Source organism: Labeo rohita, chromosome 7, assembly GCF_022985175.1.
Source record: "Labeo rohita strain BAU-BD-2019 chromosome 7, IGBB_LRoh.1.0, whole genome shotgun sequence".
In the NCBI taxonomy this organism is placed as follows: Eukaryota; Metazoa; Chordata; class Actinopteri; order Cypriniformes; family Cyprinidae; genus Labeo; species Labeo rohita.
In genome coordinates, this window is record NC_066875.1 from 32,383,385 (window position 1) to 32,671,742 (window position 288,358).

Genomic DNA, 288,358 nt, shown 5'->3' on the forward strand with positions numbered 1-288,358 from the left:
TGTTTGCTTTTTTTGGTGCCCGAATCCGAATACTGCATTCAGAAAATGAAAATAGGAACCCCAAAAGGGAATAAATACTAGTTGGGAGGAAAAATATATTTCAGTGCTTTCTCTCGCAATTATATTGTTAGACAATTATACTGTATATAAATTGTGGACATCAGGAAGCCACTATTAATATGTGGGGCATTGAAATCACTTTTGAATGCACACTTGTTTTTTACTTTCACTTTCGAGATTCGCAATCACACGTGTAACTTGCTCTGTGTATACTACTGAGCGGCATTACTTACCACACATTTTACAAGATTAGATGTTTGTCAGTGGTGCTCAGGATCTGCAAATCATTCGTCAGTCATCTCTCCTTACTCTGTTTATGTGGTAAGTGAAATTTTATTTATGTAGGTCTACTGTAATATAAATTTATGTTATTTTATGTTACTTAATGTAACAGGCTACCGATAGCAAGCGACTAACCATATCCCTTTAGAGGCTCCGTAGAACGTGTTATTCGTTTTCCGTGCCTTTCGGAATCACTATTCAGGCACATCCCTAAACTGTCATGTTTACTTGCTTAGTTGGGGCCTAAAAGACACTTAATATTTAGTAACATCATCAGTTTGATTGCACTTAAACTAACAGATCATTTGAAATTTGAATACTGTCTTCAGTAGAGCTGCTTAAGATTGAACTTGAGCTTTCTTGATGAATGAACTTTACACAGTTGTTGAACTTAAATGAACCGACAATGAACTGACTGGAGCTGAATAATGACGCTATTGTCATGCTACAGGTGCTTTATAGCAGAATTTGGATTTGCCTCATTTTTAATGCTTGCATCATTTGCATCATTGATTATGTTACTTTCCTGTTTAATACTGTGAAGCTGCTTTGGAACAATCTCTGTTGTGTAAAGCTCTATAAAAATAAGGGTGTTTTGACAGTGTATGATTACAAATACCAGTTTGCAACATCAAGCAGCATTACAGACTTTGTACAGCTATAACAAATGGAAGTGGCTGAAACCAAAAGCAAGTTAGGTAACACTTTATTTTGATAGTGCACTTTAGACATTCTACTAACAGTCAACTAGTCATTAGAGTATCAGTGGACTGTCTGCTTCATATCTTGCAACACTCTTCTAAACTTTGCAAGTATATGTCAACTTATTCTACTAACCCTAAACCTAACCTAACAGTCTGCTCTGAGAGTTAGTAGGCATGTAGTTGCAAATTAATGAGAATTAGTTGACATATAGTTGCAAAGTTGCTTATAGTTAGTAAAATGTCTAAAGTGGACTATCAAAATAAAGTGTAACCACAAGTTAATATGTCAGTGCTTATTTTTATGTTAAGTGAATAGTGAAAATGAATAAAAACATTAATGTGAATTAGCTATAGCATGATATTGAAGTTTAAGATTAGTGTCTTATACTTTCTCTTTCTCTTTATACTTTCTCTTTTATTCTGTCTTTTTCCGTTGAAGTGAATGAATGTTCTGATATGTAGATGCAGCGCCTCCATCCAGTTGTTGTAGGACCCTGGGAGAGTCCAAGACTTACTAATAACCCAATTAGTCGTGATTTGTTACGACGTGGGTGGAGAGAGAATGAGCTCTCTTGACCTGTCATTCAAAGACAAATTAACCGTTGCTCCCATGATGCACTAGTGCAGTTGGCTTATGCTGAAAAGGAAGCTATCAAATGTCGACTCCTCTATTGTGGCGACAATTCCCATGGATTCCTCTGTAAAGGTTTTGGAGGTCACCTCTTGCCCTGAGAATCTAAACTTTCAAATGCAGTGTAAATTTATAGAGTGACAATGATCAGAGGGAATTTAGAAAGTCCAATTGTACACAAGTCGCCTTCTCCATAATGAAAAGTGTGTGAACACTTCAAATAATGCTTTTATGTAAATTATTTCTTCCATCCAAGTTTGTGATGTGCTACGCGAGTGCTTTCTGAGTGTATCAACTACAGCTGCTGTATGTTGTACTGTTGATGTCATGTAGTCCAGCTGCATGTCATTGGCTGCCTGTCCTCCATCAATGAGAAGTAAACTGAACTTGTTGTTGACACTTTTATTTGCTTAATCTCTTTTCAAACCTTTTCAACTCTTATATCATTGTTATACGTATAACTTGTATTGATGTAAGTAGTAAAAGTCTCACAGTTTTTCAGCTCCAGATGCTTTATAAAACATATTGAAAGCTTTAACTTATCTTGCTTTTTTTAAATTATATAAATATGCTCAACATACACTATTGTTCAAAACATTGGGGTCATCAAGACTGCATTAATTTGATCAAAAATACATTAAAACAGTAATATTGTGAATTATTGTTACAATATAACAAATAATTTTCAGCAGCCATTACTCCAATCTTCAGTGTCACATGGTCCTTCAGAAATTCTTATTATTACCAATTTTAAAAAATGTTGTGCTGCTTAAAGGGGTCATCGGATGCAAAGTTCACTTTTTCATGTTGTTTGAACATTGATACTGAGCCACTGAAGATGCAGTGGATTAAGTTTGTTTGTGAAGGGAATGCACCTCCCGATCTCCATATATCCGTCTATGTTCGCACAAATCATTCGTGATCCAGCTTCACCTACAGCAAAAGTGAGTATAAGGTTGTTTTTTTTTTATGAATCTCTGCAATCATCTTTCCTAATAACGTGCTAGTTAGCAAGTTTAACGGCTAAACACGGATAAAGTAAACAGGCTCGTCACTCCACAGAGAGAAGAGAAGGGCAGGGCGAGCAGAGCTCATTAACATTTAAAGCAACCTCGACCAGAACAGGATGATTTTTGCAGAGCTGATTTTGGCAAGGTAAAAAGGGTGTTGTTGTACACAACCATTGAGAATTTTTAACCAAAGTATATTATAGACTTTTCATTCATTCCCTAAAGGATCATATCAACTTGTGAAAAATGGGCATCCGATGACACCTTTAATATTAATGTGAAAAAACAATACTGTCGTTTATGAACAATTTAATGCAATAAAAGTATTAATTTCTATCAGTTTCTTTCAAAAGCAACAGTGTACTGATTTGTTTTATTAAGCTGAGGTTCTTACTAAAAGTAGAATCTTTATGTTTCTGTTTCAGGAGGCAAAACCGACGTTCTTAATCTTTACATAAAGAGCACTCTGTCCTCCGTTAGCCATGCAGTACCGACAGGTACTTGGCAGTGACACGTTATCTAATACCAGTCTCAGCGAGTCCAGCAAAGCGTGAAGTGTGACCAGCCGGCTCTCCCAGCATCCCGTTCGCTCACAGTATCAACACTTAGGTCCTTTCCTCAGGGCACTGCACTCGGCTAGGTAACGCATACCTATGGCATTTAGAGGAGGAAGTGGGTATTAGCGGTGGAAGCCTGCTCAACTGAAATCAAAGGCTTGTATTAAAGCCATGCATGTTGGCCATGATCTTGACTGGCTCCTCTAAACACTGAATAAACACATCTGTGTTTATGCATGCTGAGTGTCTGACTCTAACTCCACTGGCGGTTTTAGGGTTTTAATGGTGGAGACTAATTACTTAATGAGTTTATTAGAGCTAATTTTCTGCGCTCTGGGAAGCGAGTTTAGCTTTCATCTGAGAACAAGAAGGTCTCTTATCTAATAGACTTCCACAGTCTGCAGCAAAGAGACGGTCTGTTAAAAAACCCTCCATGGCTCTCTGGTTTAGGCCCTGATTAGGATTATGACAGTTTCTGCTCAGGATGTAAAGAGCTGGTCTTCTCAGGATGTCGTATATGGCATTCAAGCTCTTTCCTTTCTTTTCTCACTGATTTAGACTTTTGATCTTATACATAATATTAGTAATTCCTGCTATTTTTTATATTAAATAAAAATAGGAAGAAACATTAAAAGGGAATTGTACACAAAAAAGTTTAGTTTTTATACTTTAAAAAGTACTCGCTGTTTGTTTGTAATTGTTTGTGAAATTTACTAGTAATTTGAAAGTGAAAAAATTTAATGTAGAATCTGCTTAATGTAATTAATGTGAATTTAAAGAATTAAATATTATTTTCTTATAAAACATATTCTGATAATCTTTGGTTTATTTAGTACCTCAAAAAAACATTTTTACAGTTTAACTCAATTAAGAGAGCTGAAAGATAAATGATTTGTTCATTTTGAAATTATATTATTATTAACAAAAGACACATCCTGACACATTTGAAAGTTTAGAAGAATTTAACTAATGAAAACTATTATTTAAATACTATACACTACCAGTCAAACGTTTTCGAACAGTAAGATTTTTAATGTTTTTAAAAAAAGTCTCTTCTGCTCACCAAGCCTGTTTATTTCATCCAAAAATACAGAAAAAACAGTAAGATTTTGAAATATTTTTTACTATATATATAACTGTTTTCTATTTTAATATATTTTAAAATGTATTTTATTCCTGTGTTTTTTTTTTTTTATTATTATTATTCCTGCTGAATTTTTAGCATCATTACTTCAGTCACATGATCCTTCATTCTAATATTATTACATTGAAAACAATAATTGTTCAAGTTTCTTTGATGAATAGAAAGTTCAGAAGAACAGCATTTATTTAAAATAGAACTCTTTTTATTATAAATGTTTTTTTCATCACTTTTGATCAATTTATTTCAGATAAATGCTGATCTTTGGATATTTCTATTCATCGAAGAACCCTGAAAAAAATATACTCAACTGTTTTAATTATTGATGATGATAATAATAATAAATGTTTCTTGAACAGCAAATCAGAATATTAGAATGATTTCTGAAAGGTCATGTGACTGGAATAATGATGATAAAAATTCAGCTTTGATCACATGAATTAAAATTACATTTCAAAATATATTCAAATACAAAACAGTTCTTTTAAATAATAAAAATATTTCAAAATTTTACTGTTTTTTTGGATCAAATAAATGCAGGCTTGGTGAGCAAAAGACACTTCTTGAAAAAACATTAAAAATCTTACTGTTCAAAAACTTTTGACTGGTAGTGCCGTTCATTAAAAATTTCCTAATTAATCTGAGCACCTAAAACATGTTTTTGTCATCATATTGGCCACATTGAAATCTTACCTGCCAGCAATTGTAGAAGACAATGTGCTTTTAACAAATGACTCTTGAACAAGGATGCAGAATCTCTTATTTATTGTACCATTTCCATTTCAGAGCATTGACTCACTGCTAGTATTCTGTTTATTTTTCCCGGGTGAAGTTCAGCGCAGAGGCTTTTACGAGTGCCCATCTCTGGTGTTTGATGTTGAGGGCAGCTTCGGTCAGTGTAGGCTCCTGGTATGTGTTGGGTGCAGGCTTGAGACAGGATAAATGTTTGGCAGGGAACATGTTCGGCCTCTTTCTTCTCCCCCAGGATAACATAAACAGTTTTGGCACAAGAAAGCAACGCTGACCCCAAGGCCAGCCTCTGACACAACCCATTCATTCAGTGCCTACCTCTCTCTCTGTCTGTGTTTGTGTGTGTGTGTGTGTGTGTTGTATAATGTCAGAACCAAGGGACAAAGATGATGGAGCATGTGATCTGTAGCAAGAAACATCCAGTATCCTAAAAATCAATTTTTTGTTCCAAACCTGTATGACTAACTTTCTTCTACTAAACACAAAAGACAATAAAATAAAATACTCATACAATAAAAGTGAACGGATAAGCAGTTGAAACATTCTTCAGAATGTCTTCTTTTGTGTTCCACCAAAGAAATTTTAGCCCTTCTTTGATTTACCATTAATCCAAATCCATCATATTCTATCCCTATAATTATGAAGTCCTCAAAATACCCTGAGGAGAATCATTACCTTGTACATCATCAATGTTAGTTTTTAATATTCTGAAAAGACATTAATTTCCTGATGTTCATGCTGTATGTATGATTTACTCCACCTCATATTATCCTTTGAGAGCACTTTGGCAGAGGAATCAACCCTTGATTCATTTTCCAAAAAATATGCGAATTAAACACAGCCAGAAACGTCATCAGATTCGGATGATTCACTGACAAAGGCTGTTTTTTAATGCTCATATGAAATGCTCAGTCACTCAGACTACACCCAGTGACAACTGTAGAATAATATATTGCTGTTCATTATTACGGTGCTTAAAACAACTGCCGTGTTGTGTTTGATAAGCTATACTTCTAAAGGAGTGATTAGTCCAAGGATGATTGTTCATCCAAATTGCAATGACATACTTAATTTCCTTTCAAGTTTAGATTTTGTATGTCAGGTAAAATCTTTGGGAGAACATTTCATTGTTATCATTATCATACTGTCATATGGGTCTACAAAGCAAATATCGATCGCAAACATTTACATAAAATGTTGAACAATTGGGGTGGCCCCGATTTGAGGATGGTTTGTTTGCTGTGACGGTAGCCATTAATTTGAAAGCAATATTGTTGTGACCCTTTGAACGCTGCTGTAGAACACATTCTGTGTTCTCCCCATGCTGGAATGATAAAAACATGAGTTATAGGTCTGTTTATCCCGCTCTTAAAGCCCTGAGTGCATTATCAAACATAGAATGCATTAGGGTCGGTATTGTTAAAAGTGTTTTTAAGATCTAATAAATCCTGGTTATTTATGGAGCCTTGGTCACAGCACTTCACCCCCACCATCTACTTTAATTTGGCCTGAGCTCTGCACCCGTACCTGTGTGTGACCGAAATCCCAGCACTGTCTGATTTGATCCGGCCCACATATGAAGTAGGCCTTCAAACTTTTGGTGACTGTGCAGCTATTTCTGTATCTTGGATTATGCAGAGGCATTATATTATTCTGCAAAGCCACTTTGTAGAATGCAAATGCCATATGCTTGTATTTCTTTAAGACTGAATGACAGAGTCTTCTAGTGGAGTGAACGTCAAAGCCATCGTGAACTCTGTTTTATAGTCTGTTATTGTAGAGTGGGTGGCTTTGACCTCCCTCCATGCCTTTAATGGGATGTGTGTGTATGTGAATGCATGTCCATATTGGTCTGCTAGCAGTGTCCTTGTGTGTTTATTCTCCTAATGGGAATTTATGATTTTTAGTATGTCTTCAGATGGGTGGGGTTGCTTGATTTATAGTTCTATTGCAAGAAATAGGTTAAAAATGTTGCTGTAAGGTCTGTGTGAACATTAACACACACACACACACAGTTTTTTCAACAAAATCTGAAAACTAGTGGGTAAACGAATCAGTGAAATTGGCAATACAGCTAAACCCATTTCTCATTTCTGGTTCGGGCGATCTGATGATAGAGCTGAATGTAGCTGGAAGTGGGTTGCAAAACACTCTGAGAGCTGAGAACCACATTTACATTATCTTAAAATCCTACACTGGTTCATCCTTCCTATCACTGCTTTACTTCCTCTGTCTCTGATTGATTGATTAGCTCAAGCAAGAAATTGCTATCTTGTCTCTTTGGATCTATATTAATAGCATCTGAAGCCTACTTTATTAAAAAAAAACCCTGTTCTTTTGCAGCTTATTTAGTAGCTTTTTGTTTTGAATTCTTTTGGTTTATGTGGATTATTTCTTAATTTAGTAAGAAAGTTCTGGACTGTACAGACGTAACTAAAACAAAACCAAATCTGTGTCCAGTATAAAGTTCTTCTCAGAGAAAATGTGATTTAGGAATAAGTCTAGTTTACGTTGAAAATATTTTGAAAAACGGTAAGCGCTTAGGAAATGACTGAAATCATAAAAAAGCTAACAGCGTTTTTTTTCCCCCTAAAATTCACGTGAATTTAACTCATGAATGTATTTTTAGATATCGATTTGTCAACGAATAACCAAATAATTTAATAAGCAGTGTAATTCAGTTCAATCCTCTGTGCATATGTAGGACTTTTTAGCTATTTCTTTGTGCGTTGGTGAATCTAGTTTCTTTAACTCACGCTCCGTTTCTGTTGAATGTGAATGTATGGTTTATTGGTGTAATGGCACTAGTAAATAAAAGCTCTAGTTATTCTGAAACATGTACATTTGATAAAGAAAAGGAGACTAATCATTTTAAAGATCTGATCTGACAACGAAAAAACGACGTCATTAATCCGAACACAGATCGCAAAATAATTTTAAAAATCATGATTTACCTTGAAATAGTTTGGCACCTTCAAAATGTTTTCTGTTCGACAAATTAACTCATTTATTTTATTTATAACATAAACTATGTATCTTGAGTTAGACCTAATTGATTTTGAGCAAACCAATACGTGTAGGCATATTTTTTCACTAAAAGAAATTACGGTATATAAAAGTAGCCTATCATTGACAAATTATGTTTTCTTTTAAGGATTTTTTTGTAATAATTATATTATATTATTATGAGTGGCCTACTACTAAAAATACTAATATTTAGTAATACTCCACATCTCCGTTTTCTGCCTAAGTTAAACATTTTCATAATATTCACGCATTTTACATTCACAAATATAAATACAAATTTTCTGTGCTGATTTATTTTTTTTGCGAATTGATGTGACAATAAATAACAATAACTTAATTTTGTTCAGAGACGCAAATAGTCTGCCAATAAATTTCACAACGAAAAAAATCCCATCTTCTGAAATCGAGTCTTTTGAAAAGAGTTTTTCAAAAAAATGTCCAAAAACCACAGATACAACAGTCATCATAACGAATAACGAATATCCATTTCGAGTGAACATGGTCCCTCATTTAGTGTAGGTCTACTATGCAGAGTTTCACTTTCCATCATTTCACTCCCAGTATCACCACGGACTTGTTGACGGATTTTAGGAAAAACGTTTCCTTTTGTTCCTAGTGCAAGTTTTTGCGATACGTCTGATAGCGCTGTCCGGTGATGGTAGTGGAATTTCCCGCGTCCGTGATATGAGCTGTTCTAATGATTTCCCGGGAAAAGACAAGCAGTCGCTCTCACGTCTCCACCGGGCTCGGTACCATGCTGTTCGGTGTGTCCGGTAACTGTGAAGAAAGAGAGGTCACGTCGCTGCCAGAGGAGTTTCCTAAAGAACCGGATTCCGAGAAAGAGACCTGAAAGTGAGAGGCAAAATTAACTATAAATTTATAGCTATGCATAATAATAAAAATAACTGTAATAATAATAGGCTCGTTTCAGTCTAGACCGACAGTAAAAGTATAAAAACCATAAAAATGTCAAAAGCAACTTTAATTTAAAATAATTTTAATTTAAACTCACCAGCTGTTGAAAGGCAGGTTGATCTAAGTCGCTCTGAAGTGCAAATTCGCTGAGAGCTTTCCAGGGTGGTTGGTAAGTCTGCACTTCCACCGGGTGTCCTGGCACTGAAGGGTTGTGTCGAACTGGGCTGCCTGCAACCAGCGCAGTGCCCGTCATACCCTGCAGATTCTGAACCAAAAAGTCTGCGATGAGGGGACACAACTACAGGCCATTTCATATCGGCAGTTTAGAGTTACAGAGTTAAATAATTTTTTACTATAATACTATAATACATTAGCCAGTCTGAAATATTCCTCAAACCACATATAGTAGGAGGAGTCTGTGATTTGCCTCCAGCCAACACTGCAGTCGAATTACAGATCCAATTAAAATCATCTCTGCACATATCAAGTGTCAGGCATCACTCAGAGCCGCACTGGTCAAAGTCTGTTTTTTTCGCACATGGTAAATTTCTCACACTAAAAGTGTTTTAGAAAGACACTTACCGTCTTATCGCCATGTTGCTGCTGTTGTAACTGCTTCATGAGGATAGATCTCTTCTTGTCCTTGCAGCGCTTGTTTTGGAACCAGACTCGAATGACCCGCGGGCTCAGGCCTGTCATCTCCACCAGCTGCTCCTTCATGAGCGCATCTGGTCTCGGGTTTGCGTTGTAGCACGTCCGTAAAGTGTGTAGCTGCTTTTCGTTTAACACCGTCCTCACCCGAGTGGTCTTCTCCGATTGCTTGTGCACGTGGTTCCGATGAGAAGTTTGCCGGACCGACACTGGATCAGCTAAACAAAAATGTAAAAACGAACGAACGATTTAAAAAAAAATAAAAAATAAAAAAATAACATAAGACGTTTGAAAAGTACATAAAATATGCTACTAGCGAATATAAATGTCAATACCGTTGTAAGATAATTTACATTTCACTTGCGTTTTGAATATTACACAAGAATACAAACACTTCTAATAAAACTGAAAATGTAACGATAGATAGATAGATAGATAGATTTTACAAACATTCAGTGGATACAAAACTTGTATTTTCAATATCACTGCACAACAAAAAAATCTGGCTTTATGAAAGATAGAAATAATAGTATATACAATTATTTGTTTAAATATCAATATTAGCCTACGTTTAATTTAACTAATAATATCCTATTGCATTAGAGATTATTTGGCAAATATGCATTTGAAAATGTATTTAGCAAATATGCATTTGATATGCAAAGGAAATTTAGGAGCATGTTGAGTCTTTTGTGCACCTCTCTGTGTTTAAGGCCCTGCCGCTCAGGCTTATCAGTGGTTGACTAAACAAAGTTATCAAGCGGATCAGCCTGTAATTAGCTATTATGTAACAACATTACACGATTCCTCCCACAGTAGCCTATATAATTACATTTCAGTTTAGCCTATGTGCTCACTTCCAATACTGATATTAAATAAGCCCTAACCGTTCCAAATAAATGAGCTCTAAACGTTCCAAACAATATATTTTTTGTTTGTTTTCCAATACTATAATTTTTTACAAGTTCGTGTCCAGTTGATTGTTATTGTGCTCTACTGACCTGCCATATGTAACCCTCTGCTGTGGATGTGTCCCGGGCTGAGAGGGCTGCCGCCTGATCCGCGCTCCAGGGCCAGACCATAATCTGCTCGACACAACAGTTCCTCGTCCCGGACGGAGAACTCATCCCCGGGCAAAAGCTGCCGGCTACACACCGAGCAGCGGAAACATTCGATGTGATACACACTGTCCCGAGCTCTCATGACCAAATCACTGCTGCTAAAGCCCAAAGTGCATTTTGCGCATTTTATACCGAACAATCTGTTGGAGGTAGAATAGAAAAATAATTTAGTTTGTGCAATGATGAAACATAACTCCACTTTCATTTAATTTACAGTCTGTTGTCAGATTTTTTTGATCATTAGAATTATCAGTATTTCACAGAAATACATATGCGACCATATTTCTGAAACAATTTACGCTCTTTATGAAATAAACCAAACAAAAAACCTACCTTACATAATCTCTCTTGCAGTACGTTTTCCCGTCCCGTACGAAGCAAGTGCACGTCTCGTCCAGGTATTGGTTGCACTCCACACATTTCAAACAGGCTGCGTGCCATTCCAGGTCGGGGGAGACACGCAGAATATACTGGTCATGGATCTGACTGCCGCAGCCAACACACATCGCAAGTCCGGACTTCTCTGAACATGGAAACATTGTTTTAAGCTGTTGTACAGGAGTTCATTGAGAATCAATAGCAAGCAGGCCTTTTATCTAATAAAAAAAAATCGAAATCATCAAGGTTTGTAAAAACCACTGGGCTACTGAAAAGATTTCTAAAAGGACAGATACTGCTGAATCAGTGGGCCAGAAAGAAAGCAGCAGGCCTAATAATTGCCATAATCAATTTTCAAATACAACAACATTGAATCAAATTGTAAACGCTTCATTTTAAACATAAAGTAGCTAACATGTTTTTGTATAGATTTTTTTTTCACGGAAGTACATACTTTTGGAATGATCCCCCATATCATCCAAAAAAGAAGAGCTGAATATTATATCCACCATACAGGTTGCCTGAAGAGAAGATTGCTTGTAGAAACAAGAAGAGAGAAATGGTAGTACTGTCCGCTCCCGGCTGCCCTGCAACTTCAGTCCAGAGTGAGGAGAGATGGAGAGGGGGGTAAACGCAGGAACAGGGGCTGAGAGAGAGAGAGAGAGAGAGAGAGAGAGAGAGAGAGAGAGAGAGAGAGAGAGAGAGAGAGAGAGCTGTCTGCCGCACAAGACGTGACGTCAGGCGTAAATCCGAACTAAGACGCGTCAGTAGGGGTCAACATGTCACAATGCACCCAATATTGATTCGTTTCACTCCCTAGATATGATCAGGTAATTGTGCTTGTTGTTTCTGAAAAATATAAAAACATCTTCATTTGCTTATTGCGAGGTTGGCTGCGGGAGGGTACGATTATTACACGTGAGGGGGAAAAACTTGTTTTATTCAGGGTATTTCATTGTGAGGTATTTGATGGGTTCCCGGGTTCACACCATACCTTTAGGAAACGTAAGATTAATCTTGTTAAGTGGCTCATTAGGGTCTTAGTAGCCTACCATGAGAGTGACATCTACTGGTTGAAAAACTAAACCACAAAACCCCCAAAAATCATTTATTAATTCAAGTCAGAATTGGAGGACAGTGTGCCTATTTTTAACAGATACATGAGTAAAATGAATGGCAGTGATTATTTAATAAATAAATTGTTTTCATCAAACTGGACTATGTATAGATTCTGTTTATTCTTGACTGAATTATTCCTACTAAATTCTGAAATCCAAAATCTAGAAACGACAGCAGTGTTCACGCATTTTGCAGTTTTACCAAATAATTATTTAGACATTTGCACCGTCTCAGAGGCCTATACGTATCTGATTTTGTTTGCTGTTTTGAATTAAAATGTTTCCAACATTTAACCATTTCTAAGTTAAATTCTTGAAATGGATGTTGTAGCCTAATTATTGCTCACTGACTGCCAGGATAGATAAAATGTACACTTTAAGGAAAGGTTATGTAATAACCCTAATTATGGGAAAATTAATCTCTCATCTTTGATTAGACACCCTAATGCTACAAGCAGTAGGCACATGCAGGGACTAAATTAGACAGCACAGCGATGAAAGAGTTCACATTAAGGGCAATTGTATTTGACTGCAGTACATACAGCAGCCTACAAATAGAGCTAACTGGCGGAGGAAACAAAAAGTATTAGAATAATTTCATATGTTACCATTATAATTGTAACCTTTATGTTTGAAGCACCGATGATATGTGTCATTCAGAACTATTTGGGTTTTTTTTTTAGACTTTAGGAGGAGAACATCACACCACATAAAACGACACAGAATAATTAATTTCTGTCACATAAGGGATGACCCACTTACTTTGCTATTCATAGTTATTTGTAACAATTTTTTTAACATCTGGTTAATAATGAACCCTATCATCAGCAATTCGTCACTGCTGTGCTGCCACATATTAGGCTAGGCCTACTTCTAGTCCCTGGCATATGCCTACTGCTTGTATCATACAAAGTAATCGCATAATTACTGTAGACAATTGTATGAAATGTAATGGTCGAATGTGCTTTGCACAAATGAGAGAAAAAAATTATTTCTGCCCTGCGTGAAAACCGGCTACACTGCAAATTATGGAAGCCAGTTTCCGCCACTGCATAAAAAATAAAAAAGGTAATTGCGACTTTTTATCTCACTTTCGAGTATACATCTCGCAAGTCTGCTTTTTTTCTCAGATCTGTGTCATAAACTCGCAATTCTGACTTTTTTCTCTGATATAAACGGCTTCCATACGGCTTCCTGATATAAACGGGCTTCCATAGCAAATGCCTTTGCTCATCGAGACGAACTTTTATGGCATCTTCCTCCATTTGTACAACTTCTTCAGCGCTCGAACTGAAGGGTAACTTTGGGCGATCGGAGACCAAGTCCTTTTAAAATATTCAGAAAAGAACTGTCATTTGCCACGTGACATTGTTATTAATAAAAGTATTAAAGCATCGTCAAAAACAGTGGCTTAGGTGCTTGCGTCAGTTCTAAGGGTTCGGGACTTCTCACTGAAAATGAATTATGTAGTGCCACAGGTCACTATACTCCCTTTTCACTTCCGTTACTGTCTGACTTTCCACAAGACAGTCTTCAAACCTCCCAGCTGTGATGTTTCCATTCATTCCAGAGTAAAAAAAAAGAAAGAAATATCGCAGGACTTTTTCCGAATAAAAAAGACTTTTCATCTATAGATGTGTTTTTATCCCATATTTTGGGGAAACTGGCGCAAAACAACTAGACCACTGAGCCACGGTCGCTCTTTTGTTAAATGTAGCCTACAATGTTTATATTCAGTCACGTGACTTGAGGCAAAGTCACGTGTTTTTTTATGCACGTTTTGGGAAAGTGTGTTCAGTCAGTATGTTTCTGTCGTTTACGAAAAAATGTTTTGTACATCAGATTTTTTGTTTTGTTTTGTTTTAATTTTTTTGCAGGAAATTTGCATTTCGGTAAATGTTTTCCAAATATCCAAAATTCGCATAAAAATATGCATAAAACAGCAATGTTAATTTACCATACACCAGAGATCGTTTTTGTTTACGAAAGAGATTTTGGAAGATTTTGTTTACGAAAAAATATTTGTACATCAAGAAATAGTATAATTTCTATTTAATTTGTTTTTGTATAAAAATTGCATCACGGTAAAAGTTTTGTGATTTTCCAAATATCCAAAATTCGCATAAAATATGCATCAAAACCCAGCGATGTTAATATAGATATAATATTATAATAATATAGAATTTCAATTGAATCATAACGTTATTTATATTCAGGGAAGGGGGTATTTTCAACTCATTCATGTAGTTTGTAATTTTTATTTGTTGCGATGTTATTTTACCTGTTTTGATTGCTTAATAAGACGTTTAAAAAACACCACAGAAGAAAGGAAATTATTACAAACATTTAAATTTTTAGGTGAACTATCCCTTAAGGGATACCTTTATATAGTACCTTTATATAGCAAGTGAAATGTCCATGTTCACATAAGCAAACAAAGCTCAGTATTTTTTTATTGTGGGTCCTAACTGTCACAGTAAGGATAAAGCATGACTGAAAGTAAACAGAATTGATCATTAGATGTATCAGTTATAATTAAAATAATGTAATATTATCTATAAGGCTGCCACATGGTCACTTTTTAAAATTGTAATATCCTGTACCTCTACTAAATTCTTAATGTGCATTGAACATGCATGTAAACATTAAATGCATTTAAAGTCATAAGCCATGTAACCTCCTGTGTAATGGGAATACCACAGCATAACCAACAAACATGCAGAAGCAAAAACAACACATGCCTATTGACAGATTTTGTGCTTCAGCAAGGCCCATTATTTTGTTCAGAACCGTTTGATCCATGGTCCCATCCAATGGGGATAAGCCAGCTGTCAGGGGTCTGCATTAGCAGAGTTTAAGTGTGGCTAATGGCAGCTTTAAGCCCTAAATTATTTACTGCTCTCATCAGAAATGAGACTTAAAGTGCTGTGTGTCCAGCCAGCCCCAGAACAGCTACATGTGCCAAAACCACAGTCAATGTACACAATTTCGAATAGTAATAAATCACACAATAACCATACATAACAGTGATTATTATTAAAGGTCTTTCCTTAATTTTAGTTTTTAATGCACGTAGAGTTTTTCCTAGTTTTCTTTTTGATTCTGCGTCGTTGAGACATGCTTATGGATGATTTTAGCACCAGCTCAGAATAACAGTGGTAAAAAAAAATAAATAAATCTCGTCCTCATGCATCCGCCTCTGAAAGTAGAATCATGTTGCTAATATATAATTTAACATATGTCTGATTTAATGTAGCATTCACATAATAATTAGTATTAATTTTTGATTGCTGCCTTAGGGCATTTCTGCATTGTTGGCAGAGGATGCAGTGCCATTATTATCATATCAGTGTTGCTGTCAGTCCGGCCTTTTATTTTACAAATGCTGAGCTTGTATGTCTGCCACTGCTAACACAGAACAGCTCTTGCATGTTCATTACCAATATGTGTCACTCTAATGAAGGTAACAACTTCTCTGCGGACCATCAGTCCTGCCTTGTTAATTGTTATTTTAGTTGTGCAAATGTTTTAAGTACTACATTTCCCAAAATCCTTTCAGATTTATTTAGGAAAATGTTTGTGAACCATTTGGATTTGTCTGGATTTCTGCAGGTGGTCATCTCTTCTAAAATAAGTGAACCCATAGATTTAGCAAACCTTTAACCCACTTTTGGCAGAAATACTCTACCAGTCAAATGTTTTTAAACAGTAAGATTTTTATTGTTTTTTTGTTGTTTTTTTAAGAAGTCTCTTCTGCTCACCAAGCCTGCTTTTATTTGATCCAAACTACAGCAAAAACAGTAACATTTTGAAATATTTTTACTATTTACAATAACTTTTCTATTTGAATATATTTTAAAATTTAATTTATTCCTGTCATTTCAAAGCTGAATTTTTAGCATCATTACTCCAGTCACATGATCCTTCAGAAATCATTCTAACGTTCTGATTTGCTGGTCAAAAAACATTTATTATTATTATTATTATTATTATTATTATGTTGAAAATTGAGTAGAATTTTTTCAGGTTTCTTTGATAAATGGAAAGTTTAGAAGAACAGCATTATAAAGTTATATATTGCGAACATTAATAAAAAATGTTTATTGAAGAGCAAATCAGCATATTAGAGTAACTTCTGAAGGACCATGTGACACTGAAGACTGGAGTAATGATGCTGAAAATTTAGCGTTGATCACAGGAATAAATTACATTTTAAAATATATCCAAATAGAAAGACTTGTTTTAAATATTTCAAAAAATATCTCACAATATTACTGCTTTTGCTGTATTTTGGATCAAATAAATGCAGCCTTTATGAACAGAAGAGAATTCTTTAAAAAACATTAAAAATCTTACTGTTCAAAAACTTTTGAATGGTAGTGTACCTTTCTCCAAACTTTCCCTTAGTGCAGATCAGATCTGCACACAACTGTCAATAGGAATTCTGCACCATTTATCTTTACAAAGCTGTTTTCAGTTCAGCAGTATTATTGGGATATTTGGGTGTGAAGTCATGCCAAAGCATATTTTCTTCTTTTGATGCCATTCTGCTGTTGATTTACTCCTGTGCTTTGATATGTTGTTCTGTGGCATCACTCAACCTCTGTTGAGCTTCAGGTGTGCAAAAATATTGTTTCCAGGTATCAGATGAAATTTTAACAAAAAGTTAATGCTGTTTGTAAAATCTTCTGCAATTTATTAAACAAGCACTGAATCTGTAAAGATGAAAATTACATTATTATTGTGTGATTACAATTGGTCATGTCTTTAGTACCATTTTATTGAAGAAAGACAATTTTAAATGCAAGCAAATTTTTACAATATGAAACATTAGTCAAACACTGATAATTAATCAGTATCAGACATATTATTATTATTTATTTATTTATTTATTTGAATGAATGAATTAATTTATTTTCATTGTGCTGCAGTACCAGCTATGATTTTCATTGTGCTTTCTACTGATGGTTAGATTAGGATTGATTAGGATTCCAGCAATGTAATTAAGTGCAGCATGCTCATGTTTTCACACCTGATGAGTGAACACTGTTGTGTATATATCTAAATATAGCGATTTTGCTTCAGGTGCCCATGGGACTAGTGGGCAGGCAGGCGGTGTGAGCGTGGCTATTTTATCCTCGCTGTCCTGCTCCATGTGAGCGTTTTAGCAGCACCATGGGGCCAGAAGATGAACAGACTATCACTGCCCTCTCCACTGCCTAACAGCCAGCAGACTGTGCAGCAACAAGCGCTCTGGGAACACTGACCAACCGGGAGCAAACGACCAGACCATTTGTCTGCTTCTTCACTCAGAGATACATATATATTTAAACCGGGGTGGGGGAAGTCAGCTGAGTTTGGCAGGAGAAAGTTGCCAAAGCTGTAGCTGGGGACTTGAGGCCTGGTGGGGAGGAGAGCAGCTCTCACTCTGGATTATACGTCCTGGCTTTTAACGGCATGTTCACAAATTGATGCCGGGCTCCTCGGGGGCTGCAGCAGGAGCATTAAATGGCACTGAAATATTCATATGCGAGTGCATTTAGCTGAGCGCAGCTGATGGGCGGTTCCCAGGAGGGGCCACGGGGAAGTGCTGCTGGGCTCCAATCCTTTACCCCCACCCACTCGTAGACCCACATGCCCTGTGTATGGGTGAGTGGAGTATCTAGAGGCTTAGAGCTCTCTAAGAAACCTTCCAGCATGATCAGTGAAGTTCAACTTTGAAGTGTGTCCAGGTGTGAGACCATTTGTTTGTATGTATTTATTGTGATGATTTATTGTGTGGTCACACAGTGATAACAGGGTTAACCTTGCCTCTCTCTTATCCATAATAAATATAAATAAAATATACAAATTTACAATTAATATACGAAATAAACATTTAATGTAATTTATACACTCTTAGAAATAAAGGTTCCAAAAGGGTGTTTTTGCAGTGATGCCATAGAACAACCATTTATGGTTCCCCAAGAACCTTTCAGTGAACAGTTCCTAAAAGAACCAATCTGAAGAACATTTTAAAAATCTAAAGAAACTTTTTTGACTATAAAGAACCTTTTCTGCATTTGAAAGGTTCCACAGATGTTCAAGGTTCTTCACAGAACCACTGATGCCAATAAAGAACTTTTATTTTTAAGTGTAGGCCATGGATAGATTTTTTGGCAATATGGCCAAAAAATGATCACAATATAATTTTTAATATCAGTCGATATCGATGATTATAGAAACCAGACCTTTACTTGTGGTTTTATGGTCAGGCCATGACAAACACTTCACATTTTTTTGATTTCTTTACACTTTTCCAGTTATTCTTCCTTAATAAAATACATACCTTAATAGAACAGAAATTAATTTCCTTAGTTTCTGCATGTTCTAATAAGTGATATTGTTTCAATTCATGAAGCAGGTTTGTGTTGCCTGACTTTTGATGATGCGTATCTTCAGCACAGTTTGCACTGCAGGCTGCAATATTAATATTACTTGTTTTAGACTACATTTTTATATGGTGAAATGTAATTATTCTGTTTGAGTTTTATTAACATTAATAATTTGTCTTCATTAGTAGCTTACATTTAGATCATCATAACCACAGTTGAAATCACACATATGTGACCCTGGACCACAAAACCAGTCATAAGTAGCACGGGTATATTGTAGCAATTGTCAACAACACATTGTATGAGTCAAAATGATCGATTTTTCTTTTGTGCCAAAAATCATTAGTATATTAAGTAAAGATCATGTTCCATGAAGATATTTTGTAAATTTCCTACTGTAAATATATCAAAACTTAATTTTTGTTTAGTAATATGCATTGCTAAGAATTTCATTTGGACAACTTTAAAGGCAATTTTATCAGTATTTCGATTTCTTGCACCCTCAGATTCCAGATTTTCAAATATTGTCTTATCCTAACAAATCATACATCAATGGAAAGCTTATTTATTCAGCTTTCAGATGACGTATAAATGTCAGATGACGTAAAAATTGACCCATATGACTGGTTTTGTGGTCCAGGGTCACATATAGCACCTCAATACCATGGTAATGTAACTATATTTTCTAGGTATTTGTATAAAAACAGTAGTATAAATAACCTACATTTAGTAGGCTACAAACGCTATAGGGTTTGCACTTACGTCACAATTTGGTCAGTTACCTGGATGTGCAGCCATATTGGCGCTACTCAGATTTTAACAGCATAGATTGCACAGTTAATGTACAACTGAATATGTTGTTCTGCTAATTCATGCTGTCTAAACCATGGAACAAATGTGTGGAAGCTGCTAAATTATACAGAGAAGGACTTAGTAAGAAGGAAAGGGCGCAATATTTTGACAAACCAAAGTTAGTAGGTGGTAAAGATACATAAGAGCAGTATTAATTAAGATATTACCCTAATATTTCACCTACCTGACTGGAAATGATAAAAACAAACACAAATGTTGTCAAGATTCTTGTTCTGGAAATCCTGGTTCAGTTTGGCCAACCACAAATACCCTCTCTTTCTCAGTTTTTTGCACTCTTCTCCTTGATTTGTTACAACTTTTGGCAGTCTACAATACTCCAAATGTTTCCTGGTCAGACCGAATAGTACAGCCCAAAACATTACAATAATTGACCATTTTCAGCAGCATTAATCAGCAAAATATGCAAGTTTTGTTTGGTTCAGTGGCATTGTTTACGCTTTGTGCCACCAATATGGCCGATCAATGACGCATTGTGAAAACCCTCTATAAATGCACAAACGCAATAGCTTAATCACAAAAAAATACTGTAATTATATTCTACTACTCCTTAATATATTTAATACATGTCTACAATATTAATATAGACCTAGTAAAATTCAATATGAATTACCCACATTTCTACCAAAATACCATGGTGCAGTTAGTGTGACTACAGTAAATCCTCTGTAAATGACGGTGATTTGTAGATTGACCTTGCACACAACGTTTCTCCTGTTTGTCAGTGCTGTTTGATCTGGCTTTAAACTAGTTTAAATCACTGAGTCATTTGTGTTCTTCGCTGAATTCAAGCCCTTCACACCGAATCTCACAGCACTTTTTAGTGGTGACCAACACTGTGCTGATCAGTGCTGGTCACCACTAAAAAGTAAACACATCTGCTCTAGTAAGCTTGCACTGCACTGCTGTTTAAACTTTGGTCCATGTGGCTCGGTGAGTAAAGCCAGGGTTGCCAGGTTTTCACAACAAAACCCGCCCAATTGCTAGTCAAAACTATCCCAAAACTACCTCAGTCGCATTCTGGGGAATAAAATATACGTTTGTTGTCAGGGTTCACCTGGTAAATTTGCATTTCAGGAGCTTAATATCACGTTATTGGAGTCGATTCAACCCGCGGACATCAAACACTGTTACAGTAGCCCAATATCGCGGGAAAACCAAGGGCTTGGCAACGCTGAGTAGCGCTGTTTCATTCCGCTTTTGGCGCATAAACATTATATCGAACTCTTGTTATCATTGTATCGAGGGAAATTATATCACGATAATTGTTGTTATCGTTTTATCGCCCAGCCATAGGGATATTAAATTGTTAAATTGAATAAATATATGAATATAATTGTATAATGGAATATCAAGATCATTTTTATATACAGTGTTCCAAATGTTAGACTTTTGAATTGTGTCGTCTTTATACACTCTGGAAAAAAAAGTGCAAACATGGCATTTTAGGGGTACAACAACTTGTCAGTGGGGAAGTGCTCTTAAAGGGACATCTTTATCCTATTCAACGCTAAAAGGTTCATAGTAGTACATTAATAGTACATATTAATAATCTAAGGTACTAATTTTTTAGTACCTCTAAAAGGTACAGTTTTCGCACATTTTTTTTTTTATCTGACACTGTCGGACTTCTCCTGTCCTTCCAACTAAATCCAGCTCTCCCAGTCTGCCATCTTTGCTCTGACCCACTTCTTCTTTAGAAAGTAGAGGATAAAATCCATCCAGCGGAAAACTTTTATGTAAATGTGAAGTGTAAAAACTCCTCTGTAGCCATGGTAACAGTCTCTGGAGTAGATGTCTTCAGCCGAGCAATTTCACTTTGCTGGGGTGCCATGCACTTAAGAAGAATGTTTTCAAAAAGAAACCTGAGAAGCTTTTTAAAATATGATGTATAATTTATTTGCATTTTTCTCCTGGCTCATATCTCTTTGAAAGATGGTTTGGGATTGGATGTGGTGGCCATTTGATTACTGTGTGGAATGCTACAACATCCAGCAGTATTCTTGTTTGGGTTACAACTGTATTGATTTTGCTATGAATGCAGACGTTCAATACTATAGAGAATTCAGAAATTCATTGACTGCAAAGGAATAAATGTCATCAGCATTTTTAATGATCTGTTCTTTGCGAACATCAAAGCTTTTCAGATGCCAGAACTCTCCTTTTGGCACTGATTTTAAAGCTAGAACTTCTGTAAAGATATAAAAATCTAAAGGAATGAAAGGTCTTATAATAGATGAATTGTTGATTGCTCATGATCTCTAGTTATTATCTGAAAACATACTACATTTCTATAGCAAATAATAAGTGATTTTCTAAGACTATAGCCTTATGGTGGATATTTCTAAGGTGAGATATCTTCACAAAGCAATTCTCCTTTTAATATTATGAATTTAATGTCTCAAGTACTAAAAACAACACCACAGTGTTTGTTTAATACTTTTAGTGTTTAGACTATTTATTGCACATGTTAATCATGCAATGTGTAATTTATGACTGCATTAAACTTTCTGTCTAGAATCTGGTCACCCTTGATAGATGGGATTAATTCTTGAGAAATTATATTTCAAATTAATGATGCCTCATTTTTTAGGTGTCTTTGCAAAATAAGTTAAAGAAGGTAAAATAATTGATATTTACTAAAAAAAAGATTTTTGATTGTGGTCATGCAGTGTTAATGGGATTAAAGTCACAGTTCAAGTGCACTGGTTATGAAAGATGTGAATTATTGAGTTTTGTGTCTAATGGTCAGAGCAGAACTGCTTGTGATGTCACATATCTGCACTCAACCCTTTAATTGTTACCCCAACTTACTGTCTCCCTCCATCAGTGTCAAAAGTATCTCAGAGGTAGTTTCAGGTCCAGTTTTCTTCACTTAAACACTCCATCAAACAGAAACGAGAGCTGATATGATATGAGGATTTATGAAAGCGTGCCTACTGAGTACTACAAGTTTCCTGCACTACATATAAAGGGCATTTGTAAGGACAGCTGCATGAAAGTTATTTCTATAGCTGCAGACAGCAGCATGTTCTCTTCTATTTTTGAGAAAAACATGAAGATGAGGTCTTCAGAGAGTTGTGACAATAACTGCCTGTGGTTCTATTAAAGTCAGGTTTGCAGTGTGAATTCTGATGTGGTTTTAGGCCATAGAAGTGGTTAATTTGCACTTTGTAGGAGATTACAGAAGCACGAGGCCAGCTAAGAAAAGTTTGGTCATTAACCACAAACACTTGAATGACCTAGAGACAGAGGTAGTCAGAAGAAACATGTAGATGTCCCCTGTGAATTCTCAACTGTCCATTATTCCACCCAATGGTAATGTAGCTCTGCTGAATAATTGAGACTTTGCATTCATTTGAGAACTGAATTCATGGTGTAAGTGTGTGTCCATGCATGTGGGTTTGATGGCTCTTTTTAAACACTTAACTCTTTTGATATTTAAGAGGCCTGACCACCTGGTATTGCTCTTTAAAAGTGCTTCATTGAATAATTTGTAATGCTATATTTAAATTATTATACAATTATTATTTTAATATTATAAATTAATTGTTTGTTTCTTACTTTAACAGTTCATTGCAATTATTTTATTAGTTAACGTGTAGTTATGAATATGACTTTTCAGTTGTAAATATATGGTTTGGCTAGGGAACACATAGTATCAGTTCTCATTTACCGGCTCTTTGCGCAATTAGCAAGAGTCTGTCACATTAGCATGTCATGCTTTTAGCTTGGCGTTGTACATCTGACTTGCATTAAATTAACAACCTTGCGTAAATATTTGAATACATTTAATTCACAACAAAATTGTGTTGAATTAATAATAGATCATTAGTGTGATGCTCATTAAAAGAAAATCCAGATTAAGTGGGGTGCCATGCTTACGTTGTGACAGTTCCTAGAATGATAATGGAACTGAGCGTTTTCAGATCAGTGAGGTGGATGTGATACTACAGAAATTTTTAAATTTAGAAATACTAAGAAATTAACGTTATTACACTGTAAAGGCATTATTTATACATATCTCATTATTCTTCCCTTTTTTTTTTTTTGGCTGGGGCGTGACACTACACTATGCAAAAGCAACATTAGTATCAACTAACTAACTTGGTTTGACAGTTATAAATATGTGCAATTTCAATATTGCAATAGTATTACTTTATCAATGTCTCACTACTAAAATAATCAGGCTACTTTATGCAACATAATGAGATTCTTTTTCAATATTTGTCACATTTATCCATACAGTGCAGACTATATGAAAAAAACTGTCTGAGGAAATTACACACTGTAAATAAAACACAGATCATTAAAGTACATTTTACAAGTAAATACAGTTTCAGTTTTTCTACTCTAAAATATCACTTTTATGACCCTGGATGACAAAACCAGTCATTAGTTGCATGGGTACATTTGTAGCAATAGCCAAAAATACACTGTATGGGTCAAAATTATAGATTTTTTTTATGCCAAGATCATGAAAATATTTTGTAAATTTCCTACCATAAATATATCAAAACTTCATGTTTGAATATGCATTACTAAGAACTTCATTTGGACAAATTTAAAGGCGATTTTCCCAATATTTAGATTTTTTTTGCACCGTCAGATTCCAGATTTTCAAATAGTTGTACCTCAGCTGAATATTGTCATATCCTAACAAACCACACCCCAATGGAAAGCTTAATTATTTAGCTTTCAGCTGATGTTTCTAATTTCTAACTGAAAATTGTTTCTAATAGTATTTTTTCAGTGCAGATATTAGATTCATAATTTATTGTCTATAGATGTATAGCCTGCTTTCATTCTGCATTTCATTTTATAGTCTGCGACATTCTACCCCAAATGCCTGACTAAATTGTGCACACTTGGGATGTCTAACTGAGCAAAGTGGCCCACCTCCTGTGTGTGACCTACAAAAAATTGCTCTTTCTGACAATAGTCCCAAAGCTCAGGTCTGTCTGTCTTGTTTCTGAGTCTGCTCTCAACAGGGAAAGAGTCTTAAAGTGTGGCTGAATGTCTTTTCTCCAAGAGCCCTGAGGCGACAATGTACAGGTTAAAAAACACCTGCACTCTGACAGATCTGCACTTTTAGTGCACATCGTGAAGTCATGTTCCTCCAAAATGTTGTGTTTGTTCCTGAAAGCCAGATTTACCACAATTCCACCGGGGCCTTTTTGAGTGGCAGTGTGTATGGAATGTGACCAAAGAGATTGTTAGAAGGTAAACAGATGTTTTCACTCTTTTTGTGGTGAAGGGACTTTAAAATAACCCACTCTTCACCTGAAAGAGGTTTTCACCTGCTGTGCCAGTGTGGCCATGGGAATTACTGTGGGACTGAGGGAATTGTACTGCAAACCTAAATGGCTTCAGTTTGCATTAGTCCTGAGGCATTTCCTATCTGACCACTGCCCTGAATGAGACCCGCTCCAGGCTACCTAACCGCAGGAACAGGAAACAGCCTGTCTGTTGTGATGCGCTCGGCATTGACATCTAATAATGCTAACCCCCACATAAAGACAACTGGAGCTCATCCCTGTGACTAATATCCACAGCGTTAGAATCCAATATTATGTTCATCACTAATTTCACAGTAAATGATTGATTTATTTAGAATGTAAAGATTTAAGTAAATTATCAATTTAACTGGAATTTAGATACTATTTATGGATCATTTCGACTGGAATTATCAAATAACTTTAATCGCTTTAAAGAAACACTGCTGTTGCACGAGAGCGCCATCTACTGGAGCAATAAGACTGAACACGTTCATGAATTCTTGGACCCTTTTCACGGACTGCAATAATTAATACTGTCCATCAAGTTTGTTTTTTATATTTTTTATAGTTTATTTTAAGCTAATTTTTAACACTACACTTACATTGTTCTGGCAATTTATTACAAAGAAACTGTAAAACTTGTAAACACTGGGGTGACTAAATTTGACATCTTTCTTAATTCATTTCTCACTATTTGTTTCCTTGTTTCCTCTCTTCGCAGAAGTTGGCTACTTTAATACTGTTACCACGGGTTGTTTTCCATGTCCACAGGTTTTAGTAATCCCAGTACAGTTATATTTATATTTCTCAGACAGTTTTTGCACTCTTCTCCTTGATTTATTATAACTTTTGGCAATCTGTAGTACTTCAAATGTTTTTTCTTGTCCGACCCATTAGTATAGCCCAAAACATGACAATAGTTGATCACTTTCAGCAGCAATAATCTGGAAAATGTGCAAGTTCTGTTCGGTTCAGTGCCGCCAATATGGCAGATTGATGACGCGCCATCAAAACGCTCTATAGTTTACGTTCACGCTTGTACAACTGGAAATGTAAAAAGGGTCCATAGACTGAACCACACAATTACAGAAGAAATCATTGATTTTATTATATACATTATTATATACATGCAGACACCATGGGCCGATAACTGCACGACCCAGCAGCAGGTGCAGATGAAGAAAAACCAGTACACTGCCATAAAAATACATGACAGTAGTAAAACTTAAATGCTTAAAGGAGAAGTCCACTTCCAAAACAAAGATTCACATATAATGTACTCACCTCCTTGTCATCCAAGATGTTCATGTCCTTCTTTCTTCAGACGTAAAGAAATTATGTTTTTTGAGGAAAACATTTCTGCATTTTTCTCCATATAATGGACTGATTTGGTCCCCCTATTTCTGAACTTCCAAAAGGCAGATTAAATGTGGCTTCAAACGATCCCAGCCGAGGAAGACGATTGGTTTCCATTGAAAAAAAATTCAATTTAAATACTTTTTAATTTCAAACGCTCATCTTGCCTTTCTCTCACTGAACTCTGTGTATTCTGACTCAAGACAGTTGTGATATGTCAAAAAACTCCAATCGTATTTTCTCCCTCAACTTCAAAAATCATTTCAAAATCAGCCTACATTACTGCAGAAGTATCGACCCAGTCTTTGCAAAGTGAACATGCAAATATGATCAAACACCCTTAACAAAAAAAGTAAAACAGCGATATAGGATGATTTCGAAATTGAGGGACAACATGAGATGGGAGTTTTTCGACATACCCTAACAGCCATGAGCCAGAAAAAAAAACAGTCCAGGCAGAGTAAGACAAGACGAGCGTTTAAATTAAAAAGTATATAAATCGTATTATTTTTATTAAAATAACTTATCGTTACGCTAGATAAGACCCTTCTTTCTTGGCTGGGATCGTTTACAGCTGCATTTGGGATCGTTTGAAGCCGCATTTAAACTGCATTTTGGAAGTTCAAAATCAGTCCATTATATAGAGAAAAATCCTAAAATGTTTTTCTCAAAAAACAATTTCTTCACGACTGAAAAAGAAAGACATGAACATCTTAGATGACAAGGGGGTGAGTAAATTATTTGTAAACTTGTTCAGGAAGTGGACTTCTCCTTTAAAGTATTATGTATATGATCTGAACAAAGTTGGGGAAAAAAGGATTTGGCAACAAGAGTTTAAATCAACCTTCTAAATACTGCAGCAAATATAAACCTCCACAACGCAGGCAAATAGCCCTATTAGACTTCACTTACCTGTGATCAACACAATGTGTTATTTAGCTAGTGCACAGAATAAATGACTAACCATTAAGAAGAATTCAACTGAATTGATGAATATAGAAATGGAGGATTATCCTGTTAGAATTAAACTGGATTTTTTTTTTTTTTAAACAGGATTTTGATTGGGACAGGCAATAAATACAGTGAGGTTATTACAAAGAAATTCCACTTTTTTTTACTTCTGCTTTTAATTAGTATTCTAATCTGAACACTAAGAACTGCTAGCAAGTCAACTGTTATGTTACACGTGTGCTGATAAGGTTCAGCTTTTTAAACCCTGCCAGAAACTAATTCTGCACATTGCTTCTGTCTTTCATTGCAGTTTTGTAGCACTTGCTATTGGACATGTTAAATTGGACAGTCAATGTAGGTCAGCAATCAGTCTGGAGAACATTTACATGTAAAATCTGTAAAGATAATGGAATTCCCACTAGAGTTCCATAAGCCATACTAAGGTTGATGAACGGCTACATCAGTAGCCATTCCATCACAATTACCTTTCTTTTTTTTTGTCAAAAGTGCCTGAATTTTACAAACTATCTGTATATAAGGCCTGAGTGAGCCATACAGCCCACAAGAAAACTGATCGGTTGACAGGTTTCAGCTTTGTGCTACACATAAAAAAATAGTTTTACATATAAACTGAAGTCAAAAGGTCAAGGTTTAGCACCATGCCATTCAAACTAAATCCTAACTGTTTTTCAAAACCGTTCTGTAAGTAATAACCTTTCCAAACAAGAGGTCACTTCAGTGTTTTCAGACATCAGAATTAGCATGCGCACAAAGTTGCACCCATGGACAAGTTTTTCACCTACCTAATTGTTTTTTCATGCCTCACTCACATCCTGATTAAGAAAAAAGTCAAAGGAAAGAACCTAGGAGAATTATACCTGATCACCATTGGACCTGCTCTGTTAACTTAAACAAGCAGCCGGTGTGTGTCCTGAAAGACCAAGTTAACTAGCGGTTGCCTACTTGTTTGTCTCAGTTTTGAGTTCGTGTTAGCCAAAATGCACCAGACTCATGACTGTAGTAAAAGAATGTTGTAGTCCATCAGCATCTGTCTCGCTCAACGTGTAGTTCTCTTTGACAATACGGTCACAGCCGATCTCCCCGTTGCCAAAGAATCCCAAAAGCGGAATGTTGGAGAAGATTTTCCGGAAAGCACTGGCCTCCACATTTCGCAGGTTATTATAGCTGTTGTGGCCGCGGCCCACACAGGCAAACATGAAGCCCATGGTGTTCCTCTCTGGGATATTAGCAGCCTTCAGTCGCTGGATAGTAGCCTCTGCTGCTTTCGGGGTGCTTACGTCCTGGTCCACCAGCACTGAGGCACCCTGGATCTTGGAGCCACTGAAGGTCAGTCCGACTACACCAAAAGATCCTGGAGAACAGCTGCGAACAGACAGAACACATCATGAATTTCACTAATGAAGATTTGTAACAATGTGTGAGACGTAAGAAAATGAAGCGTGTACGGTTGAAGTCAAGTTCAAAATGTTAATTATTTTACCACAGTAAGAGGGATCATACAAAATGCATGTTTTGTTTTTGTTTTTTATTTAGCACTGACCTTAATATGGTAGTTCACATAAAGACGTTTACATATAGTCCACAAGAAAAAATAATAGCTGAATTTATAAAAATGACCCCATTTTACATACCCTTGATTCTTAAAGGAGAAGTCCACTTCCAGATCAACGATTTACAAATAATTTACTCACCCCCTTGTCATCCAAGATGTTCATGTCTTTCTGTCTTCAGTCGTAAAGAAATTATGTTTTTTGAGGGAAAACATTTCAGGATTTTTCTCTATATAATGGACTGATTTTGAACTTCCAAAATGCAGTTTAAATGCGACTTCAAACAATCCCAAATGCGGCTGTAAATGATCCTAGCTGAAATACGATTGCAGTTTTTTGACATACCCTAATTGTCTTGAGTCAGAATACACAGAGGTTTTTGAGGAAAGCATTTCTGCATTTTTCTCCATATAATGGATTTCATTGGTGCCCCGATTTTGAACTTTCAAAATGTAGTTTAAATGCAGTTTCAAAGGGCTCTAAATGATCGCAGCCGAGGAAGAAGGGCCTTATCTAGCGAAACGATCAGCCATTTTTTTTCAAAAAATAAAAGTTTGTATACTTTTTAAGCACAAAAGCTTGTGTAGCACAGGCTCTGGGATTCACGTCCACAACACTATGAATCACGTTTAAGTTAATCATCTGTGTACGCTGACTCAAAAAGGTAGAGTATGGCGAAGAACTAATTTTCTCCTACAACTTCAGAAACGTTTGACATCATTGTACCTTTTTGTTTGTAAACAGCGTTTGACTTACTGGCACTTCCTTAGTCTTTGCGCATTCGCTTTGTAAACACTGGGTCTGTAGTTCCGCGTGACCTTTCGATGTGATTCAATAGTACGTAACGTTGTGGACGCGCATCCCAGAACCTGTGCTACAGTAGCTTTTGTAAATAAATTTTTATTTTCCGAAAAAAATTGACAGATCATTTCGCCAGATAAGACCCTTTTTTCGTTTTTCAAAGAGCATTTGGAAGTTCAAAATCGGGGCACCAGTGAAGTCCATTATATTGAGAAAAATCCTGAAATGCTTTCCTCAAAAACCATAATTTCTTCACGACTGAAGACAGAAAGACATGAACATCTTGGATGACAAGGGGGTGAGTAAATTTTTTGTAAATGTATATGCAACTATTACAGAAGGTCCAAACACTCACTGATGCTCCAGAAGGAAGAACAATGCATTAAGAGCTGGGGGGTGTAATTGTGGAAATTGTGCCGAGTTGATCTCATGTTTAAATAATGGCCAGATGAGGGAAAATGAGGACAAAAATAGAGGGAAGAGGAAGTATAGTCTTGACCATAAAACCTCTACATATAACACGACGAAAAACAGGAACTATCTTGACTCATCTAAAATCAAGAACTTTCTTTACTTACCAGGTTGTGTAACTGGAAAAGGCCCTGTCAACTTGTCCGCCAACAATGAGTACATTGTTTTGAGAAAGAGGTTCCAGTAGCTTGTTAAGAAAGCTCCCACCTCCAGCTTTCCAGGTCTCGTAGTCAAACAACAGCACCACCTTTAGATCAGGGTTATTGATCAACCCTGAAAATCAAATACATAAATTATTAGTTTTACTGTATTTTGATCATATGAACACAGCCTTGCTGAGTACAGAGACCAGTTGCGATTACAAATTGTAATCTAAACAACTCACCTGCTTCCTCCATTGTTGATTCATTGAGGCTCTTTTTGCAAAAGTGAAAAGGTCGGATGGTAACCCCTTCCATGGCAGGGAAAAGCAGACTGAAGCCAGCTTCACCCTCTTCGTGCTCCTCTGGGGGGCTGCTGGGTGAACCACTGGGGGTCACTATAGCATACAGCATAAAAATTAAAGTTACACTATTGCACTGACATTGCCATCAAACACAGGGAAAGAAGGACAACTAGTCTTACCCACAATTCCTGGTGCGACAACGCCTACTACATCACAAGTGCTGGGCAGTAAGTGTTTTAGCCTCCCAACATCTGACTCCTCAGACTTCCTGGCTATAGCAAGGGAGGATGGACAGATAAATTTCCTCATTATAAGGACAAGCTTTTTTTTTCTTTTTTTTTAACCACAGTAATCAAGTAATCACATAACATACCCTTTTTGTGTCTGTAACCAGAAGGCCAATTAAAGTTCTCCGCATCCACCATTATGAGAGCTGTCTGGGGCAGCAGATAGATCTTCTGCAGGGGGTCAGACAAAAGGCAAACATTTCAATTATCTGTAAAGAATTTTTAGAGTAAATTTAATTTCTCTTTGTTACAAAAAAGCAGCAAAGACCATCAGACCTCCAGGTCTTCTGCCATAGTTCTAATCAAAGCATGCTCCACGGACATGGATGAGCCAGAGGCAGAGAGCCAGGTCAATTTCTGCTGTGTCCTCAAGACTCTGCGTGCACAATTCCTCCATAGCCTGCAAACACTACAGAAAAAGAAACACTGATATCAACATACAAACAGACAAAATAAAAAACATGATAAAAAACATTGTGTATTTTTGTTTGTTTAGACAGACTTTAGGCTGCAACTGGTTGTTTGTATGGAAATGCAGAAAGATATTTACAAAGGTTTTTTTTATAATAAATCAATTATTTGTTGTCAGAAAAAGTTTTAAATATTTTACTTAATTAAATGAGAATTGTGGCTTTCAGTCAAATGTTTTTGAACAGCAAGATGTTGAATGTTCCTTAAAGAATTCTCTTTTGCTCACCAAGCCTGCATTTATTTAATCCAAAGCAGCAAAAAAAAGTTTAAATATTTTTACTATTTAAAATAACTGCTTTCTATTTGAATATATTTTAATTTGGGGGGAAATGCTGTTCTTCTGAACTGTTTATTCATCAAGGAAATCTGAAAAAAATTCTAAACCGTTTTCAACATAATAATAATAATAATAATAAATGTTTTTTAAGCAGCGACTTGTAGTGTATATGCACATATTTACTATCACATTATATACTGTAACAGTATTGTTTGATAAAACCGTAAAATTACTTGATTATAGATTATAATTTATTCATCAAATGATTACTGCTCCATTGTTATTATACATGTATTTTAAGGCTATTGTTCATTTAGGTCTAAAAAAAAGTTTGCATAACGTTAATCGTCGTAGTCTACTGTAACGTTACACAGTGAAACACTTCATGATGACAGTAATTGTTGTTAAAAGGCACAATAAGAATTAGGCTCTCAGGATTAGGATAAACTTCAACATATCAGCTGACAGAGCTGTTAAGAGGAAACTCAAATAAACTCATCCAGACAAATTTATTTGCATTCTGCAAATATCACCAATATTAGCATTAATTATTATTTTAAATCAAGCGCGGAAAAAGTACTTGAAGTATCTCTGACAACAATAACTGGTTGATCTAATCTTGAGAAAGAAAAAGCGAAACCAGGAAGATGGTACGAACATAATCACTCAACAACGTAAACGCGCAGAAATAAACGCCGTTTATTTAAGGTCTTATATAAATTTATTTTAAATAAATATAAATTTATTTTAAATAAATTTATATAACACCGCTTAAACTGTGATGGACTGAATGGGATCTTCTGATTAGCTCAAAGCTAACAAGCTAAAACATTTACACTCAATCATTACGTTACCTTGCTATTCGGAAGAGATTTTTAGTCGGCACAAATGTCAAAATCCTCTCCACGACCTCGGCAACATTACTCAGGATATATCCAGCTTTACTTTCCCCCAGGATGTTTGGAGAAGCTGCATCCCCTTCCATTTTCACACAGATTTTCTTCTCACATTTGACCCTTCTGAACGAACGCGGAACCGGAAATTGCTTAAAAGTCTCACAGCGAGCAGAAGTCTGTCTACAAAACAACATGTTTACTATGATTGAAAAAAAGTCACAAAATGACGCAACAAGTATGTTCATGCAAGTGAGGAAACACATTTGGTATTTTGAGATTCAATTATTTTATTTCTTCAGTTATATTAATCATTTAGCAAGTTGCAAAAAATGTAAACATTTATATTTGTGTACCTGAGGGTTGCACATTGCATGAATATTAAAAATTGCACATTTTAAATGTGATAAACATGGATTTATAGTTTTACAAGTGTCTAATTCATATATTTATTCTATAAATATTTCTCTGATTCTAGAGGAATTATCAACATAAGTAAATATAGTACTGCCACAACACAACACACCTTCGGTAATGATCCAAGGTGTGTTATATAATGCAGATATCACTTTTCCTTTTCTGTGTCAATTTTTCCTTCTGCATAAAGTACATTGAAAAGGTTAAGGCTGTTCACCATTTAAAGGAAACAGGTTGCCATGATTTTTTTACATTTAAAATGTAAGATTTACACTACCCATCAAAAGTTTTTGAACAGTAAGATTTGTAGTTTTTCTTAAAAAGTCACCAAGCCTACATTTATTTGATCCAAAGTACAGCAACAAATATCTGAAATATGTTTACTATTTAAAATAACTGCTTTCTATTTGAATATATTGTAAAATGTAATTTATTCCTACGATCAATCAAAATTTTTAGCATCCTTACTCCAGTCTTCAGTGACATATTATCCTTCAGAAATCATTCTAATATGCTGATTTGCTGCTCAAGAAACATTATTATTATTATTATTATTAATAATAATAATATTATATAAAACAGCTAAGTCAATTTTCTTCAGGAATTTTGATGAATAGAAAGATCCAAAGATCAGCATTTATCTGAAATAAAAACCTTTTGTAACATTATACACTATACAATTCATAAGCTTGGAGTATGCATAAACTTGTAGTATATTTTTGGGGGGGGAAGAGTAATAGAAATTCATACTTTTATTTAACAAGGAAGTTTTAAATTGATCAAAAGCGATGATAAAGACAAATAATGTTACAAAAGATTTCTATTTCAGATAAACGCTGTTCTTATGAAGTTTTTATTCATCAAAGAAACTTGAAAAAGCCTACTCAGCTTTTTCAAACAATAAATGTTTTTGAGCAGCAAATTAGAATACTGACTGGAGTAATTACATTTTAAAATATTCAAATAGAAAACAGTTATTTTAAATAGTAAAAATATTTAACATTTTTACTCTTTTTGCTGTACTTTGGATCACATAAATGCAGGCTTGGTGAGCAGAAGAGACTTCTTCTTCAAAAAAAAAATGCTACTGTTCAAAAACTTTTGACTAGTGGTGTAGGTTTTGTCACTTATGCGGATGCAACCCATACACAGTAAATCCACAGATTTTTATAATACGTTTTTAGCCTCGACGTATCAACAATAATAAGTAATGAAATTATGGACTATCCGTCATCACAGATTATTGGTTACTTTGTGTGCAACACAAACAGTAGACAGTGTAATATTCAGTGTATGCCCTGGTTTTCTCTCATTCTGTTGTGAGGTTAGAATTCATTGAGTGCTAAACTGAGCTCATGTGAAAGGACCCGGTTTTTCTGGAGCTGTTGATAAAGGGAGTCTGAAGAGAAGAAAAGAGAAAAGAAGAGAAAAGAAGAAAAGAGAAGAGAAGAGTGAAAATGAAAGGAGAGATGTTAGTTCCGAAAGCATTTACCGAAAATGGTTTACTAAAGTTTATGCTAAGATCCGTCTCTGAGTCCAAGATTTACAATGCCACAAATCCTGTGCTGTATAATGTGATGTATGAATAGGAGAATTACAGGTGTGAACCGCCAAAGAGAGAAGCAACATAAGGTGATGAGAAGGAGCTTTTTTTGGATTTTATTCAAGCTTCTCGACAATAAATTAAGGACATACGAAATCATAAGAGTTAAGACATACTAAAGAGAGAAAGGAGTGGGGAGCTTACAGAGATGGGAGGAAGTTTTATTTTACAGAAAGCAAAAAATTTCTGTACAAGTGATGGGACTATAGAACTGACAGCTCCATCCCCACTGAGAATAGTGCGATGGAGAAAAGCGGCAACAGAGAAAAATAGAGAAACACAGAGGAAATGAAGGAGTTGCCGCTCAGATGGTGCCCGGAGCCAGAGATGAGATGTAAAAAATTTAACTGTGCAGGGGGAGAAAAAAACGAGTTGAATAAAATGAGAGATGGTGATATTAAACAATAAAGGGCATGCAAGACGTATAAAAAGACTGCCAGTGTCACATGAATATACATTTATATATATTTGGTCAGTCACGCAATATGTTCATGCATGTGAGAAAAGGATTACATCAGGCATTCTGAGATTTATTCATTTTATTCATATATAAACAATGTACCAAGTTGCAAAAAATGTAAACATAAATGTTTACATTTAAAAATGAGTCGAAATAAATGTGAAAAGGAAAAAAAGGAGTTTAGACAAATTAAAGATGGTGATATTAAACAACAAAGAGCATGCCAGAGATAAAGAGTCAACATGCAATCCAGATGAAACACAGTGTGATTGTTTGTGTGTAATTTCATTTTTTATGCATCATGTCACACTGAGTAAGTCAATAGAAAGGTTTATGTGATGCAGGATTTAAACTTAAAACTTAAATTAGTCTAAAATCCTTCATCAAACCTGAAAATTAGATTACATGAACAGACAGAGAACCGGAAATGCTATTAAACCAAACATCTGTGCACACTCTCATACACGAACATGAGCAACAGGTGTGGATAGTTACATGGAGGTCATGTCGTTGAGAGCGTGGTCCAGCTCCTCGCTGATGGCTTTGTACTTGAGTTTCTGAGCATACAATTCATCTAAAGTAGCCAATTAAAGGTCAGAACAGTGGAGGGGTGTTGAGTGGGGAGGAATGGAAAAGAATGGAGAAACACAAAAATGAGGGAGAAGAAGCGGTGCAAAGGCAGATCGAACAATGACATGTGGCCAGAGAGAGACAGACAAAATAAAAGACTAAGAAAACAGTAAACAGAAATGAAATGAAATGAAATTGCCTTCTTTAACCATACGAAAAATATTCAATATTTCAATATAATGCAATATTTCAAATACCTAAATGGTGCATTCTAGCATATAGAATTAAATTACGTAATTATGTAACTAAGGTTTTAACCCGTGTCTAATGGAAACAGTGTGGTACAAGTTGACATACCCTCCAGATCATCAATGGTCTTCTCAAGCTTGGCGACTGATCTCTCAGCGAACTCAGCACGAGTCTCAGCCTGGAACACAGAGAGACGTCAGTTCCTCTTATGCATATGCACACACACACAGAAGATGGTGGCCGATTGAACTCACCTCCTTCAGCTTGTCAGTCAAGACCTTGATCTCCTCCTCATATTTGTCTTCCTTAGCGGAGTACTGTTGATGGGAAAGAAAGGAAAAAGGATTAAAGGCCTGTCTATAAACACCAAACAGATGATCATAAATGCATATACAATTTACATTTACACACTTACCTTCTCAGCCTGGGCCTCCAGAGACTTCATGTTGTTGGTCACAGTTTTCAACTCCTCCTCCAGCTCAGAGCACTTGCTATGGGAGGAAGGGAGTGACAGAAAATGTGAGACCAAAAATGACACACAGAGGTTAAGCAAATATGCTTTTACAAAGTATTTTAATTTGTTTTTACCTCTCATTAAGCTCAGCACGCTCCTCAGTACGCTCCAGCTCACCCTCAACAATCACCAGCTTACGGGCCACCTGTGTACCATCACAAAGGAAGCATTTTAAGTGCACATGCGTTTGTGAACATGTCCATGAGTGAGACGCTGTTTATTGGAAATTATTTACTAGTAATTTGATCTATAATAAATTATAAGAGTAAGTAAGTGAGAGAAGACTGACCTCCTCATACTTGCGGTCGGCCTCCTCAGCGATGTGCTTGGCCTCCTTCAACTGGATCTCCTGCAGTTCCATCTTCTCCTCATCCTTCAGGGCCCTGTTCTCAATGACCTTCATGCCTCTGAGAGAGAGAGAAAGAGATAGAAAGGGTTTGAGTGTTATAACTCCCAAAAATCATGAGACCTATTGAATATGTTTAATAAACTATCAACTTAGCATCAAAGTAGCATCTACATCCTCCCCTTAAAATGGGGATTTTGGTCTGTCCTACACTACCAGTCAAAAGCTTTGGAACAGTAAGATTTTTAATGTTTTTAAAGAAGTCTCTTCTGCTCACCAGCCTGTATTTATTTGATCCAAAATACAGCAAAAGCAGTAATATCGTGCAATATTTTTTACAATTAACTGCTTTCTATTTGAATATATTTTAAAATGTAATTTATTCCTGTGATGAAAGCTAAATTTTAGCATCATTACTAATTTTTAGAAATCATTCTAATATGCTGATTGGGGAATGTACAGAATTACAGAATTATATAAATTAACACTTTTATGGATGTTTTAAATTGATCAAAAGTGATGATAAAGACATAATGTTACAAAAGATTTGTTTTAGATAAATGCTGTTCTTCTGAACTTTCTATTAAGAACTACTTATAGAACTATTCTATAAGAAACCTAAAAAATTCTACTCAGCCGTTTTCAACATAATAATAATAAAAATTGTTTTTTGAGCAGCAAATCAGAATATTAGAATGATTTCTGAAGGATCATGTGACTGGAGTAATGATGCTAAAAATTCAGCTTTGAAATCACAGGAATAAATGACATTTTAAAATATATTCAAATAGAAAACAGTTTTAAAATTGGACTGTTTTTGCTGTACTTTGGATCAAATAAATGCAGGCTTGGTAAGCAGAAGAGACCTCTTTAAAAAAATATTAAAAATCTTACTGTTCAAAACCTTTCGATTTTTTTGAAAACTTTTTTGGTAGTGTATGCCAAGAGTTTCGGCCTCCTCTGCTATATCTAATTAAAATCACACTAAAACGAATGAATTTATATTCAATTCACGGTAATAAAAAATATATATTTTTCCAAAATATTTTGATTTTAATTATTTCATTTTTATATTTATCTAATGCTATAGATTTTCATATCATTGTTTTTCAAATGTATTCAGACATGTCTAAATAAAAAAAAAAACGAAAAATAAAATTGAGAAAATAACATGTATTTGACCTCCTGATATTTTTATTGCAAAGGGCCTGTTTTGTGCCCTAGTCATAATATGTGCTGTATGAGTTTTCGTACACACCTCTCACTCTCATCAGCAGCCTTCTCAGCCTCCTCCAGCTTCTGCAGAGCAGTGGCCAGACGCTCCTGAGCGCGATCCAACTCCTCCTCAACCAGCTGGATACGTCTGTTCAGGGAAGCGACGTCGCCCTCAGCCTGTGCACAGACAACTAGTAATGAATTGCACGAATACGTCTGGTCTACATTATTAACAGAATGCACAGGTTAAACAGCGCATTCGTGAGAAAAATCTCTAGAGCTTATAATGCTGTGGTTTTACATTCTATGGTTTTAAACAGACTAAGCATCTATTAACTTTCTGGAAAACATTTAATCGTTAAAATAACGCGTTGTTCAAAAGCAGTAAGGGAGGACGTCACCTGTCAAAAAGCATCACCGCCCTATGCATCTATTAAGCGCCAGTTCACAATCAATATATGCGAACTTTCTAAGTGAAAATGTTGCTTAAACATAATTTTAGTCATTTTTTCGGCCATTTTTCGCCTCTTGTTGTGACCTGATGCGAAAACGCGCTGCAGTTAGCCTGCTAATGCACTTAAGTCATTATCGTAAGCTCACAGATTGCCTGGTTGCGCGCTCGGACTCCAGCTCCTCCTGTAGTCTCTGTATTCTGCTTTGAGCATCGTCTGCTTGTTCTTGAAATGATCTGATTTTCTTTTTCACAGCGTCAAGATACGCCGTGCCAGCAGCCATCACGATTTTTTCGGTTTGTTTGGATGGGGTATCACGGGGCGTAACGGCGCTCCAGTAAAGCAAGTCGCCCACCCTGATTCCCAGTCAGCCAGTGAGTGACTGCTAACGATTTACCAAACACCGGAAGTCAATGGATCTAGGCTGTATTATGTTTTTTAAACCACCTGAGCTGTTTATAAATTAAATAAGAAATTTTGTTGCGTGTCCTGCATTGTCACAAGGATGAATACTTCCATAAATAAAGGGTAGTATTAAAAAAAATACATTTAATGAATTAGATTAGCTAAATTACATTGTTGTTAAATGTATTTCAATGTCTTCACTTTGTTTCTCCTACAGATTTGTACACTAAATTCTGTGCAACCTGTTAACTGTGTGCCATTGTTTAGGCGTACAGCGCCTTCTAGTGAAATGTTGCTGCAATACAGGTCGAGCACAATCCATTGAAAATCCATTGGAGTTGGATAAATGTTTCAGAGTGAAACGGGGTATTCTGGGCTTCATTTTCAATTAATCCACGCCTGTATTCGAAAGGTTAAAAGTTTTTCACACAAGTGCGTTTAAGTGATGTTTATTCGGTAAAATGTTTAGTGATTTGTTTAGAAGTCTTTAAGATAGTTGAAGGTAAGCTATCTTCCCTAGGGGCGCCAAAAGCTACTTGGTGTGTCAAGGCGATTCTTATTTGGAATGCGTCCACAAAATTACTAACAGAAATTCTTTTAGAAGTTGCTTCTTTAAAGGTCAGTGAAAAATTCTCAGTCAGTAATTATTAAAATAAAAACTGGCGATAAATGTATATAATAGGCTATTAATGTTTTATCATATTGTTTTATATGACAAATAGTGGTTTGTTGTTTATTTACAATCCTAGCTATTCGCAAATCTATATTTTTATTAGATAATATAATTATTTTGATCGTTTATCAAACTAGCTTGGTGGATAATCGCCGATGGTCTTAAGTATCCAGCAAGGGTGAGGTGAAATTCTACACGGACCCCTATTAAGACGCGTGTAGGTGGGCAAACGAACCCCCCAGACGCTTTCCTTATAAAGCGCACTGCTAAATTTAACCCGCCGTTTGCATACACTGTACATATGGCAGACTGTTTTCCCATCTGTGTCTTGGTATTCGTTCACCAGGTGGTGCAAATACACTTAAGAATGTCCCGTGTCGTTTTAAAAGACTATGCTTTGCGGTTTCCGAAAAAGTTTAGTCGGTAGAAGGTAAATGTGAACTCAGGTGTATATAAGTTGTCTAGCAGGGTGGGTCACAGGTTGTGTGACATCAGATGAGAGACCCCAAATGCCCATGAATGCTTACATCGGTAGCTTTCTTCTCAGCCAGCTCCAACTTCTCCTGAGCATCCTTAAGGGCTTCAGAGTATTTGTCCAACTCATCCTCAGTTGCCTTCAGCTTCTTCTGCAGGGCGACCAGGTCATCCTCGAGCTACAGGAGGAACACGTGTGTCAGTACACATGGAGAGAGACAAGAACAGCTGCCAGCTGCGTTTATAACCATGCATTATTTGTTCAATTAACATCCAGGACACCATGCAGGCCTATAAAACAGATGGTCTACTGTAGTAGTAAGACATCTGAAATCAAAAAAAGTTAAAGTGAAATTAAAATTAAAATATATAAGACAGAATAGAAATAGAAAAGAAAAAAAAAATAGAATAAGTAATAGAGTAGCTGTAAGAATAAAAGCAGACTATGTAAAGTCTGATTAATAAAGATGCAACAAGCCACCGAGATGCACAAGCGCCCGATTGATGTCCAACCTGCTTGCTTCTGTCCTCTGCTCCCTTCTTATCGGCCTCAGCCTGCTCTGCTCTGTCCAAGGCATTCTCCTTGTCGAGCTTGAGCATCTGCATCTTCTTCTTAATGGCATCCATGGCTGCGTTTGTGTATGGGTGGAAGCACCAAACACTGGACTGAGAGAGGCGATGAGCGTCTGTGCTGAACTGAACGCTGAGCTGGAGTGCGAGCTGGTCTCGCTGTAGGCTGTCAAATATGTGCCTTCACAGGAGCCTGAGGAGTTCCGCAAGACACCCAATACTTTTTTGGGAAGGGCCCTCAGCGGTTCCTCCTGCGTCGCGTCTTTTTTTAAGGATCTGGACGGCGATTCGCTGCCCTCAGACATTTGACCATTGAAATGCCTATATATGGGATCTGAGGGCCAAGACGTCTTACAAGGGGGCCGTGTTCCTATTTCTAACACCCTGAACCTGGAGAGAAAATGAGGGAAGAGGAGCAAAACTGTCCGGAAAGCAATTTACACGTTGTCCAATTGATGCAAAACGCTGAATATGCGAACCCCAACTTATAAAGTTGGGCTGGCTAAATAAAAATATGTCTTTTCCCCTTATAAACTCTTTATAATGAATACACAAGTTGTTACAGAGAAAAAAAATCGACTGATTTTATAGAGCACACGAGGCGCTTATGAAAGTGATTATCTTAAGAGAAGGCGTTACTATCTCTGGGTCAGTCTGAGAAGCATGTCAACGAGTCCCTCAGGCATTGTTCATAATCTGAAGAGCTTTAGATACGGTGGCTGTTGAACAGCAATCTCTCAGCACGCTTGTATTCATTGCCAAGCACCGTGCTGGCTTTAATCGACCGCGGTAAAACCCCCCAAATCTCTTGGAATCACAACGACGTGTCGTGTGGCAAAGCTACAGCTGTCGGCCATGCCGTGAAGATACAAACCCCATGTAACGCCTCTATTTGAGCTTTGCTACATCATTTAATAAATTTTCACTTAGGACTTATGTTAGGCTCAGATATCTTATACTTGCAAGTTAGAACAGATAATGGTTTACTTTGAATTAGTTAGCTATGCAGTTTTTACCTGCACAATAGTTGTAAATGTGTTTTTGGGTAAGAAGATCATAAGATACAGTCTTTCTTCAAAGCTGAGGTGTTTGCACTCAATATTAATTTCTTATACTCTCACATTCCCACACCATGAACTTTTCTCCAGGAGGTTATTTTTACCCCTCCTGAAGGAAGCACCTGCCACAGTCTCTTCTTAGCTGTTGTAAGACAAGCTTTGCTACTAACCTTAATCTTGAATCACATTGTGTATTACAAACGTAATGAAAAATACAAATTAACTGCGTAATTAATTTGTACTAAACTGCTTGTAGTTGTAGTGCTGTTATAGTAATTATAGTATACAAGGAATATATGTAACATGGACACTTTTCTCTGCTTTCATGGTCTAACATTAAGCATTTAAAATGCTTAAGGAAAAAAAAAACATATGCACTTTGAATTGTTTCTCTATGATTATATATATATTATGTGTACTGCCTTGAGAGAGATTATAATCACTTGCACTCTGTATAAAAAAATATTCCATAGGGGTTTTCGCAGCAATGCAATAATAAAATAATCATTTTTGGTTCCCCAAAGAACCTTTCTTTAAACAGTTCTTAAAAGAACAAATTTCTTAGCGTGTAGAACATTTTATTAAGCTCAAGAACTTTTTCCACTATAGAGAACATTGCATGCAGTGGGAAGTTTCCATTGATCTTAAGGTGCTTCTTTGAACCATAAATACCAATAAATAACCTAGACTTTTAGAATGATCAGACCAACATGTTATAGCCAGAGACATTCCAGTAGACGTGCAAAGCTTCCGCTTGAGGAAAACCTTTCAACAACGCACTTATGCCTGGCACCTCAACCTGTTAAATGCCTTTGATTCGACTTCAAGATTTTCTGAATGCTGCTAAACAGATTATAGCTTTGATAGGACTATTTTGTATAATTTAAATACAGAAATTTGGAGCAATATAAATCTGAATTAGTTTACAGAAAGATGCAAAATTAAAATGCAGTAGTAATGAAAACTGGTCAAATTGATGGTTATATTCTATTTATTCCAAGATAAAATAAGTGTGCTGGAGAGAGCAGTGCTGCTATTATGGTGTAATGGAATTAAACAGCCATAAACTCCAGTATGTTGGCTCAATAGATATCACATATGTTACAGCATGTTTACTCCTCACCATCTTCTTCTCTCCCACGGAAATCATACAGACTGTCTAATGTTTGCAACTTCTGTTTGAAAACATCTACCGTTTGAGGCAATTTGACAGTTTGACTTGCCAAACCAATTGCAACTCTAATTGTACCAACTGTAAATCTTTAAACATGCATATCTGCTATGACCATCTCCCCACAGGGGACTAAAATTAGCACCTCCTCAAGTATGTGATCCCACCCAATATAGCCCCATACCCTCATGCTGAGTAAGACATACCACCTCTGCCCTACCCCCATGCCAATGGCTTAAAGGGGCAGTCAGCCTGAACTTAGTGCAGTACTGTCATATTGAGTTGATCCATAGTGCCAGATTACTCCATCTCAGCTCACAATCGTAAAGAATAGCTCAGAATAACAGCAAAACTGCAGACAGAAACAGGACACTGAGTACTTGCTTTAAATGAGTTAGACAGTGTTTGTCAGTCACTTTAACAAATCACTGAGATGCAAAGTAAGTACCTTTTTAAATGCATGGAAATATCACAAAGCATTACTATATGTGGAGGAAGGGGAGAAGGTACATACAAGGGAAAGTTGATTCTATTTGGCATCCTAGAGATTTATAACCTTCTAAATTGAGACTGCATATACTTACAGATGACAGTGTAGAACATTAATCCAAACTCAAGTTTACAAGCTTATTACTCATGCCTTAAAACTAATACTGAACTTATGTATTTTATATTTTCTTTAAGTGAACTTATTTTCTGACACATTTTAAATGATTTTTAAAAGCAGGCAGCTATTAGCCTACTGTTTTATAATACTACTTTGCACAACTTCACTACTAATTTTTATATTCTACACTTTCCAGTATGTTTCCCTATGTTAAAGTGTGATTAAAAATGTACATTTAAACTGTATGAATAAAAAGTATCAATGTGAATAAAAATGTAATGCTATTAACAAAGTATTAATGAATTATTATTGTTGTACACATTAACCACACATTCAAACTGATTAAAGAGGATAAAAAGAAAAGGAAAAACCTGAGGGCCAGGGTCAGAAATGAATTTTTCCATTAAGCGGCAATATATTCCCCCTGGAATTGATTTTCAGAGGCAATTTTTATAATCACCATTATATGTTCTTTAATGTCAAATGCTTAAATTTACCCAATTACTTTTTTGTCATTAAGAATAAACTGCTTAGATTTGTTTCTAAATTACACTTGAAAAAACAGGAGCTCATAGAGCTGCAATATTATGACAAAAATTGTTATTGTATATTTATTGCTCTTTATATTGCAATAATAGTTATTTAATATCGATATAGAAAACAATATAAAATCGTTTTTGTTTTGTGACCTGCGTTTTGGGCACATCACAATCTGGCTTCACAGACAAACATGTCGGTCCACGACGTTATGCATACAAAAACTCTCGTTATAATCACTGCAGCTAGAAATTTATCTTTTACATAGTATCTACACTGTTGTGTTTTGTTTATGATGAGAGAATTCGGAAACGTGCGCGCTTAACACAGGACATTCGCTCACAGCGCCGACTAATCTAAGCGCATCTGATTGGCTCGTTTTAAACGCTGAATAATCTAAACGCTTCGGATTGGCCAACGCAGTCCTTAATTCAACAGAAACGCGTTTGATTGGTTATAAGGCTCAAAGCTGCGCAAAACAGCGCCTAAAAACAGATGTGAACAACAGTGAATCTAAATGTAGGCTAATTCCGCGAGTTGAAACTTTTCATTCATTTTCACATTTAATTTTAATCGCTACAGCCATAATACATTATTTAATTGTACAGAGGCATTTTTTGGCCCTTTGTTTGGAATTTACGGGGCATTTTTGTCACAAGCTCTCTTTAATTTCTGACTCTGCTGAGGGCCAAGTGTTTTTGTAATATGCAGTTTTAATCAATGATGGAATACTTTACTCTCTAACACTGTTCAGTGCACAACCAGCAGTTTATACTGTACAGTTTCATAGCCAGTGTTGGGAAGGTTACTTTGGAAATGTAATAGGTTACAGATTACAAGTTACCCTATTTAAAATGTAATAAGTAGTGTAACTTTTCAATTACTTTATAAAAGTAATGTAACTTATTACATTTGATTACTTTTTGATTACCTTTCTAAATTTCTAATATTTTCAATTGTTAATCATTTTGAAACATTTAAACCAGGTTTTCAGAGTTAACCTTACAGCAGCACTCAACACTGATTACTGTCAGACTTTATCACCTGAATTAAGATTATAATAAGTAAGGGATAATATACATCTTTATTTTGCGATAACAACTGGCTGGATGTTCATTATCCCACTTATTACACAGCTGCTTGCCACAAAAGTAAATAATTAGACACAAAACACTGATCTGAGCTGAAGTTTGTGAACGCAAAGCTTCAATGAAGAAATCAGTTGCTAGCAAGATGCAAGTTCAAACTAGACTGACATTTAAAGGATACAGTGCAGTCAGACCAGTTTTATTACACAACATTTCACCACATAAATAATTAAGTACTAGTACTTACAGTACTTGTTTGTTAGTTATCTTATAATCCTTTACAGTATATAAAACAGAATGGCAGCAGCTGCATTTGTATGAAACAATGGAGCGAGTCCATGATACAAGGATGACAGAATTAAGAAATTGTACACATAATATTAAATTGAGTTTTAATTTTTTTTTTTGATATTTTATTAGCTAACCAAACGCAAAGCTTCCATCAAGAAAAACTATCAAGTGTATAGCGCAGACTTAAGTTGCCCGGATGAGTCGGTGTTATTAACTTTTACCAGTTGTCATCTGGGAATAACATACCTTGGAATGTCATGACTGACCAATCAGACTCAGGCATTCCACAGAGTCGTGTAATAATTTCATTTAAAGCACAGACACCACAAATTCAGACTTAACACCTCTTATTTACTTTGAGATCATTCTGAGGTTAAATACAGATTTTAAATCATAACAAGAAATAGATTCATAGCTATGATACTGGTTTTGAAATCAAATGTTTGCATAGTTATGACAGGAAACACTGGCATCTAATAATGACTTGGAAAAAACTATTAATCTAAATATCTATATATAATAAAGTGTATGCATAATCCCAAATAGGAAATAAAACAGTTATCAAATAAAGCATGTGTCCTATTCTGTGTTCTAAACTCCTGAAACATTGGTGTCTCATTTTAGAGCAGTCAATGCAATTTATGAAAGAAGTCAATTAAATCTGTATGTGGGTGTGAAAAAATTCAGATATAACCCCCTTTGTAATCATTAACATTTTCAAATGTAACTGTAGTTTAATTACACATTTTTTCTCAGTAACTGTAACCAATTACAGTTACATTTATTTTGTAATTAAATTACGTAATTCCGTTACATGTAACTAGTTACTCACCAACACCGTTCATTGACAGTTCACTTCCAGATAAAGGTACAAAAAAAACATTCCATATGAACATCATGTGAAGCAAACTATACTTTGAAACCCTTTATTTTAAGTTAAAATGTTCTTCCATATAGGCAGATGCTTTACATGTATACTGCAATGCTCTTACAGGCAATCGTTCAAAGACACCCACAAAGAAGCAAATCAACTGGTTTTCTCAAAATGTGGAGTCACTTTCAAGACTTTCTCAATACTTTAGACTTTTCTATAGTCAATGCATGAGCTGGCAACATTGATCATTCTGCAACTCTGCCATTAAATGTAATGGAGCATGCACAAGAAATGCAGTACAAAAGTGTGCTGTATTAACATACAGTCGTACATTTGTATATAAGCCATATACATTTACAGCAACATGAAGCAGACACAGACACTTTCCAGGCAGATCTATAGCGCTAAAGGGGGAACTGCTTAAAGTGAGTTTCACAGGCCACTTTATGACTTGTTGCAGTAATTTCCAAACTCCAACTTGTACCATTCCAACTCTGAGCATCATAGAGCACAAAAGTAGTAACAGATTAGCAGCAACTCAGCTTCAACACACACACGATGGTGAATGCAAGCCAGAATATAAACACCTGATCTTGTCTCCTACAGTCAGAGAACTGATACGTTCATTTGACAGTGATAAACTAAGGCACTGAGACTAAATGGACATAAAGCCAGAGACAGAAGAGCTGCTGTGGTAAAGCAATAAAGCACTGAGAACAGACCAAAATACATAAAAATGACACACTATAGCATAACGCTAAAAATCAAAGTCAAATGGTCTGGAAACATCAGATAAAGAGAATATAATAAGAGAAAATGAAAGCAGTTACAAGCAGCACTGTAAAATACTGCAGTGGCCAGTAAATATGAGAAGAAATGTCACTCTTAAAGCATGTCTGGCTCTACATAAAGTGAAGTGCAACACATTCAAGCCCTGTCCTTTTGAACATACATCCTTGTGCCCTCAACAACATGAGCGATTCTATTATAATTGAACATACATTCAGTATTTGGATTTCATCCTTGTAACAGTTTTTTTTTGCTGTGGTATAACATCAAATTTTTGAGGGTTTTAGGGATTTGGAGGTGGAACTTCCACAGTACTTCTGAGGTTAGTACCATCAATCACTACTGTACATCCAGTCATAAAAGCATCACAAAGCATATGGGCAGCAAGAAAAATTCATTGGAGATGATGCATTTAGACTCTTATTCTGAGTAGTTTGTTTTACATTGCACATTTGCACATTTGTCTATATAAATAGCTTTTATTTGTATACTTCGAAGCAATGAAAGTGAAGCATAAAAAATGTATCTGACCATTATAAATGTACAAATGTTAAACATTCAATTGGAGTCTCTAACATTCAGGTTTCTTTTCTTCTTGACTTTGTTTGAAACCCTAAAATGCTTTATTCTAATGACTGAGATTGAATAGAGTTCATTTGTATCTTCCATAACACTCCAATCCCAAAAGAGATCTCTGGCTGTTCTGAGCACACAGTAATGTGCTTCTAAAATCTTCATGCATGCATTGACAAGTTCAGATTCATGCCAGAAATTCAAAGCTTCTTCATGAGGGTATGGAGGAGGCATGAACACATTCACGGTTAAAAGAGACAAGACGGTCGTTGTTGAAATGTCCAAGAGTTTAAATAGTTAAAAATTCACAATCCAGTTAGCTGAATCAATAACCCTTCATCAGTTCAGTAGGTGTTGTATGGACTGCACTATAGAGAAATTCATCTGTGTCCTGAAGGCAATATTCAAATGGTAGAGAATTTGATCAAAGGGAAGCCAGCATTCATGTTTAGTCCTCATCCTCTCTGAGTTCACTTGGCAGGAACTTGTACTGCTGTTGTCTGATCAGTGCCAGCTTCTTCCGGGCTTCTTCCAGCTCCCTCTCCTTCCTCAACATTTCCTCTTGAGCAGCAATAATCTGGGCCAAACAGAAGAAAGCACAGCACAAATGAAATATTAACTGAATAAAGCCAATATGGGAGAGTATAATCTTAAAACACAAACAATAATTATCATCATTATACAATTCAGAATTGAGCCTGTAAATCTTACCTGAGCAATTCCTCCAACAAACCTGGTCTTAACCACCACATTATCATCATCCGCCTTGTTGAAAGCAGCTTTCTGGGCTGCTCGAACTAGATTGTCAGAAGCCCGTTTCACAGCATTGCCTGCAGCCTGCAGATAACACAGAGAAGACAGAAATATGCCTATGAAATATATGTGTTCAGTGAAGGCAGTAACATAAGTCTAGATTTATATGTGAACATGTACAGTGCAGTTACTATTTAAAATATCAGGATTAATGTGGTCTTTATGCATTGTTATATACCTGTAGTCTCCTCATTGCCTCTGAATCCTGTTCAGCTTTAACCTTGCACGCCACCAGCAGCTGTGCAGTGGAAGCAGCCACTTGTTTGGCAGAAGAGATGAGCTTTTCTTCACTGGCGTGACCTTGGACTGACGCGTTCGCTGCCTCACAGAGGTTACTGGTGGCTGCGGCAACCATACGTGCCTTTTACAGTGAGCAAAGAGAAAAGTCATACATGAATAACATGATCCATCATCTGTGACCATTTAAAGGATTAGTTCACTTCCAGAATGAACATTTCTTGATAATTTAATCATGTCCATGTCATCTAAAATGTTCATGTCTTTCTGTCTTCAATCAAAAAGAAATTAAGGTTTTTGAGGAAAACATTCCAGGATTTTTCTCTATATAGTGGACTTTTATGGGGATCAGTAGGTTGAAGGTCCAGTTTGAGTTTCAGTACAGCCTCAAAGGTCTCTACAAGATGTCAGCTGAGGAATAAGGGTCTTATCTAGCAGAACGACTGGTCATTTTCTAAAAGAAATTAAAATTTATTTACTTTTTAACCACAAGTGCTCGTCTGGCACTAGCTCTGTGATGTGCGTCTTTTACGCATTACGAAATCATGTTGGAAAGGTCACGCACTGTTAGTTCTTCGTCTGTGTACTCTGGTGAAAAATGCTAGGGTAGGGTGAAAAACTCCATCTATTTTTTCCTTCAACCTTAAAAATTGTCTGACATCGATGTTTTACCTTTTTTTGTAAAGGTCGTTTGACTTTCTTTGCACGTTCGCTTTGTAAACACTGGGTCGCTACTTCCGGCTACATCATGTGTGCATGATTATATTAATGCGTGAGGTCGAGCTAGTGCAAGATGAGCATTTGTGATTAAAAAGAATATAAATTGTGTTTTTTTTGGAAAATGACCGATCGCTTCAATAGATCAGACCCTTATTTCTCGGCAGGGATCATGTAGAGCCCTTTGAAACTGCACTGAAACTGCAATTAGGACTTTCAACCTGTTGATTGCCATTGAAGTCCACTATATGAAGAAAAATCCTGGAATGTTTTCCTCAAAAACCTTCATTTCTTTTCAACCTGAGAAAGAAAAACGAACACCATGGATGGCGATGAGTGAATTATCAGGATTTTTTTGTTCTGGAAGTGAACTAATCCTTTAATGCTTAAGGACTTACAGCAGATATTAGCCCTTGGGACCACTGTCCATCATCCACAGCATTGGCAGGGATGGCTCCCACCTTCAGAATGGAAAAAGATGGATGTTATTATTCTATAGTAAATAAACTTGAGAAACGTGGTATTAATAATCATTTTATGAACTGATTAATAAACATTTTTTTGCAGCTTATGCTGTTTTCTTACCTTGCCCTGGGCTACAAGTTCTCTCTGAGCTGCTGAAGCCGATTTTACAAGAGCGCTGGTGGCTGCAGCGATAGATTTGGCTGCCTCGAGTATCTGCTCTTCAAAGTCTAAACTCTCATCAGCTTGCTGAAAAAAGAAAACATTAAAATCGCTGTTGTAACATCTTGAAGAGTTAAAGGGGTCAACGGATGCAAAATTCACTTTTAGATGTTGTTTGAACATAAATGTGTGTTGGCAGTGTGTGTACACAACCACCCTATAGCGATAAAACCCATAAATAACCTCTTTGTCAAATCAAACCATTCTCTGATTCTTGGCTATGTGACGTCACACAGACCAAGGCCCCTCTCACAATTACTGATTGACACAGCCGCTTCAGCACAGACAGATGGCCACTGTTTCAACCCTGGCGCAGGTGTAAACAAGAATGTCTCCTAAGCGATTGAGGTGTTTTGTTGCTGGATGTAATAATGAACATAGCGGTTGTCATTTACTCCCAACATCTGAGCCGCTGAAGACGCAGAGGATTATTTTAGTTTTTGAAAGGAATGCACCTCCTGATCTACCTAAATGCATCTATGTCCACGCGAATTATTAATGATCCAGCTTCACCTACAGAAGAAGTGAGTGTAAGGGTTTTTTAATGAATCTTTGCAAATCACCTTTTCTAATAATGTGCTACTTAGCAAGTTCCACGGCTAAAGTTTACAGTCTCTCAGAAAATGGTTGGTGACCCCACAGAAGAGAGAGGCGGGGTGAGCAGAGCTCACTAGCATTTAAAGGAACATGCACCGAAACAGCTTGCTCTGAACTAGTCTCAGCCTCAGATGTCACACCCACAGACTGTTGGCTGATGTATACTGCACACAAAAATGGAAACAATTCAGGAGTTTCAAAGTCGTCATCGGATTGGTTAGATTCACACAAGACTTTCGGGAGACGTGTGTGTCGCGTTGTTTAACGTTCCGTCTGGAAACAAAAATGCCGTGGCGCCAAACCCCATCAAGAAAGAAGAAAGCTGTCGTGTTTACAGCTGTGATAACGAATGGTTATCAGGAACAACTAACACTGGATTTTCAAAAGTATTAAATACGTCTGTTATTGTGGTGGCATTTACATCATGTTCGTCCATGTGGTGTCATGGCCTCTAAACATGACGTGACAAAACGAAACGTGATTGATCAGTTTACCTGTCAGTCATATGGCCTCTTGGGCGGGCCTTGGCCATTCAAAGCGGCCAAAGTTCCCAGACATTCTGTCGTCAGTCTGAAGGTCCGGCTACGTGAGACTAGCTCTGAACAAGCTGAAATGCGTGTTGTTTTACACTACCATTGAGAAATTTTAACCAAAGTATGTTATAGACTTGGCATTAAGACCCTAAAGAATCATAACAACTTGTGGAAAATGTCCATCCAGTGATCGCTTCAATAAGAAATTGGCTCACTGTGTAATACTGTATATAGCTGTGGTTAAAAATGGGCAACATACAAAATTTTTATCAAGGATTAATGGCTGAAATTTTGTGATCATATTCAATTTGTTAATTGTAATGTAGTAAAATCTTAGTGACTGTATGTATTTGTCTTATACAACAAATATATACAATTTCAGCTTATATGTCTCAGTTTTACAGAGTTGCTTAGTGCAAACCTTTCGGCCTCTATTACATGTTACACCTAATCATTGCTAGTTTAATCAGAATATTGGCCAAGTATGCATATACACAAGGAATTTATTGTTGCATTTTGGAACTCCTTCTTTATATAAATACATGCAAAGATGTGTTTTATGTTTGTTATAATATACAAATGTACATTATATCATTATATATAATATTAATATACATTTACACACTACTGGTCCCATATTTTATTTTATTTTTTCTGTTTTTCTTGTCTCGTATGCTCACTAAGGCTGCATTTAGAAGATCACAAATACAGAATAACGGTAATATTGTCACCCGTTTTCTTTTCCTTACATTTAAATGAATTAAAATCAAAAGTAATTTTGAATGAATTCTGAAATATCAAGTGACAAGAAGACTTAATTAATGGCTGCTGTAAATTCAGCTTTCGCATCACAGGAATAAATTTTATATATTAAAATGCAGCTTGAGCATAAGAGACTTCTTTCAAAAACATTAACATTTCAGAATTCAGATTTATTCTAAACCTTTGACCACTAGTCTATACATTTTACATTATATGTATTTTACATTATATCACAGAGCACTGCAGAATACACTTCTAGTAGATCAATTTAGTGTAGTCTTTTAAAGAGTGTATTAAGCATGACATTACCCTTGGTTTGGCTCTTGGTTTGAGCTGCTCAAGTTTCTTGGCTGCTGCTTCGATTGAGGCCGCAGCTCCCAATAACTCAGTTTCGGCGATCACAGTAGGATCCTCAGGGTCGACCCACTCAGTGCCTAAACACACAATACACACACTTAACTGCTGTTTGGCAAGCCAGGAATCAAAACATGGGCGGCATGCTGCAATAACTGAACGTGTCTGAAATGAAATGGATGGTGTTTTTTTTAAAACAAATCAAGCCAGAGAATAATTAATTTTGTCAAAGTGCTGAACCACAAAACAAATAAACAAGACAAATGTGGTTAATAAGAAAATGTTCTGAATGAAGATTACAAAGATGAATTTTGTACTGACACCTTACAATACTCACCCTCATCTTGAGCGAGACAGGAAAGACAGGAAACTTTACTCAGCACAGTAAATCTCCAAATCACATGGAGAGAGCATGTTTTTGTCTTAGTGAAGGCATGTTATGAAATATCCCTTACCTTTCATGGCCTCTGCTGTTTGAATCAGTTCAGTGACGGCTGCGGCAACCTTTTTAGAGAACATCACCAATTTCTGTTTTTGCTCACCTGTTGGCTTTTGTAGGACCTGAAATAAACACATGCACATATAGAGTTCTGGTTAAGACCAATCCCGTATAAAAGGACCATCAAAAGCATGTGTGTATGTGACTGAATATGTACCTGTAGGACATGTTCTAGAAGGTCTATATATCCATTGGTACATTCTGTGCCGTATAACAGAGCTCTGCTCCTGACCTCCGCACTCACTTCCTCATGATATGCCGCTTGCTGAGGGGGAGATATTAAGAGTCCATTACACACACCAAAAACACATTTGCTAATCCATCTATGATAAAGCATAGAAGGCACAAGCAGAAAAACAAGTGTATACACACACACACACCTTGCATGTGGACAGCATATCGGCTATGACCTTGCGGCTGAGGTTCGCTGTGGAGATGACATCTTCCTGTCTGGCAGAATTTCCTGCTGCAACTGCTTTGGCGGTTGCTGTGGTGATGCCCTTCGTCATGCGAATGAATTCTTCAGGAGTGGTTGATTTCTGGGGGGCTTCTTTAGATTGGAACACCTGATGATGACACAATTGTTTAAATGTTTAATTTTAAATGTTGCACAGCTTTAACACATTTATCTATATCTGAACAGGATTTCCACTAAAATTAAGGTCAGTTTAAAGAACTGATGATTAACAAAATAAAAAAAAAATATATATTATGTGCTTACACTCTTACATTCTTGTGTGCTCAACTTACTGTGAGTTCCTGTTTGATGCACTCGATAGTGGCTTCCAGAGCTCTGGTTCCTCTTGAAGCCTCGTCCTCCACTGCCTTCACCGTTTTCAGTAAGGATGTTACATTAGTTACCATAACCTGAACACAAACACATAAGGCATACATTTATATTTCTCATCTGGGAACACCACTTCCTCTGTGAACATTATTAATTGAAATTTTACAGAAGAACATCTGATGGCAAAATTCATTAAATCTTTGAAAACCAGCATTGTATACACAACTTGTTTTCTCCCATCTTTTAAATTTTTAAAGACATTGTTTTTATTATTATTAATATAACAATGTTATATTAAATGGAAAAATTAAATGAAAATTAGAAATGATTCCTTGGCACCTTAATTATTAAAACAAAAAATAAAAAAATAAAATAAAACTATATATATGACCCAGGACCACAAAACAGTCATAAGGGTCAATTTTTTGAAATTGAGATTTATACATCTTCTGAAAGCTGACTAAATAAGCTTTCCATTGATGTTAGGATAGGACAATATTTGGCTGAGATACAACTATTTGAAAATTTGGAATCTGAGGGTGCAAAAAAAAAAAAAAATCTAAATATTGAGAAAATCGCCTTTAAAGTTGTCCAAATAAAGATCTTAGCAATGCATATTACTATTAAAAATTCATTTTTGAAACATTTAAAGGTAGAAAATGTACAAAATATCTCCATGGAACATGATCTTTACTTAACATCCTAATGATTTTTGGCATAAAAGAAAAATCAATAATTTTGACCCTTACAGTGTATTGTTGGCTATTGCTACAAATATACCCGTGCTACTTAAGACTGGTTTTGTGGTCCAGGGTCACATTTGTGTGTGTGTGTGTGTGTGTGTGTGTGTACTTGTTTTTGCTACATAGTGGGGACCAAATGTCCCCACAATGATAGTAAAACCTGAAATTTTTGACATTGTGGGGACCGGCCTGCGGTCCCCACAATGTTAAAAAATGATTAAAAATAGTAAATGATGTTTATCTGAAAGTGTAACGATGCAAACATGTTTTCTGTGAGGGCTAGGTTTAGGGTTAGGGTTGGGTTAGGGGATAGACAATATCGTTTGGTCAGTACAAAATCTATAGAAGTCTATGGAAAGTCCCCACAATTCACAAAAACAAACATGTGTGTGTGTGTGTGTGTGTGTGTGAACAAAATTACTATAACAAACTAATTAACATGAAAACAGCAAAACAAAAATAAAAGCCTAAATATCAATACACATCTATAACAGTACATAAACAGCATTAAATAACACTGATCTAATGTTAAATTGGTAAAACCACCATTTCTTTGAATACTAAAAATAAATGACTCCAAACTCATGCAGGACTATTCCATTAATCGAGCATGTAGTTCATTTTATTGCACAATATTTGTGACTAAGTGTGCAATGGGAATTATAGTAGCTGATGGAGAAGAAAACATTCATTTTCTCATTAATAATTAATCTGATTAATGGCACACACTGGAATGAGCTTCTCACCAGAACACTTTTACTCATATCTGAGTTTGGAGACATTTCCATCCGTGCAGCCAGATTTCTGAAGGACAACTGGGAGATTACAGTTTCAGAGACAAATATATAACAGCTAATTGTTTAGATGGAGTGTTTCTTACCAAGTTCTTCTGCTCATGAGGTATGAAGGAAAATTTGGAAAAGGGAGAATAATATTTGTTACGCAGAAGTGTTTTTGACAGACGTACCTTGGCCGCACTCTTGAGCTGGAACATTGAGGGGTCATCTGCTGCTTTTCCTGCTGCACACTTGGTGGCACTAATGAGCTCAGCTAAAGCTTTAGCGACATCCTTCACTGCATTGATCAGCACCACCTACGAGGAGATGAATGACAATAACATATGCACATTCCAGAATGATGACTAATGAGCGGCTGCTGGTTAATCTCTGTGTTTGACTTCTCATCTTTCCTCATCACTTTCTCCATGTCTCTCACCTGTGTTTCTGGGTCGTCCGGGCCAATGCTGGCCGCTCCCAATTTCACCACATCAGTAAGCTGTGTGATGGTCTTGGCAGAGGACTGGGCGGCCTGGGCCAGCTTCTCTTGACTTGATGCTGCACCTGAAACAAGGTTCTTAGTGTCCTCCACCAGCGCTTTGGCGGTCTTGAGAATATTCTCTCTAAAAACAGAGCGAGAGATTTGAAGCGCTATGCTTTATTATAATGCACACATACATATGAATGCTTATGCACATTTATTGTTATTATTCTTGAGTATGTGACCGGGACTGGGACTGGGACTGGTCAACTGGGGAATTTTGGGGTCAGACATTTTTGACTGCTAATTGACTTTTCTCCATTAAATCAATCGCCTATGCCATTTTATTCTTTAGTATCATGCGTCCATCTTTTCTCTCTCACGTAATACAATAACTTGAAGTAGCACGGGTATATCTGTAGCAATAGCCAAAAATACACTGTACAGGTCAAAATAATCGATTTTTCTTTTATGTCAAAAATCATTAGGATATTAAGTAAAGATCATGTTCCTTGAAGAAATTTTGTAAATTTTCTACCATAAATATATCAAAAGTAAATTTTCGATTAGTAATATGCATTGCTAAGAACTTCATTTGGACAATTTTTGCATTTTTCTCATTATTTAGATGTTTTGCAGATTTTCAAATAGCTGCATCTCAGACAAATTTTGTCCTATCCTAACAAACCACCAATGGAAAGCTAATTTATTCAGCTTTCAAATGATGTGTAAAACACATTTTTTTAAAAATTGACCCTTATGACTGGTTTTATGGTCCAGGGTGCAATACCTGTGATCAGCGAAGGAGTCTGAATCATTTTCAGCATTTAGTGTGCCAGCAGAAGCAAACATGATGGTGGTGTCCAGGTCAGCAATGATTCCTGATACAGCACTGGCTGCAGTAATACAGGCTTGAGTGCCTTTATTACCAGCTTGCAATGCTGAAAGCACCATAGACACCTACAGAAAACACTCACATTAGAAATCAATGCTACTATATGGAGAAATTAAAATTTAAACAGAGAACACAGTGTAATGCATGTCATTTGGTTTTGTGTGTTGTGCGATTCAGCACCTTCTCAGTGACGGCTCGTGCACACTCAATAAGTTCTCTCTTCGTGAACGAGTCAGATGGACTGATCTGCAATGCTCCAGCTTTCTGAACAAGCACAATACAGCCATGCCCCAGTTCCTGCACTCGTGTCTTTATCTGGAACCCGATCTACAATCACCAACAAACACAAGAGTCAGCATTTATGTGTGTGTGTGTTTGAGAGAGAAACACAGAGGGTGACTGCATGTCATTTACCTCCTCTGGTTCAGCAGTAGCGGCAGCCATACGTCCCTGAACTGCAAGCTGACTGTAGTCTGCAGTGACCTGAGAGGCCAAACTGCCCAGATCTTCCGGAGCACTCACTGATTTAGTGATCTGAGGGAGAGAATGAAGGGATACAATGAAATTCGACATCAAAGTCCATGAATAAATCATTGTGATAGTATTACTGTATATGAAACGCATTAAATGTAAAAAATTATGATTGCTTACCATCTCCTGTGCACTGACAGCAATAGCTTTGGAGTACCTCACCATGGTAGTCTGATATTCCACAAATGAACCTTCTGGTTCTGGTGGGGTGCCTTCACCTAACTACAGGGTGACAAGACAGTTAAAACATTGCATGACTGCATTAAATCATTAAAAACACTTAAAAGGTTTCCATTTAATTTCAATTTAACGCAATTAAAAACTACATTAAATTCTACATTAAGATCAGTTCACTCCAGAATAACATTTTTACTTACAATTTATTCACGCTCATGTCATCCAAGATGTTCTTGTCTGTCTTTCTTCATTTGAAAAGAAATTAAGGTTTTTGAGGAAATATTCCAGGATTTTTCTCCATATAGTGGACTTCAATGGTGGCCAATGGGTTGAAATTGCAGTTTCAATGCAGCTTCAAAAGGCTCTACACGACCCCAATCGAGGAATAAGCATCTTATGTACTGAGACATAAGCCATTTTTTAAAAAAATAAAAATGTACATACATTTTAACCACAAATGGTCATCTTGCATTAGCTCTGCAAAGTACATGCATGTTTTCACACATTGCGTAATCACGTTGAAAAGGTCAGTTAGTTTTCCTCTCTGTACTTCGATTTAAAAAGGTAGGGTAGGGTGAAAAAACTCCATCTCATTTTCTCCTCCAACTTCATAATTGTCTGTCGTCGATGTTTTACCCCTTTTTGTACAGGGTGTTTGACCTTCTTTGCATTTTTTTTTTTTTTTTTTTTTTTTTTTTAAGATAATTACCGATCGTAGATAAGACCCTTATTCCTCGGCTGGGATTGTGTAGTGCCCTTTAAAGTTGTACTGAAACTGCAGTTTGGACCTTCAACCTGTTGGCCACCATTGAAGTCCACTATATGGAGAAAAATCCTGGAATGTTTTCCTGAAAACCTTAATTTCTTTTCAACTGAAGAAAGAAAGACATGAACATCTTGGAAGACACAGGGATGAGTAAATTATCAGGAAACTTTCATTCTGGAAGTGAACTACTTCTTGAATGCAGTTTACAATGCAAAAGTAGTTGGGTTATTACCTTGCCCATGGCATCAGCAATCGAATCCACCATGCCACCGACCATGCCAACCTCACTAGCAGCTTCATTCAAGGTCAGCAAGAGGTCATCAACAGCTTCCCTCATTAACTGTGCAGCTTCTGCTATGGCATCATGGGTATGTGCTGCCTGAAGACAAATGAGTTAATTAAGCTGTTGAAAGAACTTATATTTATGGAGAAAACACATATTTGAAATTAATGAGAAGTACCTTTGGGTTTCCACCACCTTCTTTGGCAGCATACAGCATTTGCAGGGCAGACTCAGCGAGAGTCTTGGTCTGATCCAAAAGGTTCATCTGCTGCTGATGATCCAAGATTTTGGAAGCCATGCCCATAGAGGCAGAGACCAGAGGAGTGAAGTAACTGACCAACTGAGAGACCTGAGGGACAGAAGTAGGTTTGAGTCAATACTGATGCGTCCCATAAGAGATCAAAACTGCATGACAATTAATTTTAATAACCTTATGCCCCAACTGTGCTGCTTCTCCTTTCGCTGCTGTGGAAATCTGCTCAATCAGGTGACCCACCTCTTGAACAGATGACGTTAACTGCTCCTGCAAAGCCTGATCCATACAACAATGGTTAAAGACTCCTAGTTAGAAAACCCATTTCTCAATCCTCACATAAAGCTGGCAGTTTACTTATTTATTGGGAAAACCAATGTGCAAAATGAACATAGAGTGCGAAAAATGATCCAACAACTTTCATTCAAGCAGAGAGAGCTGATATTGACAGAGACAGAAACATCACTTTATTACTATATACACTAATTACAGCACAGTATATTGAAGCCACAGCTAAACGTAACATTTATGTGAAGATTGTATAAAGTTCACTTAAATTAAAAGTTATACGTTTTTAACGTTCTGCCTATTAAGTGATAAAAATGATGGCTTTTAATGTAACCGTAATGTTAAATGGCTATAATTACTAATTTTATCATCTGTTATTGGAAAAAAACCCATGTAATGGAGTCATCAGTATCAGTAATGCTTGCCTTCAATCATGGTGCATAGTAGAAAGATGCCATTAAAAGAAAATTTGAAATATGTAGGGCCAATGAAATCCATTTTTTTCCCCCTCAAATGTAGTTTTTTTTTTTTCCAAATTCATTTTTTTCTGTATTCCATTATTTGTATTATTTTATTTTTTAAATAATTCATTAAAATTGAAAAATATTACTCAAAAGCACGTCTAATTAATTGAAATCATGAAACTTTAACAATTTAATAGCAATTTATTAAAGGTTTAACATTTTTCTAGTAAATACATTCTCGTAAATATTTTTCTCTGGTAAATATTTCTTAAAGAAAAATGTTTTAATAATAGTTTTATTATTTTTAATAGTACTATCATCAAATTAAGTAGTATACTTGTCACAACTTTAAGTTAAACCGAACTTTTATTTTGACAGGTTGCTGTGAAGACCTTTAAGTTTCTGTTTGTATACAACTTGGCGGTAGTTTCCCTCAAAAGAAATGGTAAAACACTCATGAAGTGACTCTCAATAAGCTGTAAAGATTATGTTTGTGTTCATTTAATGTGTTCGTATTGAGATGGCAGAGGCTGAAAACACAGTGAGCATCACGCACGCTTTAATCTTTGTGTAGTAAACGAAACTGCACATCTACACCATTAATTCACACAGAACATGCAGGATTCATATTTTTGCAGCTTAATATTCAAAAAACACTACTCCATGTCGCATTTTGATTTAAATGAACTGGCCTACTTTTGATTTATACATCCAAAATTTGTGAAATTCCATGAAATTCTATGTTCTACAGTAAATTCCATTTTTATTCCGCGATTCCATCCACATTTTCCCGTATCATGGAAATCATAGGACCCTAAATATGCCATCTTTATGTTGTTTCTTCATTAATTTGGAGATTTTTCAGAAAAAAATATTAAAGAAAATATAAAAGGGAAAAATGAGCCCACTAGCTACTGTCTAAACACACATTTACCTCAGATGAAACTTCGTCTCTACGAGGAAGATTTTGGCTGACAGCTGCAAGAGAGGCTTGTTCAATATCTCGGATGCATTTATTGATATTATCAATGGCAGAGTCACATTCCTTCTGGCCAGGGGCTTTATCCCTGTAATTTCAATCATATAAACATTAGTTATTTTTAAAAACATTCCAAGTAGCTCATTTCTATTCTACAGGTCTCATATAAACTACAAAATTGTGAGTATGTATTACCTGATAGCAGTGATGAGGCTCTTGATGGAATCCGACACGATGCGTGAATGGCTTGCCAGTAATGACCATGTGGGTGGATCTTTAGGATTCATAACCAATGACCTAGCTGTCTTCAAAAGATGGGTGGAGCTATCAAGCATGGATCGTGCTGATTGAATAATTGGCTCCTGTGCAGCAGAACCCTAAATTGCGAGTATAAAAATATAACATTAACAACAAGAAAGTCATAACCATGAATAACATTTCACTGAAGAAGAACGTCATACCTCTCTACTTATTTGCGCAGGAACACTAGCAAACTCTGGATTGGAAGCGAACGTGGTCAGATTATCAACAGCTTCAATGAGCGGTGCTGTGGCAACACGACATTTTTCACGGTTTTCCTCAGAGAAATCTCCATCCAAAGCCTGTGGAGAGAAAATATAAATGTTAGTAAATTTGATATGACTAGAATGGATAAAAGTTGGATTCATTTATATTTATGGGAAGTGGTTAACCTTGATTGTTTTGACCAGGTTGGCTGTGCTGTTGGCCACTTCTTTGGCTGACTGCACAAAGTGTCTTTTAGCCACAGGGTTGGCGGTCTTAGAAGAGGCCAGTCGGCAAGCATTACACAGCGCTGAGGTGTGCTTAGCAACAATGGTGGCGGCTGAGAGTACCTGCAACGTGGATATATTTACATTTTAGCCTTCAAATTGCAGATGAAGCTGTTGCAGAAAGACAAGTTTTGGGCTTAGGTCCAAATACTACATGCTTAATGTCTGACGCTACCTGTGAAGGACTACTATCTGGGTCAACAAGATTTTGGCAAGCCATCTGGATTGCCTGATTAGCACGAGCGAACTGGATAGGATCCACTAAGCCTGGATGTCCAGCTTGGCTGTTGGGGTCAGACACACCCACTAGGTAAGAGGCCTAGAGATGCATCAAAAAACAAGTATGAGTGGTAAATACACAGTTTTCAGAGGTAAAAAGTATAATGGTTGTGAACAAATTATGACAAGAAAGGGCAGAGCGGGTAGTTTCTTACTTGTCCAGCTGCTTCGGTTAGTCCACACAGAGCTTTAGAGGCTCCACCTACACAGTCACCAAATGCTGGAACATCTCCTGTCTTGCAGTTATGAGAGATCCCGGCCATAGACTCACCGAGTATCTATATATCAGAGGTGGATTACAGATCATTTATCATCTAATTATATGCTTTAACATTTAACTGTATCAACAGGCTGAACGTATATTGCAGTTCAGCATCTTAACAGCAGTTTTGGCCATTTAGTATGTGAGAGTCACATTGAAATGCTTGTACTGCTATCTGCATTATGCATTTTTATAATAAAATACACTATCATTCAAAAGTCTGGGGTCTGTAAGACTTTTGAATGTTTTTGAGAAAAAAACAAGCAAAATAACATGTAAAATGTTACTTTGCGTGTAACATTACTAAATAAATATTTTCAATAAAAATCCTGATAGCATTCCAAGTAAAACCCCCAAACGTAATTAATACTTATGTTTCTGTTACCTTAGAGTTCTCCATGACACTTTCAATGCAGTCGAAGTAGGAGAGATCATTGACTGGCTCATTCGGGTTATCTAGCAGTCCCCTAACAGCCTATAACCCCCAAAAAAAAGACCATATGCCATTTTTTATATTAAAAAAATTACTTAATAATTTGTGCATTGTTTGTTTGTATATAATACCTCAAGCTCTCTAAGAGCATTGTCACATTCCCTCTGTCCTGGGGCATTCTGGGTACACAGCGTAATCAGCTGATTGATGCTGTCAGTCACCGTTCTGAATAAACACACAGGAGAGTGAAGGTAAACATACAGAAACAACACCATATAAAAACATGCATGAATAAACACAGTTTGAAGTACCTGGCAGCAGCAGCGAGCAGGTTCTTTGCATTGCCTGCTGCAGGGTCCACAGATAAAGACTTGGCAGCCAGCAGCAGCTTACTGGAGGCCATTGAGATGTTCTTCAAATTCCCAATCACTTGCATTTGATCATCCTTACTCTAAAACAACAAAACACTGCTTATTATTTCAGAAAAATGAAGGCTTATTCGCTCATGTTCTGTCCTGCTCTATACATCGTACCTGCGTGTGGCCAGCCATCTCAATGCCAGCATCCAGAAACTCATCAAAATCCTCACTGAACTTTCCAGAAGCATCTGCAAGCTGGGTAGTGGTCCCTCTAGAGGCATGGACCACATCACCTGCAGACTGGTTCAGATCAGCTGCAGTCTGGTTCAGGTCACTCTGAGCCTCCTGAAAGGTCTTACTGCAGGGAGGGAGCTGCAGCAAAATAAAAATAAAGTAACAAAACACTCAGCGACCAGACACACACTAGGACTGTGTACATTAAATAACTGCATAAACTATATTAGGGTTGCCCCCTAATAGTCGACTAACCGTTCCGACTACTACTCGACCAGAAAAATCTTTAGTCAAGGGCAGCCCTGACAGAACAAATTTTCAAGTTTCAAGATTGTTTATTGATTAGCATTAGCATTTAGCACATTGGGTGGTGACCAAAAAAAAAAGTTATTGTTTATAGCTCACCGTCTCTACAAGTAGTTTTTTGCTGGCCTCTCCGATGCTTTTCAGAGCCATATCAACATCCTTTTGTCCAGGCAGACAGTTCACACATGCATTCAGTGAGTGGGACACAGCCTTTGCAACCTAACACACAGAGACATGCATATCAAAATGAATACTTCTTTTAGCAAGGATGCATTAAATTGATCAAAAGTAGTTTATTTTTGAAATTCAGTATTGTGGTATTACTATATGTGTGCATTTCCTAATTTCTAAGTCAATGCTGTGAATACCATCTGTTAAAAAAAAAAATCCCCCCCCTCACCTGTGCTAGCCTCTGTTGTATCTCTGCATCACCAGGAGCAACCAGCGCCTCCTTGGCTTCAGAAATTAATTTAACCGACCCTTCCATAACCTCACGAGCAGAATCCAACATGGCCACAGCTCCAGCAGGGTCTGATGTGGTGGCAGCAACACCTCTCGCAGCCTGTGCTAATGTCTTTAGAGCCTGGGCAGTTTCACTGGCAGCTACACCTGCAAACACATACAATTCACGTGTTTGGGATTAAATATGTGTGGGAACCAGAATATATGTTTGTTTGTGTTTTCTTAGCTACTTAGCTAACTTGATTTGACAAAACCTCCCTAGAAACATCCTCAAATATAAATTAAATGAAAGATGTATTGATTTATTTTTAATATTAAAAAAAAAGTTAACATTTAGGGCTAGGGTTTAGTTTAGTTTATTTGTTTACAGGGGCAATGTACATTAATAAACATGCCCGTAAATGTGCCAAAGTGAGCCAAAAAAACCATCTGTAGACCCTTGACAGAACGTTAGAAAGTCATTAGTAATTATAATTAGCTTTACATAAAACAACAGAGCTTCAAGGCTATAACGTGTTGCATATGGAGGTGGGCGTATTACCTGTGTAATGCTCATTTCCCTGTGCTGCACAGGTAAGCAGTTGCGCCATTGAGGAACCAACAGCCTTAGATGTGCCACCCAGATCTTGAGTGCATTTTTCCAACTAAACCACACAAATTTTACCAAAAAAATAATGCATAATTTACACAGTCAATATTTTTGTTTATATGTCTATTTAAGTACATAATCATAGTATCATTGATATTAAATGGGTCTCAACTTACCGATTCCCCAGGTAAAGGTTTCAGCTGTCCCTCGGAAGCTGCCATTTTTGCATCCTGGAGTTCATTCTTAAGCGTCTGCACAGCTATAAGGGCAGAGTCGATCTCCATGGGGCCGCATGCCTCATGAGCCTAGATATCACATGACAGGATTTTGTTAGCATTTACTCACCCTTGTGTCTATCCAAAACTGTATTCCTGCTACATAACAGAAAACAAGACATTTTGAAGAATGTTGGTAACCAAATAATTTCGGTTCCTAATAGGGCTGCCCCTAATAGTCAACGAGAAGAGGCTTGGTCAACCAAAATTTTATTAGTCGCAGAAAAAAATTCCATGGGAAGTGCCAAAGTCACGCAGTCTATGACGGACAGATCATTAACGGCTGGTCTATGTGGTAATATAGTACATCGGGCAGGACATTCAAATGCTCACCTATCATTCATCAACCTTAAATATGGCTTTTCATCTGAAAGATGTAGTAGCAACTTTTCATGGCCGCTCAGTGTAATGTTAACCAGGAAAAATTTGCAATGTTTAAGTGTGTGGAAGCTGAATAGTAGTGTGCTCCCTGCATGACAGGTGGAGGTGCTGGTACAGTCAAAATTTGCTCTTAAAATACAAATTTTTGGTCATACAGATAAAAGTAATGTATCTTTCGAATCTGTAAGGACTCTACGTTTATTTGTGTGCAGTCACAATAACAACAAAACATGGCGCTTTTGTAAAATAATAAAACCAAACAGGATGCGCTTTGTGTCGTCTCAGTCTCTTTGAACTTAAGCGTGAAACTTTGATACTCAGAAGAAAGTCATACGTTTTGGAACACCATTAGGATGAATAAATGACAGAATTTAGATTTTTGGTACTTAAAAAAACAACCTTTCCTTTTACTCATTAAATACATGTGAGAAGACAGATTCGGTACCGTCTGTGCAGCAGTGCGGAGTTCAGCCAGACAGGTGGCCAGGTTCTTTGCACACTGCCCAAGCTGCATGGCTGCCGCCTGATCGGTCACAGTTGGCACAGAGGACTTCGCTGAAGACACCATTTTACTTCCAGGCTGGAAAACAAACATGTTTTACATGTTTTAGTGCTAAAAGAGCACTTTTAAAGAAGAGTTATGTTATCAGATGAGCGACGTGTGATTAGAATCAGTAAAAGGATTGATGGTTACCTGAAGGAAGTTCTGACTGGCAATGATGAGGGCAAGTTGGGCACTACCATCCTCTGGCTGACCTTGACTGCCCCTCACTCCCTGCACCAGCTGAGGAATATGATCAGCTACAGCCTAACACATGTGAACACAGAGAATACACCAATATAAACACATTAGGAGGACTATCATTACTAACACTCTAGAAATTCACAAACAAACAAATACAAACCCTGCAGCTTTGAACGAGTTGCTGGTGGGCAGCCGTGTTCTTGTTAGAGGCTGCTGCATTTTGGGATGCCGCAATGGTTTGAGTTGCAGCGGCAGCAGCTTGTTTAGCAGCATTCTTGAAAATATAAAGCAGACATTCAATGTAGTGATTTATTCAAAGTTGGAGAGCAGGAAAAAAATATTGCCTTGTATAGATCACATGTAATCCTGTCTAAATTAAATTATTCTTCTCATAATCAAAATCATAAGCTAGTCACTGACCTCCAGTCTTGTTATGAGTTTTTTTCTTGATGGCGTTCTGTGCAGCCGCGTTGGTGGCCACACGAAGCCCCTCGGCAGCCTCCCGCAGCTTCTGCTGCTGATCTTCATTCTCAGGGTAAGCAGCAGCTCCCTAAAACACACACACACACAGATGTGTAACAAGTCTATAGCCCGTCTAACAGATTCCAGATTTATTAAATAGTGAGACCCTAAAGCAAAGCAGCTTAAAATAACTTTGTGGGAAATGCTTGATAAGTGCAAAAAAAAAGTCTTCAACATATTAAATACTCAAGCATTTGTAAGTTTTTTTTTGACAGCTATGCTTAATGTATCACAAGTAATTGAACAGTGGTTCTCACCAAGGGGTCAGGGTTGGGCCCACTAGGGGGCCTCAGTAAACTTCTACGGGCCATATGTCGTCTTACAAATATTTCAGTTTGAAACAGGCTGAGCACAGAACAGTAGGCATAAGAATTCTTATATATATATATATAGAAAGTAGAAAGAACTGCATTTATTTGATTTTTCAATTTTTTTTGTTTGTTTTTTGTAACAATGTGAAAGTCTTCACTGTAACTTTTAATCAGTTTAAAGCATCTTTCTAGGAAAAAAAAAAATCCAAAAGAAAACAAAAAAAGATTATATTGACCTCAAACTTTTGAACAATAGTGAATATTAATCTAACATTCATCTGTTTTTTTTTTTTCCTCAAATAACGATTGCTTTTCTTGAATAAATAAACTTCTTGAAACATCTGGAGTCACAAAAATTAAATATTGTTATATGATGTCATATAAATAACACCAGTTTCTGCCAATAAAAGCATTTCTGTTATAATTACGGCAGAAAACAGCCAAAAAGATGGAGAACTAATGGAGATTTAAAAGGACAGTTCAACCCAAAAACGAAAATAATTTGTGTTCCAGGTCTTACAGGTTTGGAATGACATGAGGGTGAGTAAATAGTAATAAAATTGTAATTTTTTGCTGAACTATCATTTTGACATAGAATCATTGAACTAATGTTTTTAATATGAGCCAAGGTTTGCTAACCCACCTTTGCAGCCTCAACCATTCGAGCAGTGGCATCTGCAAGCAGTTTGGCAGCTGCAAGAAGTTTTTTGGAGTTGTTCACATCCACCTCCACCTCAGCATCTGATCTCATGGCATTCACCAGGTCAGAGGTCGCTTGGGCAAGAACACGGGCCTGCCGTACCATCTCACCTATAGAAGGAAACATTAAATTTCTCCTATTACACAACATAGAGGAGCTAAGCAAATAAACTAACGAACTTCAGCAAGGATTCAACATTTATAATGCTACAAAAAGACTTGTTTTACATAATTGCTGTTCTTTCATTAAAAAAAAAAAAAAAAAAAAAAAAAATTAAAATCAGATTATTTTCATGTTTAAGTGCTATAATCGGGTTCCGAGTGCATCTACCAAGCAAGAAAACATAAAAAAGAACAACGCAGACCCTTTGTTTTGGTAACCCTTTTTCTGAAAGCATGTGAAAAAACGAGCATGTCAGATTTTGTTCCCCCCGGTGACATAGTAAGGGCATCTTATTATAATATTAAGGCCCTTTAATCTGCACATTTCCACCAATGCTGCTGTCATTTTGTTTTTGCAAGCGACAACGGTGTACCAGTTCTAACAACATGGTAAAGTTTCAAGGACAGCATGCTAACTGTTCTGTCGCTGGCTGCACAGACGAGCACAGAACACTATTTAGAGTCGCAGCCAAGAGAGCAGTGGATTTATTCATTTACGGACTGTATTTATTATGCTGATGCCACACAGATCTAACATAAACATGCAATTTTTTCCCCAGCAGTTTACCTTCACAGACATAACCGTTTGTTGTCTCTTTAAATGCAAATGAGCTGCTGCTCCCTGCCCCCTTTTCCAGAATAGAGCTGTGCCTTTACACCTCGTAGCTCAGATACTCTGCTAAAAAACACCTGTTTGGTTTTGATGTCTATCGTGCTGAAATCACGCGTTTTAAACCTTCTGATATACCAAGGCTCTAGAATGCAACCAATTTGGACCTAATTTCTCAATGGTGCGACAAAAAAATCTGAGGTCGCACTAGTGCAACCAGCTGTTCGAGGGCAAAAAAAAAAAGTCTCCGCGACTGTGGTTCAACAGACACACATTAGACCCATATCGTGGTCTAAACCAATCAGAGATAGTGAAGGGGGTGTGAGAAAACCATGTCCGGCAATTAGTGATGCGCGGATGGTGGTTATATCCGCGGGCCGGGTGGGTCGGGTAATTAAAAAATGCATTCTGATTATTTGCAGGTGGGACGCAGGTGGATGAGATAAATCAATAATGACGCAAATATTAACTAATTTTCATCAGGCAAACAATTTCATGTGTGTGTGTGTGTGTGTGTGTGTCTGTTCACCAAGTTGTGACAGAAAAGGTGACATTCCAGATAAAGTTTGAAGGGAGTTACGTCTGTGTTAATGCTATTGAGTAGGGTAATATGCAGTGGTGTAGTGCAGAGCCTGCATATATCCATTTCTTTATCTGTCGGCTTTGCGTACCCACTTCTACTAAAATAAGAATTACTATTGATTACTAATTTGAATCAGTACATTGTAACAAAAACAACACATTAAAAATGTAAATAATTAGATTTTTACGATCGGAAATTTCCTAAACTGGGTGAACCCCTGTAAACTTTTGTCCAAGGATCCAGTAGGCATTCAAACACCCAACCGATTTCATCAGAGATTGCGGAGAGTCACGTCCAGATGTCAATTAACGTTATTCTTTTTTAGCGTGGATTTGGCTTAAAAGCATGAGTGATTATAAGCTTATATAAGTGTGCAGGGATGTGCAGATCAGCTGAATCTGCTGTTAAAAATGAACCATCCATTCATCATATCATCATGCAAAAATAAGAATTAGAATAATTGTAAATGGCGATTAAATGTGACGCGGTCGAAAATTTGGGTGCACCTAACTTTTGTGCTGGTGCACCTAAGAAAGGCGCACCAGTGCAACCAGTGCAACAAGTTAGTCTAGAGCCCTGTATATGGTTTTCTGAGTACACACATCTGAAGCACACACACAGAAAGCAGCTGTCACACGGTATGTGAGAACTAAACTAAGCTCTCTTTCAACGTCTTATTGTGCTTAAACTGTCAAACACACAAGTTTATGTTAAAAATACACAGGAGTTACAAAAACAGTGTGTTTCTGCTTCCACTCATAATAGGCATTTTCAAAATGATATAATAAATGATCTGTGGGGTACTTGAGCTGAAACTTCACAGACACATTCTAGTGACACCTGAGACTTGCATTACATATTGTAAAAAGGGGCATAATAGGTCTCCTTTACACTTTCTAATCATTAAAGAATCACAAAAAGATATCACAGTTTCCACAAAAACATTAAGCAGTTTCCAGCATCGATAATAAGAAATGTCTTTCGAACACCAAATCAGCATAATCTTTGAACAGTGGTGTACATGATGTACTCATCTTACCAGCATCTCCCATGCTGCTGAAAATACTCTCTGTAACTGTCATGATTGTGTCTGTGGCCTGGTCGTAGCGTCCGATGGGTTCACCACGTGTGGCGTAGTTCCTCACGTGTGTGAGTAGGTCACTGAGAGCCTGTGTGACAATACCAGCCGCTGCGCTGACGGCCTTGAGAAGCTCTCCATCACTGGTAGCTGACAGACAGGCTTTCACACAACCTTCCACTGAACGATCTACCAGCTTCCCTGCTTCAATCAGCTGCTCTTGACACACAGGGGAGCTGATAGTGGGACTCACAACCTGATATACAAACACATGAGCAAAAAAAGGTTATCAACTGTTTTTTTTTTCTTTCAATCAATCTGGATTAAAAGCATGTGTATGTGAACTCCACCTTGGCACAGGCCACTAGTTGGGAAGTGGAGAGGGCGCACTGGGTTGCAGCAGCAATAACCCTGTTCTGCAGGACGCTGTCTTCAGAAACCTGTGCTACGTTCTTGGCCTTCAGAACCATCATGGCTGCTGCATTAGCCACAGCTTTAGCTAGGTTCATCAGCACATCCTAAAAAAACATGCACACAAAGCGTCAGGGTGATAAACTCACAAAATCACAATGTTCATCATGTACTTCAAAAGACGCATGTACCTGGAAGCGCTCATCTGTTTCGTTCTCTCCAATCTGTCTAAGCAGATCTCCACTGGCTTGACCAATGCTGCCAGCTGCAGTCAGAACTGTCTGCCGTGGCTGTATAAGAAAACATAACCATATGTGCCATTAAACATAGACTTGTCACTTGAAATCCGTATGGTATCAGCACTGAAGTTGAGCTGAATGATGACATTGTTTTAGTAGAGCAGAATCTGAATTTGTCCCAAATTTGATGATGTTTGCATCATTGTTTCTGTAGTTTTCTTGTGAAGCAGCAACAAACTGTATTGCATAAAGCGCTATATAAATACAGGTGACTTAACAGTAGTGCAAGTCAGTTGAACTGTGATACATTTTAATAGTGACATTTTTGAGAAAATGGAAACAAATCACAGAAAATGTTCAACACAATCTATCAAAATGACAGATGATGATTAATCGCAGCACATTCTTTGCTCGCACCTCTCCTGATGTAGGCTCCACAGCTTTAAGCAGGTCAGATACAGCTCCAGTGAGAGTCCTGGCAGCCCTCATGAGGTCCTGTCCACTTCCCACCTCATCCTCCATCAAAGCCGCCAACAGCTTCACACCTTTTGACATCTCCGTCAGATTAGAGGAGATGGTGGTGATAGCACATCCTACCGCTGTATAATCGGTGTCTGTTGGGTCCCCTGGGAAATAGAATAGAGAATTAAGTCAAATCACTACACTGCAGATGAAGCTTAAAGCTGTTCATTTTAAAAGTCCAGTCTAGCTTTTCTCTCGTATTGACAGTAAAAAAAAAAAATGTCTGTGTAATAGTTATGAAACATCTTACTAATTAAATACATTGTAATACAGCCAAGACTTTACCAGCAGTAAGATTAACCACAGAGGCAGTTCCAGCAGTAATAGCATCCACTTGAGAGTGAATATCATGCTTGGACTCATCCATCTTGTTCTGAATCCACATTTTAGAAGCCTAAAATAAGTAAAGAAAAAAAGGTTAAATTAAACATATTAATTAACATAATTAAAATATAGCTGCAAGCAGCGATTCCCGGGATTCAAGCGCTTAAGGCTTTAAGGTATTACATATTATTTAGCAAGACTGTACCCACCTAAATAAATGATTAAGAAAGCATTTTTGCCAAATCCAGGTAATTTACCATAGATATATGAAGTGTTTTTATCATTTGTGACTGTTAAAGTGGCAACTGTGGTCCGATCTGCCTAAAACTTTGCATGCTTGTTTAGAATCAACTTGCACATGTGCTCACTGGGTTTCGTGAAGTTTTGAATTTTCATTTAGGCTTTAGGGCATATTTGGACAGCTCCAAACAGAGAATTGTACTGCAGTGGTTTGCTCCGGACTGAGTGAAAAACGTAGTACTAGTTCGCAAAAGTAGTAAAAGTAAAAAGTATTTTTTCACATCTTTTTTTAAGCATTTAATGAATGGTTTGATTAACAGCAGTGGTTCTAGAGGCAAAGCTGTTCAGAACAAGGTGGTCTATCGTATGATATGAATATCATGTGTATGTATTAAAAAGCATGCAATATACAATTGTTTACACACTTGAAAAATGCAATATTTTTTTTTTGTTCCAAACGGCCTCCGTTAATCTTGTCTAATAGGTGATCAAAATTCATCAGCCTATGGCAGCCATGTGTTTTGAGATATGTGAATGTCCTTTTAAATGCTTGTGGGACTTTGGACCAAGAGCATGCATACCAATTTTCACATTGATAGGGCAATCGATTGCGATGTTACGGCTGTTGTTATGTTCTTTTTCCCTTCTTATACCGCCACCAAGTGGTCAAGCTCCGCAACTTTTTCATGCGATTCAACCCTTACAGAAGGGTCGTGAATTTGGCGAAGATATCTCATTCTGTTCAAAAGTTAGCTATTTTAGTAAAAATGGCCTTGCTCCTTTTGCAACCTTTTTTTTTTTTTTTGATAATTATTGATATTCACTGTCCAGAGAATCTTCCTAATGGTTTGGTTCTGATTAGGTGAAAAACCTAGGATTAGTTCACAAAAGTAAGTTTTTCTAAAAATGCAAAATACCCGAAAATTTTGTTAGTGTGACAGGCGAATTAGTTTTGTCTGACCCGACTCAAGGATTCCAACGACATCTGACACTTAAGTGTGTTACAAACGGTAAAGAAGTTATGAGCGATTTCATACTTTTGGTCACTGAGGCGGCCCCGTCAAGCCGAATAGGGTGAGCCTTGGTGATGTTGTCGCCGGTGTGATTACTACCATCCCTCCAATTTTCAAGTCTCTACAACTTACGTTTTGGTCTGCACGATCAGTTTTACGTGGAGATTGCTGATCCTTGGCCACTCTAACAATTACAGCTACGTGCTTGAAGCCCAAACATAAAATAAAACAGTAATGGGTACAGGAGAGTAATTTTCTCACCATATCATCTCCAAGCGGCGGCAGCTCTTCCACCTCCTCTAGGTCTGACTGTGCCTGCTGCACTGCTTGCATACTGGTGTTAATGGTTCCCACGAGAGCCTGTTGGGCTGCACTCTGATCGCCCAATTAAGGATGGCAAAAATGACACATTAATAAACCAACAGACCTAAACTGGGACAGCTTTAAACTGTTGATCAACCTCTGTGTTATGTAGAGGCTGATGCTGATATGCTGCTAGACAAATACAGGTCAAATACTGGACAATTAATGAACTTTGCTGATTAATGGTCTGATAATGGTCCATGAACATAAGCATTTATATATGTGGACTGACCAGTGGTGGCATATGTCCAAGATGCATTTGTCCAGTGGTTATCTGTTGTTGTGGAGAAGGCATGGTACCCATGTTTAGTGTTTCTGGGCCGACAGAACCTGACCTCAAAATCCCAGGCAGTGCCACAGAGCCATGCTCTGCCCGTCCGACACGGTTAAACTGCTGCTGTAATATAGTTGATCTGTGAAAGAGAGGAAAGACATAAAAAGATAGAGAAAATGGCATAGAAAGCCACAATTAAAAAGGTTTTTGTGTTCATACTAAGACATTCAGGGGTATTCAAGAAGAGAAGATGCCTGCACTTATTAAAACAGGCTGAGCATAGGAACAGTGTGTGCAACAAACAGAGGCTGAGATAAGGTTGTTTTTCCACTGTGAGTTTCCTGTAATCCAGTACTGGTCTGATTACAAAAGTATTTCCAAAGACAACTGGCTAGAAATGACAAAACCTTGAAAGGAAACATGGTTCTTATTACTGCTGACTCAAAATTTGCGCATGTCTTACTTTTTCGGAGAAACTGATTCCTCCAACATGGTGGCCTCCTCATCTCCCTCTAAACCAAAGCGGTCCTTGCTTTGTTTCTGTAGGGCCAAACAGAAGTGAATAAACACTTTATATAAAACTTCACATAAGGTTTATTATGGTAACACTGTGCATTTACTGTTATCTGAACACTGTTAATGTGCAATACAAAAATCATTCACAATCTCTTTCAGGAAAGCACCCGAAACAACAAAATGTTAAATATTTCATGAGGGAAAAGGCAGTTAAAGGAGTTAATACTGGCCTTCTTAAGAATGATATCGATGTAACCAGCTATAAGCTGAGATATCTGCTCCCCCTCTGTGGTCTGAACCGAGTAGTAGCTCTCCTGATACTCCCCGAAATCCTGCATATGGGCACAGAGTGTCACATTTTGAAGATGTTTAATAATAATGGGTTATACAAACACACGTTTGGGGTCAGCTGTAGCACGTCGGATATCTGAGCCATCTGGAATCTTAAATGTAAGTCTGTAAGAATACGTATGTTATGCAAGTACCAGTGTAAAGCTCTTAGGTGAAGCGGCCCATCTTTTCACTGTAGTGAGCGGCCATTCTTGAACCACATCTTTGGTTTTCTCATCCACTCGCATTACTGACTCTTTGGTTATACCCAGTAGCCTTGGGACCAGCTTATTTTTACTTTTCATTTTTTCCTGAGAAACAAAAATCAAACAGAAAGAAAGGTGAGAAAAGAAGTTCAATTCACTCTTATTCAGAACAATAAAAACAGTGTTCCAAAAATTTTCACACCCATCCCACATAACATTCTTCCTGTATCTTCTCAGATTCTGCTAAGCCTATCGTCCTCCTTCTGTTTCCACACTTTCTCTCTCTCTTAGAGCTGTCAGCAGATGGATAAACCGAGCTTTGCTATCCTGTCTGAGTTCTGAGTAGTCCAGTCAGTCTTTGCCAATCTCCGTCAATCTTTCTCACTTTAGCTTTCTGCACAAATGTATTAACCAGAAACAACCTGGAAATAGTTTCGAGTTTATGAATACAGAGAATAAATACACTGGTCATATGAGATAAATAAAAGCCAGAACAAAACTAAAATCAGCAACTTATGATTTTTATTTTAGGCACAAGCACATCTGCTCCACCTTAACTTTACAACTCAAGCAGAGCTGAACTGTAATCAGTCCATGAGTCATGCAGACCACCACCGGCCAGGAATAGGGGGTGGTGGGGGTGCATTGAAGGGATGGAATAATTATGGAGGTGGAATTCCTCTCGGATGATGAAAGCTCTCATGAGAACATTGATTGGCAACATGTAGACCGAAGAAAATTTCTGGGGTTGGGTATGAAAGAAAACTATCTGTGACATTGTGACTCGACTGCTGATCGCAAAAACACCTTTACAATGCATTAGCTGATTCAGAAAGGCAAACACATAAGAAAACAGGGCGTGTCCAAATGGGTGTGCCTAGCCATGAAATTTGATTGGCCACCTCAGGTTCCACTTAATATTCTAATCAACCCAGGGGCGGGACCTTCAATATTTTTCTCGCAGAGGGAATCAAAGCAGAAAAGCAGTTTATATTTTTGGATGTAACAAAGCAAAAACTGCAGTTTTTAATAAAAATTTAGCCTATTATTTTTATTCAACCTAGTCTAAAAAGTCTGGAAATGCCACTGTAAAAAACATTACATATCCACTTATATATCCAAGTACAGCACACACAAACACACACATAGACTTTACCTTCACCAAGAAGAAAGACACTCCATATGTTCTGAGGGATCTCGCAAGCTTCACATACTTCACTTTGGCTTCAATCTCTGTCATTTCACCACAAGCCTTATGTTCCTGTAAAATTCATAAAGTATTTACTCATCTAACCAATTAATTCTCATATATCTTTGCTTACAAGTAGTGAACTTTACCCAGGGAACCCTGGGTATTAAGACTTGCATGGCTTAATGTAACAATGATGTCTCTAACTGAAATACATAGTAGAAAACCCATGAAAGATTTGTGTAATTAAAAAAAAACAAAAAAACATATACATATTTTTTATACATATTTTGAACTATGAGGGGGCCATTATTTCAATGATGTAAAATGGTTGCACTCTGTGAGCTACTGGCACTACCTGTTGCTGTTTTTACCTGAACACAATTTGGAAAATAAAATACTGATACGATGACCACAGCTACTGAAAGAGTTTACAGGTGGCGATGGACATAAGCATAGGCTTAAACCGAATGCCATACCATCGATTTTTTCCCACAAGAAGCCTAAGCGGTAAAATCCGCACTGAAAAACTCCTTCAGTGGCTCATGTCAATCATTTACATCCTGCTAAGGTGGCATCTAGCGTTTCTTGTCTTTGCCGTTCATAAGCGCTTTCAATAGTTGTGGTCTACTAAAAGCCTCAAAGGCATCAGGGATAAAGTGGAGAGAACAAAGACGCAGGTCTTCAGAAAGTTTTATTTGTCCACAGGCATCTTCCCATTCTTTTCTCCTCTTCTTATTGCTAGCAAAACAGTGAATGCTTACATCGTTTCTCTTGTTGCTCTTTAATTGAAAATTACAACAAAAGCTACACAATGTGGCATCGTATCAGTATTTTGTTTTCCATGTTGTGCTACGGTAAAAATAGCAACAAGTAGCATCAGTAGCTCACAAAATGCAACCATTTCACATCATTGAAATAATGGCGCCCCCATAATCCAAAATATGTGGATTTTTTAAAATAATGTAAATCTTTCTAGGGTTTTCTACTATGTATTTGAGTAAGAGACATCATTTATGTTATTTTAAAGGGGTCATCGGATGCAAAGTTCATTTTTACATGTTGTTTGAACATTAAAGTGTTTTGGCAGTGTATGTACAAATCTACCCTATAATGATAAAAATCCATGCAGTGGATTTTAATTAATCTGTAAAAATAATATCTCCTTTTTCAAATTGAGCCCGCTCCCATGATAGTCGTCTTACCTCAGACCTGCCTTAAATCAGCTGTAACAGTCCGACCTCCATGTTTCAATGCCGGAGCAGGTATGTAAGTTAGACAAGAATATCTCCGATTGAGCGATTGAGGTGTTGTGTTGCTGGATGTAATAATGAACATTGTCATTTACTCCCAACATCGTTTGTTTGTGAAGGGAATGCGCCTCCCGATCTACATATATCCATCTATGTTCGCGCGGATCATTTGTGATCCAGCTTCACTTACAGCAGAAGTGAGTATAAGGGTTTTTTATGAATCTTTGCGATCGCCTTTGCTAATAACTTGCTAGTTAGCAAGTTTAGCGGCTAAACGCGGCTAAATGCGGATAAAATAAACAGGCTCGTCACTCCAGAGAGAAGAGAGGGGCGGGGCGAGCAGAGCTCATTAACATTTAAAGCAACCTTAACCAGAATAGGATGATTTTTGCAGAGCTCATTTTGGCAAGGTAAAAAGGGTGTTGTTTACACTACCATTGAGAATTTTTAACCAAAGTATATTATAGACTTTTCATTAAGACCCTAAAGAATTATATCAACTTGTGGCATCCGATGACCCCTTTAAACCATACAAGTCTTAATACCCAGGGTTCCCTTTAAGAAACAGACAACTGTGTATAAAATGATATCCATTTATAAACAAAGTGCAGGATAAACTGATTTACCTGAAAGATCTTCTTCTCTGCTCCTCTCTGTTTGATATATTCCTTAGGCAGAAATTCCTTCAAGCTGAAAGAAATGAAACGTACAAAGTGTGCAGATTAGTGACAACACACCGAAACGCAAACACGCCTTACAGTTATACGATACACTTAAAATATTTAAATGCATCTAAGCACTTTTCATTTGAGTTCGTTAAGCTCATTAACTAAATGGACCATATGGTCATTACACCATTTAGATTTTACACATCATTTCTCATCATTATGAAGCAGAGGGTTAGTAAACACTATGTACTATAACTGAAAGTATTAGGATGTGGTCTTACTCCAGAAATCCAGATTTGTGTTTATGCTCTATATGAGGCCCGAATTGGATCTGTGCTTGAATTCCACCAAATTCGCAAGCCTTGTCAAACGACACGGGATGAGAACCATTCAGAATGTCGTCACGTGCCTGGAAAGATACATGCAGGTAGACACATTTGTTATCAAAATATTTGGAAATCACACAGCAGAAATGTTCCAGATCAGCAAACGAGCCACTGACAGAAGGAGAGCTTGTAAAAAGGTAACAGGGACTACACTACTTTGCAGATCAATACAATGTGTATAACAGCATGTAGTGCACCACTTAAAGAGGCTTTTAGGGCCATATGTCAATAAGAGATTTACAGCATTCTAATCTATATGCATTATATTGAACCAGCAAGTAAAGAACCATGGAAACACATCATTTAGGGAAATATCACTGCAGGAGTGATGTGAAGCCAAGCTGGGGTCCTCATTGTGGCTTTCACCACACATCATTATAAAATTTAATAAGTGACAAGAGGTGAGTCGAACCTGTACATAGAGTAGATTGAGCTGAACAGGATCTCGTGAATCCACATTTTGATCAGAGTAGAAAAACTTTCGTCTCAACAGCAGAGTTTCACTCTCTTCGACTCCCTGTTCTCTAAACGTACGTCCATGATCCAACCAATTTACTGTGAGAGAAAGAGAAATAAATGATTTATACAGCAAAACTGTGTTTACAAGCTTCTTTACAAAACATATACAGTGCTAATGTTCTCCTCACCAAGCGTGAATTTATTTGATCAAAATACAGTAAAACGGTAATACTGTATATTATTATTACAAGTTAAAATGTAAGTGTAAATAAAACTTTAAAATGTCATTTATTCCTGCGGGCAAAGCTGAATTTTCAGCAGCAATTACTCCAGACTTCCGTGTCAGATGATCCTTCAGAAATCATTTGTAATGTTTATTTAGTTCTCTATTATCATTTAATATTATCAGTGTTTACCAGGATACATTTTAGGATTTTTATTTGAAAAAAAAAAAAAACCTTTAAGGAGAAGTCCATTTCCAGAACAAAAATGTACAGATAATGTACTCACCCCCTTGTTATCCAAGATGTTCATGTCTTTCTGTCTTCAGTCGTAAAGAAATTATGTTTTTTGAGGAAAACATTTCAGGAGTTTTCTCCATATAATGGACTGATATGGTGCCCCGAGTTTGAACTTCCAAAATGCAGTTTAAATGCGGCTTCAAGCGATCCCAAATGCGGTTGTAAATGATCCCAACTGAGGAAGAAGGATCTTATCTAGCAAAACGATCATCTATTTTCATTAAAAAAACAACTCAAATACTTTTTAATCTCAAACGCTCGTCTAGTCTTACTCTGCCTGAACTCTGTATACTCTGGCTCAAGACAGTTAGGAAAAAATAATTTCTTTACGACAGAAGAAAGAAAGACATGAACATCTTGGATGGCAAGGGGGTGAGTACATTATTTGTAAATCTTTGTTTTGGAAGTGAACTTCTCCTTTAATGACACCAGACTTTTGAGTGTTAGTGTACACATACAGTACATACAGAAGAAAATCTACACAATAATAAAATAAGACATAAAAAAAAAAAAAAAAAAAAAAAAAAAGACCAATGGGAAACAAAGATAAACCCTAAAACAATTCTAAACCTGAACTTTATTGACTTACTAAGGCCCTTTCAGCAGTTTTAGAGCTGAAGAACAGTTTAGTTTGTCTATCTGCATGCAGTGGCTGATGTGTTACCTACAGTCATCATCTGTGTGCAGTTTAGCTTTGAGCTTCTCCATCTTCCTCTCCTCCCTCAGTAGAGTTCTGTCTTTCTTCAGTGTGCCCGTCCCTTCATCTTTCTTCTCCTCCACAACCTCCTGAATGAGAGAGTACTCTTCATAGTTTGTGATTCCTGGAAAGAGAATTGATGAGACATAGTTACAGACTTGCTATGGCCTGTGTGGTGTATGTGTGCATTTAAGAGCAACAGTATATATATTTATATGGTTTATATAACTATACTTTATATAGTAAGTAGTTTTTGAACAGTAAGATTTGTAATGTTTTTAAACATTTGTATTATTATTATCATCAATATTTACAACAGTTCAAGATTCTTTGATGAACAGAAAGATCCAAAGATCAGCATTTATCTGAAATAAAAAGCTTTTGTAAAACTATTAGACACTATGCCATTCAAAAGCTGGGGATTTGCAAGGATGCTTTAAATTGACCAAAAGTGATGATAAAGTAACATTTATAATGTTACAAAAGATTTTTTTTTTTTAGATAAATGCTGTTCTTTTAAACTTTTTATTCATCACAGAAACCTGAAAAAATATATACTCAGCGGTTTTTATAATAAGAATAATAATAATAATAATAATAATAAATAATAATAATAATAATAATAATAATAATAATAATAATAATAATAATGTTTTTGAGCAGCAAATCAAAATATAATGATTTATGAAGGATCATGTGACTGGAGTAATGATGTTAAAAATTCAGCTTTGAAATCACAGGAATAAATTGCATTTTAAAACAGTTATTTTAAATAGTTAACATATTTCAACATTTTTAGAGTTTCTGCTGTACTTTAGATCAAATAAATGCAGGCTTGGTGAGCAGAAGAAGAGACTTGAAAAAAAACATTAAAAATCTTACTGTTCAAACATCTTTGACTGGTAGTGTATATGTAAAATATATATTTGTCTTAAAAGCTATGGCGGAAACCATGTCTATATTAGGTCAGTACAATGCACCTACAGGTATGTGCAAACCATTGGGATTTGAATCCAGGTCACCTTGCACTTTAAATAAAAACTATACCACTAGACTAACAACTTGCTTTTTTTAATTCTTTGATCGCATCTTATGTTGCCTTCAGCAACCAAGTGAGTCAGGACTGCCATGAATCAAAAGAACCTGAGAGAGTAACTGTATATGATAAAGTTATACTAGATAGCATAAGAGCATCACTGACCTATTCTACTGCAGATGGTGACAAGCAGCTCTCCCACAGTTTTGGAATCATCCACCATGATGGTCTTCACTGCTCCATCCAGCATTTTTATCTTCTGAGGTCTCTGTTTTTTCTTATACTCCAGTATGTCCTAAGAGACAGAGAGACTAGATTTGCATTTCCAGACCGCACCAAACAGTTCAAGGAATTTAAGGACAGTTTATGTTTTAAGTTTTGGTTCTGCATGAAATTCTGTATTGTCATGAAGTTCAGCATGTCTTGTTTTCAGCCAGCTGCAGAACAAATGAAATTGTGCAGTGCAAAGGCAAAAAATGACTACAAATAATTGAGTATGCGAGGAAGTCAATGAAAATTAGCATGCAAAGACAGTAAAGAAAAACAAGACCAATAGCAATAAGTTTTTTAAAATATAAAGCTTTCAAAAATAAATATAGACAACAAACCTAAGGGTGCAAAGAGTTTGTGCTGAATTGATTGCAGAGCTTCAAAAAAACAAACAAACAAAAAAAACAAACCCTAATCAGAAAGTTTGAGGAATATATAATTACTGCCTTGCAAACTATAATGAATCTGAATGTGTTTGACAGAGAAAAAAAGAAAAAAGAATTAAAAAAAAAAAAAAAAAGTGTTATGCAAAAAACAACAAATTAGACAAGAAAGATGCGTCTGTGAGAGCTGAACATCTGTGTATATGTATGAGGGAGAAGAAAAAGCCTTTTGATCAACAAAAGATAAACCGCTACTGATGAAATCTTCATTTAACACATCTCAATTTACACCGCGCACACACATCTTTGTTTCTTCCTGGGATCAAGCATTCGGCTTTGTCTTTATATACAACACTCCTTTGCACAAGCGCAGAGACTCACAAGTGTAAACAAATATAAACAAAAACCACATGCTGCAGTGACAAATGCCTTTAATCATATCACTGTAGCTTGTCTCAGTAAGTGTAGTCACTAAGGGGAGCCTTTCCTCTCTCACACACAAACTCAGAGACTATAAAAATAACCAAGAGCAGAGTTAAGACCTCTTCTCATCTTTCAGGACAATAAAAAAAAACGTGTGCAAAGACACATCACAAAACAAGAGTGCAAAGCCATGTCACAGAACGTTTGACAGGAGCTTGTAAAATAGCGAGACATAGAAGATCAAAGGCCGTACCCCATTTCTCAGCATGTAATAGTCCAGCGTCCGGCCTCCTTCCAGCCAGATGCCTTTCCTGGGGTCCTCATCTGACAGAAACAGCCCATATTCTGAAGCTGAGAAACAACAGACACTGTATTACAACTTGTATTTGGCAAAATGATATACAGTTGACGTCAAAAGTCTATATACACCTTGCAGAATCTGCAAAATGTTAATTATTTTTACCAAAATAAGAGGGATCATACAAAATGCATGTTATTTTTTATTCAGTACTGACCTGAATAAGATATTTTAATAAAAGATGTTCACATATAGTCCACAAGAGAAAATAATACATACATACACTTGTTTTTACATACACTTGATTCTTAATACAGTGTTGTTATCTGAATGATCCACAGCTGGGTTTTTTTTTTTGTTTAGTGATTGTCCTGAACAGTTAAACTGCCCACTGTTCTTCAGAAAAATCCTTCAGGTCCCACAAATTCTTAGGCTTCAGCTACACAGAAATGTTGAAAAGCCAATCCAGCAATGACTGTATGATTTTGAGATTCATATTTTCACACTGAGGACAACTGAGGGACTCATATGCAACTAATACAGAAGGTTCAAACAGTCACTGATTCTTCAGAAGGAAACACAACGCATTAAGAGATGGGGGTGAAAACTTTCGAACAGAATGAAGCTGTGTATATTTTTCTTATTTTGCCTAAATAAAATTTTTTTTTTATTTACTACTGCCCTTCAGAAGCTACAGAAGATGCTTACATGTTTTCCAGAAGACAAAATAAGTTAAATTCACCCTGATCTTCAAATTCATAAAAGTTTTCACCCCTGGCTCTTAGTGTATTGTTTTTCCTTCTGAAGCATCAGTGAGTGTTTGAACCTTCTGTAATAGTTTCATATGAGTCCCTCAGGACAACTGTGTGAAAAGATGGATCTCAAAATCATACAGTCATTGTTGGAACGGGTTCAAATCCCCAAAAATGCTGAAAAACAAAGAATTTGTGGGACCTGAAGGATTTTTCTGAAGAACAGCAGGCAGTTTAACAGTTCAGGACAAACAAGAGACTCGTGAATATTAAGAATTAAGTATATGTAATTCAACTATAATTTTCTTATTCAGGTCAGTAAAAAAAAAAAAAAAAGAATTTTTTAATGATCCTTCTTATTTGGGTAAAATAACATTTTGCAGATTCTGCAAGGTGTATGTAAACTTTTGACTTGAACTGTAGCTTTAGGAACTAGATTTGCAATAACCTTGCAATAATTTGTAAACTTTAGGCTACTATATTACAAAGAACACAGAAAGGAAGCAGTCCCACCTTGACCTGTTTGGGCTTCTGGAACCCTCTCTCTGATGACCCGGCATGCATCGTACACAGCCGTTGATGGCTCAAACTGCATCGTCTTCACCACATTACACTGTCTCACACAGATCTTTAGAGACAGCGCCACCATCCTGCCAGCTTATGTATTACAGACTCTGCACCTGTGAAGAGAAGGAGGGAAATGAGATGGAGAACTGAAGACAGCAAGCGGGAAAATGTGTGCAGTTATATGATGCTGATTTTAGGACTAATTAACAATCATGAAAGATACAAATATTGTAAACATTTTCAGTGTTATTTAATGTAGCATCATTACAATACTGCAGACGCTGATTGTCAGCAAAGTATTGCTTCACAAAATAGCAAATAACGTTCTAAGGTTTGTGGTCAAGTCTCTGGTGCTCACCAAAGCTGCATTTAACTGCCTTCAAAAAAAAAAAGCAGCAGCAAACAAACAACATTTTTCAATTTTAAGATGGTGTTAAAACGTACTTAATTTCTGTGATGGCAAAGCCGAAATATCAGTCTTCAGTGTCACATGATCAGTCAGAAATCTCTTACTCATTGTCCTGTTTGACACTGTGTGTTATTAGAAAGGTATCTGGTTTCTATCCATCAGCCCTCCCCTCTCTCTCTCACTCACACACACACACACACACTTCTGTTAACACCTGAACTCCCAGTCAGCTGTCTTTACTCTTCCAGCACCATCCAAACTGTACATTAATGAAACACTGACTGGTTTAAACACAGACTGAAAAACAAAGACATAATACTAGACAGAGGATAGAGTTTCACTTCATGGTTCAAACAGTTCTTGCTGGAACAGAATGATAATTATAACCAAAAATAAACTGAATTATTACCTTAAAGTCAGACTTTCTCTCAGCATCTAGCTAATCTTTAGTCTGTGTGTGTCTGTGGGGATTGAGATGCCTTTGTGCACAGTTGGCACACTCAACGCTGGCATGAGCTGGCAGCGTGATCTGACCCAGTATGTCAGGGACAAGCTGTAGAGCTGTGAGCCATCGAAAACAGACATATATAGATCAGGAAATGCATTGTTGGAAATGCAACAGTCGTGACACAGTGTCTAATATGCATATATTAAGTACACAAAACCTGCTAAATTTCAAGACCGACATCACTGAAGAAATAACTTGGAGTTCATTAAATCAAATGATTCAGTTCTTTAAGTTAAGGATTCAGTTCAAACTGACCAGTACTGAAGACTGAATCTTTTGGAAGTTCACTTTTCTTATGAATCAGAGTACTTTGGTCACACGGTTTACATTTTTATATGCAGCCCTAGAAGACAATGAAATAGAAAGACATTTTTTCCTGCCATTATTTTTCAATACACAACCTATTTAGTGAAAGACATTAAATTTAGACTGCCATGTTGTCGAGTGCCACTGGAAAAAACACAAAGTTCCTAAAGTTCATGTCTGACCAGCCACAACTTGTCCAGTGTAATATTACCAAAAGATATTTGCATATGCACAGCACAAACTTCTGCTATGTTTCCAGCATATAGATCCACAAGCTCTAACTCGACCAGCCCACCGGTGGCTCTAGAGAGCCTGAAAATCATAACACTCCAGAGAATGTCCTTCCATTTATAGCCCTTTAACAGGATCACATGCTACATTCAGGTTAGCAGAGCAACTGAAGTCTGATTACTCACTCAAGTTCTTACAGTAATGAAAAGCATACATGCAGCCAGTCAATTAACACAACCTTTTATTTCCACTGCCTGATATCAGTGAGACTCAGCAGCTATATTCTTCCACAGAGTCATAAACTCATGCAGACGTGACTCATGTCTGTCACCAGTGTTACTATAGTAACAGTGGGCTACTGAAATATGATTACACCGCTAAACTCCACCCTCAAGTTAACCAGCTGAACTCTTCAAACAGTCAAATCCACACCAAAAAAAACCTTCACAACAGTGTTTAGTATTATTACCATTTTAGTAATAACTATTTTGAATTAAATTATTTTGTATTTAGTTTTAGTCATTTTAGTACTTCAACTTATACATATTTAATTAGTTACAGTTGAGTACAGTACAGTTACTCATATGCAACTATTACAGAAGGTTCAAACGCTCACTATTGCTTCAGAAAACAAACAAAAAAACAAACCAAAAAAACAAAAACAAGCCAGGGGGTAATTAACTTTAATTTAAAGATAGGTGAAAATGTATCTTATTTTAACTTCTGGCAAACATGTAAGTATCTTCTGTAACTTCTGAAAGGCAGTACCAAAATGAAAAAAAATATATGCTATTCAGGCAAAATAATAAAAATGAACACATCTTCATTCCAGCTCTTAATGCATTGTTTTTCCTTCTGAAGCATCAGTGAGCATTTGACCTTCTGTAATAGTTGCATATGAGTCTCTCAGTTGTCCTCAGTGTAAAAAGATGGATCTCAAAATCATACAGTCATTGTTGGAAAGGGTTCAAATACACAAAAAGGGACCTGAAGGCACACAGCTGTGGATCATTCAGGTAACAACACAGTATTACGAATCAATCAGATGTAAACTTTTGAACAGGGTCAATCACGTTTACACACTGCCTACGAAACTTACGTCTGTCATTAAAAAAATCAGATCAGGGTTCGATTTTCTGCGTTTTCGCATCTGTAGCAAGCATTTTGATAGGAAAGGATGACAAATAAAAAAAAAAACAAAAAAAAAAACTAGAGATGTGCAACAGCAATCGAGTACCCGGCCGTGACAGCGATGACTGATCATGAAAACGATGATCGTGGATTTTTTTTTTTCTGATTGGTTGTAGCAGCACTTTGGGTGGCACTCTGACCTCTAATTGTTTAGCATGCAGTCCAAAATATCGACGTGAGAAGATAGAGATGCATGGCTTCGAAGTCGTAGTGATGTCTGGGTTAGCTACATGCATATCTGGGATATTAACATTTAACATGCTGAATGCGCTGCATATTACCAGTGTTTCGTTTAATGCTCAAATGCAATGACCAATATTGACTGAGTTTGAGACTTGCTCTCTCTCTCTCTCGCTATAGCGCGTAACTTAAATTTCACTGGCATTTCATGAACACAGCATTCTAATTAGAACTTTAGAGAATGTGAAATCTATAGTAAATTATCACTTTCATTGCAGTTCACTGTCATGAAAGTGCAATACGGAGAGCTCTCTCTCTCTAAAATGAAGTTCACTGGCATTTTTGTCCTAATCATGTGTTCATGTTTTCATAGACAGGTTATGTCATATTTTTATTTTTAACATTAATTTTCTGAAGACTGTTAAAGAGGTTTTTTTCCATTATATCCATTATGACAATGCCCCGCCCCCACACAAGCCCGGCCCCAGATTATTCGATTAATCGTTTTTGAAACTTATTGATGATCGAAATGAGAAATTTCCCAAAATGCCCATCCCTAAAAAAAAAAAAAAAAAAAAAAACACAAATTTTGACCTTTATTTTAGTAAAATAATTAACATTTTGCAGATTCTGCAAGGTGTATGTAAGCTTTTGACCTCAACTGTATATCTGAGTCCTACTGATGGGACTGTTTTGGGCAAGTAAGACAAAAAAAGTGGATAAAGACTTTTTCCCCAGCAATGCCAGATACACATAAGAACAGCACAACTATATAGTCTTGGGGGGAAAAACACATTTGAAAGAGGTACAGAGGGTTTGGACTTACCGTAAATTTGAGGCGTATGCAACTCTGAGGCACTGCAGATCTTTACAGCTATGGAGACAGTAAGAAAGAGTGATGATCAGACAAACAAATAAGAGAGCATAAAACTTTACAAATGCTAACCAAAAAGGCATTTCAAATGAAACCACAGTAAGGGATATTGATTTGGACCTGACAAGTTTTATCCACATAATAGCTTTAAGAGGTGCATTAAGCGATCTCTGAAAAATACTACTGATATTTAGGTGACCAAAACAAACACACCCCTGCCCAAAAGGATCACCCCCATTGTGAGCGGACACACCCCCTTTTTGTGATCAGCTATCGTGTGTTTTAGCACTCGGTCCAATTCACTTTCAACAGCATTACTCAAAAATCACTTACTGTACCTTATTCCATCACAACCGCCAAAGGAAAAGTCCACATTATCAATTTAGCAATGATAGATTATTCAGCCTAAATGTTATTCCCATTAGCCATGTTAGGCAGAAGATATAACAGATGGACACATTTAAAAAAAAAAAAAAAAAAAAAAAAAAAAAAAAGCAGCTAATTTAAGATGGAAATCCTATCAGTGATGTGCATGTGTGTGTGGTGTTACAGACTCATGAGGAATGAGTTAAAGCCGCAGTAATTAACCCAGGTCTATCTGCTAATGATCTCATGATTGCAGAGCTGACTCAAAGCCAGAGGCCTCTAAACACTTTTAAAAGTCAAGAGCTTACACTAAACTTCTGAATTACCAAATGAGCTTATTACATAAAAGGTGAAATTAAAGGTGAACGCAAATCCAGTTTCAGCTTACGACAGTGTTTTAACACTTATACAGCATCTTACAAAAACATCAGCTTGAAGGAAGAAATATTGAGAATTAAAAGATAAGAACCATTCTACTGTAAATCTAAAAACAACATATTAAAGAACATCATGACTTTTTTCCTGATCACTAGCTATCCATCCACCCATTTTTATGTGCATTTTGGGATACTGAATAAAACCAATGCTGTACGGAAACACTAAGATTCACACCAACTCTAAAAAAAGCTGAGTCGGATACATTTTCTATCCAATAAAAAAACATGAAAACGCAGATATATTTCTTGAAGCACAACGGAAAAACTCATGCGACTTTACGCAACTGGATGACATAAAGGGACTAACCAGTGGACCGATCTCATTGCATCTGAAATGTTTTAGTCATTCTGAAATGCCTGAGCCAAAGTCTGTCGTCAAAGTGGTTCGGTACGAAAAAGGCACACAGTAACTTCTAACGCAGCAAATTACCCTTTTCTTAGAGATAACTGGCACCAGTTTATGAGGAAGTGATGATTTTGTTCTCTTCAGTGCTTTATTCGCAAATCTTTTATGCGGTATTCCAATTCTGTGCTTAAGTTAAATATGCAATTTTGGAGGGAAACATAGCCACCGTCTACAAGTCATCAACCACTACACACATTTCACCATGAGACTAGCCCAGACAGCAGATGAGGGTCATAGAGCTGCTGCTGTATTGAGTTGCGTTGTGTGTGTGGTAAGTGACCTCAGTGAGTGGTAGGAACATCTGCGCAGCAGCTGCTGCCATTCAACCACTACAGAGGTCAACAAGAGTCCAGTATAGGCCATTTACTCCACACTGATAAATCACTCACAAACGTGGTCCAAACAACAGCGTCAAATTTTCATCACGTCCAAATATGCCTATACTTCCCCTACTAGAGTTCACAAAACAGCACACCAAAGGAGCTGTATGTCAGATTACACAGCATTTGGAAATGTCTAGGTGAAAAGTACCTGGATGACGAGATTCCAAAATGAACATGTGATAGACACTTTCTGTGTCTTTCTTTCACTTTCTTACTGTCCTATTAGGTCATGAATGGCAGGGAAGTGAACCAAGTGACACCGTATGTTACACAAAAATGTAGATTTAATGAGTTCAGATAGCATTTATTTTACATACTGAACAGAACATACTTTTTAAACTGTCGCAAAGTAAATTCTTCATTTCAAGTCAGAACTGCGATGACATACAAAACCAACAGCACATAAAACGTATATATGTGTATGTTCATCTGTTCTGGGGGGGGGGTAAAGTAGGGTACAGTGGGGCTAAAGACGCCCCGGGGTAAAAAAGCGCCTTTGATATTATTTTCCTCTAAATCACTAGATGGCAGAAAAACATGGCATAGCACTTTCCAAAACATCCGCTTTTCATGATACACATACAAATATGGCTGATGCTTGTCACGATCGTGGGCAGCAGCGCACGTCGATTCTGTGCTTACTTGATCTAATATTTGATGTTTTAAAAAAAAAGTTGAATATATCTTGAGACAAATGTCTTCTTAATGATTTTCAGTTTTGTTTAAGATAATTAAAGCAGCAGTTTTTAAATAATACAAGAAAATGTACAAGTATGGTATTCGGGGTAAAAAGCGCCCCTGCTGTTGGGGCTAAAAGGCACAATAATTAACATGATAATTAATAGAAGGCTGTCTTTTCCATTTGTTAACATGACACTGTTAGATTCAGATGGTAAATATCATATGTTGGGTGTCCAATAAAACCTTTACATTTTTAAAATGATTTTGTTTCTGTAATTTTTCTGTATGTTCTATATTAACATTTTAATTACAGAATATTTACTTAACAAAAATTAATTTTTTTTATTTATCAAAATAAGCAAAAAAATAGTACAAACTTTGCTAAAGTGATTGTTTTAAACAAGTATTAACTTAGACATTATTAAAAAAAAAACAAAACATTATTATAGCTAAAGCAAGTATCAATGCTGTGTGCCCCCCTTGCCACCTCCTACATTTATACGATTTTTAAACAAAATGAACTACTTGTATGATTTATTTTCACACAAAATCTGTTGCTCCATAAATGTTCAGTACAAACGTATATATTTTTCTGCAATCATACACTTTGGGCGCAGTGAAAAGCACATTTTTTTTCTTAGAGGGTGCCTTCAGCCCTGTTGCACCCGACATATTTCACATCTCGTGAAAAAGTTCCCACAGGTACATTTTTGTCATGAGATCAGGTTGGCATTTGAAATTGAAAGACTGAAAGCCTGCCAGAACATTCTCCCTTTGTGTTTCATGAAAGAAAGTTGAGAGACGGTGAGTGACCCCATTTAATTTGTTTTTGGTGTACTATTTCTTTAAATCTAAACAGAAAATGAGCTCTTCATCATTTAGGCCAAGGCAGAAATCTAAAAGCTTTCTAATTAAAATTTGAATCACAAAAGGAAAATCACAAATCACTATCATACTCATAGCACCATAACGAATACTGAAAAGTAGCAGAACATTTAGTAGCAGAATTTTAATTAAATCATTACAAATGTTCAGACACCCTTTTTCCTGCCAAGAGCACTCTGGAAAGTAAGTAGCAAGTTGGAGGAGAGATGGATAGAGAGAAAAAAAAAAAATGAGTGACTGTTAAGCCACAATGCTCGGAAGGGCCAGTGTGATGAACAGCAGACATGGCCGTCACTCGACTGACTTGCATGTGTAGGCGGTGAAGTTCACATGACCATGCTGGCAACACATCAGTTCGTCAGACGGCTTTCCAGTGACTCACCATCACTGAAAGACAGAATGAACAACCCCCTGTACATGCAGCATGTTCCAGCAGGATGACACGTTAACTCAGAGCAGCATTCAGTCCATGTTCAGCCTACATTAAAGTCAAAAACGATTTACAGTATATAATGTATTGAACAATACAGAAATTGGTCATTGAAGAATTATGAGAATTCAAGTTGTCCTTGATAAGAGTTAAATATACTAAAAAAACGTTCTGTAACTTTCAGAAATAAATATGCGTAAGAACTAACCTCATTGGTTCTCTTTTAAACTAAATTAAAAGCATAAATCAAAACTGTCCATCATATAAAGCCATCATGTCTCTTCAGAAGACTTTGATTAATTGGCTTAATTGATATAGATTGCATTTACAATGTCTTTATGAATGTTTACTAGCATTAATGTTTTGGTATAATATACTTCCAATGGATGGGAAAGAAGTCTTTCAGGCTTTATTAAAGCTTGAAGCTGAATAAAAGTCTTACAGGTTAAGAATTAAGTGAGAGTAATTAAAAGATGACCATTTTCATTTTTGGGTGAACTATTATTTAATCCAAAACAACATTCAAGGAAACTCAGCCACAGAATAGCTCATTATGAAATTCTTGGGTTTCTGATTTGAGAAAATGTAAAATCTGTGTTGTCACAGACCGGTTAGCTGTCAGCAGTTAGCTAGCCTGGCTCTTGAAAGAAAAGCACCGTTCCTGCTAGATCAGCAAAACTCATTAAGATTCAAAGCTAGATTAACTCGCAGCATGAATACAGAGTCTAGTCTAGACACAGGGGTGTATGAATGATTTCAAAAGTAGGAGGGCATGTTATCAGTCTACAATAATTATCCCTCCAAAAAATGGGCGGACGCGCACAGAAATTTCTATTTCACTGGCAGCCAGCTCACGTCGTGGATGACCAGACTGACACAGCTATACACAGCTGGAACAGCTACACGGTGTGACATCTATTTAACACGGGTAAGTGGATGTGATTGAAAAAAACCTGCACAGGCATACACTGACTATTTCCTGAACACTTCCCCTGTATTCCATCAGTCAGCCTGGATGCTCAGACAAACACAGCGATTTATTACTCTTTACAGCAAAGTTCACACTTTGAGGAAATCAACCTACAAATGGTGTACTTATAGTCTGCTGAAAGTATTTTATCTTTAATCATAATACACACTTTTTCTTGCAGAGTCAGTGTACTTGTTTGAAAGCCATTTCAAAATGCATAAATCCAAGAAGCAGATCTTTCACATATTGAATTATACTACAATCCTTTACATTAGCTTGCATCTCAAACGCAATTAGTTTCAAAAACAGTATAAATATGATGATGATGATGATGATGATGATGATGATGATGATTCAGATCAACAACCCTACAGGAAATGCATTTTATGAGAATAACAAAACATTAAAACATGGCAATTACACTCATCTTGACAAGATCTCATCATTGTTGATTAGATTAAAATACTGGGCAGGGAATCAGATAATTAGATTTTTGTTGTTTGTCTTTATTTGATTAAAAAGTTAATAAAATATCTGAAATTTTTGTCATACACTACAATTCAGAAGTTTCAGGTCGCTAAGATTTTTATGTTGAGTCTCTTATGTTCACCAAAGTTGCATTTATTTGATCAAAAATACAGTAAAGCTGTAATATTGTGAAATATTTTTCTATATTAATATGTGCTAAAAAGTTATTTATTCTTGTGATGACAAAGCTGAATCTTCATTGTCACATGATCTTTCAGAAATCATACTTAAACACCAATTTGGTGCTCAAGAATCATGTATCATTATTAACAAAATTAAAGGAGAAGTTCACTTAATGCACTCACCTCGTTGTCATCCAAGATGTTCATGCCTGCCTTTCTTCAGTCACAAAGAAGTTATGTTTCTGAGGAAAACATTTCAGGAATTACCTCCATATAGTGGACTTCAATGGTTCCAGTGAGTTTCAGCTTCCAAAATGCAGTTTAAATGCAGCTTCAAAGGGCTCTAAATGATCTCAGCCAAGGAATAATGGTCTTATCTAGCGAAACAATCGGTCATTATCTAAAAAAAAAAAAAAAAATTATATACTTATCCTCAAGCGCTTGTCTTGTCTAGCTCTGCTCTGGAGTTTTCTGACCTACCATAACTGTATTGACCCGGATTACACAAAGTACACAAGCGCATTGCAGAGCTAGACAAGACAAGCATTTAAGGTTAAAAATATTTTAAAAAAAATGTATTATTATTTATTTTTTTTTTTTTAGAAAATAACTGATTGTTTCACTAGATAAGACCATTATTCATCAGCTGGGGTCGTTTAGAGCCCTATGAAGCCCTTTTGGACATTCAAATTACGGGCACCATTAAAGTCCACTATATGGAGATAACTCCTGGATTGTTTTCCTCAAAAAACAATTTCTTTACGATTGAAGAAAGAAAGGCATCAACATCTTGGATGACAATGGGGTGAGTAAATTATCTGTAAATTTTTGTTCTGGAATCGAACTAATCATTTAAAAGCAGCTGTGCCACATAATATTTTGGTGATAGGATTCTTTCATGAATAGATAGTTAAAAAAAAAAGAATTTCTTTTAAACATATCCTTTGCAACAATATAAATGTGACCCTGGATCACAAAACCAGTCATAAGGGTCAATTTTTCAAAACTGAGATTTATACATGAAATTTGAGATTTATTCAACTTTCAGTTGAATAAATAAGCTTTCCATTGATGTATGGTTTGTTAGGACAATGTTTGGTCGAGATACTACTATTTAAAAAACCTGGAATCTGAGGGTGCCCAAAAAAAAAAATTTCAAAATATTGAGAAAATTACCTTTAAAGTTGTCCAAATAAAGTTCTTAATGTATATTACTAATCAAAAATTAAGTTTTCATATATTTACAGTAGGAATAAAATATCTTCATGGAACATTATCTTTACTTAATTTCCTAATGATTTTTGCCATAAAAGAAAAATCAATAATTTTGACCCATACAATGTATTTTTGGCTATTGTTACAAATATAACCCAGCGACTTAAAATTGGTGTGGTGGTCCAAGGTCACAAATGTCTTTATGGTCACGTAATGCATTTTGCTTAAAGAATGAATTCACTTCCAGAATAAAAATTTCCTGATAATTTACTCGCCGCATGTCATCCAGGATGTTCATGTCTTTCTTTCCTCAGTCAAAAAGAAATTAAGGTTTTTAAAGAAAACATTCCAGGGTTTTTCTCCATATAGTGGACTTCAATGGGGACCAACAGGTTGAAGGTCCAAACTGCAGTTTCAAGAGGCTCTACAAATGATTCATATACTTTTTAAACCCCAAATGCCCGTCCTGCACTAGCTGGACTTTACAAAACACGTAGTCAAAGTTGTAAAGGTCACGTGTGACATAGGCAGAAGTGTTTACAAAGCGAACGTGCAAAGAAAGTCAAACGCCCTTTACAAAAAAAGTGTCAGATGATTTTGAAGTCGGAGGAGAAAATAGAGATTTTTGCCCTAACTTGCCTTTTCAAACTAGAGTACATAGATAAAAACTAACCACGCATGACCTTTCCAATGTGGAAAGGCAAAATCATAAACGTACATCGCAGAGCTAGTGCAAAACAAGCATTTGTGGTCTTGAGAACAAAAAGTACATACATTTTTATTTTTTTTAGAAAATGACTGATCGTTTTGCTAGAAAAGAATCTTATTCTTTGGCAGGGATTGTGTAGAGCCCTTTGAAGTTGCAACCTGGACTTTCAGCCCATTGATCCCTATTAAAGTCCACCATATGGAGAAAAATCCTGGAATGCTTTCCTCAAAAACCTTAATTTTTTTTTTCGACTGAAGAAGGAAAAACATGAACATCTTGGACGAAATGGAGGTAAGTAGATTATCATTACATTTTAATTCTGGAAGTGAACTAATCTTTTAATAAAAGTATCAATTTATCAAAAAAAAAGAAAAAAGAAAAAAGAAAGAAAATCTTACTAACCCCAAATCTTTCAACAACAGTTTATATGGAAATCTAATAATAACCATACTAATAGTAGTTATTAGTTAATAAAGACTATTTCCATTCCAAAGTTTCAAAGCAAGTCAGATCAGTTTAGAACTGGTGCAAAAAAAAAATAATGCCTCTTAAACATTTTTTAAATAGTTTACAAAAGGAAACAGACTTCATTCAACAGCAATAACATCTGCAAAAGCATCTCCTGTTGCCGCCAAGAAGCCAATCAGCAGCCTCCTGCTAGTCATTAGCTGGTTTAATGACAGTATTTTCACTGACAATCCAGCTTGTTTAACAAGACTGGGGCAACACTTTACATGCTGTACACTTTCATAAAGCAGCTATTCCTGTGAAAAATAAGCGTCGCTAGACAGCCTAATCTGAACTGTCACTGAGATTGTGGGGATTAGAAACTAAAACCACTGCCAGCTAATGAGGCTATTACTCATAATGCATGTATATTAGTAGACCCAGCATTGCTCCACTCTAAAATAGGGTACAAGCACAGCCACTACAGCAGCATCTGCATACTTCAACAAATGACTTAATGCACTGCCAGGAAGAGCCACTGTCGTAATGCCTCCCACATCTAAGGTAAGGATCATATGATTTCCTAAACCACAACTATGACCTCAGAGTGCACAGCTGTAACAGATCACACAGATCTGGTTGTGGACGTTACGTCCCGTACTACGAGATGCACCACAGAGGATTACACCAGTAAACATGCCAGTCAGGAGCTGCATGCCTGGATAATCTGCTCTAGTCTGCTGTATCCATTTAGTTCAGCATTAGGGAACTCCAAGAACATGCTGCACAAATAAAACGGCTATTTCCAAGCATTTGATTAACGCAGAGCTGTCCATGTGTAATCGAATCCAGCTGGAGCTCTCATGACACCCTTTCAAAAAAAAAAAAAGTGTTCCACTTTGGGAGGGGGAGAAAGTAAAGGGGGGAGTAACCCTCATGAAGCAAGACAGCAAGGTTCGGCTTTTCCTGTCCGTGCGGCTACACAACACTAGATCCTGCCTGGAATCCCACTGGTGTTGCCCTCATTAATAAAACACAACAAATCACCTTATATAGAGCTACGGGACATGTAGGAGGTAACATCTGGCTCCAAACCCCTAGTTCTCAACATGATCTTGTTCTAATGGGCAGTGGGGATTTGTAAACAAAGTGTATTTTTAGGATCCTAAGTTTGAGAAGAATAACAGAAGGGTCACATCTTCCACTTCTTTTTTTTAATTAATGATGTTCCATCTTGGCCTAAAGTTGACTCAAACAGTTTATGTGTCATCAAGTGTGTTTATCAAGTGTGTTGAAGCACCATTCGCTCAAAGAGGACACATTTAAATAGAATATTTTAACGAATAACTCTTCTTTTTATGAGTTACCAATCCTTGACCTTCGATAAAGGAACACATTCATACATACTCCATAACTCAGAGAGATGTTTTGTCAACACAGAGCCCCGTGAAGGTTAAACGGATGGTCGACAAATATTAGCATCTCCACGTCAAGGCAAACTCCAACTTTAGAAGGACAGAGGGGGGCCAAGGTAGTAAACTGAGATTGAGAGTGAGACAGACAGACAGAGAGACAGATAAAATTGGACACATGATAAAACACCACCCTACACATCTTCAAGCAGCATTTATTACAAGTGCTTTAAAATGTTAAAGTTCAATGTTTTTTTAAAAAAAACAAACAATTTTTATACAAATGTGACAAATACATGCCTTCCCAACAACAAACTGTGGATACAAACACTTAAGAATATCAACAGTTACATGTAGTAAATAAGATTCTGAAAAGTTACGGCAATTATCAATAAATATTAAGACTATCATATGTGAAGGAAATGGTCTTGAGATGAAGCACTATTCATGCTATGTTTACTCCATAGATCCATCTGTCATTAAGGATGAGTGAGGTCCATTTAAAGAACCGTGTTGCCAAGCTATATATATGTTTTACAGCTATTTAAAAGTAATGTAGCTTGGATGTTTACAATACTTAAGATGAGTTGGAGTACCAGAAAACCCATGTGAATGGAGATACTTTCTTTAGAATTGAATTCAGGTGTTTTAATCAGACCCATTGCCACAGTTGTATAAAATCAAGTTCCTAGACATACAGTCTGTATTTACAAACATTTGTGGAAAAAAGTGTGTCAGCCCTGCTGAGTATTCCATGGTCAACTGTAATTAGTGGAAGGTGGAATCAGCTTAGTCACAAAGGGGAAACATGTGGTCACAGAGCGGGGTCACAAAGTGCTGCATGCAAGTCTTACATCACCAAGTTCAATGCCAAGCGTCATATGAAGTCAGTGGACTCTGGAGCAGTGGAAACATGTTCTGTGGAGTGACGAATCATCACACTTCTCTTTTTTTGCAGTCTGACGGGTGAGTCTGGGTTTAACGGATGCCAGGAGAATGTTACCTGCCTGACTGCATTGTGCCAAATATAAAGTTGGAGGGACAGAGGAGGGATAATTGTATGGGGCTGTTTTTTCAGGAGTTTGGCTAGGCCCCTTACTTCCAGTGAAGGGAAATCTTAAAGGGAACCCCAAGTATTAAGACTTGTGTGGTTTAATACAGGGGTGCTCAACCCTGGTCCTGGAGATCGACTTTCCTGCAGAGTTCAGCTCAAACCCTGACCAAACACACCTGAACCAGGTAATTAGGATCTGAAGGAGCACTTGATAATTACAGACAGGTGTGTTTGATCAGGGTCAGAACTAAACTCTGCAGGAAAGTCGATCTCCAGGAACAGGGATGGGCACCCCTGGTTTAATGTAACATAATTGATGCCTATTACTGAAATATGTAGTAGAAAACCCACACAAAAAAAAATGATGTTGTTTAATAAATCCACATCGTTTTTGTACATATTTTGGACTGTTTTAGGTTCCATAGACTCTTCGTTAAATATAAGAATGCAGCCTTTCCTTCGCACATTATTTTTCCACAACTGTTTAAAAGTCACAAAAGGATGCCCCCAAAAAAACACAAAGTTTAAATTTAAATTCTGAACAAATCAATCAATCAAATCAATCAATCGAAATACAAAACTGTCAAAATTTTGATAGTCAGTGTGGTCCAAACAACACTGAACCCTTTTGACATTCTTTGTGTAAAAAATTTTTTTTTAAAATGCACTACCAGTCAAAAGATTTTTAATGTTTTTTAAAGAAGTCTCTTCTGCTCACCAAGACTGCATTTATTTGATCCACAGCAAGAACAGTAACATTTTGAAATAACTGTTTTCTATTTGAATATTTTTTTAAATGTAATTTATTCATGTGTTTTCAAAGCTTATTACTCCAGTCACATGACCCTTCAGAAATCATTCTAATATTCTGATCTGCTGCTGAAAAAAACATTTATTATTATTGATATTATTATTATTATTATGATGATATTGAAAACAGCTGAGTAGAATAGAAGTCTATTGTGTGTGTGCATACACACACACCCCCACACACCCACACCAAGCTTTTGAATGGTATAGCGTATAATGTTACAAAAGCTTTTTATTTCAGATAAATGCTGACCTTTAAATTATTCTATTCAGCTAAGAATCCTAAAAAAAAAAAAAAAAAAAAAAAAAAAAAAAAAAAAAAAAGTACTCAACTGTTTTAAATATTGGTAATAATAATAATAATAAAATATTTCCACAAATGAGCATATTAGAATGATTTCTAAAGGATCATGTGACACTAAAGACTGGAGTAATGATGCTAAAATACTAGCTTTGATCACAGGAATAAAAACATTTTAAAATATATTCAAATAGAAAGCAGTTATTTAAAAAATAAATAAATAAAATAAAAAAAATATCACAATATTACTGCTTTTGCTGTATTTTAGATCAAATAAATGCAGGCTTGATAAGCAGAAGAGATTACAAAAAACATTAAAAATCTTACTATTCAAAAACTTTTGACTGGTAGTGTACAACTTAAAAAAAAAAAAAAAAAAAAAAAAAATATATATCTTTCATACGTTGCACAGAAGAAGTAATTTAGGTTTTAAGTAAATCATAATTTTCTAAGTGAACTTTCTCTATACACTGTGGTATTTATGCCAAAAGTATAATAAAAATCATAAATCAAAAAAAAATATTTGAAAATCTCTCAATTTCAAATCTATCTAATTATAAAGCAGCTCTTAAATTGTAAATTAATAAATAAAAATAGTTTAAACCTGACACTTATCTGCATGTTATTTGAGCAGCTAACCCATAAAGGTGAAGAAATGGCAGCACCACAGTCTACAGTGTTCCAGTTACAATACAGGGAATCTGGGAGCGTCAGATCTATGCAGCAAACGCCACCCAGCCAGCTGCAGACTGGCTCAGAAAAGCCCCTCTCCACTCTCTGATTTCATGTAACCATATTGAGCCTCATGTCAGAGGGAAAAAATATTCTGCATTCCCAAAAATACCCTGACAGCAAAAGCACTCTATTCAAAGCGACAGGACACGTACAGTGTATGAGCTTCAGAACTATTCATTCATATGAGCACCTGAGACATGTCCATTACCAAATACATTGTCCAACAATCCATCAGACCACTGTATTTCTCTTTCAACCCTTTACTTTGATCACTCATCTACTGCTCCAGCGGAATGCGTTCACGTGAGAGAAACCTGTTTGAACTCTCATATCAGTTCGGATGGGAATTGTACCTGCCCTTTCTGGCAACCAACGCACAGTAAGCACAAGAGATCATGACGAGCCAGATAGCCATTCTGCCGAAGGGGAGGCAGCAATAGCTGAAGCTCCCGATATAACAGACTGACCTGGATCCTTTTTCAGCACAGAGAATGTGGGGGTAGAAACAGCCTCAGGCCTCTAGAGTCAAGCTCAAACTCCAAGTCTCCAAAAGGCATTCTGTCTTGAAAGTAAGAGCCAAACGCCCTGCTTCACCACTTCACGGCTAACTGTTTTTATCAAGGTGTTATTCTGTAGAGTAAACCCCTTTGCATGTAACTGAAATATGCCTGTTATTTACCAGTTACAGTACTGTTCAAAAGTTTGGTGTGTAAGATTTTTTAAATATTTAAGAAACCTTATGCTTATCAAGGCTTATATGTTAAAAAAAATACAGTAAAAACAGCTAGTATATTGTAATATTTTTAAAAATGTAATTTATTACAGTGCTGGCAAATTTTCAACAGCTATTACTCCAGTTTTCATGATCCTTCAGAAATCATTCAAATATGCTAATTTGCTGCATAAGCCTTTCTTATGTGCTGCTTTTTTTTCATGATTTGATTAGAAAGGTCAAGTAAACTATATTCATTTGAATTAGAATGTAAAATTATAAATGCCTTTACTGTCAGTTATGATAATCTGCCTGCTAATCAGCAAGCATGCTGAATAAAAGTATTTTTTATTCTTGCTAAATAAAAGGATTTCTTTATTTAAAAAAAAAAACTGACTGACTGACCCCAAGTGTTTTTTTTTAACCAAAGTCAAAAGTGAAGACCTAAAACAATTCATGACGGCTAATAAGAGGAACTGATAAAATAGTTAGCAGCAAAAAAGTTTGTCAACTGGTTATGGTAAAATCAAATTACAGAATAAAACATGTGAAACGAGTTTGTTTGTTTGTTTGTTTGTGTTTAACGCCACACCAGCTACTGTGGCTATTTTCATGGTAAGAAAAATTTATGGATAACTTATATCAGGTTTTTGCAATTTATTTTTGTTAAAAACTCTAAAACTGTATTTGGCTTAGCTCTTTTAAAAATCTCTTTAAAAACTTCTCTCACAGGGTTGAAACCAGCAAAAACGAATAAATTGTGCTTCAAGGATAACATGAAACGAGAGATAAATCGTTCAAGCAATCTATCATCAATAATAAGGGACAGTCCACCCAAAAACGAAAACTGTCATATTTACTCACTTTTATTTCAGGACTTTCTTCTTCTGTGGAGAACAGAAGATTTTTTTTTACTCTATACAAAAGAAGTGAATGGGCTCCAGTGTTGTGTTCTTCACAATTTCTTATTTTGTAAACAAAGTTATACAGGTTTGGAATGATATTAGGGTGAGCAAATGACAGAATTTTAGTTTTTGGGTGAACTATCACCTGCAGACACAAATTTGAGCTATAGTCAAATTGTCTACTGTAATTAGCTGTTACCACAGGTAACCAAGGTTCTAAATTCAAAGGGTTTCTGTTGAGGCGACTCACAACCAAACGTTAAGCTTTACTAAAACTTATGAAGCCAAACTAAACAATTAGGTATTTTCACTCATAATGAAGGTGCAGAAGTGAGAGACAAAACAAGGAAAGCAGAGTTCAAAAAGAGAGAATGATGACAGGTGTAGTGTTTTATCAGTTGCTGTTGGCAGTCGTACTCAGAACTCACTGGAGCTAAAGGATGTGACACCCGCATACCCAACGACACCCCTGCTAATTATAACCGCTGCATTTGAAGAGTTGCAGTCAGACTGCCACCTCAACTTTGTGTGAATATTAAGTGTTCGAGTAATAGTTCATGCCAAATTAAAAATTCTGTCATCATTTACTCTCTCATGTTGTTCCAAAACCTGTACGACTTTATTACTTCCGTGCAACACTAATTGAGTTAAAAAAAATAAAAATAAAAAATACAGCGGATGGGAGGATTTCCAGTGGATTAGCTGCATTCTGTTTAGAAGACTTGTCATATAGACAAAGAAACACTAAAAAGTGTTTTTGTTATTTCTAGAGCCTGACAGCCCATGCTCATGCATTTAGTGTGAACATTAAGCTATGCTTTTTTATTCTGTGTATAATGTAAGAAAAATAAATCAGGTTTGATATGACATGAGGGCTTGTAAAACATCTAATCAAAATGTCATACATTTATGTAATAATGTGCCATTCATTAAATTTTGTGATCATCTTTACATTGACTCAAAAATGGGTTCTATTAGTTCTCTGGAATGCAGAATGGAAACCTCTAGACTTGTCCAAGATGGGACTAGATTTGGGCAGGAGTGCTAAGACTCATTTGAATGCACTCACATACATTTGTACACTTGCTGCCATTCCTGTTCAGCAATAAACAAACAAACAAAAAAATCCCTTCAAAATACCAAGACCGCATGTGGTCCAAATTTACCAAGGCATACACTGAAAAGAACAATAAGTAAGATTTACTTATTTTTTCTTTTGCAAGGAAATAAGTCAATTTAAAGTGTCCGGTTAGAGTTTAATGATAATTTCTACTTAAGTTAAATCTGCAACACTCAAGTACATTTCACTCAGTCATGGTTTATAAAAATTTACTTTAACAATGTAGCACAACAAAAAAGCATGCTTTTTAAAGCATGTGGTTCACTTACAAACATGTAAGTCAGCAAGCAGACAGCTTGTTATCTTTTTAAGATAATATGTCCACTCAACAGAATTATTACCCAAATGAACACAGAGACCTCAATATTTGGTACACCATACACAATGACGGTAACAATCAGTGGATAGTGTTTGAGTATGAATGGGTCATTTTTTGCAGAAAATGAACTCCAGATGTCACAAAACAATAAATTACTAAACCTAACAACAAAAGCAAACATAAAACTGTGTAAATACAACTCGAAAACAGTGAAAAATTATACCTTTTTAATTATTCATGCCCCAGTGCATGAAGGGAAAAACGGGATCATAACTTTGATATTTACTATCATAATTTTGATATTTAGAATCCTTGTAAACATAAGCAACAATTCCAAGTAAAATATACCTATAAGTTTAATTTCCACAAGCTTTGATTAAATACCAATTTAGAATTTACTTCAATTTTTTTTACTCTAGCCTGCACTAAATTGTTTAATGTAGAAATTACATTAGTTTTTAATTATTTACTTCACCACAAAATCATTTTTATCAGTGTACCATATATACACTTACTGAAACAGACCACAGCTCAAAAGTTTGGGACCAATAAGAATAAGTTTATTTTTTAAATAAATAAACACTTTTATTCAACAAAGATGATCAAATGTGACCTAAAAGACATTTATAATGTTACAAAAATGTTACATTTACTTTTCTGTTTCAAGTAAATGCTACTCTTTAAACAATTCATCAAGGAATGCTTTAAAAAAAAAAATCACGTAGAGTGAGAATCCTAAAAATCTGTATCACCATTTTCACAAAAATATTAAGCAGCACAACTGTTTTTAACATTGGTAATAAGAAGAAATGTTTCTTGAGCATCAATCAGCATTTTAGAAAGATTTCTGAAGGATCATGTGACACTGAAGACTGAGTAATGGCTACTAAAAATTTTAAAATATAATGCAAAAGAAAACAGTTAATTTAAAATATATATTAGAATAATATCTTAGGATATTACTTTCGAATGGTATAAGTGTTTACAATAAGTGGCAATTAGCCATAAAAAACATTCTTCTTAAATCAAAGCAAACACGCACATTCACATGCTTTGTTGGCTGAGATATAGCTCAGTCAACATCAATATAAAGAAGTGTATTACTAGCAGACAGGCCTCATTTCTCATGCAATATTGTTCAGAGAAGCAGCAGGCTTATCTGAACCCCAAGTGCTTGGTAAAATAAACAAAAAGGACTTTCCATGATAAGGGACTATTCATAATTTAAAGAAAAGAGAACGAATAAATGGACTGTTTGAAGTTCCATTATAAAAGAGCACGCTTTACTCACTGGTCTCATATGACATATGTCTAATTCTCTCTATAGAAACCAACGGATCCATAGCATTAAGCGAACCCTTTTCTTTATTTACAGTCACGTTTGGTGTGGACAAAATTCATATTTACACTGACGTCGCTCTGGTCTTGCAAAAGTAAATGATATTTTATAGGTGACATTGGATGCAAAATTGACTTTTACATAATGTTTGCATATAAATGTCTTTTAGCAGTGAGTGTACACAACCACTCTACAATGATGAAAATCCAGTTTCTTCTTTTTTTTTTTTAAATCCTCAAAAACCTAAACAGCCTTAGTTATCAAGCTTTTTGATTTTCTGAACAGCGTGCATCATACTGCTCAGGCCCCACCCACGACTGCTGAGGAACTGTCCCGTATTAGCATATTTCCGCCATTTAAAGACATATGCAAAAATCAAAATGTGTCAAAAAGGTGTTTTTTTTTTTACATGAACTCATGAATTTTAACCAAATATCTGCATTTCATGAAGACCCTAAAGAATCAAACCAACGGGCATCTGATGTCCCCTTTAACAAAGAATATGTGGGACATTTCTGGAGTGATGACAGAGCCATGTGATGAGTCGCTAACAGCGGGTCAATGAACTTGTTCACCTATACAGTGTACACTCACAAACCTTGCCAACAAGGTATGACCCATGGGCAAGCTACCATTAAAAGTGACGGCCGTGATAAAAAGCAATTGCAGTTTATCAAAAGGACAGCAGACGGTACTCTACTTGATGCCTTTTCCTAAGCTACTGGATTCATCAGCATCAGCAGTCCATCAGCCGTCGATCAGCCTGTACACAGTAAGCAGACCTGTCTGCCTCCATGTCAGACACTGAATACTGCAAGGCGAACTTAAGACTTTAAAAGCAAAGTAGGTCTACATTGCTAATAAAAGGGAAAAGAACAAAAATAAAACACACATTTCTACAATACCATGCGTCTCAAAGACAGATTACAAGCGCTTAGCGAGGAGGATGAGTTACACTGACTCATAAAAATGCTTAAAAACCTTTCGAATGTGCTGCATACATGAACCTTGATGCAAAAGAGAATTCACCTGACTGTCACTAAAACTAAAACCAAAAAAGCAGCTTGTAATTAGAAATTTAAAAGAGGTTCTTCTACTGCATTTCAATGTACAGTAACATATTTTCAGAAAAAGTTACAAAACAGATGATTAATCTATGCAAAGAAGCTCTCATACAGTTGAAGTCAAAAGTTCGCATACCCCTTGCAGAAACTGCAAAATATTAATTATTTTACCAAAATAAGAAGGGTCATACAAAATGCTTGTTATTTTTTATTTAGTACTGACCTGAATAAAACATTTCACATAAAAGACATTTACATATAGTCTACAAGAGAAAATAATAGTTGAATTTATAAAAACGACCCCGTTCAAAAGTTCACACACACTTGATTCTTAATACTGTGTTGCTACCTGAATGATCCACATCTGTGTTTTTTGTTTAGTGATAGTTGTTCATGAGTCCCTTGTTTGTCCTGAACAGTTAAATTGCCCGCTGTTCTTTAGAAAAATCCTGTAGGTCCCACAGATTCTTTGGTTTATCAGCATTTTTGTGTATTTATACCCTTTCCAACAATGCAATTACTGTATGATTTTGAGATCCATCTTTTCACACTGAGGGACTCATGCAACTTTTACAGAGGTTTTAAATGCTCACTGATGTTTCAGAAGGAAACACGATGCATTAAGAGGTGGGGGTGAAAACTTTTGAACAGAATGAAGATTATGTACATTTTTCTTATTTTGCCTAAATATCATATTTTTTCATTTAGTACTGCCCTTCAGAAGTTACAGAAGATACATACATGTTTCCCAGAAGACAAATTAAGTTAAATTTACCCTGATCATCAAATTCAAAAAGTTTAACTGGCTCAGCATCAGTGAGCATTTGAACCTTCCGTAATAGTTGCATATGAGTCCCTCAGTTGTCCTCAGTGTGAAAAGATAGATCTCAAAATTATACGGTCATTGCATTGTTGGAAAGGGTTCAATTACACAAAAATACATAAAATACAACAAAAAAAACACAGCTGTGGATCATTCAGGTAATAACACAGTATTTAAATATCAAGTGTAAACTTTTGAACAAATCCTTTTTATAAATTCAACTACTATTTTCTCTTGTGTACTATATGTAAACATATTTTATGTGCAATATCTTATTCAGGTCACCACTAAACAAAATTTTAAAACAACAACAACAACAACATGCATTTTATATGATCCCTCTTGTTTTAGTAAAATAATTAACATTTTGCAGATTCTGCAAGGTTTATGCAAACTTTTGACTTCAACTGTACATAGCACACTTGTATCCACTATTTAATGAAAATTAATTAAAACATCCCTTGTCATAAGGTGTTTCAGTGTTTAAATTGCCAAGCATAATGTCGAGGCATGTGGTAACACTATATGGGGTCGTCACAATGGAAATCTGCCAAAAAAATAACTTTTGATAGGATTTTCAGCTAAATTTAAGCATCTCATGAAGGAAGTAATATACAATCTTATTGTCAATATAAAATATACAAATATCAAACAATGTTTTGTTCAGTAAGAAACTATAGTCACTACATGGTATAAAATTACAGCATTGAACAAGTATAGTATAAAGCCAGCATACAAAACAAACATACTCGTGTGTATTTAAAACCCTTACTTCAAACCTAAGGTAGCTTCCCTACTGCTTGATTTTGTTTTCAAATCAGCAAACAGCTTTAACTTAAATATATGCAATTCAGCAAATGAATGAACAGCATATAAATTAGTTAAAAAGCTGAGTAATGTAATCAAAGACAAACAAAACATCCAAAGCACAGTTTAGTCTCCACAAGTATACATTTACAAAGCTCTGAGGGGATGTTTAAATGTGATGACACAGAGGGGTGTGGCGTCAGCATGGGCTCCATGTGTCTGGACCATCACAAAAGCATTTTATCCCACGGCTGCGGCTGAATGTGGGCAGTTGTTTTAAGAGTGTTTTAAAGGTTTAAACAATGTCAGAGTATTAAAATTTGCTGGAATGAAAGGTTTATGCGGATTGAGAGAGCAATGCCTGGAAGTAATATTCAATTATGAGTCAGTCCTCGAGTCTATGCTTATTGTTGCGATTTAAGCACACAGCAAGTTTTCTATTGAAGTGCTAAAAAAGTAAAATATTTATAAAGCGTTAATGTGAACTGAAAAGTGGTAAAGTTTTATCAAACACAGTATGCGCTGAATATGGCGGTTTCTGTTGGAAGTTAAGCATCACATTCAGATAAGCAATGTAAGCCTTTCCAAGTTTGCAATATCAAAAAAACTAGATTTTTTTATATATCCATTTTAATTCACACATAGCCTCCTCGGTCTCGTCAAAAACGAGAGCGAACACAAACCACCAAACACGAACATTTGCCTTAATGCAAATATCAGTCATCATCCGTCTTGCTGCATTTCAGAGACAAACGTTTAAGTAGTTAAACTTACCAATTACAATGCAGATACCCACAATGTTCCCATCGATTAATGTACGCGTGAATTAATTCTCCTCATTAGCAACTGGTGAAGCATGTGTATCATGTCAGATGAGCTATAAGGACTCTATGCACGTCTCTGTCCAGCACACACTGCTTATTTCCACGCACCTCTAAATCCCAATCCATTCAACACTGCATGTGAGATCGGTCTTGCAGTATTAATACATAACACATTGAAACACACAGCGATCGCGGATATTTCTGTGCACAATTCGCCGAACACTGAAATCTGAGCACACTGGATCTTACCGGTGAGTTTGTTTACCGCAGTTTCATTGCAAGCTCGCAGCCGCTCGATGCACAGTAAACTACGGTCTTGTCCTGCCTCTTTGGAGTAAATCCCTTCTCGGCTTACGGAATTTACCGAGCCCAGCCGATGACTAAAGGTGGGACTAGAGGAAATGCGTCATGCAGACCGGAATTCAGGGGGTTGTAGTCCTGATGCCTTCTAACGTTACTGCCCAGTCCGTTTTTTAATGGTAAATTATTATATTTGAATATATACTACCAGTCAAAAGTTTTTGAACAGTAAGATTTTTAATGATGTCTCTTCTGCTTACCAAGCCTGCATTTATTTGATCCAAAGTACAGCACCAACTGTATTTTTTTTTATATTTTTACTATTTAAAACAACAGTTGTCTATTTGAATATATTTTAAAATGTCATTTATTCCTGTGATCAAAGCTATATTTTCAGCATCATTTCTCCGGTCTTCAGTGTCATATGATCCTTTAGAAATCATTATAAATATGCTGATTTTGCGGTTCAAGAAACAGTTATTGTTATTATTATCATCATCAATATTTAAGAGTACATTTTTTTCAGGATTCTTTGATAAATAGAAAGATCCAAAGATCAGCATTTATCTGAAATAAAAAGCTTTTGTAACATACACTATAACATACATTATACCATTTAGACATTTATTTAGCAAGGATGCTTTAAATTGATCAAAAGTGATAATAAAGACATTTATAATGTTAAAAAAATTTCTATTTCAGATAAATGCTGTTCTTCTGAACTTTCTATTCACTTCAAAGAAACCAGAATAAATGCTACACAGCTGTTTTCAACATAATAATAATAATAATAATACATGTTTTTTAGCAGCACATCAGAATATTAGAATGATTTCTGAAGTATCATGTGACTGGAGTAATGATGCTAAAATTCAGCTTTGATATCACAGGAATTAATTATAATTTTAAAATATATTCAAATAGAAAACAGTTATTTTAAATAGTAAAAATATTTCACAATTTTACTGTTTTTGCTGTACTTTGGATCAAATAAATGCAGGCTTGGTGAGCAAAAGAGAGTTCTTTAAAAAACATTAAACAATCTTCTTTAAATAGCCCTTATTAAAAACATTCTGCATTGTTTTTTTTTTTTTTTTTTTTTTTTTTACATTTTCCTTTTTTAAATTCTTTTTTTTACTACTCTTGTGGATAAATTTGGCCCATACAGCATGGGAAATACATAGACCACACGTGCCACAAATTTTCTTAGACATAAACATGAGCTTGACAACTTTAAAATAGCCGTCAGTCCGTTTGTCAGTTTATTTCTTGATAGCCATAATATTGTCAGTTAAATTACAAATATGATTACACATTTACAGCATCAAAGAGAAAAATGAAAATGATATAAGAAAGAGAGAGACTCTCTTTCTCGCTCTATCATTCTCTGTTTTTAATGTGCATTTCTAAATCATCTTGCTAGTTTTAAGGCATCTTGCCTCCTTAATTAAAGTGGTGGATTGTGTGGTCAGGCACCTGGAATGTATTATAGACATGTTGACCCAACAAAGCTCAAACAGGGGTGAGCCCACAACAGCATTCCACACATTCTGTTGAGAACACCACCTCTCCTGTCCTAAAAACTCAAATATGCAATTCCTCTCTGTCATCCTCATAAAATGTGGCTTTTCAATATATATTTTGACAACAGTGTTATCATAAACCTTTTTAAGCATTTCTGCTGATATTCATTGCTACAAAATGTACTTTGACTATCAGACCATTAGGACACTTTAGCTTGTCTGTAAGTGCCTAAATGCTGCTCTCTATGGATTGAAGTGTGGTATTACAACATGGTCAGGGTTTTTGTTTGTCTTTCCCTGTTCCTTTCTTTCTTTTCTCTTTTCTTTTTTTCCTCTCTCTCAGAATATGTAATTTTATTGATACTTTGCATCTGTTTTGTCTGATATGTGCCTTGCTTAATACTTGTTTATTCACATTTATCAGTGCCATCGTAGATGTATATTCTGTTTAATATGTTCAAAAATAAATAAATAAAATGTTTCCAGGAGCTGCTCCTTCATGCTGTTATTCTCCACCATTACATGAGCAAAAAGTCTGAAATGATGACTAGATAGGGTGTAACACAAAATGTAATTTCTTAATTAATCAATAATTCACATGAAGGAATATTTAGGTGCAGTCCAAAGGCTTTAGAGAACAGGTCCACACATTCTTAAAATAAAGGTGCTTTAAAAGCAATGCCATAGAAGAACCATTTTTGGTTCCACAAAAAACATTCAGTCAAAGGTTCTTTAAAGAACCATCCTTTTTATAATCTAAAGAACATTCTTTCTCCACAAAGAACCTTTTGTGAAACAGAAAGGTTCTTCAAATGTTAAAGGTTCTTTATGGAGCCATTTAGACAAAAAAGGTTCTTCTATGCCATCGTGAAGCACCTTTATTTTTAAGACTGTATGCCATAGTATGATTATGACTTCACAGGTGTAGAAATAATAAACAAATCATACAAAACTTTCCCCAATAAAGTACATTCTATTTATCTTAATGCAGTTGGGTCACTGTTTTGTAGAAAACGAGTTGCGATCATGCAGCCTCACCTTCCTATTCTTGGTATAGCCTATGTTTGTGTAATGACTTCTAACTTTAATATATCTGTCAAAAATTGACCGAAACCTGTTGCAACTAGTCTGTCCTTTATTTTATTGACATTTAGAATAAAATATGCGTTTCTCTGAAAATGTACAAACTGGTTTAGTTTGTATTTTTTTACTTGAAAATCATTCACCCGTAGATGGGGCTGTTGCTCTCATCTTTCCCTTGAATAATTAAACGCCAGCTGTCATTTCCATAATAATGAATTTGGTGGGGGAGAACAGGGTTCATTTGTTATATCATTCAAAGCCCCACCCAGATTCTTTTCTTTATAATATACATGGCTAAAAAACAACAACATACACAAACAAACAAAACAAAACTGTAGAGCAGAAGAGAACATAGATAGAAACATTACATAAGCATGAGAAAGTTTTTTCATTATCAAGTTATGAAGTACTCTTTCTAAATATATGAAATGTGCTAGAAAATGTTCAGTAGGGTAGAGTGGGGGAGAACGCCCCCCTTATGGACTGTGTAATTTTTTTTCTGTGAAACAAAAGATAAATGTGTTCAGAAAAGTTGTCATAGTTTTAGTGACAATGACATCAGTTATAAACAAAGTATGGAAAATGTCCAGAGTTTTCATGTTATTAGATTTTTAACAAAAATTAAATTTGTACCAAGGGGGTACCAAGTTTTAGCTTAAAATTAAAAAGAATATAATCAATAATTATGAATTACAAAATTATAATAGCTTTTTTTAAACATTTTGTTAGCTAACTGATGTTAACTTGAGGTTTTTAAATATAAAATTCAAATATGTTTATTCATCCAACTAGTTAGAATTCATTTGATGGAAAAACAAAGGATTTGATGTTCAGAGCAGAATAACAACAGCATTTCACTCCACTGACTGTGTTTGAGAAAACAATTAAGTCATTCTGAAAATATAATTATATTTTTATTAAATAACCCATACTCCCTATCTACAGGCCCTACTGTTCTTATATCATATGTAACTGTGATGTTCTACAAAACAACAAGCTTTAAAACACTTTTTTTCTTAATGCTGAAAATGAGATCATTTATGTGAAATCCGTTTTCTCTCTGGTATATTGCCAGTGTAAGCTTCATTTTGAAAACTTCTACATCAATCTTGTCAACATAGTCCATATTAACAATAAAAATGTATCTTGATTTCATCTTGTGGTTATTTTGGGAAAAACAGTAGGGGGGGCGTTTACCCCCACTCTACCCTACTGTTTCATGCACTGCTTGCAGCATCCTGCATATTACCTTTATGTTTTTTTTCTTACAATATGAATAGTTATTAAATGTTTTTTAAATCTGATGATTAATTATTTACATCTAATATAATGGTTTGTGGTTAAATTATTTATTATTTATTTTTTATATATTTTGCCAATAAACATCCATAAATGCAATATAGATCCTATACCAATGTCTGGAAGTCTTGTCTACAGACAACAGCAGCTTATGTCTTTCAGTATCTGATTACAGCCTTGAGATTCTAGACAACATGTTTGGATTGAAAACATTTAGCACAAAGACAAAAAGCCACGTGTTTAAACATCACAAGATCAACTTGCAACCATATTCCCTGGGGACCACGTGGACCGAGCTGACTGAAGAGCTTGGAAACTTGTCCCTAAATGGAACCCTGCTGAAAAAAAACAGCTAAAACCAGCCTAGGCTGGTTGGCTGGTCTTAGCTGCTTTAAGCTGGAAGTTTTAGCTGGTCTCCCAGCCTGGCTGATCAGGCTGGTTTTAGCTGGTCGTTCCAGCTGGTCTCCCAGCCTGGCCAGCCAAGGAAGTGCCAAAACCCCACTAAAACCAGCCTGCTGACCAGCTAAATCCAGATAACCAGCCTACCCTGGTGAAAAAAACAGCATATGCTGGTAGGTATGTTTTGATGCTGGTTTAAGATGGTCCTTTGCTGGTTTATGCTGGTCATGTTGCTGGTCAAGGACCAGCATAAACCAGCAAAGGACCATCTTAAACCAGCAAAAGACCAGCATAAACCAGCAAAGGACCAGCTTAAACCAGCATCAAAACATACCTACCAGCATATGCTGTTTTTTTCACCAGGGTTGGCTGGTTTTAGCTTTTTTTTTTTTTTTCCAGCAGGGAAACCACAACCAAGAGAAAAAGAGAAGAAGGTGATAGATGCATGTGAGATGGCAGAGGCCCATCCATCTTTATTCCAGCTAACAAAAAACTCTATGTCAGAGTAGTCCCTGTTAATTCAACATATATCAGCAAATGAAAATCATTAGTCAATAACAGGCCTACAATGGGCCTATTTACATTTCGATAAATAGTAGAATACGATAATCGTAAAGACACAAATTAAAGTAAACAGTAATTTTCCCTGGTGAAAAAAACCAGCATATGCTGGTAGGTATGTTTTGATGCTGGAATGCTGGTTAGGTAGGTTTTGATGCTGGTTTAAGCTGGTCCTTAGCTGGTTTATGCTGGTCCTTTGCTGGTTCATGCTGGTCCTTGACCAGCAACATGACCAGCTTAAACCAGCTAAGGACCAGCATTCCAGCATCAAAACATACCTACCAGTATATGCTGGTTTTTTCACCAGGGTTGTATCTTGCACATAAATAAATAAATGAAGGGCTGCCTACTTTTGCGTTCAACTTTGGAGTGAGAATTTCCACATTTCCATTTTTTTTTTTTTACTACATTGCCTACATTGCTCAGCGCTACGAAAACACATTGTAAATAGAATCGTTTGGTGATGTTCAGGGCGCAAATACAAATACGTACTGGAGCCTTTATGAAATCTGTTTTGCCACTAACATTTTATTAAAGTTTTAACTTAAGGTGCTTTTGACTGCGAGAGAAAATGGATGTGTGGCGTGAGAGATGGCAGCACTGTAAAAAATCTTATCTAGGCGTCTCTTATTTGGAAAAACAAATGAGTAGGCTACATTCTCACTTCGCCAACTTTTTTTTTTGGTTGAATGCTCTTGTATCAACTAGCCAGCCTGTTTATAATACAGTAATCGCAGCGACCCTTGATGCAGACAGTGTGAGTGGATCGCCGAATGAGTCGATGTTGCTGTACACGCCTGTCATCCAGGGAGGGAAGTAACCTTATCAAATGCGTATTGTGGCATTTTAGCGCGTTATCCGCGACAGGGTCGCTGTCGTTCTAGACTCACCATGGTGTTCGAGTCTTTAGTCAGTGATCTCTTGAACAGATTCATAGGAGATTATGTGGAAAACCTGGACAAGTCGCAGTTAAAGATTGGCATATGGGGAGGTAAGCGTTTAATCTTCAAAACAGCCCGTCAACGTTCAAAGAAACGATTGTTTCTGTTGTCTTTTGCAAAACGTCCTGTATCGATATGCGGTGCAAGCTAGATGTAAATTTAATGCGGTGTCCAATAATGTCTCTTCTGCTAGATTGGTTTCTGTTCTGTAAGACTGGCAGTCTGTCAAGTTGCTTGCGCCAAGGAGTAAACGCTCATCATTTATACTGTTTACTTTCATTATTTTTAGGGTTTCCGCCTTTTATTGTGTAAAAGGACTTCAGATGCCCTTCAGAAGCCTCTTACTATCCGCTTAACGTTACATTTATATTTTATGAGACAGTTGTCCTATAGATAAGACACAGAAAATGGTTCTCAGCAATTAAGCTGAGCAGATGAATGTACACTCAGTTTTGCAAACACTGCTGTTTGTTCTGTTCTGTTGTATTTTTGCAAGTAAACCTCAAGGTGAAATGAACCACACCTTTATAGATAATATTAATAATAAAAAGTTTAATGATGTAATGATGTACAAGGGCTGTACACTTGCTCTTCAGAGTGTTGCATCGTTGGAGCCATAAGGAACAGATTAAGAATGTAATGGATACAGTTACATTCCAAATACCTGTTTAGAAAAACGTTTTGCGCTGTATGACTACAGATTTATCTCGATTGCCCCTATGACCCATATCTCCCCTACGAACTCCATTATAGAATTTAAGTATGTGAACAATTTTACACTGTGTAAACAGTCTATTGGTGGGGTTATACACAATCACCTGTCATGTCCCTGTGCTTAAACATTCTCTTTGTGGTAGACATATGTGTTTGTAGCTTTGAAAGGAGTGATTTATCAAATTGCTGTTTCTGCAGTGTTGTTAGTCACTTTACAGGATGTGTCAAGGCTGGAACAACTCCAACTAGATTCTTTCAGATAAATTCCAAGGATAGTTTGAAGCAGCATTCGTTAGAATCATATGTTGGCATGAAAACAAAAAAAATCACCTCATGTTTTTTCCAAATACATATCATAGATCCTACTGATCTAGAAGCAAGTTTCTTTTTTTTTTTTTTTTTTTTTTTTTTTTTTAATAATTTTTTATTTATTTTTTTAATCAAAATGTCACAACATGCCATTTTCAATGGATCTTCCAGTGGAAATTGCAGACTTTTCTTTAGTGATGCATGCAGGACTTCTCCAAACATGCTTAAACCCCACCCCTGCCAGCTTACATTCGATTTGTTTACATTACATTTGTTTTTGAGTCCACATCTCAAAATTCAACCAATAGCTGATGTGTAGAACCAAGTTACACTTGGATTTACGCCACAGTACAGAATTAAAGATCTGTCACCACTTTCATTTCATTGGAAAAATAGTGAGCTGTTGTTTAAATTGAGAGGAGAAGAACAAACTGTTTTAGTATATTGAACAGTCAGCTTTTAAAGGTGTGACAGACTCCACAGGGGTTTAGACAATACTTGGCCGGATCAGCATGGGCGCCCTGTTATTTTGTCAGCTTGCTGTTTGATATGTTAACATCTTTTTTATCCCAGCATCCGATAGGCTGCTCCGGTTGACATTTATTTCTTTTCTGCGAGGCCAATCCAATTATCAGCAGTATGGCCAATCGTATCTGGATTCAATTGTTTATGTATTTTCTATCTTTGACACTTTCAGAGTTTCAGATGTTTGTATGAATGCCTTTGAGAGATAGACCGCATAATACATGTACAGTCTGCAATATACATTATGTGGCAAGCATGATATAAAATGTACAACACGGTCATTTTTATTCTTTTCTTTTTTAGGAAATGTGGTGTTGGAAAATCTGAGGGTGAAAGAAAATGCTTTGGTAAGTATATATTGAACAATATTAAGTTTAATTACATTTTATCTATAGATATGATGTCAGGATGTCATGCCCTAAAATGTAGAATACAGTAAAAAAGAAATCAAAAAACACACATTAAAGAGCTATATTTATCTTGATAAGAGAGACTGTGTGTCTGTGTAAGTAACACTGTGGTTTGTGGTAGACTATAAAGCATCTGCTGAATTTAGAGTGTGCCAACACAATGAGTTTTGCTGATGCTACCCAATGAAGTCATAACAACTAGTAGTTTTACTATGTGAATGTGTACTAAATAAGATTTTTAATATTGTATTATTGAAATCTGCGTTTCAAACCTATTTCACCTATTTGTTTTTGTTTTTTAGAGTGAGTTTGATGTTCCTTTTAAAGTAAAGGCTGGTCAGATTGGTGAGTATCCAACTTTCACTTTATCAGGCAAATTATGCTCCAGGGAGCTGTATTGAAAAGTGTGAAATGTGTAGTTTTTTAATATTCAGGCTTGTGTGTTGATAACCTGTAACCAAGGAGACTGAAATAGAAAAAAGTTTCAGTGTTCAATTTGATGAATTGCACTTCCTGTTTTGTGCTGCTTTAGACAGATTATGCTGACTGATTAAGCTTTGCAGTAACAGTCAAATCAAAGTGATTTTATTTCACTACCTGATGTTTGTTTGGAGAGATCACACCCCAAATATAATAAAGACAGCAGAGTAGTAGTAAAGCTTGTTGTAATATAAATTTCAAAATAGTAAAATGAAGTCTGTGTTCTTAGTTTTTCCTCAGTAGATTTGAGATTTGAATTGAAGCATTTTTAACAAATACTTCTATTCATGAATAATCACGTAGGAGCTGGAAGTTAAAAATATCATAAGATTAGGTAGGGTGTGGAAGCAATATGACACTGCTGTGAAACTTTTTATGCCTCCTCGACTTTTTAAAATGCTTCGTAAGAATAATTTATTAAGGTAAAGTTGTCATCTGCTGTTTCTTTAATTCTTTAATACACAGCACAGATGTCTTGCCAATAAGAGGGAACTTGTTGAAAACGGGTCATGTTATCACATGATCCAGTCAGATGACTTTAAACATCTGCTGGACTGTGTGCCAAGATGTCAAGCAGTAAAAAGTAATTGGTTAACAAGAATGACATGCTAGTCTGAGTAACTGTTAAATTCCCTCCATATCTTTTACATTTGACAAAATCTTCATTCAAAAAAGATCTACTTTTAAAACATCTACTACACTACAACTTATTTCGCAACCCAGTGCTGGGTAAATATTGGACAGAACACATGCTGGGTTATTTTGACCCAGTTGGTTGGGTTAAATGTTTATACCAAACATGCTGGGTTGTTTTATGTAAGTCAACTGTTGTTTAAGAATTATTAAATTGTACTGTTGGGTGATATGCTCAATTTTCATAGCGTCCTATCGTCAGCCTGTGAGATCGCCGATAGATGATATTATCATGCTAATTTATTTAATTAATTCACCTACTTGGTTTCATTGCCGGCAAATGAACCAACACCAGCATAAGGCTAAAAGCAGTCTAATGTTTTCAATATGACTTAATTTGTGTTTAACATGATAACAATTTAATAGAAACATTGTAAGTTACTAATGCTAACATTTCCTTAGTTATTCAAAAAAACAGCTACAGAAAAGGAATTTACATTATCAAAGAACATGTATTCATCACTGTATGATGAATACATTGTTACCCCTTATTTACACTGCACACGTCTGTGGCGAGAAGAGGGGCCGTTCCCCAAAACAAGTTACTGTGCCCCACTTTTCCATCCTCTCCCCTACTTGCTGAAGAGGATCAATTCTAAAAGTGAAAGTCAAACCAGAAATACAGCGCGCATAAGAAAGTGATTGCACACTTTCACGAGCGTCAGCAACTGCACGCAATCACAGATTGCATGCTTCCCACCTGAAACATCCCCTCCCGCTCACCGTGACCTGTGCCTGTGTTTATACCAGCCACCGCACGGCAAGGTTTTGAAGAGCCCCAAAAGTGGTTCTCTGCACTGCATCGCTAAAGTTAGGCGCCTAATCTGTTTTTGACGGATTATAATAATAATCGTTGTGCTATCGTCAAAGGCATCAGCAACAGGCGATATCTCTGACTATCGATGATACACAATACTGTCGTATATCGGCACAACCCTATTATATTGCTGGCTTAAAATGGCTGGAAATTAAAAATCAAACACAGAATTATTAAGGCACCCATAGACAAAAAAGACATTGTATTTATTTGGATGAATACAGCATAGTTTACAATATTACATACAATTAAACCTGTTTAACAAGCATTTTAGAAATAAAAAATGGAACATATAAAAGTAGCATTTTAATTTAAGTGCATTGAACCATTCTCTGTAATCAGTTTCAATCAATAGTGCTAATTCTCATGCCGGTGTGTCGCCGAAATCTGAGCTGGTGATGAGTTTCTTTTGTGATTGACAACTTTCCTATACATAAACAGTACTTTCACAGAGATTAGGGAATATATTTTAACGTCAAATTAAATTTAATTCAGTATAAAAAAAAGTTTATGTTATGCAAGGCAAAAGATGTTTCCATCATGCGAAAAACAAACGAACACAGCTGACTGATGCAGCTGACTGATGTCTCCTCCTGGTATGTTAACGTTGCGTAAAATAATAGAAATTACAGGACAATAATAACTTTATAAATGAAATAAAATGTATACAACCCTTTGTTTTGCTGAAAAAGTGCACAGTGGTATGGAGAACCACTCTCTCCCGTAGAGGACACAAAAAGCCCACGCTCTGACTGTAACGCAACAGCTGGGTTGTTTTGTCAGAAACAGGCTCAACCCAGCAGCTGGGTAGAAAAAATATATCAGCAGTTTAGTTACAAAAAAACTACCCTGCACCTGGGTAAAAAATATTGAGAATAACCAAATAAAATGACCCAAAAAAAGGTTAACCCAGGATTTGGGTTAAACAGAAATAACCCAGCGTTTTTTAGAGTGCAGAAAAGTTACCCAGCACCTGGGTAAAAATATTAAAAACAACCCAACAAAATGACCCAGCAGGCTGAACCCAGCATTTGGGTTAAAAAATAACCCAGCATTTTTTAGAGAGTAGGTGTCTTTTGATCAAGCATGTATAACAAGCAAAACACTTGTTATATGTGCTTGATCAAATGACATCTAGCCATAAATTCTCAAATAAATCTTGATCTGTAATGCAACAAATTTCATTTTTCATATTTTTTTAAAATGATTGATTCCTTTCCACGGTTTTCAAGTTTTTTACGTCTGCTCTCATTTTTGGACAAAATGATTTTTCCAAGAAGACTAACAAGTCATTTTAAACAAGTCTGGCTCTGTTTCTGCCTAATAACCATGATTGTATTGTACTTTACTAATGTGTATCTTACTTTTAACTGAGATGCACAGAATAACATCCACAGGATCTACATTCATGTAATTCAAGTGCTTTTATTATTCATATAGTCACACTGAATTGAAAATGTCTGCTCTTAAGGTAAACTGACTCTGAAGATCCCTTGGAAAAACCTGTACAATGAAGCTGTGGTGGCTACATTAGATGGATTATACCTTCTGGTGGTTCCTGGTGCAAGTGAGTGCTTACCGTTTTTTTTTGTTTTTGTTTTACTTATAATGTTTCCATGTTTTCTAGTGTTGTTTAAATTGTTTATAAATCTAGTCTAGAGCACCATGCTATTTATTTCATGGTATTGCAGTAATTTGTCTGCAAAATGCTTTCATTTCTTGCTATAACATCTCTCAGGATAACTGCATGATTTATTTATGACCTAGATGGATTCCTGCCTCTTAACTCAGGGGTGTGTAAGGTCTTGCATTATGCAATGTTTCACTAAAGAACAAAAATGCAATTATTGGTCACAAAATATAATATAATTATAATAAATAATATATTACAGTTTTGATAATTTGTCCTAAATAATGCTTTTATTAATTGCTGTGATAAAAAGTACAGATCCCCGAAGAGTCCTGATAATAATTTGGATGTTATGCGTTGACAATAAACAATCTCCTAAAAAAAATAGTAACAAATGCATCATTTATTATGTTAGACTCATTTGAAAGCTATGAGGATGTTATTTTCTGCCTAGTTTAGCAGCAGTTACAAATATATTGAATAACTGAATTTCTTTGATACAGTCTATATCTTCTGTGTCACCTGGGCTGCTATGACTGACGTTGTCTTTTACATGTTGCAGCTGAGTCTAAGTTATTGTCCTCACCTTACAATGGTAAGCCAGGTTTAGAAGGTGCGTAGCAGGGTGGTGGCTTGGGACCTGGACCGTTAAGCCGCTCTCGTGTGTATCTGAATCTTTGATTACTATGGCAAACTTATATGATTTTAATGTTTAATCATGCAAATACAAGTGTTTATTTGCAGAGCCGTTGATGGCATGTGTTGACAGTGTATCAATCAAGAGTTTTGGGAGTGTTTGTTCAAATTTGGTATTGATCTTGGTAATGTTTTTCTTTCTGGATCTGCTTTATCTTGTTGACTGATCAGTTCTGTGTAATGCATGTTCTGTAAGTAAAATGATTTAACTTTTTTTAAAGCATGAAAGTCTGCTACTTTCTGTCTGTCTTTTTGAATGAAGACAGTCAGCTTCTACATGCCAATCAAAAATTGTTGCTGTTTGTTTTTTAAAGATATGCACAAGCTTTTCACTTTGAGAACATATGTGTCCATATGGTCTAAACAGTACTACTGAAAGATGTGCTGTAAATTTTGATTGCCTCAGAATGACAAAACACCCAGTTTTGCCAATGCCCTGTAAATTCACTATTATTATCTATACCTTAGTAAAAAATATAAATATTAAAATGTATTTAAAATATATTTATTTCATGTTAAGTATACTACAAATACATATCATGTACTTAAAAATACCCTGCAATTGTACTTTTAGTATAAAAAACTGGTATATTTAAAGTCTGCTAAATTGGAACAACTAATTTTGTACTTAATGCCCTTTAATTGTGCGGAAGTGGTGCTGAAGTCCAACTAAAGGCATACTTAAGTCATCATCATCATCATCATGATCAGTAGTGACATTAAAACATATTTTAGTCTTTATGTTAAGAAATTTGCATTGTGCACAAGTAGTACTCCAAATAAGATTTAATTATATTTTTTATATCAGTAAGTCTCGAGTGATATGTCAGTAAATATGTTAGACTTGAACTATACTTAAATGCATTTTGAATCTATTACTTTTTTACTAGGGTAGTACAGTAAATATGTACATAATCTTTAAATAATTCTATTTTGACTTAACCTAAGTGTGTCTTTACACTTTTTTTTAAATATTTATTATTATGTGTCTTGTTGTTGTGTTTACACTACCAGTCAAAAGTTTCTGAACAGTAAGATTTTTAATGTTTTTAAAATAATCATCTTCTGCTCACTAAGCCTGCATTTAGTTGACCCCAAATAATGACCCCAGTAATATTGTGAAATATTTTCCCTATTTAAAATAACTGCTTTCTATTTTAAACAGTAAAAATAATTCAACATTTGACTGTACTCTGGATTAAATAAATGCAGGCTTGGTGACTGGTAGTGTATATATATATGTATACTGAAAGCTTCAATACCAAGAAAAACTCCTTGTGTGTGCAAGCACACTTGCCAGTAAAGCTCTTTCTGATTCTGATAAATAGACTGTATTTCTAATGGATTGAATTGCCCCAGGAGCTCCAAAGTCCCTTTATTCTTGACCATTTTTTTTTTGTTTGGTCTGCTGCATAATTGTCTCTTTTATTACTCTAGTGAGGATAGATAAACAGTGGCAGCAAGTACAATAGCAGGCATTGTGATTTTTTTTTTTTTTTTTTTTTTTTTTTTTTTCTCACCTGGATTGGTTTGAACCGGTCCTTCCTGATAGAGCTTCACCAATGGATTCAAAACAGAGGACAAACCTACAATGGAAATCTTAAGTCTGCTTGAATGAGCAGCATTGGACCTTAGCTACATATAAGCCACAGTGCAATGCGTGGGAGATGGTCATTGTAAATTACTTTTATGTTATTACATGGTTGACTGAGCTTCCAGTGTGTGAATGTTTGGTTTTCCACTGTACGTGTGTGCGTTTGACAAAAACAAAGTTAGGTGGCAGTAGTGAAAACGGATTAGTAATAAATGAAAGACGTCCGAGGTGTTCATGATATAAATGGTATCTGTAATGTTTATTTGCCTCTAACTGTGTGTGTATTGTGTGTTTAAAGCGATTAAGTATGATCCAGCTAAAGAAGAGCGTTACCTGCAGGAGGCCAAACAGAAGGAGCTGCAGCGCATTGAGGAAACCCTGCAGCTGGTTGCACGCAGAGGTGAGAAACCCATTGTTTGTTTGTATCCGCAAGACGGAATGATCACTTGACCTTGCACATAGTCAATTATTGCATTAAAATTTGTCAGTTCTCTTCTTATGCTCTATGTACCATATAACTTAATAACAGATGATCATCATTTCATTTATTCCCATCCATTCATGCCATAATCATGCCATGTTTCAGCTTCATTCATCATTCATTCCTCCATTTATCTGCATTGGATCCGTTTGTAGCATTAACTTAAAAGAATAGAAATATAATATGGCAAACATTTAAGAACTTTCTCTTTAACAGGGCATGTGGAGTGAGTTGCTGTGTGCATGTAACAATATTAAAGCTGTGTGGAAAAACAAAAACAAAGAAACTTTGTTTCAGACCACACAAATTCTCTTGTAGTTTTCCAGGGACTGTCTAACCAGCAGCCTTGAGGTCCATATTATTAGAGGCACTTCTTCCTCCTAATTGAAACTACATTTTTACATATTTACATATTTACAGCAGATTCCAAAATAAATATGTAGCCATCTTTTATACTGAACATTATATTGTTATGGTGTTAAAATAAAACAGTACTTTTGCAGTATACCGTACAAATGTTTGGGGTCTTGTTTTTTTTTTTTTTTTGGAAAGAAAGTAATACTTTTATTCAGCAAAGGATGCATTGATCAAAAGTGACAGTAAAGACATTTGTAAAAAAAAAAAAAGGCTTTCAAAAAATGCAGTTTTTTAAACTTTCAATTCTTCGAAAAACTAAAAAAAGTGTCTCGATTTCCACAAAAATAATAATAATAAAAAAAATCAGTTTTCAGCATAACAATAATTTTGTTTCTTAAACATCAAATCAGCATAATAGTATAATTTAGGATCGTGTGACTCTGAAGACTAGAGTAATGGCTATATTTTTTAAAATATATTAAAATAGAAAACAGTTACTCTAAATTGTAATATTTCACAATAATATGGTTTTAATATTTTTTTAAATAGATTTATTATATCGCTTATTTATCTGTCAGTGGCCACAGAATAAAAGTAATGGTAACACTTTACTTAAAGCCTTTATAAAAATAGTTTTAATGCATTAATTATGCCTTGTAATGCACCTTATAATGCATTGTACAATCTCACAAATAATTGCAACCACAGTTAATGTATTATAACGTTTATTAATTCATTGTTATATTATGCATTTTAAATTCGGGTAATAATTATTTACAACGAGATATAATGTATTATTGCACATTATGAATAATTGTAATGCATTATACCCTTTAATAACCATTTATAAGCCATTATACATGAAGGCTAGTAAAGTATTACCAAAGTAATTTAAAAATATCAGTTTAAATACTCGCATCCCTACATTAATTCCCATGTTTATTCATGTATCAACCCAGCCATCCATCCATCCATCCATCCATCCATACGTTCAGATCTCTGTCCCTAACAGCTGTGTGTGTTTGCTTTGTGCTGCATCTGATGGACGGCAGGCTCTCAGGCTGGAGAGTTTGTGTTTAATCTGGAGAGTTATGTGTATAAGAATCCACCACGGGGTATGTACAGACCCATTCCTATAGAAGGCTAGTCATACTCCCGTCTCAAAGAGACTTTTTCTTTTTTTCGAGTGTGTATTGAGGGTGTATGGACATTTTTTTTCCTCACTACTTAGTGTGCTTTGGAGTAGTTTCATGTTTATTTAATTGCGTGTGTTTATTGCTGCGCCATGGTTCTTTTCTACCTCACCAACTTTTCTCTCTCTCCCAATGCTGCGCTCTGTAAGACAAAGGACGTAAGCTTAAAAAGCGTAAAAAACCCTTTAGGAGATCTAAAAAGTATGAGCATAAAGCAGGTGGGTGGCCTGTTGGGCGACTGTGATCGACTGTGATCGTGGCAAATATGAGCAAATATTTTCAATAGCTTTATTCTGCTTGTTGGACTAAATGTGTTTGCATACGTTTTAGATTGTTTAAGGCATTAGAATAACAAATGGCATAGAGTTGTGATAAACCCTTTGTGTCTACTGAATTATTTTTCATTTCAGAGAAGCCACAGGAAGAAAAGAAGGACACATTTGCTGAGAAACTGGCTACTCAAGTTATCAAAAACCTCCAGGTTAAAATCACCAGCATTCACATCAGATATGAGGATGATGTAAGTGTTTCCTCTTCATGCATTTCCGCTCTTCAGTGATGTGTGTTTTTTGAATGTATACCTTGCATATTAAAGGAGAAGTCCACTTCCAGAACAAAAATTTACAGATAATGTACTCACCCCCTTGTCATCCAAGATGTTCATGTCTTTCTTTCTTCAGTTGTAAAGAAATCGTTTTTTTTGAGGGAAACATTTCAGTATTTTTCTCCATATAATGGACTGATGTGGTGCCCCGATTTTGAACTTCCAAAATGCAGTTTAAATACAGCTTTAAACAATCCCAAATGCGGTTGTAAACGATCCTACCCGAGGAAGAAGGGTCTTATCTAACGAAATGATCAGTTATTTATTTTTTAATCTCAAACTCTCAAACACTTGTCTTGCTCTGCCTGAACTCTGTGTATTTTGACATTAAAAAGTATATAAATTGTATTATTTTTATGATAATAACCGATCGTTTAGCTAAATAAGACCCTTCTTCCTCGACTGGGATCGTTTACAACCGCATTTGGGATCATTTGAAGCCGCATTTAAACTGCATTTTGGAAGTTCAAACTCGGGGCACCATAGAAGTCCACTATATGGAGAAGAATCCAGAAATGTTTTCTTAAAAAAACATAATTTCTTTACGACTGAAGGAAGAAAGACGTGAACATCTTGGATGACAAGGGGGTGAGTACATTATCTGTAAATTTTTGTTATGAAAGTAGACTTCTCCTTTAATGAAGATTTTCATTTTCCATCTGTGCTTCAGGTGTCAGATCCTAAAAGACCTCTTGCTATGGGCATGACTCTTTCAGAACTCAGTCTACAGGTGCTCTCTCAAAACACATTCATATAAATGTCACACATGAAAGCTCATTTGCAATTACTATTTATATGAAATGAGCAGTTCTTATTTGCACACTGTGGTCTTTCAGTATGTCCTCGGTTTTTCTCTCTTATAGACAGCAGATGAAAACTGGAAGACTTGCATTCTGAATGAAGCAGCTAAGATTATCTACAAGGTAAACCACCAGAATATACTGTGTGTCTTATTTTCTCACAGTACAACTGTGGTTGTGTGTCTAATGTGTGTGTCTGTATGTATCCTCTACATAAGCTGGGCCGCCTCGAGTGTTTTTGTGCCTATTGGAACGTGAACAGCCCAATCTTCTACAGAGGCTCCTGGGAGGAGATAGTGGTAATGTGCCTTTTATCTTTAACAGCCAAGCTATCATCATTTACTCACCCTCATGTTGTTTCAAACTAGTAAGACGTTTGTTCATCTTCGACACAAATGAAGTGATTTTTAATGAAAGATTTCTGTGCCTCTGTTGGAGGTCCATTACACCCAAAAATTTAATGCTGCGTAAAGACATTGTAAAAGTAATCATGGGAATTGAGTGGTTTAATACAAGTCTTCTGAAGAGACACAATTGCTTTATATGATTAACAGATTTATTCACATATAAACATTCATTAACGCTATATATACTGTACATTAACGCATATAAGAGCACATCAAATATGGTAAACGGAAGCTCACCTACACTTGCTTGATGCGCAAAAATCAATGGCTGCATTTACACTGGCACAAAAAAATCAGATTTTTTGCTCACATCTGACACTGTTTGAAATTTGTTGCACATGCATAAACACAAAAATCCTCACAAGTTCTGATTTTTTTTTTTTTTAGCATCTGATCTGGTCTACTTCCAAATTTGAATTTAGATTTTAATTCTATGCCTATCCGGTATCTAGACATCCGACCTACATCTAAACAAACATGTCCGATTCCCCTGTAGACCTTCCAATGCGAGGATGACACAGTTGCCCATAAAGATAGCGTTTTAATAGGTAAGAAATTGCACATTCAGGAGCTGGTTTTCAATCCCTGCCACTGTGAATTTTATAAATACAACAGCTTCGCTGCTAAAAGCTACATTATGTTTTTCAGCAATGAGGTGAACTCGCTCATGCGTTTTCTCGCTCTCTCTCTCTCATTAAAGGATTAGTTCATTTCCAGAACAAAAATTTACAGATAATTTACTCATCCCCTTGTCATTCAAGATGTTCATGTCTTTCTTTCTTCAGTTGTAAAGAAATTGTTTTTTGAGGAAAACATTCAGGATTTTCTCCATCTAATGGACTTCTATGGTGCCCCCAAATTTGAACTCCCAAAATGTAGTTTAAATGCAGATTCAAAGGGCTCTTAACGATCCCAGCCGTTGTTCTTGTTTGTCACTCAAGCATATTTGAGTTTCCACAAGAATCAATGAGGTTCCATATTTCCATGTTTTACTATATTTGATGTGCTCAGTGAATGTGTGCTGATCAATGTTTATATGTGAAGCAAAAATATCCCAGTTTTCATTAAAAATATCTTCATTTGTGTTTCGAAGATGAATTAAAATCTTATGAGTTTGGAACAACATGAGGGTGATTAAATGATGACAGAATTTTCATTTTTGGATGAAGCTTTAATTTAGAATTTGTGCAAGAAGGAAGCATAAATTGCATTTTTCATCCTGTTATGCCCCAAAGACGCAAGGAAACAACCCACCTGCTTCTGTTTGTGTGTGAACGTGTACAGACAAAGTGTGGGAAGATGTGAAGGTGCTCGCAGACAACCAGTACAAGGTGTTCTTTAGTCAATGAAGCTGTATTGAAAAAAAGCTTGCAGTTTAAACTGGTTAGCAGTTACACTGCAAGTACTGAGGTGCTAGAAAGAAACATAATGAAATAAATAGTAAAGAATGATGATGATAAGAGTTGTGCTAATGTTTATAGCTTTATAGTTATAACTATTGATTTATGACCATATCAGGAACTGATATAGGTCATTGGTAAGTGCTACACTGAAAGTCTTTGATCTTGTTGACGTAAATTCAGCAGCTGAAAGCTGTGACGGTTAATCTATCAGTTGGTCTGAAGACTCTTAAGCTGGAGTCATCTGGGTAAAACATATCTCTGACTTATCAAGGCTTGTGACATCCAAGTAAGTCAGTAATGGTTGAGTTTGCTTGGCTCCTAGCACTTTTTATCTTTTAATCTCTCTCTCACATTTTTAATCTCTCTATATATCTGTTAATCTTTCTTAGTCTCTTAAAGTAGCAAAAGAGCTTGCTCTCAGTGGTTTTTGCAGTTTGCTGATTTTGTTTAGTTTGCTAAGCAAAATAATATATATAGAAACCGAGTCTGTGGTTTGTGATGCGCATCCCTGTGTGGTCTTACAGTCTGTGTGGGGGATTTTATACTTACTGGTCAAGAGGATGTAGTCACTTTTGTAAGAGGCCTAAGTACACACTGAAATAATATTGTGTTGCACAAAGATTAGATCTTTGCTGTCTACCTCATTATGTGAGGATGTTTTTTTAGTGACATATAAAAAAGATTTTTTGGCCCCTACAACATGCATACATCCATGTTGTGTATGCAGTGAGATAACATAGATAACAAAAATCTGGAATGCTTTTTTATTTGAACCTGGAAATAGATTCAGCAGATTTCTTAGTTTATTTCATCAAATTAATTTTGTCAGTAGCACAGTATCTCTTTGAAGTTCATTGGAATCATGCTAGATAATATTAGCATCACATCACATTAAAATAACTGGGAACTCACTGAGAAAGTAAAATTTGGAAATAAAGTTTTCAGTTCAACTTTTTGTTTTGCAATGAAAAAAAAAGAAAATGAGAAAGATAAGAAGACTCTCTAAGCTTTGGACCTTACCGAATGTATTTACATTTTAATATATTGCAAAATATATCTCAAAATAACTAAGTTTTTTGTGTTTGCAGGACAAGCTAAAAGCAGGAATCAGCACAAAAAATGAGGAACTGCAAGGCTATCAGTACAGTATGTATTATCCATCATCCACAGAAAGATTATGGCTATATTTATTATTGTCTGGCCTGGAGCATTTTAGTATAGCTTTGTTACTGTGTTTTGGTGTCGTGCCCATCTGAAGAGATGCTGAAAGATTAGACATAAAAAGAACAACATGGATGTTGAAAGCCTTAGAAGAAGTAAATATTAAATTGTAAATAGTAAAAAGTAATAATGATGTATGATCTTTGGCTGTTGTAAACTCTGTTGTTTTTTCATAATTTTGATGGGTGTGTGTTTGTGTACCTGCAACAGCTTCATTTTCATGTGCTATTTAAACAGGCTATGTGATCTCAAATGGTACACATGACACACCTTCTTATAGCAAACAAACTCCTGTAATCACAATGTGTACTATTTCTACTACTCCCATATTTACATATAATAGTGAAACCACAATTGTCAGTACAAGTGTTCATTCAGTTGCATTTAACGTGCAAATGAATGCACTGAGCTTAGATATAAGAAGTGATTTTGATGGTTAAAGAATTTATGACCAACTCAGAGTTAGCATTATAAATCATGGCACCCATCATGACAACTCTTTTTTTTTTTTTTTTTTTTTTTCTCACACAGTTTTCAAACCCATATTTGCCTCTGCAAGGATGTGCATCAACCCTAATGCTGAAGTTGAGCTGAAAACACCCAAAGCAAAACTACACCTTGAGGTTCAGAACATCGCAATTGAGATGACCAAGCCTCAGGTATAACAATATGGGTACCATCATGTGTTTTAAGCATTGTTAAGCATAAACTACCATTCAAAAGTTTGGGGTTAGTAAGATTTTTGGACATTTCTAGTACCTGTCTATGGTGGATCTGCTGGAGTCTGTAGACTGCATGGTGAAGAACAGCCCGTATAGAAAGTTTAGGCCTGATGTTCCAGTCCAAAGTAACGCCAGGCAATGGTAAGTGCATTATGTCTTCATATAGTAAGATAATGTTTCATATGGTAATTGTTTGGATGTTGGTGTTTCTAACATGGCTCCATTGATTGCTCAGGTGGAAATACAGCATCAACAGTATACTGGAAGTGCATATCAGGCGCTTTAACCAGATGTGGAACTGGAACAACATCAAGAAGCACAGGAACACACTGAAGGCCTACAAAGCTGCATACAAATTCAAACTCACACAGGGTAAAGTCAGAGAAGACACAGAAAAGCAGATCCAGGTATTAACTATAGATGAATAGCTTATCCAGATAACATCATTGCATTTAAATACATCGGGCTATCAGGTATCACAACAAAGAAACCAAATGCTAAAAAATTCTAAAATTCATAAAAATGAATATGCTGATTGGTTCTACATTCATCTATTGTGTTTTCTTCAGGAGCTGGAGAAGGTTCTGGATGTGTTCAACATTGTATTGGCCAGACAACAGGTTCAGATGGAGGTATGATGAAAACGCCCTAGAAAAGTGGGGTTTTGGACAATATTGGCATGACTCCTTTTTAATTTGTGATAATTTTGCACTGATAAGGAACAACACAAAACATATTTTATTACATAAACAGTTTATACATAGAATTTATTTTTTTTCGATTCATCAGAATATCCTCCATTATCAGCTATTACAGCTCTGCATAATCTGGGCCTAAATTCATTGTATTTTAAACTTAATTGGCAATCAATTGTTGAAGCTATTAAGGTGTGCTGACCCAAAAATCTTTTAAAAACCTGGGCCAAGTTTAAACCAGTAACCAGGCATCACAGCTGGCAAAGGGGCATGTCTGACTTTGACATGTATATATTGCCATTATTATGTAATCAAAATGAAAATTATTATTGCTGGTCTTCAGTGATAATGTCAACTTACTTTAATGTATTTGCACCAAAAAATGATAAGGATTTATGCTGATATCGTCCAAAACCACACTTTGCCAGGGGTGTTTTTAAACTTTTGGAGGGCAGTGTATCAAACCAGAAACTTACTGGTGTTTCTCTTTGTTTTATATTTTTAATTCAGTCTAGTAATTTCACTTTCTCTCACCACAGGTGATTCGGTCAGGACAGAAGCTGGTTGCAAAAAAGGCTGCCACTCAGAAACAGAGTGGAGGAGGCTTCTTCAGCAGCTTTTTTGGCAAGAAAGAAGGGAAAAAGAAAGAGGAAGAGGAGGATAAAGAGCCTGAGAGTCAGTGTTTTATCTCTAATATATGCTAGACTATGAGTAAAAGCATTTTAATGTACGTCAATGTTTACGTACATGTACTCTGTGTGTTAACAGGTATTGATTCCATCATGACTCCTGAAGAGAAAACGAAACTCTACACAGCCATTGGCTACAGCGGGAGCTCTCATAACCTTGCCTTACCAAAACATGTTAGTGGAAAATATACTGCTACATGAAATTAATGACTACAGAATTTCGATAATGTGACCGCACCTTAACAAAACAGTTTTACATTGACAAAACTTATATAAAATACAGTAGAAAGAAATTAAGTTTTTGAGGAAAACATTCCAGGATTTTTCTCCATATAGTGGACTTCAGTGGTGGCCAATGGTTTGAAGGTCCAAATTGCAGTTTCAATGCAGCTTCAAAGGGCTCTACGTGATCCCAACTGAGGAAGAAGGGTCTCATCTAGCGAAACAATTGATAATTTTCTTACAAAAATGAAAATTAATATACTTTTTAACCAAAAGTGCTCATCTTGCACCAGCTCTGTGATGTGCATCTTCATTTGCACATTTGCTTTGTAAACACTGGGTCGGTACTTCCGCCTACATCACACGTGATTACATAATGTGTGAAGTTGGGCTGGTGCAAGACAAGCATTTGTGGTTAAAAAGTACATACATTTTTTATTATTTTAAGAAAATGACCGATCGTTTTGCTAGGTAAGACACTTATTCCCTCGGTTGGGATCATGTAGAGCCCTTTATAGCTGCACTGAAACTGCAGTTTGGACATTTAAACTGTTGGCCACCATTGAAGTCCACTATATGGAGAAAAATCCTGGATTGTTTTCCTCAAAAAACTTTTTTTTGCAACTAAATAAAGAAAGACATGAAAATCTTGGATGACATGGGGTTGAGAAAACTATCAGGATATTTTTATTCTAGAAATTAACTTCTTCAAGCATATCCTCCTTATTCTGGACATATACTTACATGTTTATGTTTACTTATACATATGTGCAGTATGTAGCTGTGATCGTCAACTTTAAACTGTTGAGCACCTCAGTAACATTCAGAGAGGAGCCTGGCGTTCCAGAGATCCTCAAAGTGCAAATGATTGACCTCAGTACGTCCATCTCACAAAGACCAGGAGCACAGGCCATCAGGTATGTACAGTACACATTTATATATAGGAAAAACCTATAGCATTGACCAACAAATATATTTAGAGCCATATTTAAAATATATGCTTCAGTTGTGGGAAATATGTGTGTTATGTAGGGTGGAGGCTAAGCTGGAGCACTGGTATGTGACTGGTCTGCAGCAGCAGGGTGAAGTGCCATCTCTCATAGCGTCACTCGGAGACACAGACTCCTCCTTGCTTAGTGTGCTCTTTGAGCTCAATCCAGAAGACAGCACTGCTGACCAGCTCCTCAGAGTCCACTCACAGCCTGTAGAGATCATCTATGATGCCGTAAGAAACACACAAACAAACTGTAATTCTACCTTGATAAAGAACAACCCAGTAAATTATTCTTGGTAAGCCTTTCTCGGCAAGCTTGTAAAAAAAATGAGCTGCTCAGATTTTGCTCCCCCTGTGACGTCGAAATGGTATCTTATATTTTTACCGCACATTTGCACCTACAGCACCACTGGAGTTGTCAAAAGGTACCGGGTTCGGTACTTTCGGTACTGAAATTTTAAAAACATCCATTTCCCCCTCACATTTAAGCGCTGTTGAGCAGATTTTTAAACATTGCTGATTGGCCATAGTGTTCATAGTGTTCGTTTTAAAGCCGTCAGTGGATCCCTAAAACATCTGCACATAGACGGATCCGCCGACAGACGCTGCTTTCAAACGCTCCTGTTGCGTTTATGTGTGAGCGCTCGGTGAGGAGCGTGAAGCGCTTATCATTGTAGCCAGTCACAGTCATGTCTGTTGAGCACGTGAACATTATGGCCAATCAGCGATGTTTAAAAATCGCCTCAACAGCGCTCAAATGTGAGCGGGAAATTGACGTTTTTAAAATTTCAGCGCCGAAAGTACCGAACCTTGTACCTTTTAACAACTCTAAGCATTACCATTGTGTTTTCACAAGTGACAACGGTGTACCAGTCCGCTTTCTGTGCGCGTGCTTCGGCTGTGTGCGCTCAGAAAACCCTGTATCAGAAGTTTAAACTAATATGTTTTAAAGCACATAATTTCAGTATGATAGACATGATAATCAAAACCAAACAGCCGAATATCTGACGTACAAGCTTTAAAAGCTGGAAAAAGGGGCGGGGAGCAGCAGCTCATTTGTGTTTAAAGAGACATGCATGAAAACAGCATGTTTCTGCTCCCACTCAAAATAGGCATTTTCAAAATTATGTCATAAATGATCTGGGGGGTATTTTAAGCTGAAACTTCACAGAGACGTTTAGGGGACACCTGAGACTTATGTTATATATTGTAAAAAGGGGCATTTAATATGTAAATATTTAGACACTTAGACTAAAAACTGCTCCAAAATACTGTTTGTTTGTCTGATCTGCAGATGACTGTCATCGGCATCACAGAATTCTTTAAGACGGGAAAAGGAGTTGATCTGGAGGTCATCACCTCGGCCACACTCAGCAAACTGGAGGAGATCAAAGAGAAGACAGCTACTGGTAACCCTCTCCTCATTTCCCTTCATCTCCACAGAGATATGGTCACACTGAGAAAGCGTATGTCAGTAGTCATCTGTAACATGTTCCCTTTGTCTTTATCTGAACCCAGGCTTGTCTCACATTATTGAGACACGTAAGGTGCTGGACTTGAGGATTGATCTAAAACCCTCCTACCTGCTGCTGCCCAAGTCTGGATTCTATGATGGCAAATCAGACCTCATGATTGTTGATTTTGGTTACCTGCAGGTGAGGGAGAAAAGTAAAAACATATTTAAGAGAGAACTGTTTCTTTCAAAAATATCTGACTGTAAATATATGTGTGCTTGTGTAGTTGAACAGCGTAGATCAGGGCAGCCATCAGCAGGTGTCTGCCAGTTTCTCATCACTAGAGGAAATCATGGATAGAGCATATGAAAGATATTCCTTGGAGCTTCGCAGTGTCCAGATACTCTACAGCAAATCAGGTAAAAAACATGCAACTAAAATTGCTTATGTAATTGCAACTTTATTGCCACTTTTAAACTGTGGCTCTTTTTGAAGGAGAACAATGGAAAAACGCTCGTCTTAAAGGCCTCACCCATCAGCACATCCTGCAGCCGATGGACTTCACACTTCAACTCGCTAAATGTATGGTGGACAAAGACTCCCGTATGCCCAGGTTAGCGCTCACTCTCTATGTCATCGCTTTTATAATCCTCATACATGCGCTGAAGTCTGTTCATTTTCAGGTTCAAAGTATCAGGTGAGCTGCCGTTACTTCATGTGAAGATTTCTGATCAGAAGATCCAGGGCGTTCTGGAGCTGGTGAACAGTATTCCTCTCCCTCAGACTACCTCAACAGCCCCTAGCACTCCTACAGAAAAGGTCAGAAAACACATTGAAACTCTTCAAATGAAAAAACAGTCTCTCTGTATTGGCTGGTGTGTTGCTTCCTCTCACTCTTAATATGTCATGACTTATGAATGCTAGTTTCCTGGTAGGATGCCACAGGTATTTGATACTGTTGTCGCTGCTGTTGTTTGTTTTTTGAATGCCATGAATATTTCAAGCCTGTTAAACCAATTGCAGTGTACTTGTTGATTTCGTAGTCACATGCTAAGTGCTGCTTGCTTTTATATTTAGTTCCTGAAGTTGCTCTGTGAGCGTGATAGTGCAGTGTCAGTCTACACAGATTACACAACTCAGGAAGGACATTATCCACAATCAGCATCGCTGTCTCTCTGCCAAATGAGCCTTGTGCTGTATCTTATTAGAAAACTTGCTGCCTCAGCAAGCAAGAAAAAGCCCTTGCTATTTTACTTTGCGAAGCAAATGTTGAAGGATGTTCTAGATATCATTAACTAGAATGAAATAAATTACATTTCAAAATATATTAAAATAAAAAACATTATTTTAAATTGGTATAATATTTTAACATTCTTACAGTTTTTACTGTATTTTTGATCAAATACATTACTCAGATCACATGATCCTTCAGAAATCATTCTAATATTCTGATTTGCTACTGAAAATACATTATTATTAATATGTTGGAAACAGCTGAGGAGAATTTTTTAGGTTTCTTTGATAAATAGAAAGTTCAGAAGAACAGCGTTTATCTGAATGGTATAGTTTATAATGTTACTGAAGTTTTTTTTTTATTTCAGATAAATGCTCATCTTTAAATCTTTCTGTTTATCAGAGAATCCTGAAAAAATGTACTCAGCTGTTTTAAATATTGATAATAATAATGTTTCTTAAATCACCATATTAGAATGATTTCTGAAGGATGATGTGACACTGAAGGCTGGAGTAACGATGCTGAAAATTTAGGTTTGATCACAGAAATAATTTACATTTTAAAATATATTCAAATAGAAAAGAGTTATTTTAAATGGTAAAAGTATTTCTAAAGTTTACGGTTTTTGCTGTACTTTGGATCAAATAAATGGAGGCTTGATGAGCAGAAATAACTTATTTAAAAAACATTAAAAACTGTCTGGTTGTGTATATACATAGAAAAATATACAATACCATTTGAAACTTTGTGGTCAGTAAGATTTTGTTTTAAGAAATTATTTTAATGAATAATAGCTGAGTACTTTTATTCAGTAAAGCTGTATTACATTAATAAAAATGACTATAAAGACATTTATAATGTTACAAAAAGTTTAAAATGTAAAGAAATGTTGTCTTTTGAACTTTCAGTTTCCACAAAAATATATAATAATAACACTGATAATAACAAGAAATGTTTCTTGGCACTACATCAGAATGATTATTAGAGTAATCTAATTATTAGATTTTTATGATTATTATAAAGATTTCTGAAGGATCATGTGACACCGAGGACTGGAGTAATTGCTGCTGAAATTTCAGCTTTACCATCACAGAAATAAATTACATTTCAAAATGTATTAAAATAAAAAACATTATTTTAAATTGTTATAATATTTTAACATTCTTACAGTTTTTACTGTATTTTTGATCAAATAAATGCAGACTTGCATAGCATAATAGACGTCTTTCAAAAATGTTTTATATAAAATATTTTTGGTCAGTAATGAAATTTGTTTAAAATTTCATTTCAAAATACTTTCACCTTAAAATGTTTTTTTTTTGTTCTTACAAAAATGTTACCTGTTGACTGCAACATGTTATGTTTACTGCAACCAAACCAATAAGACTGTAGCATAATCAGCTTCCTTTAACACATTTTTCCATGTTTAAATCAATTATACAGATTTTCATTAGATTTTCAATATTCAGTATAATAGAAGAAATGTTGGTTAGTTTAATGTTGGTTGGGAGTCTGACCTTTCTACACATGTACAGGAAGTAAACAGAGTGAGAAAATGAGATTTTGTTTATTTATAATTTCCTGTTGTTTGTATAATAATAATAATGATGATATTCTTATGAAGGTTTTGGGGATGCCGCTGTCTGATGCCAGGCCAAAGGTCTTGGGTTTAGACCCCACAGTTCTATCCTATACTGTTGAGTCAGGTCAGAATTCATCTAGACCCTTGTTTTCAATTGACTTTATTCATTATACAAATTTTCTCACTGTTGATGTTGTGCATGTGTGTTCAGACACTGATGAAGACATCAGTGAGAAGTCTACAGATGAAGACTCTCTCAGATCAACCTTAGAAGAGCTAACTGAAGTGCAGTTTCAGTTTGAAGTCAAAGCGGTACGTTCCTCTTCATCACTTCTTCATTCACACCATGACACATTTGTCGTCAGTGGGCGTAAGAGCCTCATATTTCATAAAAAACCCATTCAGCATTCCATCAGTTGATGACAATTATTTTGTGTATGATTCCTGTTCATGTTTGTGTTGACCATTGTGTGTTTCAGTCTGAAGTGATGTATATGTGTCTATATATATATATATATGTGTGTGTGTGTGTGTGTGTGTGTGTAGGTGTTGTTGGAGCTTACCAGGCAGGCCGCTCAGGAGGATGTCATATTGGCTCTCAATGTGTCTCAACTGGGTGCCGAAGGCAAAATACGAACCTTCGATCTCACCGTCACATCTTACCTGCGCAAAGTAAGCCTGGACTACTGCGAGATAAAAGGTACAGGCGCACACAAAGCTTGATCAAGCTTTTGTTGTTTGAAGTACTTCATGTTGGTTCAGGGATGCCGTTGCTCTCATTCTTGCGTGTGTGTGTGTGTGTTTCAGATTCGCAAAATATGCCACTTCATCTAATCACCTCTTCAGACAAGCATGGCTCTGATCTATTGAAAGTGGAGTACATCAAAGTAAACATGAACATTTTGCTTATCAAACAATCTAAAAAAGGACTCTCTCAAACAGGTTGTTTTAGCTGAGTGGTTTAATTTGTGCTGGTCTTTTCTGTGTCCTTTAGGCTGATGTGAATGGGCCCAGCTTTCACACCTTATTTAATAATACAGAACAGACACTGAAGGTATGTTTAAGTTTACGGTTCCAAATAATTGAATGGTACAATCTTAGCATTTTTGTATATATTTGTTGCTCATTTGTTTAATATATTTATTTATTCATTTAATATTTTAAATATATTTATTGAATCATTTTTTAATTAATCTACTGTTTTTAAAATAAAAATATATTTTTGGTGAAATAAATTTGAAAAAAAAAAAGTGGAAATATGTAACAAAATATATACATTGCCGCTCAAACGTTTTGGATCATTGAGACTTGTAATTTTTTAAAAGACATCTCTTATAGTGTTTTTTATTTTAATATACTTTAAAATATAATTTATTCCTGTGATGCAAGGCTGAATTTTCAAGTGTCACATGATCCTTCAGAAATCATTCTAATAGGCTGATTTATTATCAATGTTGAAACAGTTGTGCTTTTTTTCAGGATTCTTTGATCAATAAAACGTTAAAAAGAACATCATTTATTTAAAATAGAAAGGTTTTCTAACAATACACACTACTGTTCAAAAGGGGTCAAAAAAGTTTTTTTTTTTTTGTTTTTTTTTTTTAAGAAATTAATACTTTTATTCACCAAGGATGTGTTAAATTATCCAAAAGTGATAGCATAGATTTACATTGTTAGAAAAGATTTATATTTTGAATAAATTCTGTTTTTTTAATCCTGAAAAAAATCCTGATCCTGATCACTGATCATTTTAATAATAAATCAACATATTAGAATGATTTCTGTAAGATCATGTCACACTTAAGACTGAAGTAACAGCTGATGAAAATTTAGCTTTGCATCACAGAAAAAAAAAAAAAAGTATTATTTTATATTGTAATAACATTTTGCAGTATTATTGTTTTTTTCTGTATTTTTGATCAAATAAATGCAGCCTTGATGAACATGAGACTTTTTTAAAAAACATTACAAAGTCTTACTGGTCCCAAACCTTTGAGCAGTGTACACTATTAGTAATTTTCATTTAATTTTTTAATTTAATTTATTTTTATATTTAGAAAACATAACTTTAATCTTTCATAAGTTATTGATTGACATTATTTCACAGGTGGAGTTTTCTTCATTGGACTTCCTGTTACACACTAAAGCTTTGCTGTCTACCATCAACTACATGAATTCAGCAATACCACAAGATCTCACAGCTTCAAAAGACAGAGAAACCAAGAGACGAGCTGAGAGAGCAGCAGCAGGGAAGACAGGTGTGAAAAACACATACACATCCTGTGTTGAAAATGTGTGAATACAAATGTGTTTTGATTGTTGTCAAATTGTTAGGTAGACCCTGAATATTTCTCATGCATCCATGTTGTCTGTGTCTCTGCTTTGTAGGTTTTTTCTTGGGTAACTAATGTTTTTTTTCTTGACCTTTGCACTGGTCTTGACGTGCCATGTACTAACAGGGTCTGAAACAGTATCTGTTTTGCTTGTGTTAAAGCATGTTGCAGACAATACTGTTTTCAGATTGTCACATTATGTATTGTTTGAGTGTTTTAACTGTGTCTATGTTTTGTTAGTTTCTAAGGGTTCAAAGGACTCTGGTGTTGTGAACTTTAAGCTGTCCGCCGTACTTGGGTCTTTCAGAGTGGCTGTTTGCGATGACAGAAGCAACATTGCTGACATCCGGGTTCAAGGTATTGTCTGTCCTTCAAAGTCAGCATATCTTAAAATAATCACACTGTATTACATATAAATCTTCTACAAGTTAACCAAACATTTTCATTTTATTTATGTCAGGCATTGATGCATCTGTGGTGGTCCAGGCCAAAGAAACAGATGTTTTTGCCCGTCTGCGTGACATTGTGGTTCTTGATGTGGACCCTAAGACTATCCATAAGAAGGTGAGAGATCAATCACATTGTTTTTGGTATGTTTGCAATTGGCAGTGTTTTGTGCTCAAGTCCTATTTTTGTGAATGCCACCAGGCGGTGTCAATCGTTGGAGAAGAGGTGTTCAGCTTCAAGTTGACCTTGTATCCCGGTGCCACTGAAGGTGAAGGCTACACTGACACCTCCAAAGTGGATGGGAAAGTTATCCTGAGACTTGGCTGTATCCAGATCGTCTACCTGCACAAGTTCCTTATGTCTTTATTGGTAAGAATTCTTGTAAATCCACTTACCTGTCATGTCATATTTATATTCATATTCTGTCTGTATTACACAGTCATCTAAAATTTATACCAGAAGAAAAAAGTCACTTATTGGTAATCGCAAAACAAACTACAAACATGGACAGAGTTTTAAAAATCAGTATTTCTCAGTGTCTGTATTTTATTTGTGTTTTGTCTGGATGTTTATGTCTGTCCCCTTCTTTTTTTTTTTTTCTTTTTTTTTTTTTTTTGTCCAGCATCTTTTCCCCCCCCCTCATAGTTTTTGTTAACTGTGTCTTCCTCTTTTCAGGACTCTTTTAGCTATCAGTACCCCTCTGCTGATGAGGTACAGGCTTGGGCATGCAGCATTAAAGTCTTTTGCTTTGCAGCTTTTCTTCAAACGCACCTCTGCACACTGAAATATGTTCTCACCCCATTAAACTCAGCTGGATTTGTTGCATATGCAGTTAAACCTTTAATTTTCAAGTAATATGGAAACATTAATCCAGGTTAACAACATTCACAGTGATGTTTATGACTGCCTTTGGTTTATTTCTAGTGCAGTGGTTCTTAACCAGGTTTCCAGGACCCACTAGGGGAAAAAATATAAAATGTTGTATAGATGTATAAAAACAAAAAAGAGCTATGCAAGAAAAATGACTTCTTACAAGACATTAAATTAAATTAAAATGTTTTAAAAAAAAAGTTAAACATTAAAACAAGCAGCTTTGTCATTATCACACCGTAAATACAAAAAAAAATCTCTGCCTTATGTGGAGGCCTCATAGGAATAGTTCACCTAAAATGAAAATTCTGTCATTACTCACCATCATCTCGTTCCAAACCCGTAAACACTTTGTTCATCTTGGGAACACAAATTAAGATATTTTTGATGAAATCCAAGAGCTTTCTGACCCTGCGTAGACAGCAACACAACTACCATGTTTAAGGCCCAGAAAGGTTGTAAGAACATCGATAAAATAGTCCATGTGACATCAGTGGTTCGAACGTAATTTCATGAAGCTACGAGAATGCTTTTTGTACACAAAGCAAACAGAAAACTTGAACCACTGATGTCACATGGACTATTTTAATGATGTCCTTGCTGCCTTTCTGAAAGCTTTCGTCAAAACTATCTTAATTTGTGTTCTGAAGATAAACGAAGGTTTTGTGGGTTTGGAATGGCATGAGGATGAGTAATTAATACCAGAATTTTCATTTTGGGTGAACTACCCCTTTAAGATATTGTATTAGACAATGGGGTGAGGGGTGGCTTGGGGGGGTTAAGGACCACTGTTCTAGAGGTAGGTTAATACTAATAATTAATACTGGTGAAAAAAGAAAGAAAGAAAAATATTCATATAGATTATGAAAACTAAAAAAGAAATATAACTCTGCTGCATATTCATGAACATGTCATTAGATTCAAACTAAACAGAAGCAGTCTTGAAGTTTATGGTCACTAATATTGTCAATAATATTTAAATATTGCTTACATTACATCTATATGCACCACTGATATATGTGACCCTGCAATAGCCAAAAATACATTACATGGGTCAATATTATTGATTTTTCTTTTATGACAAAAATCATTAGGATATTAAGATCATGTTCCATGAAGATATTTTGTACATTTTCTACCATAAATATATAAAAACTTAATTTTTGATTAGTAATATGCATTGCTAAGAACTTCATTTGGTCAATTTTAAAGGCGATTTTCTCAATATTTTGATTTGTTTGCACCCTCAGATTCCAGATTTTTAAATAGTTGCATCGCAGCCAAATATTGTCCTGTTGTAACAAACCATACATCAATGGAAAGCTTATTTATTCAGTATCAGTCTCAGTTTCATGACTTACGATGTTTTTTATTTAAGGTATGACTTTTTTTTAGCAAATTTGGTAGTTTATAGAACCACAAGAAAGATTGCACCTATACTTGATATTTATTCATTGCATTTTAGAATTTCTGCACTGCTAGTGGCATCAAATAGAATTAAATAGATCCCGTCCAAGTGTTTTTTCAAACAGTGGATACCACCAACTTTTATTTTTCAGAAAGAGGTAAAAAATGTTGAGTCGGTGTTGCTAAACAGATTACAATTCTTTTTGCTGTTGCTAATGTTGCAGAAATTGCAAACTGCAGCTTTTAAAGCTGTTTTCTCTTAGATGGATGTCTTGAGTATGTTAGCTTTCAGTAATGAATTTCAATAGTGAGATATTACTGTTCTAACTGTGAGGCACTAAGGCACCGAATATTTCAATGACTTGATTGCGAATGTTTGGATTTGCATGTGTGCTTGCGTCTCATACTATATATTGTAGAAAGTAGAAATCACTGAAATATGAGATTTGGAATTTCGCACGATATGGATGCCTTGATTTTTACCAGTTCTAACTCACAAAACGTTCACTCCAGCACTGCTTTTTCCACCCTTGCTGAATTTGCAGCTTTTCGTTGTAAATTCGGCTTTCAGGCGTTTTAAAATAGAAGAATAACTCTGCATGAATTTCCCTACTGTGGATCCCAGGCTGTTACATTAAAAATCTTCCCTCACTTCTACTAAACTGCCAATGTCAAGTCACACAAAGCTGTAACTAACTGTTGGTTGTCTTCCATAGATGTTTGTGGATAACTTCCAGACAGCTAAAGAGGCTCTCACTGCCGCCACGGCTCAGGCTGCGGAGAAAGCAGCTTCCAGTGTGAGGGATTTCGCTCAGAAGAGTTTTAGACTTGCCATGGACATCAGACTGAAGGCCCCCCTTATCATAATCCCTCAGTCCTCCACATCCCATAATGCATTTGTGGTTGACTTGGGTCTCATCACTGTGGGAAACAGCTTCTCACTGCTGGCAGCTGAGGGCTTCCCATTGCCTGCAGTTTTGGAGACCATGGACGTAAAACTCACACAGCTCAAACTATCTAGGTAGGTTTTACTATTACTTATGGTGTTATAGTATATTAATATTTTAAACTAACTTTTATTTTTATATTTTTGGTTTTCATTTTAATTTTTGGTTTACGTTGTATACTTAAGAAATCTTGCTTAAGTATTATGTTTTGAGATTTTGTAATTGTATTATTATTTTTTCAATATATTTCAATTCAGATGTATTTTTATTTCAGTTTTAGCTTTAGTCATTTTAGTACTTCAGCTTACTTTCTATTAGTTTCCAATGCAACATTTGTAACTTCATTTTTTATGTGATATTTATGTTCTTTTTTTTCAGCTTTATTTCGGTTAATAGTCTTCTGCCTGTTTGGTGCTAAACAATGATTTAGAGGTGGCTCCTAACTTTCTATGATTCATTTATTTGACCTTCTTTCTTCAGGACTGTTCTGAAGCATGACGCTGCTCATCTAGATGTTGAGATTCTGGAGCCCATAAATCTGGAGCTTTTAGTCAAGCGTAATTTGGCTGCCACTTGGTACAGCAAAATTCCTGGAATGGAGGTCAATGGAGTGCTTATGTCAATGAACGTGAGTTTCTCATGAAGTGAAAGTGTTTAATGTAAAATCCTAAATGGAACCCAAACATGATTTCCAGAAGAGAAAACTAAAGATTTGTATTTTTCTGGCTTCTGTAGATGGCTCTTGGCCAGGAGGATGTTGGGGTTCTCATGAGGATTCTAGCAGAGAACATTGGAGAGGGAAGCAAGGCTGCTGTGGTGGAGAGAACAAAAGCTTCTGCTAAAGGTATGAAAAGGTTTAACTTGTCAGTAAACTTGTCCAGTAAAGCTTGTCTTTAAGGGCTTCGTTTTGCCCTCTCTTCCTCTGCAGATGAAGCTGTAGATGAAGGACTGATAGAGACACTTCCTGTGGGGACAGAGAGTCAACCTGCATTGACCAATGGTGCTTTCACTGAGAATGTTGTCAGTGTGCTCCTCAATTTTGAAATCAAGGAGGTAATTAAGCTCTCTTAAACACATAGTTCACTCAACAATGAAAATTCTGTCATTAATTACTCAAACTCATGTCGTTCCAAACCTTGTAAGACCTTTGTTCATCAGATATTTTTTATGAAATCCGAGAGCTTTATGACCCTGCATTAGACAGCCACGCTACTATCTACAGCCACAACTATCCACGCAACTATCAATGTTCAAGGCCCAGAAACATAGTAAGGACATTGATAAAATTGTCCATGTGACATCAGTGGTTCAACCGTAATATTATGAAGCTACGAGAATACTTTTTGTGCACAAAGAAAACAAAAATAACCACTTCATTCAACAATTTTTTTCTCTTCCCTGTCAGTCTTCGACATGTTCACGAGAATATCCCGACGCATGTCTGACGGAGCTGTCTGACGCAGAACCCGCGTGCATTGTGGTACTCTTGTGAACATGAAGCAGAGACTGAAAAAGTCATTAGTCTTTCAAAGTCAAAGTCTTTCTTTGTGCACAAAAAGTTTTCTTGTAGCTTCATAAAATGAAGGTTGAACCACTGAAGTCCATTGGACTATTTTAATGTTGTCCTTGCAATCTTTCTGGGCCTTGAACGCAGTAGTTACGTTGCTGTCTATAGAGGGTCAGAAAGCTCTCGGATTTCAACAAAAATATCTTCATTTGTGTTCCGAAGATGAACCAAGGGCTAGCAAGTTTGAAACAAAATGAGGGTGAGTAATTAAATGATAGATTTTTGATTCTGGGTTAACTATCCCTTTAAGTTCTTATTTTCGGTTGTCCTACAGTCATAACTCCAGATTTGCTGACTAGGAATCTGGAGTGGACTAAGAATCCTGTATCTTTCTCTTTAGGTTATGCTGAAGCTTAAAAAGTCCAAAAATGGGAAAGAGTGTCCCTTTTTGGTTCTCCATGCAGCTCAGCTTGGAATCAACACTAAAGTTCGAAAATATGACATGGAGGCCACGACATACATCAAAACCATCTCCATGAAGTGCCTAGAGTTCCTTGGTTTGTAGCGCTTGGTTTTGAAACTTCACAGTACAAAGCAACTCAATTTCATAACAAAAAAAAGTGTTTTTCCCCCCTAAAATTTCATTAATTTGACATTTTTTTCTGTAGATTCAAATCAAGAACCACTCTGTATAATCAGTTCCTCAGCAGAATCAGGAGCAGATCTTCTTGAAGTCAAGTATTTTAAGGTAGCTAAAGTATTTCTTTATGAATTACACTAATATGAGTGCATAATTCCAATAATTGCATCAGCCTATAAGCACTATTTAGAAAACTTTCTATACAGAGATTTTTTAAAAAATCCTCTTATAGTGTTAAGTGACTAGTGACTTAAGTTGATTAGTGGCAGGACATTTCATGTCTACGCAGGCTTCAGATCTCCAGCTCTCTATAGATTCTCCATTATTAATCCTAGAATTACAGCATAAACTTTTCACTAAGATGTAGCAGGTGTTGAGAGCTTCCAGGACCCATGAACGCAGATCTTAACCTTGTTTGATTCCTGTCTTTGTAGGCTGATCGAAATGGGCCTAACTTTGCAAGCCTTTACCAGAACACTGAGCAGAAGATCAATGTAAGCATCTGTAAATAATGTTAAATAATTTACAGTTTAGGGAATTGAGATGTAAACCTCAAAAGAACATCGTATTGAAGGGTTTAACGTGCCTGTGTGTGTTTTTAGGTGGTGTTCTCCTCTTTAGACTTGATGCTGCATACTGAGGCTCTCCTCTCTACCATGGACTTCCTGTCTGCTGCCCTGTCCGACAGCAGTCTGCCCTCACCTGAGAGAGAGAGCAAAAAGAGTGACGATATGAGAACTACCTCAGCTAAATCCAGTAAACACACACACACAAACACGTATAGTCACTGACAAACATGGAATATTTTGTGTCTGTATTAATCAAGAAGTAATGAAGGACTGTTCTTGTCTCAGCTGCACTAAGCTCTCCCTCTGATGGGGACGTCATTGACCTGATGGTGAACATGCAGCTCGGAGCATTTAATGTGTTGGTTTGTGACCAGAAGAGCAACATGGCAGACATTAAGATTCAGGGTGAAAATGCATTCCTATATTGAAGATGTATTACAATATAAAACTTACTACAATACTGATACTGTGAAACAAATTAAAGAATATATTTTATTAATATGACATATTTTTTGATTAAATAATTATATTATGTAGTTTTAAATACCAACTATAGTACAAACAAAAAATGATGTGTAGTTCTTGTTCTAAATGATGTAAACAATTTTGAAATGTTGTAATAAAACAACTTTATAATTTTGTGGTGTATCTAGATGCATGTATTTCTTGATTATTCTGAGACTGGAGCTGATTTTATAAATCTTCTTGTAGGTTTGGACGGTTCTCTAAAGATGCAAGGAACTCAGACACACATGACCACACGTTTGCGCGACTTCATCATCATGAATGTGGATCCTAAAACAATTCACAAAAAGGCAAGCTAGCCAGACCACTACAGTAAATTTGTTTTTATAAACAAAGTAAAACAAAAGTGCATTAAAGTAAAGTGACCTGCCAGATCTGTTATTTACTTTTGATTATTTTTGGTTCTCTAGGCCATCTCCATCGTAGGCGATGAGGTGTTCAGCTTCAGCATGAGTCTGACCCCCAAAGCCACTGAGGGGGCTGGATATACAGATACTTCAAAGGTCGATGGCAAAGTGAAACTCAACGTGGGCTGTATTCAAGTGGTCTACCTTCACAAATTCGTCATGTCGTTACTGGTGAGTTAAAATTGCACACATGGCCTCTCTGCTGATTCAAGTGATTCACAGTGAATTACTTTTACTTTTTCTCTCCACAGAATTTCAGTAATAACTTCCAGACAGCTAAAGAGGCTCTCAGTGCCGCCACGGCTCAGGCCGCAGAGAAAGCAGCTTCCAGTGTGAGGGATTTCGCTCAGAAGAGTTTCAGACTTGCCATGAACATCAGACTGAAGGCCCCCCTTATCATAATCCCTCAGTCCTCCACATCCCATAATGCTGTGGAGGCGGACCTCGGTCTCATTACTGTGGGAAACAGCTTCTCTCTGCTCCCAGTGGAAGGTCGTCCGCTGCCTGCTGTCATAGATAATATGGATATACAGCTCACACAGCTAAAATTGTCCAGGTAGCCCACTGCCACAAAGCTTATCTAGGATTCTCAGACTTACAGTATAATTATATCCAGTATGTGTCCATTTACAGTTCTGATACTGATCTGATTAACTGAACAGAATTCATTTTATGAATTTTCAAATCCCATAGTCTAGCTGTCTATTATACATCTCTATATATGTTTCCTCTTATATATCCTTTTGTTTGATATTCTTAGAATTTCCATGGAGCAGGACTCAAATCAGCCTAGTTCAAAACTGTTGGAGCCAGTCAACCTTGTTCTATCTGTTAAACGAAACCTGGCGGCATCATGGTACCAGAAGATGGCTGCCTTGGAGGTGGATGGAGATCTGAAGCCAATGAAGGTCTGTTCACATAATGCCAGGACATTGATCCGAGTGAATTATGAAAAATTTATATAAATAATAATAATATACAGTTGAGGTCAAAAGTTTACATACACCTTGCAGAATCTGGAAAATGTTAATTATTTTACCCAAATAGGAGGGATCATACAAAATGCGTATTATTTTTGATTTCGTACTGAGCTGAATAAGATATTTCTCGTAAAAGACTTTTGCATATAGTCCACAAGAGAAAATAATGGTTGAAATTATAAAAATGACCCCATTCAAAAGTTTACCTACACTTGATTTCTAATACTGTGTTGTTACCTGAATGTTAAAACCCTTTCCAACAATGACTGTGATTTTGAGATCCATCTTTTCACACTGAGAACAACTGAGGGACTCATATGCAACTATTACAGAAGGTTCAAATGCTCACTGATGCTCCAGAAGGAAAAATGATGCATTAAGAGCCGGGGGTTAAAACTTTTTGAATTTGAAAATCAGGGTAAATTTAACTTATTTTGTCTTCTGGGAAACATGTAAGTATCTTCGGAAGCTTCTGAAGCACAGTACTAAATGAAAAAAATATTATATTTAGGCAAAATAAGAAAACTATAAATTAATTAATTAATTTATATTTTAACTTCATTAATAATTAACTACAGTACATTTTTTTTATAAACAAAGTAAAACAAAAGTGCATTAAAGTAAAGTGACCTGCAATATCTGTTATTTACTTTTGATTATCTTTGGTTCTCTAGGCCATTAATGAAGTTATTAATGAAGAAAATTAATCTCTAGGCCATTAATGAAGTTATTAATGAAGAAAATGAATGAAGATTCTCACATTTTCTTACTGTGTTCCAGGTGGCTCTGAGTCAAGATGACCTGACTGTCCTGCTGCGGATTCTGATGGAGAATATCGGAGAGGCGAGCAGTGTTCAATCTGATGCACCGATCGCCTCAGAGGCAGCCCTCAAACAAGAGAGTGTGCTTGTCAGAGCACGTACAGCGACTGGTGAGGGAAGACGGACACACACAGACATTTTGTATAATGATCTTTCTCCTAGAGAAAAACTCAGTGGATTGTCTTTATTTGTGTGTGCTTTGTGAAGGCTCTGAGATTCTTGTGGAGAAGCTGTCTGAAAGTAAACTGAAGGAGACCGAGCTGCTGGAGAGTGTCAAATTCAGCTTTAATGTGGAGTCCCTTGGTCTTACTCTCTACAGTAACAATCCTGCACAGGTGTGTATGGGAGCCTACAGATTTGTGAACATCAGTGACTGTTTAGAGTTACAGTCCATTACTAAAGAAAGTGAGCGTTATATCTGTCTTTTGTTATATCTTCTCTTTCTCTAGCCCTCTGTTCATGAGGAGCAGTTGTGTTTAGGTGAATTCATGCTGCGTAAAATGAAGACTTCAGGCAAAATGTTTAATAACGGTAACATGGAGGTCTCCACCATCCTCACCACATGCACGCTGGATGACAGGAGGAACGGTATTCAGAGAGTCACATCCAGGTGATTTACACATACACACACACTACTGGTCAAAAGTTTGTAATGAGGATTTTGTACCAAATTAAAATGATTTCTGAAAGGTCATGTGACACTAAAGACTGTAGTAATTGTTGCTGAAAATTTAGCTTAAAGTGCATTTTAAATATATTAAAGTAGACAGCATTATTTTAAAATGTAACAATATTTCACCATATTACGTTTTTTGCTGTTTGATTTTTTTTTTTTTTTTTTTTTTTTTTTTTTTAAATCAAAAAATGCTGCTTTTGTGAGCATAAGAGATTTCTAAAAAATATTAAAAAATATTAATTTTTCCAGACTTTGATGTATATAAAAATGTAAACAAAATTTTTTACATATTTTTTTTACTTAATCATAACACTTTTATTCAACACATTACTTAAAGGGATTAGTTCACCCAAAAACGAAAATTCTGTCATTAATTACTCTCCCTCATGTCATTTCGAACAAGAACCAGTAAGACTTTCGATCATCTTTGGAACATAAATTAAGATATTTTTGATAAAATCTGAGAGTTTTCTGACCCTTTCTGCCTTGCCAGAACTACCATGTTCAAGGCTCTGAAAAGTATTAAGGACATTGTTAAAATAGTCCATATGACATCAGTGAAATGATGTCATAATTTTATTCATTTTATGAAGCTACGAGAATACTTCATGTGTGCAAAGAAAACAAAAATAACGACTTTATTCAACTTTTCCCAACTTTTGCGTTTACGAGAATATCTATGCAGGGTCAGACAGCTCTCGGATTTCATCAAAAATATCTTAATTTGTCTTACTGGTTTGTAACGACATGAGGGTGAGCAATTAATGACAGAATTTTCATTTTTGGGTGAACTATCCCTTTAAGATGAAAGACAGACTGAGCATTTCAGACGAAACAAACATCTACAAAACTGTTAGCTTAGTGTACAGTCCTGTTTCTAGGTCTCATCCCTTTGATCACTCTGTATTGTTTTTCCTTATAGGATGCTGGGAAGGCGTGATGAGGAGACAGTAGATCCCATGATTGATGTGACATACTCTCAGAATGCAGATGAGCGCTCAGTGGTCGCTGTTCTGCAGAAGCTCTATTTGTGTGCTAGCGTGGAGTTTCTGTTGGCTGTGGCCGACTTTTTTATGCAAGCCCTGCCTTCAAGTCCACCTACACACAGAGACAAAACCAATCAACTGCTACTCAAATACGTCTCAGAGCCCAAAATCCAGAGTGAACCTAAAGCAGGTATGAACTCTACTACTAAAAGTATGAGTAGTCACATGTTAAATGTACGATGTTAAAGGATTAGTTCACTTCCAGAACAAAAACGTATAGATAATTTACTCACCCCCTTGTCATCCAAGATGTTCATGTCTTTCTTTCTTCAGTCGTAAAGAAATTGTTTTTTGAGGAAAACGTTTTGTTGGTTCTCCATGTAGTGGACTTCGATGGTGCCCACGAGTTTGAACTTCCAAAATGCAGTTTAAATGCAGCTTCAAAGGGCTCTAAATGATCCCAGCCGAGGAAGGGTCTTATCTAGCGAAACGATTGGTTATTTTCTAAAAAGAATTGACAATTTATGCACTTTTTAACAACTAATGCTTGTCTTGTCTAGCTCTGTGATGCGAATGCGTACTCTGTGCTCTCCGGTTCAATACAGTTAAGGTATGTCGAAAATAACCGATTCGCTAGATGAGACTCTTCTTTTGACCTGCATTTTGGAAGTTCTAACTCGCAGGCACCATTGAAGTCCACTGTATGGAGAAAATTCCTGAAGCGTTTTCCTCAAAAAACATAATTTCTTTACAACTGAAGACATGAACATGGTGAGTAAATTGTCTAATTTTTGTTCTGGAAGTGAACTAATCCTTTAAACAAAGCCACATTAAATACTGTAGATTCACACTAAAAAAGTAAGCAACTTTTTGTCGTTGAGGATATAAAAAAACAATTAAAGTCTAAATCTCTGATTACACTGCAGTTGTAAAGAATAAGTGTGTTACATTCAGTGTGTATTTTTCTGATCAGTTGTGAAGTATTTTTAGCTAGAAATGCTTGTACGTCAGTGTCTATACTTTAAAAATGAATCTGATCATTAGAAATGTCTGGAACAGTCATAGAAAATGAATCAAAATAAATTTTCATAAATGTGTAAGAGCCCTTTATTTCAGAAATTTATTTAAAAAATTATTTGATATTTTTATCTGTCATCAACACTAGCTCCAAAAACCAAACTACGAGCAGTTGTGGTGGACCCAGAAGTTGTGTTTGTGGCTAACCTGATGAAGGCAGATGCTCCTGCACTAGTAGCCTCATTCCAGTGTGATTTTAGCCTGATGTCTGAAGACATGGGACAGTTCATGAAGGCCAACGTCAGAAGCCTCAAAGTGCTCGCCTGCCCCTTTATCAGGAAGGAGGGTGACAAAGCTGAGACCACTGTATGCTTACTGATTTCTATTAACATGTATTGTAGGCTATGTAATTGTAAATGTCTTTAATGCTTTACAAATGCTACATTTGTTTTTACTGCAGGTGCTGAGACCATGCTCTGTTGTACTTCAGACCAAAATGCCAACCAATGCCCCATTAACTGGTTCAATAACTGTAGAGGAGGTCATAGTAAAAGTAGGTGTTATCTTTTTATTCATGTGTAAGATTTTGTGAAAAGAACAAGAATTCTACAATTTCAAAAGTTTAGGGTTAGTAAGATTTTTTTAATGGTTTTGAAATAAGCCTCTTATACTCACCAAGGCTGCATTTATTTGATCAAAAATACAGTAAATAATATATAAAAAACAAAATGTTATGTTTTTATATATATATTTTATATATTTTAACATTTATTTCTGTGATGTTGAAACTGTTTTTTAAGAAGCCATTACACTAGTCTTCAGTGTTACATGATCCTTTAGAAATCATTGTAATATTTGACCCTGGACCACAAATCCAGTCATAAGGGTCAATTTTTAAGGATATTATACAATAATAATCTGAACGGTGAATAATAAGCTTTCAACTGATGTATGGTTTGTTAGGACAATATTTGGCCGAGATGCAACTATTTGAAAATCTGGAATCTGAGGGTGCAAAAAAAAATCGAAATATTGAGAAATCACCTGTAAATTTGTTCAATTTAAGTTCTTAACAGTGCATATTTCTAATCAAAAATTAAGTTTTGATATTTACGGTAGGAAATTTATAAAATATCTTCATGGAACATGATCTTTACTTAATATCCTAATGATTTTTGGCATGAAAGAAAAATCTATAATATTGACCCATACAATGTATTATTGGCTATTGCTACAAATATACCCGTGGTACTTAAGACTGGTTTTGTGGTCCAGGGTCACATATGCTGATTTGGTGCTCAAGAAACATTTCTTATTATTACCATCAATAACTCTGTGATGATTATAAATTTAAAAATACAGTGTTTATTTTAAATATAAATCTTTTGCAACTGTTTTTAAATGTCATTTTTGATTCATATAATGTATTCTTGAGGAATAAAAGCATTAATTTCTTTCGAAAAAATCTTACTGATCTAAAACTTTTTAACTGTAGTGTAGTGTACAAAGATACTGTTACTGTATTTCAGGAGTTGTTTTTTGTGTAAATATATACAGTACTGTTCAAACATCTCAGGTTTTCATTACATATCCCAGGAATATATTAACAAATCTTTTTTGAACTAACACACTTTTTCTTGTCTTGTTCTCTCAGATCTCTCCTATCATTCTTAACACTGTCATTACCATCACTGCGGCCATGGCACCCAAACCTAAAGAAGAGCCGTCACAGCAGACGTCCGATGACCTAAACAGCCTCTGGTCTTTGATGAATGTCGCTAATGCAAACTACTGGTTCCTTGGCGTGGATACAGCCTCCGAGGTCACTGAGAGCTTCAAGGATGTGGACAGCAGTAAGGATGGAGAGAGTTTTGAGATGAACGTGAAGGTGGTGCAGGTCACGCTGGAGTCAGGTTTGGGGCATCGGACTGTTCCCCTGCTGCTTGCAGAGTCGTCATTCACCGGTACTGCTCAGAACTGGTCATCATTGCTCAGCGTCTCTGCTGATATGACACTGGAGGTGAATTACTTCAATGAGACTCATGCAATTTGGGAACCACTGCTTGAGAGAGTGGACAGCGGGAAACGGAGGTGGAACCTTAAATTAGATGTAAGCAGAATTGCATGTCTTTTTTTGCTAATGCGTTTGAACGTGAATCAACATTCCCACCCTGTCAGAAATGTTGCAGGTTGCTCTGTTGGTGATTATTTGTTTGTGTTTGTGTAGATGAAGAACAACCCTGTTCGAGATAAAAGTCCAGTTCCTGGGGATGATTTTGTTATGTTGCCAGAGCCTCGCACAGCCATCACCATATGTTCCAAAGACACCATGAACATCACAGTGTCCAAGTGCTGCCTCAGTGTCTTCAACAACCTGGCTAAGGTAAACCGTTCAGTCCAAAAAACAGCATTTACTCAACAAAAAAAAAAAAAACCCATGCATTTTCTGAGCATGCAGTATGCATTTTACCATTCACTTTTCCAGTACGTACAAAATGTAAGATTTTTGTTTGTTTTTTAATTCAAGAATTTTTGAATGACATGTGATTTTTGTTTGTTTGTTTGTTTACTGTTATTGTTATTAGTCGTTTCTTTTTTTTATGGTGTGATATTCACAGGGTGTTAAACTGACACTGTTCAAAAGTTGGGGTCAGTAGGAAGTTTTTTTTTTTTTTTTTAGAAATAAAATTTTAATTTGCAAGGGCACATTAAATTGATCAAAAGTGACAGTAAATACATTTATAATATTTCAAAAGATTTGTATTTCAAAAAATGCTTTCCCTTTAAATTATTCACCCAAGAATCCTAAAAAATATATCTCTGTGTCCACAAAACTATTAAGCTGCAAGAATGTTTTCAACATTAATAATAAGAAATGTTTTTTGAGCACCTAATCAGCATATTAGAATGATTTCTGAAGGAACATGTGATACTGAAGACTGGAGTAATGGCTGCTGAAAATTCAGCTTTGCAGTAACGCTATTTTAAGGACCAATTCTCATTATTAACTAGTTGCTTATTAGCATGCATGTTATTGGCATATTGGCTGTTTATTAGTACTTATAAAGCACATATTAATTCTGCATGACCATATTTTAGATCCCTTAGTCCTACCCCATACCCTATCCCATATACTTAACTACAAATTAGGAGTTGCAAATTAGGCATGTGTTGTAGTTAATAATTAGATAATAGTGAGAATTGGTCCCTAAGATAATATGACAGTTTTGCCACCACAGGAATAAATTGCATTTTAAAATATATTAAATTAGAAAACAGTCTAGTTTTTAATAACATTTCACAATGTTCACTGTATTTTTGATCAAATAAATGCAGCCTTGGTGATAATAAGAGACTTATTTCCAGTACATTTGTTTTTTTAAATCTCACTGACCCCAAACCTTTAAATGGTAATGTATGTTATAAATATAAAAATAAAATTTCTCTCTCGCCAGGCATTCTCAGAGAGCACAGCTTCCACATTTGATCATTCTCTGAAGGAGAAATCCCCATACACCATCCGCAATGCATTAGGCATTCCACTCATTGTTCAGCACAGTGCTAACCTGCGTTTGACTGGCTCATCCGCACCGGGTAAACTGCACGAATTGGCGGTGGATAAAAGTGTGGATTTAGAACATTCATCCTTTGAGCGTTCAGCACGACTGTCTGCCCTGCAGAGGCAGGAAAGCTGCTTATTCAATCTCAGCGTAGGTCAGTAACAAAGACAATATACACCTCATAAACCGTACAAATGCTTTGGGTTGTGCCTCAAAACCTACCTAGAAGGCATTTTTGGTTACAATATGCTCTTAGAAAGTTGTCTAGGATGTCTGTGATCCTCAAAAATGCTGTTCTGAACAGCCCAAATGCCCTTACAAAAATAAAGAAAGCCAGATCTGGTTATTCTGTTTGTTAAATTACCTTTATATATTTTTGATGTTATCCTATAATATCCTTTAGCTATAGTTTATTAATTTTTAGGTCATGAACTATAGGTAAATGCAGTACGCTAATCCTAATCATAAATGTCCCCTGTGCAGTTCCCACAGGCTACAGTGAGATTTCAAATATCCCGTTGGGTAAGCCTGGCCGCAGACTGTATAATATCAGAGGACCCATGCAACAAGATGCAGTGTCTGTACTGCTACAGATCGATGCCAGCGAGGGCAACAAGGTCATCACTGTACGGTCCCCCCTACAGGTTCGTCTGCTCACTTTTTACCTGCCGAGCGGATACATCTGTTCACGTGGACAAATAAATCATTAGTGAAAATGACCTTGTCAAAACCACTGTGACTCTGATTTATTTTTTATGTGTTAATAGATAAAGAACCATTTCTCAGTGCCTTTTGCCATTCTGAAGTATTCTTCTGAACTTGGAGTGATGGTGAATGTAGGGGTTGCTGAGCCGGAGAAGGAGTGTCATGTTCCCCTAGAAGCTTACAGGTATAAATGGAGGAGAAGTGTAACTTCCAACTTTGCATTCACATGCATTCACTTTAGATTTTATTAGCCATCTCAGAGTGAACATTAATACAAAGCTAACACAAAAACCTAAAAAAGGTCCAACACAAGTTTTGCGACTCTGTCCTGCCGTTGGTGAAAATAAAATAGTTTTTTCTTTTTTTTGCATAATTTGGTCATTTTTTTTTCTTTGCAGGCAGTGTTTGATGCCCTTGTACTATCCACCTTATTTTTCCCGTAAGAGCGGGTGTTGCCATTTGTAAATTGAATGTGTCTGGCTTCTGGTCTCATCTGCGTCCAGCTATTTTTAGCTGTACAAAACGACTCATTTTGCTGCTTGATATTGCAGACTGGTGTGTCTTACCATATTATTTGAATGTTGTATCTTAATTATGAACACACTGGTTTGTAGTGCAAACAGTTTTACTTCACTTCATTATTCTTCTTGTTATTTCCGTCAGCTTATGAACCAGAAGTCTCACACATTACCAGAAAACAGCTTCTGCCCTGAAAAATTGGGTGGATGCTGTAAAGTATATGACCTGTACTTTTTTGTGCTCAATGTTGTAACTGTCTGTGCCCTGTGTATTACTTCAGGAGTCAGTTGTTCTTGCTGCCTGTTGGTCCTTTAGAAGATTTGTATCGTGCATCCGCCACATGCATTGCCTGGAAGGAGCAGGTGCACGTGAGCTCAGAGGTTCATGCGGTGCTGCAATGCCCCGCCATAGACAGCAGCTTCCTGCCACTGGTGGTGAACACACTGGCCATGCCTGATGACCTCAGCCACATTGCGAGCCATGGGGAAGGGGACTGGGACCCTGCTTATGTCATCCACCTGCACCCAGCTGTCACTCTCAAAAACCTGCTACCTTACTCAATACGCTACCTGCTGGAGGTGCGAAATATTGCAATTTTAATACACAAATGCTGGAACACATTTGCCATTTGTGACCCTGGACCACAAAACCAGTCATAAGGGTCAGTTATGAAACTGAGATTTATACATCATATAAGCTTTCCATTGATGTGTGGTTTGTTAGGATAGGACAATATTTGGCTAAGATATAGCTATTTGAAAATCTGCAATCTGAGGGTGGAAAAAAATCTAAATATTGAGAAAATCGCCTTTAAAGTTGACCAAATGAAGTTCTTAGCAATGCATATTGCTAATCAAAAATTAAGTTTTGATATATTTATGATAGGAAATCTTCCTGGAACATGATCTTTTCTTTTATGATTTTTGGCATAAAAGAAAAATCGATAATTTTGACCCATACAATGTATTGTTGGCTATTGCTACAAATATACCCATGCTACTTAAGACTGGTTTTGTGGTCCAGCGTCACATTTTTAGATAGAAATGTTTTGTAACAAAATACATTGTGTTTACTGTCACTTTTAAGCATTTTAATGCATCCTTGCTGAATAAATATTAAAAAAAAAACGGTATTTGTATGACACATTCATATTGATTATAAAATCAGTATGAATTAATATCAATTTAATATTAGCCAGCAGTCATTTATTAAAACATCATGTGTCTCACAGGGTTCTGCTGACTTTTGTGAGCTTCAGGAGGGCAGTGCAGCAGATGTGCTGAACTCGAATGTTGGCGGTGAAATAATGGAGCTTGTTTTGATCAAGTACCAAGGTCGCAACTGGACTGGACGTATGAGGATAAACAAAGAATTGCCTGAGTTCTTGTCCATCTGCTTCACCTCTGACACATCAGAAGGACTGACCGTGGACCTGTGGGTGCATGTGTCTCGAGTGAGTGGCAAAATTGTTCTCTCCATTTTCAGTCCGTACTGGATCATCAATAAGACGTCCCGTGTGCTGCAGTATCGTGCAGAGGATAAATGTGTGAAACACCCATCCGACTTCAGAGACGTCATTCTGTTTTCCTTCAAAAAGAAGAATTTCTTCAGCAAGAATAAGGTTAGCTTGGGCTCTTTGGTAGCATTTGATGGATATACTTATACAAATATACAATTGCCACCATGAACCTTAAAGGGACAGTTGACCCAAAAATAGAAATCTAGTAATTAATTACCCTTATGTCCTTCCAAACCCAAAAGTTCCAAGTTTTCTGACCCTGCATAGACAGCAACGCAACTGACACATTCAAGGCCTTTTTTTGGTTTCTTTGCATACAAAACGCATACAAAAGTGTTTAAGCTGTAATGTTAATAAAGCCATGTTGTGGCAGTAGATTTTAGTCTGAAATGTTCTGATAATACTTCATAAATTTACATGCTGCTCTTCGTTTTAGTTGCAGCTCTGTGTGTCCACCAGCTCGTGGTCTGATGGCTTCTCGCTGGACACCGTTGGCAGCTACGGATGTGTTCGTTGTCCTGACAAAAATGGGGACTACTTGGTAAATGCTTTGAACATTTAATGCAATAAGTGTAATTTAACTAAACGTTAGATGGAAAGGTAATCCAAATGGAAAAATGGAAAATTAACTTGTTTTTAATCTCTTTTGATGTCCAGGTTGGGGTCAGCATCCAGATGAGCAGCTTTAATCTGACACGGATTGTTACTATGAGTCCTTTCTACACACTAGTCAATAAGTCCTCGTTTGAGCTGGAGGTTGGAGAGGTGCAGAACAACAATGGCTCCAGCTCCAAGTGGCACTACATCTCCTCCACTGAGGTCAGCGCTGAATTCCTTTTCTTATTAAAGGCAGAAGTATTCCTACAGCATGTGTGTGTTGACTGTATGATTGTGTGCGTGTTACAGTGTCTGCCTTTTTGGCCTGAGTCCAGCACAGGGAAGCTGTGTGTACGAGTTGTGGGATCTGAATCTAGCTCCAAATCGTTCTTCTTCAACAAGCAGGACAACGGGACTCTGCTGCGCATGGAGCAGGTGAACATGATCGGCTGTAAACATGATGCTAAACATATTTAATTAAACAATAATGATCACTTAGTTCTAATCTTGTTTTTCATCAGTATGGTGGCGTGATAGTGGATGTGAATATCTCAGACCACTCCACTGTCATCAGCTTCACTGATTACTATGATGGAGCTGCACCTGCTTTGGTTGTCAATCACACACCTGCAGCCACTGTCAACTTCAGACAGAGGTCAGCACTGCTTCAATATTGTACTTCATATATTGCACTTCATATTAATATTCATTAATTAATGCATGCATGCATTAATTAATCTAAATTGTTTGAAAACATTTAAAATGTTGCAAAAAATTTGAATAAATGATATAACAAATATTAGGCAGCACAACTGTTGTAGTGCTGTCAAACAATTAATCATGATTAATCGCATTTTTAAATGATAATAACGAAATTTAATTATTCATTTACAAATTTAATTATTTAATTATTAATTAAGAAATTATTTATGCAATATTTATGCAAGCATGTATTAAATTATTCTTGAAAACATTTAAAATGTTACAAAAATTGAATAAATTCTTTCGAACTTTCTATTCATCAAATCGTCCTAAAAAAAATATATATAAAACAAATATTAGGCTGAACAACTGTTCTAGTTCTGTAAAATGATTAATCATGATTAATCGGATCCAAAATAAAAATTTGTGTTTGCATAATATATATGTGCGTACTGTGTATATTTTTTGTTATGTATATATAAATATACTGTGTCACTGTGCTTGCACAGAGGCTGTGAGGAGTCTTGGGCACTGAGACCGGGTGAAGCTCAGCGTTTTGCATGGGATGATCCAGCAGGGGTGCGGAAGCTTTGCTGGAGCTGTGAAGACCACAGCGGAGAACTGGACCTTGTGAAGGTTAGAGAGGGATTTTGGGTTAGTGAATCAAAAGAGGTGCTAATATTACTGGTCATATCATGTCCACGTTGTTTTCTTCAGGACGAGTGCGGGCAGTTTGCTTACAGCAGCTTAGTTCAGATACACTGGGTGTCTTTCCTGGACGGCCGTCAGCGGGTGCTGATCTTCACCGAGGATGTTGGCATAGTCACAAAAGCACGGCAGGCGGAAGAGCTGGAGCAGTTTCAGCAGGAAGTCAACATCTCATTAAGGAACCTGGGCCTGTCACTCATCAACAATGACATCAGGCAGGAGATAGCATACGTTGGCATCACCAGGTAACTAAACCCTCACCCAGCAAGTCTTGTTATAAAATGACTTTACATAAATGCAACTCATGTGCAAATTGATTGTTGATAATTAAGAATGATTGAATTGCATTTTTAAGTTCTGGTGTGGTTTGGGAGATGAGACCAAAGAACCGCTGGAAGTCCTTTAACCACAAGAACATTGAACTGTTGGAAAAAGCCTACCAGGCCCACATCAACAGCAAGAGTGAACCAGGCTGGATCAGACTAGAAACTGGCCTAGAGGTAATAAAGGATTTTATTGAAATAAAGTTCGGTTAATATCATAATTACACTGCTTAGACATTATCTTACTCATAACAGGTGAACTTTGGAAGATTTCCCATGTTGATGAGACAGCCATATTCCTGCACTATCAGGAGAAACTTCCTGCCTGGCATTCGTATCGAGTTGAAACAGTCGCCTCACCAGAGGAGTTTACGTGCACAGCTCTATTGGCTACAGGTAACACCCTCACACAATCCACTTGTTGAATATCACACTTCCGTCATTTTTGGCAGTTGTTCAGTTATTATGTGCACCATTTATTTGTTCCAGGTGGATAATCAGCTGCCGGGAGCTATATTTCCTACTGTGTTTCATCCTGTTCCTCTTCCAAAATCTATTGTTCAAGACTCAGGTACAAACACAAGCAAGCATACAAATGCTTTATCTAAGCTAATTCACTTTTGAGTGCACATGAGCACACTATATCTTACCTTTTATCTTTAGAACCGAAGCCGTTTATCGACGTGAGCATCATCACAAGGTTTAATGAGCACAGCCAAGTCATGCAGTTTAAGTAAGTGATGGCGCACTGATTACATTTTCTACTCATTGTGTCACATTTAATAACATTGTGTCACATGTACTAAATTAAATTCTGAGCTACACTCAGCACATCAATTACACATTAAAGTGCCCCTATTATGGATTATGAAAGGTTCCTATTTAAGTTTTGGGAGTCTCCAACAAAAGGTTGACATTCATGAAAGGTCAAAACTCTTTCATTGTCTTATGATATGCATTTATTTTTACCTTATTTGCTTAACGACTCCCAAACGGTTTGCTCAACAATTAATTTCCTTTCCGTGTTTGGTCTGATGACCCAGTCTGTTGTGATTGGTCTACTGCGTGCAGCGCATGTCGGAAACAGAATGTGCATCACCATTACATTAAACACCCAAACAGCCACTTTCAGAATAAAAATGCTTTGTTGAGGAAAACTTTCCAGGATTTTTCTCCATATAGTGGACTTCAATGGTGCTTAACAGGTTGAAGGTTAAAAATGCAGTTTTAGCGCAGCTTCAAAGAGCTCTAAATGATCCCAGCCAAGGAATAAGGGTCTTATCTAGCAAAATATCGGTCATTTTCTCCAAAATTTATACGTTTTTTTAACTACAAATGCTTGTCTTGTCTAGTTCTGCGATGCGCATGCGTACTCTGCACTCCGTTTCAAGACAGTTAGGGTATGTCGAAAAACTCCCATCTCATTTTGTCCTCCAACTTCAAAATCGCCCTCTTCACCCCTTTCTTTGTAAAGCATGTTTGACTCTCCTTGCATGTTCACTTTGTAAACACTGGGCCTGTACTTCTGCAGCATTCTAGGATGATTTTGAAGTTGGAGAAGATGAGATGGGAGTTTTACGACATACCCTGTATCTTGTACACTGTGTCTTAACGGATTTACCCTCACTTGATGATTTGGTTCCAGTTTTCCCGTGTCCGTGTGCGGCAAAAGCTAATGTTTCATGTTGATGTCAACTTGAAACTTGATGACTTGTTTGACATGGCTCAGAGTCGACTCTTTCTTTTGAAAGACAGTAACTTTATACACAGAGCACTTTCAGATGTAAAAGCAGGATGTTTCATTCATTTAGAGCAGTGTTACACACTGCATGAAAGGTAATTTCCAAAAATCCATAATAAATGCACTTTAATGGAGTAAAATGATGATCTTTCTAAATCTAAAGTAAATGTACAGTATCAATCCAATGTTTCTCTTGATGTTAAAAACTAATATACACTACTGTTTAAAAGTTTGGGGTCAGATTATTTTTAAAGAAATCAATACTTTTATTCTACAAGAATGCTTTGAATTCATCAAAAGTGACAGTAAAGCCTTTTACACAAGAATATCATATTTCAAATGCATGCTGTTTTTTTTTAATTTTCTGAAATGATTCAGAAAAAATGTACTGTTTCGACAATTATTTTAAATTGTAATAATATTTCGCAGTACTGCTGTTTTTTTTTGTTTTTTTTTTACTGTTTTAGATTAAATGCATTCAACCTTGATGGCATAAGAGATGTCTTTAAAAAAAAAACTTTGAATGGTAGTGTCATATTTTTGTCACTAAATAATTCCTGTAATTGCATGTGCGTTATTTTATAGTTTTGATTTTTACTCTTATTTTAAAAAATACTAATTGGGGAATAAAGAATAGTATATTAAAGAATAAATAGATTTAACCTTTGACTGCTCATGTTTGTTTTTCTGTAGGTACTTTATGGCATTAGTTCAGGAGATGGCAGTTAAAATCGATCAGGGCTTCTTAGGAGCAATCCTCGCCTTGTTTACCCCAGCGACCGACTCCCAGGATGGTAAAGAGAAGGTAACTACTGCTTTTTCTGACTCATTTTGTTACATATTTTTACTAATAAAATAATTCATAATTAAAATAAATAATTCATAGTTTTTTTGTGTTTTAATTGTGTTGCTTAAAGGGGGTAATAAAGGGGGTCTGGTAGATGTCAGTATGTATTTCTCTATGCTTCAGAATAAGCTGATAGAGAAGGATCTGGAGGCACTGCAGGCTCAGCTGATGGAGAGCTCCATGACAGACACCTCGGGCCTGAGCTTCTTTGAGCATTTCCACATCTCCCCCTATTAAAGTAATGAACCAGAACCACTGTCCACTCCAAAGCACAACACATGTTCTATCCAAGGTCACTTGTCACAGAAATTTTAAATGTCAAATTAGACATGCTTCCTAGTTTAATATATATGAAAAATAGTTCCTGAATTTTCAGCAGCCATTAGGCTACACTAGTCTTTAGTGTCATGTGATCTTTAATATATTTCTTAATTATTTAATTTCTTAATATTGTCCATTGTGAAAACCATTATTCTTCATATTTTTGTGATAATTTTTGTAATTCTTTTATTTATTAGGAAGGTTTTTAATGGGTTTTAAGACTTGTATAGCTTAATATAATGTAAATGATGTCTCTTACTAAAATATGTGACCCTTGACCACAAAACCAGTCTTAAGTCGCTGGGGTTTATTTGTAGCAATAGCCAAAAATACATTGTATGGGTCAAAATGATTGATTTTTCTTTTATGGCAAAAATCATTAGGAAATTAAGTAAAGATCATGTTCCATTAAGATATTTTGTAAAATTCCTACTGTAAATGTATGAAAACTTAAGTTTTGATTAGTAATATACATTGTTAAGAGCATTATTTGAAGAACTTTAAAGGTGATTTTCTCAATATTTAGATTTTTTTTGCACCCTCAGATTACAGATTTTTAAATAGTTGTATCTCGGCCATTATTTTGATGACGTGAAATGGTTGCGCTTTTTTGAGCTACTGGCACTACCTGTTGGTATTTTTACCACAACACAACTTTGAATACACAACTTGGAAAACAGAATACTGATACGATGATCACAGCTACTGAAAGAGCTTACAGGTGGCAAAGGATATAAGTATGGGCTTAAACCAAATGCTGTACCATTGATTTTTTTTTCCTATAAGGAGTCTAAATGCCCCCAGAATTTGAGTGAAATCCACTCTGAGAAACTCCTTCAGTGGCTGTGGCATCATGACAAGTGTCGTCATGTTTACATCCTGCCAAGATGGCATCTAGTGTTTCTTGTCTCTGCCATTTGTAAGCTGTTTCAGTAGCTGCAGTCTACTAAAATCCTCAAAGGCATCAGGGCTAAAGTGCAGAGAACAAAGACGTGGGTCTTAAGGAAGTTTTACTAGTCAGGGATCTTCCCATATTTTTTTCTCCTCTTCTTATTGCTAGGAAAGAAGTGAAGACTTACATCGCTTCTCTTGTTGCCCTTCGACTAGAAATTACAACCAAAAGCCGCACATGTGGCTTCGTATCAGTATTTTATTTTCCGATTTGTGTTGCAGTAAAAATAGCAACAGGTAGTGCCAGTAGCTCACCTAGTGCAATCATTTGCAGTCATTAAAATAATGGCACCCCCATAGTCCAAAATGTGTATAATACAATGTGGATTGTTTAAATAATGTAAAATTGTTTTCTACTACGTATTTCAGTAAGAAACATCATTTACATTATATTAAGCCACATATGCTTTGAGGACCAAAGACAGTTAAAAATTAAAGTATAATGCTGTGAATCTGGTTTGATGACATTCTGTATTGACACATGAAACACTAAACTAAATCAACAAACACCTTATTGTCTTCTCAGGATATGAATAATTTAATAATGTGAAGTGATTGATAAATTGCAAAATTTCCTTGATCAAACTGTAAAAACACTTAATTGTTTATATTTGACCTAAGAAACTAAGTGTGTGTGTGTGTTTTTGTAGCTACACCTGAGTCTGTCTCTGGGCTCCAGTGGAGATGATTCTGAGCAGGGTGATATGGTCGCCATCCAGTCCGTCAACCTCCTGCTCAAAAGCATTGGTGCCACACTCACTGATGTAGATGATCTGATTTTCAAGTAAGACTTTCATATGTGCATGCACTCTAATATTGACTCACACTGTTTTTTGAAGACTAAGATTTAGAGTGGTCTTCGACTGACTTTATGTCTCACCCTTTGATTCAGACTGGCTTACTTTGAGGTGAAATATCAGTTCTACCGGCGAGAGAAACTGATGTGGGCGGTGATCAGACACTATACTGAACAAGTAGGTGATCTAAATACACACTCATGCAATGTCAGAGTTCATTAGATGAACAAACACTCTTACATTTTCACTTAAAATCATTGCATCTGAAGGAAGTTCAGAAGTTCAGAGTCTCTTCCTCTCTTCATAGTTCCTAACACAGATGTACGTGCTGGTTTTGGGACTGGATGTTCTTGGAAATCCATTCGGGCTGATCCGAGGCTTATCAGAAGGAGTGGAGGCTTTCTTCTATGAGCCCATCCAGGTCTGGCACATGCTGTTCATTTATCTATCTGTTCAGGCCTGTTGCGCTGCAGACGTCCCATGTTCGAATCATGACTTGAGGACCTTTCCCGATCCCCACTCCCCCTCTCTCTCCCACTTCACTTCCTGTCCTATCACAATAAAGCAAAAAAATAGATAAAAAAATAAATAATAAAAAACTATACTGACTCCAAGCCTTTAAATTTGTAGTGTATAATGTTACAAAAGCTTTTTATTTCAGTTAAATGCTGATCTTTGGATTGTTCTATTCATCAAAGAATCCTTAACAAAAAAAAGTAGTCAACTGATTTAAATATTCATAATAATAATAATAATAATAATAATAATAATAAATGTTTCTTGAACAGCAAATCAGCATCTTAGAATGATTTCTGAAGGATCATGTGACACTGTAGACTGGAGTAATGATGATGAAAATTTAGCTTTCACAATATTATTGCTTTTGCTATATTTTGGATCAAATAAATGCAGGCTTCGTGAGCAACATTAAAAATATTACTGTTCAAAAACTTTTGACAGGTTGTGTATTTTAGGTTTTTGTCACATGGTTCAACAGTTTGATTTATAGAGACTTCTATGTTTCTGACTGTTCTTTCGTGTGTCATGCCAATGTTATCAAGTTATGATTTGTGTGGTCTATTCAAGACTGGAAACATTTGTTTGTGTGTAGGGGGCTGTTCAAGGACCTGAGGAATTTGCAGAAGGTTTTGTTATCGGTGTTAAAAGTTTACTGGGCCACACAGTGGGTAAGGCTCCCAGCTTCCTGCTTTTCTCTCCCGAATCCACATATACTCACAGAGGATCTTTAAAGCACATGCTTATTTTGTTTCAACATTATCTTCCTAGGAGGCGCAGCTGGCATGGTGTCCCGCATAACAGGCACTGTAGGAAAAGGCTTGGCTGCAATCACTATGGACAAAGAGTATCAGCAGAAACGAAGGGAGGAGATGAACAGACCCACTAAAGACTTTGGAGAGAGTCTGGCTAAAGGAGGAAAGGGTTTCCTCAAGGTACTGCACACAAGTTCCTCCACAAATAAAAAAAACATCTAAGACGACATCAAATCATTTGCCTTTTTGTTTTATGTATTATAGATAACACCATTCCATTGGATTTAGCTGTATTTAGCTGCCATCTTTTTATTATTTAGCTATAAAAACTGACTTTTGTCTCTTTTGTCCTTCAGGGAGTGGTTGGTGGTGTAACAGGAATTGTGACCAAACCGGTGGAAGGTATGGCGGTTTAGTACTTATGCAACAGTTACGTAAATACATTTGATCTGATTTTGTATGCAGTGATAACAACAATTTATTGGGAATTGAAAATGCACAAATACATATAAAGCCAAACTTCACGACAGTGTATAATATATCATTTAATAAACTGTCATGGGTTTAGGGGCGAAGAAAGAGGGGGCTGCAGGCTTCTTCAAGGGCATTGGGAAAGGCCTGGTTGGAGTGGTGGCCAGACCTACAGGGGGCATCGTAGACATGGCAAGCAGTACTTTTCAGGGCATTCAGAGGTGAGACACGCATACACATGAATATTTTATCTACATACATGCATACAAACACAGACGCACACATTCGGACAAGCATGTACGTACACCACCACTCAAGGTTTTTTTTTTTAAAGAAAATAATACTTTTATTCGGCAAAGACACATTAAATATATTTAAAATATTACAAAGTAGAGAGAGCTATTTTTAATATCTCACTATATTACAGTTTTTACTCTATTTCTGATAAATAAACAGCCTTGGTGAGCATAATAGAGTTTGTATAATAAAAGTTACAAAAAAAATCTAACATTTAAACGATAATGTATATATTCATAAAGTTATTACTGTCAAATGATGATTTTTGTTGAAGGGATATTTTGAACCAGTAAACGTATATGTAGTCATGATAATAAGAAGGCCCACATCTACTTATTTTTGCAAAGTGGAAGTCGTGAGGCCATTTCCCCTCAACCTAAATATAGCTTGGAAACCATGTTCTTCCTACTAGGGCAGAGATGTATTGATGTGTCATATTATGGAAGCACTAATGTGCATTTTACATATCCATTTTGGCAAAGCAGAGTACAATAAAGGAGTTCACTTCCAGAACAAAAATTTACAGATAATTTATTTGCTCCCTTGTCATCCAAGATGTTCATGTCTTTCTTTCATCAGTCGTAAAGAAATTATGTTTTTTGAGGAAAACATTTCAGGAATGTTCTCCATATAGTGGACTTCTGTGGTGCCCACAAGTTTGAACTTTCAAAATACAGTATAAATGCAGCTTCAAAGGGCTCGAAACGATCCTAGCCAAGGAAGAAGGGTCTTATCTAGTGAAATGATTATGAGGTTATTTTCTAAAAAACTTTTTAACCTCAAATACTCATCTTGTCTTGCTCTGCGTGAACTGTGTATTCCAAGTCAGTGCGGTTAGGGTATGTTGAAAAACTCCCATTTCATTTTCTCCTCAAACTTCAAAAATGTCCTACATCGGTTTAGAAGAACCAACCCAGTGTTTACAAAGTGAACGTGCAAAGAAGGTCAAGCGCCCTTTACAAAAAAAGGTAAAAAAGCGATGTAGGATGATTTTGAAGTTGGAGGAGAAAATGAGATGGGAATTTTCGACATACCCTAACTGCACAGAGTACGCATGCATATCGCAGAGCTAAACAAGACGAGCATTTGAGGTTAAAGGTATAGAAGTTGCAACTTTTTTTAGAAAATAACCGATCATTTAGCTAGATAAGACACTTCTTCCTCAGCTGGGATCATTTAGAGCTCTTTGAAGCTGCATTTAAACTGCATTTTGGAAGTTCAAACTCAAACACCATAGAAGTCCATTATATGGAGAAAATTTCTGAAATATTTTCCTCAAAAAACACAATTTCTTTACGACTGAAGAAAGAAAGACATGAACATCTTGGATGACAAGGGGGTGAATAAATTATCTGTAATTTTTTGTTTTGGAAGTGAACTTCTTTTAATGATGTACATTCTGAAAGAACAAAAGAAATATTTAATATTTAATTTAAAAGTTCCTATGGCAATTATCTAATATACTGTCAGCTGTCAACTGAGTGTCATTGTCCTAATTTGTGTCTCTTTTGTCTTTGTCGTCTTGCATTTTTTTTCTCACATAGTGTTGCTTTTGTTTTCATGTGTGTCAACTAATTTTGTGACTCTTTCTTTCATGTTTTTCATAAGTTAATTCCTGGATGTGTTTGTTCTTTTTAGTTCAGTGAGTATTTGGACACTCATTAGTGTACATGTGTACAAATGTGCGTATGAAGGTCTGAATAACTGAAGTGTGAATGGATGTGTATTTATGCCTATGTTACCCAAAGACATGACAGTGAATGATCCCTCTGCATTCACTCGGTTGGGTTTGCTTGTTTCCTGGGTCCAAAAAAGAGTGAATTTTGCAGCATGAATGAATTTTCTAATTTACAGGATATGAATGGTTGAAAGGTAAGCATTGCATCATGGGAAGCAAAGGATGTGAGCTGTAGCGCAGAGCATTCTGCCATAATCTACAGTTCAGAAATCCCCTTATAACTGGATTAATCAACATGTGCCTATTTTCCCATCATTGTAACATTTGCTTCTGATCTCCACACCCCTTTCACTGGTGCATTTTGGGGCCAAAGGAAAGTCTGATGAGCAGAGCAGCACAGACAGGAGCAGAGACGATATACAGAGGAACGGAAGAACAGATACTTACTTGTAATTATGTTTATAGGAAATTGACCTTTAAATCAAAGGTTTGAAAGGTATGTAATGTCCTAATAATTATAGTTCAACCAAATAAAAATTCTGTCATCATTTACTCACCCTCATGTTGTTCCAAACCTATGACTTTTTTAATTTTTTTTGGTCTGTGACCCCTTTTCATAGACTGTAATGATGAGTCTGCACAGTTATTAACATCAGAAATCTAGTAAAGTGCATTTTCATTTAAAAAAAAATTTACATTTATTGTACCCAAATTGCTGCAGAGGTACCAACCCAGTGTTTACAAAGTGAACATGCAAAGAAGGTCAAACGCCCTTTACAAAAAACAGCGATGTAGGAAAATTTTGAAGTTGGAGGAGAAAATGAGATAGGAGGTTTTCAACATACCCTAACTGTCTTGAACCGGGAAAAACAGAGTTCGCGTAGAGCCAGACAAGACGAGCGTTTGAGGTTAAAAAGTATATAAATTGTAATTTGAATTAGAAAATAACCAATTGTTTCGCTAGATAAGACCCTTATTGCTTGGCTGGGATCGTTTAGAGTCCCTTGAAGCGGCATTTAAACTACATTTTGGAAGTTCAAACTCAGGGGCACCATAAAAGCCCATTATATGGAAAGGAATCCTGAAATGTTTTCCTCAGAAAACATAATTTCTTTATGACTGAAGAAAGAAAGACATGAATATCTTAGATGACAAGGGGGTGAGTACATTATCTGTAAATTTTTGTTCTGGAAGTGAACTACTCCTTAAGTCATACTGATTTGTAACAACATGAGGATGGTTAAACAAGTATCATTTTTGGGTAAACTTTGGGTGATGCCCCTTTCTCCGACTGCTCTGCTTGTCAGACCAAGTCCACTGCACGAGCTCACTGCACTGCTGATGCACTGGACTCTATGATACAGCACTTGCCTGGTAAGGACCAGGCGCTCTCCAACCAAGAAGCATTATGATTTCAAAGGCAGTCGATGACCAGGCTAACAAATCATATTATGCACCCATGCCATTATTCTGCCCTGGAAAGATGAGTTGGCCAATCTGTTGTGTTTTACGGCGTTCCCGCCCCTGGCTTTTTCATGCCAAACTTTTCACGACGAGCTGGAACAGTGATGCCCCCTCCCCTCCCCAAGTGATTCTCAAGCATATACGCTCAGTCATCCAACCATTCATTCTGCTTTCCATCTTATACACCTGAACCAGTCAGCACTGTCTGTATGAACTAATCACATTGCTTTTCCATGCTCGCCTTGTAGAAGTAACATAAGGTGAGAGAGGGCTTAAGGAATCAGACACTGCACGCAATAGCACAAAGAGATGTTGTAGGTTGATGATTTTGAAATGCATTGCGTTTGTTCAAGGCTGTTCGGGCATGCTCAGATGAACTTTAATTGAGTAGATTCTGTTCACTACCTGTTGTTAAGAATGACTCACCCACTGCCCACGCATTTTACGTGAATAAAAAAAAAAAAACACCACAGGATGTCGTCTTTGTGAGTTATCTAACGCGCTGTTGTTCACTTGATTTGCAGGGTGGCAGAATCAACTGAAGAGGTGAATAAATTAAGGCCAGTGCGTCTCATACAAGAGGACGGCATCATACGGCCCTACGACCACCATGCGTCGGAGGGCTATGACCTCTTTCAGGTGAGGTCATCCACCACTACTGACCAGGCTACTAGACCCGATGGGAAGGATTTTTAATCAGCATAACCCTCTGTTTTAATTTACAACTACTAATTACTAACAGCCAAATTGTTTTGAAGGACTGGAGTCAGTTTGACAGATTAAGGCAAAACCATTGTTTTTTTTTTATTGTTGAGATCTTGGTGTATTTTGCTTCCATAACATTGTCACATTTCAGACTAGTGGAAAGAAAACATTCCAAATACACATTTAAGAGTTTATTTTATTGCACTTAATTTTCATTTGTAGATTTCAATTATACTACATTGCTGTAAAGGCCATTTTCTCAAAATTAGTTTCTTTCCTCATGCAGTGAGCCAGAAATTTCCACTTAAATAGGACTTACATGCACCAGACTTTACAGTTTTATTCTTATTCATATTCGGAAGGTTTTTACAAAGGTTTGTTCATATATCATTTTATCCTGATTTACAGTCAAAAGTCAAAAGTCAAAAGTTTACATACACCTTGCAGAATCTGCTAAATGTTCATTATTTTACCAAAATAAGAGGGATTATACAAAATGCTTGTTATTTTTTTAGTACTGACTTAAATAAGATAATCCACATAAAAGATGCTTACATATAGTCCATAGAAGAAAATAATAGTTTAATTTATAAAAATGACCCTGTTCAAAAGTTTACAAACACTTGATTCTTAATAGTGTGTTGTTATCTGAATGATCCACAGCTGTTTTTATTTATTTATTTATTTTTTTAGCAATAATGGTTCATGAGTCGCTTGTTTGTCCTGAACAGTTAAACTGCCCGCTGTTCTTCAGAAAAATCTTTTAGGTCCCACAAATTCTTTGGTTTTTCAGCATTTTTCTGTATTTTAACCCTTTTCAACAATGACTGTATTATTTTTGTATTAGAAGGAAACATGATGCATTAAAAGCCAGGGGTGTAAACTTTTTGAATATCAAGATCAGGGTAAATTTAACTTATTTTGTCTTCTGGGGAAGATGTACGTATCATCTGTAGCTTCTGAAGGGCAGTACTAAATGAAAAAAATATTATATTTAGGCAAAATAAAGATGTACACATCTCCATTCTGTTCAAAAGTTTACACCCCTGGCTTTTAATGAATCATTTTTCTTTTTGAAGCGTCAGTGAGTGTTTGAACCTTCTGTAATAGTTACATATGAGTCTCTCGGTTGTCCTCAATGGGAAAAGATAAATCTTAAAATCATACAGTCGTTGTTGGAAATGGTTTAAATACACAAAAATGCTGAAAAAGCAAAGAATCTGTGGGACCAGAAGAAGTGGGCAGTTCAAGGGACTCATGAACAATTATCACTAAAAAATAACAACACACAGCTGTGGATCATTCAGGTAACAACACAGCATTAAAAATCAAAACTTTTGAACAGGGTGATTTTTATAAATTCAGCTATTATCTTCTCTCATAGCTATATGTAAACGTCTTTTATGTGAAATATCTTATTCAGGTCAGTACTAAATAAAAAATAACATGCATTTTGTATGATATATGAACAAAACAAAACTATTGTCTTATGGTGCTGTGATTACTCAACTGGGGAAGTATAGGGGTATCATTTTTTACCAAGTCGACCAAATTCCAAATCCCCTTGTTAAAATTCCAGCTGTATTCTTCATTAAAGCTGACCTTAAACTCCAAAGTTGAACTGACTCCTACCCTGCTGTGAAGAAATGAATTCCTGTTTGCCTACTCATTTAATTTTTCCCTTTTTCTCTCTTTTCTGTCCTTTCCCAAATGCAGCCTGAGGAAATGTAAATTGGGAGTGGGAGATAGGGTTGAGAATATTACCTTAAAAATGTTACTGAAAACATTTGAGAAAATACATGAGATAGATATTGTAGCACTCAAATGAACCAAACTGGATAACCAGTGCTAGACTTAGTCTAGCCTGGTCCACCTACAATAGAATGTTACATTGCTGTGTTTAGAAAATGCTATAATATCCTAAGTCTGCATCTGAAGTTGTCTGTCTTGTGCACTTTTACGGCTGTGCTCCTTTTCTTATCTAGAAAACTTTTTTTTTATTTGTCTAATTTTGCTGAAAATAATTTCAGCATTATACCTCAGACATTTTTATTACATCAGTTTTATATCCGTATGTACTTTTATTTTGTATCAGTTAATGCCAAATATATCCTACCATAACCTCATTAGTCAATATTTTTCCCAAAATATATGATTTGAACTTTAAAAAGACATGGTAGTTTAGTAGACTTTAGAGCCATACTGGCAAACAATAATAGAGTTTCATTATTAATACTTAAGATTTGTTAGAAACAGGATGTGAAACTTCCAAAGTTTGTCTATTTTTCTAAACTTCATTTTAATTTCTTTGAACTTATGTCTGTAAATACCTATGTCTCTAAAGCCTGACAACACAATATTAATCTATATAAAATATATTTATTAAAAATGTAATGTAAACAGTATTCTTAATTATTGTGAATACATAAAAATGTGCATATTAATATATGCAAACTTATATGCACTAAATGGGCATTTTACAGTGCATGTTGGAATTAATGTCTGATGTATTTTCCTATATACTTTATACGCTATATAACAGGTGTGGGTCATAATTGTCATGTAATCGTTTGGTTTAATGTGGCTTTACTGTGTAATTGTACAAATTGAAGAGCTTGCTTGAATCCTGTGATTTGACCAAATAATCTGGAATAAATCAATACTCCTCTTTGCCATGATCAGTTTTATGCATTTTGGATTATTTTTTCCCCAGATCGTTATGACTGAGATCATTATTGCTGAAAGAGTATTCAGGTGCAGTCAGTACAGCAGTGTTTGCTGTATTTTGTGTATTGTGCTGTACGAGTATGTATGTTTTTCAGAGGTCTGAGATTAAACAGCTGGATGGAGAAGTCTTCAGAGAACACTATGAGTACCCAGGACACAGAAAAACAAACATCATTATCACCAACAGGTATTCCAACAACAGAAAAATGAAGAAATGTTGGCATTTTCTATATGTTATATATATGTGTTGGTTTATTTATTACGCAGGAGGGTGATGTGTGTGAAGGAGATCGATGTGATTGGACATTTCAATAAAGAATGGGAATGTCAATTTGAGAATTTTCAAAGGCCCCCAAGCACAGAGGGAGGAGATTTGAAGATATATTACCGGGTACATAAATGGCTTCCTAACAGCACAGTGATAAGTGTATAATTCAAAGCATATGGATAAAATCATGATCAACTAATTAACATTGCTTTACAACAATCTGGATGTTGGTGCAGGAACAGAACAAATTAAACCTCATTAGGAAGGATGGACAGACGCAGGTGAAAGTGATAAACATGAGACATGCTGGCATGGCTGAGGTAAACCTCACAGACATGTGTTTTGTTGTTTTTGTGGATTGTAGATTAAAACTGTTGCTTTAAAATTGATGTTTTAAAGGAATAGTTAGCAGAAAGCAAGCCTCAGGCAATCTAAAATATAGATTTGGAGAAATGTAGTAGTGTGTCACTTGCTTACCAATGTAGCCATCAGAATGAAAGGTCAAAAAGCTTGTGGATTATTGTGATGTTTTTATAACCTTTTTGAACTCTCATTCTGACAGCACCCATTTACAGCATTGCTGAAAAAATGATGTAATGGTACATTTTTTCAAATCTGTTTTGATGAAGAAACACTCCTCTAGATCTCGGGCGGCCTGAGGTTTTTTTTTTTTTTAGATATTTTTTTATTTATGGGCGAACTATTCCTTTAATGAACGTAGCTCAATTAAAGCACAGCTGGCAAGCAAAATGTCAGTGCCCATTGTTGAATATGACTGGGCATTTTACATTTAGCTTGCGATTTCACAGATGCCAAGTTGTGATTAAGCTAGTTACACAGGTTGCTCTAGTTTTATCTTTGTCATGCTCACATGCCTTTACACTGAGTAAAAGTACATAGTACACTGCTTTTCATGAAACTGTGACCTCGTTGACCTCTTTTGCTTCACACTTCACAGAGACTGCGAGAAAGAATCGACAGTGCCCAGTTTGCACGCAAGCAATATCAGATGGCACGGCAGAAATCACAGCGCTTCATCAAAATGGGCAACGTTTAAATTAGTCAGTCGAACCATGTAAATGTGTTCCCACATCTCCTCCTTAGTTTAATATACTGCCTAGCATTCAAAGTGTCATGTATAGAAATGTATTTTAGCAAATGTATTAGTTAAACTCACTGGGGTTTTGCATGTATCTCTGAATATTTTGAGGTTTTTTTGGATGTTTAAGCACTTTGCCTTTTGTTGTCATGTTTTGCTTAATGTCGTGATGATGGGAGAAAACAAATTTGGAAAAGAGATTAATTATTTTGTTAGATTATTTTGCACAAATACATCACTTCAATATACAACTGCAATGTGAGGCTTGTCCAGTTAAGCTCACTTACCTTACTTACAAAAACGAAGACAAAAATCACCGTTTTCTCTTCTAGATCATCCTTCCATGTTTTGTTCAACACTGACACGTATGATAGACAAAACTACTCTCAGCGTCTTGAATATTTTAACATTACAGTGTTTTGTTCTCATTTGTATTGTTTTACAGATGCACATATGCTCTTTTGTGCCTTCCGCTGCACTTAAGGAAGTGTACTGTGACTGTGTTGTCACAAAGTGGAGTCTGTGTCACAGCTGTTCCACAGTTTGTTAAAATGGCAGACCACACCTGCTATTTAAGGTGGAGACTATGATGTGAGCTTAGCTTTACCTCTCATGGTTACCTGCTTGTTTTGGAAGTAACCAAGATGTGATTAAACAGCGCATGCCTATATGTCAAGGAAAGAGTGTGCTGTATTCCACAGTTTTCCCACAACGATGTACAGTGAATGTAATGTCAAAGCACCTGGCATTGGATCCTCTCCATGTTGCTAAGTAACTGGGCTTCCTGTATGTGGGTGCAAATGGCCCCTATTGGCCTGGTGTGGGCAGGAAAGGAGAGGTTGGCTATCCCAAGCCCTTTGCTGTGGGTCTTTCCATGTCCTCTTATTTCCTATGCATCAGTTGACCAGATATACACCCACAGGTCAGTGCCATTGTGTGTAGACAGCTGTAACAGCTAAAGACACCAAATGTCATAAATAATCTCCACTAATCCAATGCAAACACTAGGAATGTCAGCCATAACGGCATAAGCATTTCCTGATCTCATCTGCCTCTCTAGATAAAAGCTGTTTTCAGAAACATTCAGTGTTCTGGAACTCAGATCACAACCTCATACGTCAATGCAGTACAGTAAACCGGCAGTATCTAATCTAACATCAGTCTCATGACTGAACTCTATTGTGAAAACTATCGTGGGTTAATGCACTGTAATTAAAACTATAGTTCTGCACTTTAATTGGACCTTGATCAAACTTTAAGAGAATCAAATTAGCTAAAAAAAAAATAGAAATAAAAAAAACAACGAGGAGAGAAGTGAATTTCTTTTGTACGAATAACTAGTCTTTTGTTTTATCAATTAAATAGACCTTAACAGAACATAGGGTCCACTGAAAACAAAACATTACGTATATTTTCAAGACATTTTTATCCAACTGTTCTTTTAACTAAATATTACCCATTATATAATGCAGTAATGATCATTTTCATAATTACAAAGTGTAATCTAGCAAATCTATCCTTTATGCTGGTAGAAAAATGGCGTCTATAAAGGTTGCAATTCTCAATAGTAAAACACTCTTAAAACTTAAAAAAAAAAAAAAGGTCAGCAGCCCGATACCAAATAAATGTTTTGGGCTCGTCATAAATCTGCTGTTTTTCTGTCTTTCTTATATGGTGATACTAGCTATAATATACACTTCTTTACACACGACAACTTTTAAAGGCCACACACTGCTCCTCGACTCTTGCAAGTTCTGGAACGCCGTTTAGCGGAAGTACGTCAGCAGCATGTTCGCTCATCACATGTCAAGCATGCTGCGGGTGTGTGTGTGTGTGTGTGTGCGCGGGTGTGGGACTCTGAGAGAGAGAGAGAGGGGAAGAGTCTAGATGTTAATAAATGTGAGAAATGTGCCACATACGAAGAAAGGGAAAGAGTCTAGACGAGACAATATTTCAGTTACTGCGAAAATGCACGATATTTATTAATAACGTACTGCATCTTGGGACAAAGGACTCGACAACTCATATTATTGTTAAGAATTGTTAAATTAATATTCTCAAAAATAAGCTATACAGCTCAAATATAACAACGTGTCCATGTGAGCAGTACCCGCCAATTATTAAAGTGCACGAATGAACAAATAGTTCTGCTGAGTCGGATCTTTTAGTGAACCGGTTGAACTGGTTTTACAAAATTGATGTTTGATCTATACATGTTCAATTTCATGTGTCAATTCGTTTCCGAATCTAACTGAATCGATAGGAGCGAATCTAAGTCTCCTAACTAAGTTTATTTGCAACAAACGTTAACAAATAAAACATGTTTTATGGATTTTAAAGACGGTAGGATGTATTTATTTATTATAATGAATCGCAATTAGCAATTTTACATTTACTGCCAAGAGAGGTACAAAATTATTTTTATTGTGGGTTATTTTAGATGCAATTTGCATCTAAGTTCTAATTAAGAATTGGCCTACGTTTACATTTTTGTACGCTGAATCAGCTGCAAGAAACTAAATTATGATGTAAGCAATCACAGTAAACACCCATGTTAACAAATGTGAGAAATGTGCCACATATGGCTTTACTGGAATGTTTCGAGCATGTCAGTGTATGTTTAGTGTGACCGTGTCTAGCGCTCAACAGCGCTGTCTGTGGACAGAAGGGCCACACCCGCTCTCATGAACACTTAACAGATCTGTCACACGCTCAAGTGCAATCCGCACCAAAAGACGATGTAAAACGAATCGGAGCTGTTCTCCAAAGCGATCCCATTGTAATAATAACTGAAAGCCGCAGATGAACATGGAGTCTCCGCCAGAGCCCGTCACGGCGCCGCGCAAGAGCGTTTCTGAAGCGGACGCTTCGGTGGAGGACAGCCCGGTGAAACTGGACAGCAAGGCTGAAACCGACAAACCAGCACCAGTTCGGCGGCAGAGTTGCTCAAGTACCAACAAGGGTAAGGCTTGAAGAACAGAACCAAAACTTGCTTGCGAATTATTCTCCAGCTTAATCAAGTTCACGGAGATCAAATTTGAGCCTAATCTTGAACTTCAGTCCTTGCATGTGACCCGTTTCATATTAATCACAATGGATTAAACAGATTAAACAGCATGTTATTTGATATACACGGAGGCCTTGTGGTAGCAAATGCACGTTTAGTGCAAATTAACTAATTTTGTTTGTAGGCGAGCTCAAACATTCCTGGCCGCTGGCTACCTGTCATTTCTAATCGATTACTCGCATGCTGTTTAGTAGTTAATGAAGAAGTGTCGTTTTTCACGACTGTCACAGTTTTATCTAACGTTGCTCCTGTTCTTATTGTGTTTGTACGTCGATAGGCAAAGCTGTGACCAACGTGTCCGTGTTTTAGTATTACTAATAATACACACTTAAATGCAACGTATGTTAGGGCACTAGGCACAGACGAGACAGCATTTGCATAGCAAAGTGGTGATTTCATAGTGTGTAAATGAGCACAAAGCCTTCTGTTTTACATGGGACAGCAGCACCCCTTTTGTATCTCTGATTTGGGGATATAAGTCAAAGAAATGTCGGTTAATGTGTCATTCGGTAGACTATCACAGTTGACACAGTTTAGTCAGAGCAGATTTCAGGTCCGCTTGGCTTTGGCAGTCATGTCTGAGGCTGTGCCTCAAAACCTAGTTGAGCTGCCACCTATGCAGCATTTTTGGGCACGGTATGCGATTATGTAGTCTTCAAATGTTGTCTAAATAGGCAGCTTATTTGGTATTGAGACGCCGCCCGTTTGTCTGGCAGGCGTTGCGCTGTGCTTGCGTGTGTGTGTGGAGCGCTGTTATGTAACAGGTTAAGTCACACACAGAAGGAGAGGATATGAAGGGATATTTTCACGTCTTTACTCCTCGTGTAAACAAATGGGGTTTCATGTCATGACTACTGCGGTTTTTAATGTAGGGCGTTATTTTCCCTGTGTGTTGACACGGTTGTACCGTCTTCTCTTTTCGCGGACACACTGTCTGGTTGCCCTGTTACGTAACCAGAGGACGGAGGCAGGTACGTTTATGGATCCGGCCGCGAAAGGAGTTTCAGTTGGGCTCGGGAAAAGGGTCTGACACTCCTAACCCGCTAACCTATATTCTCAAATTCTCCTGTTTGCTTAAGATTACTTTCCACGAGGTTTGGCCAAATTATTCGGACAAGATTAAAGAGTAATTTCACGGTGCGCACAAGGAAAACGTCCAGACATCTCTTTACACTGGCTGACGTTTACATCATAGCAGATATGAATGATTTAGGATTCATTAATTTAGAAAATCAGCATGAACTGATGGTCAAACAGTTTACTCATCCCTATGGCCCTATCTCGATAGTAAATAGTTCACTGGCACTGATCCATGCGAGTTAAACATGTCTGATTTTTATGTAAGATGTTAGTATAAAACATTATGAAGACCAATAAAGTCAGCATGGAGTTAAAATATATCCTGTATATGTTCTGAATTCATTTTGTTGAACTTGTGAATGATTCATCCATGAATGTTTCAATTGTACAACCATAATTTATTCAGAAACCTTTTCTCACATTATCACAGTTTATTCGCTGTAGTTTAGAAAATGGTAATAAAATATGACTCGAGTTAAACTGTGACAGAACAAATCCATCTTGATAACGTCAGATAACTTTGACAGGAACGTATGTAACAAAACATGGTTAGGTCAAAGTGTCAAATCAAATTGGTCCCAACTTTTATCAATTTTACTGGTAGTCCAATATATGAAGATTTTTTTGGGGTATAACTTTATTTTGCTATCCTCGCTTACATAAATGAGCTATAGTGTCCTGCACCCACTGGTTTGACCCATTTTTGGTTTGACTGTATATGTTCTAAATTCATTTTGTGGAACTTGTTGTGAATGATTCATCTATGAATGTTTCATATGTACATTTTGTCAAGTTCGCATTCATATCTACCTCCATATAATCAGCAAACAAACCCAGTCCCCACCCTGCATTTTTTCCTTTTTTTATTCAACTTGAAACGTTAAGTTGTACTAAGTAACAACTTAGATATTTGTGTCTGCTAAACTTAACAGATGGGTAAGTAACCCAGCTGCCTTCAAATTGTAAGTTGATTCAATTCAAATATCTAAGTTGTCACTAAGTATAATTTAACATTTCAAGTTGAATAAACTTTTTTTTGAGTTGACTGAACTTAAAATTTTAAGGCAGCCAGGTTACAAATTATTGTAAGTTGACTCAACAAATTGTTTTTTACAGCGCAGTCCTAAACAATGGAAATTCTGTCCTCATGTCGTTATGTCATTCCAAACCTGTGACTTACTTTTCATCTTTGTTTTGTATTTCTGCTGTCATTTTTGGGTGAACTGTCCCTTTAAGGAGTCTTCTTCAGCCTCAGCAGCTGAGGCTCTTCCTCTCAGCAGTCTCTCTAAAAGCTCCATATTTTACACAAGCGCTGGGACTACCTTCCCAAGCTGATGTTAGTTACATAACTCCTGTGTTTCCGCGAATTCTTCACCCCAGTGGAGGTGGTGGGCCTCAGGGTGGACAAGTGGCTACACACTAGCACTCAGCCAAAAATGTGCAAGGCCTTCGCCGAGCATCTTACGTCAACTTTAGGCTATTGTGCAGTGGGCCGCAAGATTGTGCCAGACTCAGAGCTCAAATGCAAAAGATAAATGAGGAAAGAGCCATGTAAGATATGTCCAAGCAGACAAAATGGAGAACAATATGACGTCTAATAACCATGTCCACTTGAATACAAGTGGTCATTCTGAGTAATATTAAGATGTTCACACCATTATGGAATTACCATAATTATGAGATTTCACACACTCGTTTGTTATTACAGTTTTTGAAAGCTCTGTACCATTTGACTGCTTCAACATCATGTGGAAACACTCAAAATGGCAGCGGCTTCAGCAGTAAATTGTAGTAAAGCAGTTAATTTGTAAGATTTCCATTCAATAATTTCTGCAGTATAGTTGACTAATGGTATTGTCTCAGTGATGCAAGAAGAATATGAAAATAAACAAAAGACATGTAATACAATTGAAAATTGTGTCAAAGACGTACAAGGAAGAGAAGAAAATGTTGAATAATGGTGTTATTTTTAAAGTCATCAGTTGCGTTGTCTATGAAGGGTCAGAAAGCTCTCCGATTTCATCAAAAATATTTTAATTTGTAAAAAAATGAACGACGGTCTTACGGGTTTGGAACAGCATGATGGTGAGTAATTACTGACAGAATAAGCCAATTTTCTCAATAGGTATTGATTATGGAAACTTTTCCATTAAAAAACTGGCATCAGGTGACTGTTATAAAAATGCTTGAAAAGGAGTGAATTAGGAAAATACAGTGTGTTTCCAGTGGAATGAACATGTAAGGTGCCTTCAACACAAGTGAGGGGATATTAGCAAAGTTTCCAGAGTTGTTGCAACCAGTGTTTTAGAACCGGTTTTAACGAAATCTTGACTGCATTTGTGGAGACACACAGAAAAATGAACATACACTAGAAAACATACTCACAGAAAGAGAGCAAACACCCTAGCCTGTTTTTTTGTACTTTCGATGGAGTGTTATTGCAGTGGTGACAGGCATAATTGGCTGCAGGTGCGCCCCATCTAATGCTGCCAGGCGAAGTACTTTACACACCCTCCAAAGCAGTTGGCCATAGCGTGACATTTGCTGAGATGGGAGGTGTTTGCATTAAACAGAGGGTCATGTAGGATCTTCACTCACTCTGGGCTAATTGACTTTTGCTACCAGGCCTTACGGTAACATGAGAATTGCTGAGGATTTAGACAGTTCAAAAGTACAGAACAACAACAGGAGCTGTTGATATGAAGGCAAGCTTTCGAGCAGATACGAATCATTAACTGCTGCTTTTAGGTAGAGAAAAAAATATGTTGTCCATCTGGTAGAATATTTGATTACATGATACACTCTGATGTTTGGAATCTCACTTTACACTCATTTACCAAAGTCGGTGGGTTCAGGAAATCGCCCATTTGTCATGTAACGCCTCCATTTCTTTCCGAGGTTTTGTATTTTGTTTGAAATTCCTAATACGGAATTAAAGATTTGCTGTCTTCTCTCGTTTACGGCACAGTGACGTGTCTCCATACCTGAGCTGAAAATGACTCGCCTTGTAAACCACTTATACTAAGTCAGAGAGGAACATGCAGTTAAAATGACATTCACAGGATTGTTTTTTTTTGTTGTTGTTGTTGCTGTTTTTACCTTGCTCAGTGAGATTCCAGAAGAAAGGAGAGAGAACGTTCTGGCTGAATTTATCTGAATACTCTGCACTGTACTCCGTGTACTCCCCGCTGGGCTGTAACCGTGGTTCTGGTCCCGCCACATGGCTTCATGTTTCCCCTGCAGCGTGTACCAGAAAGCTACTAGATTGTTTACATTTAGAGCAGCTCCACCTTGCAGGTTTCTCATGAATCATTCTGGTATATTGTGTAATAGGGTTATTTGACTGGTAGGTCAAAAAGTTGAAGTTTGTGCTCCATAGGAGTGGAGCTAAGAGGTTAGTGAGGCTGACTAGCTCAAGGGTTTTCAAACTGGAATCCTGTAGGGCTGTCGCGATTCATCGATTCTAGTCGACTATTCGATTTTTAAAAATCCTACATTTAATTTTGCCTGCGTCGAATAACCGGTAAAATACCGACAAGAATCCATTAAACTCATTATTAGACTGTTTTCCAAGTCTGCATGATATATTAAACATTTAAAAATCATAATAAAGCATAATTGTGAATTCACAAACGCTATGATTCGGTTAAATAAATATATGCTATACAGGTTTTATTTATGTGCTTTAATTATATACATTCGTGTAGGTTACGTACGTGCGTGTCCGAGGCTCCATTCAGTAATTGCTACTCCACTCCAACTGGTGCCATTTCAACAGATTTGTAAGGTAAATCATTTATAAATCTACGCAAACTCAGGAGAATACATCATTATCTCAATATGCTAAATGCTCAAACCGTCACTCTGAGTTTACACGTTTTGATGTCCACATTTTCATTAAATTGCAGTGGCTATAGCATTTCTGTCGTAAAGAAATGGCTACATATTAAAGATTAAGTGGAAATTTGAATTAAATGATGTTGAGTCAAATGTTAAACAAGGATTAGATCGTGCAGTAAAGTGTAAAAACAATCGTCAGGCCGTTGGCGCCCTCTGCAGGGCTTTGTTGTAATGCGTAATTTACATTAGCTTATTTTTTTATAATATATTATGTATTTTAACAGTTTTGTTCAAGAAAACCATATGATTTCTTGCTTTTGATATTTTGTTATATGTGGATTTTTAAGTAATTTTAAAGGCCACTGTTTACTTACATCTATTTTTATTGCCACAAAAAATATTTTAATTATAGGGCCCTATGAAATACGTTTTATTTCCAAATTCAGTTTTTTTCCATTTTAAATGATTGTTATTAAAAAAGCCTGTCTAACTGATAGTAGATAGATTAATCGATATAAAAATAGTCGTTAAAAACCATGAAATTAATTGAAAAAATTTTTTCTACTGACAGCTCTAATTTTTAACAGAATACATCTACCACTAATAGTGTGTATATAAAAATATGTTAATATATAATAAATACTGAACATTTAAAAGTAAAAAAAATACATAATATTTTAGTAATTTTCTTTAGTACAATAATGTCAACATAAATTATATATTATATATGTAATTATATATAATTATATATGTAAAAAATATGTTATTATTAAATATGTTAAATTATTTTTCATACAGTATCAATTGATCAGTTTTTATCAAAAAGGTTCCTCACAAGTACTATTTATAGTGAATGAACATTACACAGTTATTGAACTGAAGTGAACTGGAGCTGAATAAAGACACCATTGTCTTGCTACAGCTGCTTTATCGCATAATTTTGGATTTGCCTCGTTTTTGAAGTTTGCATCATTGATTCTGTTACTTTCCTGTTTACTGCTGTGAAGCTGCTTTGAAACAACCTCTGTTTTATAAGGCCCTATAATAATAAAATGTCTTGACGTAGTTTTGGCATAGTCTTTTCCGATGGTTTACTCATTACTATGAATTGGAGAAAGTTCAATGTGCAATATAGCAGAATAGGTACTGTCTTCTAACTAAATAAAAGAGACAATCACCAGTTGGTAAAGTCATTGCATTACTGCAGCTGCTGATAGAAACTCAGTTCCCATAGAAACAGCCAGAGATGCGCACTTCAGACTGTACATGCTCATTGGCTGGACCAACTTGAAATATAAAATTTTTAATGCTGTTTGCGCATAGAAAAAACATTTATGGAAAAGTTTGTGTCAGATTGTGGCTTGTGATTTGAAATAAGTTATTTCAATGTGGGTTTGCCAAGAAGTTTCAGCAATTTCAGTATTTCCCCATTCAAGTAGATAGGAGGTGGTCTGGGATGCCTGAAATAGCTGCTCAGAGGCGTTGCAAATATGGCTGCTTTCTGGGGGCTTTCTTAAGACTTACCAGTGAAATAGTTGGTCAGTCAACTCACAGACTATTCAAAAAATATGTTGTTTTGCACATATTGTAGTTTTTCCTGATTATACTACCATACATTTGTATTTATTTGATTGTATTGAAACACAGCAAAAGCAGAAATATTATGAAATGTTTTTACTATTTAAAATAACTGCTTTCTATTTGAATGTATTTAAAAAAATTTTTATTTATTCCTGTGATCAAATCTAAATTTTCAGCATCATTACGCCAGTCTTCATGATCCTTAAAAAATCATTCTAATATGCTGATTTTTCTGTTCAAGAAACATTTTTTATAATTATTATTATCAATCTTTAAAACAGTTGAGTAGATTTTTTTTTTCAGGATTCTTTGATGAATAGAAAGATCCAAAGATCAGCATTTATCTAAAATAAAAAGCTTTTGTAACATTATACACTATACCATACCTTTTTTTGGAAAATAAATAATAGAAGTTAATACTTTTATTAAACAAGGATGCTTTAATTTGATCAAACGTGATGATGAAGACATTTATAATGTTACAAATGATTTCTATTTCAGATAAATACTGTTCTTCTGAATTTTCTATTCATCAAAGTAACCTGAAAAAATTATACTCAGCTGTTTTCACCATAATAATAAATGTTTTTTGAGCAGCAAATCAGAATATTAGAATGATTTCTTGAAGGATCATGTGACTGAAGTAATGATGCTAAAAATTCAGCTTTGAAATCACAGGAATAAATTACATTCTAAAATATGTTCAAATAAAAAAACAGTTATTTTAACTAGTAAAAATATTTCAAAATTGTACTGTTTTTGCTGTACTTTGGATGAAATCAATGCAGGCCTGGTGAGCAGAAGAGACTTCCTTAAAAAACATTAAAATCTTACTGTTCAAAAACTTTTGACTAGTAGTGTACCTCAAGACAGATTATTCTACTAGTTGTTCAGTCAACTGGCCAGTCAGCTTTGAAAATATGCTGTTTTTCACATTCCTGCTGTTTTTGCAAGTGCTTTTCTCTGCGGGGATGTTTTTTAAGTGACTATTTCATCATCGCTGATGATGTTCGAAACATTATTGTGACAGAAGCTTTAGTGCTTGAGTTTTAATTGAAGCATCTAATCTCTCTTTCATTTGATAAATTGTCAGTACGCACACTGACCTTCCAAGAGAAGATGTTTTGTATTGAATCCTATTTTCCAGTGAGCTGCGTTCCAGTCTAAACAGTGTGATAATCTCTGTATCATTTGTCAGAGTGTCATGTCAGACAGGCTGGACAAAACATCTTCCTTTCTCTTGTGCAGCTGGGGGAATATACACACACACACATTCCTGGATGGATGCTTGATTTGTGGCATTGGCAGAAAGTTACACTTTTGTTGAATGATGTCAGAGCAGCTGGCAGACAAACTGTAATCTCAAACAGTGCATTCTTAATTCAAGACAGAGAAGTGAATTAAACATTCAGGATGCATCCGGTTTACCTTAATGTGACCTGTGATACCTGCACAAGGGCAGCACTAAATGGGTATTACAGACACTTTTGTCCAAAGTGACAGACATTACATACAGTTTATCCCTGGGAACTGAACCGATGACCTTGGTGTTGCTAACGGCAAACTCTACTGTTTGAGCTAAAGGAACAATGCAGTGCATCTAAAGACATCTGCAAAAAGACTTTCAGTCTGTGTTTAGAATACAATACTAGCTTAGCACTTGAGTTCATGATAATGCTCAGTATATAGCAAGTCTTTTCGAGTGGTACCCATAGGCCAAATCCAGGCCATTTCACAATTTCAATTATAAAATCAGACTATCCATCATTTTGATGGATGTAAATTTTCACCAGAGAAGTCATTGTTCTATGAAATATAGTGACACTTTATTTTTTAAAAGGAGAAGTCCACTTCCAAGACAGCAATTCACAAATAATTTACTCACCCCCTTGTCATCCAAGATGTTCATTAGTGAAGTCGTGAGGAAATTATGTTTTTTGAGGAAAACGTTTCAGGATTTTTCTCCATATAATGGACTTCATTGGTGCCTTGATTTTAAACTTCCAAAATGTAGTTTAAATGCAGCTTCAAAGGGCTCTAAATGATCCCAGCTGAGGAAGAAGGGTCTTATCGATTGGTCACTTTTTTTCGGAAAATACATTTTTTTATACTTTTTAAGCACAAAAGCTTTTGTGCTTAAAAGTATACAAATTTTTATAATGAGCATGATGTTATCGTTTACACGGTCATCAAGGATACGCAGAGCGAATGTGCGGGCAGCCATGCCATCGTTTTCAAAAGTCTCAGTTTTGGTCTGTTTACAGTAAAACGCAACCCGGAGTTTTCAAACTAAAAAGGGGTCTGCAGCATTTTTGAAAATACCCGAGTGGTGTAAATGACAGGCATAACCGTAGCAAAAAATATGCTAATATTTAATCTAATCTAAACACCTAAACATCTAAACACTAAACACAGCCTAATCTAAACACCTTCAGCGCTAACTAACCTAAATGCCTCTGATTGGCCATTGTGTTTCAAAGCTCAGCAGAAACATGTGATTGGTTGTAATTCTCAGCGCTTAGAAAAACACACAAACGGAAATCTGATGCAATATACACAGATCTAAATGTAATGGTGGTGTGGCTGCCCACACATTTGCTCTGCTTATCCTTGACGACCGTGTAAACAATAACATCATGCTTATTTTGAATGGTCATGTGACATGCATTTTCAGTTGTGTAATGTAGACTGATCGTTTCTGAAACACGGTGAAAACGCCAGTGTAGATGAGGATTGTTTTATAACAAAAATGCACTAGTGTACACAGGGCTTTAGAGAACTATTAAGAAAACAAATCTAATTCTTTAACTGGCCAGAGAGGCTGAAGACAACCACAAAGAGGAGAAAATAGTGTAGCAGGCAGAGCAAGTTCACTGTTCACAATACACAAAATATTGGAAGAAAATCCTTAATATTGAATTGGGGGTTTATATGAATGTATCGCTGAGGGGAACTGCGTAAAGTTTAGATATGTAGCTTGTTTGTTCGTATTGTGATTAAAAAGCAGTGGTTCTGCAACTCATTCAGTCTGATTCATATAAAGGCACAGTAAGGGAAAAACGGTGATTAAACCATGAAACTGCCAGAATCCTAAAAAACTGAGAGGTTTTTGATCTACTAGTATACTATACTAGTATTAAAGCATTGTTATCTATAGACCAGTTATTTGTTTGGGATGCGTACGCATCATGGTTGCAGAAAACCTGGGAGAGATAACCTTTACCACTAGAGAATTACACAGATACGGTACAAAATAGTTTGATTTAAAAAGATTATAGATTATATTGATTAGATGTCATTCTCAAAATGTTCTCCGCATATTACAAGAGCTTGTCACCCAGCGATAAGCACTGTTATTCAACGAAACTTACGTTAAATAGCGGGATAGTCTTACAGATCGGAAATGGGGATGACGTTTCTGTGGGCGTTCAAGTAGCAGTCTATGGAGCCACAGAATAAAAGAATAAAAAGGTACATTTGATTTCATATTTCAAAATTCTGACTTTATTCTCGTAATACTGAGATTATATCTCACAGTTCTAATAAGGAAAACAGCAACTCGTCATTCTCTCTTTTCCCATTGGAAAAGAGAGTTTACCCCACACTTCTGGCTTTTTTCCCTCAGAACTGACAAATTCACTATTTTTGAGTTAAATCGAGTTATAAAGTCCGAATTACGAGATATAAACTTGCATTTGCGAGAAAGAAAAAGTCAGAATTGTGACATAAAGTAAATAATGTTATGTAAAAATGTTAATAGTAATAGGTTTAAGTAATAGTTCATGCTGTTTCTGCAGGGCTAATACAATGTGTCCCCTATGAACAGCATGTCAATATTATGTAGACCTATTGTTTAAATCCAGTTTATGCTTTAAAAGTAGAGTAATACGTCTACTCCAAATTGGTCTATTGATAGCTTTTCATTATAGCGTATTCTATTTCACATGCTCTAAAGGTTTTAGTATATGAAATGTAGTTTTACAGTTCATTTAAAAAAATTGCTAAATATTATTAATTAATAGTTTAGCAAGCATAAATTCTGTCAGGGATAAGTACACACACACTTACACACAAAATCAGTTAGCGGTGATAATCGCTATTAATTACACATTCAAGTCTTATTCAAGTGAACGTGTCTTTTTTTTTCTCAGCATACTGAATAGGCCGCTTGGCCATTATGTTTGGCCTCTGCCGTGTACGAGTAAACATCTCATTCATTAAGCTACAGTATTGAGGCCAGGCTATTTGTCTTCAGTGACAGTTTTCCCACTGGTTAAGGCAGGTGGTTCAGCTGCCCTGACACAGCACATCTGCAAATGAGCTAGTGTGTGATGCGCTGTAGCTGAGGTATAGAGTACAGTGAGAGAACATCTGTTATTTCATTTTTTTTTTTGTTGTGTGATCAGTGTTGTAATTTGCTGTTATCAGTTGTCAATGGACTTTGTAATTAGACCTTTTAAAATAGGGCATCTTATCTTGATAAACTTAATGGCCAGTGCCAAGCAGGAATATTTAGTGAACCAGTAATGTAAATCTTACAGCGTTTTATACAGTAACAGAACTGAAGTTATTTACACCATCCTCTGGGCTGTTACCACAGACCTTCTTGCTGAAGTTATACTGTAACCACAGTGACCATAGAGAAGTACCAGTTCAGCTTTTGATAAATGTTCAGTATGTTCTGTTCTCATGTTCTTGTTTTGTCATTGCCCAGAAAGATACAGTTACTGAGTACGTCCTATAGGGCGAGTTGTCACGCTAGATGGGGTAAATGATCACAGTGTGGGAATCTGTACATAAATAGAATATTATACTGCAAAATTTAGATAATGAAAGAATGAATTCTACTCATTTTTTAATTTTTAACAGGTGTTTGTAAAAAAGTTTCAGCCTGGACAAGACAGTTACGAAAAATAAACTTGGCTTAAGAGCACAATTTAACTTTTTAGTTAAAGTCATCATAATATAGTGTACATTTCTTTCATTGTATCCCAGTGATATTTTATAAATTCTATATAAGAGCTAGAATAAATTGTTTTTCTCAAAAAAATCATATTTTAATAAGTCAACTAGATATTTGAAATCAACATACAAAACCACTTCTAGAAAAGTTAAAATACTGTTTAAATATTTTGAGTCTGTGTCAGTTTATTTTAATGTTTTTTTATTTATTTATTTATTTTTTAAAAAGAAGTGGCTTATGTTCAACCAAGTCTTACCTAAATTCTTGTTTGATCAAAAACACAGTAAAACAGTAATATGTGAAATATTATTACAAATTAAAATGACTATTTTCTATTTAAATATATATTTTTTAAATATACACTACCAGTCGAAAGTTTTTGAACAGTAAGAATTGTAATGTTTTTTAAAGAAGTCGCCAAGCTCACCAAGCCTGCATTTATTTGATCCAAAGTACAGCAAAAACAGTAAATTTTTTAAATATTTTTACATTTAAATTTTCTATTTGAATATATTTTAAAATGTAATTTATTCCTGTGATTTCAAGGCTGAAATTTTAGTTACTCCAGTCTTCAGTGTCACATAGGCCTGCACAATTAATCGAATTTCTAATCGTGATTACAATTACAGATGCCAAAATTATTAATTCTACTATTGATTCCATTATTAAGACTATTAAAAAGTCTTTATTAATTACAAAAAAAAAAAACACTTACATTATTCTGTTTTCTTAAGGTATGTGTGAGAGAGAGAAAGAGTGTTTGTATTTTTCCTACAGGTTATCATGAAGGTTTTTTTCCCTCATTGTTTTAATTTTTTACTTTTTTATATGTAAAGAAGAAACTATATATAAAAATGTGGCATGCAGTTGCTTCAAACAATGGTATAAAGCTATTCAAAACATCATTCAATGAAAATTGTGATAATTGTAATTGATAATCTCAATTACAATTTCAAAAGGGAATAATCAACAATTATGATTTTTTCATAATCGCGCAGCCCTAATGTCACATGATGCTTCAGAAATCATTCTAATATGCTTATTTGCTACTTAAAAAAACATCATTATTATGTTGAAAACAGCCGAGTAGAATTTTTTCAGGTTTCTTTGATGAACTGAAATAGAAATCTTTTGTAACATTATAAATGTCTTTATCATCACTTTTTATCAATTTAAAACATCCTTGCTAATTAAAACCATTCATTTCTATAAAAAATTTGACTTCAAGCTTTTGAATGGTATAGTGTATAATGTTACAAAGCTTTTTATTTCAGATAAATGCTGATATTTGGATCTTTCTATTCATCAAAGAATCCTAATAAAAAAATACTCAACTGTTTTAAATATTGATAATAATAATAATAATAATAATAATAATAATAAATATTTCTTGAACAGCAAATCAGCATATTAGAATGATTTCTGAATGATCATGTGAGACTGAAGACTGGAGTAATGATGTTGAAAATTTAGCTTTGATCACAGGAATACATTACATTTTTCACTTCTCTTTCATTTCTCTCTCTTATTCTTTCAATGTGCTCCTGTTTTGCACTTGCCAAAAGCAAGTGAAAATAAAGCATGGTACGTATTTGTACATGAGCGTGGTATGTATTTGTACATAACACAAGGAAAATTTTAGGCGTGACACTGGCCACATCCAAACAGGGCAAACCAGTTGTCCCGACCAGCGCATCAGTTCAAAGTAGGCGTTGTGTGTGCGAATCTCTCATTTCATCAGGTGTCTTCAGCATTGTCAGGCTTTTTATTCATCTTGGTTAATAAACAAATAGTGAGAGCGCATCATGAGATAATATCTGAAAGAAAATGCTTTTCCCCTATGTGAATGCAGCAGTGTTGTGGATTAGATTAAAGGCAGAGGGGTTTGTGCTGATGAGCAATCTTTGATGAATTCGAGATCGTGAGAGCGAGCGAGCGGCGCCGCAAGAAGCAGGCAGACACGACTGCGGCCCGGGGAAATCTGCATCCAGAGTAAGACCGATGTGGAATTTTAAAGCGGAGATGACGTCAATAAAGCCATTAAATTTTTCCATTAAACTCATCCTCCATCCTGTTAAACACAGCAGCGTTAGAACCGAATCTAGGAACTCTGTCTCTCGCTGCAGTTATAAACACATATGCTTCCACCTTCAACGAATAGTTTGTAAAATAAACATCTTCCAAGTGCGATTGAGCAGAAGAGCTCAAAGATGCTTCATCATCATGTCTGTCACTGTTATGTGTCCGCTGGAATTGTAACGTAATGGTTGGCTGTAAATGTGTGCGTGATTTGGTGACTCAGATGCATTAGCTCTCGGTCACGCCACTTCCCTTCAGTGGGGGAAACGGCATTATTTACCTGGTGTATCGCTCTAAAGTGTCACAGTGTGGGTGCTATTAATAATATAATAATATGCGTCAGTAAACATCCGTGTTGTTAAAACAAACTACCTAGCAAGCGTCAGGACTTCAAACGGAGTCTGACAGTTACCTTTTCTGAGATTAAATGTTTAATTTGTTCAAGTTGAAATCATGAGCGCCGGTCATTTGGAGAGGAGATGCTAGTGGATTTGTTGTTAGTGGAAACCTGGCAGTGGCTGAAATGAGTAATTTGACAGATGCAGCATCCGGATGGGAGGGAGGAGAGAGCCGAGCCGTGGGCTTATGTAAGATGAAGCTAATCCTTAGTGATTGGGATTATATAAAGTCTACATTCAAAGTGTATTTTATTCTCTCTCTCTTTCCCTCATATCTCTCATAGTTGCTTCTGCTATTTCCGCCTCTCCTTCTGTGCTCTTATTTTTCTGCCTGTATGTAAGAAATACTTTATCGTCAGGGTTTTTCAAGAAAGAATACAGCAGATTTTACATACAAATGCTGTTTTGGGCCGTTTTATTTATAATGCTGCTCAAGGAGGTTTAATAGTGGATTTGAGGATCTTGATTACAAGCATTATTTTTCTGTGCCATGAGGGGGCGGTAGTCTTCATAAAGCTGACATCGTGACCTTTTTCTCATGCTGTGAAATGTGATCAAATCTTTTAGTGCTGTTGAGAGTGACATCTCGTGGGTGAGTCATAAAAGCAACATATTATGTAAGAATTTATACTGGCATCTGCTCACTATGCATCTGTATATTAGCAGATGGTTTTATGAGCAGATTATAGATAGAACGGCAGTTGCTCTTAGTTCTAGCGTATACAAAGCGGGGGCCAAAAGTCTGAGAGCATGCTGAAAATATGGGATTCAAAATTAATTTAAATCTAGAAATAAACAGGATGTTGGAGGATTTGTAAACATTTAGATTATGAAACTTTATGGTCTAAAATGAAGAATCGTTTTTTGTTATTCTGCACTTTTTGTAAGTCAATAATTAAGCAAAGCTGTGACATTTATCATGTGAACTTTTTTGCACAAAGACAGTCATTTTTTCATGCTTCCATTTAAGCTTAAGATGCTTTTGGATAGCTCTCAATTCATGCTGGAGAGCATGATTCATTTTTACACATTTTTTGATCAAAAATCTGTGTAGTAAAAGGGATAGTTCACCCCCTTGTCATCCAAGATGTTCATGTCTTTCTTTCTTCAGTTGTAAACAAATTATGCTTTTTTTGCAGTTGTGAACAATCCCAGCTGAGGAAGAAGAGTCTTATCTAGAGAAACTTTCGGTTATTTTCATAAAAATAATACAATTTATATAAAAATACAATTTATCTTTACAATTTATATACAATTTATATACTTAAAAAAAAAAACAAAAAAAACAAAAAACAAAACCTGGATCGTATTTTCTCCCTCAACTTCAAAATCATCCTATATTGCTGTTTTACCTTTTTTGTTAAGGGTGTTTGATCTTCTTTGGATGTTCACTTTGCAAAGACTCAAAGTTCACTTTGCAAAGTTCAGGGAGAGCAAGACAAGACGAGCGTTTGAGATTAAAACGTATTTAAATTGTATTTTTTAAATGAAAATAACCGGTCGTTTCGCTAGATAAGACCCTTCTTCCTCGGCTGGGATCATTTACAACCGCATTTGGGATCGTTTGAAGCTGCATTTAAACTGTATTTTAGAAGTTCAATATCGGGGCACCATATCAGTCCATTATATGGAGAAAAATTGAAGAAGTGGACTTCTCCTTTAATTACTCTCCCTCATGTCATTCCAGACCTGTAAGACCTTAAATTATGTTTGGTCAATATTAAACAAGGATTATTAGATCACACAGCAATGTGTAATAACAGTCATCAGGCCGTATGTGCCCTCTGCAGGCCTTGTTGTAATGCGTAATGTACATTTAGCTCAGTTGTTTATAATACATTATGTATTTAAATAAAGCCATATGATTTCTTGCTTTTGATACTTTACTTGAACTAATTATTATTGCCTCATTGTTATTATATATGTAGTTTAAGTAATTTTAAAAGCTATTGTTCACTTACATCTACTTTTATTTTTACCAAAAATTAATTATAGGGCCCTATGAAATCTATTTGATTTCCAAATTCATTTTTTTCTATTTGAATTTTTCTATACTTTGTTTTAGTAAAGAAAAAAAAGCCTGTCTAATTAATTGAGTTTTACAGTTTTATTTTTATCAGATTCTTCTACATTACGTTTCTGGATTCCATTTTAATGGTTCCATTCAATTTTAATAATCAAAAGCATCTCCAATTAATTGATTTTATTAAAAATACAGTGTTCTTAAGTAAATTTTTTTTTTTTTTTTTTTTTTTGGGAAAGTAATTGTATAGATTAATCGAAAAATCATTCGATAGACTAATTGATATAAAAATAGTGCAAAAAAAAAAAAAAAAAAAAAGTATAAAACTTAACAGCCAAACAGGAGCTCTTCTCTCCTGTCTCAGCACTCTGCAAAAATCACACAGATTTTTGGTAACACTCAAGAAAAGTGGTTTATTTGGACAAATTCAAAAAAGGTACATGTGGGGAGCAAATAAAGCTTCAGGAGGGGACCAGGCCAAAACAACAAACATAAAAGGTCTAACTTAGGGGAATAGTACTTTCTAAGATCACAAAATAAAATTCAAAATAAACAACAAAAGTCTTACCTTACTCCCTTTCTAACCAAAACCAGGAGAAAACATGGACATAAAAAAAGGCATCCACCTCCCTACTGTTCCAGAAATTACAATTATTAAGTTTCAGCTTATGTCTCAAGTTATGAATTTACCCAAGCAAAGCGAAGTAACGAAATTTGTCCAAGTTGTACACTAACATCAAGGCAAACAGGCAACCGCTAGCACACATGCTAATGTCTGGGACAGGAGAAAACAGTCTCAGGAGGCAGTGAAGGCTAAGAAAAAAGGGGGCCTCTCCACAAAGTTTCCAGCTTTATCCACAAGCTCTCCCTCCAACAGCCAATCAGAGCAGGCCAGTAGTTGATGACAATTGGGACCAGCTGATCTTTATTAAGCTTAGCATTGAGTAGAGGGAGGAGAGAGAGAAAACAAAACACCAAAACACTTCCAAAAATGCAAACCGTATCAGTAACAATATCAAATACTTCACAAATATAACATAAAAAGAAATAAAAAATAATTACACCTTAAGACGTAACACCGTTACCATTGACAATTGTGCTACCAAAAAACACTGAAAAATATTTTCCAGTTCTCTGGCTGTTGTGCATGGTTAAACCTTTAAATTCACATATCCCAGAGTCCCTGGAAACCAGATTTTATTAATCCCTTTGGAGGTTTAAGCTCTGTTATCCTGCTGCTAACACACACTCTCCATGATCTCTTTATGTGATCTCTCGCTCTCTCCCTCCCTTTGGCGCATAACCGTTATTTTCCTCTCCGCAGTAGGAGCCGATAGGCCCCTCATTACGCCCGGCAGGGGCACATCAACATGCTTTTTAGTCTTAGAGATTAACATGCAGAGCCGGTCATAAGCGATGAACTGAGCTGGTGTTGGCAGTCCACTTCATGACCACTCGTTCCCCTCCCTTTATCTTCCGTCTTGTCTTCTCCTCCCCTCTCGTACCTCCTCAGTGTGTGTTTGTTGTTCTGTGTAACCCAGTACTGCTCTACTAACCCAATTTGGCATAATCTCAGTGCTGTGCTGTAATGCACAGTGGGAGTGTTTGTGTAAGTGCTGTCTGGATCTCTGTGGGTGTGTGTCTGTGTGCTTGTGTGTGTGGCTATTACGTAAATGCGATCATCATCTCTTGTAAGCTTGTCAGCCAGAAATAGACTGATGGAAAAATACAAAAGAAAGAGTGGTGTGAAGGATGTGAAAGAGAGAGAAATGGACTGGAGAGGCAATTAAATACGATGTGAAACTCTACCTGCCATTTCACTGACTGATGCTTGCCATTCTCCATTTCCTCTGGACCGTTACGTTATGGCTTTTTCAGCACTGATTGTCTGTAGCGCAAATAAAGAAAATTTCAGTATGAAGAAGACCACAACATCTGCTAAATGGGGTTGTACAACAGAGGTTGCTTTGTTGACATATAAACTCTATTATTCCACGTTTGGTTGCTTAATGATAGTTCAGGGCTTCAGAAAATCAATTACAACAAAACTGTGAGTTGTGATTGTGAATATTTTTTTTTTTAAGTTATGCATTGTCATATGAACAGCCAATCAGTAAAAAGGCTGATGTCAGTCTCATGAACCAGTAATATACACCATATAAACAGAAAATATGAGCATAGCAGGAAAATGGCTCATGATTTAGTGAGGGAGTCATTTTTGAGCTCTGTTACGAACGACTCGTTGACTAAGAGTGTCAGATTTAAACTGCTAACTCACCATTAGCGTGGGTTTTGGTTAAAAAATACACATTTTGGTCTGACTTCAAAAATTAAAAACACGTTATAAGTGTGTTCGTTGTTGCATACTAGTGTTGCATTTTTTAATCATATGTAAATTCATGTTCCATTCGCATTTTCTTGGTTAAATAAACATTACTTACAATATCAGAAAAAGGAAAAAGGAATTCTATTCAATTCAAAAATATTCTATGTATTAAAGCCAAGAATGAATCAACATAGTGATTTTAAGCATTTTACATTTATTACAAAGTAATAATTCAAGGCAGTAACAATTTAAGCAATATATTTTATTTGTGAACAAATGCTCAGCTATTCTTTTTAATAGTTAACTTTTAACTACTTTTGAATTTTTCAGATCATCATCAATAATCAAAGCTTGGTAAATACTGGCCACAAACGTTTTTACTTTAAAGATTAACTTTAAATTTCACCAAGCTGATTACTCGCTAAAAACTGATGTTTTTTGATGTTTTTTGTAATGTTTAAATGTGTGAGTTGTTATCTTTGTTTAATTAGTCTTCCCATTAACGCCGTTATATTGTTCATTCAGACTGATTCGCGAACGCGGAACGCTCATAAACACAAGAGGTGGGATTTATCACGTGAACCAATCACAGCCGAACAACCAGTCATATCCAATCGTATCGCAGTGGAGGCGGAGACATTGCCTCCTCTCACCTGACTTTCCCCTATTCATTCTCATTGTCCTGCCACCAAACCCACGGCACGCTTTAGGGCTCAGAAGGGCCAAGAGACGTGGACTCGCTTTGACTTTACTTGCTGGTGTCACTGCTGGACAATGTTTCTTTAGAAAACCGAGTGATTTATATGCTTTCAAATGTTATATTTTGTAATATTGCCGTTGTTTTATTTTTGTACTACACATTTTCTTCCCATCCAATATTTTGAGGAAATACTCCCTCCCTTGCCTCCTCAGAGGAAAAGAGGAAACGCCCCTGATGTTCACATACTCAATCTTTCATCATATTCCAAAATAGGAAATCTTTAGAATGCAGCCGAAGATAAATCGAGAAAAGTCTTTTGTTTATTTGTCACATAACAAATGTAGTGAATGAACTGTACTTGAAATCCTATTAATATTTCGAACAGAAAACATAGACTATGCACTGTAATGAGATGATTTCTGAAGAACATTGTTTATCAGTGATTGCCAGTTGTAACTTTTAAATTATTGATGCAATTTTTTTGTCGCGTTTGTGACCAGTCTGAAGCCCTATAAATTGGTACGTTTGCATTGTGTAGTACAAATACACACATAACCTTTCTTGTTTTAAATATAAATAATTTAAGTAATTAATGAATTTAACTAATAAATTATATTGAGTTTTATTCATTGATATCAGTTATCTAAGTAAATAATTTTTCTGCCAAGTACATTAGCTAAGCTGTTGTTTACTTTTGCAAAACAAAGTAGAAACTTGGCACATGAATATAATCTGCGGTCACAGTTACAGGTTTATCTTCATTTAACAACGGCTTCCAACGCAGCTCATCCAATCAAAATCCAGAGTCTGAACTATCCGTTTTAAATCATTTCCATTTTTCAATATGTTTTATTTTTGCTTGACGTTAATGAATTCAGGGGTTTATCAGTATGTTTGAGCCCCAGGGAGTGTGTACAGCTAGTGCAAGAGCCTGTCAAAAATATCAGTGTGATCTTCAAACTGCAGCGAATACCTGTCATCAGTGTAACTGACAGTTGCTGATGCTAACATAGTTAAGAGTTTAAAGGGGACTGTAAGAGTCATACAGAGTGCAAGAGAGAGACGAGAGGAGTTGTAACAACATTACGGCCTGCATTCCAGCTTCATCTCATGGTCTAGAAACCATGTGTAAGAAAAGCATGTCCTGTGAGCATGTGCGTCTGTTTGAACCCTTTGACCCCTGGAAGACCCACAGTGTTGGACTGAATTATAAATTGCCCTTTTTTTGTGGAGATAAGCATTTGACGTTATGCCGCAAAAACACAGAGAATTAGATGGTGACTAAAGTTTTTCTTTACTTTAATTGATTAATTTTGTTTTCAGTTATAGCAGAATTTAGTCATGCTTTCCTAGCAAAAAAAAAGTAATATATTTAAAATACATTTATTTCATACTAAGTACAGCTCAAATCTATTAATATTTAACAATGCACATTTCTTAATATTAGGCCTAAATGTGTTTTAATGTCACTATTGATGAGGACTGTATGATCTTTGAATAATGTCTTTAAATGCAAGTATACCTGAAGTATAATCGCAGTAGTTCCACTTTAGAACAATCAGATATACTTCAGTATATCTACAGTTGGACTTCAGCACTACTTCTGCATAAATTAAAGTGCATTAAGTACAAAATTAGTTGTTCCAGTTTAGCAGACTTTAAGTATACCAGTTTAGTGTATCACACAGTATTTTTATTAAGTACATAAATATGTCAATGTATTTTTAGTATATTTAGTATGAAATAAGTGCATTTCAAATATATTTTAGTATTTTTATTTTTCACTAGGGTCACTATAATGTTACTATAATAAAAAAGAACTCTCTTAAAAGCTATGTCTAATAATTATTAATGTTAATAATTAGAAAAACGTTGTTTAACCCTCTGGGCCTCTTCGTTTAGGAGTCACACAGAAGCCTTGAAATGTAACTTTTTGGGATTTTTTTTAGGAAAACCGAAAAATGAAATATTTTTTGAGGGGATTTTATGACAATATGCAATATTTATACAATTTTAATGAGCTATTTTTCCCATTAGAATTAATATTTATTTATATAATAATTGTATTATTATTTTTCAATAAATCCAACATTTCACATTAAAACAGAGTGAACGCTTTAAAATCTTTTTTTTTTTTAAGTGAGAATTGTGCCATTTGGTGTCATTAAAAAATAAAAACTTAATGTCACCTATATACATATTATACATATATACAGAGGCTTTTGGATTACCATTGTTTTTTTTTTACATATTTTATTAGGTTTTGCTTTTAGATATACATTTAGACATTCTAAAAGACTACTTTTTATCAAAGTTTAGATATTTTTGGTTAGATAAATATCAGGTTGCATTATGATTACAATCAAACATTAAAATACAAGAAAATTGCTCTCTCCATCTCACATATTCTCAAAATTTGCTCTGTTGTAGTCTTACCAGTTAATTTCTGAGTGTGTATGTGTTTGTGAGAGAGGCTCTTTTGTATTTTTATTGTTTATTCATTTTATTTCACGTATTTTCAAAATTTGCTCTGCTGCATTTTTATCAGTTCATTTCTATTTGTGTCTGTGTGTGTTTCTGTGTGTGTGTGTGTGTGCTTGTGTGTGTGTGCGTGGGTTTTGCACTCTTGATATTTTAGAGTGTCACTCCTTGCTTGCTGTGCACTTTTTTTCTGCACAGCGGCTGATTTGTAGTTGGTACCACCAAAAGATTCTCTGAGTGTTCGTATTTTTTTGTATTTCCCATTTATTTCCTATGTCGGCCATTTTTGACCGCGAAGGAGCCAAGTGTGACTTTTTTTGTGACCCTTTAACATAGCCGAATTATGTCCATGATATTTTTTATGTGTTCACATAGCTAATGCAATAAAAGTCACCAAGTGTCATCTCATTCCGATGAAGCTACAATTTTTAACATTTCAAAATATACATTTTTTCGGTCAAAAATGACCGAAGAGGCCCAGAGGGTTAAAAAATGTTAGATTAAGTGTAGCGTGTCAAAAATGCTGTCGTTTGAACTTTCAATTCATCAAAAATCCTGAAAACGGTGTGTTGTGGTGTTCACAAAAATATTAAACAGCAAAACTATTTTCAAAAGTAATAACTGTTTCTGGATTATTATTATTGGCTGCTGAAATCCAGCTTTGTCAGAAATATATTAGAAATATATTTTGAAAAACAAAAGCACCTATATTACAGTTTTTACTATATTTTAATTCAAATAAATGCAGCCTTGGTGAGCATAAAACATTATTTAAAAACATTAACAGATCTTATAGTAGTGTGTGTATAATGTATATGTATACATTTTATACACATATTTTGTCAGTTTGTTCATTCATTGGTAAGCAGCTTAGGTTGTGTGATGTATAATTTCAGCGTGTGAGGGAGAAGGTTTTGGGATTTGTGTTATTTGTTCAGGGAATGAATCTTTATGGAACATGTTTTTGATTTGAAGATCCTTCTTATCAAGGATTTTGTGCTTTGAGCACTATAAATACTTCATCAGTCATATCAAACAAAAGACTCTGCATCATCAGGACTTCTTCGTAAAAACAAAAGCTATTTTCATTAAATCTTTGCATTTCTGATAGGGACATCAGCTCTTAAACCTGGCAAGAATACTGCCCCAGCCTGATTAAACATTAAGCCTGAACAATGAATAAAACATATCAGATTCCTAAGTGTTTCCAAGTTAAAACCTCAAATATTTATGTCCTCACATCCCTAACTAACCCCCAACATGGTCAGCTCACCTGAAAAATGATCTGTTTCAAAGGAAAGTGCAACTCTAACCTTCAGTCATAAGCTCTTCAATTGGTTTACAGAGTCACTGTGTCAAACTCTCATTAGGTTTCTGACACCAACTGACTTTGACAACCTATTACTCTCATATGAGCAGGGCCTCAGAACTATTCGGTGAGTGGGAGTGAACCCAACCAACCTTGCATGAACCCATTCAACTCTGCATAACTCAAAATCATTTAAGTACACATCCATGTCATGCTTGGCTTTGATAAAATCAGTGAATTAAGTAATTAGACCCCCAGGCTTTGAGCTGAAGAGACCATCTGTAACATAGCCCTCATTGGCGGTGACACTTATTAATTGTTAAAAGTAAAATTGATAAGTGAATGCTCTGTTAACATTGTTAAACAAGGTTTATTTGGCACATTATTGGATGATGCTGGTCCTCTCAGCATCCGGTTTAAACATGATTGAGAAAATCTCCAAATGAGTAGTTTTACCTCAATCCTGAGGCAGTTTCTGTGTCATTCAGCTCTCGCTAATCTCTTAAAAAGATTGAAAGCACACATGTTCTCCCCTAAAAGCCATCCTAAAAAATTTAATAACCCAGTATGCACCATGCATCCCGCCAACTGACACACTTTTTGAAACCCAGTGGGCCGTGTTGTCTCAGTCTGCTTACTATGTAGGTGTTATATTGTAGTATGAGGAACTAGTGCATTTTTGTCTTGAAATGCTGTTTTAAAATGAAAACGATTCTCATCCATACTGGCGTTTCAGAAAACATGTCCATTCACACGACATGACTGAACATGCATGTTGCGTGGCTATTCATGAACACTGTAGCATCATGCTACGTAAGACAAAATTTATACTACGCTTTTACTGTAAATTTACTTTAATAACTTTCGTTTGTGATTTAATGTGTATTTTAGCCATATTATACTGCTGATATATGCTATTTGTAGTCTTTTCTATCAAGCTAATTGCTATACCTGCTTAGCGTTTCTCATGTAAACACCCTGTATTGCTATGAAAATAGGGATAATTATAATAAAAATCACATACAAATCATATACTGTCGTAACTGTGTGTTTATTAGCTTGATGTTTCATCTGAAGAAATGTTTTCCTGTTTCTTATGAACATAACTGAACATGGAAGTATAATAGACATTCGCGAGTGAGCAGCGAATGAGCTTTTCTGAGTCAGAACTAGGGGTGTGCGATATATATAGTCTACGATAATATCATAATTGTTGTTAAAACGATATGTAATTATGGAGTATATTGCAAACAATAGACTTAGACTACTGCATGTGTGCATTTAGAGGTCAAGTTTTTATGGCGTGGTTTAATCTATTAAAATACATTTAGAATTTCCTCAAAATTCAACGAAAGGGGGCAAACATGCCCCTGTATGACTTTTATATGTCTTTTATATTTATGTCATCTGATATAGTTAATATCACACAAATAGTATGTTTTTTTTTCTCCAAATATTAGCATGATGTGATAATGATTTTATAAAACAGTCCAATAAACAAGAAGTTAACATTAATTGACTTATCATTTTAGACACGAGTTCCTGTTTTTGCTCTATAGATACAAACAAAGCCAGAGCAGAACTTTTTACTGTACATCTCTGAGTAAAACACTACAGTGTTTGGTTATGGAGTCAAATAAGCCATTTAAATGAATCGGATGAATGAATGACTCAATGACTCATTAATGCAGTGATTTGCCACAACCTACTGGTGATTTTAGGTTTATATTTAAAGTATATTTTCTCTTTTTTCCCCCAAAAAATATTGAAAATATCATTGAATAAAATACCAGCACAGTAACATGCTCAGCCACATTTTGTCTAATTATCGTAATCAATAAAATTCCAGAAAATACAGAGATATCTTTTTTTTTTATTATCGCACACCCCTAGACAGAACAGTTTTAAAACGAAATGCATTAGTGTAAACATAGACTAAAATATATAGAAACTGAAAACTATTTGCACTGATTTATTGTGTTGGTTACATTTTGTCCCTTTGTGCTTTTTTGTTCCTTTGTGCAGTGGCCAAATACCAAATTTTTTGAGGTAATTAGTAATCTAATCTTGTTAAAATAAATTTGATATCGAAAAAAGTATCATTCAGGAACCAGTATCAAAGTCAAGGTATCAATATTGATATTAAAAAATTTCTAAACAATACCCAGCCTTAATCATTAATTTTGCAGTGAGTGTATGTTTGTATGTATTGTATATACAAACAAACACACATATGTGTGTAGATAGTGGATTTAGATGATTAATTTGAATCTTTTTTTAACTCACCAGTTTGTACAGCAAGTAATCTCACCGCAAGTACGTTTTACTGAGTTCAACATTTTACTGGGTACGAGGAGTCTGTCTGACCTTTGCTTTCTGTAATGTTTCATCGTTTATTGTGGTCTAATCCTCTCAGCTCTCAGCCATTTTTTCCATGCACATCCACATGCTCTCTGTTCTTCGGAGCATGGAAGGAGAATTACAGGGAAATTTCAATGTGAACAGACAGAAACAAAGAGACTCAGGGGGAGGCTGTTTGAGACTGAGACCGAGGAGTTAAACCAATTAGAAATGGGTGGAAAGAACAACGACAGGAGATTCGCTGTCATTTCGCTGCTGAGCATCATCAGATCTGAAGCCGCTTCTTACTTAGCGTTGCGGAAAGATGAGAACTAGACAAAGCGGGATTGTTTTTTTTTTCACGCCTTTCCTCGGTTTCATGAATAGATGGATAAATAAAGGTTTGCAGTCAGATTCTCTCTTTTCATCATTGTGATTTTCAGCTGGAGAGGGATAATGAATGTGCCTCCTCAAAAGCCTCAAGCCAGAACGTTTATTCTGACCCAGCTGAAAATAAGAGCTAGGAAAATAGAAAGCTCTTGTCATCAGTTTAATGAATATGCTGGTTTAAGCTTCAAGCAGTTATAAGCTCCTTCGTAAGATCCTTCAGTCATTTAACAAGTACAATACGCAGATTTTAATACAGCTGCTTTTAACTATATCACTATCACATCCATGATAAAATGAATTCTTAAGTCTAACGTCCGAAAGCTCCTGTCATTTACCACCTTATTATGTCTTTCATGAAAAATGTTGAATTGGTTATTAGTTGTGTCTCATTTGTCTCGTACTGTATGCTGTGAGTTGGACATGAACTCTTTTATTACTGAGTCTAATTTACAAGCAGATGGAAATTCATTTGGCACAAATCACTGGTTAATGCTCTGTTGATTGGCAGTTGCCATTTACCACTTGTATCTCGTTTCGACAGTATCACTGGTCATGACAGATTGTATTTCTCTCAGATGGACACTTTACATCACAATAGAGTTGGCTGTAGTACAATAGCCCTGATTAAAGGGAGTGGATGGATTAATGGTGATTGACTGCGCTGGCCTGAGTTGCCCTGAATGTAAAAGCATAAGCCAGGGCGTGTGATGGCTTGGGATTACAGAGTGACTTCAGTTCACTCCTGTGTGATTAAAAATACATGAATGTGTACATTATTTACAGTATATGTACTATTTCTTTCTGTTCTTTCTATTATTATTTTTATTATTATTTTCATGTTTAGCACTGTTGGTGTATACCAAACTTGTGGGCATCGTTTTTTATTCTCATTTTGCTTTTCCAGGCTAAATGATTTTTGCTATTTAAAGGAGGACTCCAATTCAATTTACAGATAATTTACTCACCCCCTTGTCATCCAAGATGTTCATGTCTTTCTGTCTTCAGTCGTTAAGAAATTATGGTTTCTGAGGAAAGCATTTCTGCTTTTTTTCTCCATATAATAGACTTGATTGGTGCCCCGATTTTGAACTTTCAAAATGTAGTTTAAATGCAGCTTCAAAGGGCTCTAAACGATCCCAGCCGAGGAAGAAGGGTCTTATCTAGCAAAACGTTTGGCCATTTTTTTCGAAAAATAAAAATTTGTATACTTTTTAAGCACAAAAGCTCTTGTAGCACAGGCTCTGGGATGCGCGTCCACGACACTACGAATCACGTCTAAGTTCTCCTACTACTTCAGAATCATCTTACATACTGTTGTACCTTTTTGCTTGTAAACAACGTTTGACTTACATGCACTTCCTTAGTCTTTGCGCATTCGCTTTGGGTCACTGGGACCTGTAGTTCCGTCTACGTTCCGCGTGACCTTTCGACTTGATTCAATAGTACGTAGTGTTGTGGACGCGCATCCCAGAGCTAGTGCTACACGAGCTTTTGTGCTTAAAAAGTAAAAAAAAAAAGTTATTTTCTAAAAAAAAAAAAAGGCCGATCTTTTAGCTAGATAAGACCCTTCTTCCTTGGCTGGGATCATTTAGAGCTCTTTGAAGCCGCATTTAAACTACATTTTCAATAGTTCTGACTTTTTTTTCCATAAATGAAAGTTTATATGTCTTAGTTCACACTTTATAATTCGATTTAACTCAACAGTTGTGAGTTTGTCAATTCTGAGGAAAAAGACAAATGTGCTATAAACTCATGATTCTGAACTGAGGGGAAAAGAGAGAATGATGAGTTGATTTTTCTTATCAGACTTGTGAGGTATAAGTTTGGAATTTTGAAATTAACTTTTTATTCTTTTATTCTGTCGTTTTCCATAGACTGCTATTATAAAACTGCCACCAGAGAGGCCTCGTCCACAAAAATGTCATTACTGTTTGCAAACACCGAAACAGGTCTATATATATGGCTGTATGAACTCTTATCAAAAGCCCTGCTTAATATTTATCTTATTTTTTGTCTTTTTCAGATGTGTCTTCAGCGAAGAAAACACACACATGTAAGTATAGTCTTGATGTAGGAGTACATTCCTGTGGCGACAGATGTTTATGTAACATACTTAATTTGCACGTAATACCGAATGATGAGGAAGGTAATTCAAGAGAGGCACTGAACCTCTGGAAAATTCAAGAAACTCAAAATGTTGACACCCACTTTGACATCCACTTGTTTTCTGCTTTAATCAGATTGTTTATGTTAATGTGGGAAAGTGACAATGCATGCTAGAATCAGATGGCTGTGATAATACTGTGATGACTGTGATAATAAACGCTGGTTTAAAAAGTGCTCTCCCACCAACACAAGTTTTTATGTAAAAGGATCATTGTAGTTGTGGTACGTACTATAAGATTGTTGTGATGTATCTGTGTAACTGCTTTTTGAAGTAGTGTTTACCAGTTTGTCAGTGGTGTAACTGATCTTTCTCACCTCCTCTCACTCGACACCATGTTTACCATATGCACACACTCTCTCTTACACACACACACACACAAACACATGTTTATTTACTTATATTTATGTATGTGTGTGTCTGTGTATAAAAAAAATACAGTTTGTAATTTTTCATAATTTATTGGTCTAGTTTATTGTATTATATATTACAATAAACAGCCATAATAAATGAGAAATTATTTGCATTTTTATATGCACACACATAAATATACATATGTGTGTGGTGTGTGTATACAAATGCAATTTGTAATTTAAATTATTTTACATAAATTTACATTCACATAATTTGTGACCCTGGACAACAAAATCAGTCATAAGGGTATCTTTTTTTTTATTGATTTTGACATTTTTACATCATCTGAAGTAAATAAGCTTTCCACTGATGTATTGTTTGTTAGGATTAGACAATATTTGGCCAAGATACAACTATTTGAAAATCTGGAAATATTGAGAAAATAGCCTTTAAAGTTGTCCAAATGAAGTTCTTAGCAATGCATATTACTAATCAAAAATGTTATTTTGATATATTTACAGTAGGAAATGTACAAAATATCTTCATAGAGCATGACTTAATATCCTTATGATTTTTATCATAAAAGAAAAATGGATAATTTTGAACCATAAATTGTATTTTTGGCTATTGCTACAAATATACCCGTGCTGCTTAAGACTGGTTTTGTGGTTCAGGGTAACATTTATAATTTATTTTATATTTTCTATTATTGTAATAATGTTGTAGAAATATAAATATTGTTAAGTTTATTTATTGATGTAATGCGCGCAAATACACAGTTAATAAATGTAGTTCATTTACTGATGTGCTCTACATTCCCCCTCATATGTGGGTGTTTATGGAAACAGAGGAGAGCCATTTCTTATATACTGGTTTCATGTTGAAAAGTTCTGCCAACATGACAGAAAAATGTTGGTCAAGGTGAGAGGAGCTGCACAAGAAGATAACTGCACACTAGCGGGATGCTTCTGTGGTTTACCAACAGAGACTTCCTGTTTGTGCATTGAATGATTTGAATTCTCCTTTACAGGATGAGATGTCCGTTGTGTACTTGAATGTACTGAAAGGAAAGTGTTATACTTATAACAAGAGTGAAAACAGTTTAGTAGTTTCGTACTGCATTCAGACTTTTAGTCGTTCTTAAATACGAGAATTTGGTGTGATAGTCACCGTGGGCGTTCGCACATGTGTGTTTGTACGCGAGTCTTGATGTTTGTGTTGGAGACACCAAGCAAACAAGCAGCAGCTGGGAGCATGTATTAGCATGTCTGTCCTGCTGAAGTTAAACCCAGCCCAGTGAGAGATGTGTTCAGGATTGCAGAGGGATGAATTTCTCTGTGAGAGTGTCTCGCACAACAGAACCCCGTCCTCATGCTGCTGTCATGCCCGTGAAACATGAGACCTGCAGAAGCAGCTCCAGCATCTCTATTTCAACTATTCAGTCCTCAGTTGGACAGCATGTGGGAGAAGTTTCCAGAAGAAACGGGAGTGAGAGGCTCATGTTGAGAGCGGTGGTTCTCTGTGAGGTGATTGGCTGAGAAAACTAAGATCAATAAATAAACAAGCGATCTTTAACATTTTGTGTTGTCTGCAGAAGAAATGCACACAGGTGTGGAGTTTGAGTAAATGGGCTGTCGCTTTAAAGTCTCATCTTTGAAACATGAGGTTAGCCAGCATGTTCTTACCTAGAGTCTCTGTGTTGCGTAATAGTGATTTTCACAACCGCAGAGATGGTTTTGCACGATACTTGGGTGATTTTGCTGTGTGGCTTCTTTGAGCAGAGCGTTTGGCCATGGTGGATTTTAGAGGGTGTTGTGTGTTGTGCTGGGGCCTGGCCAGATCATTAGCATTCAGATGGCCTCGTTCCCCTCGGATTCAGCCAGACCTGTATAAGGCTACATGCGCTTGTGCTTGTACCCCACACACACATATGGGTAGAATTTCAAATATGCCAGTTATCCTGTAGGCAAACACATGTAATTTCAAATCACTGCTGTGCTGCTGATGACTTTGCTATATATGGCTGTATTATGTGGGGATAAGAAAGAAAAACTAACTAGTGGTCAGTCAGTAAGGCTTTTTTTGCAGATAATGATGTCTAATGAAGGTGGCGGGTATAATGCTGATAATTGTGTATCTGTTGATAGGTTATGAAAGATAGAAAAATACAAATCCATTTATAAAAAAAAATGATAATTTCTAGGGCGGCCCCCTAATAGTCAACTAACCGCTAATCGGCAGAAAGTCTGAGAAGAGGCTTTTGTTAATCCACACGAAGTGGCGAAGTCACATATAGTCCAGATAGTTAATGGCTAGTCTATGTGGTAGTATAGTATATCGGGCAGGACCTCCATACACTCACCTATCATTCATCTACCTCAAATATGGCTTTTCATCTTTCGAAAAGATGCATGTAGTAGCAACTTTATGTGGCTGCTCAATCTAGTTAACCTAGAAAAATGTGCGCTATTCAAGTGTCTGTGCGGAGTGCGGAAGTTGAATAGTAGTGCGCTTACTGCATGACAGATGAATGCGCCAGTGCGGTCACTTGCTCTTAAAAAAACTCATTAAAAGTCATTTTTGGTAGGGCTGCACGATTAATCGAATGCGATTTCCATGCGCATTCTGTCAGTAAAGCTGGTTTGGTAATCAGCAGTAAATTTACATCACCTGGTTTCAAATGGAGCAACATTTACTACACAGATTTGTAGTTCACTGGTAGTAGTTCACAGACGATGTTATTGTACGATTATGAAATTGAAGGAAATCATTCACGATAATGACAGCTGTTTGCATAGCTTTTCAGTGAACTATTTGTAGTACATCTCAAAGCATGTGAAAATACTGCATTTAATAACATGTTGCAAACTTGCTTCATAACGTCAGTCGAGTGTTTGAAAAAAATCCTTCTGTGAGATGATGTGGCTTCTTACACAGAATAAGGCACACAACATATTTCATAGTATTCTAAGCAGTGATAAAGGCATAGCATTATAAATATACTTTATTATAACGAAAATTAAAATAATAAGAACTCAAATAAACCATATATTGTCGTAGTCGTGTGTTTATTAGTCACGTTGAATCAATAGAAGCAGTTAAATCTTCTGTTCATTCCGCTGCAGCGATAAGCGTTTCCTGGGTTTCTTATTTGGGTGTATTTGGAGTTTTTGCTTGTTTACTTTAGCCGCATTTAGCCGCGTTTAGCCGCTAAACTTGCTAACTAGCACATTATTAGGAAAGGCGATCGCAAAGATTCATAAAAAACCTCTTATACTCACTTCTGCTGTAAGTGAAGTTGAATCACGAATGATTCGCACAAACATAGACGGATATATGTAGATCGGGAGGTGCATTCCCTTCACAAACAAACGGAATTAACTGCATCTTCAGCAGCTCAGATGTTGGGAGTAAATGATGACTACTGCGTTTATTATTACATCCAGCAAACACAATTGCTCAATTGCTCAATTCTTGTGTAACTTACAACCCTGCTCTGGCATCAAAACATGAAGGTTGGACTATTACAACTGATCCGAGGTAAAACGCTCATGTCAATCAATTATCGTGGGAGCGGCCTCTGCGGGTGTCGTAACAATGACAGGCATCTGAAAATGGCTTGATTTGAAAAAGGGAATATTATTTTTACAGATTAATGATAAGCCACTGCATGGATTTTTATCATTATAGGGTAGATTTGTACATACACTGCCAACACACATTGATGTTCAAACAACATGAAAAAGTGAACTTAGCATCCGATGACCCCTTTAAGTTTGAATAAATCTTTGATTAAAAAATCTTTAGGTTTGATTAAAAATGTCATTAAAGTTTTAATGACAGCCACCATTTAAATGTTTATATTTCAAAAAATAAATTGGAAATATAATTATGTCATTTAAACGTAACATTTATTTTAGGTTAATATTTTTTTCCTTGAGAAAATTTGCCATGTAGTGTACCTAATACATATAACAAATGACGAATATTGAATCGAATCAAATCAGAATTGAATTGAAACGCAAGCTTGTAAAGCTTTGAATCGTGAAATTTGTGTCGAACTGCAGCCCTAATGTGTTTAGTATATATTGTTGCATTAAAAATATATGAACTTGTAAATTACAGTGAGTTAATTGGAGTAAATAAAGTGGAGTATTGAATTTAAGTTGTGTATTTAAGATATTTTAATAAAAATAAGATGTATACATAAATTAAATTAATAATTAATAATTCTCTCCCTCTGTCTCTCTCTTTCTCTCTCTCTTTCTCTCTCTCTCTCTCTCTCTCTATATATATATATACAGTAGTCAACATTTGAAGTGGATCAGAAAAGTTCATCAAAATTGTCCTAAGCCAAGAACAGATATTGTTTTTCGTTTTAGAAAAACTTTGATAAAATATTTTGATCCACTTCAAATGTTGACTACTGTATATATATATAGACACAGTCAAACAAAAAATTATTCAGACGCTAGATATAATTTTTTCTATTTTTTTACTACTGGGTGCAGGACACTATAGTTCATTTATGTAAATTCTTCATACAGTGGACTACCTGTAAAATGTATACAAATTTGGGACCAAAAATATGATTTGACACTTTGACCTGACCATGTTTCGTTACATAACTTTATATATATATATAATAAATTAATTTGTAAAACTTATATAATAAGTTAATTATATAATAATAATAGTGATGACATATCAGCAAAGAAGTCAATCATTACAGATGGTGTGATAAGGGCGACAGGCAACCGATGCCTTGTGTGTTACCATTAAACACTCTCATTGAGGAAGGAAAAGTGTTTCAGTTTGGTCTGACACTGTGAAGCCTCACCTGCAGACAGCTTCCTGCATACAGTATAGTATCATGAAAACATTGCAGAGCGTTGCAAGGTGAGAGCCAAGACTCACCCTTTAAACCACGCAGTCAACTAAAACCTCACTAACTCATCCGCCATTGGATGACAAAGCTGTCACTCAAAGATTGAGGGGGCTGGACGAAAGGGTTTTAGTCCTTATGTCACGGTCACATGGATTCTCATGCGGTAGAGAGACGAGAGGCAGAGGGAGGCACAGCAGCGCTCCCGTCAGTCAGCAGCACGACGCCTACGTCCCAACCTGCACATGCTCTTGAGGCGAGGCTGTTGACGGTCCTCTGCGTGGCCACGGAGCCTCAGGATGTACTTAATGATCACAGCCATGAAAGGTAGGAGAGGGATTTCCAAGTTAGGATAGCCGTGTGTGTGCGTGTATGTCTGTGTGCGCACATCTCTGAGATCTCGTGTTAATGTTTCTTTAATGTTTTGCGCTGCTAATGTCTCTTCTTGCATGTATAATGTGGCTGTTTTGCTTTCAAAACATCTCCTGGACTCTCCCATGTGCTGTTTTGCATGTCCATTTACATGTTTTCTATGATTTTGAATTGCAAAGTGAATATTAGATCTTTTGTGATCTGTAGAAATGTGTTTAAAGGAACATCTCAGTCATTCTGAAACTGCCGTGAGCATAAGTTATTAAGTCAGCAAGTGTGATGTGATGTGATGCGATGGCGTCCTTCTGACAGCTCATACATGGGCAGCCATGTTGGCTGTTTGGCATGGTATGGGAATGTTGCCATGCTGAATGATTGGGGAATGTTGTTCCACTGACCTATTTATGGCAGGCAGGGGTGGACTGCCATAGGAGCGCCTGGCTGTTTATTCCACCAACGGCTGTGTCTTACTTAATCCCCCCCACCCCCCACTCTGAATCACCACGCGCATACACACACAGGCAATGCAAAGTCTTGCTGGCAGCTGTCATTATCTATTAGTGATAAGGTATAGGGCAGTGGAACATCTGTGCGAGCCTCCGCTGCTTCTCTCTCAAAGAGATTACAGATTATTTTGGCACTTCAGACGCATCCTCCTACGCTGTTTTCAGATCAGCTAAAAAAAAATGTATGGTTATCAACCATCTATTTTTTTTTGTCTTGGAACAAAGCTAGAGATTACTGTGAAAGTTCTGTATTTCCTTGGCTGACCTGCTGACATTATAACCGAGGGTCAATAAGATTTCACCCTGAGTTGACATGCTGGGATTGGGAACAACTGAAACTCACCTACGCTTAGAACACAGTGAGCGTCTTATTAGGGTTAATTATGTAGAATTTAAAGGGCTTGGTTGCCATTCAGTTTGATAATTTGTTCACTTTTAAGTGTTTCTATTCAGCCTAATTACAGATAATGAATGAATAAGTATTAGCTAGTAAGAAAATAATGATTAATGTCTAGGTGTTTGCCAAACGCTTTGATGATAGCTCGGTTTAAGCCTAATATGTGGCAGAATGTTCTTTTCTCCTTTGTTATGATGGAGTGTTTATCTCAGCCCGATGTGAGTCAGTGTTGTCAACAGATTACAGAAGCCCCAAAGGGTGGGAGGGAAGGGGGAGGGAACACGTGTGTGTGTCTGTGTGTGTCTGTGCGTGTGTATCTGCAGGCTTTGACTTTGGTTGGTTGGTGCTGTGTTTTATGTTTCCTACTTAGACAGCACATCAGCACTTTCACACCGGGAGAGAAACCAAACATGTTAAACCACAACATCTTATGAGGAGGAAGCGACACTTGCAAACAGAAGAAGAGAGTCTTATGTGTGTGAGAGAGTATGTGTTTGCGGATTATGGTACACACCTGTAAAATATTGGTGGGCTTGTAGGCGCTTGTCTGTAAAAGTGAATCAGAAATGATTAAAAACTTGTGGTGGACTAGTATGAGGTTTTTAGTCTCTGATATTGACTGAAGATATGAAGATAAACTTTACTATTCAATATGATGTGTTAAACATATGTTAAACAAAAAAAATGTGTGTGTGTATATGTATGTATTTGTGTGTGTGTGTGTGTGTGTGTGTGTGTGTACTTGTTTTTGCTACATTGTGGGGATCAAATGTCCCCACAAGGATAGTAAAACCTGAAATTTTTGACATTGTGGGGACCGGCCTGTACACACACTATAAAAATTAAATTGTACAAAATATTAAATTATTTTATATTTTATAAAATTTAATTTTACAATGTATAGTGTATATGTAGCATAATAAATCACTATATTAAAACTTAATAATTATATATTAGAATATATATATATATATATATATATATATACTTCATTTTGAGAAATAGTTTCAGAGGTAATTTTTATAATGTGTGTTTCTCTCTCTCTGTCTACATTATATATATATATATATATATATATATATATATATTTACTAATTTGTATTCATTTTTTTTCCCACAATATGAGGTGGTGTGTATCTATATAAATGTACACTCCCACAAACACACACAAATAAAAATTGTATTTCACAAAAAAATGTTATATTAAATATAGTATGTTTTATAGTGTAAAATATATATATATATATATATATATAGTGTTTATATGTAGTATAATGAATTATTATATTTAAAAAGTAATACTTATATATTAGAATATATATTTAAAAAAACATACATTTTGAAAAATAGAATATCCTTTATATATTCACGTGCATTATATATATATATATATACATTTTTTTTATTTCTTTCTTTCCATAGTATGAGGTAGTGTGTGGCTATATATATGTACACACACATACATTGTATAGTGTATATGTAGTATAGTACTGTGTTAAATTTAAAAAAAGTAAATAAAACTAAATAATGTTAAATATACATATTTTAAAATTATATTTTTGGGGAAGTTATGAATATTAATAATAATACTAATTATGTTTTATATATATATATATATAAGGGGTGTAACGGTATACAGATGTGAGATGGGTAGGATACATGAGCACAAAGCTCCATTTCGCAAACAGTTGAGTGCGCAAGCCTTTAAAGTAACGTTATACTCCTTTGTCAGTGAGAGACACGTTCAGAATCAGCACATGAGCACTGTCTAGTGGTCTTCGTTTCCAAATGCGCAACTCACAGGATTCGCTGTTCTTCTTCTGGCTGTTATCAAACAGCGTTGCATTACTGTGGGCGCCCCTTCTGGTTTGAGGGTGAATTGCCTGTATTCGTTGTAAGGCCTCATGCACCGAACCGAGATATCCATACCGTGATGGTTCGGTACGAATACATGTATCGTTATACCCCTAGTATATACATATATATATGTACATATATGTATATATGTATATGCGTGTGTGTGTGTGTGTGTGTGTATGCATGTATGTATGTATTATTTTTCAAATTTTTGACTTTTGGATGATGTACAAGGGCATTTTCTCCCTTCTGTTCATGGTTGAAGTGATCTCAAAAATGGTCACCAGACAAATCAGTCACTAAGAATATCCACCACAATCGAATCTCTTCACACAAACCCTTGTATTGTTGTGCAGAATTCATGCGTTCACAATCCTCATCTGTATATGGCCCTCATGAACGCTCCTTTTCTGTAGTCTGAAATAGCAGCTCTATAAGCCGCGCTCTTGCATCAGAGCCGAACAGCGGTACCTACTGCTGCAAGACTTCAGCGGCAGCTCTGGGAGAATGTGCCTTTGATGTATTAATCCATAATTCAGACCAGATTAGCGTCTTGTGCTTCGGAGTAACTAATTACTGCCGATTGGTTTTACATATCTAATGAGAGAGAGTGAGGATGCCCTTAATGAATACGGCATGCAGAACCAAAGGGGATTAGCCCTTTCTGTAATCATGAGAAAATAGTCATTCTCAAACTGCTCCAATGCCTTTGCAAATAGAGTCCGCAGCTGAAAAAACACATGAGTCTGAACGTATGTGACCGAGAGAAAGGGAGAAACAGAGAGCGCTCTGATGGTGATGAGATGCGTTTTACTTTTTCATCCTGTACTGTATGCGCCTCAGGGCTGCCGGAACGACTGCATCGCTCTTCTCTAAATGGATTTCTCCTCCTGCTCTATTCCCCCAGCACCCCTCTCAACAGCCTCGCACACCATCTCTGCGTGCTCTTCCACAACCAACCGCAGCCGAGCCGCTGAGGGGCTCGTGCACGACTACGGCGCACAATCCAGTACACGCAGACGCCATCTCCAACTAGGAGTGCATTTTGACTTTGATATTTACCGAAATGCGCCGCAGCGCTGTCCTGAAGCAAGCTCGTGGCTTGAGGGAAGATGGCATTGTCATATTGTAGTTACCCAAATGAATGCTAGATGTTAGAAGAGCAGATTGTACTTACAGATGATGTCAGTCCCGTGGGTGATTTCAACAGTCATAGCCATTTTTTTTCTGCTTGAATAAATGGAGTGGTGCAATTCATTTTTTAAAATGTTTCACTGTTGTTCTGCTTGCTAAAGCCTGAGGTTACACTCTGCACAACAAACCTCAGGCCTTGTTCTCTCTACATTAGCAAACTCAAAGGTCAGGAGTTGTGGAATTAGTCTTGATTTGATTATGGTCTCCACTGACCTGTTTAAAGGTAGAAAATTGTGTTTTCAAAGGGCAAAAACAGATGTGCTTTGTCCGTTTCCTGTTTTATCAATGTGTCCTATTGATTTGAGATTGACAATAGTTTGTCTATATTCAAAGACTTGCATTTAGTCTGTTCTCCAGCACTAAATAGAATTGTAACTTTTTCCAAATAAGTTTCCCAAACCTGCTGGCCAATTTGGGTTGTTTGGACCAACAGGCCCGAACGCATGCCATTGGTTGAGCCAGTGTTGCTATGTTGGGCTGGTTGGGCCGCTCAAACAAACAGAAATGTTAAAAGCATCACAATGTTCTGGAGGAAAATTACTAACAAATGTCTTAATTAAAGCTGTCTCTGCATGTTAAGCTCACATAGGAGAAAGTATTGTAGCAAAGACAAATGCAATTTTTTTTTGCTGAAAGTGTGTTTCTGTCTCTTTGCAGCTCAGATTGAGAGTATTCCCTGTAAAATCTGTGGAGATAAATCATCAGGGATTCATTATGGTGTTATCACCTGTGAGGGATGCAAGGTAAGACAGCCAAAAAAAAAACCCTCATTCATTCATTCATTCATTTTATACTGTACACTACCATTCAAAAGTTTGGGGTCAGTAAGAGTTTTTATTTGTTTGTTTGTTTTTTTTATGTGACCCTGGACTACAAAACCTTAAGTCTTAAGTAGCACGGGTATATTTGTAGCAATAGCCAAAAATACATTGTATGAGTCAAAATTAAACATTTTTCTTTTATGCCAGAAATCATTAGGATATTAAGTGAAATTAAGATATTTTGTAAATTTCCTAATGTAACTGTCAAAAACGTAATTTTTGTTTAGTAATATGCATTGCTAAGAACTTCACTTGTACAACTTTAAAGGTGATTTTCTTAATATTTAGATTTTTTTGCACCCAGATTTTCAAATAGTTGTATATATATTGGCCAAATATTGTCCTATCCTAACAAACCATACATTCATGGAAAGCTTATTTATTCAGCCTTAGATGACGTATAAACCTCAATTTCAAAAAACTGACCCTTATGGTTTTGTGATCCAGTATCACATATATTTTTTTCGAATAGTTTTAGCATTAAATTGATCAAAAGTAACGTTAAAGACATTTATAATGTTACAGAAGATTTCTCATTTGAAAATTTCTATTCAACAAAAAATCCTAAAAAAATAATAATGGTTGCAATAAAAATATTAAGCTGCACAAATGTTTTAAACATTAATATTTCTTGAGTGTCAAATCAGCATATTAAAATCATTACTGAAGGATCATGTGACACTTAAAACTGGAGTAATGATAGCTTTGCTATCACAACATTAAAAAAAGCTAAACTTTTGAATGGTACAGCAGATTATATAGGTATTATAGTACTATTATAGTAGGTATTATTATTATTATTATTATTATTATTATTATTTCACTTACAGATAGTATAATATATTTCTGTCCCAAATTTTTCACTTTCAGTCATGTTGTAATGGCAAAATTTTTTCCCATTTACACAAAAGAATAAAGAGTAAAATAAAACCAAATTGCTTTGTGCTCACAATGCACATTAAAAGCCTTTAATATAGGCCTATATATATATATATATATATATATATACTTGTCTGAGTGTGGAACAAACCACCACAGAAGGTGCATGTGCTCACCAGAGTGCTCTAGAGGCATTTACACTTCATGTATTCTTCATGCGTATGAGTTCATTTAGAGCTCCCATAACGCACCACTGCACTGGAAAGAGAGGCATAAAAATGCGCATTTCATGACATACTGCTTTAAAAGTCCTTATTTGCAGGGAAATATGCAACTGTCCACAGTAATAGTGAAAAACACGTTATTTAGTTACTGTACTAAATAAATTGATCTGAACGTGCTGCAATGCAAACGTAAAAGATGCAAGCTAGAGGTGACCTATTGTTGTGTTCTTTCTCTCTCTCAGGGTTTCTTCAGGAGGAGTCAGCAGGGCACTGTGTCATATTCATGTCCTCGGCAGAAGAGCTGTCTGATCGACCGTACCAGCAGAAACCGCTGCCAGCACTGTCGCCTGCAGAAATGCTTAGCAGTGGGCATGTCAAGAGATGGTAGGCTCTTAACTCTCACAGCGGTCTGAGTGATGTGCATGTGGCTGCTGGTGTATATAATTCTCCTGAGATGTATAGTGTGTGACAGTAAGGTTTTAAATGTAAAAATACCATTCATTTTTCTCCATAGAGACACTTACCATGAGCTTTAATGCTTTTAAGCAATGGCATATGCTAATGTATTTGCATTTATTTAAATATTTTGTGATTTGTTTCAGTTCCTCATGTCATTTTAAACCCATGAGACCTTCGTTCATCCTTGGAACACAATTTTTTGATGGAATCCGAGAGCTTTCTGACCCTGCATAGACAGTAACTCAACTAGACTTACACAGAAGAGAAGAAAATGTTAAATACAGTTGTTATTTTTTGTTTTCTTTGCACACAAAAAGTATTCTTATAGCGTCATAAAATTAAGATTGAAACACAGCAGGGAATGTTTGTGAAAATAGTTCAAAACAAAGCCACAGCTAAGTTGCCGCGCATCTCCAAGCAAACACAGTAGTGTTTTGTTTATGAATGAACCTGCATTTTTGAAGGAATCTAGGGAGACAATGATTCAATTAGCCATTCATAAAAACAGTCACTTGCTTTATTCCTGAATGAATCAGCCGTTCAAACGAATCAAATGAGTGAATGATTCAGTAAAAAAATCAGTGACTTGCCACCACCTACTGACAGTTTTATTTTTATTTTTAATTTATCATTTAAACCTTTTTATATTTCTATATTAAAACTTTTATATTTAAAATATTAATCTCAACTTGAATTTATGACTTTAATTGCCGCCTCTGCATGCCTGTTCTATTTTAATTAGAAATTTTAAAAACTTATAAATATATATTTTTGAATTTGACATAAAAGATGACTTACCTTTAATAAAACTAAAAAAAATGCCATCACAAAGGTAATTGAAAGGTTATTGATCAGAATCATGCGCCTTAATTTTTTGTCTCTGCACTAATTTTTTTCAATTAATCAAAAAAGAAAAATAAGCGTAGAGCCCTGCACTGATGTCACATGGACTATTTTAACAATATCCTCACTACCTTTCTGGGCCTTGAACGTGGTAGTTGCGTTGCCATCTATGCAGTGTCAGAAGCCTCTTGGATTTCATCAAAAATATCTTATTTTGTGTTCCGAAGATGAACAAAGGTCTTATAGGTTTGGAACGACATGAGGGTAATTAATAACAGAATTTTCATTTTGGGTTACCCATACTTTGAAACGTACAGTATGATATTAACATAATCTTGTTTGTGTGCGTTCACTCACAGCTGTGAAGTTTGGCCGAATGTCTAAGAAGCAGAGGGACAGTCTTTTTGCAGAGGTTCAGAAGCACCGTCAACAGCAGCAGGAGGAGAAAGTGGGTGATGACACAGAGAAGGGGCGGGAACCTCAAACTCCTGGAGAGGCGGAGCCACTCACACCCTCTTACGCCCTGTCCACCAATGGCGTCACAGAGCTCCCAGATGACCTCAGTGGATACGTGAACGGTCAGACCCCAGAGGAGGGAAAGGCAGATTCAGCAGTTGGTGGATTTTACCTGGACATTCAGCCTTCTCCAGACCAGTCAGGTCTAGACATGGACGGCATTAAACTAGAACCTGTGTGTGACCTCAGCTCAGACTCTGGCTTAGATCAATATTGTTGCTATAGCAATGGAGACTCTTCACCTCCTGACAACGACCTAGGTAAGAATGCTAAAATCCTAATCACTTGCAGAAATATATTAAAAATGTTTTTATTTTTAGATTTTTCTGTGTTATATTTGTTATCATCATGGAAGTTTGCATCGAATGCATCACATGGTGATATTAAAGACAGAATATTTGTACTATTTTGATCCGATTTTAGCTATTAGTTACATTGGCATCATTTGGCACGTAATTGCGAAGAAAGAAAATATTATGAAATGAAATTATATAGTGGCGCCCTACTTAATTATATGGGATGCTGCCATTATGGGCATGATTGACAGCTCTGGGCTTTAAAACAGCAGGGGTCTGTGAACTCACCTCCATGGCTCATTTAACATGTCATTAGTACGAAGTGCCTCATTAACACAGACCAGTCAAAGACTAGCACAGATTTTTTTTTTTTCCTTTTTGAATAAAATGAGTCTTAATGGTTTTGTTTAGAAAACATGTGGCAATAATATACCGCTTCAATATGTCTGATGTGCATTTCTCAAACCCAAGAATGTGTGTCAGCTCCAGCTGTTTTACTGTATTTGTGTGTTTCTAACACAGAACATCTGTCAGAGAACATCTGCAAGTCTCACATGGAGACGTGCCAGTATCTTCGAGAAGAGCTACAGCCCAGCAACTGGCAGACAGTTTTACAGACCGACCTGGACGCGTACCAAAAGAAGGTGTTTGTCTATGTCTGTTTGGCTCTGTGTTCACCTGGTATAACCATCTCAAGTAGTCAGATGAGACAAATCGTCTCACTCTCTCAAATTTGTTTCACAACCACCACTGGATTTTACAGTTGGAAGTGACTAGAAGTCTTATGAGTGTGTGTTGATGAACCACGAAATAAGTTTAAAACAGAACAAGTTTGTACTAATTAGTTCATTGGTTTTCCCCACATTCCTCTTTGTTTTTGTATATAAATGGTTGGACAGAAAGATAGATGGATGCACTTGATTGATCCCTGAGGGGAATGATCAGGAATGTGTACTAACAGACCGTCTCTCTGCGGCATCTAGTCTCAGGAGGACATGTGGCAGCTGTGTGCGGTTAAAGTCACTGAAGCTGTGCAGTACGTGGTTGAGTTTGCCAAGCGCATTGATGGATTCATGGAGCTCTGTCAGAACGATCAGATCGTGCTGCTCAAAGCAGGTACACCTCAGACGAACCTCTAAACACATCCAAGTTCACATAGCAGCATCAGTGTAGTGACAAACCGTGGCAGAACCACTGAATAATGAGCGTGTTTTTCTGCTTCTCAGGTTCTTTAGAAGTTGTGTTCGTGAGGATGTGTCGGGCATATAACTCCCAGAACAACACTGTCTTTTTTGACAGCAAGTACGCTGGGCCGGAGGTCTTCAAAGCATTGGGTGCGCATTAAGAGCTGGATTTCTCTTTTAAAGGAGAAGGAAATGGCAAATGGAAATGCAGAGCATTAACCACTGTTTTTTATGCTTTTCCAGGCTGTGATGATCTTATCAGCTCCGTGTTCGAGTTTGCGAAGAGCCTGAACTCTCTACAGCTCAGTGAAGATGAGATTGGCCTGTTTTCAGCATACGTGCTGATGTCTGCAGGTGAGGGAAGAAAAATAAGGACAATGTCAGAGAGATTCATTGATAGGAGTTGGAAGGCTTTAAAGGGATGCTTCATATGAAAATGACCTCATGATTTACTCACCCTCAAGCCATCCAAAGTGTTTATGGCTTTCTTCTTTCAGACTAATACAATCGGAGCTCTATTAAGAATGTCCTGGCTTTTCCAAGCCTTATAATAGCAGTGAATGGTGGTCGAGATTTCGAAGCAAAATAAAGTACTCCACACAGCTCCGGGGTTAATAAAGGTTTTGTGTTTCCACATTTAAAACATCAAAAAACCATAATCTCTAGCTGATGCTCACTGTTTTATGCGCGTTCTTAAGAGAGTGTCGTTTCAGCGGATAATGTGGGACGTAGGTGATGAAAGTGGAAGTGACGAAGAGACAGTGGAGAGAGAAAAACAAAACACTGTTCATGAATTAGAAGTACAAAATGAGGATTTGTAAAGAAAAATGACTGGGGATTTCAATAAAAGCAAAGAGGAGATTGGTTTACTTTGCTGTAAACAAAACTTGGTTCCTGCAAGACTAGGATATTCTCCGTTTATGGTACACCTATGTCCTACGTCATCTGCTGGAACACAACACATATTATGGTTTTATAAATATGGATATTTTGCCTTTATTAACCCCATGGAGCCATGTGGAGTACTTTTTATGATGGATGGATGCACTTTATTTTGCTTCAAAATCTCAACAGCCATTCACTGTCACTATAAAGCTTGGAAGAACCAGGACATTTTTTTAATATAACTCCGATTGTATTCGTCCGAAAGAAGACCTTTCATAATTGAATTGAAATCCATTTTAAATTCCAATTCAGTACCTGAATTTGAATTGAAGTAGCCAACTTGATTCAGAATTGCAATTGTATTTTGAACGATATAGAAGTTCAAATAAATAAATGCAGTTTTTTTTTTTCTGTTTACCAATAAATCTTGAAAATATGTCACACTTTCCACAAAAATGTTAAGCAAAACAACATTGATAATATGAGCATGAAATCAGCATTTTAGAATGATTTCTGAAGGATCATGTGACACTGAAGACTGAAGAAAATTCAGCTTTGCCATCACAGGAATAAATTACATTTAAAATATATTGAGATAGAAAAGAGTTATTTTAAATTGCAATAATATTTCACAGTATGCCTGTATTTGCTGTATTTTTAATTTTAAAAATATGAAGTGTGGTAAGCATACAAGACATTTCAAAAGCATTTAAAAAAATTTACCAACCCCAAACTTTTGTATATTTCATCATAAGTAATGCATTATGTATGTATTAAGTAATGTACAATGCACTATGTACCCTAGTGAAAAATAAATACTATACTATACTATAAATACAGTACACTATAGTATACTATAAATACATTTAAATATTATGTACTTAATAAAAATAACCTGCAATTGTACTTTTAGTATACTAAACTGGTACATTTAAAGTCTGCTATAATTAGTCAAAATTAACTAATTTTGTACTTAATGCACTTTAATTGTTTGGAAGTAGTGCTGAAGTCCAACTTAAGAAATACTTAAGTATATTTGATTGTGCTAAAGTGAAACTATTGGAAGTTTAGGTACACTTTAAATATTTTGCATTTAAAGACAGATATTATTTAAAGATCGTACAATCCTCATCAATAGTGACATTAAAACATAAAAATATTTTAGGCTTAATATTAAGAAATGTGCATTGTAGTACTCCAAAAAAATTTTTTTGGTAAATATGTTAATAGACTAGAATTATACTTAGTATAAAATAAATGCATTTTACATCTATTACTTTTTTACTAGGATATGCATTATGTTTTTTTTTTATTATTTATTTTATTGCAATTCACAATATTGCTCTTCTTGTCATTCCATTTCAACTTCCTATGGGGAGTGACCAATTCGATTCTAATTCCAGCTCACCAGAGTTTTGCCCAACCCTGCTGAATCTGTGTAGATGCTGAAGTCTTTATGTGTGTGTAGATCGATCCTGGCTGCAGGAGAAGACCAGAGTGGAGAAACTCCAGCAGAAGATCAAGATTGCCCTCCAGAACCTCCTGCAGAAGAACCAGAGGGATGAGGGAATTCTCACAAAGGTATAGACCATTTTGGAGTAGACGTCACAGTTATGTCACTTGCAGCTGCACGCATAGTGGTTGCAGATAAACGCTGGTAATAAGTAGAGGTAAATGGATAAAATCCATGGAATAAGAGAAAAAAAACTTTTTGTGCCTTTTGACGTCAAAATCGGAATACTGTCATCAAATACGGCATTTGAAGCTAAACGCAGATGTTTAAACGTACATACTATGAATGAAAACTGCTGTCAATACTCTACTTTTAAAGCATAAATTTGATATAAACAATAGGTCTACATAATATTTACATATGCTGTTCATAGGGGATGTGTTGTATTAGCCTACAGTTACAGCATGAAATATTATTTAAACCTATTACTATTAACATTTTACATAACATTTATTTTATCTCACACTTTTGACTTTTTTTCTCACAAATGCAGGTTTATATCTCCTAATTCAGACTTTATAACTTGATTTAACTAAAAAATAAGTGAGTTTGTCCATTCTGAGGGAAAAAAAGCAAGAAGTGTGGGATATAGAATCACGAGTTGTTTTTCATTATTATAATTGTGAGGTATAATCTCGGAATTGCAAGAATAAAGTCATAATTTTAAAATATATATTTTTTTAATTATAATTTTATAATGTAAAATGTACCTTTTTTATTCTTTTATTCCATAGACTGCCACTTGAAAACCGCCACTTGAATTTTTTTCCCACCATATAGGCTCCGCCCACAAAAAAACATCATCCCTGTTTTGGATCTGTATCCCACTATCTAATGTCAATTTCGTTGAGTAATAGTGCTTATCGCTGGGTGACAAGCTCTTGTAATATGTGGAGAACATTTTGAAAATGACATCTAATCAGTTTAATCTATAATCTTTTTAAATTGAACTATTTTGTACTGTATCCGTGTAATTCTCTAGCCGTAAGGATATTTCTGGGGTTTTCTGCAGCCATGATGCGCGCATGTCCCAAATGTTTACAAACCTATAAATGGTCTGTATACACTCATGTTTGCCATGTCACATTTCTCTTAAAAAGTCTTATTTGGTTAATAATAACCAGTTTTTGCTTGTATTTTTGATCCCCTCCTTTAGCTTGTCTGTAAAGTGTCCACCGTTCGGATGTTATGCCGTCGCCATATGGAGAAACTGAGCTCATTCAGAGCTCTCTACCCAGAAACGGTCCACACACGCTTCCCTCCGCTCTATAAGGAGCTGTTTGGCTCAGACTTTGAGCAGGTTCTGCCTCAGGAGGCCTGATAGACACTTCTTGATCCTAATACTGCACAGATTCAGAAAAAAAAAAACGATGGAGAGAGAGATAATACTAACATGCTGACAAGAACTCTAAGCTCACTTCAGCCTCAGCTCATGTACACTTCATTCTCACAAAGCACTTCTCAGAGTCCAGCCACACTTTGAACTTGCCCCATTGGCCGTGCACCAGAAGGCTGGCGGTCTGAAGAAGAGGAAACTTCAGATGCGATGAAAAGAAAAAAAAAAAACTGGTGATGTCTTGTAATATGCATCAGAGCATTCCTCCATGCCACAGCTTTATGGTTCAGCCTCCTGTTCTGACTGCATGAGATCTCAGTGGAAACGCCCACTGCATTTGACTGCCCCAGCAGCGCTCTCTACTGGCCACAGACAGCAATGAGGTGTCTGGCTGGGGAAGACGAAGACAGGAAATGAACGTCTGGAGCTGAAATCCCTGTCTTTCTTCTCTGGTGCCACAATGAACAGCCCACGTTGGTGCTAATGTCACAGCACTGCCCTTTACTGACCTCTTCCAGTATACACACGTTCAGCAGGGACATCATTTGGCGAAACCACTGCCCCAGCCCCAGGAGAAGACAGTGGACAAGGCACGACATGGGACTCAAACTATGAGACCTGAATCAATCATACTGAAACTTTTATGATCAAACGGCATACTCTGAGGCAGTGAGCTCAAATACGTGCATATATACTTGTTATATGGTTAGTTAAATCATGCAATGTGTGATGTATAGAACCTAATGAAAGGTAGCACTTTGTGTTTTTCCCAGCAATAAACGATTTCAATTCAATTTGTGAAAAAAAAAAAAAAAATTTGAAGGAACATGCTGTTATTTTAGATCTGTGAGATCTGAAATACTCGTTTGTGTTTTGTTAAATCTGTCTTTTAAAGCCAGCTCGCATTGTCTAGACGGTGGTGTGATGCCCTGTTGTGCCATAGTGATTCTGTAATTAGATTTCCGTCAAAGTGAGCCGAGTGAAGAGATGATTGACAGACCAGGGGCATGTGTTGACATTCCAGGGGATCTAGCAGTTCGTATTAAATGTCACGGGGATGGAGGTGGTTGGCGTTGTTCCTAACTGACCCTTTTCAAGATACGTCTAGACGTCTTTTGCACCTAGTAATACAGCTTGTCAGGGAAGAGGAGAGAATAAAAATGGTCACTTGTTTTTTTCTTTCTTTAATTTGCAGCTGTGTACACAGGCTTGTTTTTTAAAAGATGTTGGATCTTTGCGTCAACCTTTTTGTGCCCCTTCAACACGCGCGTTTGAACCAAATTGAATGCATTTAGCACGCAGCCTACAAACAAGGACAAGCAATAACCTTAGTAAAGATGTTCCGATCTGACATCTGTGTTTAATGTTTTTTGTAAGGGCTGGCACTGCTTTACCTGTAGTATTCTTGTTCGTATCTGTTCCGTGAAAGACAATCCATCAAATATCTGACCTCATAAAAGGGTATTTTGGGACTGCTCAGGGAAACTATCGTTTTATAGCTGAGGAGGAGAGCGAACGTGTCAGTAACTGCAAGGGGACGGCGTTCTCGTACAGTTTGTGTAAAAAGTAGTGAAATATTGTGAAATTGTCCTCTTCGAGCATCAGGGTCAGGTGTGTAAATGAAGAATTATCCAAAATAATACTGAGCAGAAAGCAATAATAACGGCATAATCATGTTTTGAAAATGAAAATTGCATGCAAATGCTTTAAATGCAGAACTTTGTCATGTGTTTTTATTCGGTTTGAAATTCGCTTGGTTTGGCCTCTCCCACGTCCTGATGTCTTAACCCCCTTCCCATTTCTTTCGAGACCTGATTTGGCCTGTGTATTCTCTGTGAATATCTTTTTAGCAATCCTCAATCCCACTGTTTGTGCTGGTTATGTATCTACCTTTTGGTTGGCTGTTAAAGAAGTATTATGGCACTTAAATGGTTAGCAAATTAATTTCTTACACTCTCATCAATTAAACGCATTGATTTCGGACCTAATCAGGGTTCGGTATGAATTATAGCTGTTTATTATTATGACATGTGTAACGTGTGGTGTTATCTGTGTGCTAGTCCAGAGGCCTGGAATGTTCTTTCTTTCATTTGCCAATTATTCTTTAAATGTCCATCACTAAGGCAGTATTGTATTTTTCTCTTGCTTTGGTTTTGGGGCATGAGTACTTAATCTTTCTATGTATACGTTAAGACGAGTATCACAGTAACACAGTCCCTTTTAAGGTTGTCATATTTTTCACTGACAAATGACCAAATGTTTTGTATGATATACACACCATAATATGCTAATCTGTTGGTAATGCTAATCATTTGAGTGGATCACAGTTTGTACTGAAGAAAAACGTCCTTTTGTTTAAAAGACTTGGGTTTTTCCTCTGGATATTTTTCCATCCTTCATTTTTAACAGATTAACTGGTGGTCTTCTTTTGATTTAATCCACAAGCACTCTTCAACTAGTTCTCCAGTAGATCTGTAGAAATAGTCCATTTCTTCCTATTCGTTCGTTTTGAGGTATTTTGCCTTTGTTTTGTATATACACCTGTACAAAAATGCAAAAGTATTGTTTTCTTTGAAATACAGTTTTCATCTAATGTTGTGATTTTTGTATTTAGAGGTTTAACCCCCTAAATTACTTTTATTAAAGGCGCATGTCACACATTGACAAATAGTGTGTTGAACGTGCTGATGACAATAAAAAAAAAATCCCACAGCTTGTGATGAAATTTACACTTGTCATTTTTTTTCTTGCTCTCTTTTCTATGACCAGTAAATTACATGACAAGATGTAATATAAGTCTCAGGTGTCCCCAAAGTGTGTCTGTGAAGTTTCAGCTCAAAATATCCCACAGATCATTTATTGCATCATTTTGAAAATGCCTATTTTGAGTGGAAGCAGAAACACAGTTTTCGTGCATGTCTCTTTAAATGCAAATGAGCTGCTGCTCCCCGCCCCTTTTTCCAGAATAGGGCTGTGCCTTTACAGCTCATACCTCAGATACTCTGCCAGAAAGCATCTATTTGGTTTTAATTATTATGTCTGTCATGCTGAATTAATGAGTTTTAAAACAATGTCAGTTTAAACTACTGATATAGGGTTTTCTGAGTGCACACATCCGAAGAACGCAGAAAAAGCGGCTGTCACACGGCATGTGAGTACTAAACGAAGTTCTCTTTCATGACATATTGCGCTTAAACTGTCAAATACACACAAATATTAGTTACAAAAACAGTCAGCTATGTCTGTGAAGGTAAATAGCTGGGAAAGAAATCACGTTTATATAAGATCTGTGTATTAAGTGACAGCAGCATAATATACAGTACCTAATGCTGTCTGTGCTGCGCCTCCCGATCTACATACATCCGTCTATGTTCGCGTGAATCATTCGTGATCCAGCTTCACTTACAGCAGAAGGTTTTTTTTTATGAATCTTCTCCTAATAATGTGCTAGTTAACAAGTTTAGCAGCTAAACACGGCTAAAGTAAACATGCTTGTCACTCCAAAGAGAGAAGAGAGGGGCGGGCCGAGCAGAGCTCATTTGCATTTAAGCAGCCTCGACCAGAATGGGATGATTTTTGCAGAGCTGATTTTGGCAAGGTAAAAAGGGTGTTGTTTTACACTACCATTGACAGTTCTTAACCAAAGTATATTATAGATTTTTTATTAAGACCCTAAAGAATCATATCAACTTGTGGAAAATGGGCATCTGATGACCCCTTTAAGTGTTGTAACACTAAATGCTAGTTGATCATTAGAAACGCAGATTAAAATGCCAGTATTGAGTAATGATGGTATTAGCTATCAAGGCTCAGATGGACTAACCCTTATTTATTTGTATGGGATGAATCACCTCATTATGATATGTCATTGCTTTGTGCTTGTTACATATGTTGCCATAGATGCAAGTCTAGGAACACTGATTGCTACGTAAACACATGATCTCTAGCAAGATGGACTTTCCCTGTACACATATTCTAAGCTACTGTGACGCATTCTCACTTACTTTTTAGCTTTTGCATTTAGTTAGTCAGCAGAATAGCGGTTCTCAATTCCAGTCCTCATGACCCCAGACTCTGCATATTTTGCATGTCTCTCTTATTAAACACACCAGTACAATTCCCATTGTAATCAGTAAAACCATAGCCAAATTCTGTAATGGTTTCTATTATCTTTTTCAGCAGGGCAAATTGCTGTTGCCGGTAATCTACCCTGGAAAGTAAACATTTTAGAAACACACTGCATTTATTTGCACATGTGTTTTCCCACGCACCTTTTTTGGTTTTGGAGGTTATCCCAACTTCAAATTTTCCTTTGCTTATATCCTTGTTTGAATTAAAAACTTGGGCAAAAGTAACAGCTGTTTTTGCATCCAGTTTGGTTTTCTTTTAAATTTACATATCTTACTATCAGCCATGATTATTCTACTCTGTTAATTAAAATATATTTTGAAATATATGTTTATATGCATATCCACTAATTGTTTACGAGAAGCACACATATAAGAGGCTGACAATTAGCTGAACATGTTTAATTAATGACACTTAGCCTGAATCTTAACATTTTTATTTCAATGTGGCAACATTTTTATTTTTAAACCTTTTTTTTTTGAATATGAAATCTCTGACAGAGACCCCTCCTCTATCAGCCAATCATTGTGTGCATAGTAAGTATGCTGACATCATCCATAGCAACAAGGTCAACCCCGCCCTTACTCTTATCTTAAGACTTCTCTCTATTCCTTAGTAAATTTTGTCTCAGCAGCTGTGTGAATAGGTTTTAAGAGAAAACTCCTAGCTAAAAACCTTTACTGCTATTTAGGAAAACTCTTAGAGGTTAGATCAATTGTTTTGTGAATACAGGCCCTGATTCAGATCATCAGCTCATACATGCATGAACTGTTCCAATTGACATGGTCCCTACATAGTGTTCATTGCTCTACTCCCTGAGCACGGGAAACCCATGTAAGTTTACTTCACTTCGGACCATTCATTCACCGATTTGTGCTTCACTACAGCCTGCAGCGTCTTCACACACAGACAAAACTTACTAGAGAAGTTTGAAGTGTGACATATCTCGCACACTTTAATGCCCTTTGAATACCTACTGGAAAAAACAGTATAAACCACAGACATTCCACTGGTTTACAAAATACCATTACAAACATTACAAACCGTCAACTTTTAACCATTCAAAACAAAAAAAAAAAAAAGTATTTTTTTTTCTGTAGTTTGTTTTGGGACATATTCCATTAGGATTTAGTGGTTTTAACAAGCCACCAACAGAGGGCAACCAATTACCAGTAGAAACCCACAGGGTCCACTACAGTTTCCATTAAAACCAATACAAGTCCCATTATAACCAATGAATTTTCTGATGGTGTCTACTGTTTTTTTTTTTTTTTCAGCAGGGATGGAACATATGCTCCCTTAATTCAAACTGGCATCATGACAGAATATCCTGTGATGTCCACTTCATAGGGCGCTTACGGGTGAATAGAGCAAGTGATAAGGAAACATAAAAAATGTGCAGAGTGGGGCTCTAACTGTGGAGTACTAATGTGAGCTGTGTGTGTAATGTCCACACAATGATAGTAATACCAGCAAATTTTTACCTTGTAGACTCTAAAATATGCTGTTTTTTTTTTTTGTTTGTTTGTTTGTTTTTTTACCCAAATGCTGGGTTCAACTTGTTGGGTCATTTTATTTTTTTTAAATATTTTTTACCCAGATGCTGGGTCATTTTTAACCCTAGGTTAATTTTCTCTACCCAACCGATGGGTAAAGCCAGTCTCTGACGAAACAACCCAACTGCTGAGTTACAGTCACTCAGAGCGCGGGCGTTTCGAGTCCTCTACAGGAGAGAGCGGTTCTCAGCGCCGCCGATTTGCACTTCTTCACCGAAATAAAGGTTTGTATACATTTTATTTAAATTAAAAAGTCTTTACTGTGCTGTAAATTGCATTGTTTTACGCAACGCAACATAAGGACGAGATGTCGCGAGGCTGCGGTCTGAAGTTCGTAGTTACCCTGGCGAACAGCAGATCCTTCACCAGCTCAGATTTCGGCGACACACCGGCATGAGAATTAGCGCTATTTCGGTAAAAAGCGATTACATAGAAAGGTTGAATAAACTAAAAGTAAAATTCAGCTTTTAAATGTTACATTTTTATGTCTAAAATGCTTGTTAAACGAGTTTAATGTATGTAATATTGTGAACTGCAGCATTCACCCAAATGCATTCAATTTGCCTTATATTTTGTCCATGTGTTCTTGCTTAATAATAAATGTTCATCTTTTGATTATTGCTATTGCTTCTAGTAATTATGTGTGTGTTTTTATAAGTTCCAGTTCATTTTAAAACAATATAATAATTCTTTAAACAATAATTGATTTAAATAAAATAACACAGCATGTTTGGTAAAAATATTTTAAAAAGTTCACTTCCAGAACAAAAAATGACAGATTATGTACTCACAAGATGTTCATGTCTTTCTTTCTTCAGCCATAAAGAAATTATGCTTTTTGAGGGAAACATTTCAGCATTTTTCTCCATATAATGGACTGATATGGTGCCCCGATTTTGAACTTCCAAAATGTTGTTTTAATGCACCTTCAACGCTCGTCTTGTCTCACTCTGCCTAAACAGTTTTTTCCAGTTTGTGATCGTGTATGTCAAAAAAGTCCCATCTCATGTTCTCCCTCAACTTCAAAATCGTCCTATATCACTGTTTTACCTTTTTTGTTAAGGGTGTTTGATCTTCTTTGCATGTTAACTTTGCAAAGACTGGATCGGTACTTCTGCAGTGATGTAGGATGATTTTGAAATGATTGTTGAAGTTGAGGGAGAAAATATGATTGGAGTTTTTTGACATACACTAACTGTCTTGGGTCAGAATACACAGAGTTTAGGGAGAGCAAGACAAGACGAGCGTTTGTGATTAAAAAGTATTTAAATTGTATTTTTTAAATGAAAATAACCGATCGTTTCAGTAGATAAGACCCTTCTTCCTCGGCTGTGATCGTTTACAACCGCATTTGGGATCGTTTGAAGCCGCATTTAAACTGTATTTTGGAAGTTCAAAATCGGGGCACCATACCAATCCATTATATGGAGAAAAATGCTGAAATGTTTAACTCAAAAACATAATTTCTTTACGGCTAAAGAAAAAAAGACATGAACATCTTGGATGACAAGGGGGTGAGTAAATTATCTGTACATTTTTGTTCTGGAAGTGGACTTCTCCTTTAACCCAGCCAGCTGGCTCAAAATAACCCAGCATGTGTTCTGTCCAAAATTCACCCAGCGCTGGGTTGTTTTCAACCCAGCATTTTTCAGAGTGTAAGGACATTTTTTGATGCCCATGAGGAAAACAGCTTATAAATCATACAGAATCTAAAAATGAAAAACATTTTGTGAGACAGGTAGGTTTAGGGCATAGAGTATAAAGTATACAGTCTATTTCTATGGAATGTCCTCATAAAACATAGAGACCAGTGTGTGTGTGTGTTTGTTTGTAGATGTCTACTCTCGCTATAAAACCCAGCCCATTGTTATCACTGCTGCCATGACTGAGAGCACAGTCAGACATTGGCAGAAACTCTGTTGATTGAGGAATGCTTCTCCACCTTTAGCAAACATACTTCCTTTCTATCTCTAAACGTTCTCCCAATACTGCACATGCACAATGTGTAAAGTAGTTTAATGCAATATAGGTCAAAATGAACATGTTGAGCCTGCTAAAGATGCATAGCTATTTAACTCACTATTTTGTCAATTAATCTGTAATCCTTAATAATCAGAGAAAAACTTAATGGTTTTATATCCTACATTTTTAAATAGCAAGTGAAATGTGTTTACTTTTCAATTCTCAATAATGGTATGAATCATTGAGTGTTTAAACTGCATGGTAAATTATTTATGTTATGTCATGGGTTAATATGTTTGCACAATGTATTAAACATTGAGGAATGTTTAACTGGAATTAGTGGAATGTTTAACTGATGGAACATTACCATTTTTATTTATCTTGCTATACTGCCTATATTTTACAGACCACATATGCGTGTCATTCATGTCCTCTCTGTCGAGAACAGTCATGGGTGGGGTTTCCTCTATTTCTCAACATTCAATATGTCATTTGTGACCAAGCTGACAGTTTTTTCATGCAATTCAAACATATACTGTATACATGCATGCTGAATAACTCAAATTCATGCACAGGCCTGCAACTATGATGTTAGAGATGAGGAAAAAGATGTATGTGTCAAAGATGTGGATTTGTGTATCACAACTGGCAAATCTTTGTACATTAGTAATGACACAGACTATTTATTTCAGAAACTGCATGTGCATATTTCAAAACAGCTGATGTTTAAAAATGATTCAATTTACCTGAATAATTTGGGAAATTTCTCCACAGTTTCTCATTTTGTCTGTGTTCATTTTCATTGTATGTTACAACACTTTCAAAATGTGGCCTGAATTCATGGTTTTAAAAAACTTTGTGATTTTTTGTTTGTTTGTTTGTTTATGATGGCAGTGATGGTAAGTGATGGTTTGAAAATTTAGTTTTAATATGACATTTTGGCACAAAATGTAAGTAACACAGCCATTTTTTGTAAGGAATGTGCAGCCCAGTAAATGAATAACTAATAAGCAACTTTTGGGTCTGTATTTTGAGTGGGTGAAGGTGTGGGTTGATAGGAGGAGACGGTGAGTCATTGGCTGGGTGCATTTAAAAGGTAATCTGGTACGGGGAGATACAACTGGAACTCTACAGCTACACCTTCACACTCCGCAGCATCTAAGGTAAGACTCTGGTCCTCTATTGTGATTCTCCTTTGGTTGGACTGCAAAACTTAAACTGAATCTGTTGGTAGGACTGCCGCAGTATTATGAATCTTATCAAAAGACTAGCATTGTCACATTTTTATTGCTGATTGTACTGCTTCTCATTTTCTAGTCCAGTGTAATGTGCAGAAAGAGCTGTAGTGGTCATGCTGTAAGTGTGTGTGTGTGTGTGTGTGTGTGTGTGTGTGTGATGGTCAGAGGTTCACTGGTCTGTGGAATGTCTGCAGGGTGTGTGTCCGGGTGTGCCTGAACAAAGTTCCCGCAAACGCTTTACAGCTCACATCATAATGTATAGTGTGGAGAGAAAATTATTTCCTGTTAGCACTGTAGGGGAAGTTTAACCACTGTAGTGTTGCTAAGAGACACAACGCAACAAAAAACTGTTTTTAAGTCTCTTTCTTTAATACTGTGAGAAATAACCTTTTCGGTGACACCTTTAAGGGCTATAAAATGCATACTGACTTACGTAACTGCTTATGATGACACTGAACTGGGCCTTATCTATACGTCCTACTAATCACTGTATCTATGACAACCATCACTTAGACCTTTGAAACTAAGGGTGAGGTTGTATTTTACAATGGCTTAAAACACATATTGTTTCTCCGTCTTTATCTACTCATTGTTCACCTTGGACGATCACATGTGTTCTCTGTCCTCTGCAGGAAAATGGCTATAGTGTCTGAGATTTTGACCAAACTTACACTGAGTTATGGAGGGGTAAGTTATTTCACATATTTGTGACTTAATATGCAGCATTACAAATTCAACAAACAAAATACACTTCTTTGTAAGTTAAGGTGGCTTTTAAGATTCATTGTTTGTTTTGGCCAAACATATTTTTTATTCTACATATTTTAGTATCTGTATTTCTTGGTGTATTTTTCAGGAGAGGGAACCTAAATGCCCTACAGTGGTCCCAGCTTATGACTTTAACCCAGAGGCGGATGCAGCCAGACTAGAGGCAGCCATCAAAACCAAAGGTAAGGGATGAACACTTTAAACACTTAACATTTCCATTAAACATTTGCATAGGAATCTGTAAACTTTATTTTGCACCACAGATTATTTCAGTGGAACACAAAAAGGAGTTCCCAATGGCATTTCATAGCCTAATTGTTTTACTGAAATATTTGTTTAAATGTCTTTATATTTGCTTAGCAAACAAACTGAGCTTTGGCTTTCAGCTTAGCTACCTTAAACAGGATGTGTGGTGCTTTAAAAGATTGCTTCACTCCTGAATCTGATAATTTACTCACCCCGTGTCATCCAAGATGTTCATGTCTTTCTTTCTTCAGCTGAAAAGAAATGAAGGTGCTTGAGGAAAACATTCCAGGATTTTTCTCCATGTAGTGGACTTCAATGGGAGCCAATGGGTTAAAGGTCCAACTTGCAGTTTTAATGCAGCTTCAAAGGGACGAAAAACTCCTCTGAAAAAATTGTCTGACATCGATGTGTTACACTTTTTTGTAGAGGGCATTTGACTTTCTTTGCATGTTCGCTTTGTAAACACTGGGTCACTACTTTCGCCTATGTCACGCGTGACCTTTCCAATGTGACTACGTAATGCAGGAAGTCGTGGATGCAGAGCTAATGCAAGATTTGTAGCTAAAAAGTATATAAATGTTTATTTTTTTGTAAAATGACAGATCATTTTGTTAGATAAGACCATTATTCCTCGGCTGCGATCGAGTAGAGCCCTTTGAAGCTGCACTGAAACTGCAGTTTGGACCTTCAACCTGCTGATCCCCATTGAAGCACATTATATATAGAAAAATCCTGGAATGTTTTCCTCAAAGACCTTAATTTCTTTTTGACGTAAGAAAGAAAGACATGAACATCTTGGATGACATGGGGATGAGTAAATTATCAGGAAATTTTAATTATATGAACTAATCCTTTAAGACTCCTATTCTTAAGGTAGAATAAGTGGTGAGCCCTTCTCTGTTGACAGAATTGTAAATAATGGTATAAACTGCAAACAATGATTCAGTGTCTTATAAGAATCTGGATAACATATAGAAATATATATGTATGATTTCAATTCATCAGAGGCAAAAGAACATGGGTTTGTGTTGCACTGCCTGGTAGGACTATGATGTAGTAATACTCTCATGCAGGGATATTCAGTGAATATAAAGTCTAAGTGTGTGAATGAGTGTGATTGCACTCCCAGTTTCTTTAAGATATGTATGCTAGTAGCGTCAGTGTCAGATTAGCTGAGGACTATTTAATGATTTTATAATAGGCAATAAAAAATTGCAATTAGTCCTTCAGGGCCTTATCTTAATGATGCTCTTTGGCCTTTTTCTAAACACCTACCTTCTCCTCTTGCTCTTCCCTGTATTTATTCATTCAGGTGTTGATGAGCAGACGATCATTGACATTCTGACAAAACGCAGTTACTCACAAAGGACCCAAATTGCGTTTGAGTATGAAAAACGGGCAAAGAAGGTGCACACCATAATTTTTTAATACAATAAATGTGTGCTATCCATTAAAAATGGATTATCTTACCTTCATGAAGTACACTGATATGTGTACCTGACGTCGTTTGTGTTGTAGGATTTTGTAAGTGCCCTGAAGGGGGCGCTCTCAGGCTCTTTGGAGTATCTGATTCTGGGGTTGATGAAGAGTACAGCGCAGTATGATGCCTTTGAACTGAAATCATCAATGAAGGTTTGTTTGCATTGAACTGTAGTTGTTTATGAAAGCTCTGATACATTTCTTTCAGTATTGTTGATGAATAGAAAGTTCAAAGGAACAGTCAATTTAATGCATCCTTGCTGAATAAAATCATTCATTTATTTTAAAACAAAACAAAAAGAGTCTTACTGACCTCAGACCTTTGAACAGTAGTGTATTCATATATGGTTCATGTTTTCACATGACAGTTCATGTTTTTTTGCAGGGTCTGGGCACTGATGAGGAGTGTCTTATTGAGATGGTCTGCTCTCGCAATAATGAAGAGCTGATGGAAATCAAGAAGGTTTACAGAGAAAGTAAGTGACACTGGCCCTTAAAAAGCATGAAAAGCACACTTTCACTAGTACTCATATCCTTTTATTTTTCTTTTTGCAGTGTTTAAGAAAGAATTGGAGAAAGATGTTTCTGGAGACACATCTGGTGATTTATCTAAGGTGCTCCTGGCCCTTGTACAGGTAACATCGATTACTATAACAGTTACAATTGAAGTCAAAAGTTGCAGAATCTACAAAATGTTAATTATTTTACCAAAATAAAAAATAATAGGGATCATACAAAATGGATGTTATTTTTTATTTAGTACTGACCTGAATAAGATATTTCACATAAAAGATGTTTGATAGTTGAATTTAAAAAATCACCCCATTGAAAAGTTTACACACACTTGATTCTTAATACTGTGCTGTTACTTGAATGATCCACAGCTGTTTTCTCTTTTTGTTCAGTGATAGTTGTTCACGAGTCCCTTGTTTGTCCTGAACAGTTAAACCGTCCGCTGTTCTTCAGAAAACTCGTTCAGGTCCCACAGATTCTTTGTTTTTTCAGGATTTTTTTTATTTGAACCCTTTACAAAACACTTATTGATGTGTCAGAAGGAAACCCGATGCAAAAAGAGCTGGTCTTTTTGAATTTGTAGATCAGGGTGAATGTAACTTATTTTGTCTTCTGGGAAATGTGTAAATATCTTTTATAGCTTCTGAAGGGCAGTACTAAATAAAAAAAAAAAGATATTTAGGCAAAATAAGAAAAATGTACACATCTTCATTTTGGTCAGAAGTTTACACCCCTGGTTTTTAATCCATTGTTTTTCCTTCTGGAGCATCAGTGAGTGTTTGAACCTTCTGTAATAGTGAAAAGATGGATCTCAAAATCACGCAATCATTGTTGGAAAGGGACCTGAAGGATTTTTCTGAAGAACGGCGGGCAGTTTAACTGTTCAGGACAAGCAAGGGACTCATGAACAACTATCACTCAACAAAAAAATAAAAAAAATCATTTCTTACATATCTTTTCTTACATATCTTTTATGTGAAATATCTTATTCAAAATTATGATCAAACTACTTTTTGTTGCACAACAGGCAACAGGTAAATCCTTTACTGCCAACGTAATTTGCAAATCACAGATTCTGTATTCATTCATGTCCACAGGCCAAGAGAGATGAGCCAAGTAACGTGGTGGACTACGAGAAGATTGACAATGACGCAAGAGTGAGTAGAGCCGTTTTAACTGAGGATATTCAATTGATTTATAGTCATAGTGACAGTATATTTATTTAGCATGATTAAAATAATATTATACAGTATGCAAAACTAATGTGCAATCCGACTCATGTTAAGAAAGCTGCATGGAATAACCAAAACATTACAATTATGGGAATATTTAGGCTCTTTATGATGCTGGAGTGAAGCGAAAAGGAACTGATGTGACCACCTGGATTTCAATCTTCTCTGAAAGGAGTGTCCCGCACTTGCAGAAAGGTGACATATGAACAGGTATTTGAAGTCAATTTGGCATTATTATTTATGCAACAATCTAACCAAAGCCTCTTTTTCTCAGTGTTTGAAAGGTACAAGAGATATAGCCCATATGACATTAAGGAGAGCATTCGAAAGGAGGTGAAGGGAGATACGGAAAAAACCTTCCTCACACTAGGTATCTATCAGCTGTCAGAATACTTGGTTATAGAGATGTGTATGGAAGATCTGATGATCATTTGATGCTCAATCATCTTTCACACTCCTTGGGCATCCCTTTGTGGAAACGAAATGAAATGAAATGAAATGAAAACACAAAACACGTAAAAATGTATAACATTTCCTAAAATGTATCACTGGCTTTCTGCAGTTGAGTGCTTGGAGAACAAACATCTGTATTTTGCCAGCAGACTCAGTGATGCCATGAAGGTGAATATCTAATACTGATCAGTTTCTTCTATTGAAAAATTGTGTCTATACTGAACATTTCGATTTTGATGTTTGCAGAGTAAAAGTGTTAAAGAGAAGGTTATGACCCGCATCATCGTCTCCCGCTGTGAAGTTGATCTCATGAAGGTCCGCACAGAGTTCAAGAAGAAATTTGGAAAATCTCTGTACCAGACAATTTCCGTAAGTTTCCAATTGTCTTTTTTTTTTCTTATTTTTGCTGTTATTTACCTCCTTCTTATTTTGCCTTCATTCAAGAAGCATTTTAATCAGAACTTTTCTCACTGTCTTTTTCTCCTCAGGAGCACACTAAGGGTGACTACCAGAGAGCTCTCCTGAACCTCTGTGGAGGAGATGACTGAACATCTATAATCTTCTGCTGCACGTGTCCAGCAGTGAAGACTTTCCGAAACAATTACTTAAAAATGCAGTATTATTATAAGCATGCTTTGTGTTTTCTTATGATTGTTGTTTATAAAAGTTAAACTGATCACATTCCAAGTTAAAGGAATACAGAATGAAGATGTTTTTTTAATTGTTGTCTTTTTTTTTTATTAATTATTAATATTAAATTAATTAATTTAATTGTTGTTGAAAGTAATAAAAACGTACATACGGTTTTTTGAGTGTGATCTGTGTCTGGAATTTATTTGAGACATCTTTCACCACTAGAGGTCACTAGAGTCATTTCTGTCACATAACTGTTTCCACAAGGGCATCAAAAATGTTAAAAGTTATATATATATATATATAGACATAGACAATAGACCTGTTGTGTTCAAAAGTGACTGATTGTGCTGTTTTTTTAGTTATCTGGCTTTTGAAATAATTAAAATAAAACTAATTATCAGGCAAAAGTGAAACCAAAATATACTGCTTTCCAGTTACCCCATATATAGTTCATTGTCTGGTTCGCAAACGTATTTTCACTGCGCGCGTCTTTAGTGTATTTCTATGAAAGACGTTCAAGCCGAGTTTCACGCTCGCGCGGTGAATTGTGGGATTGACAGGAGAATGCAATGAAAGTACCTGAGAGAGTTGATAAATGCGGAGAAAAAAGCTGTGTGTAGGAAATAGCTGTGTGGTTCAGGTACTGACATTTGTTCTGAGTACTTAGAAATGATGCAGATTGTGCTGTTTCTAATGAATTAAGTGCGTCAGTCATTGTTTACACCCCAGCTCACCCCACGCCAGAAACACCCACATACCAGCGGCTCCAACCACCTGCCCAACCCACAGCACCCCCGAGTTCTTCAAGGTTCCTCTCTAGTCCACAGCCCTGTAGCTTTGAACCAATGTCTAATACAGTATACTAATGATGATCGAATATTTACGCAGCATTACAACAGGTTCTGGTGAAGCATTTCAATGACTGCTTCAGAAAACTGAAAAAGGGAGTTTGTAAGTTACCTTCAGAACTTCATCTGAACCAAGGTTTTGACAGCATTATCAAATGTACGCTCCATCTCTTGCTCTGTTGCAGCACTGGGCTCAAATAATACCAAACTGTATTTTTATCCTTCTCTAGATACAGTATGTTCAGCTCAGTACCACATGGAAGGATTTTTAATTTCTATGCGATAAATACTGCGTGTATTTTAAGGCTTCAGAGTGCCACAAAACTACAGCAGTAAACACTTGAAGTGGATCGAAGAAGTTCATCAAAGTTATCCTGAGACAAGAATGAGAGAACTTTGATGAAAGGTTTTGATCCACTTTAAATGTTGACTATTGTAATACTGGCATAACCTACTGGCTTTAAACCATATTTGTACTCTTCTTAGACAACACAGGTGTAATATTTACTTTTGCAAATATGTACTTACCAACATGTCTGACGAACGTCCTCTGTCTGCAGTGGTCTTCACGAGATCTTGCGATAAGTGATGTTAAGAATGTGATATTTGTTATTGAATTGATTCAACACATTTTTTTCAAGTTGAGAGGACAAACACTCTAGTTCAGTCATTTTACAAACTAGTTGAGACAGTGAAAACTTAAAATATTAGGTTGAATGAACAAATTCAGCAACTGCAAGTTGTATCAAAATTTAAAAAAATAATTGAAACAACTAAACTGCAAAAGTATTTTTTACAATGTATGCTAAGCTTTAGATTCAACCAGAAGCCAAAGCCTTGACAGTGATCGCCATGCTCGACAGCAGGAGAGAAACACTAGACAAGAAGCAAATGTAAAAGTTGTAGTGGATGAACAAGAAGTACCATATATCAAAACCGGTGATACCAAGGCCAGTTTTGAGGATGCACTTCAGGGCAGTGACTCAGGAATGCTTGTGTTCATGCAGATGGTCTGTACTATCTGAACTCATCGGTGGACCCTGGTTGCCAGTGTTCACGAAAACAACATGCACGGAAAGTGTCCTGTTGGGCACTGACCCAAACCAGCCCGATGGTGACGCGACATGGTCAAACACAGTCACATTCGGAACAGCAGAGGCCTCTACAAGTGATAATGAAGGTATTTTTTATTACATTCATGGTTTACAGCCCTAGTTAAATAAGACAACATAAAAGACACTGAGACACTAGACAGACGATCAAAAGATCGTGTAGAATCTGAAATGCTCCCTCCTATACTGTTCTCGAATTTCCTGTGCTAAGTTCTTGTACATTTCCCTCTTGTGATCAGGTGTCCTAGCAGGCTTAGTTAAACACATGAAATCATCATCCTCTCTACTGGACCCTGTTCCACCACAGTTTTTAAAAGACTTGTTTGACACCATGGCCACTAGTATACTTTCTGTTGTTAATAGTTCTTTAGCCCAGGGTTGTGTTCCATCTTGTTTTAAACTTTAATTAAAAAAAGGTTACAGTGGTCCCATTTCTAAACTTCCATTTTTATCAAAACTTTTAGAGAAGGTAGTTCTGACTCAAATCACCCCTTTTTTGTGGGAGTATGATCTCCTGGGTTTTAGAGCTGGTATTAGCGATTCTGGGATGGCTGCAGTTTTAATTATGTTAGATCTCAGTGCCGCATTTGACACGGTAGATCATTCGATTCTTTTAAAACAGTTGGAGTGTGAGGTGGGGTTTGAGGGAACTGCCTTGAAATGGTTTTACTCCTATATAAAGGAAAGGACATTTTTTTGTTAATTTGGCAAATGTTTCATCCTCTGTGGCTCCCTTAAAATATGGCCTTCCTCAGGGCTCGATTTTGAGACCGACACTGTTTTCTTTATACATGTGCTCGCTGGGGTCTGTTTGCCGTCAACACAACATCTCGTATCACATGTATGCAGATGACACAGATTTATCTTCAGCTTAAGGTTGGAAATGAGCAGTCTTTACAGTCCCTGTTGCAGTGTCTAGATGAGATTAAAGGATGGCTCTCAAATAATTTTCTTCAGCTTAATGAGAAAAAATCTGAGATCATAATATTTGGTCCTTCTAAGGCTAAAGAGAAGATAGCCAATGCTCTTGCCCCGTTAGAAATGACAGTGAAAGATAGTGTGAGAAATCTTGGCATCATAATAGATTCATCTCTTAGCTTTGATAAACAGATTAGTTTGGTTGTAAGAAGCAGTTTTTATCAGCTTAGAATTATTTAGAAGCTATCGTCTCTCCACTGGTAACCAGTCAGGTATAGGATTGATTTAAGATTTTAGTATGGGTTTTTAAAGCTTTACATAACTTGTCCCCAAATTATATTACCGACCTCATAGTGTCTCATACACCAGCTAGGTCACTTAGATCAGTCATTGTTGAATGTGCCTTGGTCAAAAAAGAAGTCAAAAGGGGACTGTGCCTTTTCAGTAGTAGGTCCTCAACTATCAAACAATCTTATCCTGTACATTCGGCAGGCTCCGTCTATAGAGGCTTTTAGGTCCCAGCTTAAAGCATATTTTAGTCTGGCCTTTGAAGTAGGGAAAGTTTGATTTGGGAACCTTTTACAAATGTTTGTTTTACTTGTAAGTTGTGTGTGGATTTTATTTTATTTGTCATTTTGTGAAGCACTTTGGGCAACAACCTTGCATTTAAATGTGCTAAATAAATAAATGAAGTTGAAGTTGAGTGGAATGAGGAAAATGAAGGATAGGCTATCTGAGCAAATGGGAATGTGGAAAATTAAGTATACCTGAGCCAGAGCCAAAAGTGTGTTGGGCTCTGGTTTATGGAAAAGGTTTTTACTCAGGTAACATATACTTTATTTTCTGCGTTACGCTTAGTCTCATTTGGCCGTAGACAAATCCAGTCCACATTCCCCTGTGATTTATTTATTTATTTATTTATTTATTTATTTTTTTGAGGTTAATGCCTTAAATTGGAGTAAACACATTCATATATAAAATAGAACAAAACCTATAAGAATAGATGTTACATATACTGCATATACTGCATGCATATTACATAGAAATTCGACAGTTAAAGCACAGATTTTAAAATAGAATACAGCAAAGTAAATACAGCTGTAAATAGGTTAGTCCACCCAAAAATAAAATTCTATCAGCATTTACTCGCTCATGTTGTTGTTCCAAACTTGTAAAACACTGTGCTATACACACTGCTAAGTTTGTCAATACACTCTAAAAATGCTGGGTTAAAACCCACCATTTCTAGGTTATCTGGCAACCCTGCGCTGGTTAAATATTGGACAGAACACATGCTGTTTTTTTTTTTTTTACCCAGCTGGTTAGGTAAAATATTTGTCCCAACATGTTGGGTTGTATTATTTAACTCAACTATTGTTTAAAATTACTATATTTAGAAAATTAAAAATCACACACAGAATTACAATAATCAAAAAGTAAACATTTATTAATAATCAAGCACACCCATGGACAAAATAGAACAAATTTAAATTATTTGGATGAGTACAGCATTGTTTACAATATTACATACATTTTAGAAATAAAAAAATGTAACATTTAAAAGTAACATTTTAATTCAAGTGTATTCAGTCATTCTCTGTTATCCCTTTTTACCAAAATAGCTCCCCCTCCCTGGACGTCAAGCTCCATGGGCTCTATAGTGAGCACTCTCCAACTTGCTCATAGACAAACAGTACTGAGATTAGAGAACATATTTTAACTTCAAAATAAATTAACTTCGGTATTATAACGTAAAATCAGTTCAGGTTATGCAAGACAAAAGGTGTTTCCATCATGCAAAATGACCATTGCTGATGCATTTAGCTGACTGTCTCTGTATGTTGCATTTTATAAATTAAAATAATTTACAGGATAGTAAACAATTTATAGATTCAATAAAATGTATACAAAATTTTATTTCACTGAAGAAGTGCACCAATTAGGTGGCGCTGAGAACCACTTTTTCCTAAAGAGAATCCAAAAAGCCAACAGCTGGTTTTAGTGACCCTGCACTGGATTGTTTGGTTGGAGGGAGTAGGAGGGTGTATGGGTAACACAAAAACCTCCTAACACTGCAAAAAACAACCCAACAGGTGAACACAGCAGTTGGGTAGAAAAACAAACCCAACATTTTTGTCTTTATTAGGATAGGACATATCATAACTGACAGGATTTATTAAATGTTGGTAAATATGTCACTTTTATAGAACATTCAGTTATAATTTATTCATTTATAAAAATTAATTTATAAAATATTAACTTAAAAATAAGCGCACCATGATAAACCTAATACTTTTCATGCAGTTCCTTGCAGCTTCGAGCAGCATATGTAATTCATGTATATAAAATAGAACAAAAACTTACAACAACAGGTATGACTAAATATACTGAATAAATATACCCTAAAGTACTGATATATGCTGGTACTTGCTGATCCACTACAATGTGAGACACAAAAGAACATATTGTGATAAAAATGTAATTTTCAGTGTTTTAAAATAAATTCAGTCCAAACTAATTCTTAAATTTATTGCTTGCAAATGATCACACTTGCAGTCTCACATAACCATAAATTCAGTCAGAGACTGAAAAGGATCCCTAAAAACACTGGTGTAAGAAACAGTTACAAACAAAAGAACAAACGTTCATCCAAAAATGAAAATTCAGTCATAATTTATTAACCCTCATGTTGTTCTTCCGTGGAACAGCAATAACTACAACAAAACCAAACAAAAAATGTTTTTTGTCCATACAGTAGAAGTCAATGGTAAACAAAATGGTTTAGTTACAAACATTTTTAAAAACATCTGTTTTTTTTTTTGTTTTCAGCAGAGGAAAGAAACCCATTCAGGTTTGGAACTACATGAGTATGATTCTTTTAATAGCTGTAAATTTACTCTTTTGCATCCTAGCTCAAAATCAGTGCTTTATTGTCAGATGTGCAAATTAACATTGTTAACTGCATTTGCAGTATATTCAGTCATATCTGTTGTTATAAGTTTTTGCTCTATTTTATATACATGAATGTATTTACTCCAATTTAAGGCTTTAACCTTAGAACAACAACAACAACAAACATTCAGAGAGAAATGTGCCGGAAGGACTGGATATTTCCATGGCCGAATGGGACAACGCGGAACGCGGACAATGTATAAGATGAGTAAAAACACCGAAATACTACCCTTTTCTGTAAGCCGAAGCCAAACACACTTTTGGCTTTAGATCAGTTATACTTATTTTTCCACATTCCGCTTATGCTAAGATACCCTATCCTTCATTTTCCTCGTTCCACTCTCAAGTGTAAGTATCCTGAGTAAGTATGCCTGAGCTTTATTCTCTGACTCAGTCAGAAACCAAAAGCCTCAACAGTGCTCGCCAACTCGAGGAGAGAAACACAACAAACAAACGTAAGAGTTCTTTTACCATACAAATAAAATTTTAAAATATAGTGTAGTATAAATAGCCCATACTGTATGCTTTTAGTAGACAGAAACATGGAATGAATAGCGTTAGATTCATCTTTGCAGTGTTGAGTGAAATTGTAAAAAACTTTTATCTTTTTGTGTGCAGACTATGTTTCTTACACCAGTGTTTTTAGGGATCTTTTTCAGCTTCTCACTGAATTTATGGCTCTGTGAGGCTGCAAGTGTGATTGTTTGTAAGTAATAAATGTAATCATTTATTTGGATTGAAATTAATATATTTTAAAATCACATTTTTATATATATTACATATATTACACAAAGTCTTTTTGTCTCACATTGTAGTGGATCAACAAGACGTAGGATGACGTAGGATCTTGAGGATGCAGTACTTCAGGGCAGAATTAAATATGCTGCTCGAAGTTGCAAGGAACTGCATGAAAAGTATCAGGTTTATGATGGTACGCTTATTTTATGTTAATGTTTTATCTTAAGCAACAACTGCGTTGAAGTGACTCAGGAATGCTTCTGTTCATGCAGACGGCCTGTACTATCTGAACTCATCAAGAGGAGTCTTTTACCAGACGTTCTGTGATATGACCACTGCGGGCGGCGGCTGGACACTGGTTGCCAGTGTTCATGAAAACAACATGTATGGAAAGTGTACTGTTGGTGATCGCTGGTCTAGTGAGCAGGGCAGCGACCCAAACCGGCCTGATGGTGACGGGACATGGGCAAACACAGTCACATTTGGAACAGCAGAGGCCTCTACAAGTGATGATTATAAGGTATTTTTATTACATTCATGGTTTTACAACCCTAGTTACATTGGAGCAACATAAAGGAGACTAAGAGACTTGACTGACAATCAGATGATGTTTATGTAGAATCTGAAATAAAAGTCTGTTTCCTTTCTGTCACAGAATCCTGGATACTATGATATTGCAGCACAAGATGTGTCTGTGTGGCATGTTCCTAATAATAATGAGTTGGAACAGTGGTCTGCTACATCCCTCCTGCGATACCACACTGAAAATCACTTCCTAACCCTCTATGGAGGAAACCGTTTCAATTTATTCAAGGTCAGATGCACTTTGATACCAGTTTTCAGTTTGAAACTTTTGCAAAAATACAGTCTAAGATTACAAATTTGTGAAATTACAAAAATACTAAATTTTAAAAATCTTTTTTATAATTGTCCCAGAAATTCCCAGTGAGGTTTGGAGCCGGGGCATGCCTCACTGATAATGGACCTGCTATTCCAATAGTGTATGACACTGGAAATGTGGATTTCAACAAAAATCTGTATGGTCCCTATTCAAGAAGTATGGCAATAACTCTTGAACCAGTATTTTCAAATATTTTGTAATGTAGCTATATCACTTGACAGTAAGGAAATCTGTTTTATTCAGATTTCATTTACATATTTCATTTACAGATAATTTACAAGGCATCATTGTTGAGATCCAATCACTTAAATGAATAAAAGCCATGTCATATCTGCATAAACCTACCATGAACATCATCTGTGATATATTTGTTGCATTTTTTCCAGCAATATTTACACCTGGATTCATTGCATTCAGAGTCTTCAATACTGAAAGAGCGGCCATGGCTCTTTGTTCAGGTGTTAAACCAACCGCCTGTCACACTGAACATGTGAGTTAAAATAATATTCTGGATTATTTAAATCAATGTCAATAGACAGCATTTGCGACATGCTGTTAATCACCACATAATGCATTGATAGTAATACAAATAAATCAAGTGCATATGTATGTCTTGTTGATAGTAATGTACTCATGTTGTTGCAGTTCTGTATTGGTGGAGGTGGACACTTTCCTGAGGCCGTCCCTAGACAGTGTGGGGACTTTACGAGCTTCGATTGGGATGGCTATGGTATTAATGCAGCATGGAGTGCTTCCAAAGAGATGACCGAAGCAGCTGTGCTTCTCTTTTATCGCTGAAACTCTGATCAGTCAGCTTCCTTCCTTTCCACACTGATCAGCATTCGAATGTTATATACACAATTATTTGATCAAATGTATTTCTTTGCTATATATATATATATATATCCTTTATATCGGTCTGTAATCTACACATTCTTGTGTGTATGGTGATTGTAACTGAAATGACAACCTATCAGATTTATTAAGCCATTTATGAAGCTTTTGCTAGTTCATATCTAACACCTGTCAGTTCTTGGGTTTCTTTTTACACGTGTTCATAATTGGATACAAATATATTATGTTCAAATAAAAGCAGTGCATTGTCGATACTGTGTGGAGTCAAACCTTATATATTAACTTTTTTTACCTATTTATTTTGTTATTTCAGTATGTGTATTTCTATTTGTGCCATGGTCTGTCTGAACACTTATTTCTGATTGGCTGGAAGCTGTGCATTTAAACCGCTTAATGCCCAAGTACTTATCTATTGAGTGTTTAGACATGAAAACAGGGACATGTGTTGTCAGACTGGCAACTAGAAGTAACCATTAATAAGGAAAACCATGAACAATTTTGCCAGCCCACATGAGTGTCACCAAACTAAGTATAAGACCAATGAAGGTGACAGGACTGTGGCATCTGGTCTCTTTCACTGTGTACTACAGCGTTATACCTACACTTTTTTTTTTGGCCAACCTGTGAAGGCCTGGCAAAATTGTTAATGGAGCTAATAATACTTAAAATGTACATGTAACATCACATGTAACGGAATTACATAATTTAATTACAAAATAAATGTAATTAGTTACAGTTACTGAGAAAAAATTTGTAATTAAATTAGTTACTTTTGAAAATGTTAATGATTACAAAGGGGGGTTACATCTGATTTTTTTTCACACCCACACCCACATACAGATTTAATTGACATCTTTTATAAATTGCATTGACTGCTCTAAAATATGATTCCAATGTTTCAGGAGTTTAGGATACAGAATCGGACAGAAGCTTATTCGATAACTGTTTTATTTCGTATTTTGGTTTATGCATATGCTTTATTTTTTTAAGGTGAAGTGTTTTTTTCCAAGGCATTGTTACATGCCAGTGTTTCCTGTCATAACTATGCAAACATTTGATTAAAAAATAAAAAATAAAAAAAAACTGTTGTGATTTTAACTCTTTTTAACCTCAGAATGATCACAAAGTAAATAAGAGGTGTTAAGTCTGAATTTGTGGTGGCTGTGCTTTAAATTAAATTATTACATGGCTCTGGAATGCTTGATTCTGATTGGTCAATTGTGACATTCCAAGGTATGTTACTGCCCGATAACAACTGGTAAAAGTTAATAACACAGACTGTAAGGTCAGCTCTGCCTGGTTTAAGTGTTTCAAAATGATTAATATTTGAAAATATTAGAAATTTAAAAAAGTAATCAAAATGTAATCAAATTGTATTAAGTTACATTACTTTAATAAAGTAATTAAAAAGTTACACCACTTAAAAAGTCCAGGGCAGGCTGAAGGCAGACAAGACGATATAACAAGGTGAGGACACAAGACTAGAATAAACCAACTAGAAACATGACTGAACTAGACTAAGAAATTAACAAAGTGGCTCCGTACAGTTGCTTACACTAGGCGAGTGCTAAACGCAATACAATACTGGGCAACTAGGAAGAGGAAGTACAAGGCTTACATAGAGTGCTTGATTGGTTACAGCTGTGTGTCATCAGCGCAATGAATGATGGGAAATGTAGTCCAGGGTGTGGTGCAACAGTCAAACAGTGTAATGTGAAATGGCAAGGCGACCTCTGGTGGCGAGCAGACTGGCGTTTAGGACCAGATTCATGACAGTAACGTTCCCAACACTGGTAATATCTTACATGTAGTGTGAATTTCGGGATATTGGGACACTTTTGCCATTGAATTGATTGTGAAAAAGTGTCCCAAATAACCTGAAATCACCTGTAATTCACTCTAAGACTTTTTTGTAGTAGCCTATAAATACTTTGTAAATTGTAGCATGACTACAGCTTAAGGTCTATGACACAGGAGCCACACACAAGGATACAAGATTAAAGTGGTCACCGGATGCTAAGTTCACTTTAACATGTTGTTTGAACATTAATGTGTGTTGGCAGTGTATGTACAAATCTACCCCATAATGATAAAAATCCATGCAGTGGTTTTTAATTAATCTGTAAAAATAATATCCCCTTTTTCAAATAAAGCCATTATCAGATGCCTGTCGTTGATGCCTACGATAGTTGATTTACATGACCTCTTACCTTAGACCAGCTGTAACAGTCCGCCGTCTTTATTTTGATGCCGGAGCAGGGATGTAAATTAGACAAGAATATCTCTGATTGAGCGATTGAGGTGTTGTGTTGCTAGATGTAATAATGAACGTAGTGGTCGTCATTTACTCCCGACATCTGAGCCCCTGAAAATACAGTACATTACGATTGTTTGTGAAGGGAATGCACCTCCCGATCTACATATATCCATCTATGTTTGCGCGAATCATTCGTGATCCAGCTTCACTTACAGCAGAAGTGAGTACAAGGGTTTTTTTTAAGAATCTTTGCGATCGCCTTTCCTAATAATGTGCTAGTTAGCAAGTTTAGCGGCTAAACACACTAAATGCGGCTAAAGTAAACAGGCTCGTCACTCCACAGAGAGAAGAGAGGGGCAGAGCGAGCAAAGCTCATTTGCATTTAAAGCAGCCTCGACCAGAATGAGATGATTTTTTGCAGAGCTGATTTTGGCAAGGTAAAAAGGGTGTTGTTTTACACAACCATTGAGAATTTTTAACCAAAGTATATTATAGACTTTTCATTAAGACCCTAAAGAATCATATCAACTTGTGGAAAATGGGCATCTGATGACCCCTTTAAGGTTTACTGCACATGAAACAACACACGAGGAAATAAGTTCAACAAACTGACAAAACATGAGCGAAAGAGAACACAATATAAAGGAGGTTAACAACATGAGAAACAGGTGACAACACTCTAAGTGACTAACGAGGACTAAACAAGAGGCCGTGGTGATTGGAAACAAGGAAGCAGGACAAGGGAAGCACATAGCAAACACAAACAAAGACAAAGCCATGTGCTCAAGCACAACACAAACAAGGAAATATTAAACAATGACAGACTAAACAGAGGGGAAAACCCTGACAAGTCTCTATTGCTGTATATTTTCAACTATATAAACTAACTTAACATAAGTTTCACTTGTGACTGCACTGATAGGGCAAGATAATTTCTTTCATGTCCTCTTTCATGAACAAGAACTTTTTTTTTTGTAAATGCATTTAAATTCAACATATTCTTCAAACTCTTTACCTTAAGCAAACCTTTAACCTTTAACCAAGGCCAGTGATTAGCTGTTCGCCAGAGATTTACAAAGAAAGTTGATGATCAGCATCATGGTAACAACAAAGCTGGATTGGAATGGTTTGGTTTTGTCAACTCAAAACTAATCCTGTAACTCTGCATTTGTTCAATTACCATCATGGTACAGGCCCCAGGGGTGCCCAATCTTGTTCCTGGAGATCTACCTACTTACAGACAGCAGACCTGCAGCCCTGGTCCTACACAGCTGTCTGTAATTATCAAGTGCTACTGTACCTAAGAGATTAATTAGCTGGTTCAGGTGTGTTTGATCAGGGTTGGAGATGAAATTTGCAGGATGGTAGATCTCCAGGAAAAGGATTGGGCACCCTTGCTCTAGACCAGTGGTTTTCAAACCTGTCCTGCGAGCACCCCCAACACTACACATTTTCTGTGTCTCCCTCATCCATCACACCCGGTTCAACTAATCAGCTCATTAGAGGCAGCATAGAGACAGCAAGACCTAAAAATGGGTGTATCAGATATGAGAGACCTCAGCGTTGGGGGTGCAGCGTTGGGGGTGCTCGCAGGACCAGCTTGAAAACCATTGCTCTAGACAAACAAGGACACAACACAGACAAACCCAGAACTAGCAGTTCTTTATACTTTTATTAAAATGTTAAAATGTTTCCTACAAGTTTCCTACACCCCTGTCAGGATCCTGCCCTGACTGTCTTATCTTTGTTCAATGTTTCTCTGTTTGTTTTGTGTCTAAGCACATGGTTCTGTCTTTGTTTGTGTCTGCCACATGCTCCTCTTATCCCACCTCCTTGTTTCCCCTGGTCACGCCCCCTTGTTTAGCCCTTGTCTGCACCTGGTCCTCCTGTGTGTGCTGCTTCATATATTGGGTTCCGTTCCCCTGTGTCTGTGCTGGTTTGTTTGGTGTTTACCTGTTTTTTGGTCCAGAATATATCCTTTGATCTTGCTCAAGCCATTTTGGATATCTTATCTAGTTATTTTGTTTTCTTGTTTCCTCTGTCTCCTCTAGTTCTGCCTAGTTCTTGTTCTTTTCATTTTGTGCATTGTAATCTAATTTATAAGTTGTTTCTCTCTCTTTGATTTAGAATTTCTTTTGCCCTTGTTTTTGCAGTTCCAACCCCTTTTGGATCTTGGCTTTGTTTTTACTCTTCGATTCCTTCTTTAGTTAGATTTGGTTTGTTTATTGCCTTTGCTCTTTTTGTTCACAATTGTCTGTCTTGTGTCATTGTGTTGTCTTTCAGTCTTGTCTCGTTTGTCGTGTTTTGTCCTGTCCTGCCTTTACCCAGATTCCCTGGCCACTGACCCCCTACTGCCTGGAAGCAGCTCTCCTCTCTAACATGTCAAGTCTCTGGTTCTGGTAGTACCTATCTGGCGGCTAGTCTGTGTGTCATTGGAGTTTCTCTTCAAGCTACGGGTTCCCAGTGTTCCTGCCTAGTTGTTCCTCTGGAGCTGTCTTCTCTATGCTTAAGACTGTGGCCATCTCTGACAGTCATACCTCCTGCCTGTATTGTCACCTGCCCTGCCCCTCTGTTTGGACTATTTCACTCCTCATTCTCCCTGCTGTCGTAGTCTACGTCTTGTTAATAAAATCACCTTTGTCTGCTCATTTGCATTTGGGTCCCATTCCTTGCAGATTCATGACCGCCCCATGAGGCCTTGCGTCAAAAGTGGGAGCGTCTTCCGGTTCAAAGTAGACAAGCTGAACTTGACACTCATTCATTCAACAGTTGACAGGAGTGATGGGCAAATGAAGCCTCGTGAAGCACCGAGACTTTCCTCTGACTGTTTCGGGAAAAGATTCAAAGCTTCGAGTGTCGGAAACAGCGCAATCTGGTGGTTAGTAAAAAAATAAAGCAGCCAAAAGCCTGTGAACTCCGTCAGAAGAAGCATTCACCACAATTTCCGCAGATCGACTCATGTTATATGCACAAATAAAAGCCTAACCGTGTGTATTTGTTTGTTGAATTTCTGACTCTGATAAATTAATTTACCCATTGAACAGTGCCATTAAATGCCAGTAGGAATATTAATAGGATGTAATAGAAGAATAATGTACACATTTATTAATTGCATATGGCATATATTGAATTTTCCTGAAATAATTTGTATTCTTCATATTACTTGTATGACTGGGTATTTAAAAACTTAATTATTAAACAGGTCCCAATTAAAATGTACTTGTGGACAGAATACCCAAGACTTGTCACTTGTCATTTTGAATGGGGAAAGATGCAACGGTCATTATGGCCGCAAGCTGCCGTTAGACGTCCCGGTTGCTATTGTTCTGAGACGTGCGCTCAGTACTGCGCATTGGCTGATCTAGCCTGAAAAATAAGCTCTTTTAACGCTATTGGAGCATAAGGAACATTATTTATGAGATAGTTCTTGTCAGACTTCATTGGTGATTTCAAATATAAATTTTAATTGTAAGCTTGGTAAACAGTTTTGAGAATTTGATGTTTTCACATTCAAAGAGATAGGAGCTACACTTGCCTGCCCGAGAGGCGTTTCAAAGATGGCCGCCGAGTCAAAGTACTTGCCTTAAAGGGACTTTGGTGTCGCACAGCTCTGACTGAAATTCAGTGACGTCAAGGCTGTAATGTGATTGGTTATTAAAGGACACGTGATCCAAGTTAGTTGTTCCGCTTTCTCCAATAGTAAGTAATACAGACCCTCTCATCTCCCAATAGTAAGAAATGCCTTGTCCAAATACCCACAATTGCGGTCTTTGCACTTGACCACTAGACTGCTTATATGATGTATTTCCTGTATTTGGCCCAAGTGTTCAAGTGAAGATGAAGGCCACAAGTGTTAAATGTTACAAATGTTATAAACATTCTTCAAAACATCAATTTGTAGCATCCTAAAATAAAATTAGTGCTTTATTGTCAAATGTGTGGTTCTGTGTGACAAACTGCAATTTTACCATTGTTAACAGCATTTGCAGTATATTCAATAATATCTATTGCTATTAGTTTCTGCTCAATATTATTTATGAATTTGTTTTCTCAAACAAAACATTCAGTGTTGGGATGTGGACCAGATGGGCTGGATTTGTCCAGGGCTGAATGAAACTAAGTGGAATGAAGAAAATAAATACAGGGTACCTGTCAGGCAGTTTTAAAGCACCACCATCACCGCTGTCACCACAGTCCTCAGCTCTAACGCACACCAGACCCTGATCACCGGATACTGATCACCCTCACCTGATGCAGCTCATTAAGTGCCCTATATCTCTGCACTCCTCACAATATCTCACTGTTTGGTCTACAGTTTGCACAGTTAACTAGTGGTGCATTCAAGTCATGTCGGATAGATTGTATTTACTGAGTTGAATGGACATGTATGCCACCACAAATTTGTTATTATGAGTGGGAAACTCAAAATTTTCTTAAAGCCTAGAGTCTCTAAGTTGGGGGAGTGAATAAATGGTGAAAAATGAAACAGGTGTAAACACTAACAAGAAAATCAGGTAAAAAGTGTCAGATGCAATGGACTGACTTGCCAACAGCAGAAACAAGATCATGATCAATAGAGACAAAAGTCAGTTTAACTCAGCAGATCAGAGATTCAATCTAGCACAGGATAGAAAATAAGAGGGGAATATAAATGGTGAATAATGAAACAGGTGTAAATCCTAACAAGAAAATCAGGTAACAAGTGGGGCGGTGTTACCATAAACAACAGATCACATGGCAAACACAAATACCCACAAGACAGCCACCCACAGCCACACTTTAGACAAACAGGACAGGTATTTGGGTTTTTTTTTTGTTTCGGTATATGTTCCTCATTCTGTTTTTTTTTTTTTTTTTTTTTTTTTTTTTTTCTGAGGTCAGTCTGGCACAGGATAGAAAATAAGAGGGAAATATAAATGGTGACTAATGAAACAGGTGTAAACCCTAACAAGAAAATCAGGTAACAAGTGGGGTGGTGTTACCATAGACAACAGATCACATGGCAAACACAAATACCCACAGACAGCCACGCACTCTAGACAAACAGGACAGGTATTTGGGGTTTTTTTTTGTTGTTGTTTTTTTTTTTTTTTTGGTATATGTTCCTCATTCTTTTTTTTTTTTTTTTTTTTTGGGGTCAAGGTCTTTAATTGGAGTAAATAAAGTCATAAAATAGGACAGAAAACTACAACAGTAGATGACTATACTTTAACCCTCATATAAATGCCATAAATACTGGCAAAACAAGCTTTATAGTACAGTTACAGTTATCAACATGGTGATTTGACAAGAATGTGTTTATCACAAATATTATTATTACACTTCTATTAAATATTGGCTGACTATATATCAGTTTTATTGAGTTTTTTTTCGTATAGTTATTACATATTTAGAAAAGCCTGTTTAATATTCTGTAGTTTTAATTCACAGTTTTAAGTAAAATGGTAATTCAATAAGAGCCTGATGAAGGATCAATATGAATAATTTGTCTTAGACAAATTAGGTGTTAACCTTTCACAAAAGTTATTTTGGTTAAAGGGGTAATTCATACAAAAATAAGAATTCTGCCATAATTTATTATGTTATTCCAACAAATGGTTTCAGACTTTACTTTCATCTGTCAAGATAACAAGGAAAAACAGAGAACTAAAACTTTGCAAACAGATGCCATTATGTTTACATTAAATGCCCAATACAATGTAGATCACCTTAGATCTGTATATGATGTTATTTTAGGATGTGGGATTTGCAGATATTAAACAGATCCTTAAATTTGTAATCCAACACATTCTTCAAAACATCAATTTGTAACATATAGCAAAAATCAGTGCTTTATTGTCAAATGTGTGTTTCTGCGTGACAAAATGCTAAATTACCATTGTTAACAGCATTTGCATTATATTCAATAATATTTATGGTTATTAGTTGCTGGCCTATTTTATGAATTTATTTACTCCAATTTTGATCCAACCAAAACATTCAGTGTGGGTAATGTGGAGCAGATGGACTGGATTTGTCCAAGGCCAAATGAGACAAAGTGGAATGAGGAAAATAAAGTACAGGGTATCAAAGAAACAAACAAGCAAACAAACAAACCCATAAATAATTCATTTTCCTCGTTCCACTCCAGAGTATAAGTATCCCTGAGTAGGTATGCTAATCTCAGCCAGAAGCCAAAAACCTTGACAGTGTTCGCCAACAGGAGAGAAACACAAGACAAGCAGCAAACGTAAGAGTTCTTACTTTAAAATAGAAGTAGTATTAGTAGCATATGTAGTAGACTTTTAGTTAGCTGAAACAGAAACATGGAACCAGTATCATGAATTTTATCTTTGCAGTGTTAAATGTAATTGTAAAGAACTTTTCTTCTTTCGTTTGCAGACTATGTTTCTTACACCAGTGTTTTTAGGGATCCTTTTCAGCCTCTCACTGAATTTATGGCTCTGTGAGGCTGCAAGTGTGATAGTTTGTAAGTAATAAATGTAATCATTTATTTGGATTGAAATGAATTTATTTTAAAATGATATTTTTATCACAATATATTACACAAAGTCTTTTTGTCTCACATTGTAGTGGATCAACAAGATGTACCATGTATCAAAACCGTTGATACCAAGGTCAGACTTGAGGATGCAGTACTTCAGGGCAGAATTAAATATGCTGCTAGAAGCTGCAAAGAACTGCATGAAAAGTATCAGGTTTATGATGGTGCGTTTATTTTATGTTAATATTTTATCTTAAGCAACAACTGTGTTGAAGTGACTCAGGAATGCTTCTGTTCATGCAGATGGCCTGTACTATCTGAACTCATCAAGAGGAGTCCTTTACCAGACGTTCTGTGATATGACCACTGCGGGCGGCGGCTGGACACTGGTTGCCAGTGTTCATGAAAACAACATGTATGGAAAGTGTACTGTTGGTGATCGCTGGTCTAGTCAGCAGGGCAGCGACCCAAACCGGCCTGATGGTGACGGGACATGGGCAAACACAGTCACATTCGGAACAGCTGAGGCCTCTACAAGTGATGATTATAAGGTATTTTTATTACATTCATGACTTTACAACCCTAATTTAATAGTAGCAAGATAAAAGACACTAAGAGACTTGACTGACAATCAGAAGATGTTTATGTAGAATTTGAAATGACAGTCTGTTTCCTTTCTGTCACAGAATCCTGGATACTATGATATTGCAGCACAAGATGTGTCTGTGTGGCATGTTCCTAATAATAATGAGCTGGAACAGTGGTCTGCTACATCCCTCCTGCGATACCACACTGAAAATCACTTCCTAACCCTCTATGGAGGAAACCTTTTCAATTTATTCAAGGTCAGATGCACTTCGGTACCAGTTTTCAGTTTGAAACTTGCAAAAATACAGTCTAAGATTACAAATTTGTGACTTTTTTTTAATCTTTTTTTATAATTGTCCCAGAAATTCCCAGTGAGGTTTGGAGCCGGGGCATGCCTCACTGATAATGGACCTGCTATTCCAATAGTGTATGACACTGGAAATGTGGATTTCAACAAAAATCTGTATGGTCCCAATTCAAGAAGTATGGCAATAACTCTTGAACCAGTATTTTCAAATATTTTGTAAAGTAGCTATATCACTTGACAGTAAGGAAATCTGTTTTATGTCATGTCTGCATGAACCTACCATGAACATCATCTGTGATATATTCGTTGCATTTTTTCCAGCAATATTTACACCTGGATTCATTGCATTCAGAGTCTTCAATACTGAAAGAGCGGCCATGGCTCTTTGTTCAGGTGTCAAACCAACCGCCTGTCACACTGAACATGTGAGTTAAAATAATATTCTGGATTATTTAAATCAATGTCAATAGACAGCATTTGTGACATGCTGTTATTCACCACATAATGCATTGATAGTAATACAAGTAAATCAAGTGCATATGTATGTCTTGTTGATAGTAATGTACTCATGTTGTTGCAGTTCTGTATTGGTGGAGGTGGACACTTTCCTGAGGCCGTCCCTAGACAGTGTGGGGACTTTACGAGCTTCGATTGGGATGGCTATGGTATTAATGCAGGATGGAGTGCTTCCAAAGAGATGACCGAAGCAGCTGTGCTTCTCTTTTATCGCTGAAACTCTGATTAGTCAGCTTCCTTCCTCTCCACACTGATCAGCATTCGAATGTTATATACACAATTATTTGATCAAATGTATTTCTTTACTATATATCCTTTATATCGGTCTGTAATCTACACATTCTTGTGTGTATGGTGATTGTAACTGAAATGACAACCTATCAGATTTATTAAGCCATTTATGAAGCTTCTGCTAGTTCATATCTAACACCTGTCAGTTCTTGGGTTTCTTTTTACACGTGTTCATAATTGGATACAAATATATTATGTTCAAATAAAAGCAGTGCATTGTCAATACGGTGTGGAGTCAAACCTTATATATTAACTTTTTTTTTTTAACCTAAATTTGATCTCAAATTATACACAAATTTGATCTCAGACTGTGCGTACGCTGAAAGTCCTAGGAACATTCATATTTATAAACACAGTCTTTTGCGTGGAAAAGTGCTTAGGGCCACGTCAGGGTCTGAGCAGATGTATGGACTTACACAAAATATGTAAGCTTATTTATTTCATTTCATTTTTACTTACATAAAACGAAAGAATCTAAAAAACCTGTGGGACAAATAAGCTATTTTGACAAACGTTTAAATAACAGTTTTATAAGAAATTCCTTTAATGCTGAATCCAGTCCTCCATGTAAATCTTAGCACAGCATTTGGATGTTACCATATAAATACGTAATTTCCAATAAAGTAAAAGTACACAAAATTATCCACAGATGCTATCCTGTAAATGTAACTGTTAGCAGGTACCTTTTGTAACATATGATTAAGATATTCTGTTGCTCTTTTTCTTTCATTTTGGGTTGACTTTAAAATAGGTAAAAAATTAAACAAAGCCCTTCATTTAGAACCTCATCATATTTTTGTTTTCAAAACCAGTCTTTTTTGATTAACAAATTATTAATCTGTTAGTTATTTTAGCACAGTTTTATATTCATAAGTCAAAAATAATTCAAAAGAAACCATCACACATTGTCTTTTGTAAAACTGATCTTAAAATATACTTTGAAACCCTTTCTATAAGATCACAAAATAAGAAGCTTATAAAAACAATAAAAATTCTAAAGCTTTTCAAATTTATGTAACTGCATTTTTTTTTATTTGTATAATAATGATAATAATAATAATAATAATAACAATAATAATAATTATCATAATTATTATTATTATTTTAGTTGTTGGTGTTGTTGTTCTGTTTTGCATGCTTTGAGATGTGTAACGTTTCCCCGTGTTTGCCATGTGCTTTTGTGTGATCATGGAACTAAAAAAAAAAGTAAGCTATGCTGAGTTTTAGTTTGTTTCTATGATTCGCTCCATAAATTAAAAAGAAACAAGACCGCTAAAAAAAGGCATCCTGTTTTTCTTGATGCTTCAAATTAAAGCACAGTATTCATTTTATTGTGAGTGTACACAAATAAAAGTAAACTGTTTACATGTACGCTTTTTTTCTCATGTGTAAATTGTTTTTCAACTAAAAATTTTTTTTCATGCCACTGGCCATTCTCAAACAACAGTTTCCGATGTTGAGTGATTCTTTTTTATATGCTAATGATATTAATTAGGGGGTGTTTACCAAGGTGGAGATCTGACACCAGTCAGCTGCACACAATTTCAAGATCATTTGCGATTTATGAATGTCACATCTGTGCGTATGTTCGTTTTCTCTGAATCGCACTTACGCACTTTTGAGAAATGATCTTAGAACAATTTTAGGACGATTTAGGGGCCGTTCACATATCGCGTCTTTTGCGCGCTCAAGTTCGTTATTTCAAATGTAGACGCGCCGCAGCCGCGCTCATAACGGAAGCGACGCGGTCGCGACGCGCACGCGGTGTGACGCGCTCGGTTTTTTCAGCGGTGTCCGCGCCGCATCCAGTTGAAAACATCTCAACTTTTCAGAATGCTGCCAGCGCACCGCGAGTCATGTGACAAGATTCAAACAATTAGCTTCATCATTTCCCGTATAACGATGAAAGCTCCGCCAAGATGGAGAAACAGCTGATCATAGCTGTACATTTTTAAATAAATTTAGTAGAATAGCTACAGGAAGTGATTTTTAGTTTGGATGAAACGTCCACATCTTGACTGAGAGTGCGGGTCATGGTTGCTTAGCAACGGCAGACGCCACGGGAGGGCAAAGTAGGAAAAATCGGCGCGCCTAGCGTTCTCCAAGCGTTTTTAGGCGCGATATGTGAATGGCCCCTTATACGCAACTTTTTATAAATGAGGCTTTCACTGTGTACCGCAGCGTTATGCCTACACACTCAAAATATTAACACTTTTTTTGCCAACCTGTGAAGGGCTGGCAAAATTGTTAATGGAGCTAATAATACTTAAAATATCTTCTAATTTCCAGTGTTCGGGAGTAAGTTACTTGTAATGGAATTCCGTAATTTAATTACAAACACACACACATACACACACACATACATATTTAACTGACATCTTTCATAAATTTCAGTGACTGCTCTAAATCGAGACTCCAGTGTTTCAGGAGTTTATGACACAAAATCGGACACATGCTTATCCCATAACTGCTTTATTTCCTAGGTTTATGCATATGCTTTATTTTTTAAGATGAATTGTTTTTTTCCAAGGCATTGTTAGATGCCAGTGTTTCCTGTCATAACTATGCAAACATTTGATCTAAAAAAATAATTCTTCTTGTGATTTTGAATCTGTATTTAACCTAAATCTGTATTTAACCTAATGATCTCAAAGTAAATAAGAGGTGTTAAGTCTGAATTTGTGGTGGCTGTGCTTTAAATTAAATTATTACATGGCTCTGGAATGCTTGATTCTGATTGGTCAGTTGTGACATTCCACAGTATGTTACTGCCTGATAACAACTGGTAAAAGTTAATAACACAGACTCATCTCAGTAACATAAGTCTGCACTATACGCTTGCTAGTTTTTCCTGGTGGAAGCTTTTCATTTGGTTATCTAACAAAGTATTAGAACTCAGTTCAATATTATGTGTACAATTTCTTAATTCTGTCATTCTGGCATTGTGGACTCGCTCTCTTGTTTCATACAAATGCAGCTGCTGCCTTTTTGTTTTGTACACTGTATTTATGTGGTGAAATGTTGTGTAATAAAAGTGGTATGAGTGCACCGTATCCCTTAAAAAGTCCATGTAGTTTGAGCTTGCTGCTTGCTAGCAACTGATTTCTTCATTGAAGCTTTGTGTTCAAAATATTTTTGTACTCAGATCAGTGTTTCATGTTTAATTATTTACTTTTGTGGCAAGCAGCTGTGTAATAAGTTGGATAATGTACATCCAAAATGTGAAACTTGTCAAGTAAATTTATAAGATTTATCATAAGATATGACTCCTAACTACTTAATTCTTATCAAAATAGAAAAATAACATCTAATTTTTGACATTCTGACTAGGAAGAGAAAGTACAAAGCTTATATAGAGTGCTTGATTGGTTATAGCTGTGTGTGTCATCAGCGCAATGAATGATGGGAAATATAGTCCGGGGTGTGGTTCAACAGTCTGTGTAATGTGAAATGGCAAGGCGACCTCTGGTGGCGAGCAGACTGGCGTTCAGGAACAGATTCATGACAGTAACCTTCCCAACACTGGTAATATCTTACATGTAGTGTGAATTTAAATTGGGACACTTTTGCCATTGAATTGACTGTGAAAAAGTGTCCCAATGTAACCTGAATTCACCTGTAATTCACTCTAAGACTTTTCTTTGTAGTAGCCTATCAATATTTTGTAAATTATCATTATGTTGTTTGTTTTTTGTAAAAAAAAATACACATTGTTAAAGCACACACACACATACATACATACTAGTTTGTAGTCAGATAAGAGTGGTATGCTAATTAAAAGAAAGTCTCAGTGGTGTTGAAGGATAGCAATACTGTAAAATAGTTTTTTTTAGATTTTTTATTTATTGTCCTTTATTTTTCATAATAAATACTATCGGAGTAACCATTCTAAAATATTAACTGGAAAGTGACATGGACTTATAATAATAATTATAAACTAAACTAAACTAAAACTAACTTTGTTGTCAACAACAAAGATGAAATCCACTGTAGTTTAAATACTAAGTGGGATTAAAATGTCAGAAATTAGATGTTATTTTTCTATTTTGATAAGAATTAAGTAGTACTCTGTGGAGCTGTTGAATATGTATATCTGCATTTAGCAGTGAAGAGTTTCCCGAAACAGTTAAAAATGCAGTATTATTATAAGCATGCTTTTTGTATGTGTATGATTGTTGTTTAATATTATAGTTAAACTGATCACATTGCAAATTTACAGAATGAAGAATTTAAATTTTAATTAATTATTAACATTAAATAATTTAATTGTTGTTGATATTAATAAAAACTTGTATGTACACGTTTTTTTTTTTTGAGTGTGTGATCTGTCCCTGGAGTTTATTTGAGACCTCTTTCACCACTAGAGGTCACTATACAGTTATTTCTGTCACATAACGGTTTCAACAAGAGCATCAAAATTTGTAGATCGTACACCGTCTCGAATTATGTTCGGAAAACGCTTGAGAAACAGCCAGTGGTGGAAATGGCCAAAATTCACTGGGGGGACTCTATCTTGGGGGGAGGTGGGGTGTCCATTTGGCTGTATTTAATTATAAAACCTTTTATAATCTATAATAGCGTTAAACTTATTCCACTTTTGTAACTCATTTTGTCATCTTTTGTGAAAAAAAAAAGAAAAAGAAAAAAGATTTATAATAATAAAATACTATAAATTAAAATAATGCGATACAATCAGAGAATAAGTTACCAGTCAAATGAAATCAGCAACAACAATCACCTTTGCACGGCACAGAGCGGCACAAATGTGGCATTAAGGAATATTTTTTTACAAGATTCAGAAGTGACATTAATGCATTTCAGAATAACAATGTTACGAGATTAATGTTTTAAATATTTTTTTTATATAAAAATATTAAACGATTTAAATAACTCAATTTATACTTTAAAAATGACATTCATTTAATACTTTAAAAACTTAATTGAAACCGCCAGTAGGTGGCAGTAAGTCAAAGTCTTTGTGACGGAATAATTCATTCAATCGATTCAAAAAGTAGATTCATTCGGGGTGGCGCGAGATGGCGACCTGAACGGTTGTGTTGGTTCGAGGCGTTTTAGAGGAGCTTGCATCTTTTGGGCGAATTTGTAACTATTAACAAGAAGGTAAGGAGTGGGAACTACTTATAAAGAAAGAATGCACTAATCTTTACGTTTATTAACTGAAGTAGACTGATCTATATTGATACCAAGACTGTACAGTCCAGTGAAGTTTGCCCAATGCCACAAGGTTTAACTCTACTTCCTAAACCTGATAAACATAATTTGATTTTAGACAACTGGCGTCCAACTGAATGTAGATTATAAATTGTTCTCTCTCATTTATGCAAGTCGTTTAAAAAAGGTCTAAATTTTGGATTTGTTAGATTATGCTAATTTGGTGGAATCATAGGCTTTACTTGTGTTTCTTGATTTCCATAAAACTTTCGATACAATCGGGCATCATTTTATGTTTAGGGCTTTAAAAACGTTTGGTTGGATGTTTCATAGAGGTATTAATAGTTCTATTAATTTATGTCCAAATTCTTCTAAAAGATTTTCTAACTGTAGAAGGGTGCGACAAGGTTGTCCTATATCCCCTTTTTTATTTCTAGTAGTAGAGTTACTTTCCAATTAAAACTTCGAACTCTCCAACTGTTCAAGGAATAACCATCTTTAGTAAAGAAATTAGATTATCTCAACTTGCAGATGATACTGTTCTATTTTTGAGAGATAAAGAACAGTTGCCCGCTGCTTTACAGTTAGTAAATATTTTCTGGTGCTTCTGGATTAATGCTAATGTAACAAAATGTGAAATGTTCCTGATTTTTTTGAAAACTTTTTGAAGTTTTGTGTGATATTCTGATTTTAAAAAAGAAAATATTTAGGAATAAACATTACAAAGAATTTAACAGAGAGGCATGAGTTAAATGTTTCCCCTAAACTGAAAAAGGCTCAAAGTATCTTCAATAATTGGCTTCAAAGAGATTTAACTATTATTGGCAGAGTCCTACTGACTAAAGTTGAAGGGATATCTAGATTTATTTATCTGGCATTATCTCTTTTTGTTTAAGACTCTATTTGTAAAAATAAACATCATCATTTAAGAAAATAAATTTTCAAGGGCCAAGAAATGAAGGTGGATTTGAACTTTTGGATTTTTTATTATTATTATTGTTATTTAAATTACACCTTTAAAGTAAAATGGCTCAAAAACTGTCTACTTAAACCAGACTCGATATGGCTCTTTATACCATATAATATTTTCAAAAAGGTTGGAGGGTTGCATTTCCTGTTATCATGTGATTACTCTGTTAGTAAATTAGGAATGCAGGAATAATGCTTATATTACAGTTAATAGGAAATCTCTTTTTCTACAAAGTTGGATGGATAAAGGTATTTATTTCTTATCTGATATTTTAGACCAATCAGCTCATTTGCTTTCTTATTAAAAGTTTATGAACTGTAAGGTTTACAGAACCTCAGACACTTTGATCTTCTGAGACGGACAATACCCACACAGTGTATTAAGATATAGACATTTGTTTCCACATCTCACTGAGAGAAGATGTGAGAAAAGTCCCTATCCACCTATTCCTTCCATCCACTTCCCCTCACCCATCTCCTCTCACTCAGCTCACTGACTGGTCAATAGCATAATATAATGTTCTACATGAATACAAGTGATATCCATAGTCATGTTTGCTATCATTTGAACTGTCACTGTGTGTCTGGTACAATGGTCTCATTCTCACAAGAAGTAAACTACAAGGTAAACAGATCCTAAGAGTTCAGAGATATATTGCTCACTGTTAAGGTTGTACTATTTCCCAGTGTCTTTCATGCAAATTACCATCTGTCCCCAAAAGGTGCAAACGATCAAGTCTAGGACTTGATCAATGCAAATTCAAATTGTTAGTTCCTGTCTCCATTTCGGGGGATGTCTGTCTGGGTCTGAAGTACTTAAAGAAGTGTAGCAAGAGGATCAGGGCGCTTTTCTGTAGCCAGAATGAGCCCATAGTACGAAGTGTGTTGACAAGTCAGGTATGCATTTTACTCCTAGATTCATCTTGGCGATTTCTTGTATTGATTTGATATCTTTGAATTGGCTGTATAATTGGCATAATACATATTTACCTGACTTCTAATAAATTGTTACATTTGAATTTATTCTGACTTACTCTGAAATGATTTTCTCAAGTAGATTAAGTGAAGGTGTATGTTACCACAAATACGTGTCCAGGGTTAAGTACATACTAGATCTCAGGTTAGATGGAGCATGGGGCACATCAGGTGAGATTCTAGATTTCTGACTAACTGCTTGACTTTAGTTAAGTTGTTATGCAGTTGCATTAACTATGGGGGGCTAGACAAATTACTATTGGAGTATTAGCATGGTTCAGGCATATTTCATAGTACTAGCCATAACCTCTGGTTACAGTCTCAGTTTTATTCAAGTTGTTTTATAGTTAGACTAACAATAGGGGGCTAGATAAAACACGATTGAAGTATTAGCATACTTCATAGTGCTAGCCATAACCTCTGATTTTGTTTGAGCTTTAACTAAGTTGTTACATCGGTGACTGTAGGGGGCTAAACAGAACCACTATTTAAAACATGACAAGCATGAGGCGGTCTATTAAATAGTTAGCCATAACCTCTGACTAATGATCAGACTGGAGGGTTTGTGATCGTGGGGCCCATGTAAATCGGCCGACATGAGGCACCCTGAGCGACATGGACATGGAGCGTGGACCTTACAAACAAATGGACATTTCCTATTAAATATAAAGAATATTATTCTGTAGTGAAAGCCATTCCCACAGGCCTACTGATGTTGATGAGAAGCCATATGTTGTCATGTAACATCCATAGAACTGAGCCTGTACTTTATTTAAATGGAGTAGACATTAATAGTAAAAATTGTATATATAAAGTGTATAGAAATAGAGCATTAAAGCCCAGAGGGAAATTTTTCTGGAATGTTTGCTTCACAGATATTGTGTGGACAAAAGCTTGATTGCTCCCATTTCGATTTTGTATATTGAATAAACGTAAGGAATTACCTTTAAAAATCCTACATAATATTTATTTGAGTAATTATACTCTGTCAAAATTTATGGATATTGATGAAAACTGCTCATTTTTTTTTTTTTTTTTTATGAATGCAATTATATACATTGTCATTTGGAATATAAATCAAACAAAGCTTTCAATTATACACACATTAGTCAATACTAATACAATACTAACAAAGTTTTGTTAATTATCTCTTAAGACTGGCACTTAAGATTTAGTCTTACACTGCTTAAATTACAACTGAGATGCTTGATAACTAACTTTTAAGTGCCTCTTTGAGCCAAGATTTTTTTTACACTTCAATTCTTAGCAGTGTTTTTGAGAGTAATTCTTAGATGCTTGATAAATACAGGCTTAGATCTGAATCCATTCAAACTAATTCTGTTATTCCTTTTCCTACTATCCTGACCTGTTATTAAATACATCTCCTTCCACGAAGAATCTGAATTTCCCATTCTCAATTTTCACTTAAGATCTTCCTTATAGACAGCTTTAGCCCTCTTACACTGACCCCATTTGCCCCCATTTTTCATGAGCTGAACTCAAAGATCTAAGACTTCTTCTATGCACACAAAAGGCCTATTTCTCTCAAATATTGTTCACAAATCTGTCTAAATCTGTGTTAGTGAGCACCTCTCCTTTGCTGAGATAATCCGTCCACCTCACAGTTGTGGCATATCAAGATGCTGATTAGACAGCATGATTACTGCACAGGTGTGCCTTAGGCTGGCCACAAAAACACAATAAATTTATGTACAAACTGTCAGAAACTGTCTCAGGGAAGCTCATCTGCATGCTCGTCGTCCTCATTGAGGTCTCGACCTGACTGCATTTCGTCGTCGTAACAGACTTGAGTGGGCAAATGCTTACATTCGATGGCGTCTGGCACTTTGGAGAGGTGTTCTCTTCACGGATTAATTACGGTTTTCACTGTACAGGTCAGATGGCAGACAGCATGTATGGCGTCATGTGGGTGAGCGGTTTGCTGATGTCAACGTTGTGGATCGAGTGGCCCATGGTGGAGGTGGAGTTTTGCATGGCCAGCATACTTACCGGACATTGAGCATGTCACCGATTGAGCATGTTTGGGATGCTCTGGATCGGCGCATACGACAGCGTGTTCCAGTTCCTGCCAATATCCAGCAACTTCGCACAGCCATTGAAGAGGAGTGGACCAACATTCCACAGGCCACAATCAACAACCTGATCAACTCAACTCTATGTGAAGGAGAAGTGTTGCACTGCATAAGGCAAATGGTGGTCACCCCCCCCCCCCAAAAAACTGCACATTTTATATTGGACTTTTATTGTGGCCAGCCTAAGGCACACATGTTGATATGCCACACCTGTGAGGTGGATGGAGGTGCTCACCAACACAGATTTAGACAGATTTGTGAACAATATTTGAGAGAAATAGATCTTTTGTGTACATAGAAAAAGTCGTAGATCTTTGAGTTCAGCTCATGAAAAAATGGGGGCAAAAACAAAAGTGTTGCATTTATAATTTTGGTCAGTGTAATTTCATACTTAATTTCTCTTTTTAGCCTATAATACCAAACAGTTTCTCCCTCTTTAAAGGCCCTATTTCTTTTTGACAGAATAATCTTGAGTGATTTTGTAACCCACCATTTGCTATTTGGAAATTTCCTATATGATTTCATAGGTATTGACATATCCTCATGAAACATCACATAGCTACAAATTACATCTGTTAATTTATCAATGGCCAAAACGGTCCAATCTGTTTTTTCATGTTTCAAAACAGTTTTATATGTACAAACAAGTAATACCATATTGTGGTCTGAAGTTCCCAATGGTGGATTACCAAGTGACTTGTAAGCTCCTTTAATCAATTTATAACACAAGTCCAAAATTTTATCTTTGCATGTTGGGCAAATGACATACTGTCGCTCATTGCGACACCTGATATCACAGAATGTTGAGTTGGCCAACAGGATCCAGATATTTAACATGCTAGATATTTGTTTGGCACCAGCAGGCCCTAATGATGCGTAGCTGAGTAGTTCACACCCACTGATTTTCCCGTGATCACAGCCCAAACGGTCCGTGAGCTGGCTGACTTGCAATTCAAGGATAAATTTTGTAGTGTGAACTTGGCATAAAGCTCAACATACATACTCAGGATATTTATACTCCGGAGTAGAACAATGAAAATTAAGTACAGGCTATCTGAACGTATACAGAACGTGAAATGAAGTAAATATGAGCCAAAGTCAAAAGTGTGTTCGCTCTGGCTTGTGGAATAGGGTAGTGTCACGGTGGTAAAATAGGAGTAATCAGTTGTAGGGATAACAATGATTTATTACTGAGGATTCTTACTGGAATCTGTCTTGTCAGGTGCATCCTAACAGAGGAATAAACAGAACGACAAATACATTATCAAGTCAGTTAGACAATGCTGTGGTTAAATAAAGTCATTTAAAAGTCACGCTGCGTTCACACCATGTCATAATTACTGTAATTCTGAGAGGACAACATTGTGATGTTCTACTCTGAGCTTTTCATGTTCTTGGACTGGGAATTGTGCTTTGGCAACAATATCAGTGCCTTTGAAGCAGTCAGATACAGTGGTCAGGTGGTACAGCTCTCAGAAAATTTCCAGTTTACAGATAGTAATTATGAGTTCTACAAGGACATAGATGCTTTTTCCAAGTTGGAATATTGTAATTGTGGTAATTAAAACATGGGATGAAATCAATTATACATACCTGGTATACTGTAAAAAGAGCTTTACAGTTACAGAGGGTTTACATTTAATTGTACAGTGTGCCAGTCAATAAAGTGATCATCCTCAGAACAGGTCTCAGTTAACCTACGACATACAGCTGATCTGGAACTTTGGTGTGAAGGTGGCATAAGTGTACATTTGTTTTTGTGCATGAAGTGATTTAAATTTCATAATATGTGTTAATTTAACTTAACTTTATTCACAGGTTGAAATATGTCCACAAAATAGTAGAATCTACTTATATTTTATAAGTAATGCAGTCACACTTACATATTGTATTAAACTGTAATTCAGTTGTTTAATTAGATACAAAATCTGGTCTTACAGTGTAGGAAATAAATAAATAAATAGATAAATAGGCTACAGCTAGAGATATACAAAAAAAAAAAAAAAAAAACATAAAACAAAAGGCTAAAGCAAACTATTATGAAAAGATTAGGGAAACCAAACACAAAGAAAATAGGACTTAAGAAACACTGGACTAGGATTTTTAAGATTTACAGGAAACTAAAACAATAACTCTCAACAGATCCTAGAGCAGTGACAAGAGGAACATGATTTAACTGCAAGACAAAAAGGTTAAATACAGCGTTTCAACAGTAGAACAAGGCTTAATGACTACAACTTAAGGTCTATGACACAGGAGCTACACACAAGGATACAAGATTAAGGTTTACTGCACATGAAACAACTCCCAAGAAAATAAGTTCAACAAACTGACAAAACATGACTGAAAGAGAACACAATGTAAAGGATGTTAATGACATGGGAAACAGGTGACAACACTCAGCCTAACGAGGACTAAACAAGAAGGCATGGTGATTAGAAACAAGGAAGCAGTCACAAGTAAAACTTAAGTTTACTAAAGTTTCACTTGTGACTGCACTGGTAGAGCAAGATAGTGTCTTTTATTTGTCCTCTTTTTTTTTTTTCTTTGTAAATGCATTTAAATTCATCATATTCTTCAATCTCTTTACCTTTAGCAAAACCTTTAACCTTTAACCAAGGCCAATGATGGCTGTGAAGGATCGGACGATTCTTAAACGCAAACTATGTGTGTTTTGCCTCGAGGGCAACCATACATTTGTGTTGTGTTTTGCTTTCTTTTTATATATTCTTCATTTATTCATTTATAATCATCAATCATTTAATCATTTTATTATTCCGTTTAATCTTATAATCATTTATAATAATCATTATAGTCATTTATATATTCATTTTACTGATTCATTGATTTATTAGTCATTTATATTATATTATTGTTGTTTTTTATATATTTTTTTCCATTCTTATGACTGTGTGGTTTCAAGGGCTGTTTGTCTTCATGAATAAGAGATGCAAGGGAATGTTTAAAGAAACTCAAGTTTTATGGGATGTTGTTGTGAATCAGTTTGGTATAACAGTACTTGTTGGATTTGTGTTCTTCAGACTGAGCATTGGGACATACGCAACTAGGACTATTCAATAAACTCTGCTCCTTTTTATCATCCTTACTTCACCTCCTGCTTCTACTCTTCACTTTCATTAGCTTTTTCCTCAGTCAACTTCTTGGCTGACAGAAAAATGTGCAACAAAATGTGCAAACTGGTTTGAAAACCACTGTTCCAGAAAAACAAGAACACAAGACAAACAAACCCAGAACAGACCGGTTCCTAGTTTGACAGGTAGTATGTGTTTTTTTTTTTTTTTTTTTTTTTTTTGTTTTTGATTTAGTAGCCTATGATTTATATTCCTCATTCTGGTGCCTTGACAGGTAGTATTTATTTATTTATTTTTAGTAGCCTATACTATGTTCCTCATTCTGCCATGGACAAATCCAGCTCTTCTAGTCCACATTCCCCACACTGAATGTTTTTTGAGTCAAGGCCAAATTAGAGAAGGGGTATAAGGTCTGAGCATGCAGGGTTTGCATGTACATTCTTTCCACTGAGAATCCATTGAGAATACACAAATCCTTAAATTATACACAAAAGTGATTGCGGATGAATTTGCAAAAAGAAAGGCCTAGATAATAAATTAAATTAAAGTAAAATGAGTGTGTAGTTTTTTTTCTGTCTGTCTTTTTGCGTTTTGGGCCACTGTACACTCTTAAAAATAAAGGTGCTTTAAAAGGTACCTCACAGCGATGCCATAGAACAGTGGTTCTCAATCCTGCTCTGCACATTTTGCATGTCTCCCTTATTTAACACACCTGATTGAGATCATCAGCTTGTTAGTTCAGTTCATGGATATCTCTTCTAATGAGCTGATGATCTCAATCTCAATCAAACATCTGAAAAAGTCTTGCAAAAACATCTGTAATAGCCAGTCATGCCAAGAAATCGACAGAGCTCTTTCCTAGTTTTAGGAACTAGAAAAACAAGGATGGCTTGTATCTTGGAATTAAGAGGCCGAACTTGACCATTCCCAACCTCCTTTCCCAAGTATGTGACAGTGGCACAACCAAATTCACACTTTGACAAATTCAAAGTTAGGTTAGCATCTCTGAAATGTTTAAAGACATCATCCAAGGTTCTGAGATGGTCTTCCCAAGTATCAGCATAGCACACAACATCATCCAAATAAGCCTCACAATTGCACACATCAGACAACACTATGGACATCAGTCGCTGAAAGGTAGCTCCAGCATTTCGAAGGCCAAAAGCCATAACACGGTACTGCAGAAATACATCCGGGGTGGCAAAAGCCGAGATCTTAGATGCTCACTCTGTAAGTGGCACCTGCCAATATCCTTTTAGTTGATCTAGTTTAGTCATGAATTTAGCATTACCTACCCGATCAACACAGTTTTCCATGTGAGGAAGTGGAAAAGAGTCAGCTTTAATTAAAGTGTTAACTTTCTGGTAATCAGTACAAAATCTGGAGGTCCCATCTGACTTAGGGACTAGTAGACATTGTGAACATCAGGGATTGGCACTAGGAACTGCTAAATTGTGCTCCAGCAAGTACTGGGTTTCTTGCTTCATTAGTTCTCTTTTAACTGGGTTAACACAATAGGTATTTTGTTTAATTAGGGGATGGGAACCAACATCTATATCATGTTTGATTATGTTGGTAGTTGAAGGAAAGTCACTAAACAAGGTTGGGTACTTACTAAGAAGATTGGTAATATCAATCTGAGCAGATACAGATAAATGAGACAGTTTTTCTGACAAGTTAGAGTCTCAGAATTTGGCAAACAAGCTGACAAGAATGATGCACTATTCATTTTCAGACCATCGTTTTTGAGTGAGTATTCCGACAGTGGCACAACAGTAACAACAGGCATGTTAATTTCAGAATCAGAACGTGACACATATGCTTTAAGCATATTAATGTGACAAATTTTCTTCTGCGGTCTCCTAGCTTCCCCTTGACCTCATAAGGACCCATAAACTTAGCTTGGAGTGCTGACCCTGGCACTGGAAGTAAGATGAGAACTTTATCTCCAGCCTGAAATGATCGTGGTACAGCCTTCTGATCGTAGTGAGATTTCATTTGGCTTTGCACAGAACTAAGTGACTGTTTTGCTAACTTTCACACTGTATGTAAGTGCTCATGAAACACACTGACATAATCCAAGACGTTGGTAGTTGTAGTAGGACGACTAGACAAAAGAATTTGCTCTTGCAAAATTTTTGATGGCCCATCGGTTGCACCTTGTGACTGTGGATGGTATGCACTGGATACCTGATGTTTGATGTTTAAATTATCTTTCAAAGATGTTGATCCAGGAACATGTCGTACTTGGTAAAATCAGGTTCTGCGTTGGGTGTGCTCACAGGACCGGTTTGAAAACCACTGCTCTAGACAAACAAGGACACAAAACAAACAAACCCAGAACAGACCAATTCCCAGCTTGACAGGTTGTTTTTGATTTAGTAGCCTATATTTTCACTTTCACTATATTCACTGTTAGACATTTCAAAGGGTTTTTACAGTATGCCAGTAAGTTACTGTTGCCAGTAAGTTACTGTAATTAAGATTTACAATAGCAAACTACTGTTTTACAGTAAATTACTTTTTAAAAATCTAATTCATCAGTATACTACTGTAATTCTTTTTAATATAGATTTCATTATATTTTATTTTTACTCTACATAGGTACTATTGGCATTCAATTAAAACAGCAAACAACAAAATATCAAATTCTTTATTTAAAACACTGCCCGTGTCTTCTTTGGACACGAGTGGCGTGGTGCGGCGCAACTCGACGAAAGACCATATAGTGGATGCGGACAGTAAAGTGATGTCCCGGTATATTTCTGACGTACAGATGTACTCCAAGCATTTGCGCTGTCTGACATGAAGGACAAATGGATATTCCAGTCATTACAAGCCATGTAACACATCCACTGTAGTCCGTCCCAAGCTGTTGTGGAGTTGTATACACCATGTAGGGCAAATCGTGTCAATCCAAATGTAATAAATGAGGAAAATAAAACAACCTCAATAGAATGCAGCCAAAGAGGCTGTTACAGCAAATACAGTAGTATACATCAATTTTAAAAAATACAGTAAGGCCCAATCCCAATTCTACCCCTTACCCCTACACTTTCCCCTACCCCTCCGTTTGGCGCGTTCACGTGTAGGGGTAGGGGTGTCTCAATTCTCTTTTGATTGGAGGGGTAGGGGGAAGGGGAAGGGCTAGATAGCCCTCCAAACGAAGATTTTTCGGGACCTCACTTCAAACGAAGGGCTAAGAGAAATTTTCAACATGGCTGCTCACTCGATCAAGCAGACCCATAAATGTAAGTAATTTTTGCCATTAATAAGGATTTTTATGACAATTTTTCATTATATGTATATTACCATCGGTCTTGTGTTTGTGTTTACGGTGATGTTCTGTAAAGAAACGTTTGCAAAAAAATCGCTAAAGTTTGCTAGCGGATAGCACTGATTGCACGATATTAGGAAATATATTTTTATGTCATATACCCGGTGACTTGACTGCATGTGGTAACGCATTGTTTTGTTTTGCTTACGGCCATATGTGTACATGTAAATGAACGGTGCTTACACTATTCATACTTATTGCAACATGACAACATTTTTGTAAATTATATTCTGTATAGGGACAGCTGAGGAAACCCGAAGGCTCATACATTTTCGAGGTGAAAATGAACAACTTTTTTTAAAGTCAAAATACGGCGCAAAAAAACTTTAGGAGTGAGTAATCTCTACATGCTACGATGCTTTTTTTTTTCTGTTCCATTGGATACATGCACTTTATTGCTGTTTATATGTTGTAGGACATTAATAAAAGATCTGGGGTTGGAGGGAATGGTGACAGGCCAACAGGCATCCAAGAAGTGGGAGAATTTAAAGAAGAAATATAAGGTAAGCAACGTGGTGTTATGACAACTATGGCAATTTAATTATTTGCAGTCATTTCACTGCTTGTTTTACATTATTCTTGTGCACACACACACACACACACACACACACACAAGCACTAATGTAAAACATGCACTGAAATAAGAGGAAATATTATAAATATAAATAATGTGCTTGTGTCTTTTCAGGATTTAAGAACACCTAAAACTGGTTCAGGAACAGATGCTGGACAGGTAACAGCTGCTACATGGCAATATTTCGAATACATGCATGAGGTGTTGGGTGCCAGGCCTTCTGTGGACCCTCCTGTGGTGGTTGCATCACTCACTGATGAGGATCCAACGGCAATCCTCATGGTAATGTCTTAAATACAATGCTTTTTAATGGGCAGTAATAGATCGTTGTTTTGAGGACAGAATGTAGCTGTTTTACAAAAGAAATGTATTGCACATGATATATGACCATATTGCCCATTTCTGCACTAAAGTACTTGATTTGTTCTTCTAGGACATTGTTGAACCCAGTACTGCTACTGCAACTGCAACCAGTACTATAGAAACCTCACCTTTGCCGAGTACATCTGGAGCCAGCGCAGCATCTCCCACAGCCATAGCAAGCCCCTCAACTCCTTCACCGAGGAAAAGAAAAAAGAAAACTAATCCCATTGTGGACTTCTTAGTTGCGGAGTCCCTTAAAGGAGAGGTCCGGTGTGATATTGACCTAAAGTGTATTGAATCATGATACCGAGTGTGAACTAACCTTGCATATCTCATCTCGGCTTGTCCACTCCAGTCCGAAATCTGGGGTCAGTTAGCCGATGCTAACAACAGGTTGTCGATGAGAGTAAATGGGGCATCGGGCTAGCCATGTAAATAAATCACTGTTTTACACCATTTACGAGGCACAAAGTAGCTCCACACTTCATTGGTAGACTTCCAAGGGCCCTGGCATTTAAAACGAGACATTGAGAACTCAGAATAACCACCGGTAGTTTATTTACAAGAAGACTTATACAAACAGTACCTGCAAGAAAATGACGGGCCGCCGCCATCTTCAATGTAGTCACGATAAGTTGAGTGTCGAGCAGGAACGAAACTACAACCTGATAACTCAAATGTTTCATCCTCGTCTTCATAAAACTCAGTAGCTTCATCGTCCGACATCCTTGCAATTGCCAACTGTCTGCACTAACTCCAGTCCAAAACAAACGCGAGGACTCACGTGACTTATCAGGTTGTAGTTTCGTTCCTGCTCGACACTCAACTTATCGTGACTACATTGAAGATGGCGGCGGCCCGTCATTTTCTTGCAGGTACTGTTTGTATAAGTCTTCTTGTAAATAAACTACCGGTGGTTATTCTGAGTTCTCAATGTCTCGTTTTAAATGCCAGGGCCCTTGGAAGTCTACCAATGAAGTGTGGAGCTACTTTGTGCCTCGTAAATGGTGTAAAACAGTGATTTATTTACATGGCTAGCCCGATGCCCCATTTACTCTCATCGACAACCTGTTGTTAGCATCGGCTAACTGACCCCAGATTTCGGACTGGAGTGGACAAGCCGAGATGAGATATGCAAGGTTAGTTCACACTCGGTATCATGATTCAATACACTTTAGGTCAATATCACACCGGACCTCTCCTTTAAGGAATAGAAACGCCACGAAGAGAGTGAGGCCAAGACTGAGAGGTTCCTCAGTCTTTTTGAAAAAATGGTTGACAAAATGTAGTTGTTTCATATATTTTTCAATTTTGCACCAAGTTCTTCTAGTTCTCAAGCTGCACTACTGTTTACAAGTTTACAAGTACAACAATTCTAGGCATTTGTTGTTTGTAATTGAAAAACTTTGAAATGCCATTTTTTGTTTTTATGCCGTTTTATATTTTATTTTCTTAAAATGTTTATATACATTTAAGTACAATATTGTAATTTAAAGTAATTTAAAGGGCATTTACCTACCTATTTATATTAAAGTTTTGTATATTTGAGGCAATAAAAAGCAATATTGTTTTACTTTAAAAAAGTGTGTCTGGCATCATTAATGATACAAAAGCTAAGTGCCATAAAGAAATACACAATTCACCATGTAATATGTATGAAAACATTTTTATTATACATAACATAAATGGATAAAAGGCATGAAAAGCAAATCCACTAATACTATGAAACAGTTATTAGTGTAGCAATGTGTATTTATATATGTAGTATATACTGTATGTGTATAGAAGATGTGTACTGTACATACAAATTTAAAATCTACTGTTTCCACACATGTAGCTCATTTTCATGGGTCCTGGACAATGCTTGAAACTAGGGCAGCCAGTCTGTCTCTTGTACCATTCCCAGAGGTTTCAGTCCGTGCCATAGCTTCACGGGGAGGTTCAGAGTCAAACATTTCCCTTGAAATGTCGTCATCGGGTTCTAGAAAGTCCCCATTGTCCAAACCCACATTATGTAAAAAGGCACAGGAAGCAATGACCTGTGGTGCAAATGTTGGTTTGACTTCCAAGGCTTTAAAAAGTGTAGACCTCCATCTTGTCTTCATTATGCCAAAAGCCCTTTCAATTATGCTGCGTCCCCTTGAGTGGTAGTAATTGAAGCGCCCCTGAACTTGTCCATTCACTGGCTCTTTGTAGGGTGTAATCAAGCAGACTGGGGTGTCTAAACATGGATAGCTCCCATCACCTAGAATAATGAACCCTGTAGGGGGATACCGTTGTGTCCTATAAAACGAACTGTTTTTCAGTACACGTGTGTGATGAACTGACCCTGGATAGCCAACAAATATATCTAGGAATCGTCCAGAGGAATCACATATTGCTTGCATGCTGATGGAATAAAAGCCCTTGTAGTTTAAATAGTCTATTTGGTGCTGCCGCGGGGGTTTGATCCTGATGTGGGTGCCATCTATTGCACCAACAACATTTTTAAAAGCAGGGGTTCTTGACAGTTCAACAAATCCTTGTCCCACTGCCTGCAGCTCCTCTGCTCGTGGAAAGAAGATGACATTCTTTAGCTTGACCCATATGTTTTGTGCCACTTTGTGGATTATGCGGTGGACTGTTGCTTTTGGGACATTGAAAACACTGGACACTACCCGATATGATAGTCCATGAGCCAGCCAGTAAACATAGATAAGAGTTTCCAGCTGATTACCCCAGCCATGGTCATGTTCTCTGTGCAAGAGTCCCTGTAAAGCTTTAATGGCTCTTCTGCTCAGGCGAAAATCCTGCTTCAGCTCAAGCTCCTCATCAAACCACAACCGCAAGATTGGCATGTTATGGTTTAACCTGCAGTATAATACTGGACCACCAGCCTGTAACAAAGAAGTTCACATCATTTATCTGAACTGGAATGACATGTCATTTATCGCCCCAAAACAAAGTACAAAAGCTAATCTGCAAAAGGCTACCATGTACGATCGTAAATAACTTACGGAGTAAAGTGAACACATAAAGGGTACAAACATATGAAAACAACATGCTACCACGTAACGATCAAACAACTCAGGTAATTCAGTTAAATGTTTTCACGATTTATACAAAGTAAACACATAAATGGACACAAATGTATCTAACAAATGTCTGTAAATGGGTAACGTTACAACACGTGCAATTGGCTATGTTAAATTCAACAAAACATGTTTGCCGTCATTATACACACCCCAGCGCGATCCGCCAGCAAACTTAAGTGGCGAAGATATCGTCGTCTTCTTCGTCTCACGTGATTTGCTGAAGACAAATGCAAAAAAATCGCTGCAATCCACACAACTGCTATGACTGATGGCGACATCTTGGAATTTGTGATAAACATCAGCGCATGTCCTCTGACGTAACGTTAGGAGCTAGCGACAACGGATGATGACGTATAACAGTGTAGTAGTGGTGTCCCATTTCTTAGGGGAAAATTTTTAACCCTTCCCCTTTCCACTTCATTTCAAGGGGCAAGGGGAAGGGGCGAGGGGTAGGCAAAGGGGTAGAAAATAGAATTGGGATATGGCCTAAGTCTCTGTATGTGGGGTCTGACGTCACAGAAAATTCCCATGATGCAATGGTTATTACAGTTATTTACTATAAAGGGAATTGCAGTATTATACTGGGTGATATACAGTTAATAACTCTAGAAATTACAGAAATGTCTAACACTGTTCCTCATTCCGCCATGGACAAATCCAGTTCATCCAGTCCACATTCCCCACACTGAATGTTTTTTTTGGGTCAAGGCCAAATTAGAGCAGGGGTGTAACATCTAGGCATGGAGGATTTGCATGTACATTCTTTCCATTGAGAATACACAAATCCTTAAATTAAACACAAAAGTGATTATGGATGAATTTGCAAAAAGAAAGGCCTGGATAATAAATTAAAATAAAGTAAAATGAGTGTGTAGTTTTGTTTTGTCTGTCTTTTTGCGTTTTGGGCCACTGTACACTCTTAAAAATAAAGGTGCTTTAAAAGGTTCCTCACAGTGATGCCATAGAACAGTGGTTCTCAATCCTGGTCCTGGGGAGCCCCTGCTTTGCACATTTTTCATGTCTTCCTTATTTAACACACCTGATTGAGATCATCAGCTCGTTAGTTCGGTTAATGGATCTCTCTCCTAATGAGCTGATGTGGTGAGGTGTGTTAAATAAGGGAGACATGCAAAATGTGCAGAGCAGGGGCCCCCCAGCACCTTTGAGAACTGATTGAGACGAATTGAGAACCACTGCTTTAGTTGAACCATTTTTGGTTCCACAAAGAACCATTTAGTCAAAGGTTCTTTAAAGGAACTATTTTTGAAAAAAGGCCAATTTTTTTCAACTCAGTTGTTAAACAGTTGAGTTTTATCATGTTCGAATCCATTCAGCTGATCTCTGGGTCTGGTGGTAGCACTTTTAGCATAGCTTAGCATAGATCATTGAATCTGATTAGACCATTAGCATCTTGCTCAAAATGACCAAAGAGTTTAGATATTTTTCCCGATTTGAAACTTGACTCTTCTGTAAATATGGCTAGGAACTATACTTTCTTTCTGGTGTAATTACCAAGGAACTTTGCTTGACGATCTTGTTTACATTAGCCGTGTTTAACCGCGTTTAGCCGCTAAACTCCCTAACTACCATGTTATAAGGTAAGGTGATCGCAAAGATTCATAAAAAAACGCTTATACTCACTCCTGCTGTAAGTGAAGCTGGATCATGAATGATTCGCACAAACATAGATGGATATATGTAGGTCGGTAGGCGCATTATATTCACAAACAAATGTAATCCACTGCATCTTCAGCGGCTCAGATGTCGGGAGTAAATGACAACCACTATGTTCATTATTACATCCAGCAACACAACACCTCAATCGCTCAATCGGAGATATTCTTGCCTAACTTACATCCCTGCTTTGGCATCGAAACAAGGAAAGTTACTGGACTGTGACAGCTGGTCTGAGGTAAGAGCTCATGTCAATCAACTATCGTGGGAGCGGCCTCTGTGGGTGTGACGGCACACCAACAGGCATCTGAGAACGGCTCGATTTGAAAAAGAGGATATTATTTTTACAGATTAATTAAAAACCACTGCATTGATTTTTATCATTGTAGGGTAGATTTGTACATACACTGCCAACACACATTAACGTTCAAACAACATGAAAAAGTGAACTTAGCATCCGATGACCCCTTTAAGAGGCCATTGGATGCCCATTTTCCACAAGTTGATATGATTCTTCAGGTTCTTAATGAAAAGTCTATAATATACTTTAGGTTAAAAATCTCAATGGTTGTGTAAAACAACACCCTTTTTACCTCGTCAAAATGAGCTCTGCAAAAATCACGAGTAACAAGCTTGTTTACTTTAGCCGCATTTAGCGCGTTTAGCCACTAAACTTGCTAACTAGCTTGTTATTAGGAAAGGTGATCGCAAAGATTCATAAAAAAAAAAAACCTTATACTCACTTCTGTTGTAAGTGAAGCTGAATCACGAGTGATTTGCGCAAACATAGATGGATATATGTAGATCGGGAGCCACATTCCTTTCACAAACAAATGTAATCCACTGCATCTTCAGCAGCTCAGATGTCGGGAGTAAATGACGACCACGATGTTCATTATTACATCCAGCAACACAACACCTCAATCACTCAGTTGGAGATATTCTTGCCTAACTTACATCCCTGCTCCGGCATAGAAACAATGGAGGTCGGACTGAGACAGCTCATGTCAATCAACTATCATGGGAGTGGCCTCTGTGGGTGTGACGCCTCACACAACATAAGTTATAAGAATTATAATAAGAATTATATAAAGAAATATAAGTTCTTTGTTCCAACGTCGTCTTAAAGTTTGTTTTCTAAAGACTGTGGGACTGGCACAAAGCTCTGTGAAACGTCACATACGTCGCATACGTCGCATACGCTAATAGCACAAGACAGCACGAGCACTGACAATAGTTGTCTTCTTTTTCTTCTTCTTTGTGTTTTAATGGTGGATCGCATACAATAATTGTTGTCATGTAGTAAAATCATTGTTGAAAGTCAAACACTCTAAAGTTCATACTACAGTATGCTGTAGTATTAAAGTGTAGTAAAAACTATAATAGACTACAGTGCACTCTAATTTACTACAGTTTACTATAGTAAATTCTAAAGTTTACTACAGTATTTACTACAGTTTAGGAATTCATTATAGTCAATACTATAGTATGCTGTAGTATAAATTAAGAAAGTGTAGTAAATACTATAATATACTACAGTATGCTATAATTAATTACAGTTTACTACAGTTTACAGACCAGACTGATATTACCAAAGTAACTAGATGGATGGAACAGGAAGGGCAGAGGAGCAGGTAGCGCTGACAAAAGCCAGGTTAACTCAGCAGAGCAGAGATTCAATCTGGCTGTTATAAGTGAGGCTCCCATACTGCCTCCTCTACACCACCAGAGGGAACCTTCACCAGAGTACTGACTATTTTCATTTGGACTCCATTTCCCATAAACCAACATACCTGGGACTGATTGCTCACACTCACCTGCAAGTCATTACACTCACCCTTTATAAGCACACCACGTTCTCTCACCCTTTGCGAAGTCTTGATTTACCTTGGTGATCATTTCTGATCGTTTCTTTGTGGATTGTTATTCTGTTTGTGACCTGGATTGTTTATTGGATTGAGATTTTCTGCCGCCTGCCCTGACCTGGACTTGTTTATCGGACTGTGATCCTCTGCCACCTGCCCTGATCTATATCTGTGTATTGGACTGTGATTCTCTGCCACCTGCCCTGACTAGATCTGGATTTTGATTCTGTTTGGTTCCCTGCTTGCTCCTATCAGTTTCTGTGATAAATAAACTGCACATGGATCCTTACTCAGCAGACTCATCATTACAGAGGCACAGGATAGAAAATAAGAGGGGTGACTAAATAAATGGTGGTAAATGAAATAAATATATATAACAATAAATGAAAATAAATGGTGACTAATGAAACAGGTATAAACCCTAACAAGAGAATCAGGTAACAAGTGGGGTGGTGTTACCACAGACAACAGATCACATGGCAAACACAAATACCCACATACAGCCACACACTCTAGACAAACAGGACAGGTAGTATTTGAGGGCTTTTTGTTTCGGTATAGGTTCCTCATTCTGTCATAAAAAAAACCTACAACAGTAGATGACTGTACTCTAACCCAAACATTATGCCATAAACACTGGCAAAACAAGTTTTATAGTACAGTTACAGTTATCAACTAAGTAAAATGGTAATTCAATAAGAGCTTAATGTCTTAATGTATTAGCTTTTCACAAATGTTATTTTGGTTGAAGGGGTAATTCATCCAAAAATGAGAATTCTGCCATAATTCCATAATTTATTATGTTATTCCAACACTGTATGACTTTCTTTCATCTGTGGAACATTAGGGAAATATCTGGGGGGGTGTTTTTTGGTCCATGCAGTAGAAGTCAATGGTAACAAAAATGGTTTTGTTACAAACATTCTTCAAAACATCAATCTGTAGCATCCTATAGTTAAAAATTAGTGCTTTACTGTCAACTGTGTGTTTCTGCGCGACAAAATGCAATATTACCATTGTTAACAGCATTTGCAGTATATTCAATAATATTTATGGTTATTAGTTTCTGACCTATTTTATAAATGGGCGTGGCTTTATCCTATTTGTAATGTTTGTCCTATAAAAGCAGCTGTAGATACCTAAGAATGCATCCTCCTATTGTTAGTGGTCACGTCATCTGGTTTCCGGTGCGGCACGGGAGTGTTTCTTTGGTAAGGTGCTGTTGGTCGTGACCGTATCATAGACCTGTTGTATGGATTAGACCAGGGGTGCTCAACCCTGTTCCTGGAGATCTACCTTCCTGCAGAGTTCAACTCCAACCCTGATCAAACACACCTGAACCAACTAATTAGGATCTAAAGAAGCACTTGATAATTACAAACAGGTGTATTTGATCAGGGTTGGAACTAAACTCTGCAGGAAGGTAGATCTCCAGGAACAGGGTTGGGCACCCCTGGATTATACTTTTATGGGTATGTTTCTTTTCTTAGTGTGGACTGAGGAATCCTGCGATATACTGTTTACCATATATCCTCGGGATCAAAGAGTTTTCACATTTTTAGAGCTTTTCTGGGAATTGTGTGCTGTTCCAACTGGTAAGTCATTTTAATTCTAGGCATTATTTTAAAAGTTTATGATGGAGAAATGGCGGACAGTCGGTGGAGTTAGACATATGTGTGTCTTGCTCCCGCCTAGCGTGATATCTTTACTTATTTTCATACTCCCCTCCTCGCTTTTACGTTATTTAGATTGTTTAGGAACATATTAGACGTTCTTTGTCATGGCTTCTAAACAGTCCAAACAACATAAAAAGGATCTGAAACACGAAGCCTCAGCAGACGACGACACAGAACTTAGCATGGCGTCAATCGCTAAGTTACTGGAACAGAACCGACAGGCCCTCTCATCAGACTTTAAAACTGTTGCATCGTCACTGGAGGCTAAAATTGACTTGATTCAGTCCACTATCTCGGATCACAGTCACAGGATTACTTCGCTTGAAACCAACGCTAATGTAACAGACGAGCGTTTACTTGCTCTGGAGAAGACATGCTCGGCGCTGTTGGAAAATAACGCCAAACTTCAGTCGAAAGTCACCGACCTCGAATCACGTAGCCGCCGGAACAACATCCGTCGGCTTACCAGAATCGATCGAAGGGCCTCGTCCGTCTTCCTTCTTTTCTCAATTGTTGTTGGATGTATTTGGTGAGGAAACTTTTCCTACTCCGCCAGAAATTGACAGAGCCCACAGAACTCTGACGGCAAAGCCAGCAACAGGAGAGAAACCAAGAGCGGTCATCATTCGGCTTCATTGATACCAACAGAAGGAGCTGATACTACGCGAAGCCAGGGCTAAGAGAGGAAACCTAAAATACCAGGGCAACTCGATTGCAATATTTGAAGATTACGCGCCGGAGGTTGCAGCGCAAAGAGCCCAACACGTCGTGGCTGATCTCTATAAATTGGGAATGAGGTCTTCATTACTTTTTCCAGCGAGGCTTTTCATTAAAACGAAGGATGGAAATAGGAAATCTTTCACGTCGCTGACTGAGGCAGAGGACTTTGTATCGTCCATCCGCGCCAGCTCTTCCTTGTAAAGGAACGCGACCATGATACTGACTGAATCTAAGGTTGTGGCATTTTTGATTTATGTGTGCTTCTGTTTCTTAATGTAACGAAGCTTACTCAAAGTCTACGGAATACTCAAAGGGACTTACTTACTAGGATGATGACACTTTATTTTCTTACAAGTGCCCTCAGTCAATGTTTCTCTCTATAGTCACAGTTCCTTGGACTGATGGAGATTATTTCCTACCTTTGAGAAAATGTTGATAAAGAGACCTGAGTTAAAGATGTATAGGTAAAGAGATCAGTTAATATGTTCTGTTCTAGTTTTGTGTTCATTTGCTAGTTTGGGGAGTTTAAGTATACTGTACTGGGAGTTAAGATACATAGTAGGTACGCTGTTTTCCATGGAGCGTGTCTCGCTCAGATTAAGTTGTGTTTTTGGGACTTGGGACTTTTTTAATTTATTTATTTTTTGTTGTTGTTGTTGTTGTTGTTTTTTTTTTTTTTTTTTTTTTTTTTTTTATATATATACACACAATGCAGGGTTTCAGTGTTATTCCCTATTGTGAATGGCTAACAATCCTAAGTCAAAGGAGAGAGGGCTAAGATTTATATCTTGGAATGCTAAGGGGATGAATTCCAGTGTCAAAGCCGGCAAAATACTGTCACATCTACAACTTCTCAAGGCTAAGATTGTATTCTTACAAGAAACACATTTATGCTCAAAAGATGTTCTTCGCATTAAAAGGGCATGGATGGGCCATTTATTTCATTCAAAATTTTCTCAGAAGACTCACGGGGCAGCCATTATCATCCATAAATCTGTCCAGTTTGAACCTGTTACCACAATATCTGACTCGAACGGGCGCTTTGTTATAGTTACAGGTAAACTCTACAATACTTCGGTCATACTTGCCTCTGTTTATGCCCCTAACTGGGACAATGACGATTTTTTTATAAATTTTTTTTCCAGTTTACCTAATGTCAATGACCATTATATTATTATTGGTGGAGACTTTAACCTAGTGCAAGATGTCTGCTTAGACAGATCCTCTACAAAAAAAATGTCTTTGTCTAAATCGGCAGGGGTAGTACTTGATTACTCATCTCAACTGGGTCTTTCAGATCCTTGGAGATTAAAATATCACCAAGATAGAGCTTTTTCTTTTTTCTCCCATGTCCATCACACTTTTTCTAGATTTTATTTTTTTTTGATGGACAATAAATTACTACAGGATGTTATATGTTGTACATATCACTCTTTGGTTATCTCTGATCATGCTCCAGTGTCAGTTGATCTAAATCTTTCTTTAGGCAATTACATGTTTAGACCTTGGAGATTTCCTTCTTTTAAACTGAAAAATTAATGAAACTCCTGAAATCTGTTTGAATACATTGTGGGAGGCCTTTAAAGCCTTCATTCGGGGCCAAATAATATCTTATATTTCATACTCTAGAAAGCTTAACGCCTCTAAATTAGTTAGCTTAGCAGACGAGTTACAGAAATTAGATACTATTTATGCATCTTCCCCCTGTCCGTCCTTATACACTAAACGTATACTATTACTTTCAGAACATGATTTACTAATGACAATGGTGACTGCTAGACAGCTCCTACAGAGTAGACAACATTACTTTGAGCATGGTGATAAAGCTGGGAAGCTTCTAGCACACCAAGTGCGTGCTTCTAGTGCTTCCAGATGGATTCCATGCATCAGATCTCCATTAGGGGAGCTGATATCTGATCAGGTGGGTATCAATGCTGCCTTTGCCGATTTTTATACTGACTTGTATTCTTCTGAGAATTTATCTAACACTCAAGTAAATTTTAATGTTTTCAATACATTGGATTTCCCCATTCTTGAGGCAAATCTGGCAGAAGACCTGGGTGCCCCTATTACCGAATTAGAAATTTTGGAAGCAATTGGGTCCATGCAACCTAATAAATCTCCGGGCCCGGACGGCTTTACATTAGAGTTCTACAGAGTATTTAGTTCTTCTCTATCCTCTATATTAGCAGCACTGTGTAATGACTCCTTCAAAGTAGGTCGTCTTCCACCAACTCTGAACGAAGCCTCCATTTCCCTCATTCTTAAAAAAGATAAGGATCCTATGTTATGTGGAAGTTATCAACCAATTTCCCTGTTAAATCTTGATTTTAAAAATTTAACAAAAATTCTGAGCCTTCGGCTTCAGAATGTCTTACCGTCTCTAATTTCTCATGACCAAACTGGTTTTTGTCCAGGGAGACATTCTTTTTTTAACACAAGAAGGCTTCTTAATATTTTGTACTCCCTTTTCTCAGCATCTCCGGAAGTCATTATATCCTTAGATGCTGAGAAAGCCTTTGATAGAGCTGAGTGGGACTATTTGTTTTGTGTTTTAGAAAAATTCGGCCTGGGGTCTAATTTTATTTCCTGGGTACGGCTCCTTTATTCCTCACTTGTTGCCTCAGTACATACAAATGGCATGAAGTCTTCTTTCTTTCCTTTACATCGAGGGACACGACAAGGCTGTCCCCTTTCTCCTCTTCTCTTCAATTTAGCAATAGAACCTCTGGCAATATGGCTTCGCACTCTGGAATCTTTTAAAGGTGTCCCCCGCTCCGGGTTAACCCACAAACTCTCTCTTTATGCTGATGATTTAATACTTTTTTTCTCCAATCCTTCTTATTCTATCCCTTCCATACTTGAAGTCTTGGACAAGTTTGGCCATATGTCAGGTTATAAAATTAATCTACAAAAAAGTGAACTATACCCTGTAAACCCCGCAGCTAGAGAACTTTCGTTTTCCCAATTTCCCTTTAAATTGTCCATGGTAGGTTTCAAATATTTAGGGATATTTTTTACTAATTCATATGGTGTACTATTTAGCAAAAATATTTTACCTCTTGTTGATCGAATAAAGGAGGATATGGCAAGGTGGTCCTCACTCCCTTTGTGCTTAGCTGGACGTGTTAGTCTTATTAAAATGGTCACTCTGCCTAAACGTCTTTATTTTTTTCAGCATATCCCAATTTTCATTACTAGATCTTTCTTTAGAAATTTAGACAGTACAATACGGCCATTTCTTTGGAGAAATAAACCACCAAGACTCAAGAATTCTATTCTTCGGCTTCCTAAGTCTAAAGGTGGCCTGTCTCTTCCAAATTTCCAACATTATTTCTGGGCATGTAAAATTAGTAAAATTTTATACTGGAATAACCCCCACTTATTCAAAAATTATCCACCCTGGGTCCAGGTCGAAACTTCTTCATATAAATATGATTTATGGTCTGTTATCACTTCTCAACTTCTATTAGTAATCAGCAAAATCACTTCCAATCCGGTTGTCTCAAATTCACTTAAAATTTGGACTCAGTTTAGAAAATTTTTTGGATTACACAGAGCTTCTATACATATGCCTATTTTGAAAAACCATGCTTTCTCACCATCCTGCTCAGACTCTGCATACCGTACATGGGCATGTAATGGTATACACTCAGTTAGGGACCTGTATGAAGAGGGAGTGTTTTCATCCTTTTCTTCCCTATGTGCCAGGTTTAATCTACCCAACAGTCACCTATTTCATTTTTTTCAGACGAGACATTTTGTGCAGAAACTTTTTCCTCGCTTCCCAAACCGTCCCCCAGAATACACATTAGACAGTTTTTTTGATCTTAAACCCAATGATAAACATCTTATCTCAGTCATTTATAACTTAGTTAATACTTTGATACCTGATCTTACTAAACGTTTTAAAGAGATTTGGGAACAAGACCTTTCTATTTCTATTTCAGATGACCAGTGGTCATACATCTTATACCGGGTGCACTCGTCATCAATCTGTGCCAGGCATGGTTTAATACAATGCAAGGTACTTTACAGAGCTCATCTGACGAACGCACAATTATCAAAATTTTTTAGAACGATGCGTGTAACCGCTGTAGACAGGCTCCAGCAGATCATATACACATGTTTTGGTCATGCCCTCAATTACTCACTTTTTGGTCCAACGTATTTGACACACTATGTAAAGCACTCAATGTTGAACTGAGTCCCAATCCACTGACAGCTGTTTTTGATGTTCTACCATACACTACTCACTCTAGTCCTATTGCTCAAGTGGTTGCTTTTACTACTTTTGTTAGCCAGAAGAAATATTCTCCTTAAATGGAGGTGTGCCACTTCCCCTACTCACAATAGATGGATACAAGATATATTCTTTTACATTAAATTGGAGAAATTAAGATTTATGCTTAAAGGTTCCCTTAAAACCTTCAGTAGAACCTGGGGTCCTTTCTTGAATTTCATTAAAGGTTTGCTTTGCACCTCTGACACAAACTTGGGAAACACTTAAGAAATGTCTCTTGTAGAACATTACAGAATGTGAAGTATGAGAGAGCATTATTGGTCCGTGTGTTTGTATTATTTTATTTTATTTTATTTTATTTATTTATTATTTAATTATTTTTTTAAATTCATTTGTCTATTTTATTTTATTTTATTTACTTATTTACCCATTTGTAGGGATGGTTAAGGTCTGGGGTCGGACATGGTAAGGACAATTTGTTGTTTGCTGATCAGTTTGATGTAAGTGAAATTCATACTGTCCTGACAAAATGCCAATAAAAAAGATTGGAAATAAAAGTTTATGATATGTCACGGGGTGAAGGAATACAGGACAGAAAACTCAGTGTTGAAGCCCCGGAGGGTGGTTTATTAACAACGAAGATAAAACAATACGGTAAGTGATGCTTGTGGTAAGGCGTGCTCTCAGTCTTCATGCTCGGGGTGGATCCAGTGAACGGTGAGGAGGGTTCGGTCGTCAGCTGCTCTCTGTGTAGAAGAGGGAGAGAAAACGTTAGCACGTGAGCTCTTTGGAGATCGTTCTCCCAGTGAGTCGGCAGCACGCCGCTTATTAGTGATGGGTCGTTCTTGAACGATTCGTTCATTTTGAACGAATCTTTAATGTGACTCGGGACGAAAGAGTCGCCTCGGGGAGTGATTCGTTCAGTCGCGCATGCGCAACATCCTATTAGGTTCTGTACCGGAATTAGTTCACCTGTTTTAGAGTCGTTCGTTCACCTTATGGGGCTGTCACGTGATGAACGAACGACTCAAACCCGAAGACTCAAAAGATGAACTAATCAATTCTCCTTCCGGCTCAGGCTGCATAGGTTAACATTACAGGGCTGTCACGTGATGAACGAACGACTCAAACCCGAAGACTCATAAGATGAAGTAGATGTGTTAGGGAGGTAAAACGTAATATTTTAATTATATTTTCCTAAAATGAACGAAATGACTCGAAAAAAGATTCGTTCATTTTGCTGAACGAGACTCAAAGGACCGAGTCGGTAAAATGATCCGAACTTCCCATCACTACCGCTTATAAGGACGCCAGTTGATGAGTCGCAGCTGCGACCGATCCCAGTGTGATGAGCGTGAATGAGTTGAGCTTGTTTGTTTCCAGGGCGACGCTGATGCTCCTTCGGGACGCTCGTCACAGATAAGATTAGTTATTTTGGGTGTCTCCATTTGTTTTATAGTTAAAGGCACAATATTTAAGATTTTTGTAATAAAATGTCCAAAAACCAATTGCACAGTGTTATATATTTCATGCAGTTGTGTACTTACGTTATATCAAAAGTTCTCAAGGATTTGTAAATCCAGAGAAACTCCGGTTTTAAATAATGACTCATCCCTGGTCATTGTCGCCTATCAGTGATGCAATATCCATGCTATCCTCGGTTTCCGCTTATGATACTATGGCAACACACGTGGACAAATGCAGAAGTTGTAGTTTTACCGCATGCTGATCTACATAGAAACTACATAGAAACTTCCTACAGGCGCATTATTTGAGCAGACTCCGTCTTTTTTTCCGGTGAGCATAAGTAGTGGAATGCACATTCATAGAGCGGAATACTGAGCAGAGCGTCACACCACCCAGTGACAGCAGCTAGAGGAGAGTGAAACTGCGCACTGAACACTGCCGGTCAGTGCAGTGCGGCGTGGTGCACCATATATAGGCCTATATTATATATTAAGTTTATTGTGTATTTCACTTGACTCAGCTGTTACCAAACCTGTGTGCCTTGGTGATCTTTTCACCAATAGAATTGCCCCCAGGGTGGCGTACATTGTATGTATAGCTGTCAAAGTTTCCAAATTTCTATTTGTGAATTCATGAGAATAACCTTAATGCAGGTCACACAAACAAACCCACAAATTCTTCATTTCCTCATTCCACTCCAGAGTATAAGTATCCATGAGTAGGTATTCTAACCTCAGCCAGAAGCCAAAAACCTTGACAGTGCTCACCAAGAGGAGAGAAACACAAGACAAGCAGCAAACGTAAGTTCTTGTACCATACAAATGAAACTTTAAAATAGAAGTAGTATTAGTAGCATATGTAGTATACTGTTAGTTAGCCGAAACAAAACATGAAGCCAATATCATAAATTTAATCTTTGCAGTGTTAAATGTAATTGTGAAGAATTTTTCTTCTTTTGTTTGCAGACTATGTTTCTTATGCCAGTGTCTGTAGGGATCCTTTTCAGCCTCTCACTGAATTGATGGCTCTGTGAGGCTGCAAGTGTAATCATTTGTAAGTAATAAATGTAATAATTTAATTGGATTGAAATGAATTTATTTTAAAATTACTTTTTTATCATAATATATTACACAAAGTCTTTATGTCTCACATTGTAGTGGATCAACAAGACGTACCATGTATCAAAACCGGTGATACCAAGGGCAAACTTGAGGATGCAGTACTTCAGGGCAGAATTAAATATACTGCTAGAAGCTGTAAGGAACTGCAAGAAAAGTATCGGGTTTATGATGGTGCGTTTATTTTATGTTAATATTTTATCTTAAGCAACAACTGCGTTGAAGTGACTCAGGAATGCTTCTGTTCATGCAGATGGCCTGTACTATCTGAACTCATCAAGAGGAGTCTTTTACCAGACGTTCTGTGATATGACCACTGCGGGCGGCGGCTGGACACTGGTTGCCAGTGTTCATGAAAACAACATGTATGGAAAGTGTACTGTTGGTGATCGCTGGTCTAGTCAGCAGGGCAGCGACCCAAACCGGCCTGATGGCGATGGGACATGGGCAAACACGGTCACATTCGGAACAGCAGAGGCCTCTACAAGCGATGATTATAAGGTATTTTTTTATTATATTCATGGTTTTACAACCCTAGTTACATTGGAGCAACATAAAGGACACTAAGAGACTTGACTGACAATCAGAAGATGTTTATGTAGAATCTGAAATAAAAGTCTGTTTCCTTTCTGTCACAGAATCCTGGATACTATGATATTGCAGCACGAGATGTGTCTGTGTGGCATGTTCCTAATAATAATGAGTTGGAACAGTGGTCTGCTACATCCCTCCTGCGATACCACACTGAAAATCACTTTCTAACCCTCTATGGAGGAAATCTTTTCAGTTTATTCAAGGTCAGATGCACTTTGATACAAAAATACAGTCTACGATTACAATTTTGTGAAATTACAAAAATACTAATTTTTAAAAAATCTTTTTTATAATTGTCCCAGAAATACCCAGTGAGGTTTGGAGCTGGGGCATGCCTCACTGATAATGGACCTGCTATTCCAATAGTGTATGACACTGGAAATTTGGATTTCAACACAAATCTGTATGGTCCCTATTCAAGAAGTATGGCAATAACTCTTGAGCCAGTATTTTTCAAATATTTTGTAAAGTAGCTATATCATATGACAGTCAGGAAATCTGTTTTATTCAGTCAAATTTACAAGGCATCATTGTTGAGATCCAATCACTTAAATGAATGAAAGCCATGTCATGTGTGCATAAACCTACCATGAACATCATATTCGATGCATTTTTTTTTCCAGCAATGTTTACACCTGGATTCATTGCATTCAGAGTCTTCAATACTGAAAGAGCTGCCTTGGCTCTTTGTTCAGGTGTTAAACCAACCGGCTGTGACCCTGAACATGTGAGTTAAAATAATATTCTGGATTATTTAAATCAATGTCAATAGACAGCATTTGTGACATGCTGTTAATCACCACATAATGCATTGATAGTAATACAAATAAATCAAGTGTATATGTATGTTTTGTTGATAGTAATGTACTCATGTTGTTGCAGTTCTGTATTGGTGGAGGTGGACACTTTCCTGAGGCTGCACCTAGACAGTGTGGGGACTTTGCGAGCTTCGACTGGAATGGCTATGGTACTAATACAGTAGCTAGTGCTTCCAGAAGTATAACCGAAGCAGCTGTACTTATCTTTTATCGCTGAAACTCTGATCAGCTTCCTTCCTTTCTTTCCAAGATATTCCACATTGATCAACACCTGAATGTTATATACACAATTATTTGATCAAATGTATTTCTTTAATATACACATATATATATATATATATATATATATATATATATATATGTTACTGAGTGGCTTAGGACTGTAAGGTGCTAGTCGGAGCTAAGGGGGCTTTGTTTTCATATAGAAGGCGGGCAGGAGTACTTGTGCAGAACAGTATTTTCCTGTACTTATTTTCCTTAGAAGTGTCAGCATTTACTTGAATGTAGGTGTGTGGTCTGCAACATACGAAATAAAAGATATATTCTAACACGCCATGCTTTTTCTTATCACACTACACAACATTACTATACTTACATTCATAATAACAGTATGTATTAGTATTAAAGGAGAAGTCCACTTCCAGAACAACAATATACAAATAATTTACTCACCACCTTGTCATCCACGATGTTCATGTCTTTCTTTCGTCAGTCGTAAAGAAATTATGGTTTTTGAGGAAAACATTTCAGCATTGTAACTGAAATGACAACCTATCAGATTTATTAAGCCATTTATTAAGCTTCTGCTAGTTCATATCTAACACCTGTCAGTTCTTGGGTTTCTTTGTACACCTGTTCATAATTGGATACAAATATATTATGTTCAAATAAAAGATTGTTGATACTGTGTGGAGTCAAATCTTATACAGTATATTAACTCATCATAAGCAACAAAATGCAGATGTACAACAGCGGCTTAACTAACGAGAC

The 288,358-nt window shown here is 36.3% G+C and overlaps 9 protein-coding genes and 2 pseudogenes across 10 annotated transcripts; 7 read left to right on the plus strand and 4 right to left on the minus strand.

The window, feature by feature from the left end:
* Nucleotides 1-8,359: 8,359 nt before the first annotated feature.
* isl2b (ISL LIM homeobox 2b) lies at nucleotides 8,360-11,827 on the minus strand. Its single transcript, XM_051115648.1, has 6 exons — nucleotides 11,682-11,827; nucleotides 11,183-11,372; nucleotides 10,730-10,989; nucleotides 9,660-9,946; nucleotides 9,175-9,342; nucleotides 8,360-9,008 (listed from the first exon to the last, which is right to left on the minus strand). Exons 1-6 carry the CDS (start codon nucleotides 11,737-11,739, stop codon nucleotides 8,892-8,894), a joined length of 1,080 nt encoding a protein of 359 aa, XP_050971605.1. The 5' UTR covers nucleotides 11,740-11,827; the 3' UTR covers nucleotides 8,360-8,891.
* A 15,420-nt stretch (nucleotides 11,828-27,247) lies between these two features.
* fbxo22 (F-box protein 22) lies at nucleotides 27,248-34,306 on the minus strand. The gene is made up of 7 exons (XM_051115645.1): nucleotides 32,353-34,306; nucleotides 31,027-31,159; nucleotides 30,837-30,921; nucleotides 30,643-30,735; nucleotides 30,404-30,556; nucleotides 30,126-30,291; nucleotides 27,248-28,558 (listed from the first exon to the last, which is right to left on the minus strand). Exons 1-7 carry the CDS (start codon nucleotides 32,655-32,657, stop codon nucleotides 28,165-28,167), a joined length of 1,329 nt encoding a protein of 442 aa, XP_050971602.1. The 5' UTR covers nucleotides 32,658-34,306; the 3' UTR covers nucleotides 27,248-28,164.
* A 135-nt stretch (nucleotides 34,307-34,441) lies between these two features.
* tpma (alpha-tropomyosin) lies at nucleotides 34,442-40,534 on the minus strand. Its single transcript, XM_051115649.1, has 10 exons — nucleotides 40,283-40,534; nucleotides 39,823-39,948; nucleotides 37,809-37,942; nucleotides 36,494-36,611; nucleotides 36,279-36,349; nucleotides 36,106-36,181; nucleotides 35,945-36,007; nucleotides 35,799-35,868; nucleotides 35,367-35,445; nucleotides 34,442-34,758 (listed from the first exon to the last, which is right to left on the minus strand). The coding sequence occupies exons 1-10, from the start codon at nucleotides 40,394-40,396 to the stop codon at nucleotides 34,755-34,757; spliced, it is 855 nt and encodes a 284-aa protein (XP_050971606.1). The 5' UTR covers nucleotides 40,397-40,534; the 3' UTR covers nucleotides 34,442-34,754.
* Nucleotides 40,535-46,547: 6,013 nt separating this feature from the next.
* Nucleotides 46,548-106,220, minus strand: tln2a (talin 2a). The gene is given in 59 exon segments (XM_051115641.1): nucleotides 46,548-47,904; nucleotides 48,039-48,164; nucleotides 48,319-48,501; nucleotides 49,493-49,555; nucleotides 49,680-49,805; nucleotides 51,980-52,104; nucleotides 52,480-52,585; nucleotides 52,681-52,788; nucleotides 52,904-53,089; nucleotides 53,274-53,390; nucleotides 55,021-55,146; nucleotides 55,269-55,452; nucleotides 56,101-56,270; nucleotides 56,386-56,532; nucleotides 56,620-56,739; nucleotides 56,857-56,958; nucleotides 57,912-58,058; nucleotides 58,141-58,311; nucleotides 58,393-58,494; nucleotides 59,902-60,034; nucleotides 60,142-60,323; nucleotides 60,408-60,548; nucleotides 60,639-60,800; nucleotides 60,913-61,056; nucleotides 61,172-61,294; nucleotides 61,664-61,753; nucleotides 61,843-61,936; nucleotides 62,023-62,162; nucleotides 62,245-62,442; nucleotides 62,710-62,829; nucleotides 63,011-63,219; nucleotides 63,614-63,716; nucleotides 63,838-63,966; nucleotides 64,763-64,897; nucleotides 65,012-65,125; nucleotides 65,223-65,336; nucleotides 65,483-65,506; nucleotides 65,508-65,612; nucleotides 66,539-66,705; nucleotides 68,989-69,283; nucleotides 69,378-69,545; nucleotides 69,630-69,728; nucleotides 70,095-70,303; nucleotides 70,485-70,593; nucleotides 72,038-72,151; nucleotides 72,372-72,552; nucleotides 72,877-72,953; nucleotides 73,160-73,261; nucleotides 73,415-73,570; nucleotides 74,622-74,726; nucleotides 76,534-76,597; nucleotides 76,857-76,984; nucleotides 77,374-77,516; nucleotides 78,610-78,762; nucleotides 79,840-79,969; nucleotides 81,004-81,101; nucleotides 82,314-82,480; nucleotides 86,019-86,066; nucleotides 106,120-106,220. Coding segments are annotated over 57 exon segments (7,632 nt in total). The 5' UTR covers nucleotides 82,450-82,480; nucleotides 86,019-86,066; nucleotides 106,120-106,220; the 3' UTR covers nucleotides 46,548-47,775.
* Nucleotides 106,221-111,801: 5,581 nt separating this feature from the next.
* On the plus strand, nucleotides 111,802-159,486 carry vps13c (vacuolar protein sorting 13 homolog C; the record flags this gene model as incomplete). Its single annotated transcript, XM_051114073.1, has 73 exons — nucleotides 111,802-112,026; nucleotides 113,828-113,871; nucleotides 114,237-114,279; nucleotides 117,396-117,491; nucleotides 120,143-120,244; nucleotides 121,735-121,797; nucleotides 122,025-122,093; nucleotides 122,286-122,395; nucleotides 123,150-123,209; nucleotides 123,343-123,402; nucleotides 123,498-123,578; nucleotides 126,178-126,235; nucleotides 126,842-126,969; nucleotides 127,067-127,173; nucleotides 127,268-127,439; nucleotides 127,602-127,664; nucleotides 128,267-128,402; nucleotides 128,496-128,590; nucleotides 129,413-129,555; nucleotides 129,671-129,863; nucleotides 130,927-131,041; nucleotides 131,151-131,287; nucleotides 131,373-131,505; nucleotides 131,582-131,699; nucleotides 131,770-131,905; nucleotides 133,945-134,026; nucleotides 134,114-134,214; nucleotides 134,449-134,602; nucleotides 134,710-134,789; nucleotides 134,897-134,956; nucleotides 136,010-136,160; nucleotides 136,476-136,592; nucleotides 136,696-136,799; nucleotides 136,884-137,051; nucleotides 137,358-137,393; nucleotides 139,676-139,980; nucleotides 140,387-140,534; nucleotides 140,642-140,750; nucleotides 140,835-140,959; nucleotides 141,814-141,970; nucleotides 142,082-142,161; nucleotides 142,488-142,547; nucleotides 142,656-142,809; nucleotides 142,908-143,027; nucleotides 143,334-143,437; nucleotides 143,558-143,725; nucleotides 143,806-144,110; nucleotides 144,315-144,462; nucleotides 145,315-145,465; nucleotides 145,563-145,690; nucleotides 145,805-145,965; nucleotides 146,954-147,207; nucleotides 148,183-148,400; nucleotides 148,495-148,587; nucleotides 149,689-150,144; nucleotides 150,262-150,417; nucleotides 151,490-151,748; nucleotides 152,078-152,238; nucleotides 152,362-152,483; nucleotides 153,099-153,396; nucleotides 154,050-154,439; nucleotides 154,774-154,878; nucleotides 154,995-155,156; nucleotides 155,244-155,369; nucleotides 155,456-155,589; nucleotides 156,146-156,272; nucleotides 156,354-156,589; nucleotides 156,700-156,844; nucleotides 156,923-157,063; nucleotides 157,157-157,238; nucleotides 157,331-157,400; nucleotides 159,102-159,213; nucleotides 159,379-159,486. Coding segments are annotated over exons 1-73 (9,993 nt in total), but the record flags the coding sequence as incomplete, so codon positions are not given.
* A 1-nt stretch (nucleotide 159,487) lies between these two features.
* On the plus strand, nucleotides 159,488-172,607 carry LOC127167552 (intermembrane lipid transfer protein VPS13C-like; the record flags this gene model as incomplete). The annotated part of the gene is made up of 13 exons (XM_051113682.1): nucleotides 159,488-159,493; nucleotides 161,178-161,311; nucleotides 161,420-161,501; nucleotides 161,632-161,745; nucleotides 162,436-162,511; nucleotides 162,612-162,775; nucleotides 162,952-162,997; nucleotides 163,164-163,287; nucleotides 167,030-167,144; nucleotides 170,033-170,124; nucleotides 170,205-170,328; nucleotides 170,442-170,525; nucleotides 171,164-172,607. Coding segments are annotated over 13 exons (1,260 nt in total), but the record flags the coding sequence as incomplete, so codon positions are not given.
* A 1,323-nt stretch (nucleotides 172,608-173,930) lies between these two features.
* rorab (RAR-related orphan receptor A, paralog b) lies at nucleotides 173,931-221,388 on the plus strand. Of its 2 annotated transcripts, XM_051114312.1 has the most exons (11): nucleotides 173,931-174,266; nucleotides 201,905-201,934; nucleotides 212,268-212,353; nucleotides 213,777-213,918; nucleotides 215,196-215,612; nucleotides 216,171-216,292; nucleotides 216,632-216,764; nucleotides 216,875-216,982; nucleotides 217,076-217,186; nucleotides 219,186-219,298; nucleotides 220,387-221,388. In XM_051114312.1, exons 1-11 carry the CDS (start codon nucleotides 174,107-174,109, stop codon nucleotides 220,549-220,551), a joined length of 1,587 nt encoding a protein of 528 aa, XP_050970269.1. In that variant the 5' UTR covers nucleotides 173,931-174,106; the 3' UTR covers nucleotides 220,552-221,388. The 2 variants fall into 2 exon arrangements, with proteins under 2 accessions (XP_050970269.1, XP_050970270.1); XM_051114313.1 differs by lacking the exons at nucleotides 173,931-174,266; nucleotides 201,905-201,934 and adding an exon at nucleotides 207,441-207,611.
* Nucleotides 221,389-229,262: 7,874 nt separating this feature from the next.
* Nucleotides 229,263-234,945, plus strand: anxa2b (annexin A2b). The gene is made up of 13 exons (XM_051113914.1): nucleotides 229,263-229,375; nucleotides 230,083-230,137; nucleotides 230,307-230,400; nucleotides 231,777-231,871; nucleotides 231,983-232,096; nucleotides 232,329-232,419; nucleotides 232,499-232,578; nucleotides 233,554-233,613; nucleotides 233,790-233,883; nucleotides 233,963-234,058; nucleotides 234,251-234,309; nucleotides 234,388-234,510; nucleotides 234,630-234,945. The coding sequence occupies exons 2-13, from the start codon at nucleotides 230,087-230,089 to the stop codon at nucleotides 234,687-234,689; spliced, it is 1,017 nt and encodes a 338-aa protein (XP_050969871.1). The 5' UTR covers nucleotides 229,263-229,375; nucleotides 230,083-230,086; the 3' UTR covers nucleotides 234,690-234,945.
* Nucleotides 234,946-240,802: 5,857 nt separating this feature from the next.
* On the plus strand, nucleotides 240,803-243,332 carry LOC127167553 (intelectin-like; annotated as a pseudogene).
* Nucleotides 243,333-251,499: 8,167 nt separating this feature from the next.
* LOC127168699 (intelectin) lies at nucleotides 251,500-253,767 on the plus strand. The gene is made up of 8 exons (XM_051115736.1): nucleotides 251,500-251,587; nucleotides 251,740-251,827; nucleotides 251,932-252,066; nucleotides 252,146-252,393; nucleotides 252,529-252,687; nucleotides 252,793-252,913; nucleotides 253,059-253,162; nucleotides 253,318-253,767. The coding sequence occupies exons 2-8, from the start codon at nucleotides 251,743-251,745 to the stop codon at nucleotides 253,468-253,470; spliced, it is 1,005 nt and encodes a 334-aa protein (XP_050971693.1). The 5' UTR covers nucleotides 251,500-251,587; nucleotides 251,740-251,742; the 3' UTR covers nucleotides 253,471-253,767.
* Nucleotides 253,768-285,806: 32,039 nt separating this feature from the next.
* On the plus strand, nucleotides 285,807-288,132 carry LOC127167554 (intelectin-like; annotated as a pseudogene).
* Nucleotides 288,133-288,358: the final 226 nt, after the last annotated feature.

Excerpts from the sequence above, each read along its gene's own strand:
- rorab (XM_051114312.1), top strand. The coding sequence starts at position 174,107 with ATGAACATGGAGTCTCCGCCAGAGCCCGTCACGGCGCCGCGCAAGAGC. Across the intron at positions 201,935-212,267 it reads AGCGAAGAAAACACACACAT|CTCAGATTGAGAGTATTCCC; the intron begins GTAAGTATAGTC and ends GTCTCTTTGCAG. Across the intron at positions 213,919-215,195 it reads AGTGGGCATGTCAAGAGATG|CTGTGAAGTTTGGCCGAATG; the intron begins GTAGGCTCTTAA and ends GTTCACTCACAG.
- anxa2b (XM_051113914.1), top strand. The coding sequence starts at position 230,087 with ATGGCTATAGTGTCTGAGATTTTGACCAAACTTACACTGAGTTATGGA. Across the intron at positions 230,401-231,776 it reads GGCAGCCATCAAAACCAAAG|GTGTTGATGAGCAGACGATC; the intron begins GTAAGGGATGAA and ends TTATTCATTCAG. Across the intron at positions 232,579-233,553 it reads TGCTCCTGGCCCTTGTACAG|GCCAAGAGAGATGAGCCAAG; the intron begins GTAACATCGATT and ends TCATGTCCACAG.
- tpma (XM_051115649.1), bottom strand. The coding sequence starts at position 40,396 with ATGGATGCCATTAAGAAGAAGATGCAGATGCTCAAGCTCGACAAGGAG. Across the intron at positions 36,350-36,493 it reads CCGACCGCAAGTATGAGGAG|GTGGCCCGTAAGCTGGTGAT; the intron begins GTCAGTCTTCTC and ends GATGGTACACAG. Across the intron at positions 36,008-36,105 it reads TGGAGGCCCAGGCTGAGAAG|TACTCCGCTAAGGAAGACAA; the intron begins GTAAGTGTGTAA and ends TCCCATCAACAG.
- isl2b (XM_051115648.1), bottom strand. The coding sequence starts at position 11,739 with ATGGTGGATATAATATTCAGCTCTTCTTTTTTGGATGATATGGGGGAT. Across the intron at positions 11,373-11,681 it reads TATGGGGGATCATTCCAAAA|AGAAGTCCGGACTTGCGATG; the intron begins GTATGTACTTCC and ends TTCCATGTTCAG. Across the intron at positions 10,990-11,182 it reads TGCAAGAGAGATTATGTAAG|ATTGTTCGGTATAAAATGCG; the intron begins GTAGGTTTTTTG and ends TACCTCCAACAG.
- LOC127168699 (XM_051115736.1), top strand. The coding sequence starts at position 251,743 with ATGTTTCTTACACCAGTGTTTTTAGGGATCCTTTTCAGCCTCTCACTG. Across the intron at positions 252,067-252,145 it reads AAAGTATCAGGTTTATGATG|ATGGCCTGTACTATCTGAAC; the intron begins GTGCGTTTATTT and ends CTGTTCATGCAG. Across the intron at positions 252,688-252,792 it reads ACCTTTTCAATTTATTCAAG|AAATTCCCAGTGAGGTTTGG; the intron begins GTCAGATGCACT and ends TAATTGTCCCAG.
- fbxo22 (XM_051115645.1), bottom strand. The coding sequence starts at position 32,657 with ATGTGTTTCCTCACTTGCATGAACATACTTGTTGCGTCATTTTGTGAC. Across the intron at positions 31,160-32,352 it reads AATCTCTTCCGAATAGCAAG|TGTTTGCAGGCTATGGAGGA; the intron begins GTAACGTAATGA and ends CTTTTTCTGTAG. Across the intron at positions 28,559-30,125 it reads TTTTCCAGTTACACAACCTG|CTGTTCTCCAGGATCTTTTG; the intron begins GTAAGTAAAGAA and ends GTCTGTTCGCAG.